The sequence below is a fragment of the Manis javanica genome, chromosome 2 (genome assembly GCF_040802235.1).
Source record: "Manis javanica isolate MJ-LG chromosome 2, MJ_LKY, whole genome shotgun sequence".
NCBI classification, from domain to species: Eukaryota; Metazoa; Chordata; class Mammalia; order Pholidota; family Manidae; genus Manis; species Manis javanica.
This window is the reverse complement of record NC_133157.1, coordinates 127,199,749-127,448,540: the sequence shown is the minus strand read 5'-3', so window position 1 is coordinate 127,448,540 and position 248,792 is coordinate 127,199,749. Positions and strand designations below refer to the sequence as shown.

General features: G+C 38.0%; 3 protein-coding genes, 1 long non-coding RNA gene and 1 other non-coding gene across 8 annotated transcripts; 2 read left to right on the top strand and 3 right to left on the bottom strand.

The window, feature by feature from the left end:
* Positions 1-6,927: 6,927 nt before the first annotated feature.
* Positions 6,928-38,799, bottom strand: KIN (Kin17 DNA and RNA binding protein). Its single transcript, XM_073229351.1, has 13 exons — positions 38,630-38,799; positions 34,393-34,487; positions 25,448-25,491; positions 25,241-25,363; positions 23,665-23,846; positions 21,207-21,255; positions 20,258-20,315; positions 18,430-18,559; positions 17,171-17,221; positions 15,209-15,277; positions 14,228-14,327; positions 12,837-12,937; positions 6,928-9,798 (listed from the first exon to the last, which is right to left on the bottom strand). The coding sequence occupies exons 1-13, from the start codon at positions 38,741-38,743 to the stop codon at positions 9,736-9,738; spliced, it is 1,179 nt and encodes a 392-aa protein (XP_073085452.1). The 5' UTR covers positions 38,744-38,799; the 3' UTR covers positions 6,928-9,735.
* A 115-nt stretch (positions 38,800-38,914) lies between these two features.
* ATP5F1C (ATP synthase F1 subunit gamma) lies at positions 38,915-57,036 on the top strand. Of its 3 annotated transcripts, XM_073229348.1 has the most exons (10): positions 38,916-39,066; positions 47,174-47,208; positions 47,734-47,865; positions 49,938-50,142; positions 50,705-50,848; positions 50,974-51,038; positions 52,614-52,769; positions 53,308-53,404; positions 56,245-56,281; positions 56,888-57,036. In XM_073229348.1, the coding sequence occupies exons 1-9, from the start codon at positions 39,011-39,013 to the stop codon at positions 56,249-56,251; spliced, it is 897 nt and encodes a 298-aa protein (XP_073085449.1). In that variant the 5' UTR covers positions 38,916-39,010; the 3' UTR covers positions 56,252-56,281; positions 56,888-57,036. The 3 variants fall into 3 exon arrangements, with proteins under 3 accessions (XP_073085450.1, XP_017534592.1, XP_073085449.1); XM_073229349.1 differs by lacking the exon at positions 56,245-56,281 and having other exon boundaries at positions 38,915-39,066; XM_017679103.3 differs by lacking the exons at positions 56,245-56,281; positions 56,888-57,036 and having other exon boundaries at positions 38,915-39,066; positions 53,308-53,409.
* On the bottom strand, positions 56,892-66,829 carry LOC140847863 (uncharacterized). The gene is made up of 2 exons (XR_012128116.1): positions 65,464-66,829; positions 56,892-65,372 (listed from the first exon to the last, which is right to left on the bottom strand). It is a non-coding gene; the product is annotated as an uncharacterized lncRNA (long non-coding RNA).
* A 190-nt stretch (positions 66,830-67,019) lies between these two features.
* Positions 67,020-241,860, top strand: TAF3 (TATA-box binding protein associated factor 3). Of its 2 annotated transcripts, XM_037001315.2 has the most exons (7): positions 67,026-67,375; positions 70,770-71,012; positions 206,059-207,878; positions 215,140-215,222; positions 236,387-236,642; positions 239,282-239,388; positions 239,903-241,860. In XM_037001315.2, the coding sequence occupies exons 1-7, from the start codon at positions 67,210-67,212 to the stop codon at positions 240,015-240,017; spliced, it is 2,790 nt and encodes a 929-aa protein (XP_036857210.2). In that variant the 5' UTR covers positions 67,026-67,209; the 3' UTR covers positions 240,018-241,860. The 2 variants fall into 2 exon arrangements, with proteins under 2 accessions (XP_073085447.1, XP_036857210.2); XM_073229346.1 differs by lacking the exons at positions 236,387-236,642; positions 239,282-239,388; positions 239,903-241,860 and having other exon boundaries at positions 67,020-67,375; positions 206,059-207,934.
* On the bottom strand, positions 149,491-149,597 carry LOC118968959 (U6 spliceosomal RNA). The gene has a single exon (XR_005056842.1). It is a non-coding gene; the product is annotated as a U6 spliceosomal RNA (small nuclear RNA).
* Positions 241,861-248,792: the final 6,932 nt, after the last annotated feature.

Genomic DNA, 248,792 nt, shown 5'->3' with positions numbered 1-248,792 from the left:
CTGAGCCCCACTCTAGCTGGACAACACCCTAAAGATGGCGCCTGCTTCCTGCTCACCACCCTTTCCCCTCTTCCCTGTTGGGGATTGGCCCAGCAGACTTCCATACCCGTGCACAGCTCGTGCTGCCCGCTTAGAGTGGCGCGTGACACCTATCCGCTTAAAGGTCACGCATGATACTGTCCCGGATTGGTTGGGTGACTGAATATAAGGGAGCCCGCTGGGAGGGAGAAGAGCGGCCCGACAACTGCTGTAACTGCCGTGAGAGATTAGACAATAAAGCCTAGAGAAGAATCAAGACCTTGGGCGTGTTGCTTCGGTCCCTGAAGGGTCGCGACAAGTGGTGCCGAAACCCGGGAATCGCTAAACCTCGTCGTGACCTGATCCACTGACCCTGGCGCCTGCCGAATGTCGCTGGACGCCATTTGGTTGGCTGGCCAGACCGGGAGAGGGAACCGAGGAGGGTGAGTGGATCGGCGAGTAAACTGAAAGTATACGTGGCAGGGCAGACAGCAGGCAGTTGCGGTGGGTGTTTATGTGTAGTGTGTGTCCTGTTAGTGTTTGTGACATTGTTTATTATAATATATGGAATGAGGAGGTGCCAGTGAAGGTTCGCAGAGCAGCGACGAAATCAAAAGGTTCGCAGAGTGGCAACGAAATCAAAAGGTTCACGGAATTAGCGACGTAGTCCATCTAAATCATAACTAGGATACCTGCCCCTTTAGAGAGAGGATGGGGACGGAGGCCTCTAGGGTTAGGGCCGAGGACAGAAGCCAAGCTGCCAAGAGGCCATCCAAGAGGGGGAGGAAATATTAGAGGAAGTACGAGAAGAGCGTGCCTCCACAAAGGCATCGGAAGGGGGATCTGAACAGGGACTGCCATCTGATGAGGATGAAGACGGGGAACTTTTGGGGGACGAGCTAGAGAACAGGTTTAATAGCAGAGTTAAACTAACCACAGAGACTCTTTACCGTGAGCAGTCTAATGCCATAATGAAAAAACAGGGGTATGCGGGCACTAGAGGACTAGGGAAGGATCTCCAAGGGAAAGAACAACCAATCCTTTTAGCAGGGAGACCGCCCAAAGGGCCCGGAGGATCAGGATTGGGTTTTTCTTCGGGGCCACTGAGGGAAAACAGCCTATAGAAATAACATGGCAGTCAAAAAGGCCTGTGTGGGTACTCAGTGGCCCCTCACCAAAGAAAAGAAGGAAGCAGCCCACACTTTAGTACAAGAACAGATAGCAGCTGGTCACCTCCAGCCCTCTACCTCGCCATGGAACACACCTATTTTTGTAATTAGGAAAAAGTCTGGCAAGTGGAGATTACTCCATGATCTCAGGGCAGTGAACAGACAGATGGAGCTTATGGGACCTGTACAATTAGGCCTTCCTCTCCCTGTGGCCCTGCCCAGAGGATGGAATTCAATAGTGATAGATATCAAAGACTGTTTCTTCTCCATCCTGCTTCACCCCAGAGACTGTCAAAGGTTTATTGCCACAGGGCATGGCTAATAGCCCCACCATGTGTATGTGAAGAAGGCCTTACAAACTGTCAGGAAACAGTTTCCCCTGATAATCATCTATCATTATATGGATGACATCCTTTTGTGTCATGAGAGCAGCAGGGAGCTAGAGACAACCCTCAGGGTCAGGGTATGGTGGAACACACTCACCTCACCCTCAAGAATGCCTTATATAAACAAAAAGGGGGAATAGGAGATTTTAGAACACTGGACAAAAATGGCCGCAGTGCAGCAGAGTGGCACAGCCAACAATCCAATCCAAAACACATGCCTAAAGTTTTGTGGAAGGATGTGTTGGAAGGAACATGGAAAGGCCCGGACCCAATGATAATCTGGACCCGAGGCTTGGTTTGTGTTTTTCCACAGGACCAGCAGAACCCCGTTTGGGTGCCTGAACGTCTGATATGCAGAGTGGAAAACCCCGGAGCAGGGGTACAAGATCACACTGCTTCTGCTCCTGCCGTGGATCCTACAGCAGGCGACGGCGGAGCCGAGCTGCAGCTGCAGCCACCGCCGCGCTATCACCATTCCTACGGCAGAGACGCTGGTCTGTCCCAGGCCACTGAACAATTGGACCTCTTGGGGGAGGTTTTGTCTGTGGGCTGCGTATACGAGGGTGTATTACTGGTATGTTAAACGCCACCAAAGCCTGGTCAGGTGTAGGTGTCATAGGAATATTGCTAATTGTGGGCCTCCTCGTGCTTGGGAGGAAAGTCTGTTCCATACAAAAACAGCAACGGGGAGAACGGAAGGTCCTGTTGCAGGCCATGGCAGCGCTAGAGGAAGGCATCTCCCTTAGAGTATGGCTTAATATGCTGGATCAGTAGTCAAGGACGGGTAAGATCGGGAGCTGCGCATATCAACCTAAGACAGGGAGCAGACCTAAGCTGTCTGTTGCCTGAGGACGGGTAAGAATTCTGCAGACTCCGGACAACCTAAGACAGGCATGATCCCGACAGACCTTTGGTTATAAAACAATAAAGGGGGAGATGTGGGGGCCCGGCCTACGGCCGAGGCTGAGCCCCACTCTAGCTGGACAACACCCTAAAGATGGCGCCTGCTTCCTGTTCACCACCCTTTCCCCTCTTCCCTGTTGGGGATTGGCCCAGCAGACTTCCGTACCCGTGCACAGCTCGTGCTGCCCACTTAGAGTGGCGCGTGACACCTATCCGCTTAAAGGTCACGCATGATACTGTCCCGGATTGGTTGGGTGACTGAATATAAGGGAGTCCGCCGGGAGGGAGAAGAGCGGCCCGACAACTGCTGTAACTGCTGTGAGAGATTAGACAATAAAGCCTAGAGAAGAATCAAGACCTTGGGCGTGTTGCTTCGGTCCCTGAAGGGTCGCGACAGTAGGTACATGGAAAGTTTGATTAGGAGAAGTTTATTTGTGAATGTGAAATAAGAACAGGACAAGTGACTTGATCTTAACTGTTCTGTAGGTATAAACACTAAGTAAGGCCCTGTTGTGATAGGCTGGCTATTCTGCTGTGGTACCTGTGACAGCCCAATATGCTTAGCCAGGATCCCCTCTGTAGTGTTAACCTCGGAGAGCCTTTTTAGTCCATGAAGCCTGTATCTGGGTTCTCCAGAAAAAACAGAACCAATAGGATAGATACATACATGTATACAAACACACACACATACACATGCATGTATATACATACACTTATACCCACATATATACATAGAGAGAATGAGAAACTGGTTCACGTGCTTATCATGGCTGCTAAGTCCCAAACCTGCAGGGTGGACTGATGGCATAGGAGACCCAAGGAAAGCTGCTGTTTTGTTCAAAGGCCATTAGTTAGGAAGAACTGATGGTGCAGGTGAAGTCCAAAAGCAGTCAGCTGGAGACCCCTCTGACTTGGGGGAAAGTCCATCCTTTGTGCCCTATTCAGGCTTCAATTGACTGGAAGAGGCTCCCTTAGATAAGGCACTTATTTCACTCAGGCTACTGATTTAAATGTAAATTTCACCCAAAACACCCTCATAGGAAACTCAGAATACATGATCAACTCTCTGGCACCCTGTGGCCCAGCCACGTTGACATGTAAAATAAACCATCACAAGCTGAGCAACCTCCCTGTTCACACAGCCATTCTCCAGATAAGATTAATACAACTGGGCAAGTGTCTGCTTATTACATTCTAATCTAACATTAATATAATTATCCCCAACATTATTCTAAGATACCTTGTAGACTCTGTTGCTCCCATGTTCTTCATCTATTTAAAATCGCTCAGGATATTACTTCACATGGTTGACTGCAGACAGTGTCAATGTTACGATGAGTTCCGAGAATCACGGTTCCAAATTTTCTGGAAGCCCCCCCTGTCTATGAAGCAACAAGTTTTACATAAATTTAATAGGCCTTCAACACAGAAGCTTCCTTAGTATTCCTTGTAAATCTTTTGTTTGTAGCTGTTCCTAAGAGTAGTGCCATTTACATTTTTAAACCTTATATGACTGAGCTTTATTTAAGTACCTAGGAAGTTGTGTCCTAGCAAAAGGCTAAGGACATTTTAAGGAAGACTAAACAAACAACAAATCGGATAACTTTATCATGTCTGCATTAATATAGTGGATTTTAGTGATATGGTACAAATCTGATCTACTCACTGTAAGTCTGTGCTTTCCTTTGTAAATCTTCCCACTACAAATCAGTTCCTAAAATGGATAGGTTTTCAAAGGACAGAGTGGTGTAAATTCACTTAAAAAAAATTTTTAAGGTACATTTTTATGAAGCTTTCTCTTCATAATTTGGTAAAAGTCATTTTTCATTTCAGAAAGGGAATTTTGACAAAAACTCCTTTTTGGACATACCCAACCCATGTTTGAAAAAGCAAGTGATTATCTTTTGATCTAATTGTGAAATTATTAAAGAAATGTGATTGTTCCTATCATCTAAAGATAACCTCAGTGTTGAAAAGGTAAATGGTATTGCCTTTTAGTTTAATTCTTCTATAGAAATTGGTCGCCGATGGTACATTTAAAAAATCTATATCTTTTCCACTTATTTCAAAAATGCTAATTTTAAAATGCCAATATTCAACACAAACTACAAAAGTGGGTTCTTATAATTAAATTGTTACTTAGTGCACAGTTTGACTTTTAAATGTCTATCTTTAGATCTGTAGGTTTAGTTCTAATATTTTACTAGAATATTTCTAGTACTTGATTCAGTAGTTTAAAAAATAATGAAAATCTTGGGGCATTTTTTTATATGCAGGATATTTAGCAACAAAGTCTCATCAAAATAAACTAGATTTAGAACCAAATCCACGTTATTCAAATTACCAAAAGTTTTATGAATAGCTGGTATTTTGATATTCATTGCCTAAAAATTTTTTTATTAATAGTGTTTACACTCACATGTATGTACTGCTCTCCCCCATGGAACCAGAAATAAACCCCTTCTATATAATTAATTTTGATTTATAAATGAATGTTTTGAATTTCAAATGAAAAAGACAAATTAGTAGGAATATTTGCAAAGGAAGGAACTATTACACTGTCCACTTCTTGATTAGGTTCTGAAAGTATTCTGCTCTCAGCAATGAAAGGAAACAACCCAGCAATCACCAGAACTGTTCGTTTGCTCTCTAGAGCACCTTGCAACCCAGTAATTGAGCAACATTCAATTTTATATACAGTAGCAGTATTCAACGTAGGTCTGCTCTGGGCTATTAGGGCTGGGGTCTATCAGACACATCAATCATCTTTAGGACTTCTTCCAAGCCTATATCCAAAGCTTTTTCCTATTAACCTAAACAGTTTCCACTGAACCAAGTACCACTCAAATATATATGTCTTATAATCAGGAAAATTATAGAGTCTATGTTGAGAAAAACCAGACTCAGCTCAGATCATACCTTTGTCATAAGTTTATATGCCTATTTGTGTTTTAAATTATTGAGAATTTAATAAGTTTTCTTAGAATTGGAAAATTGGCAATCCAACAATATAACTAAAAGCAGGTGCTAAAAAGTATTTAAATGTGTAGTAAAAATGAACAATAAATCAGGAGTTATTTCAGTACCTACTAGTATAAAATCTTATACAAACCATTCTACATGCTTAAAGGATCACTTACTACCATAAAAAGTAGCACTTTGTTTTCAGCCTTATCCCAATCAAAAGAGAGGTAACTCCAAAGACCCAGTAAGATCAAAGTAAAAATTACCTGGCTATCTGAATATACAAAAATGCTGACACAATACTTATGTATGCTGCACACACAAAAATGCTGTAAGAACTTAACTATGATAATTCTTAACATGTCTCACACTAGCCATGTCTACACTCTGAGATATCAGTGTAAGAGAAAGGAAAATCAAGGATGGTTCTTTTTAATAGTGTAATGACTGAATTATCCAGTTATCATTTCTGGGGTCACTTCAGTCAACCCAATGACTAACTTACAATCAAAGCTGATTCATATCCAATCTTGTGATTCCATTTTACAAAAGTAGGAACTAAGTGTCTACTGGTATCAGTCACTGGTCTCTTACTGAGGTCCAGTGAAGTCAGGGCAGATTTTTAAGTAGCTGTTCCAGATTATCAAGTTTCTTCTTATTGGTCAATCATTTCATTTAAATATCAACTCACACAGAACATTGTCAGTTCCTATACAAGCATCTTGAGTCTATACTTGCTTCTCACTGTTACCTCCAGCACCCACTGCAATGGCTTACTCATAGGATACACACTCAGTACATGTTTGTTCAATGCATTTGCTTCAACAGGTCAGCAAACAGGCAGTAGACAAGGGAAAAATCAGCAAGTGAGGAAATGGGATCCAAGGTCATAGCCAAGGAAGAAACCTATGGGAATTTGGTTTCCAGAACACGATGCCAATAACCTGATATGAACTCAATCAAGTTGATGGAAAAGGATAGCTTTCCAAAGAATAAGAATACAAGCCATGGCTTGGGAGAAAATATTTACAAAAGACGTATCTGTTAAGGGATAATTACCCAAAATATACAAAGAACTCATTTACAACTCAAAAATAAGAAAACAAAACAACCCAATTATAAAGTGGGCAAAAGACTTTTAACAGACACCTTACCAAAGAAGATACACAGATGACAAGTCAGCATATGAAAAAATGCTCAACATAATATCATTAGACATCACAAATTAAAAAGAGATACTACCCAACACCCATCAGAATGACCAACATCCAAAACACTGACACCACCAAATGCTGGTGAGGAGGTGGAGCAGCAGGAACTCCCATTCACTGCTGGTGGGAATGCAAAATGGTGCAGTCACCTTGGAAGACAGCTTGGCAGTTTCTCACAAACTAGACATATTTTTAACATATGATCCAGCAATCATGCTCCTTGGTATTTACCCTAATGAGATGAAAACTTAAGTCTACACAAAAACCAACACAGGGAAGGTTATAGCAGTTTTATTCGTAATTGACAAAACTTGGAAGGAATCAAGATGTTCTTCAGTAGGAGAATGGATAAACAAACTGTGGTACAACCACACAGTGGAATTACTCAGCACTAAAAAGGAATGAGCTATCAAGCCATGAAAAGACAGAGGAACCTTAAATGCCTATTACTAAGTGAAGTCAAGTTCACCTGAAAAAGCTATATACTGTATGACTCACATTCTGGATAAAGCAAAGCTATGGAGACAAAAAAAAAAAACCACTGGTGGCCAGGGATTGAGTGGTGGGAGAGAGGGATGAGAAGGTGGAACACAGGATTTCAGGGCAGTGAAGCTGCTGTGTATGACATGATAATGGTGGATATCTGTCCCTTATACATCTGTCCAAACCCACAGAATGGACACTGCCAAGAGTGACCCTAATGTAAAGTGTGGACTCTGGGTGATAATGACGCATCAGTGCAGGTTCATCAGTTGTACAGATGTCCCATCTGGTAGGGATGTTGATAGTGGGGGAGGCTGTGTGTTTCATGCCGGATGGGGGGATGGGGAATCTCTGTACCTTCCCCTCAGTTTTGCTGTGAACTAAAACTGCTCTAAAAAATAAAGTAAGAAAAAGAATAGCTTATGATGCTGTTAAGAGAAAGAAAGTCAATATAAGACTTGATTTTAGGTGTTTGCATCACTTGGCTTAACATAAACACTGTTGGCCTCTAAGAACTTTCAGAGGAAAGTGCTCTGTAATGAAGAATCAAGTTTTTTGTGCTTCCTATTTTTAAAATGAAATGTAACCTCAATTATGCTGCTTTATTTTATTCTGAGATAATTTCAGGAAAACATTGGGGAAAAATTACATATGGAAGGTAGAGATGAAACTTTTTTTTCCTATGAAGAAAAACAAGAGTTGATGATAAATGTAGGTTATCTGGGGGAGGCATCTGAAATTTGTCCTGTTTCATCACACTATTATCAGGGAGAACCATTCTCCCTGGGCAGATTAATGCCAGGTGAGGCTGTACTGCTTGGATCCACCCACACACAGTACCATCTACTCAACACTTAGGAAGTACTGGGCTCCGAGTCTGAAACTTACATGTAGTTCTCACAACTGCCCTGCGGGGGCACATTTCTTGAAAATTTATACATTAAAAACACTGAAATTCACGAGCATTAACTTTTCTAATATTACACAGTTAGTGAGTAGAAGAGCCAGAATTCATTTTAAAACCCACCTACCTCCAAAACCCAATTCCTTTCCACATTACTCTGCTGGTAGTTATTTCAGACACTCATCCATTCTGGAAGAACATTGTAAAACCATTGACATCATCTTCTTCCTATTCCTCATGCTCCCAACCTCCTGACAATGGAATTTATCACATCTCCCTGACTCTGGGTTCAGCAGAGTCAGCTCAAGGGGTTGGCAGATGACCCAGGTCTGGCCAATCACTGTATCCTAATCCTTTTATCTTGAGTGATTTGTCCTGGTGTGGACTGTTAAGCCTCAATTTCAGGTTTTCTGTCTGAACTGTGACAGAAGGGTGAAATGCAGAGCTGGAGCTGCTGGCAGTCATCCTGTATTGTAAAAGAGCCTGAGACGAGAGCCCAACACAGAGAAAGCAAACACAGAGAAAGCAGACGCAGAGAGCAAGCCCTCAGTAGGCTGTCCCCACTCTGAATCCCACAGCACCTGAAGCTAGGGTCTTCTCCTTGTTATGTGAACTAGAAATTTCCTTTTTAAAATTTATTTATTATGCATAAGCGAAGTGTGAAGTGGGCTTCTTGTCTTTTGCATCCCTAAATAATATACTGCTCTACTTACTTAAGAATGTATACCTCAACACTGCTGTTGGATTGTAAAAAGGTGCAGCCACTTTGGAACACAGTCTGGCAATTCCCCAAAATGTTACACTCCACTCCTAGGAACTGCAATAATATATCCACACAAAATCTTGTTCATGAATGTTTATAGCAGCATTATTCGTAATAGCCCAAAAGTGAAAACAAAAATGTCTACTGACTAATAAATGGTCTAAAAAAATGCAATATATCCATACAAGGGAATATCGTTTGGCCATAAAAAGGAATAAAGTACTGATGTGCTATAGCATGGATGACCCTTGAAAACACAGGGTATGTAAAAGAAGCCAGTCGCAAAAGACCATATATGTACGATTGTATTTATATGAAATCTCCAGAACAGGCAACACAATAGAGATGGAAAGTAGATTAATGGCTGCCAGGGGCTGGGGAGAGAGGGAGAGTGGGGAGTGACTGTGGGGACAGGGTTGTTTCTGCAGTAATAAAATGCTCTGAAATCATATGGTGGTGGTGGCTGCAAGACTCTGTAAATATACTAAAACCACTGAATTGTATACTCTACAATGGGTCAAACTGCATGGTGTGTGAACTGTGTCTCAATAAAGCTGCTATTCTATTCATAGATTGATTTTTAAAAATATTTACAGCACTACTACTGAAAATATAAATTTGGAGTCTATGAAGGATTTCCTATAAGTATATTTTTCTAAATTATCCTACATAAAATATATTACAATATTATTTTAATGAATATAAATCATCAAGAAAATCTTACAAAGAAAAAAAATAAGGACAAAATTACACAGTTTTGATACTTCCTAAGACATAGATTTTTCTGTAAGTTCAGCTATACAAATATACAGTAAAATTTAAATAAATCCAGTTGCTTTATACAAAAGAAGTACCCTAACACAGTAGAGTCTTGTAATGTCTTAGCAAACACCAATTTGATGCTTAGGATTTTAATGTTAACAAATTTTCAAACTCAGGCAAGTTTAGATATGTCTTCATACTGAATTCCTTCAACTCTGCGTCCTTTTAAAGGGCCCTACAAATTAAAATAATTGAAGAAAAGATTAAGAACACACATGTACTTACAAGACAAGAAAATGACACTACACTTCTGGATATAAATTTGCTTTGCCATAACCCTAGAATACCATTAAGGCAGCAAGTATTTCCACATGTTTGTAACTTGTAAAAATATACTACATGCTCTCATTACAACACTGAGTGTCCTCAGTGGTATGGGGTGTGTCACAAGGGGCTGCGGCTGAGGGCTGCAAGCTGTGTGGCACCTCCTGCTTCCTGGGTGGCCACTTGTCCCCATTCCCTGAGTGATCAGATGTGGTCCTAAGGCAGAGCTCCAGCCACAGATGTGCACAGCAGTGACGCATGCCACGTGACACGCAAGCCATCACAGCACACAAACCACTTGCTGAAGACGGTAGAGCCATGAGTAGAAGATCCTTGGCTCACAGAACACGCTTTAGAAAAGAGCTGCTCCCTGATCAAGAATGCCTGTTTTTGACTTTAAGAATGAGAAGTTAGCATCTGTCACGTTTGTGCCATTATCAATTTGGGAGTTTTTTTTTTTCTTTAACAGAAAATAGCATTATTTTAGGCACCACAGATACTCATACTCAAATATGTTTGTCTAGTTTAGCTGTGACAGACTGGTCTTCATTACAAAACATGAGTCCAAACTTCAATATATTTTCTTGCCCTGTTCATTTCCAACAGGAGGGGGCAGAGACAAACTGGAAATGAAAGGTAATATCTGTCAGAAAAGCTGATGCTACCTGGGAACAGAGACTGAGAACATGGACTCTGGATCCAGGCTGACCAAGTTCAAGTCGCACCTTCAGCAAGTGATGGGATCCCTTGGTGGCCCGCTGTACCCTAGCAGGGAACAGTCACAGTACCTCTACCAGGAGGCTGATATATACATATATCATATAAATTTACATAAAGTGCTTAAACCATCACTAGAACATAATGAGAATATGAACACAATAATTCTCAACTCTTATTACTAAATCTTTTGGTTAAAATTTGAAAGTTGGTCCTCTCCCTTGTAAAATATAAAGTGATGTTGATAACGGTGACAATGTTGATGCCTCTAACCCTGAACTGAGATTTTAACATTTTTTATCGAGAATCATACTTTCCCTTACAAATGCCTTTAAAAAGCTATCCTTTCAATATATAAGAATGGTTGTATTTAAAAAAGCATGACCCAGCAGACTGACTGAATCTTTCATTATCAAGTTGAAAGGTCTATGGTCAATTACACATTTATAAGAACACAGAGCTGGGAATAAAATGGAGGCCAGCCACTAGGTTAATTAGGCAAAGTGCTGAGGATGTTTTTGAGTAATTTGTTAACAATCTAAAAATCTGCTTAATAAATGTGTACATTTCAAACATTATGAGACTGACAGTATAGCAGGAGAATAACAGGAGAAATCACTTGAAAAGTTCATGCATTTCGAGACAGTGACTCAGAGAAAACACAGGGACATGAGAGACCAACAGGCAGACACATGCACAGAAATGTAGATTTTTTTTTTTTTTAAATGGGGGCAGGCTGCAAAAGGAAAAGAAAAAAAAATCCCCCAAATTAGCAGGTGGATTTCCTCTTCCAAAAGTATGTGCTGTTTTGTAATCAGCCAGAAGGCTTTATGTGTGGATTTCCCCCTGGGTTCCATCTCAGCACAGCTCTGCAAGTAATGACAGCTTTAGAAAAGAGGAGGACACTGTGTGAGGCAGGGAGGGAGGGCGGAGACTGGCCGGGGAAAATCACACCAACTGCACCCACAGGTGTCTGCATGGAACCTAGAATATCCTCAACAGGAATCGTTGTTTTGTGTTTCCTGTGATGAAAACATGAAGCAGGATCTAGAGTGGACAGTATTATGCAGTTAAAAAGTGGAGGAGAATCATTCTTCCAAGGGAATATGAGATTTTTCCATGACTGATTCTGACTCTCCAAGGGGTCTATTACCCCCAAAATACTAAAACTTCCTGTCCTGGAGATGAAGAAGTATGTCACTTAAAGACAGTGCAGTAGTTCAGAGTTCTGGCAAGAATCAGGCAGTCAGGCAAAGCGCATTTCAGATCTTTCCTTCTGATGACCTCTTATGCCTCACTCACAGACCTGTCAATGACTTACTGTTCTAAATCAATCAACACTTTTACTTGCACATCAGTGTTCTCTAAATTAATCGCTTTATTGATCTGTTACTTTAAACCCTTTATAAAAGGGGAGGCATTTAAAAAATTGGTGTCTGCCCTTTCTGCCATTAATCATGACTACCCACTCCAGCTAATGATATCACACCCCACTGGGTTTTATGTTACATGTGAGAGAGAACAGGTCAGGATACAAACTCCACACATTGTGTACAACTCTATAAAATACAAATATTGGAAAGGTACAGACCAGAAGAGTGGGAGTTTTTGTTAGGCTGGGGATGATGGGTAATTTTTAAAATTACTTGTATTATATTGTATTTCTCAGGTTTTATTGCAAGGAGCATTGTTATAAACTGAATGTGTCCCACCCAAAATTCATCCTTGGCAACCTAATGCCCAATGTGATGGTATGCGGATATGGGGCCTTCGGAAGGCAAGTAGGTCATGAGGGTGGAGCCCCATGATGGGATTAGTGCCCATATACAGGGACCCCAGAGCACTCCCTTGCTCCTTCCACACATGAGGACATATGAACCAGGAAGCAGGCCCTCACGAGACACCACATTTGCCAGTGCCTGGATCTTGGACTTCTTGCCATTAGCATGGTGAGAAACAGATTTCTGATTTATAAGTCACTCAGTCGATGGCCTTTTGTTACAGCAGCCTGAACAGATAAGACACCTACACATTTCTTTTGAAATCAGAAAATAAAATGCTTTAGCAATGGCAGAGTCATTAGGGAAAATAAGCTTACAGGTTTCCAAACAGGAGAGGAGACAAACAAAAAACCCAAACCCTAAAGCAAAACAAAGACCAATCGAATGAAAAAGAAATATATAGCACATCATAAAAGCAGTTGGAAATTTGTCTTTGGGTAAACACACTTACAGTTTCAATGACTATTGTAGCTGAAAAAGTCTTCTCACTGATGGATTCTAAGGTAGCTTCATTTCCTCTGTAGCCTCCATTTAAAACGAGAATTCTTTTTCCTACAATTGAAAAGAATGTAACATTGAATACAAAGAAAATGTCCACATTTTTCTTGTACTTTGTTATAGCAATCAATTACGATGAATGAACAAAACAAAAATAAAACCATTCTCTTAGTTCTTAATCACTTAATATTCTAAATAATATTTAAATATCTAATAGTTTATAGATACATTGATTACAATAACATTATAAGACTCGTTTTTTTACTTATGTGTCAAAGGGATATGCTTTAACTTTACAATGCAAGGAGTATTAAAGTACTTGGAGAATGCTAAGAATCCAGAGTAACCAGAAAAAAATTAGATTATTTCAATTTGTCTTTTTTAGGACCTGTAAGACGGTTTGGCAGTTTTATAAAAATGTTAAACATATGCTCACAATGTGAGTGAGCCATTCTAAGTATTTTCCCAATAGAAAAGAAATCAATGTCCATATGTAGATTTGTATGTGAATATTCACATTTTATTTGTAAGAGCTAAACATTAAATAATCCAGATGTCCATCAAAAGGTGACTATATACTTAAATGGCAGCATACTCATACAATGAAATACAGTCTCAGCAATAGAAAGGTGTGAACTACAGATGCATACAATACAGAAGAAGTGAAAAAAAGCCAGAAAAAGAAACATGATACACGGTATGTTTTATTCATACAAAATTCTAGAAACATATGAACTCATCTATAGTCATGGTAAGTAGATAGGTGGTTGCCTGGTGGGACATGGGAGGCAGGAGCAGAGGGTTGCCAGGTAAGATCCTGAAGGGCAATGAGGAAACTTTAGGGGGTGAAGGAGGTATTCATTATCTTGATTTTAGGGATGGTTTCAGGGGCATATTCATGTGTTAAAACTTATCAAATTGTGTATTTTAGACAAGTTATAATCATAGCGTTTATACTAGATATGTTTAAGTACCCAAATGATCCACACAATTAAAGAAAACATAAAATAATAGACTTTTACTTTACTTTCTCATGCAGCTAAGCAAATATATTAACAACTCTAATATGACTGATTTTTCCCAGATATATCTGTGTGTGCTTCAGAAAGAATTTAAAAAAAGAATCCTAGGAAGGGAGATTTATTCATACAACAATATAGCTTTCTCAGAGGACTGGTGATGTAACTAGCACATCACCTGAAGTCAGTTATATTGGCAGTTAAATATTTCTAAAAAGGAAACTTGTATCATCAACTAACAATGAATGCCAAAAAACAATGTTTTTAAGAATGGAACCATTCATTTCACTAGCAAAGACATTAAATGGTCTGTAAAGAGATTTACCTGGTGCTGGAATTACTGTTTCTAAATGAGTCTGGTCAAGTTTCAGCTTGTCTCCAGAGTCAATCATCTTTACAACAGCTGTATATTTGTCAATTACTTCCTGTCATGTGAAATCAACACTTTTATAATAAAAGAAATATGTGAACACAAATTTCAAAGGCCAAAAATAGATAAAATGAAAACAAATGAAGTCCCAGTCATTAAGATAAGAGTAACTCCTTCTATAAATGAAATTGCTTTCTATATTAGAAATATGATTCCTCAGTCTATGGTTCTTAATAAAGAATTCAATTCAAAATTTAGTTAAGGTTTTCATCCAGAAAGAATGAAAGACTGGTGATCTTAAGGACCTCTTTAAGAAATATGGTGAGAGGGTTAATTCTGCCTAGCTTCAAGAAGGGCAATGTATGCATGCACAGTGCTGGGTGCTGGAATGAAACTATATTTAGGATTTGATAATATGGGTACTGTTGAACCAATGTGCTGTATACTTGAAATTAATATAAGATTATATATCAATTGTACTTCAATTAAAAAAGAAGAAACTGTATTTAGGAAGTACAAAAGGAAGAAAAAGACTGGAATGTTGATTTTTTAAATTTAAAATCCTAGAGCAGCAAAAAGTCTCTCAGGCAAAACACAAGAAGTTATCCTCGGAACTCTGGGGCATAAGTGTATTGCCTGTCATTAACAAAGAATTTATCTCACTGACTAGCGAAGCAGGCACTTAAAGGTTAAAGGTGTCAATGGGACTTCATACATCTTACTTGCTCCAGTAAGCAAGCAGACCATGGTTAAGTAAAAACTATGGCTGGAAATAAATTATTTCACCAACCATTATGAATTCAGCTTTCCTTTTCTGGAACCATCAAGAATCTTAGACACAATGCCAGTGCTGCTAGGACTTGATGTTTAATCCCATGATAGCTTTACCCTGACCCTAGCACCTTCCACAGACCCATCCTTAACTGCCATCATCACCTTAACAACACCCTTCTTCTTATGATATTTCTCTCCAAGTTTTTTGGTTATAATTTTCACGATGATTTCCTAGAAAATAACAACAGAAGAATAAAGATGAAAAGAAAGGCCTAAGTTGTCTTTTCTTAGTTTATAAAATGAAGCTCTCCAATCTACCTCTGTGGACTGCGGGTTATTCTGACAAACACATCGCCCATGCAAAGTACGAGACGCAGTAAGTCGTCAGAGTGCTGGTGGCTGGTCCTTACTGTAATTTACTCTAACTCTGAGAGGAACTATGGAGAAAAGCTGAATACTGTAATACATGAGAAAACTATCAAACAGAAAATAGAATTCAAGTTCAAGTACTGCCAAGGGGGAAGCGAATTCAGAGACTACTTAGTACTTAGAATGCTTTGTCGTTTTTGCTTTGGTTTGCTTTCTTTCTCCTTTAAATGGATGGTTCTTAACCAAGGGCACATAGCAGAATCACCTAGAAGGCTACTAAAAATATGCATTTTCACCCTAAGGGACTGGAGGCTGCTGGCAGTGAAACATGCATTTTGAAAAACAACTACAAAAATTTCAGTTACTCTCTGGGTAAGAATTAGTACTGTACACAAAATTCTTGATTACATTTTAACAATATATGAAACTATGAATGTCCAAATGCCAGCTTCCCCAATGCGGAAAACAAGCAAAATCATTCACAGATGGTTTCTTCCCTATAGTCCTTTACAATCATCACCCAAACCTCTACTCAGAGATCAGGTGTCAGAGGACTAATGCATCCCAGGAAGCTGTCCTGCCTATTAGCCAAGAGTGCTACCTAAATTTGGTTGCCAGAAATCCTGGCTCACCGCTGGCTGACTCACTGACCTTGGGGAAACTACTCAAATACTCAATTTTCTCACCTGTAGAACAGAAATAATGACAACAAATACCTTATAGGACTGACACAAGAATTAACTGAAATCATTTACATAAAGTACCTATTTTCTATTTAACAGAGCAAGTATTTTTATGTAAGTTATTTCATGATTATCCCCATGATCACCAGGTTAGAATTGTTTCCCATGTCTGAGGACATAAACTAAGATGTGGAAGTTAAATTATTTTCAAGCCATGGAAGAATGACTAGGGGTACTTAATTAATGTTTACAAGCTAATAATATTCCTTGAGTTTAATTTTTTTTTTATGGACACCTTGAATTTAAGCCTGGGATTATTGTCAGCTTTTACTATAAGATAAAGGGCTGTTTTTTTAGAAATGAAATTGAAAGGTAGATTTGCAAATGCAGAATCCTGAATTTCTTGAGCTTCAATGTATTATTAACCTTATTTCTCAATTCAGAAGTTATCTAAATGGTGTGTTACTTTTCACTCTCCTATGACTGATCAAACCAGCTGCTTTAAGAACATCTAAGCCATCCCGAGTTTTATGGAAACTTCATTATCTCAGTAAATTCAAAACAGAGTATCCATACATAATGGTTTTTACATATTTAAGTGTTTGAAAATTAGTATCTTAAAATAATAGCAATAATAAATACACAATAAAATACACTCTTCTCCTTGAGTTGATAAAATTACAACTTGCTTTTTTTTGACAAAGTGCCTAACAGGTATCAAAGTCCAATAAGTTGTAAACTGAAAACAAATTCTTTGGCATTTGCAAATCTACCTTTCAATTTCATTTCTGAAAACACAGCCCTTTGTCTTATAGTAAAAGCTGACAATAATCCCAGGCTTAAGTTCAAGGTACCCATAAAAAAAAAAAAATTAAACTCAAGGAGTATTATTAGCTTGTAAATATGAAGTACCCCTCCAATACTAACACTTAAAGGTCAGATGGCAGAAAAGTCATTGAAGTTATAAATCTATGTAATTTACATACATTTGAGGAATTTAGTCATTTATGCCAAATGCATCTTAAATCTTCCACTTAGAAGTTGGAGCGTGCCCAGCACCCTGGGTACTCACAGGCTGCAGCCAGCAGTCTGTCCGAGAGGTTCTCTTCATTTCCTCTTCAATCTGTGGAGCACACAAGGCATTCATAAGACTCTTTAAAATCGTCAATTTATTTCAAATACCATTCTATTTAGCAAAAGAACACCCTGTACCTCTCTCAAGGCATCATGTTCACCATGCTCCAGCCACACAGTTCTATCTGCCTGTCCTTCCTGCCTCAGCACCTTTCCATGCTCCCCATGCCCAAACCCTCTTAGCACTCAGCATTTTGCAATTGCTTATTTCCTGGTTCACTTGTTCATGGAATACCTCCCTCACTATAAGGAAAGCTCCAAAGCACACAGGCACTGTGATTTTCTCCCTGCTACACAGATGCAATACCTTGCAGAACACCTAGCACACAGTGACGACTTAGTATCTGTTGGATGATGAACAGCCACATCACACAGTGAGCAGGTTATATTATACTTTCAGCCGTTCAGGCTGCTGTGCACTGTGTGAGGACATAGGAACAGGGAAGACTGAACAGTCACCTCCTATCCCTTCACAAATGAGACCAGAGTGCGTGATGCTACAGGGAGAAAAGGCAGCTTCTTGTATCTACTTATTCTTTTCCTTAGCCTGACCCCTTTTTCTCCTCTTCCACTTATTTCATAATTTCACTGATAAGGTAAGGCTATATGTGGCAAGGGAGAAAGGATGATTTAGGAATATATGACAAACCTTCTAAGAACTGCTTCAGAGTTTCAGATAGATTCAGAGACAAAGCATGGCCCTAGATCCAGATAATCACAGGTTTTCAATGATTCATCTTATAAACTTAGCCATCAGGTTAAACCAAATTAAAAATATGTCACAGCTTTCTCTTGCTGGCAAGTAGATAGAAGGTGGAAGCCAGAGGCAATAAGAGAAGAGCACAGGTTGATGGTGGGGATCCAGGGAGATGCCAATTTCACAGAACCACAGACAGAAAGTACACAGAGCTTCCATTTGTAGCTTCTTAACTACTGGCGTCCTTCTAATTTAATTACTGACCATGAATACACAGAGAGTTTTGAAGACAGCACTAGAAGCAAGAAAATAAGCCCAGCTGAGCAGACTCTGACTCTATTCAGATGGAACTGCATCTAGGCTCCTTTTCCCTACTAGGTATATGCACATTTTTCAAACTATATTAATCTAATAATTGGTGAAATTATTTAACTTTCCTTGGTTTGAGTTACATCATTCCTCTAGGTACTAAGAGGTGAAAAGCAGCTCATATACTGTACCTCCATGATTTCATCAAGGGCAGATTTCTTTTTCTTCTTCTCTTTTGACTGAGCTGTGCTCCGGGAAGATTCTTTACGTTTCACTGATGCTGAATTCCCCATTGTATTCAATGCGCTTGGTCCCAAAGAACTGATGAAGAGAACCATGCTTGTTAACAAAATCTATGCACAGATGAAGGCTTTATAATGTGCAAAATGAAAACACAAAGAAATGTGTTCCACCATTAGTTTACAACTGATCAGTCAAAACTCTGAAGGATCTGCCTTCATCTCTAACAGGACTGTAAGCACCATGAGAACACGTAACTCTTCCTGTCTTAATTAACTCCCTGCCTTCAGTTAGTGCCACTACAGTCAGCAGCACTGGCTTTGGGGTTAGGCATATCAGAGTTGGAGGGTACTTCCACTAGGATCTTGAGCAGTTACTTTTCCTAAGCTCAATTCCTCATCTATAAATGGAGATAATAATGTGACCTAACTCAAAGCTCAACTGTAAGGACTAAGTAAGATGTTTATAAAATGGCTGGCAGAAGTCTAGCACTTTGCTGTCAGTTCTATTATTTAAAAGCAAAGATATCAACATGTCACTTAAAAGTTTGTGATTGCTCCTGACTGCCTAGAGTTGACAGTGTAACTTCTACATCTACTAGTGCCAATATAAGATTGTCACCAGTAGCCCCAGAATAGTCTCTGACTTATTACATTTACTGGCCATTCTGAATAATCTGCTAGTGACTGAGCCATGCCTTGTGCTTCATGCCTCTGCAAATCTGTACATGATTCTTTTATACTTAAAATAATCTCCCCATTTATTAAAATTATTTAAGATTCATTCTTCATGAGACTTCTAGGATCTTTCTGTTTTTTTAGCTGCTGTAGTACTTTATGGAATTCATCACACTCAAAACAAAAAAACTAAGTTAGATCTTAAATAAACAACATATAAAATAGTAAGCAAAATAGCGAATATTACCCAAGTCAAGATTAAGTTCTAGTAAATACTGGTACCTTCCTGAGTATCTTGTCTTATTTATTCTTTTAATCCCTATAAGTACACTGAATGCACTGCATATCATAAAGATCTGGTGGAAGAATTGATAAGAATTGCAGAAGAGAACATGAGAAGCAGACAGAAGTATGTGGCTACATGCTCTTTCCCTAGGGGGCAAGTCCAGCCTGCTGCTTATTTTCACAAATGTGATTTTACATTCATTCGTCTACCTGTTGTCTATGGCTGTCTTCTCACTTGGAAGCAGTTAAGCAGTTGTGAGGAGGACATATGACCAATGAAATCTAAAATATTTACTATGTGGCCCTTTTCAGAAAAGGTTGGTTAATTCCTGCTCTGTGTTGCACTGTCTAGGAGGGAAGGCAATTATTACTGGGTGCCTACTAGTGCATCTATACTGTACTAGATGCTGAGGGGATTGGTGAATAACAGTTTCTATTTTCAGAAAAATAATAACAGCAGGTAAAACAACAAACATACACCTCAGGCAATACCTAAACTTACCAAGTGGCTATGACAGAACAACAAACAGTATTACAGTAGCACAGAAGGAACCATTAAGTAGAGAATGACTCATGCAGAAGCAATAGTTTATCATGTGAGGCATTTAACCAAAATGAACCTTTCTTCAAAAGACAGAAGCATTTCATCATAGGCAAACAGAAAAAACATTTGCTAAAAAGATTAAGTGAACAAAAAATTATCAAACAAAAAAGTTACAACCCAGAAAAAAATAATTCACAATACTTCAGCTTTTAAAATGTAATCAACATTCCACAACAATTTGCAAGTTTTAAGATACCTGTTCATATAGCTCACCTTGATTTGGAAGATGCCGTAGCTGAACTACATGCTCCTTTACTCAAATTAAATGTAACTGCAAGAAAAAAATTGATGTTTCACATATTTAAGGAAAAGTAAAATAAAACTTGTAAGATACCACAAATGTATCCACGTGGGCACACGCATACATTCTGAATGAATGAGATCTGGAATGCTCCTGTCCAGAAACAATTCATGCCTGTAGAATACACAGGGTGGGCCCTCACACAGCAGGGCAAGCCCTTCAGCTGATGGAGCTGACATCCCACGCCCCCCTCACCCCTTGTCAACAGAACTCCAACTCTCTGTAGCTGCCCATGCTGCTCACATGGGGCTTGAAGGGTGCTATGTTCTGAATGTTTGTGCCACCCCAAATTCCTGTGGTGAAGTCCTAACACCCAAGGTGGCGGAATTAGAAGGTGGGGCTTTTAGGAGGTGAGCAGAAAGGCTCTTTTGCTCTAAACCAATAAAAATAGTCCAATTCCCTTCCACAGGGACTGTTCTCGAGGTGGGCACAATACAGTCTGGCCAACGACAGGCAAAAGGTAGCCCACCTGGCAGCAGGTGTGTTCAGGGAAACACTTGTTGCTCCTGGGTCACTCCAGAAGAGGTGCCCTCTGTCATCCTTGGGACAATCCTAGGTCTGCACAGGATGGCTCAGAGTGCTGGCAGCCCACCCTGTGTTCCACTGCTGATAATAAGGCATCCAGAACTACCTCACCTCTGGGACTCTTATGGTAAGATATTTCCTCATTGTTTAGGCCAATTTTGGACAGTTTTGTTACTAGTAGGGCATCCTATCCAATTCATGTTATTACCTTTTCATTTATGGATAAGAACAATACAATCCAGACAGATTACGTGTCTTGCTCCCAAATGTTGCTAGTTTTTGGCAGACCCAATACAAAAGCATTCACATTAAAAGAAAAAGAAAAAGTAAAACTACCTTTCTCTTCATCATTTTCTCTGCTTAATTCCGTAAAAACAGGGACCTCCTTAGGGGGGGAAAAAAAGTGTGAAGGTTTGGTTCATGGTGCACTTACTACAATATTCAGTAGTACTAAGTTACAACTTGCTACATATGTTATAAAGCAGCTAAAGACACAATTTATGATTAAAATCCTAATTAAGAAATTATTTGTATTGCAATATTCCTCAATTGAGTTATTCTCTCTACCAAACTCAGGCCTACATTTTTATTACCCCCACTTTCATTTCCATTACAATTTAAGCAGGAAATAATAACATATAGCAATAAGCTTTAGGAATTTAGCTAGAGGATTACTTTAAAAAGCAAAACTTTTCTGTATTGTGGGATAATTTAGTGTAATGGTCAAGAGTCTAAGACTAACTCAAATAAAACTGCATATAAAATCCACCTCTGCAAACTATTAGCTTTCTCATCTTTGCCAATCTTATCATCTTCCTGAAGCCTCAATTATTCTATCTTTAAAATAGGGAAAACAGACATATTTAGTTGTTAGAAGGGTTAAATAGGATAATATAAAAGAAACACTTAGCATAATGCCTGTCATAGTTTTTTTTAGGGTTGTTTCCACTGCTAAATAAAGATGTTCTTGAGATCAAGCTAAAATATTCTTTTCTTATGTAGTGTCCATAAAAGGTCTCATAAAGGCAGGCAAAAAAACTTTTTTAAAGTGATCTTATTTTTTAAAATTGACACATTCTACACTTACTGAGAAAGCCCTGACCAGTCATGTTTCCTGGGCCTTTTGGGGTAAAGATATTTATCCCTGGAAAGTACAAATCAACTTAGCAGTATTAAGCTAAAAATGTTACAAAACAATAATGCTATTCCAAAAAGCAAACAACTCTCTTCTGTAAATGTGAGGATGTGATCCTTAATTTCTACAAATAAGAAACTATAATTCTTCCTCTATTGAAAACAGAGACTTAAACTTTAAAAAGGTGAGAGAAACTCAAGAACAAAAAGCTTTCCATCTTAAGCAGGAGTTTAAGTTTCATACTTAGAGCAGCTGAACCATTGTTCCTGTTTTAATATAGAAAATTCCTAAAAGATTATGAGGATATGGATATTAAATTAAGTAATACCACAATACTTGCACACACAGACTCACTCATCAAGAAGGTCAATCAACATGGTATAAAAGCTAATTGATAAACTGATCCTTACTGACGTTTTAATTCTTATTACATGCTATTTATTTCCTGCATCACTCCATACTGAACAGCTTTTATAAGAACTATACAATAGTGACTGAGCAGCTGTTTTCATAATAGTCAAAAACTAAAGACACAGGTTTCTCAACAGGAGAAATAAATTGTGTGATATTTATAGAATGGAATACTACACATTGATTAAAAGAAAAAGTGAATCACCCATAGGAAAGAACACAGATGAACTACACCAACAGAACATGATGTCTGAGCTAAAGAAGTCAGTCACAAAGAGAACATGCTGTGTGACTGCACTCCTGCCAAGTTCAAACACAGACTAAACTGACCAATAAGCAAGCAACAGTGGTACAACACAACAGTGGCTCCATCTGGGGGGACAGGGGATACTGACTGGGATGCACATGAGCGAACTGGACACAGGAACTGTTCTCCATCTGGATCTGGGCAGTGGCTCTACACAGGCTCTCACCCTACCTATCTATCTTGTGACACACAGGTATGTACAAGTTCACTGAGCTGTAACCTGAGGTCAATGCACATCACGTACTTTACTACATATATGTTATACCACAATGAAGTTTTTAAAATACCAGATGGCGAGTGGTTTCACATGTAGATGCTAGGCTGCACTTTCCTACTCAACTTTTGTGATGCAAACTACAGAAGGCAGGGATTGTTTACCTTTTGCTCACGACTATATCCCCAGGCCTAGAAGACTGCCTGGGGACTCTTTGCTACCCAATAAATATTTGTTGAAATAAGCACCTTGGTTAGTTATTTTAATATCTGAACCTCCTTCACTATGCCCTCCTGCCCCCATTTACCTGGGTTTTGCCCATTAATTCTGCAAGACTCCTCAGTCCAGGGTTGTATCTACTTTCAGATACTCCATGTCCTCCCCAGGCTGGAGCAAGTGCTGACCTACTATGTTCCCACACATGGTGTTCACCTCCAGCACTGCATTAATTACCATCAATGGAAATGATGTGCCTGTCTTCCCCATTAGGTACTCCCTTTATTTCAGAGATCAGGAAACTGAAGTTTGGAAGGTTATTACTTATGCAAGATTGTGAGTCAGTAAGTCAGGATTTGAACTCAGGTTTGTTTCAACTCCAGAACTTGGGCTTTTACACTTGGCTATGCTCTTTCTCCTCTTAAAGAATGATACCCATAACACTCAATTCAACACTTAAAATTTAAGCAATTTTGCCCTTTGGAGCCCTTTTGCTGATACTGTTGCCCACCTGTTCCTTCCCTTCCAGACCTCTTCGCACTTGTTCTTCAATGAACTTGGCAGTTTTCTCTTCATCATCAAGGTCCTGCTTCTTCTTTTTCTCCAGTTCCAGCTGCCGGCGGATCGTTTCTGGGTCCCTATCGATATACTGAATATACCAGCCTTTGGGTGTCTCATCCACTTTGCACAAGCCTTCAAAAAAATGAGACACCACAAATTTATATACAATCAAAGATAAAAATAAACCTAAATATGTCCTATTGCTGCATTATTTACTCATTCAAATACACTCATTCACACACATTTAAATACACATATACAGCATATGTATTTTCCATATTGACAGTTAATGAGATTTAGGTATTATAAGTGGAGTATTTTATCTCCTAAAATTATTCTGATTTTTAACTAACTAGGTTAAGGCAACATACTTAAACAAGGGAAACACATGAAGGAAGTAATTCTTCAACTGTGGCTAAGTGTTTACCATCTAATGAGTACATGATATTCTGCTAACTTAACTAGAATGAAATAAAGTGACACACTAATAATATACATTGACATGAAATTTCTTTCTCTTTTCCCCTTCCAAACCTTTTCCTATGAAGATTAGGAATGGGAAGAGTAGCAGCAAATTTTTTAAAAACAGGCAATAAGAGCTTCCTAAAGTAAATGAATAAGGAGGTGAAAAGGAAGGATTGATGATAATCCTTAACCTAAATGAGAAGATGCTTCAGAGATAAATCTCTGCACTGTTTTAGCTCTGGGACAGGGGAGTTCCCGCTAGGCCGAGTTCCTGCCTGGGCCAATTTCCCAGTGAATTCCATGAGATCGAAGGCAGGCCAGGGCAAGAAGTTAGGAAATAAAGGGGTTTATTTTCATGGCTCAGCCTCTCCTCACTCGCACCAGCAGCTCTCTTCGGCACCACCTGGGACCCCATCTCAGATGGCTCCCAAGCTCTCACTCCCCAGCCACAGTCATGGCTCCTAACCCCACCTACCTGTCTCTCTCTTTCCATCCTGAGGCCCGCCTCCCATGGGGAGGAACTCTGTGGGTGGGGCCCCAGTGACTGGCAGGCACCTGACCAATTACATGCCAGGAATGGAGGGTTGGAGAGAATGGGTGTTTCCTCTCCACCCCTACCCTGGATTGGTAGTCCCTGTAAATGACCTGCAGCTCTGTCGCCAGTAAACATCCCATAAATGTGCAAACATGCTATTATATACACAATGGGCAATATTAAGTAAGGCCAGGCAGGAATCCTTGTCAAATTCTATTTTACCCACAATCCACCCCTCCAGGATTCTAGCCTCACAATCTATGGGTCCCCAATCTTCTGAAATGGCCTCTGTGCAAGAAAGCTGGAGCAACTGCAACCAGCCCCCACAACTGTCAAGAAAGCAAGTCAGATGTTCATACTCAACTATAATACATAAAATCAATCCTGGAAGATGATGCTCCTCTACACGAATTTTTAATCGCTCTAGTCATCCTCTTTCTCCTTAACTTTACACAGAGACTATGACAATTCTCTGTTGCTGCAATGGAATCACAAAACAGGTACTCAAATGATGTCTTATTCTTACCTTCTCTGCCCAGCCACTTGGTAAAGTCAGTCAGAGTCTCCCACTGCGTGGCATTCATATGGATGTGCTCTCGGTGGCTGATATACTCATTGTAAACAATGTTGTTGTGAACTCTCTTAGTGCCTAAGAACAAAATATGACACTGTTGATCTGGAGCAGGTTATAAGACTATGAAATTATTACATGCACAAAACTTAAGAAGCTTACCAAAGCGTCTCCTAAGAAGTTCTAGAAAGTCATTTCGAAATTCTCTAATAAAGAAAGGATGGAGAGCATCAGGGTTACTTCTACAAATATAGAGCATCATCTTCCTGAAATTCAAGCCATCATGTCATACAGTTTAAATGCCCAAATGATATATAAAACATCTATATGGATATCTGTTATGAACCTTTAAAAGCTGAATAAAGAAAGAATCCCCAAAGATTATAGCTTTCAAGAATTAAAGTTAAGTCAATTGGGAGTTGAAACATTTTGTCTTGGCAAAACAGCCATAGCAGAAATGACTAAACATGTTTGGAGAGGGTCCTTCAGAGTCTATTAGTACTGCTGACTGTGGCATAATAACCCAATTCTATCCATGACAACAAAACTGCCCTTATTCCACATGAAACTGAGGCTTACTGTGTCCCTCTGAACTGAGTACACTATGCTAAGTGCTAGATAAACACAGCGGAACAAAACATAAATCTTAACCTAGTTTACAATCACAACAGAAGTCAAACTGAAAAAGAGATGGAACAAAGTATCACAGAAAGAGTTGAGGGAGATGCCCAGACACAACCTCTGGTATGGGCCGTGAAGTATGATAGGGCTTTTACAGGTAAAGCGAGAAACAAGGCCATTCCCAGCTGACCCAGAGACATCAAAGCATCACAGGTTTGAAAAATGACAATCTAATTTGGCTAACGCTGAGAGCACACAGAAATGAGAGTGAGGCTGGAGACCTCCTTTGGGTAAGCAGACAGGACTGAATAACAGGCGAAGTAGTAGCTGAAATGTAGCCTTAGGGTTAATTTTTGAAGTATGTTGAATGTCACGCTAGAGACTGAGTTTTATGCAAGCAATAAAAAAAGCACATAATACTTATACAGGAAATAATTTTGTGAAAATCTGTGATTTAGAGAGGAAATCCTGTGGAGAGCACAGAACAGTAATTCTGCAAGCATGGGCCCCAGACTGGCAGCATGGACACCACCTGTGATTTGTGCAAAGTCTCCAGCCCACCCCCGATCTACTGAATCAGGACCTGCCATTCTGTTTTCACAAGGCTTTAAGGTGATTTTTGATGCAGGCAGTGGCTTGTGAACCACAGGCATAAACATGCTGAGGAGGAGCAGAAGCTGCAAGTTAGGAGAACAGGGAGGAAGTCACTGAATTAAATTAGATGGGAGTTGGTGAGAACTATTCCTAGGCATGAGAATGGATAGGACAGAGGGTGAAAGGACACTGTACAGGAGAATCAACAAGAGGGAATTCCAAGAGGACTGTGAGGTTTACCTCAGCAGGGTGGGCAGGGAGTTATTGACCAGTACAAGGATCAAGCAGATGTGGTGGAGAGAATACTGAGGCCAGCTTTAAAATGTTGACTTTAATCTGGCCTTTAAAATGTAGATTAGAATTGTCCAGAGGAAAAAATCTACAACTGAAGACAGATGTTAGGAATGAACAGCCAGAATTAGGAGTCCACCAAACACAAGGATAACAGAAGAATAATGTAACTCGTGGAGACCATGGAGAACAGGATGAGAAGAAGCCAAGCAACTCCTTGAAGAACTTTCTATATTTGGGGAGCTGGGACAGGAAGGGGAGTTAATGAAGAAAATCAGCACAGAAGGTATAGTAGGTAAACCAGGAAAGAATGTAAAACAGAGGTGTTTCAGTGGGGAGTTGAGAGCATTAGCCACAGAGGGGAGATCAAGGAAGAGGATGGTGTTAAAAGGTGTGAAGTGGGCCAGATTGGATTAAAGATAGCAGCATGAGAAGTGAGACAGAAACCTCCTCCAGAAACCACATATAATATGAAAATATAGCAAATACATCTAATCCTGAAAGAGCAACAGGAAAGAAGGCTGCAGAAGACTGCCTACACCTCAAGAAAACAGCAGACCTCAAGTAAAGGGGTAAAGTACCAAAGCTGTGATCCAGAGAGACCCAAGGCCTGCTCCCACCCCAGCTCACTGGAGGGAGGAAGAGAAACAGAGCTGGGAGGGGGTGGAGGCCTAGGACTGCTGAACATCCAACCCTAGGGATTTGCACTGGGAGCACAAACCTATATTACATGGTGCCCTGGAGATTAGTGGGGTTGGAAAGCTAAGACAGGCGGAATACTTGGAGAGACCAAGATTCCAGCCGCTTGTGGAAAACATGTATCCACAACTGGCTGCTCTGGGACAAAACAAAGGCAGGCAGTCTAAGAGACTTCCTAACAGCAAGTGGGTTGCTAAAGGGGAAAGGATTGCATACCTTGGTGCTCAGGAGAGAGGACAGGTGGACAGAATTGTCTGGGCGCACTCTGCCCAGCAGGTTGAGAACTTTCAGGAGCTTCAGGGGTTCCATCCACCTGGGTGGCCATGCAGCTACGAGACTCCCCCCACCCCCACTGTAATACACAGCCTGCTGTGCCTTCCTCAGGGCCGGCAAACAGCTGGCAAACTGGCTGACCCCGCCATTGCTCCAGGTGAGCCAGAGGGTGGTCCTGCCTATGGCAGCTAGAAGTGCAAAGCAGAAAAGAAGCCTTCACGCTTGGCCCACTGGCCCTGACAGTGGAGGGAGGCACTGCAGCCAGGAAGCAGGAAAGAGCTCTTTCCTTCCAACAGGCACCAGTGCTGCTTGCCTGTGACCCCTGCCATTGCTCCAGGGATGGAGCAGCTCAGAGTGTAGAGCTTCTAGGCACTAGAGGGTGCCACCTAAAAATACGAAATGTCAAAGGAACCTGGTTCAAACCAAAATCCCACAAACATCAGAAAGATGACCAAGTGAAATTGAACTCATCAATTCTCAAAATAAAAATCATAAACATGCTCACAGAGCTACAGAAAAATATTCAAGAACTCAGGGAGAAATTCAGGAATGAGAGACAAACATTGAAGAATTCAGTATCTGAAATGAAACATACAATGGAAGTATTTAAAAGCATATTAGATGAAGTAGAGGAACAGTAAATCAAACAGAAGTTAGAGAATAGGTATACAAAGAAGCTGAGGCACAGAGAGAAAAAAGAATCTCCAGGAATGAAATAATATTGAGAGAACTGTGTGACCAATCCAAACGGAACAATATTCACATTATAGGGGTACTAGGAGAAGAAGAGAGAGAAAAAGGAATAGAAAATGTCTTTGAGGAGGTAACTGCTGAGAACTTCCCTATATGGGGAAGGAGATAGTCTCTCAGGCCATGGAGGTACACAGATCTTCCAACACAAGGGACCCAAGGAAGACAACACCAAGACATACAATAATTAAAATGGCAAAGATCAAAGACAAGACAGAGTATTAAAAGCAGCTAGAGAGAGAAAAAAGATCACACCAAAGGAAAATCCATCAGGAAAATATCATCACACTTCTCAACAGAAACCTTACAGACCAGAAGGGAGTGGCATGATATATTTAATGCAATGAAGCAGAAGGGCATCAAACCAAAAATACTCTACCCAGGAAAATTATCATTTAAATTTGAAGGAGAGATTAAACAATTTCCAGATAAGCAAAAGTTGAGAGAACTTACCTCCCACAAACCATCTCTACAGTGTTATTTTGGAGGGACTGCTATAGATGGAAGTGTTCCTAAAGCTAACTAGCGGTCACCAGAGGAAATAAAACCATGGTAAAGAAAACAGACCAATTAATTACTAAGCAGATGCAGAATCAAATCAACTAACCCAAAAGTCAGTGAAGGGATAGACAAAGAGTACACAATATGATACATCATAGATAAAGAATAGAGAAGGAAGAAAAAGGAGGAAGACAGAAAAATGAACCTTTAGATTGTAATAGCATACTGAATTAAGTTAGACTGTTAGATAGGAAAGAAGCTGCCCTTGAACCTTTGGTAACCATGAATCTAAAGCCTGCAATGTCAATAAGTACATACCAATCGATAATCACCCTAAATGTAAATGGTCTGAATGTATCAATCAAAAGACATGGAGTCACTGAATGGATAAAAAAACAAGACCCATTTATATGCTGCCTACAAGAGACTCACTTCAAAACCCAAAGAAATAAACAGACTGAAAGTAAAGGGATGGAAAAGATATTTATGCAACTAAAAGGGAGAAAAAAGCAGGAGTTGCAGTACTTGTATAGACTTCAAAACAAAGAAAGTCACAAGAGACAAAGAAGGACATTACATAATGATAAATGGGTCACTCCAACAAGAGGATAAAACCATTATAAATATCTATGCTCCCAACATAGGAGCACCTACATATGTGAAGCAAATACAGAATTAAAGGGGGAAATAGAATGCAATGCATTCGTTTTAGGAGACTTCAACACACCACACACTCCAAGGAAAGATCAACCAGACAGAAAATAAATAAGGACACAGAGGCACTGAACAACACACAGAACAGATGGACCTAACAACCATCTACAGAACACTCCATTCAAAAGCAGCAGGATACACATTCTTCTCAAGTGTACATGGAACATTTTCAAAAATAGATCATATACTAGGTCACAAAAAGAGCCTTACTAAATTCAAAAAGATGGAAATTGTACCAACCAGCTTCTCAGATCACAAAGGTATGAAACTAGAAATAAATTATGCAAAGAAAACAAAAGAGCCACCACCAAACACATGGAGGCTTAACAACAGTTTCCTAAATAATCAATGGATCAATGACCAAATAAATACAGAGATCAAGCAATATATGGAGACAAATGACAATAATAACTCAAAAACGCAAAATCTGTGGGATGCAGCGAAGGCCATGCTCAGAGGAAAGTATATTGCAACACAGGCTTATCTCAGGAAAGAACAACAATCCCATATGAACAGTCTAAACTCACAATTAACGAAACTAGAAAAAGAAAAACAAATGCAGCCCAAATTCAGTAGGAGGGAGATAATAAAGATTAGAGCAGAAATAAATAAAATTGAGAAGAATAAAACAATAGAATCAATGAAAGCACAAACTGGTCCTTCGAGAAAATAAACAAAATAGATAAACCCTTAGCCAGACTTAATCGAGAAAAAAAGAGAGTCTACACACATAAATAGAATCAGAAATGAGAAAGGAAAAATTACTACAGACACCACAGAAATACAAAGAATTATGAGAGAATACTATGAAAAATTATATGCTAACAAACTGGATAACCTAGAAGAAATGGAAAACTTTCTAGGAAAATGAAACCTTCCAAGACTGACCCGGGAAGATACAGAAAATCTGAACAGTCCAATTACCAGCAACGAAATTGAATTGGTAATAAAAAAAACTACCTAAGAAGAAAATGCCTAGACCAGATGGCTTCACCAGGGTATTTTATCAAACATTTAGTGAAAACCTAATACACATCCTCCTTAAAGTAGAAGAGGAGGGAATACTTCCAAACTCATTCTATGAGGCCAGCATCACTCTAATACCAACACCAAAGACACCACAAAAAAGAAAATTAGATCAATATCCCTGATGAACATAGATGTGAAAATACTCAACAATGTATTAGCAAATCGAATTAAAAAATACATCAAAAAGATCATCCATCATGATCAAGGATTTTTTTCCAGGTTGCAAAGATGGTACAGTATTCGAAAATCCATCAACATCATCCACATCAACAAAAAGGACAAAAAGCACATGATTATCTCAACAGATTCTGAAAAAACATTTGACAAAATTCAACATCCATTCATGATAAAAACTCTCAACAAAGTGGGTACAGAGGGCAAGTACCTCAACGTAATAAAGGTCACAATGACAAACCTACAGCCAACATCATACTTAACAGCGAGAAGCTGAAAGCTTTTCCTCTAAGATCAGGAACAAGACAAAGATGCCCAATCTCCCCACTTTTATTCAACATAGTTCTGGAGGTCCTAGCCACGGCAACCAGAAAACACAAAGAAATAAAAGGCATCCAGATTGGTAAGGAAGAAGTTAAACTGTCCCTGTTTGCAGATGACATGATACTGTACATAAAAAAACCTAAAGAATCCACTCCAAAACTAATAGAATAACTGAATTCAGAAAAGTTGCAGGATACAAAATACACAGAAATCTGTTGCATTCCTATATACTAATGATGAACTAGCAGAGAAGGACATTAGAAAAAAAATTCCATTCACAATTGCATCAAAAAGAATAAAATACCTAGGAATAAACCCAACCAAGGAAGTGAAAGGTCTATACCCTGAAAACTACAAGATACCCATGAGAGAAATTAAAGTAGATACCAAAAATGGAAATACATTCAGTGCTCATGGATAGGAAGAATTAATACTGTCAAAATGGCTATTCTGCCTAAAGCAACCTACAGATTCAATGCAATCCCTAACAAAATACCAACAGCATTCTTCAATGAACTAGAGCAAATCCTTCTAAAATTCATATGGAACGACAAAAGACCCCGAATAGCCAAAGCAATCCTGAGAAGGAAGAATAAAGCTGGGGGGATTACACTCCCCAACTTCAAGCTCTACTACAAAGCCACAGTAATCAAGACAATTTGTTACTGGCACAAAAACAGACCCATAGACCAATGGAACAGACTAGAGAGTTCAGCTATAAACCAAAGCATATATGGTCAACTAATAGATGATAAAGGAGCCAAGTACATACAATGGGGAAATGACAGCCTCTTCCCCAGTTGGTGTTGGCAAAACTGGACAGCTACATGCAAGAGAATGAAACTGGATTACTGTCTAACTCCATACACAAAAGTAAACTCAAAATGTATCAAAGACCTGAATGTAAGTTATAAAACCATAAAACTCTTAGAAGAAAACAAAGGCAAAAATCTCTTGAATAAAACATGAGCAACTTTTTCCTGAATATATCTCCTCAAGCAAGGGAAGGAAAATAAAAAATGAACATCAAACTAAAAAGCTTCTGTACAGCAAAGGACACCATCAGTAGAACAAAAAGGCATCCTACCGTATGGGAGAATATATTTGTAAATTACATATCCAACAGGGGTTAACATCAAAGAATTCACACGCTTCAACATCCAAAAAGCAATTAAACCTATTACAAATGGTTGGAGGATCTGAACAGACACTTCTCTAAAGAAGAAAGTCAGATGGCCAATAGGCACACGAAAAGATGCTACACAACCCTAATTATCAGGGAAATGCAAATTAAAACCACAATGAGATATCACCTCACATCAGTTAGGATAGCCAACACTGAAAAGACTAGAAACAACAAATGCTGGCAAGGATTCAGAGAAAGGAGAACCCTCCTACACTGCTGGTGGGAATGTAAATTAGTTCAACCATTATGGAAAGCAATATGGAGGTTCCTCAAAAACAAACAGAAATACTATTTGACCCAGGAATTCCACTCCTAGGAATTTACCCAAAGAAAACAAGATCCCTGGTTCAAAAAGACATATGTACCCCTATGTTTATTACAGCACTATTTACAATAGCCAAGAAATGGAAGCAACCTAAGTGTCCACCAGTAGATAAATGGATAAAGAAGATGTGGTACATATACACAATGGAATATTATTAAGCCATGAGAAGAAAACAAATCCTACCATTCACAACAACATGGATGGAGCTAGAGGGTATTATGCTCAGTGAAACAAGCCACACAAAGAAAGACAAGTGCCAAATGATTTCACTCATCTGTGGAGCATAAGAACAAAGGAAAAACTGAAGGAACAAAACAGCAATAGATTCACAGAACCCAAGAATGAACTAACAGTTACCAAAGGGAAAGGGACTGTGGAGGATGGGTGGGAAGGGAGGGAGAAGGGGAATAAGGGGGGCATTACAATTAGCACACATAATGTAGGGGGCAGGCACGGGGAAGGCAGTATAGCACAGAGAAGACAAGTAGTGACCCTTTAAGCATCTTACTACATTGATGGACAATGACTGTAATGGAATATGTGGTGGGGACTTGATGATGGGGGGAGTCTAGTAACTACCATATTGCTCATGTGATTGTGTATTAATGATACCAAAAAAAAAAAAACTACCATGCCATTGTGTTTTGATGTAGGAGCAAAGAAGAGTAGTATCTAAAATTATCTGAGAAGGCTATTAAAATACTTGCCCCTTCCAACTACACATCAATGTAAGGACCAGACTTTAAGTACTTGAACCAAAACAACATTTTGAAACCAAATAGACACAGAAGCAGTTGTGAGAATGCCACTGTCTTCTATTAAGTCCGACACTGAAGAGTTCTGCAAAAATGTGAAGCAATGCCCTCTTATTTTTTTTGTTTTGGAAAATACAGCTATTTTTCTTTTAAAAATACATTTATTTTAACATGCAATAGGTTTATTATTGTTATTTTAAATATATTAAGAAACAAGTTTTAAAAACATTTCTCAGTTTTAATCCCTAATTTGCAAGCCTCAATAGATAAAATGCACATAAACAAAGGCTTGTAGGGTCCTTCAATAATTTTTAAGAATGTACTAGAGTCCTAAGACCAAAAGGTTAGAACTTTGGAAAGAGATAGATAGGAGCAAGACTAATTATTAATAGTAATAATAATTAACAGCTAATATTAACTGACTACTGGGCACTCTTCTGAAAACTTTAAAAGTATGAAGTCAGTTAATCTTCACATAAACCCTATGAAGGAAAGATAATACTTGGAAGAGGGTACTGTTTTTAGTCCCATATTACAAAGGAGACTAAACTACAGACATAGGGGGTTCACCCGAAGCTACACAGCACATGAGTGGGGAAGCCTGGACCCACAGGATTTAAAGTCAGGCAGTCTGACTCCAGAGCTGTGCTCCTAGCGACCATTTAGAGGTGGTTCTGTATTTGTGAGAAACACTTTTGCAACAACTTCATGCTATGATAAACTGTCAAAGAAAGTAAAACCTGAGCACAAAGATAATACAGCTATCATGTTACCATGAAGGCATAAACAGAGCCTCTAATACATAAAATACTAAGCATCTATTCAACATTAAGCTAAGCTTATGAGATAAGAATGTCTTAAAGTTACTTACTCTGAAAAATAATCCATAAACTGCTGAGGATTTTCTGAAGCCAGCAACAGTTGTCTCTGATGAGATTCGGACATACAATGACACTTAAAGCCATTCTACAAAAGTGTAAATGTAGTAGTTAAATTCAGATTTAGGTCATCATAATGGAACCTAAGAAGAACTATTTAATTAACCTTAAAAAGCTGTTCTTTGATGATAAACTGTAAAAAATAATCAAATCAGTAGCTCTAAATATTGTATCTTAAAAAAAATTTTTTTCTTTATGATGTTGAGTGTTGCAACCCTGTTAATCAAAGAACAATCGCAGAAGATTAAAGAGACAGAAAAATAGTCCTTTGGAAAACAGACATTAGTAGGAAACATTAAGGGGCCCAGTAATAGAGGAGGGATTTCATTTTTTAAAATCAATTTAACAAATTCCTACTGACCCCTACTTCATACAGTGCTATTCAAGTGCCTCAGTGAATACATTGAAATAAAATGGGTTAGTAGTGAATTTCCTCTGTGGGAATTTTTTTCACTCACTTCATACATTTAATCTTCATATAAACCCTATGAAGGAAAGACAATTTTAGCTCATGCAAAACATTGTTGCAGATACATAAACCTTATATTAAACAGACTAAGTCTGTTTCTTCTTCAGATAACTGCAGAAAACATCTAAGTTTTGACTCTGTATTTCTATTCTACTTAACATTAGAACTTGACCCTTCACTAGCAATAGAAATGAAAACATGTCTCCCTTCCCATATTCCGTCTCAGTAAACCCAAGCCAGTACTGAGGATGACATCCCAGGGTCCTCCTCCACCTCTACATCCTACTTATCACTAAGCCTACTCAGCCTCCTTAGTAACTCTTGGCCAGCCCTCCTGCTCAATCCCTTGGCCACCCCCAATTTCATATTCAGTCTTGCTTAGTTTCCTAATCTGTAGTCATCCACAGACCATGGACGCAGCTCTTGCCTCATTGGTGCACAACCTGTAACTCTTACTTATATGTACCTTAAAAAGAAACCTGGTATCGGTCTTATAAATGAAATGACCACTTTCTAAATATTAAAAATAAATCAAGAAAGTGAATAATGTTATTAAATTCTAGAAACCCAGGGTAGTGTATGGGCACAAAGGGAATACTCTGGATCTGACCTTCCTTCCCCCATCTTCCAACACTGAGAGAGAACACAGGACAGGACGTTATGGGGAGCAACTTCTCCTCCCACAGACGGCCCTCCCCAGTAGGGAAGGGCCATGAACACATCTGAGGGCAAACAGGCCAGAACCATCATGAAGGTCTTACTCTGAAATTAAAGGAAAGAACAAAGCATTTACCTGCCCTTTCCCGCATGAACTATATTTTAGGATGACATTTGGGGATAACCAAATAGACCTAGGTAATGAGAGAAAACTCATTCTTACAAAAGACTTGCAGTTAATAATGTAGAAAGAATTAGAAAAATAACCACTTTCAAGTCCTAATGAAATAACAGACTTGAGCAAGGATGCTAAAACACACAGGTAAAAGGTTGACGGGAAACTAGGTATGTGGGCATTATTCCATGCCCCCCTCTTACTTCCTCACTAGCTATTTGCTCTTGCAAGAGGGAAAATATTACTTTCTGACATTACTGTACAGGCTGTCATCTTTACTCAATTATTTTAGCCCTGCCAGACATTATGGGCTTCCTTATGTTATGCACTATAACATATACAGGGTCAACTATCAAACATTCTTCCCCAAAATATTTAACCTGATCCTAATAAAGCTTTCAGATCTAAGTTCCAGTTTACAGAAACTACAAGAGTTAGAGGAAGGAGGCAAAAGATAACCTCAAGGACACTCACTTGGTTCATTTCTGGAAGGTAGGAATGCTCCAGGATAACTACTAGCCTAGTCACTTCAAATCAAATTCCAGAAAAACAATTGGGGATTGCGATGGGGTTGTTCTATTTTCCATTTAGAATTGGGAAGGAATTAAATAACCTAGACCACAGAGACTTTTAGACAATGGAACTATTCTGTATGATACTATAATGATGGATATGTGTCATTGTAGATTTGTTGAAACCCAAGAACATCCAACACTAAGAGTGACCCTAATGTCAATTATGGACTCCAGTGATAATGGTGTGACACTGTAGCTTTATTCACTGTAAAAAAAGTTCCACTCTGTTGCAAAAAGTTGATAGTTGGGGAGGCTAGATATATATAGGGGAAGAGTATTGTGGGAAATCTGTGTACCTTCAGCTCACTTTTTTTTGTTTGTTTGTTTTACTGAGGTACATACAATAAAATGCACAAATCTTAGTGTGCAGGTCCATGTATTTTGACACGTGTATACATTCATGTGGCCATCACCCAGATCAGGTGTCAAACATTCTCACTAATTTTTCCCTTTTACCTGTTTTGTCCATCCCCCCTCATGGCAACCACCAGTCTGTTCTCTGTGTCTGAGTCTGTTTCAGTTTGTTTTTGTTTTTTTTAGATTCCATATATAAGTTAAATCATAAGGTATTTGTCTTCCTTTAGGTCCATCCATGTTGTTGCAAATGGCAATATTTCCTTTTTTATGACTTAGTAATATTTCACAGTGTATATGTACCACCTCTTCTTTATCTATGTATTGGTGGACACTCTGGTTGCCTCCATATCTTGGCTATTATAAATAATGCTGCAATAAACATAGGGGTGTATAATCCTTTCGAATTAGGATTTTGTTTTCTTCAGGGAAATTCGCAGAAGTGGAATTACTGGGTCCAGTGGTATTTATATTTTTAGTTTTTTGAGGAACTCCTTCCTGCTTTCCACAGTGGCTGTACCAATCTACATTCCCACCAGCAATCTAACAGGATTCCCATTTCTCCACATCCTTGCCAGCATTTGTTATTTTCTGCCTTTGGGATAGTGACCTTCAGCTCACTTTTGCTGTGAAACTAAAACTACTTTTAAAAAGTCCTAGTTACCAGGTCCAATTCATAGCTTTTGACTGGAAAACCTGTTTTAAAAAGCACTAGTGGGAGCAACCGAGGAAATGTGAATATGGAGTGTGTGTCCGATAATTACAGGAATGTTTATTAATTTTGTTATGACATATTGTTGCTATGTGAGAAACTATCTTAGTATTTTAGAGATGCATATTTAAGTATTTAGGGGTGAAATATCTTGATATTTGAGATTTACTTTTAAATATTTCAAAAAATATGGCAAAATACATAAAATGTTCAACCCAAGTAATAGATATATGAATGTTCATTGTACTAGTCTCTAATTTTCTGTGGGAATTTCACTTGACTGTTAAATAAAAAGAATAAAGAGACAGGAAAGCGAATAATTGTATCTATGTCATTCAATGTAAGTCCCACTTAAATCTCTCTCACTTGCAGAACACTAGGTTAGAATATTCCAATTGCCAATGTTCTTCAGGCCCTACCCATGCAGAGAAAAATATGTTCCCGACACTAGCCTGCTCTCACTTCAAGGTGCTTCATCATTCACCTTCCTAATGGGAAAAAGTGTAAACTCCGTAACAGCAGACAAAGCTTTTCAAGATCTGCCCAAAGACCGCCCTGAGCCACTTTACACATAATTCACTCATCTGAAACGCACACCAATCTGACCAGAAGGTAGAAGTACTCTTCCCACTTAGAAAAGTAAACTGGCAGAGAGAATGGAAGTTAATTTGCCCAAGACCACACAGCCAGTAAGCGGCGTCACTGGGCTTTCTGACAGTCTTACTCCAGGGTCGTCTTAACCACAGTAGCATTCTGGCCCTGGCACATTGTAGGTGATCAATAAATGCTTGCTAGGTGAGTACTCTACAAGAGCTTGGCTCTCCTTTTTCATCATATCCTGAAAAGGGGTGTGGATCCTATTATCCTGTTTCTCTTAAGAATCACATCGAGTCAGAGCTTACTGTTATTGTTACTCCCCAGGTGTCCGGCACTAACCTATTCATGCCCCGGTTTTAGGACAGCTTGAGTAGGATCACTTCTACGAGACCTGCAAAACCTTTCATTTCACTTCGTTCTGGGGAAGACTGGGTGTCAAAAGACCACGGGTTTCCCTAGGAAGAGGCCGCAAGGAAGGGTGGCCCTACGGAGTTGGGTCGCCGACTCGCTTAGCGCAAACCAACCAGCGTCCCGAGAGCCGCCCTTGTGCCGAACCTGAGCCTGGGACTCGGCGCGGCCCCGCCAGGAAAGAGGGCGTGGCCCAGGCATCGGGTCACCCGGGCCCGCTTACCTCGTCCCGGCACTGCTTCTGGCACATCTGGCAATACCAGCGCAGTTTCTGAAGACCCTTGGATTTGATCCTGTTGGCGATGGCCTTAGGGGTAAGGAAATCTGACTTTCCCATCGCGAACACAGCACAGACACTGCCTGGAACGCGGGGCCCTGGCAACCGGAAGCGGAACTGGCTGGCCGGGGTGGGAGGGGCAAATAACAACCTCTAGCCAGACGGAGGTGGGGCCCCGGAAGGGCCCCAAAGCTCGCGATGCTTTCCGCCGTGTGGCGGGAGGAAGCGAGACTGCAGGAGAAAACCAGGTGGGAAGGAAGTTGGGGAGCTCCCGCGCAGGCGCTGTGAAGTCTGTCTGACCGACCTTCAAACCAGGCTGGGGCCGCCATGTTCCCTCGGGCGGGCGCAGCTGGGCTCTCAGCTTGCGCGGTGCAGCCGCAATGGTATGGCACCTGGCGTTGCGAGCGGGAGGGCTGTGAGGGGTGGGAGGCGCGGTGGGAAGGGCAGCGGGCTCAGGCTAGTGGGACGGGGCAGAGGTCGCAGGGTAGGCCGGGCACTCGTCCCGCTTGGGCCCCGGGCTCAGGCGACGCCCCCGACCCGGGAGGGCGCGCCGCGGGCAGTAGAGACCACAGGGTCTTGTCACGTCTGCCGGGCGGGATGGGCCGGGCGAGTGCCTCGAGCAGTGGTCATCTCAGACTTACGGATCGAGGCCGTAGTTCAAACGATTGTCTGGCAGCCTAGATTCATTCACTCATCTGATAAATACTTGCGGGGCACCGGGGGTCGTGGAGTCTACCCGGCCCACAGAGGGAGGAGGCGGGGAGGACCCAAAGCAAGGTCTAGGGGAACGTTAAGTTGTACTTTGTGTCCTTGACGGCTTGCAAACCTTCGCGTGTTAGGCCTTCTGCGCGACCAGTGTAGAGAGAGAGCAGCAACCCTTCAAGAGCTGCCGGATTCAGCCGGAACGTGCAAGAAGCACCTGTCCAGTGGCAGGCGCTTTGCTGGGCACTAATGAATAAGATATGTACTCTCCTGTGCTGACGGTATTTGTGTGGAAGGGGATCTTAAAAATCTCTCTGCTGACGAGGAAGGGAAAGACGCATAGCACTATCTTGAAGCAGTAAGCCTGCAAGGTCATGAAATTGTCCCAGGGTCCGGAGGTGGAGGAAATACGTGGACATTTAAGTGCCATCTGTTAACTGCTGTGCACGTTTTAAGGATTTTAAGCATCGGTTCCCCCCAAAAATTGTATATTAGAAAGCCAGGAGTAGGCAAATAAACGTTGGTTTGTGGCTGGTGCCATGTAATAGGATGAAATATCTTAAAGCTAGACCAGTCTGCAAGAATTTCAGGCGCAGTGCAAAGGGGGTTATTAGCTATAGGCTGTGTGTAGCAATTTCGGGTTTTACAGTAACGGAGAATTCTAAGGAGCTACAGCACTAGATTTTTGTATCCTAATCTACATGAAGGGACTATCAAGCACTAATTGAAATGGGTACTTTTTTCGCTAAGCAAAGAGTTCATAACAATAGACAAGATAATTAAGGGTGGTGAGGTTGTTAAATCTGATGGGAAATAACTACATAAAATGTTGGTGGATTTGTCTTGGAAGTCAGTTTGGTTTTTTTGTTTGTTTTTTCCCTAATACTGTAAAAGTATTGGTGGGAATAAAGGAGTCACCGTAGTTGAGTTCTCAGACATTTGTCCCATTTGTTAGTCACTCAGCACACTTTTGTTGGGTGCCTGCCCTTCATCAAGTTGGTACTGTGAAAGTGTTAATGGTGGTGGTGAACAAATGGACATGGGCTTAGTGACCTTCCTGGGGCAGTCCTGGCCTGCGGTGGCGCTTAGCGCACAGCAGCCCTTCCTTGCTTCCTTCCCAGCTTGCTGTGCATTAGTGTTAACCCGTCAATGCTTTTACCTTAAGTAGTAGTCAAGTTGATTTTTTAAAAATGGAGGAATTTCTGAAACAAGGACAAAGTACTTTACGTATAATTGTAGAAATAACTTTATTTAAACCCTGTAAGACAATTTGAAGATCTTTTAATAAAGAATTGCTTTAAATAGAAGCTCTCTGGTCTGAGACAGGAACCTAAATAGGCAAAGGTCTTAAGTCGTGACCTCAATCCCTTTGGAATGTTGGTTTTAAATCGGCAGGTTATGAATATTCATCAGTCATCGGGTGGCACTGTGTAAAGCATTTTCACAGATTACATCCCTCAGGGTGCCTGCTCTTTTGCTTCCCACTCATTGTAATTGCCTTTTAAATTCAGAAGTGTAAACCACCTTGATGTTTCACAATACACGGAATTAATTTAGAAGGGGAGAAAAATACCTTCGCCTTTACAGAACCATGAAGGGGCACTTCCTCCTTTCTGTTTTGGTTATTGAAAGCTTTTAAAAGTGCAATTTGTAATTGTACAGTTTCTGTTTCAGGGAGATTAGTATACTAACATTAACCAAGTATTAGGCTTATTTAAAATCTTAGTGAAATTATCTTAATTGTTGTTTAGGGTATCAGTAAAATACCCTAAATGTTTAGAAATTGAAAGTGTTTTTTAAAAAGTAGCATTTAAGAAAATAGAAATAAGAAATTTGGGAAAAGAGTCTGTGGCTTTTTTTGTCAAATTAAGGGAAAATACATTTCTGTGTCCTAGTGTTCCACATTATCTAAAATGGAACTGTTTTAGAATAGTGTACCGATAGCTATAAATTGAACTATAAACACTAGAAAGGAAGAGAGATGGCATTTCAGGAGAGGAAAGGCAGATTGTATTCTGAGACTAAGGTAGCAGATGGGAGGCATTAGGGTGTAGTATAGGACATGGACTCAGGAACCCACTGTTGAGATGTGAATCCTGACTGCCATTCACCTGGCCGTGTGACCTTGGGCAAGTTACTCAGTGTCTGTGTGCCACCATTTCCTCATCTGTTAAATCGGGGTAAGAATAGTATACCCAATTCACTGGGTTTAGTGTAAAGAGCAAATGAGTCAGTATTTGTAAAGAACCGAGAGCAGTGGGAGAAATGTTGGTGTGGAACCAGATACATAAGTTGGAAAATGAAAATGACTTCATAAATATACTTTCTGCATTAAATGTAAGGTTTATGGTACTTGGCAAAGAAGATTGGATCATGGGTGGTGGTTGGTGAAAGAAGTGCCAGGGAGTCTTTTTTGGTGGAGAGGCAGTGATGGACTTTCACATAGGCATTTATTATTAGAATTAGACAAACTTTATGATTTTTTTCCTTAAGAATTAGCTGAAGTTGCTTTTCCCTCAATTTTTATATTATACACCATTATACACTCCTTAAAATTCTTCGAACTCTGAAATTTCTTTAAATGATGAATCATTCCCCCAAGCAACCTCACTGACTCCCTCCTCTAGTGCTTTCAGGTTTTTTAACAGTGCTACATGATCATAGTAGATAATAGTAACCGACTATCTAATTTTCCACCCACTGTATTTGATAGTTTCAAATTTCTACAGTAATCTCCTGAGGATTTCTCAGGACATGATACAGTTTTCCATAACATACAACTGATTCAGAATTTTCTTTTATCTTTTCATTTGCAAAAATTATATGTTCATTTCAGCAGGCTATCACTAAAGAGAGCTGGGATCAGCTCATGGTTATTCTGTACTCAGATTGTACTTTAAAGTTGTGACATGGGTTGACATCTTTAGAACTAAATGAAGGCTAAACATCAGAGCGCATCAAAATGGGAAATTAGGGCATATGCCCAACATAAAGAATCGCAAAAGGTCCTATGTTTTCACACCTCTCCCGGGGGATACTTATGGAAACTAAAATACTGGGTTCATCCAGGTATGGCATGCAGTTCAAATTTATTACATATAATACTCTCTGACTAGAAATTTTTATCAATTAAGTTGAGTGTCTGCCTAAAGCTATAATGTCCCAATGTCACTCTTTATAGTCTATAATTGAGAATGTTTGGGGTGGAAAAGTAATTATAGGAAAAAAATAAAATAAAATTGTCCAAAAAACAGTGTTACTTTTCAAGTGCCATTTTGAAAAGACGTCAGTGGAACAATCATTATTTTAGAAGAGTCTGTACTCTTAAACAGCAGAGCCTGTCAGCATTTGCCAGCTTTCACCTTTTCCTTTACTAAGTCCCTTCTTACAAGCAAACCTAGTATTTTCCTCCTCTAAAATTTCTAATTACTCTAATAATTTCGTGATATTTGTAAGAAACTGTCAAACCACATTCCAAAGTAGTCATGTCATTTTGCATTCCCACCAATAATCAATGAGAGTTTCTATGTTCCACATCCTCACCATCTAGTATTAGTTTTTAAATAACCATTCTTACATGTATATGGTTGTATCTCATTGCTTTAATGTGCAGTTCCCTAACGACACAGAGCATCTTTTAATCTGCTTATTTGCCATCGGTTTATCTTTGGTGAGGTATGTGTTTGTATCTTTTGCACATTTTTTTAAACAATAATAAAACTTTTTATTTGGGTTGCTTATTGTTGAGTTTTACTAGTTCTTTGTGTATTTTGGATAATGCTCTTTATCAGATTTGTGTTGTGCAAATATTTTCTAGTATGTGGCTTGTCTTTTCATTCTTTTAACAGTATTGTTGGAGAGCAGAAGTTTTTAAAATTGATAAAGTCCAGTTTATCAATTTTTTTCTTTCATGGGTCATGCTTTTTGTGTTTATCTAAAACCTCATAGCCAAACCCACAGTACCTAGATTTTCTTCTTGGTATCTTGTAGAAATTTTATAGGTTTGTGTTTTACTTTAGATCTAATGATCCATTTTGAATTAGTTTTTTTGAAAGGTGTAGGATCATTGTCTAAATTAATATTTTTGTATATGGATGTCAGTGTTACAGTACCATTTGTAGAAAAGAGTATTCTTTCTCCATTTAATTGCCTTTGCTCCTTTATCAAACATCAATTGACTGTATTTGGACCTATTTCTGGGCTCCGTGTCCTGCTCCACTGATCTGCTTGTCCATTCTTTCACCAGTACTGTACTGTCTTGATTACTGTAACTTTATATAATCTCAAAGGCACGTAGTGTCAGTTCTCTGGCTTTGATCTTCTGCAAAATTGTGCTGGCCATTCTTGATGTTTTGCCTTTCCATATAAACATTAAAATCAGTTTGTTGATATCTTTCAACCATACTATAACTGGTTATTGGTTCCAGGAGTTCTTTGCGAACTCAGGGATTTTTCTGTGTAGGCAGTCATATCACCTATGAACAAAGAACATTCTTTCCTCCCAATCTCTATAGCTCTTACCTCTTTTCTTGTCTTAATGCATTAGTTAGGACTACCAGTAGAGTGTTGAATAGGAATGGTGAGGGAGGACATCCTAGCCGTGTTCCGGTCATAGGAGGAAAGCTGGCTTCTCACCATAGAGTTTTTTGTAGATGTTCTTTATCAGTTTGAGGAAGTTCTCCTCTATTCCTAGTTTAATGAGAGGTTTTATCATAAAGCTGGCGTTTTGTGTTTATTTTGTCAAACACTTTTCCTACATCTATTAATACATGGTTTTTCTTCTTTAACCTATTAATGTGATGGATTATATTATTTGACTTTCCAAATGATGAACCACTCTTGCACACCTGGAATATATCCACTTCGTTGTGTTGTTTGATTCTTTTTAATACATTATTGGATCCAGTTTACTAATATTTTCTTTAAACTGTTGGCATCTATGTTCATGAGAGATACTATCTTCTAATTTTCACTTCTTACAGTGTCTTTATCTGGTTTTGTTAGTAGGTGATTCTGGCCTCAGAATTAGGAAGTGTTCCCTCCTAATTTCACCTTCCCTTTTTGGGGGGCACCATCTATCATGTTTGTTGATAGTTACAAATCTGTATCTCAAGTCTCAAAACCCTGTATTTCCCTCATTGGACATTTCCACCTGGGCCCCTGGGCTTTTTAACTATATCACTCAGGCTTCATTATCTCTAGGAGATGTCTCCCAGCCAGTTTTTCTACCTTGTTTAATGATAACACTGCCCACTCAGGTCATTTAATTAGAAACCTTTGGGTCATTCTTACTGTTTTCCTTTCTTATCTTAAGAACTTGCTCTCAAATCTGGTCTCTTGTTCCTCTGTTCACATCTTAGTCCAGGTCTCGCCTTCTCCTGTCTGGAAGCTGCAGCAGGCCCTTCTTCAGTCTCCATGTCAGCAATATTCCAACGTCATTTTGTGCTTTTCACTGCCATCTGAGATGCTTTATTGAAAAACTAAACTGGTCTGTGGGCTTATAAACATTTATTATTTCCCTACCACTATAAAAGAAAATGTAAATTTATTACCCCAACCTATGTCTCCCACCTCAAAACTACATCCTCCTCAGGCCTTTCTTTATGCACAGTTTCCTAATAAGTTCTCCCATGGAGCTTTCCAAGCAAAGACAGATGTCTGTGTGGATTTAATAAGGGCTGCAAGATAGTTTCTCTTTGATCATGTTATCTTCCCCAGGAAGGTAAAGATCCTTTCATATTTATTTTTCACTAAGATTACATTTCAGTCAAATCATCTTGATTTTTGTTCACTAGCAATTTAATTTTAAAAGGCTGAAAAAAATAATGTAAAACTAAGTTTTCATAAGTCTCTTTTATGAGATAATAGTATGCTTCTTGTAGTCCAGGAACATATCTAGAAACAGTAGTGGTTGTGAGTACACATTTATTGAACTGAGTTGAAAAAGTTAAGGAATGCTTTTTAGAAGTAGCAGACCTTGGTTTTAAAAATAGTTGGATAAGTAATCCTGAGAAGGAAGAATAAAGCAGGGGGAGATTATGCTCCCTGATTTAAAGCTCTACTACAAAGCCACAGTAATCAAGACAATTTGTTACTGGTGTATAAGAACAGACCCATAGACCAATGGAACACAGTAGAGAACCCAGATATAAACCCAAGCATATATGGTCAATTAATATATAATAAAGGAGCCATGGATATACAGTGGGGAAATGACAGCCTGTTCAACAACCGGTTGTTGACAAAACTGGACAGCTACATGTGAGAGAATGAAACTGGATTATTGTCTAACCCCATACATAAAAGTAAACTCAAAATGGATCAAAGACCTGAATGTAAGTCATGAAACCATAAAACTCTTAGAAGGAAACATAGGCAAAAATCTCTTGAATATGAGCAACTTTTCCTGAACGCATCTCCTTGGGCAACAGAAACAAAATAAAAAATGAACAAATGGGACTACACCATGCTAAAAAGCTTCTGTACAGCAGAGAACACCATCAAGAGAACAAAAGGCATCCTACAGTATGGGACAGTATATCTGTAAATGACATAGCCGACAAGGGGTTAACATCCAAAGTACATAAAGAACTCACATGCCTGAACACCCAAAAAGCAAATGACCCTATTAAAAAAATGGGCGGAGGATCTGAACAGACACATCTCCAAAGAAATTCAGATGGCCAACAGGCACATAAAAAGATGCTCCACATAACTAATTACAGGGAAATGCAATTTAAGACCACAATGAGATATCACCTCACACCAGTTAGGATAGCCAACATCGAAAAGACGAGGAACAGCAAATGCTGGTGAGGATATAGAGAAAGGGGAACCCTCCTATACTGCTGGTGGGAATATTAGTTCAACCATTGTGGAAAGCAGTATGGAGGTTCCTCAAAAAACTCAAAATAGAAATACTATTTGACCCAGAAAATGGAAGCAACCTAAGTGTCCATCAGTAGATGAATGGATAAAGATGTGGTACATATGCACAATGGAATATTATTCAGCCATAAGAAGAAAACAAATCCTACTATTTGCAACAAATGGATGGAGCTAGAGGGTATTATGCTTAGTGAAATAAGCGGGCAGAGAAAGACATGTATCAGATGATTTCACTCATCTGTGGAGCATTAAGAACAAAGCAAAAACTGAAGGAACAAAACCACAGCAGACTCACAGAACTCAATAATGGACTAACTGTTGCCAAAGGGAAAGGAACTGGGGGATGGGTGGGAAGGGAGGGAGATAAGGGCTATTTTGATGAGCACACGTAATGTTAGGGGGCGGGCACGGGGAAGGCAGTATAGCACAGAGAAGACAAGTAGTGACTCTATAGCATCTTACTATGCTGATGGACAGTGACTGTAATTGGGTATGTGATAGGGACTTAAAAATGGGGGGAATCTATTAACCACAGTGTTGCTCATGTGGTTGTACATTAATGATAACAAAATTTTAAAAAAAAAGAAAGTTGGATAGCCTAACAAGGGGAAGGACTTTTCTGTCATGGAAACAATGTATGTGGAGATAGGTGGGAATAGAGCCTGTGAATTCCACTGTGGCTTCAGTGTGTGATTGCGCTGGTTGGATCAAACAAAATGAGTCCATTGATAGAGTGCTTGGTGTCGGTATTAAGGAATTAAAATACATGCACATTGAGTTCTATATTTGATAGTTTCCTTATGAAGCATTTTTCAAATAAGTATATTAACTTTGGAAGTTTTTCTTGTATTGAACTAATTTTAAAAAAAACTGAAGTATTTTTAATACCTTTATTCTCAGGATCCAAGTTCGAAATATGGCGACTTTGAAAGATAGTAAGTACTTTATCTTCAATATGTGAATTAAGAAAAACTAAACTTTGACAGATAAAAACATTTTCAAAAAATATGTCTTAGCCCATGATATATTTTTTCAAAATGGTCTAAATGAATGTACATCATATGTGCAGAAAATGGAACTTGTTTTGGAAAAGACCAGTGTGAGGTGACCCACAGTTCTGATTTTATTGTCTGTAGCATGAGGATAGAACTAGAAAAAACTACTATTTGTATAGATGTCAAATAGAATGTGTGGTTAAAGGCCATTTTCAATATCATTGAACGTTTTACATGCATATTTCCTGTTCTCTTCTGTTGCCATTTTCCTTGTCCTATTGAAGCGGCAACTAGGTTTGACTTTTATCAGTGCTAGTAGTGGCATTGAGCCTGCTTTAGCGTCATGCTTGCATTGATGGTCTGAGTGCTAATTTTATCCCACCTTGCAGCTTAGAAAGATATTTTGGTAAGTTCACAAATGAAATTATAACTCCTTTATCTTAACAGAGCACTTATATTTTCCAGTTACCAGGCGACTAAAGTCCATCAAAAACATCCAGAAAATTACCAAATCTATGAAAATGGTGGCAGCAGCAAAATATGCCCGAGCTGAGAGGGAGCTGAAGCCGGCTCGCGTGTATGGGACAGGGTCTTTGGGTAAGGGGTGCATGGTGCACAGATGGTGGGGGATCACTTAGCATAACAAAGGTCACCACTGATATTTTCTGTTAGTGCTTCCTGTGAAGACATGTCTATCCTGTGTATTTTCCCATTTTTGTCAGAAGTCAGTGCAGGTAGGAACTGTCAGCTCCTGCCTTCCAGATGAGAAAAGCCAGCATGCTGAAGTCGAGTACCTTGCCCAAATCCATACTTACATGTTTGGCCTAAAGCCTGTTAACCACTGTATGTGACTATGTGAACTTTTAAAAACTCTGAAAATTTTCCTAGATTATTAAATATGCCATCAAAAGAACTTGGTAATATAGTATATCCAATTCAGGTGCTTGGTTTCATCCTGTTACACTGATGTGATATTTTGGGGCTGTTGGGTTGGGGGAGCTGGCTGGTAGTCTGGTGACTCAGGAATACATATGATTGGAATCTTTCAACCTCAGCTGGAAAGAAGGAATAATTTTCTTATTTCCAAATTGAAAATATATCTATTTTCTGTGTATTGATGTGTATTAGATGTAAATTGCCTTGTGTAGTAATTCTCTTGTGCTCTTCCATATTTTTTTAAACATTGGTTTATACTGCGAAAGAAATTTTTGCATGAGGAAACAATAGAGCCCTAGGCTTTAGGGAAATGGCTCCATGTTTTAAAACTGCTATGATTAGTTTCACGAACAGGTATAGAGGAGATTCTAGGTCAGGGTTTAGCAATCTTTACCACCTCCAACCATTTGCTCTCATGAGTCCTGTTACCTGTTGAGCACAACTGAGCATATAGTTGCTGGCTCAGTAAAGGTTGATCGGTAAATCGCTATTTATTTATATATGAAAAGGGGAAGTGATTTCCGTATTGACGTTGATAGCTGACTTATTAATAAGTACAATAAATTTTGTTTCCCCCCAAAAAACTCTATAACCACAAAAGAATCAAATAAAGAAGAAACTCTCTTAAATAGCTGATTAGAGTATTTGTGGTAAAATACTAAAAATTCGAGTCAAGGCTGCCAATCAGCTTGTAAGTTCTTCAAACTAAAATACTAACTGCTAGGTATTAAATGGCTAATCATTTAAAATATTTAGAAATTTAAAATAGACATTCTGAACAATATAAAATACAGACTTAAAAGGATTATTTTCTTACTCCCCTGAACTTTGAAGTATTCTCTCTGCTTTTTATGGAGGGTCCTCAGGCATTGACCCTGCTCTATTCTGGAAAACGTACTAGAAGGGGTTTTGTCAAAATGGTGACTGTGGCTGCCGTGAAAATGCACCTCCCACCCACTGGGAGCACAGCTGCCAGGCCCACCCTGCGTTTGTACCCAGGCCATACCTGCCTGGCTGCTCCTAGCTGGCTCCTGAGCAGGCAGCATACTAAAACAGGAGTGTTTTGGGACACTTGGGAATCCCAGCAGCCTTGCTGAACTTTCCCCAAACTGCACAGGGTCCCAGGAAGCTGCCACCAGCTTTCTTCCTTCTCTTTCCTGTTGCCAGAGCTGTCCTCAGTGTGACCTGTCATCTCTCGCAGGCATCCCACATGAATTCTGTGTGTATTTCACCCCATTTAACCCCTTCTCGGCCTCTGCTTTTTGGAAGACTAAACCAACAAAGTGAGGTTGTGAAACGAATCCCAAAGATAAAGTAGCATCTGTTAATTTAATGTCAATGGTTTTATAAATTTTGTTACACCGTTTATATGAGCAGTTTATAAATATTTGCTTCCTACATTTTTGGCTGTATACTGAAGATCTGTATTCTTTAGAAGCCTGTTATCTAGATAAATGTTACCTCTGTAATTCTGGCCTCTACAAATTATTTAATTGTACTGGAGATTCCTTCTAGTCTGTATTTGAGGTGAGTTGGCCATTAAATGGCCTTTAGGAAGCGTTGTCACAGAGATTTAAACTTTATGGTTCTCAGTCTGATTGTAGAGAGTAAGTATACAGGCACTTGATTATGTTAGTCAAGGTTAAATTCATCATTTTGAAAACAGCCAACTCTTTGTAAATTAGCAGTTACTTACATGTATTTTAAAATTCTTGCCCTTTTTTGTCTTTAAGCTCTCTATGAAAAGGCTGATATTAAGGTGCCTGAAGACAAGAAGAAACACCTCCTCATTGGTGTGTCCTCAGATAGAGGGCTTTGTGGTGCTATTCATTCCTCCATTGCTAAACAGATGAAAAGTGAGGTGACCACGCTCACAGCAGCTGGGAAGGAGGTTAAGCTTGTTGGAATTGGCGATAAAATCAGGGGTATACTTCACAGGTGATTTAAGTACATATTATTTACATTTAAAAGGGTGCAAGCATGAATAAATGGAAGTTTCTTTGATAGTTCATTGAAGCAAAGTGTCTTTTTTGATTATCTGTTTTATACTCAGAGAAGTTTTTGTTTGTTTTTATTTTTTCCAAGATATATTAGAATACATAGATTTACTGTTTTCTACTTGTCTTTTGCTTCTCCTTTATCCAAACCATAAATGGAATGAAATGGGAATATAAAAAGCTAATGACATTTTTAAAAATGAGGACTCTTGAGATGCTGTCCCATCCAGAAATGTCAGATGTGAACAATAGTTAATTAGTATTGGAAGGAAAGAAATAAAGGCATAGAGGAATACAAAATAAGAAAGGCCTGATTGTTGGCCTTAGTTCTTTGCAGGCATTAAAGGCAAGGAATAATCTGTGATGGTGTATCAGTTTATTTCAGTGATCACCCTTCCCCCGAAAAAAGCTGCATCTGCAGTAGTAGTGCTTCTTTCCTGGGCCCTGAGAGCTCTCAGCAGAGGTATTCTGCTGACTTTTCTCATGTGATCTCTTTCGTACAGAACTCATTCTGACCAGTTTCTGGTGACATTCAAAGAGGTGGGAAGAAAACCCCCTACTTTTGGAGATGCATCAGTCATTGCCCTTGAATTATTAAATTCTGGATATGAATTTGATGAAGGCTCTATTATCTTCAATCAATTCAGGCAAGAAAAATTTAACAATCAAAGTTTTTAATGTTTCTGTTCATATTTTAAAATAAGTAAATGTCTACTTAACAAAGGCAAAAAATTATTACTTTGAAATTTACATTTGCTTTTGTCATTTCTAGGTCTGTCATCTCCTACAAGACAGCAGAAAAGCCCATCTTTTCCCTTGATACTGTTGCAGGTGCTGGTAAGTAGTTTTTGTATGACAAGTACTTTTCCACTTGGAAAGGAGAGATGTGTACATTTAGGAAAGTAGTGTTTGTTAGGGTGGCCTGCTTCAGCAGGGGCAGAATGTTTCCATAACCACCTATTAGTGGCTTCCATGATACTGTCATACATTCATTGTTTAATAACTCTTACTCTATTTTTCATTAATTGAACAAATAAATACTGAAGGCATCATTAGACATGTTTTCTGTTCTCAAAGATTGAAGAGCTTAGTTAGAAAGTGGCTTTGCACACTGTGTCTGGGAACTCTACCTAAGCATAATATAGTCAGAAGCTCTATAATAGAGAACAGTGTTCTCAACTAATTTACACCAACCCACTCCATTCTCTTATTTTATTTGAATAGTCATCATTGCTCAGTGAAACAGCCTAGAAATAATGTTCTGGAACTGATTTTATTTTCCTAAGGCTTTTTCCCCTTCTGTATATTAATAGATCATCTATTCTGAGATGTATACTTTTTGACGTTTTAACATCTCTGAAATTGAGATCTTTCTACCTATCAGTGGCATGTCATTTTTAATTAGCTGTTACTTTCTTTCCTAATGGTACGTAAAATAGGGGTTATAATCCATAGCATCTTAAGTTTGATGAAATACAGGACTATTTCACCACTTTACCCTAATGAATGAATTTTAAAGAGTACTGCTAAATTTCTGGAACATAATGACTAAAGTGCATATCAGCCTCTAATTCCTCCCCTACTCTTCCATAATCTTAGAAATGTTCTCCCTCTCTCATTTTCCTGACGATACTGAGATCTCTCCAGTAATCAAATGGCTAAATAGGGATTTTTGTACTACACTGAATACACTGTACTGGTTTCAGTTCTTTGTTAATTTCTTTATTGAGGAAAACATTTAGCAAGTGTTTGCTGTCTTTGTGCCAGGCACTCCATCAATGCCATCTAGAGGACTTCATATCCATGAGATGTAGTGAAGTTATTAAGCATCTGAAGTAGAATATCAAAGGCTTTTACACATATTTTACTGAAATTCTGCTGTAATCTATAGTGTGGAAATAAAAGAAACTTTTAGAACTGAGTCTTTTAACCTATCTTACATTAACTCTCTGATTTAAAAAAAATTTTTTATTAAGTTATTATTGATGTACACTCTTATGAAGGTTTCACATGAAAAAACAATGTAGTTAATACATTCACCCATATTATTGTGTCCCCCCTATACCCCATTGCAGTTACTGCCTATCAGTATACTAAGATGCCACAGAGTCAGTGTTTGCCTTCTCTGTGCTACACTGTCTTCCCCATGATCCCCCCCCACACCATGTGTGCCAATCATAACACCCCTCAATCCCTTCTCCCTCCCTGCAACCCCACTCCCCCACCCCTCCCCTTTGATAACCACTAGTCCCTTCTTGGAGTCTGTTGCTGTGTTTTGTTCCTTCAGTTTTGCTTCATTGTCATACTCCACAAATGTAACTCTGATTATAAGGATTTTTATACTAGTAAGCTGACTTATTAAGTCACTCCTGTGCTGTATTGCTTCAAAGAAATGTATGACTTACTTAACAGAGAGTTTGAGTATCTACGATGATATTGATGCTGACGTGCTGCGGAATTACCAGGAATTCAGTCTGGCCAACGTTATCTACTATTCTCTAAAAGAGTCCACCACGAGTGAGCAGAGTGCCAGGATGACGGCTATGGACAATGCCAGCAAGAATGCTTGTGAGTGTGCAGCAGGTCTCTGCCAGGAGAGTTCTCTTGCTGAGAGTAGCATGAAGACCTGCCTTTAAATGCACTGCTGACATCCTTGAAGTAGACCAGGCAGCAAGAGAGCTAGGATCTAATCCTGGGCTTGTCCTGATTTTTGGAGTTTTTGAACAAATACTATCTCTTTCCTTGAATTTTCATTTGAAAAGATAGAAAAATAGTATTGTCTGCCTTAAAGGAAGTATATCTTTCTTGGCAGTAAATTTGCAAGTACTTTGAAAAGGTATCCCATGGAAGATGTAAAAGTATCTTCAGTAAGTTTTTTTTTTAGGAGAGCAAGGTACAGGCTTTTATTTAGAAATAAAGTGAGAGAACAGAGCTCCTGGCTCACACCAGGAGGGGACAAGAGAGCCCCCTTCATTAAGTTTTTTGAGAGACAATTTTGGGACCCAAAATTAACAGAATCTCTTTCTAAATTTTGAATAAGTTAATGAACAGAGTCACTCTTTTCTAGTGGTAGGTTTTGTTGTCTGATCTTTTGGTGTGTTTACAGCTGAGATGATCGACAAACTGACGTTGACGTTCAACCGCACACGCCAGGCTGTCATCACAAAGGAGCTGATAGAAATAATTTCCGGCGCTGCGGCTCTGTGAGTCATTGTGCAATGCCTTCAGAAACTTTCTCATCTGTGGCTGCTAGCTACAAGTTTCAATGTATAAAAGTTTCCAGTTTTGTTCTGTCTGTTAAAGATGAAATGATCCTTTTCTTGATCTTGTAACCTACTCTTAAGATATAAAGTTTTGGTGAAAGGGGGATCTGTAGTTCAGCTGAAACATTCAGGATTTGTTTCTTTTTGGAAATTTGTATATTGTTTTCAGTTTCCTAAAGCATTAGGAATAAGGTTGTGGATAATTCAGTATCAACTTATAAAGTCTGTTTTTAGAACTTAAAACATTACAAACCAAGTTTTTTGAGTTCAGGACTAGTTTTGGGTTTGGTTGCACATAAATCTATATAAATCACTGAATGGTGGTAGGGTCCAGGATTTTTTACTTACTAAGTTTTCTTTATCAAGATAATTAACCACTTTCCTCAAAATTTCTTGGTTGTTGAGCTATGTTAATGTTTGTGACACAGGGGTTAAGGTAATGGGAATTCTATTGAGAAAACTATTGGATTGAACACCCACTGTGTGCAAAGTTCTAGGCACAGTGCTAGGCAATCCTTTCAAAACAGTGACATTCTAATAGGATAAGAAAAATATACAGATAATTTTGATGTATATAGTAGGTTATCTTTGACTACTTATCACCTCCTACTAATTGGTCAACAAGTTCTATAAATTTTACCTTCTAAATATCTGAATCTTTTCCCGTTATGCCCACTTAGTACAGATCCTTGTCCTTTCTCTCCTGAATTAAAAAACGTATTTTTTTAAGTGGCTCTGAAGTACCAAACCCTTTGATCAACACTGAGGATGTGCTGGTGACAGTAATTTCCTTCAGAGCTCACAGCCCTAACAGGGAGGGTAGATGTTGTATTAGAAATTGCACTTGAGCACAAGTCAGCAAACTGGCCCAGAGCTAAGAAGGGATTTTACATTTCTAAAGGGTCATAAAAAAGAGAGCGTGACAGTACATGAACCACAAAATCTAAAGTATTTACTCTCTGACCCTTGGAACAGTGTTCTGAGGAAAATAACAGAATCCATTCTGTTACATAATCATCCTTAAGCGATGGCTTAGCTTGATATTTGGGAGCCCTTATCGCCTGGCCAGCAGCCCTCTCATTTAGTCCCACAGATGACCAGTTCAGTCTTCCCTGGGCCTCAGCCACCTTGCTCCTCTTCCAGTCCCACAAATGTGCCATGCTCTCTTCTCCCCTTCACAATGGCATGTGCTTCTGCCTAAAGTGCCCTTCCTTTCTTCCCCTTGCACCTTGGTTTTTCATCTGACTTTCCTAAAAAAATAAACCTGGTTTGTCTTTCCTAACTGTGCCGAGAGTCCTTTCTTCCAGAAAATCCACCTTCACAGTTTGGGTGGGGTTCCCTCCTCTAGCATCCTGTGCTTACTTTTATCAGCAGTCACACCGCTTTACTGGAATTGTCTTTTTATTAGTGTATTCCTGTGGCATGGGAGGGACAAGGACTAGCCCACTTTATAGCCCTATCAACTGGTACATACTCCTCAGTAAATATTTGCTGAGTGAATGAATGGCGTGCCATAAGAACTGGAAGTTCAGAAGAGGGAAAAATAACATTTTACTGGGTATGTGAAAACACTGGTCCTTGTTTAAGAATCAGGGATAGGTTCATCAGGACGGTGAAGTTAGTTCTTAAGTGTTGTCTCTGAGGGTAGACACTGGACAGGATGCCGAAGAGACACAAATAAAACTGAGACCATTCTATAAGTTTTTCATTAGATCTGTCAGCTTTGCATCCTGTGCATCCTTCCTTCTCTTAACTGCTTTGCAAGCATGACTTTAACCCACCTCTCAGTCTGCTCACCAGTGTTGTATCATTAGCATCATAGCATCTAGTGCAGTGACTAAGACCCTGCCACTTCCTAGCTTAATAAACTTGGCTAAGATGCTCCTTCTATGACTTAGTTTTGTCATCTGTATCATGGGGGCTAATACAGGGATTAAGTAAACATTATTTATTAGCCTCCTTGCTCTCTGTGTCCTACTGCCAATGCTGATTTCTTTTTAGATGTTAAGTATGAGGAAGTCTAAGGGAAAGAACTGCATTCTCAAGGTTCCAGGGGCTGAGAGGTACAGAGAACCAAGGTCCTCTTTTTCTCCTGAAAAAGGAATGCTAGGAATAAACCATGAGGATACAACATTTGCAGAACTGAGGACCAGACTCTCAGTTAGGAATGTAGGAAACCTGATGAAAAAGCAGCAGAATCTAAGGAAATGAGGAGAGGGAGACTGGAACATAAAAACTGAGAATCAGAAAAAGAATTCAAATAATTGGAAATAGATGTGACTGTCCACTTACTAGAATGGTAGCCTTTATTAAGTTGGCTGTGCAGTCCCAAGGTTGGATTGTTTGTGTGAATAGGCTTGCATGCTTTCTAGCTTATCAGTTATTCTGGCTAAAGATTAATATTCAGTACAGACACATTTGGCTATTTAGTAATAAAAGGCATGAATAAACCGTAATATTTGAAGTGTCAAGTATATATTAGTTGCTACCCTAAAAGTTTTAGATATATTGTATGCTGTTTATAGAAATGGTTGTTAAATTACACTTCATAGTCTTGCCTACTTGCATGAACATGGTTTTATTGCTTCTAACCAGATTGAAGTCAGTAACTTTTATAACATTGACTTTGTTTTAAAGGGATATTTGGTAACCATATGATACGCTCAAAATAACAAGTGAGGAAATGGATGTTTTTAGTTGCAAATTATGTGTAATTAACTAGCATGGATTGCTTCTTGACTGCCTTGTTTTGTCTTTTTTTTTTCTAATGTAAAAACCAGGGATTAGTGAAAATCAAGTTTCATCCTCAGACAAGAGGTAAAGTGGCAATATTTCATATACTCTCCCAGACACCTTCAGAAAAGAAAACCAACTAGATACCATTGAAGCAAGTTTAGCAACAGTGAAACAGATTCTCTGAGATTTAGATTGCTAGGCCCATTTATAGTAGCTGCCAACTTGTGGGAGCATATAGTAATGCTAGGGGGATTTTTTTTTTTTATAACTTAAAGGATAGAAAATTAGTGTTATTTTGAGGTGTAACAGATAAACTGATGAAGTGTGGTGGTTCTCAAACTATGGTCTCAGGACCCTTTGATATCTGACTTAATGGAAGACAGATTCTCATCTATTCTTGTATTCAGTCTGTTCTGGTATTACAAATCATGTAGGTTCTGGAAAATTCTACCCTATACTCTTGAGAATGAGAGTAAAACAGGTAAAGAAGATAATGAAAATAATTTTGCCTTCACAGATCCCATGAAAGGATCCCCTGACTAAAATTTGAGAACCACCAGTGTAGAGTAACATTGTATTATGTAAAGTCAGTTATTTAAACCCCACTTAAATATGTGTTATCTCTTGGCATTATTTCTCCAGAAAATACGATTTAGATTTTTATTTGTTCTGTACCTTGTTTTTCAGGTAAAAAAAAAAAAGGAGGATCCAGCCAGCTGATTCTGTTTTCTGCTTACTGCTGTGCTTGGCAGAAGGAATTGTTGGTCCATCATTGAAGTTACTGAAGACAGCAAGATATTTGTAATTATCTTAAAATAAACAACTTAACATAAGAACGTCAGTGTCTTTTCTTATTATAAAGAACAATTACAGCTTTTAAAATGAGATATTAAAACATTTTTCAAAATTAACATGCTACTATTAAAATGTTGTGGTAAAAAGATAATCGAAGAGGTCCTTCTGATTTTATAATTACCTAACAACCTAAAAAAGTCAGCTTTCTTTGGGATCATGGTGGGAGGAAGCAGCTACAGGCCACCACCTCAGCCCAGGCCTGCCTCCTTTTGTATCTTCAAAGACCAGCCAATTAAATTAAGTAAAAATACTATTAAAGTCATCCATTGTTTCTCATATATGGCATATAGCATTCCAGGCATAGCCTTACTCAAACTTTTTAAATATCTTCTCCAAGTACTAAGAAACATTTCAGTATGATATTCATTCCATATTCACATTTAGATAAACTTTAGATAGAATGCCTGAGTGGATTACACACAAGATGGCCATGCCAAAATGTCAAGTTTTTTTTCCAGTTTAGTCAGTCTAGTTTATTACAAAAGTAGTATGTAAATTCCAAAAAGGCTACAGAACTGTAAAAAACCGTAAAAACCTACTCATACCAGTTTTATGTGTATTATTTTTTACTTAAAAACCATTAAATAAATACATTGAGAAAGAATTATTCAAATGTATTCAACTAGTTTCATAAAAATATATAGTATATATAAGATACGATATGAGGAGGAGCTTCCGGCATCAGCACTCTCTGGAGGACTCATGCCGGGGAATGATCATCAAAAAGCCTCCACAGGAATCTGGACGATGCTGCGGTTGTGGCTGCATCCACCCCACCATTTCCTGGACTTGCCATTGGAATGAGGAGGGAGATGTCTAGGCTGGCATGTGCATACAGTGAGACAACGAATTTGACCAGATCTGTACTGTTGGAACTCAACCAGGAGTTGGGAGGGGTGCAAGTTGTAGCACTCCAAAATGTTATGACTATAGACTATGGTTAAAAGAACATATGGGATGTGAACAGATCCCAGAAATGGGCTGCTTTAATTTGTCTGATTTTTCTCAGACTGTTCGTACAGTAGGACAATATCCATCATATCATAGACAAATTTTCACAAATGCCTAGGGTGCCTAACTGGTTTTCTTGGCTTCACTGGAGATGGATGGTAATTATAGATTTGCTTTGTTTATGTCACTGTATTCCTATTATGTTAATATGTGTGCGCAAAGTAGTTAGTAGTTTAAAACCTATACATGCTTAAGGTACTCTACAAGAAGATATGTCAAAGAAATAATCAACCCTCCCATGTTTTCTTCCATATGCTACCTCTATAGCTTTTCTTCTTCCTTCCTAATTACAACCCTTAAATAGAATTCGTGCCTCATATCGAATTTACCGAGCATCATAATTCCTCCAGGCGGTAAAGATACCTCGAGACAAGTGCTGGGCATAGAAGCCACAGGGCATAAATCTGCAAAGAAGTAAAAAGCTAACCTTCTCAAACAATATGGCTTCTCTCTCACCAACTTTATATCTCCCTGTATGGCCACGGAAGATGACTGGTTAGCCAGAGACGGTTAAGATTCCTCAAGGGAGGAACAACCTAAGACAGGCACAGTCGCAGGGGGGCCATCAGGTGAGAAATTGGGGATCAACAGAGGTGAGGCTCAGAACCTCATCCCCCCTGCTTTGAGAGAAATCTGCATCCGTGGATGGTTTATTGCCCTTGTCTAGCTTGGATTAACACATAGTCTACAGGCACACACCTGATCATCTACAATTGCTCTCTTACAACACTAAACTATGTTTTCTACCTTTATCTTGCATCTACCTACCACTTCAGCATTTTATTAAAAATAAAAATAATAATAATAATAAAGGGAGAAATGTGGGATCAACATAAATCAAGTATAAAAATCAAACGAATATTCATATTTGACCTGATTGTTTATAGTTCATAATGCGTGATCAAAACCAAAAGTTTCTGTGATGAATGCCCTTGTACTGTTCACCATGTAAGAATTTATTCACTATGTAAGAATTCGTTCACCATGTAAGAACTTGTTCGTTATGCTTCAGAAGATTGGAGACTGACGAGAGTTAGGCTTGAGATGGATTAAAGATTGTACATTGAGCATTGACCCCCCTAAAAAAAAAAATATATATATATATATATATATAGTATATATAAAAACTGATGAACCACCACAAACCTGTAAAGAACAGTACTCCCACTGAGAATGCTGTCAGAAGGTAAACTGAATAGAATCTCAGCATCATTTTGTAGCTTCTCTGGGATTTTAAGAGCCAGTGTGGATGGGTCAATGAAGCTGTGAGAACAGCTCACCACAGGTGAGGCATCAGGTGGACGTGCAGTGTGTCCTAAGTACCAGATGCCTGTCAGGGATGTTGGCGGGGTCCAGGCTGCTCGGTGGGCTTTTTTAGAACTCAACCTGGGCCACCAGTGAATTGCGGGTACTAGACAACACACAGAAAAGCAGGAATTCAGACACATCGTCAACCTAGGATAGACCCATCAGTCAGGCTGACTGGCATGCTCTCGCTTGTTCAGAGGATTAGCAGTAGTGGGGCCTCGGTGACTCAGCACAGACTGCTGGCTGTCCTGGCCCATCTGCCTTCCTGAGGCTCCCCTTGCTTTTCTCCTGGTAGGGTCTCATTTCCTGTGTCCTCCATTTTGCTCTTTATTTTAGGGCTTTACCTCCCAGCTAGATGGGAGGTAAGCCTTTTAAGACCTTCTCAGTGTCAGTTCTGTCACATTTAACTGGTACTTTGCCTGGGTATAGAGTCTGGGTGAGAAACAGGTTTTTCTTCAGGGTTTTGCAGGCACTTGTTTGTCTTCTGGCCACCATGGAACATTAAGACTTGAAGCCATTTTGATGTTTTTTTCTGAATGCTTTTAGGTCTCCACCTGCATTGCTCTCAAATGTCATAATGATCTTGAACAAGCATCCTTGGGCAAGGACATGAATACTTTTGTAGACTAAATTAGTATAAGTCAATTTGATGACTTAAACTAGGTACATGTAAAAATTTAATAAACTGCCAAATTGCCCTCAAAAAAGTTTGTAAACTTGTACTAACTGTACGAAATTGATTCTCCCTACTCCAAAACTGTTTATTCTTTAGTCTTTAACAATCTGATGAATGAAAAAGGCAGTAATTTACCACTCATCCACTGCCTGTTTTTTTACTGAGTTCTTACCTTTTTCCTCATTGGAAAAAGTTCTTTTGCATATTACTGACCAACTCTTGTCATTTGTTGCAATTTAAAATTCAGGAAATTTGTGTTAACTATTACTGGATAAGAATGCATTATCAATTTTAAAAGTTCCAAATATTATCTAATTAGCTATAAATAAAGACAATACCCAATGTGAAGAAATGGCAATTTATTAGAATTTTTGTATTTCTCTTCCACTCTTTTCTTAAATCCCAGCATATGGTCTTAAGAAATAAAGTAAACAAGGATTTAACTTGCTTTACCAACCACATGTAGAGAGTGTTTTATATGCACAGCAGTGGTTAAGAGCATAGACTTTGGAGCAAACTGTCTGGGTTGGAATCGCAGATCAACCGTTAACGAGCTGTTTTGGGCAACTTAATCTTTCAGTTTTATCATCTGTAACATGGGGACTAAAAAAGAACTTACTTCTTAAGTTTGTTAGGAAGATTAGATGAGCTAATATTTGCAAAATACTTAGAATCTGACAAGGTGAGTGCTTTATCAACACAGGCCGAGTGTTGCCTGGTGTACATAAAAGTGGTCATCAGTTCAATATAGCATTTATTAGTGTTCTGTGTATCAGCACTCCAGTTCTTAAGACAGAGTAATAATAACTAGAGAAGCTTACAGTCTGGAGTGAAAACAAGCAAAAAGTAAAATATGATAATGGCTATAATTGGTGAGAGGGACAGTTGGCCCACTTTGCAGGGAGAGGAGAGGGCTGAGGAGGCAGTTCAGCCTGGGGGAAGTGACAGCTAAACCGCATCCTGGGTGACCAACAGCAGAACTTAAACCATTGGAATAAGATAAATCATGGAAGGTTACATGAGGTAAAGGCATGGGCGTGCTGGGCCATGCAGTTGAGACAGGCAGACAAGGAGTCTTGAGTACGCTTGAAACTTTTCCCCAAGTTATACCCCCTCTTCCTTTTGCTCAATGTCCTAACTGCAATTACAATGGTAAGTGTTTTACATTAGTAAGGTTTATTACATTACTAAAACCAGAATACTCTTCTCGAAACAACTGGACAGTGCTAAAGTGCTACATCTGCTAATTTTAATGACTTTCCATTGTTACAACTCCTGTTTCCTAATAACTTGCCCTTCACAAACCTTTGTTTCTCTCACTGCTTTAATATGGAATATTTGCAAATTTGAGAAACTTTATTATCATTATCTTCATTATTACTGGAAGCTCTGTAATTTTGAAAACTGCCAATTACTACCAATGCCAACTGAATAAAGTGCGATGCCATCACTGTGTCTGGGCCTCCAGGCCTTGACTAGACTCCACTCTTGGTGCTTACCACTTCGTCCCCAGTCCCCAGCACTTCCACGCTGCTCTAGTTTCCTCTCATCACCAGATGGAATGACAAGGATCAGGGTTTGGAGAGTCTGTGCTCAAGGAGAAGGTCCTCCTAGTATGTCTCCAGGCCTGTTGATCCATGCTACTTCCAGGGCAAGTGGCTGCTCCCCATCTCCGCTTCCACAGCGCCTGCATTAGGTCCTTGTTCCCTCGCCACACTGCATCTCTGCTAATCCATTCTCTTCTTAGGAGTAACAGCTTTATTGGATAAAACTCACATGCTGTAAAATTCGCCCTATCAAGTGTACAATTCAGTGGGTTTTTGTAGTCTGAGTTGCGCTCTAATCCATTCTGTATACTACTGCAAGATGAACAGTTCTAAATGGCATTTATTTCTTGAGCAATGACTGCAAGGTGTGATGCTGTACACTGGACATGTGCCAGTGAAGGACAGGAACACCCTTCCTGTCCTCAAGTGTACCGTGAAGAACAGAATGAGGAGATTCATTTTGGACACCCATCAAACATTATTTAAAGTTGAGTTATATATGGGATATCCAAATAGACCTCAGTTGTTCATTAGATGCAGTTAGTTACGCTAGTCTGAAATCTGGGGAAAGTCTGGGATAATGTGTTATATTAGGGTGTCATCTTTATACAACTATTCATGAAAACCAGTGGAGTGAATCATATGAAAAAAGAAAAAATGCTTTGAAAGCAAGCAAGGGCCTTACAGGATAAACCAAATACTTGGTACAACTGAAACCAGGGTTCTGGGTTCTCATTTTGGGAGAAGGGAGATATACATGTGAAATGGGAAGAGATTAGAAATATGTAAGGCTTAGATTTGAATCAGAGGCATCAGTATGTACTTTAGACTTTAAAAATATTCATATTTTTAGTTACTTTCACTAAAAAGCCCTTGAAGTAATGCTACCCCTGAAATAATGGAGGTCAGCTAGCACTCATCCTCCTCTTCGTTTCTAACGACTATTCCTCACTTCAAATGATGGCTAATTCCAAATCCAGGGTAGCAGGGAAAGCATAAGGCGAATCTGGAAACTTGTGCCATAAAGGAAATGCCCAGCAGCAAAAAGGGTGGCATGTTAGAACACTGCAGCTGGCCTGAAAGAGCTCCCACTGGCCAAATCCCGGACAATGGAAGCCGCATGAGAACGATGGTTAGGGATGAGAATTTACCCCTGCATCAAAAAGATCCCTGACCACACCCTAACAGCATACGGGAAATAGGGAGGAACTTTACAGAATGTCTGCTAAAGCAGAAAAAATGATGAAAAGAAACACCACTGCTCTGCAACCAGCAGTGTAATAACTGACTCAGTGAGAGATCAGAAATGGATGCTCATAGAGCCACTGGGGTGAAAGGTCATAGAGAAGGTTATATAGATTACTTATTAATTTCAAAGTTCAAGGGGAGAAAAAAAAAAAGACCTCACAATGGAGACATCTGGCAGATACTACCTTTACAAATGACCAAACTTTGTCACCAGTAATGGGACAAACTGACTCCTGATACTATACAGCAGAAAGCACAGATCACCTGTGTAGGGGTTTTAGTGCCAAAAATGTTGAATTTGAACCTAATTAAGTGAGAAAATCAGGCAAATATTGTATGTCATTCTGTAAGATAACTGTCCTAGACTTTGCAAAAACATTGATGTCCTAAGAGACCAAAACAAAAGCCGTAAAGACCCAAATCCACACAAACACTGGCAGGAGGGGGATCTGATCCTACTGAGATGAGGAGACATGGCAACTAAATGCAATGAGTGACTCCAGATTATATCCTGGATTGAAAAAATTTAAAAGCTATGAAAGGCATTTGGGGACTGTGGGGAAATCTGCATTGCCCTGTATAATGGACGATATTGGACAGTCTTGTGCTGTGGTGATAATGGTGTGGTGTACCCGAAGTTGCACTGCTCCTCTCAGCCCTCCCTTCAACAGGACTGAAGGACATACCCCCAGCCTCCAGGAATGCTGTCAGCACACAGCTCTCAGCTGTCAATCATCTTAGCAACTGCCTCAGCTGGAGATGGCCCTGCCAAGGTCATGGCCGCTCCTGTCAGCCCATAGCCACTGCCTGCCTATGGCCAAGTACAATGCAGGCCCCTTGCCTGAACCCAGGCCTACCCTGAAGGGCTACCTCAGCTTTAAAGCTGAAGTCTCCTTTGAGGGTGGGCTTCAGCCCAGCATCTCCGTGCCCAAACCCTCCTTCCTTCCCTTCCCCAGGTGGTGATCCCAAGAGCACTCCCCTGCAGACTCAGCTCCATCTCAGAGACTGCTTCCTGGAGAGTCCTACTTGGGACAGTATGTACTAGAAGGGTTTGGGGGAGCAGATACCGAGAGGGCACTTGGGAGTTGGATCAGCCACCTGGTTGGCCATGAGGACTTCAGCACTGATGGGAGAGAGCCCCCACCCCAGGAGAGCAAGTAGTTCCTCAGTGTGCGGGTTGTCAAACTCACCAATGGTGGTGCAATACTGGAAACAAGCTGGTACGATGTATCAGTGTTTAGAGATTCCAGAAACGTGGGGATAATGGGACCCTAAAATAATAGAGGCTGGGTGGCAGTGCTTAACTGCTTATCAGTTAGCAGCCAGGTCAATGAACTACCATGAGAGTGGCAGAGGGCAGATCACAGGCTGCCCGGGGTGAAAGCCAACAAGTGAGCTCTTCAGTCTGTATAATCAAAGCAATTCAAGGATAGGTAATTAAGTGGCAGGGGGCTGTCACCCCAATAGCCAGCCAAGAAACCCCATTCAACATCTGGATCTGAGCCAGTTTTTAGACTGAGTCTTCTCTGGTGCAACACACTGGGCACCAGAGAAAGGGAATACCCAAATATTCTGAGGACTGCTGGACAAAGTGGTGGAGCTGAGAGTGAAGCCGGAAATACAGTCTTCATTGGCCTGTTAGAATGGGGCATATGAAGCCAAGTGACACACAGTCTTGGCTCAGGGCCAGCCCACACTGGGTCCCTGGGTTGAAGGATTCACTCAGTTGTTCAGACAACAGTACAAACTTCCCTTCAACTTGGGCCACATAACCTGCTTGACCCTATATTATTGGAGGTATCCATGATGGAAAAAAACACTCCATGTAGAGCTGACAGCAAACTCTAATGGGTAAACAGCAATGCAGACCCTAGGGTTCTAGAGTAAGGCCATGACAACGTAGTAGAGAACTATATATCCGATTATAACCCTTGTTATTATAAACCAGCTCCTGGCATGCTACTAAGCACTGGTTGAGATGGTGTCTTACCATGGGACACCATGGAACTATGAAGCCAGAACTGCCCGTCACAAACTGGCCATATCAAAAGGCCCAGCCTAGCTGCAATCCACCATAAGACTAATGGTATGTCAGGACATGTTATGACCAGGGATGGGAGGAGGGAGAGTGGGGATGGTTGGGGGGAGCATAGCTGCAGAAGGTGAAGGCTGGCCAGACCCCAATGTCCTTCATTAATGTTACACAGTCCCCTCTCCCTCACTTCACACTAGTGGCTTCAGGTGGGTTTCTTATCATCAGTTAATGAAAAGCCAAGCTTAGTTCATAGATGAGCTAGTTCAGTATATGGATGTGAGTCAAAAAATGCACTGTTGACTGTGGCCTCAGCCTCACTCCTTATGGCTCTGGAGAACAGTAGTGAGGGCAAATCTTTCCAACTGGCAGAGCATATGGCAATGTGTAACCCACTTACCTGCCACATCAACACTGACTCCCAGGTATGGGCTGAACTGTGTCCTCTGTCAATTCAGATGTTGAAGTCCCAAACCCCAGTATCTCAAAATGCGGCTATATTTAAAGACAGGGTTTTTAAATAAGTAATTACATTAAAATGAGACTGTTAGGGTGGGCCCCAATCCAAACCACCTGGTGTCCTTACAAGAATTAGAAGACACCAGGCTTATGCATACACAACGAAGACCAGGTGAGAACGGAGCAGGTGGGCAGCTGTGCTCAAGCCAAGGAGATAGGAAGCCTCAGTGGAAATCAGTCCTGCAAGCACAGATTTTGCACTTCCAATTTCAACTGTGAGAAAACAAATGTCTGTTGTTTAGGCCCCCCTCAGTGGCATTTTGCTATGGCCATCTGAGCACACTACATATTTTCTAAGGAGACCAGCCAGTCATTTGTTAGCAGGTTGATTGCAGTGGCCCCCTTTTACACCAGAAAGAGCAGATATTTGTTTATATCCCAAGTATATACAGATTTGCCTTTCCTGCTCACAGTGCCTGATGTACCAGTGTTCCATTTCATGCTGTCAGACCATGGGATCCAGTTTATAACAAAGGAGGTTGACCGTGGAATTTGCTGGTCATTCTACATGCCATCTACTAGTCATTCCACATGCCACCCTGAGAAGCTGTCAGCCTGGCAGAGCCATGACATGGCCTTGAAGGTGCAGCTAAGGCACCAGCTCACACGCAATGCCCTGTGAGGATAGGATACAGATCCCCAGGATGCTGGGTACACTGTAAGTCGTAACTTGTCCGTGGTGCTGGGTTCCCAGAAAGTAGAGGGCATGGGATGGAAGCCAGAGTTTCCCCACATACCATCACTTGCAGTAACCCAGCTGGGAAATTGATTTTCTGGTCTCTGCAACTCTAGCTTCTCTAGGTTGATAATTCCAATTTCCAAAAGCGGGAAAGCATCCCTCCGGGGGGACAGCAGGAGTCCCACTGAAATATTGGCTACAGTTGCATTTCGGCCACAAGCCAGCATGCAAAGAGGCACGGCGTGGGTATGAGTAACCGACCCTAGTGGTCAGGAGGACCTGCTACAGTGGGCGGCCAGGAATGTTCGGACCCAAGGACACCTCTTGGTACTCTGCTGCCCAGTGTTGATGGTCCATGGACCAGCTCAACAGCCACTGTCTCCAAAGAGCATAAAAACAAGGGGCGCAAACATCCTGCGTATGAGACCAGGTAAGCAAGCCATTGAGACCAGCAGCGGTGTTTACTAAGGTGAGAGGAACCTAGAGGACGGTGGAGAATATGATGGATCTTAAGTCTTCCGGTGACCCCATCAATTCTGCACCGAGGCCACTGCAGCTCAATTTACGTATTTTATTTGTGGGCAGAAGCGAGACCGTATCAGACCCACGTGTAGAAGAGCGCCGAGGTTCCCACGCCCCGAATCCCGTCCCTGCACTCACAGCCTCTCGAGTTCCCTCTGCTCTCGAACACTCGCATTCCAGCCTCACACCCCGGCCCGTCCTTTACCCACAGCCCCCGGCAGGCCCTCCTCTTGTGCCCCCGGCGGGCCCCAGGAAACCGCCGCCCGCGTGCAGCCCCCGCCCCGCCCTGTTTCCCGCAGCCGCCTAGGCCCGGGAGTCGATGCCGACGCCATCGCTCTGCTCCCTGGGGTGGAGCTTCCGCATCGGCGCCCTCAGTACTCGGCTAGTGCTGCCTCACCCCGGCGACCGTCCAGCGGGAGGCGGAGCGAGTCCAAAATGGCGGCTCTCAGGCTGGCGCGCTCCGTGCTGCTGGGGCTTTGAGGTGGTCGCCAGGGGTCGGGGACGATATCCCCGCCGCGGGGGTCCTAGAGGATGAATCGGGGGCTCTGTTAAGGGTAGGCGGTGAGGTGGAGAGAAGTGGCAGCGAGGGCTGCGGTGGACTCCACGAGCGGGATGTGCGAGAGTTACTCCAGGTCGTTGTTGATGGTCTCGGTGGCGCAGATCTGCCAGGCGCTGGGCTGGGACTCGGTGCAACTCAGCGCCTGCCACCTTCTCACAGACGTGCTGCAGCGCTATCTGCAGCAGTTGGGACGGGGCTGCCATCGGTACTCCGAGCTCTGTGAGTACTGGGCTGGGGGCGGGACGGCAGCCTCTAGCGGGTCACAGTGACACCTCCGGTCTTCCCTTCGCTATCTCGCCGTCTCCGAGGTGTTCGTCTTTCACCCCTACTCAGAGATCGGGTATTTTCCCGTCCCCGACGCCCCTGGGCTTCCAGTAGCCCCTGGAAACTCTAGTCATCCCTCTGGTGCCTCTTCCTCATCCGCTAACTTCCCTGTCTCCGCTCTCGGCTCCACACCATCTCGCCTCTTCTCTGATCAGAAATGTGCATCGGTCTTTCTCATCCTCTCATTTTTGCTGCGTGTAGAACCACCTCCAGAATGCCTTACAGCTTCTTTTACTTTGGTCCTTTTCCTCCCTTGCCCGCAAACTACTATAACTAGTTGTCACAGGCGCTCCGTCTACCGGCCGTTTCTTACAAGGCTGGCCATTCTTCAGCTCCTAACAGCAGACTCGTTGACAGCTCTGCTCGCTTAGGGACACTGCCTCATCTTTCTGTATCTGTTCATTTCATAGACAGCATCTCTTCTTACTCTTTCCCAAGGGCAGTTTGTCAGTTTCACTTAGATTACCTTTCACTTTCATTTCAGTTACCATTGATTTCCTTTTTTAAAGTTTTACGTCAGTGTTTATCAAAGTGTGGTAGAAGGATCATGTGCAGGTAATCTGGGCTACAGTATTTATGGTTTTTAAGTGAAATGTTCAGTAGTATTATAGCTGGTGACAGTTAATAATTTGGAATATTTAATAGAAGCCACAATGATATCACTGATGTAAAAGTAAGTGTACGTGTGTGTGTGTGTGTAGGTGTGGAAGAAACTACGCATTTTAAAGTTTCAGGTCATTATTTTTAAGGTGGTAAGCTGGAGAACTGGGTGAAGTGTTTCTTAAGATATTTTGTTTCATTACAGTGGTTCTTAGACTGAAAAATTGAGACCCACAGATACACTTTACATCTTAGGCCCCAAATTCCATTTCACCTTCCAGCTTGCCAAAATAATCTGTCCACAACACATCCCGTCATGTCATTCTTAAAAATATTTCAGTTGTGCTTCATCAGTTACAGGCTGAAAAATCTAAACTCTCAAACAGCACACAGATCCATTTGTGAGTCAGTATTTTTCTTATCTTCTGCCTGAGCCACCTGCCTTTTCCAAAACAGTTAAAGCTATCCACTCCTATATGGATACTGTTTCCTAGAGTCTCCTTTATCCCCTAGTCCACCAGTAGTACTACTTATATTTTAAGGTTCACTCATCATTTGCTTTAGGAAACTCTTGTTATTTGCTGTCATAATACTGTACATATTCCTGTTATGTTACCACCTTGTTTTGTAATCATCCATGTATAGCTCCGCCACCCCTCTCTGCTCAGGAGGCAAATTTATTATATTTGTATTCTGTCACCTACTATGGTATCATAGTATAATTGGGACACAGGAAATGTTGAATCGATGAAAAAACTGATAACCCACTACAGTAATAGCTGTTGAATCACTTCACTTTTTTGAGTCAAAAGTATTTTTGGAATGCTTGGTTTCACTGATACTTCTAATTTAAGTTTGGAACTTCAGAGTAACTCTCATTGTTCTCTTGAAAGAGTGCCACCAGCTCACTGACTTCTGGGCTTTTGCTTCTTTTCCCTCCCTCCCCTTTCATGGTCCTTGAGTATACTGTTAGTGTTATCCATAGTCCAGATTATATTTTTGTTACCAAGTCCCTAAGTAAGGGCAGATGTTCTGTACCTTGAGGTAATCAAAACATCCCTTGAATACATAGTTACCCTTCGTGCCTTATACACAGAACTAGAATGTGTGCTGGCGCTACAAGTAACCAGGTGTTCCAAAGTCATCAAGCCATCATCCTGAGGTGTTAATATAAACCTCTTTCCCGATTACTCAATTTCTGTAGTCAGTTTCCTCGCTTTTAGTGAGAATGTGATTATCAGGTTCATTATTTTCCATTGCGGTTTGCTACTTTTTAAAAATGCTAATTCCTGGCATGCTTATTAGTTACAGACTTTGTAGATTCTTTTTTTCCATACTGTCCTTATTTCAGATTTGCATTCTGTAGCCTCAGGTTATCACTATACAGTCTTGTATTCTGCTCCTTTAAATCCTTGTCTTTTTGGCAAATGTTTATTGGCACCATTTATGACCTGAGTACTGTGCTAGGTGTTGAAGACATAAAATTTCTAAGGCACAGTCCTGGCCCTAAGGTATGCACAAGTGTGTCAAAAGTCAGCAGAAACAAACCGACAGTGTTTGTTCCTTTTTAAAAAATTGCACTCAGATTAAAGCAAATATCAGAAATTACTATTAATTCAACAAATAATGCATTTTTAAACTTAACAATTTGTCAGAACATTCAGGGGCAGATTATATCTATACTTTATATTGTGCATTAAATATGTGTGTGTGCGCTGAAAGTAGGGGCTGAATCTTTCAGAATGGCTTTAAGACTAGTACTGTAACTTAGTAATTGCATGGTATAGGCAATAAATGCAAAAAGAATAAGGTAAAGGAAAGATGGATGTGATGGTGCAGGATAACTTCACAGGAAAGATGAGATTTGAACAGAGCTGTGAAGCATAGTTGTATAAAGGTGGGGAGCACACTGCGTTAGAGAAGAGCATAACCTCAGATATCCAAGTGGTATTAAACAGGATAAAAATACCACTGAGGTGGCCAGCTTGACGTATGTATCTAGTCCATTTGGAAGGTATTAGAGGAAAGTGTTAAACAGTAATTTAACCGATAGAGAAACAAAACATGGTGGAAAACGCTGTATACGCTTTAGGAGAGTTGGGGGACAGAGTGATGAAAGTGATATTTGAAGGAAATTGTGCTGCCAGTGACATGCATGGGAGACTCATTTGGGGAGAACTGGAACCTGTGCTGTGGCAGTGATAGGAGAAATAGAGACAAAGAAAAAGTCCTGAAATCCATGGCCATAAAATGGGAAGGGGAAAGTACCAAGGTTTTGGGTTGAAATTGCAAAGTATATGGAAGAATTCAAGATGATTGTATTTTTTTGATGGAAAAAAGTAGTAATATTCATTGGGCATTTACTTTGAGTCAGTCATTGTTCTAGATGCTGTTGACCATCTATAAACTATTTTTGATATTTATACTAGCTGATTGTTAGTATGAATTGCCTGTGGTGTTCTGATGGGTTGTCAGATCATATTTAAAATTGACTTTAAAAATCAGCTTTCTAATATTTAAACAATATGATGTTCCATTTAAATCTATTCATTTCTTGCCAGTAACTTGGTCTGAAATAAAGAGAATATTTGATTCAAGCTGCATATTAACTTAATGCTTTTTTCTTAATAGTTTGAAAGTACTCAGAATTTTCTTAAAATAATTTGCTTTGCTTTTGACTTTGTTTCAGATGGGCGAACAGATCCGATTTTGGATGATGTTGGTGAAGCTTTCCAACTTATGGGGGTTAATCTTCATGAGCTAGAAGACTATATTCACAATATTGAACTTGTCACTTTCCCACATCAAATTCCTTTATTTCCTGTTAGCAAGAACAATGTACTTCAGTTTCCCCAACATGGAAGTAAAGATGCAGAAGAAAGAAAAGAATACATTCCTGATTACATGCCACCCATTGTGTCTTCTCAAGAAGGTTTGTGATTTTTTTTTTATTTCTTGCTCACATATCTATAACTATTTTAATGGGTCTTTAATCTTTTAGTTTTCCTAACTGAATTATCTAAAATGCTATGCCAAAATATAAATTCTAGAAATGCAATCAAAATATTTTAATGTTATTTACAAATTATTCTAATTTTTAAGCCAGCAAACTTGCAGCTGGCATCACCTGGCAAAAAATGGTGGCATGATCAAGGTCTTGTCTGATAAGACATTTCTCTCCTGTGTCACTTTCAGTAGGGGAGGACAGAACGTGACCACAGAGAGGATTCTTTCAGTAGATGTATTACATGAGAATGGGATATTAAGTAAGCTTAGAAAACATGTGAAACATAAGAATAAATTGGAGTAGCTTTTTTTCCTACCCTCCTATTATACTGTGAGTTGGGTGGTACTGAAAACAGTGAGTGAACTAATATAAATTCCAACATATACATTTATCTTAGTTTTCTTATATGTAGAAATGTTTACTGTTTGATTATGTAGAATTTTTTATTGTAGAATTATAGCTGATTGTGTACAGTATTCCATCATTGCAGAGTTCTTTTTTTCCTACATGATTTTACATATTGATCATTCAGATTCACTGAGATTCTAAAGAGATGCATGAGTAATCTGTGGTCCCTGCAGGTACAAAATATTTTTTCTTGTAAGAAGTGGAAATGCTGCAATTCATTTCCTTCTTTTTAAAATTCTAAAACCATAGAGTACTTCAGGACAATACAGATAGTGGCAGAAAGGACTCCTATTTATCATTTTTTTATTGGTGTACAGTCCAGGCATTAAGCACATCCACACTGTTATGCTGCTATCCATCTCAAGAACTTTTCATCTTCCCCAACTCTAAGCATAAAACAGTAACTCCCATTCCCCGCTGCTCACCAGCCTTTGGCAACCATCGTTCTATTTTCTCTGTGAATTTGACTACTCTGGGTACCTCATTCAAGTGGAATCTTACTTGTGTCTGGCTTATTAGATCACTTACCATAATGCGTTCAAGGTTCATCCAGATTGAAGTGCGTGTCAGATTACCTTCCTTTTTAAGGCTGACTGATATTCCAATATGTGTATATACTACGTTTTATTTATCCAGTCTTTCATCAATGGATATTTGGGTTGTTTCCACCTTTTGGTTCTTGTGAATAATGCTGCTGTGAACATTGGTGTGCAAATATGTGTTTGAGTCCCTGCTTTCAATTTTTTGGGGTGTATACCCTGAAGTGGAGTTGCTAGATCACATGATAACCCTATGTTATTTTTGGCAGAATAGCCATACTGTGTTCCTCAGTGGCTGCATCATTTTGCCTTACCACCAGCAATGTCCTGGCTTTCCAAATTCTTCCAAGTCATTTCTTATGCTCTCCTGTTCCACTCCATTCCATTTTGGAATGGTACCTATTTGTTTCATAGATTAGCTTTAGATTTGGAATAAGTTGTTCTACAATCTATGTGTCACTGTTGCCTCATCTGAATAACTGGGCAAAAATTGGCCCTTTATTGTAGAAATTTAATGTGAATTGGTGCATCACCAGCTGACACTCTGGGTCTTGGGTGCAGTGGACTCTGCCCCACAGGGCTGGTGTTATAATTAAATGTGCTGTGCAATTCAGTTTGCTGTGACAGTGAAGCAGTATATCGGTGCATGTTAACAGTCAAGATAAGTCTGTAAAGAACTCATTGTAACCTTTTGGAAAACTATCATAGTTTTCTGATTTGAGTCTCTTGGGAAACAGACTCTGCTTGACAGTGTAGCAGTTGTCTATTTCAAGTTCAATACTGACTGAGGGCAGGAGTCAGTATCTCCAGTACTTCACACAAAGCATACCTTTAGTGAATGTTCTTGAACTTAGTTAAACTGAATGCTGTTGAAGTTCCATGTCTCTTGTCCGTTCCAGGTCTTTTCTACTGACACATTATTAGCAGCAGGACTTGGAAATCCACAGATGAATCTCTGTCATCCCCAACTTCCCTTAGTAACTGCTTAAAATTCTCTCTCCTTCCCACCTGTGAATTTATTTGTATTTGCAGCCTTTGAGGAACTCTTACTCTTTATAACCCCCATGTAAAGTCTGTCTCTTTAAACCCCTTATTCCCTAATGTCAGTGTTTTTGATCTTAGAAACCTATATTTGTCACAACTTCTCTAAACTCTCTATCCTCTAAACTTTTTATATTTACTTTAAAAATATGACAGATACTTTTCAATATCAATATTATCAAAGGAGGGTTTCTTGGGCAGTGGCCTGGTGCTAGCTGGATTGAAAGGAACTCCAATTTCTTCATAGATAAATCATGAATGTCAAGTATGCCTGGACTTGACTTTGCTGTTATCATTAATGTAATTAAGTATCCTAGAAATCTCCATGAAAGTGGTGCTAAGTTAATCCATGATATGTCCTCTTATACTTTAAGACTAATCTTTGTATGGCTCTCAAATTTTTAGCTAAAAGGCCACTTAGAAGTACTCAAAATTTGAAATTGTACAAAGAAAACGTGAATGGTAATCAAATGATGAGAGGCAACTTGAGACCTGACATAGAGGGATTCTCAAGGAAACATACCATGGTGGATAACTGACTGCAGGAGTGATTCTTGAGTGATAGTCGATTATGAGTTTTGTATCTGTGAATTAGACAGTGGTCAAGTTTAACAGCCAAGACTTATGTGCATTATCAGTTGCCGTGTGACTGAACCAAACTACTGTCTTTTCTGTTTAAAACATCTTAGTCCATTTTTCTCTGGCTTTTGGAGCTTTCTAAATCTGTTTAGTGGTTTGCATATCTGTTTCCTGTTATACCTCCTATTTAATAGTTAAATTAATTAATTTTCATTTTCTTCTGGCCTTTTTAAACATTTGGACTCAGATGGACATTTGATTAATTTTAATCCCCAGTTCAGGCATAGGTGCATTATTGGTCTACGCATAACCTGCATGTATTCATTTAAGTGCAACTTAATTATTTCTATTAATGTAATAAGCCCTAATAAACTCACTACTTAAAACCAAGGCTAGGACTTTGATAGTAATCAACACTTACTCATTGTGTCCCTGTTATTTTTATAGCACGCAAATAATACACAATGCAATTCTCTCAGAGTGATACAGTTATCATGTTTAAACCCTGCCTAGGAAATGTAACTAAGATATCAGATTTATATTGCGTAGTGTAGGAATATGAAAAGCAGTTCAGGGATTTTAGATACTAACTTCTGCCTGAAATTACTACAGTACATTTTTTAGTTTCTTTTCTGGATTATTTGAACCAAAGAAGAATCTTATTTCACTTGAAGTTTAGGCAATGTAAATTTCAAACATTTTAAAAGGAAAATAATGAAGCCTTGAAAAGTTCTTTTTGGAGCTAACACAGATTCTCTAAGGAGCACAAATATTGCTGATTCAAAAGATAGGCATATGATTCATAAGGATGCAGTAAGTGAAAGGGAGTACAATAAGATGCTTATCAAACCCTTTTCCCCTTATTCAGGGAAAAGGATATAAAATGCAGTCCTGTGGTTGCCATTTTTTAATATAACCATACAAGTGAACTTAGTAAATCATTTTCAATCTGAAATTTCTTTTTTCATGGGTACGGCATGTTAGAAGGTTTCTAGTTTTCTGGTTAGTGGCACAAAGTATGGTACAGGAGTGAGCAACTTTGATAATATCCGTTCACCAAGTTTTTTTTGTCCTTTAATTTCCTTAATAGCTATAGGAGGGTCAGACTTTGGTCATACAATATTATTAGCAAAGTGCTGTCATGGCCGCCCACACCAGTTATCAGTCCTGAACTTAGTTGATGTCAAAAACCATTTGGAGGTCTGCTTGCTCCCTGAGAGCCAAAGTGCACTGGCATGAGTGAGAGAAGAGAGGACCTGAGGGGCAGCTGATGCAGGAGAAGCCTGGCCTTCACACAGGGACTGAGCCAGCTACCGAGTTTAGGGTCACACCAAACTGCTGTGTCTTTCTGAACTTCATGTCATCATCTGTACAGTGGGGATAGTAATACCTACCACATGGATGGCAGTGAGGATTAAGTGAGAGATTTGGAAGACATTTGTATAAAGTAGGAAAGTGTTTACACAGGATGCCCATAGCAGTGTTTATTCTCCTCCCAGTTTGCCGCCCTCACTCCTAAGAAATTTACTTGTTAATGGAAACATAATAAACATTTATGAAGTAACACTACCATGAGAATAGATCTAAAATAGTGAATTATATGCTTAAGGGCAAAATTATGCACACCACACAGCTGGGCCGGGGGAAGATACTTGTAAAAGGAGCTGTTTGATTATCTGCAGGAAGAAGATGGTACAAGAGGAGCTGGTATGGAAGGAATGCTATGTGTTTAGAAAGGAGACCTCTTTGAAAATAAGAGAGTACTCCTTTATCTTGGACCCAGTTTTCCCTGTATTAGCACTTTGTGTTAGTGTGGTCTGTGTGTTATAATTAATGAACCAGTGTCAATACATTATTACTAACTAAAGCCCATTACCTTCAGTTTTTGCCTCATGTCCTTTTTCTCTTCTAAGATTGCATCTGGGATGCCCTTTAGTTGTCATATGTTTTCTTAGTCTTCTGTTGGCTGTGAGTTTCTCACCTTCATTGATTTTTTTTTTTATCTTCCTTGATTTTGATGACTTTGACAGTGTTGAGGAGTGCTCCTTAGATATATTATAGACAGCCCCTCCCATCTCATGATCAGACTGGGGTACTGGTTTTGGGGGAGGAAGGCCACATTGGTAAAGTACCATTTTCATCACATCTTATCCAGGCTGTATATTGTTAGCGTGATGTATCGCTGTTGAGGTTGACCTTGATCACCTGGCTGAAGCGGTGTCTGTCAGGTTTGCCTCCTGTGCAGTTACTCTCCTTCCTTCTTCCTCATGCTGTCCTCCTTGGAAAGAAGTCACTATGCAGAGCCCACACCTAAGGAGTCCAGTGTGACCCACTCACCTTTTAAAGGTGGAGTATCTTCATAAATTAAACACTTCTACAGAAATTATTTGGAGCTCTTCTGGATTTGTCTCTTTCCCCAAGGGTTCCTGTTTTGATCATGAAGCCCTTTAAATCACAAACATTTACAGGTTTAAAATAATTAACAAAAGTAATACAAACATGTTTTTAAAAATTAAATATTGACTCAGTATGTTAAATATAAACAAAGTATAACTTTGTTTAACAGGTATGAATTCTTTTAGGTCTTTTAATGGGAAATGTTTTGACTCCTTAGACTCAGGACTGTGTGTCTGCTTTAGTACCTACTGTTTCTTTCTTGAGACACCTCTCACTGAGATCATCAATTACTACCTAATTGGCTGATGGAAAGGAACTTTTTATCCTTACTGATCTTTGCTTTGGGGAGGTTTAGCTTAGTGAATTACTATAAGGCAACCTTTTTAACCACATCCCAGTTCAAGACATAAAACAACTACCCTTCCATGTGCCCAGCCCCAATCATACCCATCCTCCCCATCCAAAAATAACCACTATCCTAACTTTATAGGATAACTTCTTTGCTTTTCTTCAGTTTTATCAGCCAAATATATATTCCCTAGACTCCTTAGTTTAATTTATTCAATCCCCCCTTAAAAATTTTACATGTCTTTTAAGTCTCTTTTAATCTACAGGTACCCCCCACACCTCCACCAGCCCTGCCAAATCCCTTTCTTTTTCTGACAGTTGATTTTTTGAAGGTTCTGAGTCATTTTTGACTTACATGATTTCCCACACCCTGGATTTTGCTGATTATGTACTCCTAATGCAGGTCAGTGTGTTCTTATGAAGTGGTAGGAAGAATCAGGCCTGATCAGACTTCAGTGCAGTACCTCTGGCAAGGCACAACAGGGTTGTGGTCCTTCCTCAGGGGGTTAACACTGTCTGCTTTTCACCTTTTGCTACTGGCAGTGTTGATGTGCAATGCCTACCTAGATCCATGAGTTCCTTAGGAGTCTCAAGGTAGTAATAGTCTATTATTTTGTTTTTATTTTATCCTTTAGTTAAAATAATTTTATACGAAAATCCTTTCCCTCATCCACTATTCAGTTCCTTAGTGGTACAGTTCACACAGGGAAAGAAAGATAAATGCTTGATTCTTTCATTTTGTATACTCAGTTTTCAAGACAATGAATTGGTTCCTTGGTTATCTGTAAGTGACTAATTAGCACTTTTTAAAAATATCATTATGAACTCATAGATTTAAACATATATGTTAACATTCTTCATTACAATTTTTACTCTTGGTGCAACTCAGATTGTCCTATCTTTGGCCAGTGGCACCTTCTTCAGTTTGGTTTCTGAATCCACTTGACACTAGTAGTTGTTGAAAGCGTCCTTGCTCTCTGGTGTGTTGAAATGTTCTAAGCTCATCTTGTATATTTTTGTCCCATTTGGAATCAGTCATTATCCGAGAAGCTCTGGCTTCCTGGGAAATGGCTTTTCAAGTTCCATAATCTGGGCACTAGGGGTACTTACTAGAACTGGTCACGGTTTCTAGGCAAAAGTAAGTAATTATTTTCAAACATAGGCATACAGATATGTGTGGATAGATAGATGACAGACAAATAATAGGTAGGGTACTTCTTGAGTTCATATAGATATTTCCAATTCAGATTTGGGACTACAGGGTTTTTATTTTTATGTTGCATCAATAAATACGTTTCTCCATAACAAGAATTCTAGCTCCCAGAGATGAGGAAGATATGATTAGAACATTTCACAATTACTCATTTGCTGTATCCTAGATTACAAATACAATATTAATATGGATACTAGCCTTAATGACTACTGAGATAAGTTTAAAAAATTTTTTACTTCTGCTATCCTATTACTTATCCCAGTTTTCTGTGGTTATACCACATGCACATTGTCAGGTCATATAACTATGTTCTTGAGTCCTGTCACCTCGTTTCTGAGTTCTAATTTTAATTTATGTTCTTTCATGTTTTTTAGATCATTTTAAAATAGGATGTTAGGGTATCATCTGTGTTGTGGGTTTGTGTTTCTCATGTACATTTGTCTTTAGGGATTTTTTCTCATATTTAATCTCCTTTTCTTACAAAAATTGTGTATGTGAATATAGTTTTTCTGAAATTCTAGGAGGAAGGATGAAAATTCTGTAGGTTTTTAGAAAGGAAGGAAGGAAGCTCAGGGTAGTTTTTCTGACTTTACAGTGCTCCCTCTCCTTTTGTTTTTGCGTGATGCACAAAAATGGGGTATCTTGCTTGCCGAGATTCTCTGTTTTCTTCCACCACTGTTATCTGGGTCTTCTCTTTTGTAAGGCCAGTCTTCGTCTTCCTTATCTGCTCAGTTGTGATTCCAGTCCAGCAAGTTTCTTGTCAGCAGCCCTGTCCTGGGCAGAGGCACACAGGGTTCGTGTGGAAGCTGGGGGCTTGGCTCTCCTGGCCCCTCAGGCCTCCTCCCCTCTCTCCCTGCTACTCACCAAGGAAGTCAGATCCTCCTAGGCCTCGGCCAGGCTTCTCTCACTGGCCTGCCAGGCTTTCAGGGAATACCTGCTGGCTTCTTGTGGTTCTCCTCTGCCGGGCCAGTCTGCCAATCGCTTCTCACCATCTGCCCCTGCACAGTGGGTAATACTTGGATTTTATGGCTCATGGTGATTAGTTCTCACCCCCTGTATTTTGGTGTCGATGGGTATGCTTTGTCATCCTATTATATTAGTTGCTCTATTTTTATGTGGTAGGTTGGAAAGATCCAAGAACTGCATTGCCACAACTGCCGCTTTCTTCCCAGGGTTCCCTGTAGTAAACCTTTTTGCTGAATTTAACACTGTTGGTACTCCTCAAACTACTTTTCTTCAGCTACATACTGTTCTCCTAATTCTCCTTAATTACTGATTCACTCTCTGTGCTTTCAGAGGCTCATCTTCTGTGGCTCTTTGACCCCTTAAATGCTGGTGCTGCCAAAATTTTATCTTTGACCTATGTTTTTCTCATGCTGCACAGTTTCAAAGCATGATTTTATCTGTTTTTTGAGTTTCATCCATCATCTGTCTATGGTGACTCCCCAGAAATGTCTCTCCATGCCACACCTGTAAGCCTCTCTATCCAGTTGTCAACTGGCCATTTCTGCATTGCCCACAGACTCCTCAGATCAGCATGACAGAGGTGCCACACACAATCTGACCTTCACTACACGTGTGCTAGCTATCTCAGTTGGTGGTACCATCTCCAGATCTGTCACTCAAGTTACAAATGTGAGAATTGTCTAACTCCTTCCCTCATTCTGTTCCTTTATCCCCCATCATCAATTCTGCTAATTTTGTTTCCTAAAAGTTTCTAAAATACTACCCGGTTGTTCCATTTGTTTAACCCTCGATCTCTTGTCTGGACTATCCTTATCTTCATCAGTAAACTGTTAAATGAAAAGTAAGTATATCGCACAGTGTTCAACAGCTTCCTGCTGCTTATAGTTATAGTGAGCAACCCTTTTTTCCTCAAGAAAAACCAATAATATCTATGCAGAGCAATTTCTTTTTTTATGCAAAATAAAAATAGCTTTAATCATTCTGTAGAACAGTGTTTATTCTTACAACTTAGATTACTTACAAAATGAATACAAGAATGTTATTAAGGAAATTTGCACTGCTTTTCAGATACTAAAATATTAATATTTGTGTTTAATTGAAAATAGAAATACAGAAGCAGGCTTCAGATCATTTATCCTTGTTATCACATGGCATATTCATAAGCATTATCTCATTTAATCTGAAACAACTCCTAAAGGCAGCTTCTATTATCATTCCCACTTTACCTGGAGGAGAAGAGGTCATGCAAAAAAAGGGTTGCCTCCGGTTACCTTGTGCGTGGGAGGAGAGCTGGCTGAGAGCTTGGGTGATTCCCTTCAGGGATGCACTTCTGGGCACTCACAGGGTCGAGTCCTACAGAACTGAATGTAAAGGAGTAAGATGTCCCTGTCTGCCCACTTTGGGCCTTTTTTCTGTGCTAGTTGGAAATCTGCTTGGGCAGGACATTCCTAAATAGAGAGAGAACATTGTCCAGCCAGTTTTCTCAAGGAACAAGTTTGCAGAATACCTCCTGGCTCCCTCAGGGATATGGTGCTGCCCCTCCCTTGCCCCTCTCAGGTACCTCCTCTCTCACGCCCCCTTCCCTGTTACCTTTGAAGGGCAAGGGTCTGGCACAGTTTATTCTGTGTATACAAGGTAGTTGCCTGGAGGCATTGTGTTGCTTGTTTGTTTTTCTTAATTCTGCAGCATCTGAGTCAAAAGGTTGCATCTGAAATGGTATAACGGGCTGCTATGTGGTGATTTGCTTATGCTTTTCAGTACAAATTTCTTGGTGTAAATCTATAGGGCTCTCTATAATCAGACTTTCACCTACTTCCCATATTAATTTCTTGCTCCTCATTGCTTCAGGCTTTAATCTCCAGAATCATTAACTTGCATTTGTTTCCCAAAAGAATCTGTGTGCCCTCTTACCTTTACTCAGGCTGGCCTGGAGTTCCCTCGCTGGGCTGCTGTGGGTGCCCTCGTGGTATATTTATCTCTACCTCACACTCAGTATATTTTGTTTTAATTATTGGTTTCATTTGTCTCCAGAGCTTACACTGGTCTTGCTTCCTCTTTAAATTTGTACGCATTCTCTATTCCACCTTTTATTGTGCAAGACTTAAAGGCCTATTACTCTACCTGAGAGGTAAAGTCAAAGCATAGGGAAAGTTCCTGACCTTGTCCTTAGGGAAATTTTTCAAACTATTGGGGAAACTGTCTCAACAAGTAACCTGTCCTAAGTAACATAGCTGTTAAATGACAGAGATGACAATCCCGTCCCATATCTTAGTCCAGTATCCTTTGCATCATTCATCACCCTGGGGTTGTTCTCAGAGTATAGGTGTAAAAACAGAAAGGTTTATCTTGTGACTTCAAGATTTTTCTTTTCCTTTCAAATTTACCTCATGAATGCAGTTACTTTTTCAAAAATCATGTTTTGATAACATCTTATTTGATTCTTTTACTCATATTATTTTTTCTGCTAATTATTCTCCTTAGACATGGTTTTTTAGCTACAGCATAAGGATTAAGTTAGGTTTTTAAAAAAATATGGGTGTTTCTTGCTTTGCATTCAAACCAACAAAATTAACCCTTCAGTAGACGCATGGACATTTCAAAACAGAGATTAAAAGTACCAGCACACTCGGATATAAGAGACAACAGTTTTTTTTTTGTTATTTTTTTGAGAGGGCATCTCTCATATTTATTGATCAAATGGTTGTTAACAACAGTAAAATTCTGTATACGGGGGTCAATGCTCAATGCACAATCATTAATCCATCTCAAGCCTAATTCTCGTCAGTCTCCAATCTTCTGAAGCATAACGAACAAGTTCTTACATGGTGAACGAATTCTTACATAGTGAATAAATTCTTACATGGTGAACAGTACAAGGGCATTCATCACAGAAACTTTCGGTTTTGATCACGCATTATGAACTATAAACAATCAGGTCAAATATGAATATTCGTTTGATTTTTATACTTGATTTATATGTTGATCCCACATTTCTCCCTTTATTATTATTATTATTTTTATTTTTAATAAAATGCTGAAGTGGTAGGTAGATGCAAGATAAAGGTAGAAAACATAGTTTAGTGCTGTAAGAGGGCAAATGTAGATGATCAGGTCTGTGCCTCTGGACTAAGTATTAATCCAAGCTAGACAAGGGCAGCAAAACATCCACGGCTGCAGAAGATTTCTCTCAAAGCAGGGGGGGTGAGGTTCTGAGCCTCACCTCTGTTGATCCCCAATTTCTCACCTGATGGCCCCCCTGCGACTGTGCCTGTCTTAGGTTGTTCCTCCCTTGAGGAATCTTACCCATCTCTGGCTAACCAGTCATCTTCCGGGGCCATACAGGGAAATGTAAAGTTGGTAAGTGAGAGAGAAGCCATATTTTTTGAAAAGGTTAGCTTTTTACTTCTTTGCAGATTTATGTCCTGTGGCTTCTATGCCCAGCACTTGTCTCGAGGTATCTTTACCACCTGGAGGAATTATGATACTCGGTAAATTCGATATGAGGCACGAATTCTATTTAAGGGTTGTAATTAGGGAGGAAGAAGAAAAGCTATACAGGTAGCATATGGAAGAAAACATGGGAGGATTGATTATTTCTTTGACATATCTTCTTGTAGACTACCTTAAGTATGTATAGGTTTTAAACTACTAACTAATTTGGACACACATATTAACATAATAGGAATACGGTGACATAAACAAAGCAAATCTATAATTACCATCCATCTCCAGTGAAGCCAAGAAAACCATTTAGGCACCCTAGGCATTTGTGAAAATTTGTCTATGATATGATGGATATTGTCCAACTGTACTTGAACCATCAGACAAATTAAAGCAGCCCATTTCTGGGATCTGTTCACATCCCATATGTTCTTTTAACCGTAGATAGTCTATAGTCATAAGATTTTGGAGTGCTACAACTTGCACCCCTCCCAACTCCTGGTAGAGTTCCAGCAGTACAGATCCGGTCAAATTCGTTGTCTCACTGTATGCACATGCCAGCCTAGACATCTCCCTCCTCATTCCAATGGCAAGTCCAGGAAACGGTGGGGTAGATGGAGCCACAACCGCAGCATCGCCCAGATCCCTGTGGAGGCTTTTTGTTGATCATCCCCCTGGCACAACTCCAGAGAGTGCTGATGCTGGAAGATCCTCCTCATATCGTATCTTAGTTCATTTTCTGGGTATCCAAGCTAGGTCTTGATCTTCTGCATAGAAACAAACAGACCCTTTGCCCGCACTTTGACATGCCCTCTATACCACTGTGCAGAACTCATTGGAGGTCAGCACACAGGAATTGCTTTTCTTTTCTTTTCTTTTTTTTTTTTATTAAGAGAAAGGAATATTATCAGAAAAGAGTATCTCCATAGCTGATCAACATTAAGGATATTTAAAGCATGCGTTGATCTTTGATTTACCGATAGTTTTATCCTATCAAGGAGTAATCCCCCTTTTCTTTCTTTCTTTCTGTTTTTTTTTTTTTTAATCTTTAATCTACACTTACATGAAGAATACTATGTTTACTATGCTCTCCCCTATATCAGGTCCCCCCTAACAACCACATTACGGTTACTGTCCATCAGCTTAGCAAAATGTTGTAGAATCACTACTTGTCCTCTCTGTGTTGTGCAGCCCACCCTCCCCTTCCTCCCTCCCCCCCATGCATGCTAATCTTAATACCCCCCTTCTTCTCTCCCCCTCTTATCCCTCTCTGCCCACCCTTCCTCCCCAGTACCTTTCCCTTTGGTACCTGTTAGTCCATTTTTGGGTTCAGTAATTCCACTGCTGTTTTGTTCCTTCAGTTTTTCCTTTGTTCTTATACTCCTCAGATGAGTGAAATCATTTGGTATTTCTCTTTCTCTGCTTGGCTTATTTCACTGAGCATATTACTCTCCAGCTCCATCCTTGTTGCTGCAATTGGTTGGATTTTTCACTACTTATGGCTGAGTAGTAGTCCATTGTGTATATGTACCACATCTTCTTTATCCATTCATTTACCGATGGACATTTAGGTTGCTTCCAATTCTTGGCTATTGTAAATAGTGCTGCGATAAACATAGGGGTGCATCTGTCTTTCTCAAACTTGATTGCTGCTTTCTTAGGGTAAATTCCTTGGAGTGGAATTCCTGGGTCAAATGGTAGGTCTGTTTTGAGCATTTTGATGAACCTCCATACTGCTTTCCACAATGGTTGAACTAATTTACATTCCCACCAGCAGTGTAGGAGGGTTCCCCTTTCTCCACAGCCTTGCCAACATTTGTTGTTGTTTGTCTTTTGGATGGCAGCTATCCTTACTGGTGTGAGGTGATACCTCATTGTAGTTTTAATTTGCATTTCTCTGATAATTAGTGATGTGGAGCATCTTTTCATGTGTCTCTTGGCCATCTGTATTTCTTTTTTAGAGAACTGTCCAGTTCCTCTGCCCATTTTTTAATTGGGTTATTTGTTTTTTGTTTGTTGAGGCATGTGAGCTCTTTATATATTCTGGATGTCAAGCCTTTATCGGATCTGTCATTTTCAAATATATTCTCCCATACTGTAGGGTTCCTTTTTGTTCTATTGATGGTGTCTTTCGCTGTACAGAAGCTTTTCAGCTTAATGTAGTCCCACTTGCTCATTTTTGCTGTTGTTTTCCTTGCCCGGGGAGATATGTTCAAGAAGAGATCACTCATGTTTATGTCTAAGAGGTTTTTGCCTATGTTTTTTTCCAAGAGTTTAATGGTTTCATGACTTACATTCAGGTCTTTGATCCATTTTGAGTTTACCTTTGTATATGGGGTTAGACAATGGTCCAGTTTCATTCTCCTACATGTAGCTGTCCAGTTTTGCCAGCACCATCTGTTGAAGAGACTGTCATTTTGCCATTGTATGTCCATGGCTCCTTTATCAAATATTAATTGACCATATATGTTTGGGTTAATTTCTGGGGTCTCTAATCTGTTCCACTGGTCTGTGGCTCTGTTCTTGTGCCAGTACCAAATTGTCTTGATTACTATGGCTTTGTAGTAGAGCTTGAAGTTGGGGAGTGAGATTCCCCCTACTTTATTCTTCTTTTTCAGGATTGCTTTGGCTATTTGGGGTCTTTGGTGTTTCCATATGAATTTTTGAATTATTTGTTCCAATTCATTGAAGAATGTTGCTGGTAATTTGAGAGGGATTGCATCAAATCTGTATATTGCTTTGGGCAGGATGGCCATTTTGACGATATTAATTCTTCCTAGCCATGAGCATGGGATGAGTTTCCATTTATTAGTGTCCCCTTTAATTTCTCTTAAGAGTGACTTGTAGTTTTCAGAGTATAAGTCTTTCACTTCTTTGGTTAGGTTTATTCCTAGGTATTTTATTCTTTTTGATGCAATGGTGAATGGAATTGTTTTCCTGATTTCTCTTTCTATTGATTTGTTGTTAGTGTATAGGAAAGCTACAGATTTCTGTGTGTTAATTTTGTATCCTGTAACTTTGCTGTATTCCGATATCAGTTCTAGTAGTTTTGGAGTGGAGTCTTTAGGGTTTTTTATGTACAGTATCATATCATCTGCAAATAGTGACAGTTTAACTTCTTCTTTACCAATCTGGATTCCTTGTATTTCTTTGTTTTGTCTGATTGCCGTGGCTAGGACCTCCAGTACTATGTTAAATAACAGTGGGGAGAGTGGGCATCCCTGTCTGGTTCCCGATCTCAGAGGAAATGCTTTCAGCTTCTTGCTGTTCAGTATAATGCTGGCTGTGGGTTTATCATATATGGCCTTTATTATGTTGAGGTACTTGCCCTCTATTCCCATTTTGCTGAGAGTTTTCATCATGAATGGATGTTGAATTTTGTCAAATGCTTTTTCAGCATCTTTGGAGATGATCATGTGGTTTTTGTCCTTCTTTTTGTTGATGTGGTGGATGATGTTGATGGATTTTTGAATGTTGTACCATCCTTGCATCCCTGGGATGACCCCCACTTGGTCATAGTGTATGATCCTTTTGATATACTGTTGAATTCTGTTTGCTAATATTTTATTGAGTATTTTTGCATCTACATTCATCAGGGATATTGGTCTGTAATTTTCTTTTTTGGTGGGGTCTTTGCCTGGTTTTGGTATTAGGGTGATGTTGGCCTCATAGAATGAGTTTGGGAGTATTCCCTCTTCTTCTATTTTGTGGAACACTTTAAGGAGAATGGGTATTATGTCTTCTCTGTGTGTCTGATAAAATTCCGAGGTAAATCCGTCCGGCCCCGGGGTTTTGTTCTTGGGTAGTTTTTTGATTACTGTTTCAATTTCTTTGCTTGTAATTGGTTTGTTTAACTTTTGTGTTTCTTCCTTGGTCAGTCTTGGGAGGTTGTATTTTTCTAGGAAGTTGTCCATTTCTTCTAGGTTTTCCAGCTTGTTGGCATATAGGTTTTCTTAGTAGTCTTTAATAATTTTTTGTATTTCTGTGGAGTCTGTCATGATTTTTCCATTCTCATTTCTGATTATGTTGATTTGTGTTGACTCTCTTTTTCTCTTAATAAGTTGGGCTAGAGGCTTATCTATTTTGTTTATTTTCTCGAAGAACCAGCTCTTGGTTTTGTTGATTTTTGCTATTGTTTTATTCTTCTCAATTTTGTTTATTTCTTCTCTGATCTTTATTATGTCCCTCCTTCTGCTGACTTTAGGCCTCATTTGTTCTTCTTTTTCCAGTTTTAATAATTGTGATGTTAGACTATTCATTTGGGATTGTTCTTCCTTCTTCAGGTGTGCCTGGATTGCTATATACTCCCCTCTTAAGACTGCTTTCGCTGCATCCCACAGAAGTTGGGGCTTAGTGTTGTTGTTGTCATTTGTTTCTATATATTCCTTGATCTCTATTTTGATTTGTTCATTGATCCATTGATTATTTAGTAGCATGTTGTTAAGCCTGCATGTGTTTGTGAGCCTTTTTGTTTTCTTTGTAGAATTTATTTCTACTTTCATACCTTTGTGGTCTGAAAAAGTGGTTGGAAGAATTTCAATATTTTGGAATTTACTGAGGCTCTTTTTGTGAGCTAGTATGTGATCTATTCTGGAGAATGTTCCATGTGCACTTGAGAAGAATGTATATCCTGTTGCTTTTGGATGTAGAGTTCTATAGATGTCTATTAGGTCCATCTGTTCTAGTGTGTTGTTCAGTGCCTGTGTGTCTTTACTTATTTTCTGCCCGGTGGATCTATCTTTTGGGGTGAGTGGTGTGTTGAAGTCTCCTACAATGAATGCATTGCAGTCTATTTCCCTCTTTAGTTCTGTTAGTATTTGCTTCACATATGCTGGTGCTCCTGTATTGGGTGCATATATATTTAGAATGGTTATATCCTCTTGTTGGACTGAGCCCTTTATCATTATGTAGTGTCCTTCTTTATCTCTTCTTACTTTCTTTGTTTTGAAGTCTATTTTGTCTGATATTAGTACTGCAACCCCTGCTTTCTTCTCACTGTTGTTTGCCTGAAATATGTTTTTCCATCCCTTGACTTTTAGTCTATGCTTATCTTTGGGTTTAAGGTGAGTTTCTTGTAAGCAGCATATAGATGGGTCTTGCTTTTTTATCCATTCTATTACTCTGTGTCTTTTGATTGGTGCATTAAGTCCATTTACATTTAGGGTGACTATTGAGAGATATGTACTTATTGCCATTGCAGGGTTTAGATTCGTGGTTACCAAAGGTTCAAGGTTAGCTTCTTTAGTATCTTACTGCCTAACTTAGCTCGCTTATTGAGCTGTTATATACACTGTCTGGAGATTCTTTTCTTCTCTCCCTTCTTATTCCTCCTCCTCCATTCTTCATATGTTGTGTGTTTTGTTCTGTGCTCTTTTTAGGAGTGCTCCCATCTAGAGCAGTCCCTGTAAGATGCCCTGTAGAGGTGGTTTGTGGGAAGCAAATTCCCTCAGCTTTTGCTTGTCTGGGAATTGTTTAATCCCGCCATAATATTTCAATGATATTTGTGCTGGATACAGTATCCTTGGTTCAAGGCCCTTCTGTTTCATTGCATTAAATATATCATGCCATTCTCTTCTGGCCTGTAGGGTTTCTGTCGAGAAGTCTGATGTTAGCCTGATGGGTTTTCCTTTATAGGTGACCTTTTTCTCTCTAGCTGCCTTTAAAACTCTTTCCTTGTCCTTGATCCTTGCCATTTTAATTACTATGTGTCTTGGTGTTGTCCTCCTTGGATCCTTTCTCTTGGGGGTTCTGTGTAGTTCCATGGTCTGTTCGATTATTTCCTCCCCCAGTTTGGGGAAGTTTTCAGCAATTATTTCTTCAAAGAGACTTTCTATCCCTTTTCTTCTTTCTTCTTCTTCTGGTACCCCTATAATACAAATATTCTTCCTTTTGGATTGGTCACATAGTTCTCTTAGTGTTGTTTCATTCCTGAAGATCCTTTTATCTCTCTCTATGTCATCTTCTATACGTTCCTGTTCTCTGGCTTCTATTCCTTCAATGGCCTCTTGCATCTTATCCATTCTGCTTATAAATCCTTCCAGGGATTGTTTGACTTCTGTGATCTCCTTCCTGACATCTGTGATCTCCCTCCGGACTTCATCCCATTGCTCTTGCATTTTTCTCTGCATCTCATCCCATTGCTCTTGCATTTTTCTCTGCATCTCTGTCAGCATGTTCATGATTTTTATTTTGAATTCTTTTTCAGGAGGACTGATTAGGTCTGTCTCCTTCTCAGGTGTTGTCTCTGTGATCTTTGTCTGCCTGTAGTTTTGCCTTTTCATGGTGATAGAGATAGTTTGCGGAGCTGGTAGGAGTGACCGCTGGAAGAGCTTCCCTTCTTGTTGGTTTGTGGCCTTCCTCTCCTGAGAGAATAGCGACCTCTAGTGGCTTATGCTTGTCAGCTGTGCGCAGACAGGGCTTCTGCTACCTGCCCGTTTGCTATGGAGTTTATCTCTGCTGTTGCTGTGCGCGTGGCCTGGCTGGGGCTGCTCCTCCAAAGTGGTGTAGGCCCGTTGGAGGGGGATCGGCTGGGAGGCTATTTATCTCTGTAAGAGGCCTCTGTGCTCCCTGCTTCCCAGGGGGTTAGAGTGCCCAGAGATCCCCAGATTCCCTGCCTCTGGTCTAAGTGTCCTGTCCTGCCCCTTTAAGATTTCCAAAAGCAGTCTCCAAACCAAAACAATAACAGCAACAATGAGAGAATGAAGAGAAAAAAAAAAAAAAGGAAAGGAAAAAACACGCGATTTTTTTTTGTCCTCAGGCGCCCGTCCCAGGCACCTGCTCACTGGTCCTGCTGCCCTGCCTCCCTAGCACCGGGGTCCCTGTCCCTTCAAGGCTTCCAAAAAGCACCCGCCCACCGGTCCCGCAGGGAAAAACGCGTGATATTCTTTGTCCTCAGGCGCCCGTTCCAGGCACCCGCTCACCGGTCCTGCTGCTCTGCCTCCCTAGCACCAGGGTCCCTGTCCCTTTAAGGCTTCCAAAAAGCACTCACCAAAATGAGAAAAAAAAAGGGGAAAAACGCGCGATTTCCTCCGTCCTCAGGTGCTGGTCTCAGGCACCTGCCCACCGGTCCCGCAGGGAAAAACGTGCGATATTCTTTGTCCTCAGGCGCTTGTCCCAGGTACCCGTTCACCGGTCCTGTTGCTCTGCCTCCCTAGCACCAGGGTCCCTGTCCCTTTAAGGCTTCCAAAAAGCACTCGCCAAAAAGAGAAAAAAAAAAGGGGAAAAACGCGTGATTTCCTCCGTCCTCAGGCGCCGGTCTCAGGCACCTGCCCTCCGCTCCCGCAGGGAAAAATGTGGGATATTCTTTGTCCTCAGGCGCTGTTCCCAGGCACCCGCTCACCGGTACCACAGCCCTGCCTCCCTAGCACCGGGGCCCCTGTCCCTTTAAGGCTTCCAAAAAGCCCTCGCCAAAAAGAGAAAAAAAAAAGGGGAAAAATGCACGATTTCCTCCGTCCTCAGGCACCGGTCCCAGGCACCCGCTCCCTGGTCATGCTGCCCTGCCTCCCTAGCACCAGGGTCCCTGTCCCTTCAAGGCTTCCAAAAAGCACCCGCCCACTGGTTCCGCAGGGAAAAACGCGCGATATTCTTTGTCCTCAGGCGCCGGTCCCAGGCACCTGCTCACCAGTCCTGTAGGGAAAAACGCACGATATTCTTTATCCTCAGGTGCCAGTCCCAGGCACCCGCTCACCAGTCCCGCTGCCCTGCCTCCCTAGCAACGGGGTCCCTGTCCCTTTAAGGCTTCCAAAAAGCACTTGCCAAAAAAAAAAAAAACCGCTCCAGTTTCTTTCCACCTGCCGGGAGCCGGGGGGAGGGGCGCTCGGGTCCCGCTGGGCCAGGGCTTGTATCTTACCCCCTTCGCAAGGTGCTGGGTTCTTGCAGGTGTGGATGTGGTCTGGATGTTTTCCTCTGTCCTCTGGTCTCTATTTTAGGAAGAGTTTTCTTTGTTATATTTTCATAGCTCTATGTGTTTTTGGGAGGAGATTTCCACTGCTGTACTCACCCCGCCATCCTGGCTCCGCCCCCAAGAGACAACAGTTTATAGTGGATTTGGCCAAGATTCTCTTCTCCACTATACTTTTTTTCCTTTAATTTATTTGATTTTATAAAAATAAGAACACATTTCCAATGTAATAATAAAATAGTTTTTTATGTTTCTAATTCAACAAAGTAGTCATATCTAATGCCTTAGAAAAATTAAGTACTGTCATATTTTACTTAACATAACTACCAAGTCTGTCTGTTTCCCTCTTCCAGGCATTCGGAACAAAAAAAAGATGTTGTTAGTGTTTTTCAAATTCTAAAATTTCCAGAGGTTTAACATTTCTGTTATCCAGTTATATTTCTTGGAAACTTTCTTGTGTGTGTGTAAAGGGAGAGGGGTCAGGCAGGAAGAGGACAATAGATGTTACATGACTGATTTGGTACAAGACCCTAAAGTTAGTGCTTTTGTTATAAGTTCGGATTTATTCTATTTTGCTTTCCTGAGTTTGAATCTTACTTAGAACTGTATAGTAATTGCATTTTATTTAAATATTTATCTTCTATAGCTGCATAGAACTTTCCTGTTTCAGATAAAATGCGATCAAGTTATTTGCTTCATTTACAGTGTTTATATTCTGCTCTTGTGCTATTGCTATTGGTGCTAAAGGGAAGTCATACTCATTTCTTCATTCATTAAATGGCTCTAGAGAGCCTACTTAGTATGCCAGGCATGCAGCTCATTTCTGGAGATAGAGAGGTAAACAAAGAGGAAAGGGCCTTCTTTTCTTTCCTAGAGCTTCCAATCTATATAGAGAAAGACAGATTAGACTAATACTTACATATGATTTTAAATTATAGTGTGGGGTATTTACCTAGTATGCTATAGGAATGGGGGAATCAATGGATATTTTTTAAGTAAGTGGGAAAGATGATTAGATTAGTGATTTCTGTAGTAATGAGAAGAATGGGCTCAAGGGAGGAGATTATTAGAAAGAGTCTTCTTGGTAGAGCCTGTTAACATTCATCCAGGGGATAGATGATGGGGCCTGAATTCTGATTGTGGTGAAGAGGTGCAGAGGAAGGGCCAGACTTGAGCCATGGTGAATGGACAGGAGGATCCAGTGATATAGATAAGTTGTAGAGAATATAATAGAGGAGCCAAGGTTTCAAGTTTGGGAGACTGGGTAGATAATCTAAATATCCAGACCTTAAACAAACTGGCCTGATCTGGAGTTAAAATTTAGCTTGGATCTCATATTCCTCAGGCAGTACTCTAGCATGACCTTTTACTTACTTTTTAAAAAGAATAATCAGGTAGAGTTCAAGGTTATAGAATCTGGTGTGAACCTGTGATTCAGGCTGACTTTGTTGCATGTTAAGGGTAGCAAATGCACTTATTTTAAATAAAAACGGCCAGGTTTACTTACTGTTGTTCTTATATTTGTAATCATCGTTAGTTTACTTACAATGTGCTCACTGTGTGCATGGCACAGCACAGGGGCATGCTGGGGGTGCAGAGGCTTTCTGTTCACTGACCTTGTGGGGTCACGAGTGTACTTAAAGGTAGCCCCTTTGTCACTGTAGGATACTGAATTAATATTCTGTGAGTTCTTAGAACAGAACTTGCTGGGAAGCACCTAGTATTAATAATATTAATATTTTTTTTCCAAAAGATTAAACATTAACCTTTAGTTTATTAGTTTAGAGCTTAAAGTTACAGATAACATTTGTATGATGCCTGATGTTCCCTTTAGTCATGTGCTGTTTGATTAGCAAAAATTTATAGCTTGGTATTTCATTGAAGTATGACAATTTAGAGCCTTTTTTTTCTCCAAAATGTAGTATGCCTACTTTTTCCCCTCCCAAGCCCTAGTTCCCACATTTGTAAAATGGGAATTATAACCTCCATGGGATTGTTATAACTGAATGAGATAAATGTTATTTATTATGGTAGTTCTTCAATATGGTCTTCTGAGAGCAGGCCCACATTTATAATTTGTTCCTGAAAATATTAGCACCAAGTATAATGGTTGTCACACCAATATATCTTGAAAAAAACACAGTGCAATAAATGTACACACTTGTAGTAATGCCCAGTCTAATTCTTTCTGAGCTGACATGTAAAGTTCTGTGGCACAGACTTCTCATCTCCTTAGGGAATTGTACTCCATTCTGGTTAAGTGAGGGCCGAGTCCACTTTCCCCAGTAAACTGTACTTCCTGCTGGTACAGGTTCATTGACTGGCACCCTGAAGACCATAGCATAACTCAAAATTGTATAAAAGTGATTTGCTTTGAGAGAAATAAAATCAAAATGGGCACATGCAAGTATGGGTCAGATCTTTACATTATCTTTTAAATTTTTATGTGTTCCTTCTATTGTTTTTTGATGATAGATTTTACTGATCCACTTTTAGTAACTTTCAGTCAGCTTTTTATATTCCTTAGACATATTTAAAATTTTTCATTTTAGATACTACTTAAATATAGTTACTTGTATCTAATTTTACCACAGGAAAGAAACAATGCTTTCTCTCTCTTTTGTTGTTGTGAGCATTGTGATATTATGTTTCAGAATTGCTTAATTGTTGATGTTTGTGCTAATACAATGCCATGTGCACAGTTAACACTCATTGATTATTTCTCCTTCATGTAATCAGACTTAGTTTAAATTTATGATTTTTAATAATTTAAAATGTTTTAATTTTTATTATATATTTATATATATGCATTATATATTTATAAATACATATATAAATATATATATACACAAATATAAATAGGCAAGAATAGTGTCTGCCTTTTTTTAAATTTAAGTGTCGTTGATATATAATCTTACGGTGGTTTCAAATATGCAACACAGTGGTTCAACAGTTACCCATATTATTAAATCCTCACCCCCTCTGATGTGGTTACTATCTATCAGTGTACTAAGAAGTTACAGAATTACTGACTGTATTCTCCTATCATTCATTTTTATGAAACATTATATAGTAAAAATGTAATGTTTCAGTACATCCTGGTAGTTAGTAATACCTATTCATCTCTTGGTGGAAACTTCAAATTCTGCAATCTAAGAATATTGATTTCTTTTTTAATGTGGAAGTGATTGCAGTTCAGTAGGTGGCACTCTTTCCTTTTCTTTTATTGTTAATGAATTTCCAATTAAATATCGATATTTTCAGTCTTAAGAAACAGCATACAGCTTAAAGTATTGATGGCTTGTTTTACAAAGAAAAATTACAATTTTGTTAATAATTTAGCTTCCATAGAACTTTATTAGAGCAGTTTTTTTATCTAGAAAATTCCTTTACCATTTAGCAAAGGCCTGGTGTTATCTTTTTTAAAACTCTAGGCTTCCTTTTCAAAAATCTGAAATCATTACCCATTAATGTCTACCTTTCCCATCCATGTTTTGATTTTTTTTAAACCTTATCTTCAAAGTCCCATTAGGTTATTTTTTTTTTAATGAACACATTTCCGCCAACCTGACGTAACAGTTTTTCTCTTTCTAGTATGTGCATTCATATTTTATTTATGAAGAGAATATTTGGTTTGTTGAAATATTAATACAATTTTCTTTTATTCTTTTTAGTCAACGTCAACATTTATGTCCTGTTTTTTTAACTTAATGCTGTTTTTCTTGTTCCTATGTATTTTATATTTACTATTTTTTAAAGAATGTATATAATTTACATACTCAAGTCATTCTCTTATTTTTACTTTTAGTGTTTTTAAATATTACAATGTTGCATCAAATATCTTTGTGCATATTTTTCTTTTATATTATTTCCTTATGATAATTTCCCAGGGTAGTAGTTTTTAGGTCAAAGGTACAAACACATTTATGGTTTTGACATGTATTACATTGCCTTGCAAAAGAATTGTATCATGTTATGATGCCATAATGAACATATGATTACACTAGTGTCTTGGCAGTCTCACTGGAATTAATTTCAAAGTATGTGTGTGTGTGTTTTTTTTTTACAAACAGATTTAACACATTTGAAGGGGCACTTTGTTTTAAATTTTTTAGTTGAAATTTGGGAACTAAAAAAAAAATCTCCCACTTGAATATAACCACTATTATTGTAATATTGACCTCCAAGCCTGTGTGTGTGTATATGCACAGGTTCATTTTAATATATTTTAATGATACCATATAATTTTATATACTGCATTTTTTATTGAATGAATTCACCTGCTATATGCTAGCCATTAAATAGCATATCTGTTAGACAGTGATAGGTGTAGGAACGAAGAGAAAATGTTTGAAGTGGACTTAAATGATTTGGTTTGGGTGGTTCTGCAAGGCATGATAGAGCATGCCTAAGCAAGAATATGTTTGGAATAGGGTGGTACTATGGAGATAACACAAGTTTGTTAGATATTTTGATTTGAAAGTCTTACCTAGTAAATATCTGTGAGCATATGCCTTATAACAGCTATTCAGATATAGAATGATGGTTTAGAGGTCCCATCTGAAATTTTTGGATACTCTGATAACATCGTTTAAATGACTATATAATAAGCCATCCTTTTAGTGTTGAAGATTTAGGTTCTTCTGATTTTTTACTTATGTGAATACCACTGCAATAAATACTTGTATTCATACAGTTTTCTCAATATTTCAGATTATTTCTTAGGATTGAGTTTTAAAAGTTTGATTACTGAGTTACAGAATATAAAGCTTAAAAAACTTTTTAATAAAATTCTTTTTTTTTTTTTTTTTTTTTTTCTATGTAAGCTGGATAACTTTATTCTTTAATATGTTTATACACAAAGCCATAACTACGAGACCCAGCTCTAAGATGGGAGGGAGGGTCCTGTGTGCACTCCAAGAAAGGTACTGCTTTCTGATCAGATAAGGTTCTCGGCCTGCCTGGGGTGTAGACACCAATAAAATTCTTTTTGAAAATATTATATTAATTTACAGTACTGCTAATACAGAACACACATTTTATTCCATCTTTTATTTATTTATTTACTTATTTTGCTATCATTAATGTACAGTTACATGAACAACATTATGGTTACTAGACTCTCCCTATTATCAAGTCCCCACCATATACCCCATTAGAGTCACTGTCCATCAGTGTAGAAAGATGCTATAGAATCACTACTTGTCTTCTGTGTGTTATACTGCCTTCCCCATGTCCCCCCCAACACATTATACATGCTAATTGTAATGACCCTTTTTCCCCCTTATCCCTCCCTTCCCACCCATCCTCTCCAATCCCTTTCCCTTTGGTAACGGTTAGTCCATTCTTGGGTTCTGTGAGTCTGCTGCTGTTACGTTCCTTCAGTTTTTGCTTTGTTCTTATACTCCACAAATGAGTGAAATCATTTGGTACTTGTCTTTCTCTGCCTGGCTTATTTCACTGAGCATAATACCCTCTAGCTCCATCCATGTTGTTGGAAATGGTAGGATTTGTTTTCTTCTTATGGAATAATATTCCATTGCGTATATGTACCACATCTTCTTTATCCATTCATCTACTGATGGATACTTAGGTTGTTTCCATTTCTTGGCTATTGTAAATAGTGCTGCAATAAACATAGGGATGCGTATGTATTTTTGAAACTGGGATCCTGCATTCTTAGGGTAAATTCCTAGAAGTGGAATTCCTGGGTCACATGTTATTCTATTTTTTGTTTTTTTGAGGAACCTCCATACTGCTTTCCACAATGGTTGAACTATTTTACATTCCCATCAGCAGTGTAGGAGGGTTCCCCTTTGTCCACATCCTCACCAGCGTTTGTTGTTGTTTGTCTTTTGGATGGTGGCCATCCTACCTGGTATGAGGTGGTATCTCATTGTGGTTTTAATTTGCATTTCTCTGATGATTACAGATGTGGAGCATCTTTTCATGTGCCTGTTGGCCATCTGAATTTCTTCTTTGGAGAAGAGTCTGTCCAGATCCTCTGCTCATTTTTTAATTGGCTTATTTGCTTTTTGTTTGTTGAGGTGTGTGAGCTCTTTATATAATTTGGATGTCAACCTCTTATCAGATATGTCATTTATGAATATATTCTCCCATACTATAGGATGTCTTTTTGTTCTACTGATTGTGTCCTTTCCTGTACAGAAACTTTTTAGTTTGATATAGTCCCACTTGTTCATTTTTGCTTTTGTTTCTCTTGCCCAGGGAGATAAGTTCAGGAGGAAGTTGCTCATGTTTATGTCCAAGAGATTTTTGCCTATGTTTTTTTCTAAGACTTTTATGGTTTCATGACTTACATTCAGGTCTTTGATCCATTTTGTGTATGGGGTCAGACAATAATCCAGTTTCATTCTCTTACATGTAGTTGTCCAGTTTTGCCAACACCAGCTGTTAAAGAGGCTGTCATTTCCCCATTGTATGTCCATGGCCCCTTTATTGTATATTAATTGACCATATATGCTTGGGTTTATATCTGGGCTATCTAGTATGTTCCACTGGTCTGTGGATCTGTTCTTGTGCCAGTACCATATTGTCTCGATTACTGTGGCTTTGTAGTAGAGTGTGAAGTCAGGGAGTGTAAATACCCCCCGCTTTATTTTTCCTTCTCAGGATTGCTTTGGCTATTTGGGGTCTTTTGTGGTTCCATATGAGTTTTAGAACTATTTGCTCTAGTTCATTGAATAATGCTGTTGGTGTTTTGATAGGGATTGCATTGGATCTGTAGATTGCTTTAGGCAGGATGGCCATTTGACAATATTAATTCTTCCTATCCATGAGCATGGGATGTGTTTCCACTTATTGGTATCTTCTTTAATTTCTTTCATGAGTGTCTTGTAGTTTTCAGAGTATAGGTCTTTCACTTCCTTGGTTAGCTTTATTCCTAGGTATTTTATTATTTTTGATGCAATTGTGAATGGAATTGTTTTCCTGATTTCTCTTTCTGCTAGTTCATTGTTAGTGTAAAGGAATGCAACAGATTTCTGTGTATTAATTTTGTATCCTGCAACCTTGCTGAATTCAGATATTAGATCTAGTAGTTTTGGAGTGGATTCTTTAGGGTTTTTTATGTACAATATCATGTCATCTGCAAATAGTGACAGTTTAACTTCTTCCTTACCAATCTGGATGCCTTTTATTTCTTTGTCTTGTCTAATTGCCATGGCTAGGACCTCCAGAACTCTGTTGAATAAAAGTGGGGAGAGTGGGGATCCTTGTCATGTTCCCGATCTTAAAGAAAAAGCTTTCAGCTTCTCGCTACTAAGTATAATGTTGGCTGTGGGTTTGTCATATATGGCCTTTATTATATTGAGGTACTTGTCTTCTATACCCATTTTGTTGAGAGTTTTTATCATGAATGGATGTTGAATTTTGTTGAAAGCTTTCTCAGCATCTATGGAGAAATCATGTGGTTTTTGTCCTTCTTTTTGCTGATGTGGTGGAAGATATTGACGCTTTTTCAAATGTTGTATCCTTGCATCCGTGGAATGAATTCTTCTTGATCATGATGGATGATCTTTTTTTATGTATTTTTGAATTTGGTTTGCTAATATTTTTTTGAGTATTTTTGCATCTATGTTCTTCAGGAATATTGGTCTGTAGATGTCTTTTTTTGTGGTGTCTTTGCCTGCTTTTGGTATTAGAGTGATGCTGGCCTTGTAGATTGAGTTTGGGAGTATTCCCTCCTCTTCTACTTTTTGGAAAACTTTAAGGAGGATTGGTATTAGGTCTTCACTAAATGTTTGATAAAATTCAGCAGTGAAATTATCTGGTCCAGGGATTTTGTTCTTAGGTAGTTCTTTGATGACCAGTTCAATTTCCTTGCTGGTAATTGGTCTGTTCAGATTTTCTGTTTCTTCCTGGGTCAGTCTTTGAAGGTTGTATTCTAGAAAGTTGTCCATTTCTTCTAGGTTATCCAGTTTGTTACCATATAATTTTTCATAGTATTCTCTCATAATTCTTTGCATTTCTGTGGTGTCTGTAGTGATTTTTCCTTTCTCATTTCTGATTCTGTTTATGCATGTAGACTCTCTTTTTTTCCTCATATTTCTGGCTAGGGGTTGATCTGTTTTGTTTATTTTCTCAAAGAACCAGCTCCTGCTTTCATTGATTCTTTCTATTGTTGTATTCTTCTCGATTTTATTTATTTATGCTCTAATATTTATTATGTCCCTCTTTCTACTAACTTTGTTCCTCATTTGTTCTTCCTTTTCTACTTCAGTTAATTGTGAGTTTGGACTGTTCATATGGGATTGTTCTTCTTTCCTGAGGTAGGCCTGTGTTGCAATATACTTCCCTCTTAGCATGGCCTTCTCTGCATCCCACAGATTTTTTGCGGTGTTGAATTATTGTTGTTGTTTGTCTCCATATATTGCTTGATCTCTGTGTTTATTTGGTCATTGATCCATTGATTATTTAGGAGCATGTTATTAAGCCTCCATGAGTTTGTGGGCTTTTTCATTTTCTTTGTGTAATTTATTTCTAGTTTCATACCTTTGTGATCTGAGAAGCTGGTTGGTACAATTTCAATCTTTTTAATTTACTGAGGCTCTTTTTGTGGTCTAGTATATGATCTATTCTTGAAAATGTTCCATGTACCCTTGAGAAGAATGTGCATCCTGTTGCTTTTGGATGAAGTGTTCTGTAGATGTCCTTTAGGTCCATCTGTTCTAATACATTGTTCAGTGCCTCTGTCTCTTTACTTATTTTCTGTCTGGTTGATCTGTCCTTTGGAGTGAGTGGTGGGTTGAAGTCTCCTAAAATGAGTGCATTACATTCTATTTACCCCTTTAACTCTGGTAGTATTTGTTTCATTTATGTAGGTGATCCTGTGTTGGGTGCATAGATATTTATAATGGTTATATCCTCTTGTTGGACTGACTCCTTCATCATTATGTAATGTCCTTCTTTGTGTCTTGTTACTTTCTTTGTTTTGAAGTCTAATTTGTCTGATATAAGTACTACAACTCCTGCTTTTTTCTCCCTATTAGTTACATGAAATATCTTTTTCCATCCCTTTACTTTCAGTCTGTGTATGTCTTTGGGTTTGAAGTGGGTCTTTTGTAGGCAGCATATAGATAGGTCTTGTTTTGTTATCTGTTCAGTGACTCTATGTCTTTTGATTGGTGCATTCAGACCATTTACATTTTGGGTGATTATTGAAAGGTATGTACTTATTGCCATTTCAGGCTTTAGATTCATGGTTACCAAAGGTTCAAGGGTAATTTCCTTACTATTTAACAGTCTAATTAACTCACTTAGTATGCTGTTACAAACACAACCTAAAGGTTCTTTTTTTTCCCTCCTCCTCCATTCTTTGTATGTTAGGTATCATATTCAGTACTCTTTGTCTATCCTTTGATTGACTTTGGGGGTAGTTGATTTGATTTTGCATCTGCTTAGTAATTAATTGTTCTACTTTGCTGTGGTTTTGTTTCTCCTGATGACATCTGTTTAGCCTTAGAATACTTCCATCTATAGCAGTCCCTCCACAATGCACTGTAGAGGTGCTTTGTGGGAGGTAAATTCTTTCAGCTTTTTCTTGTCTGAAAATTGTTTAATCCCTTCTTCAAATTTAAATTATAATCTTGCTGGATGAGGTATTCTTGGTTCAAGGCCCTTTTGTTTAATTGCATTGAATATATCATGCCACTCCCTTCTGGCCTGTAAGGTTTCTGTTGAGAAGTCTGATGATAGCCCGATGGGTTTTCCTTTGTATGTGATCTTTTTTCTCTCTCTAGCTGTTTTTGAAGTCTGTCTTTATCCTTGATCTTTGCTATTTTAATTATTATATATCTTGATGTTGTCTTCCTTGTGTCTCTTGTCTTGGGAGATCTGTGTACCTCCAAGGCTTGAGAGACTATCTCCTTCCCTAGATTGGGGAAGTTTTGAACAATTACCTCCTCAAAGACACATTCTATCCCTTTTTCTGTCTTCTTCTTCTGGTACCTCTGTAATGCAGATATTGTTCCATTTAGATTGGTCACACAGTTCTCTCAATATTTTTTCATTCTTAGAGATCCTTTTTTCTCTCTGTGCCTCAGCTTCTTTGTATTCCTCTTCTCTAATTTTTAGTCCATTTACTGTCTCTTCTACTACATTTGATCTGCTTTTAAACCCCTCACATTGTATGTTTCATTTCAGATATGGAATTTCTTAATGGTGGAATCTCCATCTTAAATTCATCCCTGAGTTCTTGAATATTTTTCTGTACCTCCATGAGCAGGTTTATTATTTTTATTTTAAACTCTTTCAGGAAGATTGGTGAGTTCAATTTCATTTGGCCCTTTTTCTGGGGTTTGTGAGATTTTGGTCTGAACCAGTTTCCTTTGATGTTTCATAATTCTATGTGGTGCTCGCTAGTGGCCAGAAGCTCTAGTCTCTGGAGGTACTCAGCCCCTAGAGTGAGGTTGGGGGTTGTAGGGGAGTGGCACTGGTGCCTGGAGGGAGGAAAGAGCTGTTTCCAGATTTCCTGCTGCTGTTTCTATCTCCAGTATCAGAGCCAGTGGACTGAGCACACAGGTGTAAGCCTCTGTGCTTGGTGTCCCTAGCTGTTGTGGGCAGGGTCTCTGTCTGTCTGGCTTGATGCCAGCACAGTGGCTGTCAGTTTGTAAGTAGGTGCTGGCAGGCCAGAAAGAAGGCGCAGCAGGCTGCATGTCACAGTGGGGGGCCTTGGAGCTAAGTAGGCAGGTAGGGGGATGGAGTGCCTGAAGCTGAGCAGAGTGTACCCAGACAACCTTGTTCACCTATCCCTTCTCCCACATAGCAAGCTCCCTGGAAACCCCTCCCTTCAGCAGCCCTCTCACTGCTGGGAAGCCTCTCAGACTGCCCGCCTTTCCTTTTTCCCAGAGCAGTCTGATGTGGATCCCCATCCTTCACAAATGGCCAGAATCTCAGTCTCTCAAGCACTCCTCCTATCCCAGCTCCCCAACCCCACCAACCTCCAGAGCACCACACAATGTAGGTTTGTGGTCCAAAGCAGACCTCCAGGGATGGGTTCAGTAGTCTCAGACTTCCACCCCCCTCCCTGCTCTGTTTCTCTTCCTCTCGCCAGTAAGCTGAGGTGGGGGAAGGGCCTGGGTCCTGCCGGATCAAGGCTTTTGTATGTTACCCTGTTTCATGAGGTCTTCTGTGTTTGTGAGGTCTGTATGCAGTCTGGTGCAGCATTCTTTCCTGTTGCTGTTTTAGCGCTAGTTGTATTAACTTTATTTTCACACTGTATGTGGTTTTGGGAGGAATTCTGTGTTTCACCTCTCACACCACCATCTTGAATCTCCCTGAGCTCCATCTTTTATTTAAATCAATGTTTCTAATTTAATAAATGATTTTATGTCTAAAATTTTAAATTCTTCTCATAATAACACTTAATGTAATGTGAGAAAAAGTGTTCTTAACCTGTGGATTATTGTTAGAATTGACTGGCCCCCATTTTTGTTTTTGAATTATATTTTTGAAAAGTTCTTATTATTTGATAGGATTGGCATTTTGTGATTTCTCTTTCTTAGAAGCTTTCAAAAGAACAAAGAGAAGATTTACTTTTTTTTTAATTGAATGAAATTCATTGTCTTCCCATTTCCATGTGGGTTCCTTGAACCCTTTTGTAAATATAAGTTAGATTATGGGTCTTATGGATTATATTCTGTATCTTGAAACATTTTGCCATTTTGTCATCATAGGAATTATTTTCTCTTGATCCATCATTTCTCATCAATTATTCCCAACTCTGCTTAAAAAAAAGACTAAGATAATGAAATGGAAGAATGATTAAATTGCCTAGATAAGGATGATCTAACAGTGAAATACATTGTCATCCTTCTTTTTTCTAATTCTGGGACCAGCATATTATATCCTGTTTCAAGAATGTATTAGAGAAGACTGGAAAAACCATTGTTTTAGTCTACTTTTACATACCATTGAACACTGAAGTTGAAAATGAAGAAATTTTGCACTTTCCACCCGTAATGGGAAAGAGGAAAAAACTGACATGTTACACAGTTATTAGACAAATCAAAATAAACAAAGAGAAAATAACGTTTCTGTCTGCTGCTACTGCTGATTTACAATTATTTGACATTAAAAAGAAGCACAAAGGAGGAGCCAAGATGGCGGCATGAGTAGGACAGCGGAAATCTCACAAAAACATACATATTTTTGAAAATACAATAAATACAACTATTCATAAAAGAGAGACCAGAAGACACAGGACAGCAGCCAGTCTACATCTGCACCTGCGAGAACCCAGTGCCTTACGAAGTGGGTAAGACACAAGCTGCAGCCCAGTGGGACTTGAGCACTCCCCTCACACCAGCTCCTGGTGGGAGGAGAGGAGTTGGAGCGGGGAGGGAGAGGGAGCCCAGGACTGCTAAATAGCCATCCCTAGACATCCGCACTAGGAGCGCAGACACACAGTGCGTGGTGTGCTGGATACTAGGGAAAAGGAACAGTAAAACCTGCAAGTGGGCCCCACAGCCGGCGCCCCTGGGACAAAAGAAAAGCGAGTGCTTTTTGAAAGTCTTAAAGAGACAGGAGCCTCACAGCTGGACGGAAGCATCCCAGCACACTCAGCTGAGCAGCTGGGAATCCCAGGTGCACTAACCCCCGGGTCGGCAGGGCAACTCTGAGGCCCCTCTCAGTGATAAATAGCCTCCTGCCCGTTCCCCCTCTGGTGTGGCCCCACCATAGCAGAACAGCAGCCTGAGGCAGGCCACGCCCACAGCATCCACAGAGCTTACTCCACAGGGGCCAGGCAAGAATCAGAGACCCCAAATGCATGCAACTTCCCAGCGTAAGCTGCTAGGGGTCGCCATTCTCACAGGAAAGAAAGACCAGGAGCAAGTGGAAAGGGACTTGGTTCTCCCATCTGACACACATGCCAACTGCCTACAACTACCTCTATCACCATGAAAAGGCAGAAGAATTTGATACAGACCAGACTAACCCAGACATCCTCCCCTGAGAAGGAATCTGGGGAGATAGATTTAACCAATCTTCCTGAAAAAGAATTCAAAATAAAGGTCATAACCATGCTGATGGACTTGCAGAGAAATATGCAAGAGCTAAGGAGGGAGAATACAGAAAGAAAACAATCTCTGGAAGGACTTAAAAGCAGAATGGACGAGATACAAGAGGCCATTAATGAAATAGAAATCAGAGAACAGGAACACAGAAAATCTGATGCAGAGAGAGATAAAGGATCTCCAGAAATGAAAGAATATTAAGAGAACTGTGTGACCAATTGAAACAGAACAATATCCACATTATAGGGGTACTGGAAGAAGAACAGAGAGGAAAATGAATAGAAAGTGTATTTGAAGAAATAATTGCTGAAAACTTCCCCAGACTGGGGGAGGAAATAGCCTCTCAGACCATGGAAGCACACAGAACTCCCAACACAAGGGACCCAAAGAGGACAATACCAAGACATAATAATTAAAATGGCAAAGATCAAAGACAAGGACAGAGTATTAAAGGCAGCAAGAGAGAGAAAAAAGGTCACCTACAAAGGAAAACCCATCAGGTTATCATCAGACTTCTCAACAGAAACCTTACAGGCCAGAAGAGAATGGCATGATATATTTAATGCAATGAAACAGCAGGGCCTTGAACCAAGGATACTGTATCCAGCACGATTATCATTAAAATATAAAGGAGGGATTAAACAATTCCCAGACAAGCAAAAGTTGAGGGAATTTGCCTCCCACAAACCACCTCAAAAGGGTATTTTAGAGGGACTGCTCTAGATGGAAGCACTCCTAAGGCTAAAACAGATGTCACCAAAGAAAATAAAATCACACCAAAGAAAGCGGAACATTCAAATACTAAATAAAGTCAAAAAATAAAACCAACTAACCACAAAAGCAGTCAAAGAAAACACAAAAGAACACAAGAAAAAAAAAATCACCTAACATACAAAGAATGGAGGAGGAGGAATAAGAAGGAAGAGAAATAAAGAATCATCAGACTGTGTTTATAATAGCTCAATAAGTGAGTTAAGTTAGACAGTCAGATAGTAAAGAAGCTAACCTTGAACCTTTGGTAACCATGAACCTAAAGCCTGCAATGGCAATAAGTACATATCTTTCAATAATCACCCTGAATATAAATGGACTGAATGCACCAATCAAAAGACACAGAGTAATAGAATAGATAAAAAAGCAAGACCTATCAGAGAAATGCAAACTAAAACCACAATGAGATATCACCTCACACCAGGAAGGATCGCCACCATCCAAAAGACAAACAACAACAAATGTTGGCGAGGTTGTGGAGAAAGGGGAACTCTCCTACACTGCTGGTGGGAATGTAAATTAGTTTAACCATTGTGGAAAGCAGTATGGAGGTTCCTCAAAAAGCTCAAAATAGACATACCATTTGACCCAGGAATTCCACTTCTAGGAATTTACCCTAAGAATGCAGCAGCCCAGTTTGAAAAAGACAGATGCACCCTTATGTTTATTGCAGCACTATTTACAATAGCCAAGAAATGGAAGCAACCTAAGTGTCCATCAATAGATGAATGGATAAAGAAGATGTGGTACATATACACAATGGAATATTATTCAGCCATGAGAAGAAAACAAATCCTACCATTTGCAACAACATGGATGGAGCCAGAGGGTGTTATGTTCAGTGAAATAAGCCAAGCAGAGAAAGACAAATACCAAAATATTTCACTCACATGTGGAATATAAGAACAAAGAAAGACTGAAGGAACAAAGCAGCAGCAGAATCACAGAACCCAAGAATGGACTAACAGTTACCAAAGGGAAAGGGACTGAGGAGAATGGGAGGGATAAGGGTGGTAAGAAGAAAGGGGGTATTATGATTAGCATGTATAATGTGCAACACAGAGAAGACAAGTAGTAATTCTACAACATTTTACTACACTGATGGACAGTGACTGTAATGGGGTTTGTGGAGGGGACTTGGTGAAGGGACTTGGTGATATCTTTCAATAATCACCCTGAATATAAATGGACTGAATGCACCAATCAAAAGACACAGAGTAATAGAATAGATAAAAAAGCAAGACCTATCAGAGAAATGCAAACTAAAACCACAATGAGATATCACCTCACACCAGGAAGGATCGCCACCATCCAAAAGACAAACAACAACAAATGTTGGCGAGCAACAACAAACAACGACCAAATCAAAACAATGTTCTTCATGTAATTGTAGATTAATAATAACAAAATAATTTAAAAAAGCAAGGCCCATACATATGCTGCTTACAAGAAACTCACCTCAAACCCAACGACATGCACAGACTAAAAGTCAAGGGATGGAAAAGATGTTTCATGCAAAGAACAAGAAGAATAAAGCAGGTGCTGCAGTACTAGTATCAGACAAAACAGACTTCAAAACAAAGTCACAAGAGATAAAGAAGGACATTATATAATGATAAAGGGGTCAATCCAACAAGAGGATATAACCATTATAAATATGTATGCACCCAATACAGGAGCACCAACATATGTGAAACAAATACTAGCAGAATTAAAGGAGGAAGTAGAATACAATGCATTCATTTTAGGAGACTTCAACACACCACTCCCTCCAAAGGACAGATCCACCAGACAGAAAATAAGTAAGGACACAGAGGCACTGAACAACACACTAGAACAGATGGACCTAATAGACATCTATAGAACTCTACACCCAAAAGCAACAGGATACACATTCTTCTCAAGTGCACATGGAACATTCTCCAGAATAGACCACATACTAGGCTACAAAAAGAGCCTCTGTAAATTCAAAAAGATTGAAATTCTACCAACCAACTTCTCAGACCACAAAGGTATAAAACTAGAAATAAATTGTACAAAGAAAACAAAAAGGCTCACAAACACTTGGAGGCCTAACAACATGCTCCTAAATAATCAATGTATCAACGACCAAATCAAAATAGAGATCAAGCAATGTATGGAAACAAATGACAACAACAACACAAAGCCCGAACTTCTGTGGGTCACAGCAGAAGCAGTTTTAAGAGGAAAGTATATAGCAATCCAGGCATATTTAAAAAAGGAATAACAATCCCAAATGAATAGTCTAAAGACACAATTATCGAAATTGGAAAAAGAAGAGCAAATGAGGCCTAAAGTCAGCAGGAGGGACATAATAAAGATCAGAGAAGAAGTAAATAAAATTGAGAAGAATAAAACAATATAAAAAAAATCAATGAAACCAAGAGCTGGTTCTTTGAGAAAATAAACAAAATAGATAAGCCCCTAGCCAGACTTATAAAAAGAAAAAGAGAATCTACACACATCAACAGAATCAAAAATGAGAAAGGAAAAATCATGACAGACCCCACAGAAATACAAAGAATTATTAGAGAATACTACAAAAAACTATATGCTAACAAGCTGGAAAACCTAGAAGAAATGGACAATTTCCTAGAAAAGTACAACCTTCTAAGACTGACCAAGGACAAAACAGAAAATCTAAACAGACCAATTACCAGCAAAGAAATTGAATCGGTAATCAAAAAACTACCCAAGAGCAAAAGTCCTGGGCCAGATGGATTTACCGCGGAGTTTTATCAGACATACAGAGAAGATATAATATGCATTCTCCTTAAAGTTTTCCAAAAAACAGAAGAAGAGGGAATACTACCGAACTCATTCTATGAAGCCAACATCACCCTAATACCAAAACCAGGCATAGACCCCACCAAAAAAGAAAACTATAGACCAATATCCCTGATGAACATAGATGCAAAAATACGCAACAACATATTAGCAAACCGAATTCAAAAGTACATCAAGAGCATCATACACCATGATCAAGTGGGATTCATCTCAGGGATGCAAGGATGATATAAAATTTGAAAATCCATCAACATCATCCACCACATAAACAAAAAGAAGGACAAAAATCACATGATCATCTCTATAGATGCTGAAAAAGCATTCGACAAAATTCAACATCCATTCATGATAAAAACTCTCAACAAAATAGGTATAGAGGGCAAGTACTTCAACATAATAAAGGCCATAAATAACAAACCCACAGCCAACATTATACTGAACAGCGAGAAGCTGAAAGCATTTTCTCTAAGAGTGGGAACAAGACAAGGATGCCCATTCTTCCCACTGTTATTCAACATAGTACTGGAGGTCCTAGCCATGGCAAGTAGACAAGACAAAGAAATACAAGGAACCCAGATTGGTAAAGAAGAAGTCAAACTGTCACTATTTGCAGATGACATGATATTGTACATAAAAAACACTAAAGACTCCACTCCAAAACTACTAGAACTGATATCGGAATACAGCAAAGTTGCAGGGTACAAAGTTAATACACAGAAATCTGAGGCTTTCCTATACACTAACAATGATCTAATAGAAAGAGAAACCAAGAAAACAATTCCATTCACAATTGCATCAAAAAGAATAAAAAACCTAGGAATAAACCTAACCAAGGAAGTAAAAGACCTATACCCTGAAAACTACAAGACATTCTTAAGATAAATTAAAGAGGACATTAAAAAATGGAAACTCATCCCATACTCTTGGCTAGGAAGAATTAATATTGTCAAAATGGCCATCCTGCCCAAAGCAATCTACAGATTTAATGCAATTCCCATCAAATTACCAACAGCATTCTTCAATGAACTGGAACAAATAGTTCTAAAATTCATATGGAACCACCAAAGACCCCGAATAGCCAAAGCAATCCTGAGAAGGAAGAATAAAGTTGGGGGGATCTGACTCCCCAACTTCAAGGTCTACTACAAAGCCACAGTAATCAAGACAATTTGGTACTGGCACAAGAACATAGTCACAGACCAGTCTAACAGAATAGAATCTCCAGACATTAACCCAAACATACATGGTCAATTAATATATGATAAAGGAGCCATGGACATCTAATGGGGAAATGACAGCCTCTTCAATAGCTTGTGTTGGCAAAACTGGACAGCTACATGTAAGAGAATGAAACTGGATCACTGTCTAACCCCATACACAAAAGTAAATTTGAAATGGATCAAAGACCTGAATGTAAACCATGAAACCTTAATACTCTTAGAAAAAAGCATAGGTTAAAATCTCTTGGACATAAACATGAGTGACTTCTTCATGAACACATCTCCCCAGGCAAGGGAAACAAAAGCAAAAATGAACAAGTAGGACTGTATCAAGCTGAAAAGCTTCTGTACAGCAAAGGACACCATCAATAGAACAAAAAGGTAACCTACAGTATGGGAGACTATATTCATAAATGACAGATCCAATAAAGGGTTGACATCCAAAATATATAAAGAGCTCATGCACCCACCTCAACAAACAAAAAGCAAATAAGCCAATTAAAAAATAGGCAGATTAGCTGAATAGACAGTTCTCCAAAGAAGAAATTCAGATGGCCAACAGACACATGAAAGGATGCTCCATATCGCTAGTCATCAGAGAAATGCAAATTAAAACCACAAGGAGATATCACCTCACACCAGTATGGATCGCCACCGTCCAAAAGACAAACAACAACAAATGTGGGCGAGATTGTGGAGAAAGGGGAACCCTCCTACACTGCTGGTGGGAATGTAAATTAGTTCAACCATTGTGGAAAGCAATATGGAGGTTCCTCAAAAAGCTCAAAATAGAAATACTATTTGACCCAGGAATTCCACTACTAGGAATTTACCCTAAGAATGCAGCAGCCCAGTTTGAAAAAGACAGATGCACCCCTATGTTTATCACTGCACTATTTACAATAGCCAAGAAATGGAAGCAACCTAAGTGTCCATCAGTAGATGAAAGGATAAAGAAGATGTGGTACATATACACAATGGAATATTACTCAGCCATAAGAAGAAAACAAATCCTACCATTTGCAACAACATGGATGGAGCTAGAGGGTATTATGCTCAGTGAAATAAGCCAGGTGAAAAAGACAAGTGCCAAAATATTTCACTCGTATGTGGAATATAAGAACAAAGAAAAACTGAAGGAACAGAACAGCAGCAGAATCACAGAACCCAAGAAAGGACTAACAGTTACCAAAGGGAAAGGGACTGGGGAGGATGGTTGGGAGGGGAGGGAGAAGGCAGGGGAAGAAGAAAGAGGGCCTTATGATTAGCATGTACAATGTGGGGGTTGGGGCACCGGAAGGGCTGTGCTACACAAAGACAAGTAGTGATTTTATAGCATCTTACTATGCTGATGGACAGTGACTAATGGGGTATGTGGGGGGGACTTGGTGTAGGGGGGAGTCTAGTAAACATAATGTTCCTCATGTAATTGTAGATTAATGATACCAAAATAAAAAATAAAAAAATAAAAAAGAAGCATAAAGATTAACTTTTCTGGCCAATGATGATGGTAGTTGTGATGGTGCAGAAAGGAGGAGAAATTGAATATATAAATTAAATCTCAGGCTCTGGGTCTTTAGTTGACAACATGTTAGAATTGACAACTGAACAGCGTTTCTCAGGACAAACAAATACGGTTTTCTAGTCCTCATAGTCATTCAACAGGAAGGGCTTTGTCGTGCAATAATATTTCTGTGACAAGAATGAAGACCATCCCCTTTTGCTAAAAGGATGTGTGACAGTACTTTTTCATATTTTGTGCTGTTACATACTAAAATTTACATGATGCAAAAAGGGTTTGTTCTGTTTAAATTCTCATTACAATTTCTAATAAAGTAGTTTTTTACTATCCTTTCATTCATACTTCTGTAAATTATAAAATGGCTTAAAGATATAAAGGTTCCTTTGGACCTAGATGTCAAATGGTAAAAGCTATTTTTCCTGATATACTGAGGGTTAGAGTAAAAAATATATGTCATATTTTATGGCACTATTACATTTTAACATTTTTTTTTAGTGTGCAACCCTAATTATGTCTGACAGACACAATTGGGAATTGTTAGAAGGAAATAGTAGCTCCGGACCAATCAGCAGAGGAATGAAACACTCAGGAAGTCCCAGTGCTGTGCTGGAGGAGAAAAACTCAGTTTTCATTTCCTTTCTTGTACAATGTGTTCAGATTAACTTTAAAGGAGACTGAGATGTAGGTCGGAAGATTTTGTCTACAGCTGAGTATTACCTGTGTGTGGAGCCTCTCTCAGCAGGCAGTTTGTCACCAGTTAACAAACCTTTCTGAGTCTCTTGGTAGCTGCTGGATATCCTATTGCAAGTTAAATATGAAACAGTGATACACTTAGTTTTGCATTTAAAGAATTTCTAAAAGTTCAACTTCAAATGAAGTTGTTACTGCATTCATTTTTATTAAAGCTGGCTTTGTTGAGAAGGAAAGGATAGCTACAACTGTGCTCTGTGGTATTACAAAACATGCTTTGGGAAAATAAAATGAATGGCATGAAATTTTGTACCTTTACATATCTTTATGATACATATCATAGCTTTCTTTACATTACTGTACAATTGTCGAGCTTGCTAAAGTGGCACGTAGCCTACTGTGGCAGTGGAGCCTATTGGTAAATGCTTCATGGCAGGGATTTTTCTTGAGAATTTATTTTTTCAGCTTTGGCTTTCTAGATCTTACTAACAAAAAGAAATAATGCATGGTGAGTTTCTAGAACACCTTGAGGCCAGATTCTGGACTTGATAAGACTTGATAAATCAATAGCGCATCCTTAGATACCCTGACTTGGTTGCCACTCATGCTTCTGAGGACTTTACACATATTAACTCAGTTAATCTTCAGAATAACCAGGGAATTCAGTTCTCTTATTCTCATTCTGTGAATGAGCAAACTGAGGCATGCAGATGATAATGAACTTTTAAGATCACACACTAGTAACTGGGGGATCCAGGGTCTGATCCAGGCAGTCTGACTTGAAAGAACTAGTTTTTGGTTTTGTTTTTAATTAACTGGACTGTTTTTATGTTTAAATTCTGTTACTATATGTGATATTCCCATTCATAAGGTTTATAGATCCATAAGGAAGATTTGGAATACATTATATCACTGGTTTCATCCTATAGATATTGGACTTCTGGGAAGAGTTGGAGTTAATCCATGAAATGTATGAATTTATATTGTGTAAAATGTCACCTAAGTAAAAATGCTTTATACATGTTTATATGTATATAACTGTTTTAAATGTGTATAACAGCTGTTGTGATTCATAGTATAAAGATTCATTTAGTGTTGCTTAGTCCATAGCTTTCTGTTATTATGTATTTCCCTAATTAAAATATACTAAAACAACAACTGTATTGTTGTGGAAGTTCACAAAATCTTTTGCTGTTAAAAATAGGGAATGTTAGTAGAAATGGGTGGGAACCATGGAGTGACAAATTACAGGGTTTGCCTAACATGGATCTCCATGTCCTGATGAATCCTCTCAAGTCCCTCAGCCAACAACAGCACAGTTCGGTGGTATTTTCCGTTCTCAACCATGACCATGTGCCCGTAGATTAAATCTTACTGTGCTTTAATCAGGAACACTCCTGAATGAGTGATTTCATAATATTGTGGGACTGACAGGACAACCAAGGCTGTCAATTTGGGGCAGTCATGCAGGAGGCACAAAAAATTAGACCTATTTAAAATACTGGCCTTGCAGTGCATATTCACTTACTGAATTCATTCAGCACATACCTATTGATCTTTGATTGTGTTATGGACACAGAAAATATGTAAGTGAGCAAACAGATCAAAATCTCTGCCCTTGTGGATTTTAAACATTAGTGGGTAGAATAGACAGGAAATAATAAACATAAATAAGCAAATTATGTGGTATTTTAGGAGGGGTAAGTACTGTGAAAAAAAATAGAGCATTATAAGGGGAAATGAAACTGCTAGGGTTGGGGATAAAAGTTGCATTTAAAACCTTGGTATTCATGTGGGTGTCATTGAGGAAGGGGCAGCTGAGCAAAGGTGTGGAAGAGGTGAGGGAACTAACCATGTAAGGCATTTGGGGAAAGAGCCTTCAGCAGAGAGAAATCTAGGGCAAAGCCCAAAAGAGAGCACACTGCTGGTGTGTTTGACAAAGGGGTTAGTATGACTGGTGCAGGATGGTGATTTGAGGGGCCGTGCTAGGACAGTACCAGGAGCTGACACCAGAAGGGACCATCTAGGAGGCCTTGTGGTTGGGGTCTGCCAACTTACTTTCAGTGAGATGGATGGCTGTTGAAGCATTTTAATATTAAAAAATATTATTATAGAAAAATTTCAAATACACAAAAGTCACAAGACTAGAATAATTAATTTCCATGTATCCATTATCCAGATTGAACATTATCTGCTCATGGCCAGTCCTATTCCATCTATATACTTGTTCACTTCTCCTCTCTGTATTATTTTTTTCTCTTTTTTTTATTAAGGTATTATTGATGTACATTCCTGTGAAGGTTTCACAACAAAAACAATTTGGTTGCTACATTTACCCATATTATCAAGTACCCCCCCATGCCCTATTACAGTCACTGTCCATTAGTGTGGTAAGATGCCACAGTCACTACTTGTCTTCTTTGTGCTACACTGTCTTCCCCATGATCCCCTCCGACACACAGTGTGAACTAATCATGATTCCCCTAAGTCCCCTTCTCCCTCCCTCCCCACCCACCCACCCTCACTCACCCCTCCCCTTTGGTAACCGCTAGTCCCTTCTTGGAGTCTGTGAGTCCGCTGCTGTTTGGTTCCTTCAGTTTTGCTTCGTTGTCGTATTCCACAAATGTCCTCTCTGTATTATTTTGAAGAAAATTCTTGACATTATATTAATTCACCACGTTTCAGTGTATATCTCTAAAAGATAAGGAATTATTTTTAGCATAACTGCAATAGTATCATACCCTCAGAATTAATAATTCTTGAACATCATCAAATAACCAGCCTTGTAAATTTTTACTTGCCTCCTAAATGTCATAAATGTTTATTGGTTTATTTACTTTTTTAAAAAATCAGGGTCCAGACAACACATTGTGATTTGTTGATACCTCTCCTTTCCTCTCATTGCCTCCCTTCCTTTCTTCTTTTCTCTCTCTTTTTGCTTTTTCCCTTTTGCATTTATGTATTTGTTGAAGAAATCGGATTGTTCCTCCTATAGAGTTCTTCAGTCTGAATTTTACCTACAGTCTAGTGGTTTGTTTCACAAGGTCCCCTGTGTATCCTGTAAATTGAATCATTGCCAGGTTCCATTGTTTTGGCAACACTTTCATAATTAGAGATATGTAATTCCATCTGGGGCCACATAATATCATTTTATGTGTGTGTGTGATTTTAGAAAACGTTGAACCATTAAGTCAATAGAAGTTGCAAAATGGTGACAGTCTAATTCTATCCTTTCTTTTTTTATTAGCTGGGATACTTTTAAAGGAAAATTTCCCTTTGTCTACTATTTGGTTACTTAGTGGTACAGTTTACATATGAAGGCTGAATAAATGTTTGATCTCTTTTCTTCATCAAGTTTCAAAATAATGAGTTGGTTCCCTAGCTTCTTTCAACAGTCACCAAAACTAGTTGTGCATGTATTCTAAGTATCATTGTTGACTCATGGATTTAAGCAAATTTGGTGGATGGCATCTAATACATTTATTATCCTTACCGACCGATGTGTAGATTGTCCAGTGTTTGGGATGTGGAATCAATATTACATCCCCACAGGTGAGAGCTAATGGTTCAATAGGAAATCTGTGGGTTGATGGTTAAACACAGGCTTTATTAAAATTAAACCATATAAACTTACAATTATATAAATTATAGTAAATGCAGAGGTACTCAAAACTCATCACATCCTATTAATTTTACTGTTGAGGTAAAGTTTATTGTGTCTTTATGGTGAAATTCTTTATAACTGTGTACTACTGAACATACCCTCCAACTGCACTTGAAAGCCATCGCATTGTTAATTTGAAATCAGCTGTGAAGTGTTTACTTTATAGAAATCAGCAAATGCTAAAAATCAGGGCTTGGTTTATTGTTTTATTGATTGGGTAGACCTAAGAAAGTAATGGTGAAAAATGTTGAAAATACTAACTTCAGAATGTGTAGTTGTAATTGCTCCATTGTAATACCCCAAACATTGTCTCTGTCACTCTTAAGTCTAAAGAACAGCAAAACGGTAAATTATTAAGTGTTTTGTAGCATTTGCTCATTACCATGGTGTAAATGCTCTACCAAGGCCAATTGCAAGCACCACTGTCACTTGACACAGTGTTGGGATAAGAACTGGTGGCTTAAATTATTATATAGCGTTTTCATGATGCAGATACAACAGATGTAATAACCAAAAGAATAAGAGTTGTGAATTCTAAGCGTTTACTACTTTTGTTTTTTTCACATAATTTGATTAATTGTAAGCTTATAAGATTTCATTTTAAGTCAGAAAGCTACTCCAGAACACCACTGGTTGGGTCTCCCTGTTTTCAATAGATATATATCTGAAAAAGTTGATGTTACTAATTTTTTAAAAAATAGAATTTATAACTGCACCACTTAAGAGTTGCTTGCCTCAAATCTCTTGTAAAGTGATGAATTTTTCTGTAAAAAACAAGTAGTGATTTCAGGTCCAGATTAATTTTTTGAGGAACATCTATATGCATTAAGACCATAAAATCAAGAGAACTTTCTTGAACTTGTAGCTCACTAGAGGAAAGATAATTAGGGCTTTTTATTTAGAATAGTATGATGACTATTATACTTCCATCACAAGAGTGCCTTGAAGACCATAAATGCCCTTGTTAATGTTCTGAAATTTCTTTTGAGTTTACCTCTTAATGGAATCAACACCCCTCTCTGTTTGAATAACAATCAGTACAAGCACTTTGTTTCTAGGGTGCTGTTATTTGGGTGGTCATGCAGATGCCTAAAATCAGTGAATGTGAAAGTAAGAAAGAGGAGGAAAAAAATAAAGGTTGATTGAATCACAATACAGGATCTTCAGCACACCATATAAACAACTTTCTGAGGCTATGTCTTTCCTATTACAGGTACCTCGTTTTATCCCCCTAGCAAGTTAGAAATGTTTCTTGCCGCTGTTCTTTTAGATTATATGTCTAGGAGAAAGTTCTGTGGAGTTGGGGAGAAATTGGCAGGATGCCTGCATAACAGCAATAGGTACTCCCAGAGAGTCAGAGTTGGTGCCGGAAAGTCTTTGGAACATTAAAGTAGACACTGGATAGTGTATTATTTGGTGGACTGTCACAGGACTTGTTCTACTCAGACTTTTTCTAAAGTTTTAAAGGCATTTTGATTTTGTGTTGCTTGAATTCTTCATCCTATTTGTGAGTTATTTCATGAAAGGGTAATTGTATTTTGATTTGCGGGAAATAATGACTTTTTTCTTTCACACGGGTATAAATATCATCCAAGAACAACTCTTAGCTTTCTCTTAGCTTTTTTACATGATTATTTACCTCAGTATCTTAAGTGATGTTTTGTTAAGCTTAAGAAATAAAAAGGTGGGAGAAAATCAGAGAAGTTATAGAACCTCTGTTAGCTTTCTAAATTTGTTAGAGGAGCACTCTGATATGCAGCCATACTACAGCTCAGGCTTCTTTTCAACATTTCTGAAATACTTTTTTCTGCCTGTTTCTCAGAAACTTTATCTATTTTTGACTTGAATTATTCTGGGGATGTAGGAGTGGGGTAAGTGGAATTTGAGGATTTATGGGGTTGACAATTACAAATAGTTTTGAATGGCTTCAGTAGTGTATTAACTTCTGAGCTCCATTTTATTACAAATGGGGACATGAAATCAAGTCATTCCTTATATCCTAAAGCAAAAGAAGTACTCTTTCAAAATAGTGATTGACCTGACTGTTAAAAAAGGGTCTTTCGTAAAGAATTCTAGTGGTAGAATAGTAAAATCCTCATCTTTATTCCAAAGCCACTGGTTTACAGTTCATCAAAGAAATGAGTGACATTACAAGTGATTAAGAATTTTTTACAGTTTGGACTTGAATTCTGGTTCTGTCACTAAATTTCATATTTAGATTCTCCTTTTGCAGTTTGGTGCTATCAAACCTTCTATAGGACCTACTCATTTATGTCAGCTGGGCTGCAATTACTTTCACTGGCAGAGTTGGGTTTTTCTTGAGAATAAAAAATTACTTAACTAGTTTCTCAGGAGTTCTGGCCATTATTGATCAGTTACAAAGACCCTGGCTTTTTTTATTCAGATGTGGCTGCAAACTGGAGCACTGAACTGGGAGTCAGAGAACTCCAACAGTGGTCCCCAAATTCCCAGCAGGTCACATTGAAGTGTCTTGGTTTGTTAACTGAATTCTGTCTTCATGTTTGTTTCGACCCTCACCCTTGAAGAGTCATCTCTTGTTAATCAGATCTGCTCTAGGGCACTAGAACAGTGCCAGGACCCCACTCAGGCACCCAGCACATTAGCACTCATTGATTGTGCTAATGTCAACATCATGGGTGTTGTTCCCCTGGTACATTACAGGTTGGGTTTTTCTTTTCATAGTTTGTTTGTTTGTTTGTTTAGATCTTCCAAGGTACTACTTTACCAGTAGAACGGAAAAGTGAGAAAGTGCTCACAGAGTTATGCCGTTGTCTCTGCTACTTATCTGAAACCAGTCCTCACAGAGTGGAGTGAGGTAGGAGACTAAGTACACACAGATAGGAAAGGAATAGGAACTGAATAGCCAGTCCCTCTACCTCCCCATGTAATAAGAACACATCACTGTTTTCATTCAGAAACAGCTCTGCCTTCCCTTCCTTGTGCCCTTTATTGGCAGTGCTGTCTGACCAAAATGACCACGCCCTGACAGCCCACTTGATTCAAGAAATAAGAGAGCAAATGCGAGTGGAAGCACTATATTTACATAATGTCTTATGGTTATTATAATAAAACTTTGACTTACTTGGCCTTCAGACAGTACGTGATTTTGAAAGCTTGGTATCACCAGATTCGGAACAGACACAGCAGTGACTCTGTGGCTGCAGTGTGTGGTGTAGCTCTGTGTACACAGCATGCAGTGGAGTTTGTGTTTTGACCCTTAAGAATCAATCAACTTATTCTAAGCATCTGCCGTGTGTTACAGTCTGATTAACTGCTTTAAATACATCACCTGTTTAATCCTCACCTGATCCTATGAAGTAGGTATTATCCTTCTCATTTTAGATGAAAAACTGAGGCCCAAAGGAGTTAAATAATTGTCTGAGGTCATGCATTTCTTATGTGGCAGAGCCACGTTTTAAAGCCAGGTTTGTAGGACTTATTGTGTTTCTATTTTAAAAAATTGTTTCTTAATTAATCTTGTATCAAACAAGTATGAATGGCAATTGGGGATGCATAGGGACTCTAAAAATCATGTTGTTTCTCTCCTGTTTAAGTTAGATGACCTGAGACTTGTTGGTAGGGGTGACACCAGCGCTTCTGCTGTTTATGTTTGTGCTTATGTGAGCATGCACATGTTGTATGTCCCTATAATTGTGAGTGTGAGTGTGTATGTGTATGTGTGTGTGAGAATCTGTGCATATCCCTCCCATTTTACTGCTACTAGTTTCCTCACCTTCAGGCATTTATTCATATGTCATATTTCAATAAGACCTTTCTAGCCATCTTGTTGGAAGTCGTCACTCGTCTTCTATACATACACATCCTGTCTTCAGATCCTACTGTTTGAATTCTGAGTTTCAGGGTAGCAGTGCTTTTTGAAGTTTCCTGACATTGGCTTTTCTTCAGCCCACTGCAGATTGGGCTAGAATACTGGGGGCCTGTATTCCAGCTTCCTCAATTCCTGCAGTCGTGTCCAAGGTTTACTAGCCTGGTCTCACTTCCTTCATTCCTCCCCCTACATCCTTGCCCTTAATAAAGGAAAGAACTTTAGACCATCCTCCCTTTGAGAAGGAGGTAAGGAAATAGGGACTCACTTGCCAATTGCATTATGTTCCATTTTTCTCCCTGTGATACCTTTGGCTGCACTTTACTCTAATTGACTTGTTTAGTTTACTCTCTTCATCTACTAGAATGTAATCCATAGGAAGGTCCATTTTATTAACTGCTTCATTCCTAACATTGTAACAGTGTGTAGCCCTTACTGGGCACTCATTAAATGTTGCACAAATGGCTGTTCCCTAGAGAATGTGTTACTTGGTGGTGATTATTACGTATACTGCCCTAGCATCCTTATTTTGTATCTCCAAACCCATCTTACACTGAATATGGTTAATAATGGCAGTTATTTAGTTGAAATTCATCCTTGAAATCTTATTTCAAGAAATGAATTCTTACGTGTATTGTTTGACAAATTGATTTTTAAAATGGTCGGTGTGAAAGGGAGATATCCATGATGCAATAAGATAGTGCTTTTTAAAAATGAATTTATTACCTTTAACAGTATATAGTAATTCATGTAGCTAATTGACAACTAGTAAGAGCAAGAACACAGTGGACTAGTCAGCCTGTTGCCAAACTCCATGTTGAGGACCTGGGGTGCCAGAGGCTATTTTAAATTCTCAAGGGAACACACAGATGCTTAACATCTGTTAGACGCTTGCAATCTACTAGCTAAAGGTAGTTTATAGTTTTAACATTAGATCACACTGAATTCCTTTTGCTAATGTCATTCATATGTTTACAAAAGTAGGTTTTTAGTTGCTGTCATTAAAAAAGCAAGAGCTGTAGGAAAATGAGTATAAACAGGAGACGGAGACAAGTGTGATTATGTCCAATCTGATGCCAACATTAGAGAAGCTGTGCAGTGCTGCTGGCACGCGCCTCCAGTTAGTAAGTAACTGGGTTACTTAATACTGAAAAAAACCATCTGTATGTTATTTTATTTAAGTAGCTACTTGGTTGTTAGGATGAATACTAAGTTGTTTGGACACAATTACAAATGGAACTATGCGATACTTCTTTTGGCCATGGGGGGCCATGAAAAAATTACTGAGACTTGCTAAGGGCCCTGTGAACTGAGAAAGTCTGAGTACCTCTTGACCGGTCTGCTAGAGGTCACAGTGCCATCAGGAAGATTTTTGGGTGGCAGAAGTAAGCAGTCAAGAGATATTTATATAACAAACTAAAGAAATTTAAACAATACACTAGATTTAATCAGATTCTTATCAACCTTAGTTTCTATAGTTCTGTGAATATTATATATAGTTGACCCTTGAACAATATGGGTTTGAACTGTATGGATCCATTTGTATGCAGATTTATTTCATAAATATCTTGGAAGATTTTGGGGGGTTTGAAACAACTTAACACTTTTCTTTAGCTTTACTGTAAGAATACAGCTTATAATACATATGTTATACAAAATATGTGTTAACTGGTGAGACTTCTGGTCAGTGATAAGCTATTACTAGTTAAGTTTTGGGGTAGTCAAAAGTTATATATGGATTTTCAACTGCACAGGGGTTGGCACCCCATACCACAGTATTTCTCCAGGGTCAGATCTATATAATTATATATGATTTATATATATGAATTTACTAAGCTTTGGTTTAAATCTTATGTTACTTAGTGAACTTTTTTCAGTAGATTTTGCTTTAGAAGTATTTTAGAATCATTTATTGTTAGCAAGCCTCTGAAAGCCATACAGATCTATGAACTCCTTCAGCCAGGTTCTTGCTGTTTTCTTTTGGAAAGGTTTTTGTTCTGATTGAACACTCAAATTTCCATATCCCAGATAAGGCATTGCCAATGCTGATGTTTTTAAATTGCAAGGTTCTACATACATATTCTGAAAGCAGTCTTAGAAGTTTAGAACTGAGAAATTGAAATGAGCTATTAGATTATTTTGCCCTATCCCAATGACAGCCTTTTTCCTCCCTGCAAAAGTAACTTCTACACTGATTTTTTATTACACACTGGAATTATTTCATAAGGAGACACTGATCCTCATCAGCTATCTGGTTACCCAGTGAGATAGTTCGTATAAAACAAAATGCAGGGTAAATGCTTGATTTATTTTATGTATTCTGTTTTCACATTAAAACAGTGATTCATTGTCACCTACAAAAGGTACTAATTAAATTTTTATATTGTTATGAACTTTAAATATATGTAATGGATTTAATCCATTTCAGTTCTTATTCTCGTTGGAGCTCAGTTACCATCTTTTGTGAGCAGAAGCCTCTTCGTCCCTGCTCCTCAGTCCTTTTGCCTTGATCCTAGTGAGCTGTGGTGGTCTCCTTGCTGTCTGAAGGGTCAAGTCGTTACAGGCTTGTAGGGTTGGTCTTACAGGCTCTTAGGGTTGGTCTCAAAGAACGATTACCTTTTCTATCGAGTATGGATTAGAGTTTCCTGTTTCTTCATAGGTCTAATACATTTTTATTATGTTCTTGACATGGTGAATGACAGTTTGTGGAGACTATGGATGTGACTGTGAGGAATAAACTACTCTTCATCTCTTAGCCAGGAGTCTGGTATCTTCCACCAGAATCCATGAAACTTTGGCAGACTAACATCTTAGCTTGCAAGTAGGCTAGCCTTTCAGACCCTTTATAATAAAGTTCTTGTCACTGGGTCCTTTGCATTTCTATATAGAATTTAGGATCACCTTAATTAGTTTATACAAGGAAGACTGTTGGAATTTGTAATGGGACTGCATTGAATCTATAGACCAATTAAGAGAAAATGACATCTTAGCACTATTGAGTTATCTAATCAATGGACATGGGCTGTCTCTCCATTTATTTAGGCCTTTAATTTTTCTTAGCAGTGTTTTGTAGTTTTCAGTGTATAGCTCTTGTATGTATTTTGTAAACTTATCCATTAGTATTTCACACTTGTTATGCTGTTTCACAGGGCATTTTTAAAAAACAGACTTTATTTTTTGGAACAGTTTTATGTTCATAACAAAACTGATCAGGAAATACAGACTTCCCATATGCCCCTTCCCCACCCCAACACACACAGCCCTTTGCTATCAACATCCTAAAGCAGAGTGATACATTTATTTCAGTTGATAAACCTATATTGACATATCATTACCCAAAGTCCTTAGTTTACATTTGGGTTCACTCTTGGTAGTGTATATTCTGTGGGTGTTGATAGCTAGATAATGACTTGTATCCAGTGTCACAGTATCATACAGAGTAATGTCACTGCCCTAGAAATCCTCTGTGCTTCATCTGTTATCCCTCCCTCCCCACTACTCTCTGGCAACCACTGATCTTTTTAGTGTCTTCATACTTGGCCTTCCCCAGAGTGTCTTATAGTTGGAATTACAGAGTGTATAGCTTTTTCTAATTGGCTTCTTTCATTTAGTAATATGTGTCTTTTCATGGCTTGATAGTTCACTTCTTTTTTGTGCTCAATGATACTCCATTGTCAGGATGGACCACAGTTTATCCATCATCTACTGAAGGACATCTTGGTTGCTTTCAAATTTTGGCAGTTAGGATAAAGCTGCCACAAATATCCGTGTTTTGTTTGGGCCTAAGTTTTCAACTCATTTGGGTAACTTTAGCTTTTTCAATCATTATCTGAGCTGCTTGGAGTCTTCTCTGTACGCATAGTTCACAGGTCAGAGATTTGGGCGGAATTCATAAGCAGAAACGGGGCTCCTCCTCTGTAGTTCTCTCCCTTGTAAGAGTCTTCCCTCACTTTCCTCACTTTTTTTATAATTAGAATTATAATTCTAAACCCTGTCCTCTGGTTTCTGAAGCCAGAAAACTACAGGGAAAGCACAGATGAGGGCCTTCCCTTCACGAGGAAACAGTGGAATAGAGAGACATTGAGTGCCTGTCCCCTTCTTCAAGTGGTGACTCTCTTGCTGATTCTGCTTGCTTAGGTTGCTCCCAGTGCCCTCAGGTAATTGCTTTTAATATTTTGACCAGAGATCCTACTTGTTATCTGGGGAAGGCTTGGTATGACATGTACTACTCTACCATTATTGGAAACTGAACTCCAATCATCAGTTTTTCTTTTGGGAGGTGGTATTTCAAAACCACAGTGTAGGTGCTAGGCTGCTCCTTGCCACTGGCCTAGCATGTCAGGTCTGGGTCTTTTCTTTCCCTCCTGAATCACTTGTTCTTTTTGCTTAGCTTACCCAAATGATTTTTTTTTCTTTTTTCTAAAAAGTCTATTTTACCAGAAATCTTGGCATTGATTGTTCTTGGTTTATATTCTCAGGTACATTGTGTCCTCTTTAAATGTGAAGTTAAAAATCTTCTTCAGGAAACTTTTCTTGAGTGTTTTTGAATTCCTACTGTTCGTTCTCTTCCTTTATTTTGGTTTTCCTTTTCAAGACTTCATTGTTGGGGCTTTTTTGCCTTACACCAGTAATTTGTCATTTCTTTCTAATTCTTTCCAGTCTTTTGATTTTCAGAGTTTTCCTTTTCACTTTCTGTTTCTCATCAGGAACTATTGTTTTTTTCTAGTTTAGTCTTTGTTTCTAAAATGTTTTCTTTTAATTTCTAGTTATTTTTCTTCCATCATCTCATTTCTGAGTTTTTGTAATTCTAATTTATTTTTTTCATATTTTATATAAATTTTAAACAGTTCCTTAGCTTGGGTTGAAATAGTATGTTTCAGTGTTGAACTGTTTTTGTTTTTTCAATATTTTTCAATTTTGCTTTAATTTTCAATAGGATGTTAATCTGCTTCTCCTTTTTCATATAGTAACTTTGGGTTTCAATCTTGATGCTTTTCTGATGTCCAGTTTTGTTGAGATTAATTTTCTTGAGCTCTTACGGAACACTTGGGTTCAGATAGCTTTTCAAAATTCCAGAGCTCCCTCTTTTGGTGTGTGCATGCAGTGTTAGAAATATGGCCAGTTGATGTCCGAGATTACCTGGTAGTGCACCCCCTGGCCACTTTATATGACTTCCCTTCATCTCTGCTGTCCCTGTTCTGCTCAAATTGGATTCCAGTTCCAGGAATTTCTGTTCTGGAAGGATGCCCTGGAAAGTAGCAGTTGGGTTCATCTAGTTTTAGGGGTGTTCACAGGCAAGAATGAGAGAGAAATAGAAAGGTTAGTAAAGTTTTCTACATTACTTTTATGATTACTAAATTTGAGAAATTCAGCTGAGTTCTTCGGCAGACATCTACTCTGTGCCGTCACTGTTCTAAGCAGTGGGGATGTAGCATTAAGTAAAATAGGCAGGGTTCTGCTTCATGGCACTTGAATCTAGTGTTAGCTAATCATCCTCAGATGAGAAAAGAGGAAGTGATGAAACGCGTTAAAATAGGGGGAATGATTGTGACTGACCAGGGGATTTGGGGGAAAGCCTCCTCCAAGGGGGGAGTGCTTAGGCTGCTGTCTCAGTGACATCAAGGAGCGGGTCATGATCAGGGAGGAAGAGTGTGCTAGGCAAAAGAGCAAGCTGGTGCCAAAGCTCTAAAGGAAGATTAAATGTGATGTTTTCAGGAAGCAGAAATAAGGCCAGTCTGTCTAGAACCTCCCGAGAAAGAGAGTGGTAGAAGATGAAGCAGGGGTCAGTTCTTATCCGGTAATCAGGAAGAAGAAATGAAGATTCTATCTTAAGTGGAATGGGAAACCACTGAGGAGTTTAACTTATTAGAAAGAAAGCAGAGCTGTAAAAAAGCCTGAAGTTGACAGATGAGTCAATAGAGAACCTAGAAAGGCCAGTTAAAGCAACCCTACAGTGCTACATGCTTCCATGCAGCAGGTAGATGGTTGGTTTCAGCACCAAAAAGAGGTTTCTTAATTTGTTTTTCTGGTGCACTCTAAAATGTAATCTACCTGAAATGGTAACTCTAAATTTAAAGATAAACTAAATTTTAGATCAATAGTTTAAATTTCAAACTGAGGAGAGCAGTGTTTAAAAATGTGCTTTCAAGTGTGCATTTAAAAGCTATTTTATACTTAAGAGTAAGGAATTAGAACTTAGTCACTCACTTTTTCTAGAATTATTATGCTGATGCTGAGAGGCTTCAGAAAAATTTAGTTTACATTGGAGCCCCAAAACAATTATATCCGACTCATTTAAAACTCATAGTCTGGAGAATATTTTCATAAATGACAGATCCAATAAAGGCTTGACATCCAAAATATATAAAGAGCTCATGCTCCTCAACAAACAAAAAACAAATAACCCAATTAAAAAATGGGCAGAGGAGCTGAACAGACACTTCTCCAAAGAAGAAATTCAGATGGCCAACAGACACATGAAAAGATGCTCCACATTGCTAGTTATCAGAGAAATGCAAATTAAAACTACAATGAGATATCACCTCATACCAGTAAGGATGGCCACCATCCAAAAGACAAACAACAACAAATGTTGGTGAGGTTGGGGAGAAAGGGGAACCCTCCTACACTGCTGGTGGGAATGTAAATTAATTCAACCATTGTGGAGAGCAATATGGAGGTTCCTCAAAATGCTCAAAATAGACTTACCATTTGACCCAGGAATTCCACTTCTAGGAATTTACCCTAAGGATGCAGCACTCCAGTTTGAAAAAGACAGATGCACCCCTATGTTTATCACAACACTATTTACAATAGCCAAGAAATGGAAGCAACCTAAGTGTCCATCAGTAGATGAATGGATAAAGAAGATGTGCTACATATACACAGTGGAATATTATTCAGCCATAAGAAGAAAACAAATCCTACCATTTGCAACAACATGGATGGAGCTAGAGGGTATTATGCTCAGTGAAATAAGCCAAGTGGAGAAAGACAAATACCAAATGATTTCACTCATCTGTGGAGTATAAGAACAAAAGAAAAACTGAAGGAACAAAACAGCAGCAGAATCACAGAACCCAAGAATGGACTAACAGTTACCAAAGGGAAAGAGACTGGGGAGAATGGGAGGATAGGGAGGGATAAGGGCAGGGAAGAAGAGAGTGTTATGATTAGCATGTATAATGTGGGGGGTGGGGGAAATGGGAGAGCTTTGCAACACAGAGAAGACAAGTAGTGATTCTACAGCGTCTTGCTATGCTGATGGACAGTGACTGTAATGGGGTTTGTGGGGGGGGTCTTGGGGTAGGGGAGAGCCTAGTAAACAATGTTCTTCAAAAAATAAAAATAAAAATAAAAAATAAAAAAACTCATACTCTGGCTCTGACTTAGCCAAGATGTTTGTGTTTACCATTACTATGTCCACAGCTACTGGCACATCTATAGAATTTGAGGGCAATACATAGTCATTTCTTATGATGTTTAAATAATGGAAGAGACAGGATGGCTACAGAAGTTTAAAGCTAAGGGATATAATCTTGCACAGTTTTGAATAGGGAGGAAAATTCGTGTATTTGTTAACTAAAATGAAGAGTTAGATTTTTATTACATTGTTTGACAAGTGCAGTATTCTAAAATAAGCATAGAAGAATCATCATCCAACAGTAGTAATAAGAACAACAGTAGCACCACTACAGTGACCATTTAGGAATGGAGCAGAATAGCATAAAGCTATAAACTTGGTAGGCAAGCAGTCTTGGGTTCAAATTCTGAAACGATTCTTAAGCAGCTGCGTTTTATTGGATGAGTTACTTAATGTTCCAAGTCTCATTTATCATTTCCTCATATGTGAAATTGGCATCCTAACCAGTACCTATCTCACAGGGTGACAGGGAGGACGAAATAATCATCTGTGTAACGTTCTCAGTGCCCTGACTTCTGCCACCTAGAAAATGCTAAGTAAACCATAATGATAGATTTAATGTAATAACTGTTACAATTTTGTTATCTGTTTCACTCATAACTCACAAGGCAAGTATTAATACCCCCAATTTTCAGATGAAAACAGAGAACTTTAGGAAATTTCCCTAAATTTAAAGGTAAGGAATATGGTTTACAACTAGGAAATGCAGAGGTAGGATTTAAGCTTAAAAGCTGTAACTCCAGAATTCTTGTTTTTAACCATAACTCTGTATTATCTTCTGAACAGGCCCTTCCAAGATTGGAATTCAGATCATTAAGATTCAGAGTTCAGAGAAAGCTTTTGTTCAGATAGAACAATTTCCCTACTTTGTTTCTAATCAGAAGATTTCATACTATATTCTCATTCTTTCTCCTGTTTTAAAAATAAAAACTTTATTATATAAGAAATACTCTAGAAAAAATTCTAAATACATATAGAAGATGTCACTTATGATACTACTGCATAAGGGGGTATATTCTTCCTCATTTTTCTCCTTGAGGGTGTATGTGTGTATGTGTCTATGTGGTTTCATTGTTTTTTTTTCCAAAATGAGATCACACCACACATACTATGTTCTGATTTGGTTTTCCTCCCTTTCTCATTTTATTATGATGTCTTTCCATGTCTGTTATCTTATCCAAGTGGTAGCTTAGTATATTGCATTATATAGACATGCCATAATTCATTTCCCTAATTCCTGGTTGTAACATTTACAGTTTAGGATTTTTCACCATTTTAATGATGCTTTCATGAGCGCCCTTAGTCACATATCTCTTAGTACTTTCTAATAATTTCCTTATGAGGAATTCCTAGTAGCAGAATTGCTGGATTGATTAAAGGGTTGCCACATTTTGAAGGAATTTTTAAGACTACCTATTCCAAACTGCCATCTAGGAAGGGCCTCCAAGTATGCTCACCAAGTAGCACCAGACAGTGTCTTTCCTGACACACTTGCATCTGTAGTGGGTATTATTTTTGGCCTTTGCCAGATTGGTGAAAGGTGGTTACATCTTACATGCATTTGATTACCAGAGATATGTTTATTAACTATCAGTCTTTTTTCCATGGTAAGCTGCCCCTTTTTATCCTTTGCCCATTTTATCATGCCTGACAACTGAGTTTTGATTGAGCCAGAGTAGAAATCATTTTCTGGGGTTTAAATTCTTTGTGAACTACAATTGATCCTACTTTATGACTGTTAAAATTTAGGGATTTCAGGTAAGCATCCTTTTTTTTAAGATCATAGAAGAAATGAAAGATGGTTTGTAATATTATACAAATTCTAACATATTATAGGTATCAGAAAAAAATGACTTGGTCTAAGGATGTCTTCTCTCCTCCTGCATGTTGAAGAATGGAAAAACTTTGAACTCATTCTTATGAACAGAAAATAATAAAACTCAGATCCCAAGAGTGATCGATTGTATTCAAAAGTATTCTTTCCTTGTTGTAATCTGTAATTCCTTCTTTTTAATTCTGAAATTGTCATCTGTCATTGTTTTACTCCAGAACTAGTGTATTTCAGAAACCAATTCTGACTTTTTCAGAAAGTGTATGTCCTTTTAAAAAAATCTTCAGATCCATCAGGATATATTCTTTCCATTTTTACTTCTAAGGTAATTTTCTGTTGCTTTCATAGTTACTTTTGTTTCTTTTCTTCCAATGGTCAGTTTGAGTACACTTTCTTTCCTAATTGAAGATACTTTCTGGTGGTTCATTATAAAAATCAGTGTTTATAATGTAAATTTCATTTTCTATTCATTTCCATTAAAAACTGAGAATTACTGCTTGTGAGAAATGGGTGTCTTGTTGGTGAAGAGTCAGGATGGTAACTGGTAAACTAACCATCAATAAAACTCTACACTTGAAAGTTTTAGCCCTTACCTAGCAAGCAGAACTCGATGCATTTCTGTTTCCCTCCCTCTTTCTCCAAGCCTATTCCCTGGACCTCTCAACAGCCCTCCCCACCGTCCGTCCACCAAAAAATTTACACTCTTGCCTGACAGTTTCCTGCTTGTGGCTGCTTTGTTCTTGATCCCTTCCTCTACCCTCCTTCTCCTTCACCCCCATATTTAAGTTGCTGAAAGACTGTATTCTGAGCATCACCTTTCTTGAAGATCAGTTTCATGTTAATGTAAAACAAATTGGTTTCCTATGTAGTCATGAAGTTCTTGTACTGCTTTTTAAAGTACAATTTCCATAACTTAGGATGTATCTATCTCTGATAGAAATAATCTGTTTATGTATAAGGGAAGATGACAGGTAGGCATAAGGAATAGTTTATTTTTTGGAGATTACAAATTGTAATCCATTGAAGTCGGTTGAATGTGCTTGTTCTTAAACTTTATTCACTTTTTAAAAGTTTCTTATCTTACATGTAAGATTCAAAGATTTTAAAGTGCATGTAACTTTAAATCTCATATTGTGATTTCTTGTATGTGCTGTAGAGTTTTTCCTTCAGAGGAATTAAAGTAGTAATGATGGTTATCTCATTATCGAGATCCATGTGCGAAGCTAGATTGCTAATTGTTGGTGAAACCAAGGGTATTCTTACAGAAATACGGGTTTAAAGAAATACTTGCTGGTTAATAAGTGGGAAATATAAATTTTCTTTGAATCTTTGTCGACTACCAATAACTACTGTGATTTTGACATCATGACATATGCATGATGGGCCGAGAGTTAGATAATAATTGATACATAAAAAATGAATGAAAGCTTAATTTCTTTTACTAAATGTGCAAATTTTAGATTAAGAAATATAATTGATGAATTATCTAGATATTTTTAATATTTATTCATCATTTAAGAAAACAGTTCGTCTTTTTGCCAGATGGTGTCTAGTTGAGAAGCCATATTTCTTGAATGTAGTTACTTCAAATCTAAAAATGTCATCAAAGAAGATTTTACAATATAAAGTTAAATATTGATTTAGGTGTAAAGTGACACAGGTTGAATTTCATTATTTATATTAATGGAAGGCTTCAAAATTTCCATAATTAAAGTTTGTTCGAAATTCCTGGCTAAACTAAATTCGGAATTTAGTCTCTTCAGTAAAACACTAATTTTTTTCCTGCAAAGTTCTACACCTACCAGTAGAGGGCACTGTTGTAACATGACAGAAGTCTTACTGATTTCGCTAACTCCCCTATCTGCCATTGCAGTTTGGAAAGTGTTTTTAAAAGCAGTGTTCTCTGTGTAATTAAAATCAGTTCCCTGTATAATTAGCAATGGAGCCTTATTCTTTGTGGCAGAGTTTGTGGATGGCTTTTTTTTGTTTGGTCTGTACTCCTGTATAGCCAATGCCAAAAACTGTTGCCAATTAAAATAGAGAAAGTTGTATTGTGGTTTATCAGCACTAAGCAATATTGTAGATGGAAGTATATAAAATTACAGTATATTTCATTTAGGTGCTCTGAGCAAATTATTCAGTAGAGAATGTTTAAAATTCCTGGTTCTGTCTTGAGAAATAGCAGAGTTAATGTGCCACAGTAATAATATCTTGTGTTAAGGTGCCCTGAATAGTAACAGAGGATAACAAATTCTTGCAGTTTTCAAAATGTGTCCGCATTAGTGAACTGCTTAAAAACACCACTGATGTACTTAGCAAATTCTCTGTGTAATTTCTTTTCATGCTTCCTTAAAAGTCATGCAATACTGATACATATATTTCACTACAAAAGCACAATTAAAGTTATTCCTCTCTTTCTTGAACCTAAATGTTACATAAAATGACAGTAAGTATATATTCATTGTCTGGCTAACCTTGGGAAATATTTGGAGGCAGAGAGGTTAGAGAAAATCCAAGCCTGAGTTTTTAAGTTGTCAAAGGTGTGATTCATAAAGTTATAATTTATCCATAAATCCTCAGTCTCCATAAGTAGTTGAAAAACAAACGTCTTATTTCAAATTCAGTTATAGAGTACGAGCTATTTAATTTTCAGTAAGTTAAAAAATTTTAATAATTTAATGTGTTTAAATTAAATGCATTCTATGCTTTAATGTTTGTAAGAGAAAAGTATTTGAGAATTAGGAATCTTGTTAGATTCTTTTTTATCTTTGGTTGTTAGCCATGTGAAATCAGGGAATTAATTAGCATTTTCTTCAAGAAGTTTTTTTTTAACTGTATGAAATACTCTAGTTAAGGTTTAGTCAACTGTTGAAATTGTGTTTACCTCAAAACAGGCTTTTATTTTAAAAGGTGGAGAAGGGCTTGCACTGGCTTACTTTGTGTATCACAGACTTGGAGAAGCAGAGTAGATAATTTAGTGCTGACTTATTTACTCTGACAATAAAAATTCAGGGATAGAATTTGAGAGAGGAGTCAGGAAACTACCATGTAATTTAAACACATTTAGGAATCTTTTATGCATCGATCACTGTAGGTGCAGTTTTAGAATATTTTAGTGGGAAATTTAAATGCACCTTAAAAAAAGCTGTCTGTCATTTTTTCCCTAAGTTTCTCTGATGTTCTAGATGTCCGCAGAGTAATGCCATCAAGTTTTCGGTCCCTTATACCAGTCCCACACTCTGTGTCCCCAAGACAGATGAGCTCTGGGGTTGTGAAGCAGCAGTCCAGTAATAGGAGAATGCTGTAGAAAGTGGGCTGGTGTCTTGTTAGGAAACGAAAATATGTCTGTTAGAGAAAGTAATGTAACGCTATTTATCCACAGATGTAAAACTATTGTTCTCTCATTCCTTATTACCGAAGTGGGAAGGAAGCAGCTTTCATTGTGTGAAGCATTTGTATTGAGCACTTAGTTCCCTGTGTCATCCTGGTAATGATTATCACTGTTTCCCCAGAGAGGCCATCACCAGGTTTTAGTCTAAGCTATTTGTATTCAGCAAGGTCAAGATAAGTTTTATCTCTACAGATAAGTCAAGTGCATTAGGATCGATAGGTAATAGTCAAATGCACTGAAAATATTATTGCCAAGCTTTTAATGAATTTTTAAAGCTGTGAGCTTGTCATATAAATTATACCACTTATTGTTTTTATTTATTTGTATGGTGCTCAGGAGGGCAATTAATTTTACAGACATATTAAACAAGAAAAAAGAAACTTAGCAGATTAATGTTTTTAGAAATCCTTAATTGCTCTAGATTTAAACCTGTACTGATGAAGTTTTAGAGGCTAATTGTTTTTAAAGAAAAGCAATGCAGAGGAATAAGTATTACAAGGCATTTATAAATTATTAGTATAACTTGAGTTTACTTGTGAAGGTAGTCATTTTTATGAAGTTATATATGCATCTTACCTGTGGGCTTTTCCTGCGTGATTCAGATGTCTGCTCCCTTAGTTGGGGGACAGTGGTAGAAAAAAAGACTTCTTAAATTTACCAGGAAGTGATGGTGAGTATATCATTATTTTAGAATTTCTGTTCTAACCTAATTACATAATTAAGCTGTATGTATTTGAAGACAAGGAGGATTGTTCGTTGTGGGTTCCCCCCCCCCCTTTCTTACTCAGAGGAATGCTTTTATGGCTTATAATCATGAATATTTTGGAGAATATGGACTCTAAAAGTATATGTTTCGTCTTAAATTTTTTTTCCAGTTAATTTTCTATGGGAAATATGTCCACAGTATTAGAAGTGTTGATTGAATTAATTTTCTCTCTGGGTGCAGATTACATGGAAAAGTTTTCCACAGATTACTTACTTACAAATATCACGTAACTACTCAGAACACATATGCTAAAGAAATTATGTACTGAGCTCAACTTCTTTTACTTCAGTATTGCTTTTAAAAAGAAAGCCTTTCTAAAGTTCATGGGATTAGAGTTGGAAATTATGTGGGGCTAGCCTTTTTTATTATTATGCTTTTATTACTATTATAATTTTTAATTAATTATACTTCTTTATTTGCCAAAATGTGCTTTTTCCTTTGATATTCATTTAAAAGTACCAGTTTATAGGTTGTCCTTGTTTCAAATGAAGCTTGCTTATCTTAGCTGTTAATTGAAGAATGAAACTAGTCTTCATGTCTATTTTAGGTATTATTTATCAGTAATTATTTATGTCATAAGTAGCAAATAAAATTCTCTATTGCTGTCATAATTGTCCCTTTTTTCTCTCTTCATACTTCATACATTGCTTATTTATTTAACCATTTAAATTGAAGGTAATATAAACATCTGGCACTGTTTGTGGAAATTGTAATTGTTTTCTTTGAAAGTTCCTATAAATTATGGTCTTTGAGCTGTACATTTATTAGTCATTATAATATGGGTCTACATTTCCACCTACTTAACTAATTCTCTTTGTATCTGAAGAATGACAATTCTTCTTTAATATTGTATCAGTTAATTTTATTGCTGGATTAGGTATCTTGAGAAAATCAAGGGGAGAAGAGAAAGTATGGAAAAGTTCACTGGAAAATAGGCCCTGTTCTCAGGTAGAGACAGCACTGCTGGTCTCCAGGTGAAAAGTGGTTTGAAATAGAAGTTGACTGTTCAGAAATTATCTCTGTATGGTGGTCCTAATGCAATATTAAGAAAATTAAAGCTTTAAAGACAGAACAATGGTCCTTTTAAAATATATCTAGTTTAGTGAATTAACCCTCCAAAAATCTCTGGTGTCTAATTACTCAAAACAGAAGAGAAAAAGGAGAAATCCTTATCTACTAACAGAAAGGTACATTGCAACAAGTAAGACATTTTTGCTTCTTTTTGTAGAGAAGACTTTAATTCTACTTTAATCAGGAGGGCAATAGAAGCAAAGTTGGTTTCAGAAGCAAACACATTTTGAAGTATTCATTTTCCCCCCATAGGACTGATCTTACTGAAAGAAAATAATCTCCAAACAAGTGACAATAGTCTCATATTACTATTAAACTTTACAGTTATATTTACAAAAAATGTTTGCTTTCCCTTCTTGCTGATAGATTGTCTCTTCTGTATAGTCAAGGGAGACACTGATGACCAAAAAAAAGTTATATTTATATAAATGAGTTTGTGCTGTGATTTGTATTTTTCTCTTCTTTGTTCCTGAATAGTCATAAAAGAGAAAATTCTAATGACAGAAAGCAAGACTGTTGTTTAGGGTTAATTTCCTAAAATAATGTGAAGTGGTTTCTTTTCTTTTTTTTTTTTATTTAAAAGATTGTTACCTGGAAATACTTTAGCTTAATGTTTAGCCGTCTCCATATTTCTGATGGTAGACCTTGTCTAATTATGAACTGTTGTGTAGAGAGAGGTATTTTATTTTAAGTAAAACAGGCCATATATGGGTATGATAAAGTACAAATTGTTGTCTAGAAGTTTTCCTATGGTTTTGTAAGAATTAAATTTGATAAAATAACTAATTTATTGTCACTACTGAAATGCTATTGATAGAAATGAGTTTATTGCTCACATGGGAGAAAGAAGCAAATGACAGTCTTACATATTTATTTGTATACGTGAGAGCTTGGTACAAAATAATGGGTATTGTTATGTGACATTTTGTGTGTTTATTTTGAATTAGTTTTTTTGAAAATATAAATATATTGTCCTAAAAGTTGTAAAAATTCTTTGGCTATTTTCTTTATCTTTGGGGTATAGCCCAAATCTATTATTTTACTGAACTCATGATTTATGCTTTCAATTTTCTGCCATCTTTCCAAACTATTTTTTCACCTCTGCAGATAGACTGCTCAAACTCTGGAAAGCCCATGATTCTACCTGCAGACTTTTTTCTTTTACTGGAAGTGGGACAATGCTAAACCTGCCACTTTTACTTTGATTCACTTCCCTTATCTTTAGCGAATCTAAATAAAACTGTCATCCTGATTTTCAAATCTCTCTTTGAACTTCCTGTACCCAAATTGCTCACTTTCCTGTCTCCTCACTACTTTTTTTTTTTTACTAGGAATTCCACATTGGTGTTTATTTTTTTCCTTCGTTACTGTCCTTCTTTGGATTTTTAAAAATACTTTTACTTTATACCTACTTGCTACTCCCTTTTTGTAACCAAAAATTTAGTTAAGTTGAGAATTTTGAATAAGTGAAAACATTGTCAATCTCCAGGCATCTTTAGGTGTAATTAATACCGAATTCAACAGTTGCTTTGGAGATATGTAGCGACTTTGGGAGTCATCGCTAGGGACTGAGGTAGTGGCAGTAAGGTTGTGGATACCTAGGAGTTTTATGCTTTCTTTCACATTGGAATATATTTCATATAATTAATTTCTTAGCATTTTAAAAACCTTGAGTTTTAAATAGGTATATATACTTCTTAGCCCAGAATTGCCAAAAAAACTTTAAAAATTGGAATTTCTTGCACAGTTCTTTAAGACACATAGAAAAAAAATTGTAAAAACTACCTCTTTATTTAATTCCTAAACATTTAGAATATGAGTGAGAATATGGCATATGTTTAGAATTTTCAGATATTCTTTTAATAAATTTTTAAAAAGGGCTTTTCTTTTGTCATTATTATCTGACTGGAAGAGAATCTAAAAATAGTACAGCTGATGAGACTTCTGAGATTATAACCCTCTACTTTAAAAATAAGACAAATGATACCCATCATTGATGAAGTGAGCAGACCAAGGTCTTAAAAGCTACTTGGTGATGGAGATAGAGATGGAACAAGTTCTTGGCCCATAGTCCACTTCATAAAAACCAGCTGAGAAACTCAGTGTCCTTACCTCCCTGCCAGTGCCCCATTACATCCCATGTATGCTGTTTTAAGAGCAGAAGTGCTAGAGAGGGGTTCCTATGATACAGTTACAATTCAAATCTAAAATGCATTTAAGCAAATGTTTCTGTCACCTTACGTACCTGCCATGGTTTCCTTTGTATTGTACTTTCCAGTTTGCCATTTGTTCAGGAGATATGAGTAAACACCTTGTGCCCCTGGAATGCAAAATGATAGGTCACAGATAAAGTGCCTCTTGATCTTCTCATACTATTAATTATTAGAAAACTTGACTTTAAAAACTGTACAAGATATTTCACTATTTTGGATGTACCTAGCAGTAGTTCCTGTTTTTGGAGGTTATACAATGTTGGGCGCCTTTTTAAAGAAAGTAATACAAAATGACAAACACAAAGGCAGATTCAAAGGCCTAGAAAGACTAGGTAAATATAGTGTCAAATATTATATAGCAATGAAAAAAGTGGCCTCCACCTGCACACAATGTAGAAAAATCTCTCAAACATGAAATTGAGTGAAGGAAGCCAGACCACAGAGCCCTGCTTATGCTCTTAGAGGGCCACGTGGTGGTGGCCTTGGGAGGTTGGGAGTGAACGGGAGGGGAAGGGAAGGGGTATGGAGTCCTTAAATGTCTTTTTCTCTATCTGAGTGTGTTCAGTTAGGAAAATTCATCAAGCTATACACTTAAAATATATGTACTTTTTGTATGTTTGTTATATTTTAATAAAGTGTTTTCAGAAAAAGGTTTTGAAAATCAGATATTCAGCCTTAGAAGGGGCTTATGTGAGGAACCAGAGGCCATTAACTTCCTGGTAAATCCCCCTCAAGATACACTAATAACTTCAACCAATTTCATATTTTTAGACACTTAGGCTCGTCCCAATACAGATATCCTTGTGAAGCTAGAAGTTTAAAAATTTACAGTGTTATGAAGTGTTTAATATGTCCATGTTTGGATTTTTTTCAAGTACTGCTTTCAGATATAATAAAAAAGAACTTTTATTTTCTATTTTCTCTTCACCCTTTTTATTTTCAGAAGTTGCACGTTTGGTATGAAATTAGAGGCACCAATTTTGAATATTAAACTGTATGGTAGATAACTAATTGCAAACTTATTTATGAAAGATTTTTGGAATTATGTACTACTGATGAGACACAACTTTGTATTTCAGTTGGTAACATAATGATACATATAATATATTGTATCCCATATGGTTTTGAGTCAGAGCTATTGTTAGCATATATTAAATGAAATAATGATGCTCACTCTCATCTTTGCCACAAGACTAAAATGAACAACAACAGGAACTGTTTTATTTGGAAAATGGCACAATATTATTTTAGGTTATATTTAGGAATCATTATATTCATAAGCCCAGAAATGGACTCCTGAAAGAAACACAAAATGTAACCACAGGCTCTTAGAGTAACAATTCCAACATTAGAAGTAACAGGGGATATGCTTAGGATATCTCATTTTCTTCCTCTTCCTTTTGGGCAATTACTTCATTCATCTAATGGACCTTTGCTTTTTACCTTTCTAACTTTATGTGTGGCTTTTTATATATTGTTCTGATTTTGGTTTTGTTTCTTAATCTTATCAACCTGTATCACTCAAGATAATAATGCATATGAAGGAAAACACATACTTGGATTTTTAAAATTCACTCCTTAGACTTTTGGAAAAAATAAAACTTTAATTTAGAAAAGTGGCTTCATTTATAACATTTCTACATATCTGAAACACAAAAGATATTTTCTAATTAATGTGATCATCTGTCATGAAATGTGTAATATATTAGGTTAGAAGGAATTAGAGGATGTGGGAATAAAAACTGTACAGTGATCCTGACCAGTACCTCTAGACTGGAAAGTAATGCTTAAGAGTATTTCAGGTAATAATCAGTGGAATAACAGAAGCTATATCACAATTTTCTCATATTGCCCCCACACTCAGATTGTGTGATAGGTACATGTTGCTGCCACTGTTTCTTTTTAGAACAATTTCTTATAAATGCATTCATATTCCTAGAATAAGCTACTCTACATAAACAAGTAGTATCATTGCGTGCTTTGAGTCCCTCATCTGTGTGCATTTTCTGAATGGTTTCTATTCTGATTGCCAAGGTTATCAAAATCAACTCCTTTCTACTTATCATGAAGCTACCTATGTTGTGATTTGGCAAACAGCATTTTTTACAATTAGTACTAGAGAATGTATACCATTTTTAGCATGTGTAATTTTCTGCAAATCCAGCATATCAGTGTTTTAGAGGGACAAAGAGAAAAATTAGGGAGAAATTCACATCTCAAAAAGTTAGTTCTTCCAATATACTGTTTTTCCACAGTGTGTTGTAATTTTTTGGTGAAGACTCTTAAGAGTCTTCAGTTATATTTTAATGTTCTGGGTTCCTGACCGCAAGAGCTGTCTTTAATACCTCCATGTCAATAGTATATCAGAATGCAGAATTCTATTTAAAAGGACCATATGTTATAAAACAGAGGGAACTAATTAAATGAGGAAGGAAATAAACAAAAGACTTTGTCTCTCAAATATACAAAATGGACAGTATGTGTTTATTATAGTTGCAAGTAAAGAGGGCATGACATGCTCAATTTCTAGAGAGCCTCTCAAAATCTGATAGAGAACAAATATGTTGAAATGTAACGCAAAATTATCCTAGAGGAGTCATGTTAGCAACAAGTTGGCAGAGTGATACAGCAGAGAGAGCTCTGACAGGGGAGCCTTACGGCTTCTTTTCTATCTAGTTCCTACTTTAAATCTAACTTACTATATAAATTTGGATAAATTACTTACCTCCCTGCCCTTGTTGACTCTAAAAAAATTACAGAACTGCATTTTTGTGACTCTTAAACAGAGATGATTGGCTTGGTTGTGTAAATTTACAGGTGTGTCACAAAATGAATAGTGTAAAGAAGCAGTAGGTTCACATGAACGGATAGATACTGTTTGGGCAGCTGCAGTGGGCTCAAAACTGTAAATCAAGTTTGATTTATCCCCAAGTTTTCATGAACACAGCTGTTTTCTAAAATGGCATGTTATATATGCTGCTGGATTACAGGAAACAAATTTTAAAGGTGTTTTCTCATTCAAATTTTGGAAAGTTACACCTATTCTGTGGCATAGTGCAGAGATCTGCCTACTGGGAATATCAAAGAAACATTGATCTTATTTAACGTGGTAAATTTGGAAGTTCAGTCAATCCAAAACGTATATTCCCCATCTACCACGTTCCATGGTAGGTATACAAATAGTCCAGTCCTTGCTTCAAAGAAACTTAGTTTCATGGTAGGATTTTAGAGGCCATCTAGTCTATCGACTTCATTTTATAGTAGAGGAAATGACATTATTAAGAGGATTAAGAAAAGAAATTTTCAGAAGCAAGAAACAAGAGCAAGAAGTTCGGTCTTTAAAAAAAGTGTATGTTGCAATTAAAGTATGATAGAAAACCTCTGAAAGGATTTAGGGAAATAACATTGTAAACACAGGGCAAGGCATACAGATTGGATGGATGAAAAATACACAGAATAGATTTTGACTCAGTACAAGAAAGATTTCTCAGTCACAATGTGTAAAAGATGCAGTTGCTCATATCAGAAAGTGGCAGTTGTGAGATGGCCACTGTAGTGTTTAAGCATTACTCAAGTGATCGCTCGATGAGGTTCTTGCAAAAAATATTAAGCAACAGCTAGTTTAGTACATTGTCTTACTTTTCACTTTGAAATGATTTCAGACAGAGAAAAGCTGCACAAATAGCACAAAGAATTCCCACATATTCATCATCCAAATAGGTCAAACATTAACATCTTACCTCATTTGCTTATCATTTTATTTCTGTATATGTCCATGCTTTTTTTTTCTTTGCTGAACTGTTTGTAAGTAAGCTGTGGGCAAGATAGCACTTTACCCTGAAGTATTTGTGTATATTTTAATCTAAAAACAAGGAGTTTCTTTTACATAACCACACACAGTTACAAAGTCAGGAAAATAACACTCATGTATTACTATTATGTAATCTACAGACCATATTCAGATTACATCAGTTGTGCCAATAATATCCTGTATAGCAAAAGGAAACAAAAATGTGTCTGGTCCAGTATCCGGTCAGGAATCACATGTGTTTACTTGTCACGGCTCTGTGGTTTCTTTTATCTAGAACAGCTCTTCAGTTTGTCTTTGCCTTTCATAACCTTGTCATTTTTTAAGACAACAAACTATGTAGAACACCCCTCTATTTGGATATGTTTCATGAGATTCAGGTTATAAATTTTTGTCTGGAATCCCAAAGAAGAGGTGTTGTATTCTTCCAGAGCAGCACCTGGAGAACCCCAGGCAATATTGACTGCATGTTAATTTTAGTTGGTAAATGTGGCATCTTCTAGGTTTCTTTACTATCAAGTTATTGGTTCCCTCTTTGTCATTGGTAACTGTCTTGCGGGGAGATGCTTTGAGGTGACGTAAATACTGTTTCTCATCAAATTTTACCTACCACTTTTAGCACCCATTGATGATTTTTACTTGGATGAGTTACTACTGTTATAGTTGCTGAATGGCAAATTTCTAATTCCATTTTTTCTTCTATATTTTTTAGCTGGCATTCTACTTTAAGGAATATTATTCTTTCTCTCCAACTTTTTGCCTGTGTATTTGTATCAGTATTCATTCACTTGTGAATTTTTATTTTAGTGTATTTTACTCCATCACAGATATAATCTATTTTTTGCTTAAACTGTCCCTGACTTGGCCTATGGGCGCCCATCAAGCTGCGTCCTATGTCCTTGGATGTATTTCCATCATTATTTGAGCACTTCCTTGTTTTTCGGCCCAACAAGATGACCCATCTTTTCTTGTACTTCCCTGTCTAGCCCTGAAATCAGTCCTTTTCGCAGCCCTGGCTCCTTTTTTTGAAGAATGGAATTTGGAATCCAAGATCAGGACGCTGAACTGATCATTGCTACTACAGTGACTTTTCTTTTAGGTGTTCATAGCAGACAGAGTTAGGAAATACACTTACTTGATAGATATACACATCTGCGTCTGTTTCCTAATTATCTCTATCTATGTATAAAAGCATGAGTTCCACTGATGCCCAAATTAACTCAAAGTGTTCTGGAATATACGGAAAGCAGTTTCAAAATTGCTGATCCATAAGAACGTGAAAAACCCACGAACTAGACTTCAGTTCTTGTTCACTTTTCAGTGTAAAGGTCCCTAGTCAAAATGTTTTCAAAAGGGCCGGAGGAACAGGGAGTTACTGCTTCATGGCTACAGTTTCTCTTTGGAGTAATGAAAAAATTTTGGAAATAGGTAGTGGTGATACTTCTACAGCATTGCTACTGTAATTACCACCCCAGAGCTACACACTTAAAAATGGTTGAAATGGTTCATTTTATGCTCTGTATATTTAACCACACACGAGTCACTTGGATTAGTTCCCTTTCTCCTACCCCCAGTGTAGTTATGTTATTCCTTTGAAATACAGTTGGACTATTTGTTGCTATTTATGTTTCCTTTTTAGGCTTCTGCCCTAACATTGTTGAGTCTTTTTCTTATATAAAAAAATATCGTGGTTCCAAAAAGTTAGAAGTATAATCCGAGACATCACTCCAATTGCCACCCCCACACCTCATCTTTCCCACTAGTTCCCACCCACCAGTGCAGGTAACCAGTCTCATTAGGTTCCAGTTTATCCTTCATGTTGCTTTTACATTCATTTTCTCTTTTGTGTCTATATTTGATTATAAGCGTTTCTAATTCAAATGCTTTTTTCTGTGCCTTTGGTCTTATTACTTCAATATGGAATCCACTCCACCCCAGATAATCAGACTGTCTTCCTCACAGGGACAAACCTGCTTACATGTCCACCTTCATTCCCATCTAAGTGGAGGCTCTTTAAGCTGACTGTTGTCATGGATACTTGCCTCTAGATGATTATTTTTGATTACCTTTTTTATAAAGAGTTTTATGTTTGAAGAACCCCGTTTAAGCCAAATCTTTCTTGTGTAGATACTTTAAGGCGAGTCAGCCACATTTGACATACTAACCGCCCCACCTTGTACTGGCTGCCTTGCTGCCTTCTGAGGTACGGGCATTACTGGACCCCCTCCAGTCCCTGTTCTGCTCCTCAACTCTGTTCTGTGTTTGCTTTTTCTTACCTCTTTCCTTTTTATTACCATCTTTGCATATTCACCTTTAATTTTTTTTATCCCGAATACATTAATATGGTTTCTTCCTTTACTCACAATAGATAATAACCAAAGGAAAGTATGGGCTTTGCATTCATAGACCTGGCTTAAAATTCTGTTTTTTTCCACTTAATAGCTGTATGACTGTCTTAATCTCAGGGAACTTAAGTTTCCTTATTAACAAATTAAGAGTAGTACTATCTCGTAGGGTTGTTGTAAAAACAAAATGGGATAACATGTATACATTGTAGCACATATCAGATATCCAGTAAATGTTAACCCCTCCCATTTCCCCATTGCAGCTCTAGTGTTCATTTTACTTTCCACACTTACTACCTCATCTCTGCTTTCAAGTAACTTCTGTCAGTCTTATTTAGGGAAGTGAAACTTATGACATTACTAGAAAAAATAATATAGACTGGAGTAATCTTATATTGAAATTACTTTAACTACATTCTTTAAGAGTATCTTTAAATTTTGTTTGAAGTGTTTTCTTTTATATAAGAGTTAAAGACAAGTAAGAGAAGCAGAATCTAAAGCAGCTTATAGACTGATCCCATCATTAAAGGGTTGCTAAGGAAAATGAAATTACTTGGGGACTTGCCACTTTATGCAAAACAGGGTAACTATGAACCAGTTTGGAATTTGCTTACAAAATTGTTGCAGAATCAGAGAGAAACTTTGTCGTCACAAGAATCAAGGAAGGCGTTATCCTCACAATGGAAAGGCTCTGTACATAGTTCTTTTTCTCTCCGTTTCTCTTCCTTTTCTTTCCCCACTTCTGCCGCTTACACAGAAAGGAAGCAGGAGATCAGAGAGCAGAGTAGATGAAAATGCAGCATAAGACTTTCCTAGTGATAACTGTGGACTGTTTAGGCAAAATGAATTAACTGCCTGGGACTGAGACAGATAAGAACCCCAGGAGTGTTTTGATGCTGAATCATCTGAAGTTTGAGAACAAACCTCAAGAAAGGCTTTTCAATCCAAGCTAAAATTGGGGGGTGGTAAAAGAAAAGTTAAGAATTAGAGAGAAGGATACCTTACTGTACCTTGGGTTATTAAAATCTTTATTATTTGATTGGCCATTTAAAATAGTACCCCAGTGTAAATTATAGAGTTGAAAAAATGAAGCATTTAAAATCTGTTAGATACAAAAAACCCTTTTCTGAGTCTTTTCAAGTCTGTGGGTTCAGCTCCATTCAATGGAAATAACAATATAAGAATAATTTGGGGGATTTTTTTCAAAATGGACATTTCTCAGCCCTGAATCCCTGTTTTAAAACAGCCCTGCTATTGTGGCCCACCTGTCCAGCTGAGTGGTCATGCTCCCATCCATCACTTCCTGTTCCATTGCATTCTCTCCATTTGCTTCTCCTGCAGCCTGCGTGCATATTCAAATGGCTCCCACCTTAAGAAACACATCGGAAGCCCTTCTTTAACTCTGTCTTCCTCTAGGCCAAGATCTGCACCTATTCTTACTTTTACAGCCACACCTCCCAAGACTATTCAAATGTGTTTTCTTCACTTCCTAACTCTTATGACCTTTGCAACAGCAGTTTCCAAAGGGTTTCCCAGGTGATAACTGTGTAGTTCACTGAGCATAGTGACCATGCTTAACTTCTGTTTAAGTTTTCTAAAATGTTTTTAAATAAAAGTTTGTCAATATTTGATATGTTTAACCACTTTTAACTTATTTGCATTTCATACATTTAAACACTGATGCGTCCCACTCAGTTCTCCAGTGCTGAGGGGCTGTTGCAGTCGTTCAGTCTGCCTCTTCGGTGAGGGTCTCTGTATGCCTAGTTAAGTGTATTTATGGCTTATGTCAGTTGAACCAGATGAAATTGCCACTGTTTGGCCTTATCACTTGCAAAAAATGATAATTTCGTATGGCTCAAGCTAATAGTATCTAATTTTAGCTGAACCTCCCCTCACCAAGTGCAGGTGTCTTAAGAAGACTCAAGCCCAACACCCTGTGACCATGTGTGCCATCTGCTTGAAGGTGGGCACTACTGAACGACAAGAAAGTGGCATTTACACGTCTACTCCTGACCATGCTTATTAGCTATGTTAGACTTTAACAATCACCATCAATCTGATCCAACAGGAAATTGTCCCCCAAAATTGGAATTTCTCAAAAAACTGTTGGATTGGGTTTTATCATTTGCATTATTGGTGTATGAAAACTTCAAGTGCCTTGTGTATATATTGTGCCCTGAGAGATTAGCCAGTGATAGTGTATGTCATTTATAAAGAAGCATAGATAAGATAATTGAGGTGCAAATTACTTTTTTATGTAAGGGGTATATATGATCAGAAAAGTTTGGGGACCATTCTATTGAAACAGCTTTTATTAAAGCATCCAGTGACTTCTTCCCAAATCCAGTCAACATTTTCAGAACTTGGTTTACTTCCTGTCTCTAGCCTCCACCTTGCTGACTTTTCCTTTCTCTGAAAACTGTGGACTTCTTGGCTTCTCTGACAATACCCTTTCCTCTTCTGTTCTGCCCTGCTCCTCTTCCTCCCTTTTGAATTGTATTTGTGGGATTTCCTCTTTGGTCTCTTCTGGCTCTGTACATTCTGGGAGCCGAGCTCAACCATACAAGCAGTGTGGGTGCAGTAACGGCAGTGGTGAGACCTTGTGTGTGGGGAACCCTCAGTGCATGCCAGGTCCTCCTGCAAACTGTCACGTGTACATTCCACCTTCACTACAACCCCATGGAGAAGTGCTATTCCTGACCCTCTTTTGAGATGAGGAATCAGAGGCACAAAAGTTAATTTGCCCCTGGTCGTAGAGCCTGAATGTGGCCAAGCCTGGACCCCCATCCCCTGGCTTGGGGACTGTGCCTCTCACCATGTGGACGTGGCTAGCTCCTACCTCCAACCCCTTCTCCAAGCCTTCACCTCTTTTGTGGGGTCTGGACCTGTATAGCCAGTGGCCTACTGGGCAAATGCCACCTCGTGTTCTTTATTTCAAACACAAGAGGATTTCTGCTCTTGGTCTGGGGCTCCCAGTCCATGTCTTGTTCAATGGCCCCGTCATCTGCCTCGTTCCTGTGGTGGGAGCCTGCGGTCCTCTTTGGTGCTTCTCTTTCATACTCTTCTGATGCCCTCTCTCTAGTTCTTACCAATTCTACCTCCTCAATATTACGTCCATATTCTTTTCCAATCCCATGGGCCCTGTTCTAATTCAGATTTGTAATTTCACATTAACTTCCAGGTTAGTCTCCTCCCTCCTCTATCCGCATCCTACGCCAGAGCAATATTTCTGAAGCAGAAATCTGGTTACTGCTTTACTTAAAATTCTTCAAATTATTGTGCCTTTCTGATAAAAACCAAATTCTTGGCCATGGCAGGTAAGACCAGCCTCACTTTCTGTCATCCCCCTTGCCCTCTGCACACAGCCCTCTGCGGTGCACCATGGCCTCTCACCTCCTTCCTTGGCTTGCTCTGCTACAGAGACTTCCTCCTCTTACCTGCCTGCTGACCTCTCTGTCCCTTTGAGGATTATGACTCATTTCAAATTTCTTTAACTTCTTGCTGGCCAAGCCCAGCTGGATACTCTTAGCATCCTGTCCCTATTTCTGTCTGGGTCTGCACACTGAATTGTCTCGCCCACCAGTTAGTGAGCTCCTGTGTTTGTGCTCCAGGTTCCAACATAAGAGTAGAAATGTCTGATCCTGTCACATTGGTCAGTTAATCACAGAAAAGAAGTTAAAGCAGGGGCACCTTTTTTTTAAGGGATTCATATATGAAAAACTTAAACATCATATTTTCAGAATGGAATTTAATATTGCTTTTCTTACATAAAACACTCTGGTATATCATTTGTGACCTCCAGTTTCAGTTTCTTTAAATAAAGTTAGAACTTTAAAAACTTGCAAAGTCCTCAGTACAGAATCCTTCCAGATTTTAACTTCTAATCCTTCTAGTTTATTTTTTAAATCCTTGTCCACACTTAAATCAATAGATATTTTCCCCTCAGTGATTAGTCTATATTGAGTCTTTGTGAAGCATTCAATTTAGTTTGCATTAGAAACAAGTCTCTTTTTGCACTCATATTTCCTTGGTTAATATTAATTAAGTAACATAACTACGGTAACCAGTAGAACTGGCAAAAACTAGTTTGAGAACAGCAGACTGATTTTTGGTGAGCACATAGCTCAGCTAGTGGCTGACAGTATTTATGAAACTATGTGAGAGTAATTCTAGTCTTTCCAAGCCACATGCTTTCTGCAGACTGGGAGGTGTTAGCAGATAATGGTTTAGAGAAAAAATGGAGAGCATTAGTTAATCTAGGGAGTCAATTAAATAACAGTTGTAGGTTTGATACCTGTAGACTAAGCTACCTGTCTTTAGTTGATGGTTGTAATTTTTTTTTAAGCTGCTTTTATAGTGTTACCTATTTTGATATGTGGGAATAATTTTGTGCATCAGTTTTTAACCTTGCAGTGTTTATTGATTCATTTATTTCTTGTACCACTAGTTACTTTCAGAAAAGACTTGGAGGTGCTAAGATAGTAAAAGATAAAAGATACAGATACTAGTTAAATTTTGCATATGCAGATATTTTAAAAACCCTGAAAATTGTATCAATTAAAAAAAAACTTATTGTAAAAATTTTGTTTTGTTTAACTTATTATTTATATGCCAGCTGGCCCCATGGCACAGACTAGCAAGTACAGGTATTGAAAAGCATGGTTGATTCCTACAGTGTACTATTTATAGAATAAAAAAAATATTTTTTTATAAAAAACTAAGTAAGCTTTCGATAGTGTTCTTCCCCCCCTTTTTTTTTCTTTCCACCCTCTTCTCTATATTTTTGTTAGAAAGTTTTTTTCTTAAGATATTTGATTATGGTATAAGGCAGCTAATTTAGGCATCTGTTTATCACTCTCTGGCTAGACCAAATGTAAAATTTCAATTGAATTGCCTCCCAAGGGAGCTTTGAGCTCCTAGGGTAAAACACATCATTTTCTCTTCTCTCCCCTGGGATTGTAAGCAGAAAGAATTCATCTAAATAGTTTACATGCATTCTGAAAATGTTGTATCTACTGGACTTAGCTTTGTTGTTTGTGGACCATTGCCAGTATAAATGGAGTATCTACTTTGCTTGTTAACTCAAACACAATAGTGTTATATGGTATTACAATATGTGTAAAAATTGTAACAGTGAATGCCTTTTGCTGATAGTAAACTTACAAGCAATTTTCATATTAACAAATGAGATTTTCCTCATTTAAAAATTTAATTTCAAAGGCAGATGTTTAATCATTCATTCATTTACTCATTAAATATTTATTGAGCAGTTATAGTATACAAGCTTTTATATATTACAGAATTCAGAATACATTGTAAATGCCTATTTTGCTTGCCCCTTTTCTCTGGAAGTGTTCTCGGTTTTTTATGCACTTTGGTTTCATAAGAGTTTGGTTAAGAAATAATTAGTTGAATTGAACTAAACATATCTACAATCAAATTAAGTGTATACTGTCTATCTGGGACTGTAGCATGGACTTAGTGTTTGTGAGTTTCTGAGCTTTCAAATTGGGGGAAATTTCTGTCTATTCATCTTTTTTTATTCCTTTTTCAAATATAGATTTTATGAGAAAGCACCATAATGTTTTTTCTGCATTCTACTTGATTTGTAAAAATTGTGCAAACATAAAAAAAGGTGAAAAAACAGATGAAAACTCCATTGTACAAGTTTTTCTTCTGTAGAATAAAAAATGATTTTTATAAAGCAGCACATAGTATTTTGTAATTCTTTCAATATAGAGTTAGCCCTTGAACAAAGTGGGTTTGAACGGTGTGGGTACCCTTGTACACAGATTTTCTTCAATAAATATATTGGAAAATTTTTGGAGATTTGTGACAATTTGAAGAAGCTCCCAGATGAACTGTGTTGCCTTGAAATACTGAAAAATTAGGAATAAAAAGTTAGGTATGTCATGAATGCATAAAATATACATAGATAGTAGTCTGTTTTATCATTTACTACTGTAAGTCAACTGTAGACTGTCAGTTAAGCTTTTGGGGAGTCAAAAGTTATGTGCTCATTTTCAACTGCGCAGTGACATTTTGTATTAAAATATTAAATCTTAACTTGATAATACAATGTATTGTCACTTATTAAAATGAAAATATTTGTTAACTGATTTTCAGTTCTGCTGAAAAATTTAGGTTGGTGTTTGAAACATATTGTTTCTTACAAAATCCCAACAGTATATGTATCTGCTGGTTGGTTGGTCAGTTGGCCAGTTTTCTGTCTATCCATCTTTTCTTCAGTATCTCAAAGAATCTGAAATGGAAATAACTTTTCATTATTTCAGAATTTTGTGGGTTTTAAAAATTTATTTTATAAATAGCCTTTAAAATACGCTGAGTATTTGGGTTGTATATTGGGAAAGTTTGCTAATTGTTTTTTAATTTAGTATCTTTAATAAAAACAAGGGGCTAAATTACTGAAAGGAAGCTTTGTTATTTAACAGTGAATTTGTGTAGGCCTAACTGGGAGAAGTGTTTTGTCTGTGATTTTGAATTTGGAAAGTTTATCACTTGAAAGACACATTGCTTTTTAAATTCAGATACACAGGTAAGAAGTAGGGGAAACTGCATACTGTGTAGTTTCTGTGGGTATGTCCTGTGTGGTGACCATCAGAATCCCTACAGGGCCACGAGTTCCTTTGACTGTGCAAAACTCATCTTCTCCTGTAGTTTCCTCTATGCTTGTGTATCTCATCTGGCTTTTGTGCTTTAGTTACTTGCTTTTCTTCATATGGTTTGTCACTTCTGTTCTATTTCTGGAACCAGGCCTCTTTGTTATCTTCTGCTTGGGCTGTTGCCACTTCCTTCTCATTGATCGTTTTGCTTCTAGCATAATCCTAGCCTGTCTGATGGGTGTTTACCAAGATTGTCTCTTTCTCCTGCTCTTCCAGCTTCAGCTTCTTAACTCTGTTTTGCCCATATGAACCTTTTACAGATATTCTCATTCCTTTTTCGAGGTGCTCTCTTACATGAATTCATACTCATAACTAAAATACCACCTCTTTTCATATTCTGTTATAGTCTGTATACCCTGTATCGATTTAATCATCCTTCTCAAAAGAAGTCTTCAAGGGAGATAGAGTCAGGGACAGCCTCTGTTTTCCTCTCTTTCCTCATCTTTAACCTAATGCTTATACCAGGAGATTAGGTATAAAACTCAGTACATTTCTACTCTCCAACTATAGTCTTGTCCCTGTATCACCAAAGGGATTGCACATTTTATTAGGACTAAAATTATCTTTTCTCTTTCCATTTTCATGGTATCAGTTGACAATTAGCTATTCTAATGGAAGCTGTGGAATATATTCCAGAGTTATGGTTACTCTTAGTTATTTAACTTCGGAATGTCACACATTTTTAAAACTTTCCCTTCCTCTAACCAACAGACATTCCTCAATGGCATAATTACTGTCCTGCCCATCAGGAAGTGTTAGCCTTAAGGTCTCACAAGGCCAAAGTCAAGATGCTAGCCAAGTTGAAGTTAGACACTTTTTCCAAGTTTTTTCTTCATTGGCAGATTCTAATTCCAGACAGCTACAGGACTAAAGTCCCTGTTCCCCAGAGGGCTGTCATAGAGGCCACCCATATTCCTTACCACTATTTGCTTCATCCTCAAGCCAGTAAGGGCCAAATCCTTCTTATGCTTTGAATCCCTGACTTTCTTTTCTGCTACCATCAGAGAAAACTCTCTTAGAGGATTTATGTGATTAGATTAGGCCTGCCTGGCTAATCTCATTCTTGCACAGTCATGGGAGTGACATCTCATCATTTTCATAGGGCATTATATAGAAATGACAGTCATTTTTAGAGTTCTGCCTACCATAGGTCAATTAACTGAAAAAAAAATTCTTAACTAGTATTTATTTTTTGGTAGAATTTTGAACAAACTACTCCATTATCTTAGCATTTAAAATATACAGAGAAATCCTGTACTATTCTGAATTCTGATCTTTCATATACTATCAGTATTTCCTCTCTAGCAAATTTAGATTCTTTTCTTTAGAACCATATTTTGGATGTGGCTCCTTATCAGGTAGATAAATCATTTGCAAATATATTTTCCCACTCTGTAGGTTGCTTTTTTGTTTTGTTGATGGTGTCCTTTGCTGTACAGAAGCATTTTAGTTTGATGTAGTCCCACTTGTTTATTTTTGCTTGTTTCCCTTACCCAGGGAGACATACCTAGAAAAAAATTACTCATGCTTATGTTCAAGGGGTTTTTGCCAAATTTTCTTATGAGAGTTTTATGGTTTCATGTCTTACATTTACATCTTTAATACATTTCAAGTTTGCTTTTGTGTAGGGTATTTGACAGTGATCCAGTTTCACTCTTTTACATGTAGCTGTCCAGTTTTCCCAACATCATTTACTGTTGAAACTATCTTTTCCCCATTGTATATTCTTGCTCCCTTTGTCGAATGTTAATTGCCCATGTGTGAATGGGTTTGTAACTGGGCTGTCTATTCTGTTCCATTGATCTATGAGTCTGTTCTTATGCCAGTACCATACTGTTTTAATCATGGTAGCTTTGTAGTATAACTTGAAGTCAGGGAGTGTGATACCCCCTCTTTTATTAAATAAGTCTATTTACAAAATTCAAGAACTGATGAAGAATACAAATAGTCTTTTAGAGAAATTATTGATGAGTTATACTTTCAGTAGAGTCACTTGTCTCAAAATCATGTTAATGAAGAAGTGAATAGAACACTATGTCATTTCTTGAGATTTTGATTGATTTTAGTGGATAGAATATTACAGATAAAATGTGTGACTTTTATCTGTAACTGCTTTTTATGATAAATGACTGAACAGCACGCTGGCCAGCCAGTTGCTGTTTTGTAACTCTGAAAGGAACCAAGGAAACAAGTACAAACATTGTAATGTTGGCATCACTGAAAACTCTTACGCCTCTGTCATTGAGCTGTGGAACCCAAACTTGGAAAATAGAAAGTTATGAAATGATTCAGATTATTTTAATTACTATAATAGAAAAACTATTTTTATAAAAATTATCATGCATAAGAAACATCTAAGTAGCAATTTTGTCAACCTTCAGAGAGATTACATGAGGAAAGCATAGCTACATATCATAGGATAGTGTTTTTTTTTTAACTTCTAGAAACTGTTTATTTTCTGCAACCTTGTTTCCTTTCTGAAAAAATATGAAATGCTTCATGAATTTGCATGTCATCCTTGCACAGGGGCCATGCTAAACTTCTCTGTATCATTCCAATTTTAGTATATGTGCTGCCGAAGTGAGCACGGATAGTGTTTATTTTTAACTTATTCTATTTTCACAGAAATTTTTTCTCTAGGTTTCATATTAAGAAGGTAAAGATTTTGATGGGAAGCATAGAAATTTTATCCTAAGTTAGCAAGAGATCATAACTTTTTTTTTTATCATGACTTTTTTTATGCTAAATTTATCACAAACTATTTCACATTTGGGATGCCATATTAATCTTTTACATTATTTTTTAAAGTCATGCTTTATGAAGTAGTAGTGTATATAAGTATTTGTGATTTCTTTCAGCATGTTGAAACTTTCCAAATGATCAAATTTTTTTAAAAACCTAGACCACTAATCTAAAAACTAATTTTTAGGTTATATAATTAGTGACTAAGATCCATTGCATTTGATCATAATTTACTTAACAAATTCCTCATGTTATGAGCCTATTTCCTTTACCAGGATTTATTTAGGTATCTACTGTCAATGATGTTATTAACAGTATTTGTAATGAAGTCTAAATACTGTTACATTATATGTCCTTAAAGAAAAATGCTGCTAGAAGAAGTAAAGTTTTAAAACAAATAAAAACATCCCTAGAGTGTTTCAGAACCTAAGCATAGTCCATGTCCCAAAAGTAAGAAGTTATTTTTGAATGAAGTTAATTACCCACAGAGTTCATGTTGGTCACTCTTTAAAATTCTTATAAAAACAAAGAAATTAATTATCCAATATAACAACAAGTCATACTCTTTCTGGCAAACATTCAATTAACTTTTTAGTGCTGGCTATTTAATGTTGTGTTTGACCAGCCAACCATTGAAAACTACTTTCCTTTGAAATTGAGCTTTAGTGGAAAACAATGTTGTGTGTAGCTGTTTAGATGGCCAGTTACATTGATCATCAACTTCGTTCCTGTGGTCTTTCAATTCAATGGCTCGTTATGTTTTAGACGCACTGTGAGATGTGAATTGAGCACAGTTATTTTGTGTGTTTAGTATTAAACAAAACTAACTGCTAAAATCTATTGAGAATAATCAGAAAAATTCTTAAATTAGTATTTCATATTGAAACATTTCAAAAATGTCATAGTAAAAAAATTTCTCTACCTGCTCAACTAGGGCCTGTGATAGTTATATTAAATTTTTTTCTCAGAAAATAAGTGTTTTTTGCTTTTTGATATTTTGACTGATAAGTAACTTTTGTATTTTGGAAGATATACTGCAAATTTAATACTTTAAACCATTTGCCATATTGGCTTCTTTCCATCTGAACACTCAGACATGCACACATGCCATCACCAAACTATTTTTCTGAACCATTTGAGAGTGATTGCAGCTAGTGTGACACTTTACCACTGTATATTTCAGTATGTTTTTCCTAAGAACAAGGGCAGTTTTTCTACATAACCACAAATTAACACTTAGAAAGTATAATGTGGATGTAATATTGTCCAGTATACAGTTTCCCAGTTTTCCAATAATATTATTTGTAGTAGCCTTTTTTTTTTTTTTCTCAACTCAGGGCCTAAAGTCCAAACACTGAATGCGAGTTCTCTATCTTTTTAATGCCCAGCAATCTCTTAGCCTTACCCCCCAACCCCAAATCTCTTATTACAGCAATATTATTGAGTGTCCAGGCCAGTGTGGGATGTGTATGATTGTTTCCTCATGATTAAATCCAGGTGAAAAGCACGGGCAGGGAACATCGGAGGTGGTAGTCATTTCTCCCTGGTGCCATATAGCAGGAGCCAGCAACAACAGTTCATCTAGTTCGGGTTTTTGGTAATGGTGAGACATCCGCCAGACTTTTTTCATTGCAAAGGTAATTTTCTCCCTTTGTAATTAACAAATAATAGGCAGCAGGCTAGGTTGGGACTATGCAGATGTTCTGTTCCTCAGCATTCATTGATGATTCAGTTATTGTAATGGTGGTTGTAAATGTTGATTTTCGGTTGCTCTTGTATCTTCTACATTGGAATTCTGTTGCCCTCCCACTGCTGTCAAGTTGTTAGACTAGACTCAGAATTCTTTTTTTATTCAACTTGTAATAATCTCTTCCTGTCATTAAATCATTTTATATCTTGCTACTCCAAATTTCACCAGTGAGAGCCCTTTCAGGCTGTCCTTTGACATGCCCCCATCAGCTTCAGAGGTTCTCTCACTTTGGCACAAGACATCCCAGGCTCACTTTGCCCTTTCCCTTCCCTGCAGTTTCTCCATGAAGCCGTTACTCCTTTTAGTGGGGAAATGGTAGTTAACAAAATGTATGATTTTTAATAAGGTCAGAAGTGTCAACTATATTATACATCTTTAGTTTAGTATGCTTTTATCTTGTGAAATAATTTCTTATCTATAAAGCTGGAGAGGTGTTATGATTAGTCTTTGAAAGTGCTTTGATGATACAGAGTTTAGCACTGTGTAATGTATATGACATTAGGATTAATTGTAGAAGTACAATTTTAGGAGGACTATTAATATAGTAAAGATGAGAATACTGATTTTCCCTTTTGAATTGTATTATTTTTCAGGCAGACAGAATTTTTTTTTATTTAGCATGTGTTTTTTCCAGAAGCTCTTGGCTGCACTAGGAAGGCCCATAGGTAGCAAGGTGAGTAGGATACAAATCTTATGCTTGAGGAGCTTACAATCCACTAGGGGACATGAGGCAAGTATTCAGAGAGCTATGTGACAAACTACAGTAAGCATCACCAAGTATTTTAAGGTATCATAGGGATTCAGAAAAGAGACCAGATCCTCTTTAGGGCATCAGGGAGTTAGAGTTTCATGGTGTGTTTGAGTTAGAGCAGAGTCCAGTCTACCTGGGAACAAGGATCAAAAAGAGTGAGTAGTAGAAATGAGACCAAAACCAGTTACAGAAATATGAAATAGTTGCCAGCATTTAAAACTTGGGATTTTTCTGGCTTCTCTTTGGAAACTGGAAGACCTGGCAATTCTGGGCATCTGCCATAATTGGCTGAAGCTAACTAGAACCTAGCTTTCCCTACTCTGGGCTGGACGAGTAGACTCCGGCTCACCCCAGTCTCCTCCATATCCTGTGACTCCATTTATCATTCTCTTTCACTGTTCTTTTTCTTTCTTTTGGTGGAATTAAGAGGAAAAGTGAAATATTTCTTATATCCACATCTCTTTTAAAAGTGGAGAAAGCAAAGGTAGAATGAGATGGCCATGTGCTCCAAGAAAGATAAGAGCATATATATCTTTGTGGATGTAAAGAGAAGCCAGAGAAATCCCAAGTTTTCTGGATGTAAAGAGCATTCTTAGTCTTCAGTATGCAAATAAAATTTGAAAGAATACAACTTAAGCCAACCGCGTCAGCTTCTCTTGTAAACATTGTAGAGTTTGAGACCCTTGAGGTAGACTGTGTAGAAGTTGACAGCTGTTAAATGAAGTGGTGGCAGGAGCAAAAACGATGATTCAGTATTCCAGCATGTGGGACAAGCACTGCCTTTAATATAGGTAGAGTCGAGAGAAGCATGTGGTTTTGGGGGGAGCCAACAATTTTTCCTCTTTTGGACTAAATCAATTTATTTTCATAGACAATGAAAATATGACTATCCCTTGCAATCTGGCTTCATTCACATTTTAAGCTTTGTTAGCAACAGTTCAGATGACTGAAGATGCCTGGTTACAGTCTGGGTTTGAGTATTTTTATGAAGTTTATAACTCAAGGGGTAAAAATATTGCATTGTAAAACATTCTTTTAGAAACTTAAAATTAGGCAGAAATTCTGCTTTATAAAGTTTGTACTTTTAAAATTATGTGGTAAATGTACCTATTTTGGGCAGAAAGTTATATTCCAAAAATTTTTTGGCAACTACCAATCAGGTGAAAGGAAATAAATAGATTGTGATTTAGTGAGTTGTATTTTGTACTCCTTAGGATAAAGGTGCTCCTTAGAATTTGGACACCTTAGAATTAAAGGTACTCCTTAGGATAGGAGTTGATTCTATGAAAAATCTTTGATTTGTGGCTTGCATACTTGAGCATGCATGTGATGTTTCTTCTCTTGTCTAATTCCTCTTCCCCACAACTCCCCGTTCTTCCTCCAAAGTTACTATTTCATAGTGTCCTGTTTTTAAATTCAATAATGGATGGTAATTATTGGCATATCATCCTAACCAAGAAGTAGAGCAAATAAGATACCTGCTAATGCTCACATTTAAATAGAGCAGGATTGGATTATTCAATATCAATTCTGACAGAGCTCTCAGAAACAGGTGGTAACTATACGATATGATTCTTATTCAAAGGAAAACCTTATTTGATCAGAGAGGGGGACAGTTTACTAATTAAAATCACTACTCTGAAACTCTCTTTTCCTTTCAGATGTAAACTTTGAATTTGAAAATCCAGTAAAATATAGAAAGATTTAGAAAGGTGGCTGTTTTATGAAACCTTAAAAATTTCTACTAAGTTGTTGTTAACTTGCTCAATGGAACCAATACAGTGTCAACAAAGGCATCTTACTCTCTGGCTGGTCTCTTGTAGCCTCTTGACACCCCTAACCTAAAAGCAGGTTTCTTATCCACCACTGTGCGTATGAAATACAGCCTTACTGTGAGTCTTTATTTTGCATTGTGGGCTGAAATTTAGGTGACTGTCTTTGGGTGAACCAAGTTCCTTGGGCCAACTGGCTTAGACTTGAGTGACTTGAATAACTTTCAGCAATTTTTGTAGAAGCAAATCCATATGTCTGGCACATACAGAGTACGACCAGTGCACATGTAATCTCTTGGAGTCCAAAGACAAGGCACATCCACATCTCCATTTTTTGTGTAGTTGCCTTAGAGCTTCAGAGCACCAGGAGAACCAACAGCCTTTGGGAGCCTTCTTATTAGAGCATCGAATTCTAATGCTAGTGAGATTATTTAAATCCATTGTTTACCAAAGTGTGAGATGCTGGCAAGCAAGATGACATTAGGTGACAAATGAGCATTTAGGTTTATTTTTTGTATTCTAATATATACTAGAAAAATATAATTAACACAGGGGCAAAGTGGGTATATAAGTTTAAGATTAGCCAAATTTTAAAAGAAATAATATTAAGGGGTAATAATTCAGATAGCATGCCAAAATTGCAAAAAAATTATACTAATACACAAATGCCAGAAGTTTGGGAAATACTGACCTAGTTGCACCACAGGCAGAAAAGCTAAGTTCCATGGCTTTCCCAAAGTTGGGTAGGTGGTATGCAGCAGAGCTTTCTAATGCCTTATCCATTGTTTTGATTGTACCTCAGGAAGAAACCCAGTGAGTTACTTAGTACCGCCTGTGTGTTCAGTGCTGCTCTTTCAGACTGCCTGTCGGGTTTCCCTCTGCCTCTCTTCATGAAAGGAATGCTGGTTTTCTGTTCCACATGCTTTCTCGTTGTTATATTCTGCTTCACTCTGTATTTTAACATTAGAAAATAGATTGCTATCAGCCTTACCCCTAGCACTTGGGACGGACAGTTCCTGTGAATATGTTCTACCAACTGCTTTCCTTTTTCCAGAATATTCAGTATGTTAATTACTTTGTTAGTTTGGGTATATGGGTGGTTGATGTAGTTTTCTGTTATTTTGGGGAGCATAGAATTTTCTTAGAGCTTAGGACCTTTAGTTTATCATTGGCTGCCCTTTTTAAGGGGTTAAAAACCTACATTAGAAAAAAATTAACCAAATTACATTAATTAATGATAAGGTTAAGCTACAGTAATAAAAAGGCCAAGTAAGAATTTAATTCTGCACTTTGCAATGTGGCTGGTCCAGGCTTGCAGGACAGGTGTCTTTCATGAAGACCTTTAGGGACTCAGGTTCTTGCCATTGTGTTACTTAGCTGTCCCTAGGAAGGATTGTCCCAGTCCACATGATGAACAGCTGTGTATCCCCAGGTAGACTGAACTTGAGTGTAATCAAGACTTTAGATCCAGCTACATGCTTATAGGAAATGTAGAGGATAGAGGAGCAAGTGAAATGGTACCATGAGGAGGAAAGCAAAGAAATCCAGAAGGTGGTATTCTGTAAAACAAATGACCCAGCAAATAAATAAATGGCATGAAAAAGGAGAGGAGGGGAATCTTTATTGCTCAAGAGACTTACATGACATATCAATGAATTGCAGTGTGTGGTCCTATTTGCAGTGTTTATTCAAAGAAACCAGCTACAAAAACTGTATTTTTTAAATTTTTGAGGAAATGCGAATATGAACTGGGTAATAAAACTTTCTTACTAGGTGTAATAATGGCAGTGTGGTTAGACATATTTTTTAGAAGGTCTTTTCTATTGGAGATACACTGGAAATATTTACTGATGTCGGAGATTTGTACCGAAATATGCTGAGGGCAGAAGGGAGAAATGGTTGTTATCCTCAGGTCTGATCTTATGCTGCCTCCTCAGGGAGCCTTGGCCAAAGCAGGTGTTTGTCCCATCCCCTTAACTTTGATGACACTTATTTCACAGCATCTGTCATAAACTGGAATCAAGAGTTAATGTCTATTTATTGTCTTCTTACCCCCAGACTATAGACTCCAGAAGCACAGAGCCCTGTACTCCCCACTTTATACACTGTGCACACTGTATGACACTTTTTGGACTTTCAGTAAATACATATCAAAAAAAAATAAATGAAAGAAAATCTGGTTTCATTTGCATTTTAATGTTTCCAGTTTGGACTTGTACTGTAAGTTGTTACAGTGTATTGTCAATGTCTAAAACTGCATTGCTTGCCACTTTTTGGTGGGGTGGGGAGGTAGACAGTACCTGCTGCCTAAGCTTTTGTACTTGAGAACTCAAAAATGTGGACATTTCAAATAACAGTTTCCTTAATAGTTGTTTCTTTGCTGTTAGTGTTAGAAGGTAGAGTAAAACTTCACTGTTAAATCATTCACCCACTAGGCCTTTCTTTCCATGCAGTAAACATGGACTTAAAACACTACTTAGTGGGCCCATGTGCTCATCCTTGGCCCTCCTGCTCCCCAGTGCTGCAATGAAGATCCTGCTGCTTTTACCTTGGCTTACTTTCTGACAGGAGCGTGCTTTCTTGGAAGGCTCTAGGATGAGGGCTTTTTAGGCTCCTGAAGAACTGTGTCATCCTGAGTTTATTAATGCCACCTGTGTAGCTTTTAACACCACACCCCCAGTCTTGCTAAGAGTCTAAACGGTTTATTGTATCTGTTGTGTCAAAATGAGTGAGTGGTTTGTAAATGTTTCAGTAGAGTTCTTTCACTTAACCCAAAAGTGTTTAGTTTGGGTGCTACCCAGTAGATACTTGTTAAGGTACTGTACAAAATAGAAACCTTGCTTTCCATCAGCTAGTATTTGCCTTTGTTAATGGATTATTACATTATGTCTTTGACTTAATCTTCTTTGGGTAATTAAGGTAAGTATTCCTATTTTGACCATGTGTTTAAGTTGCATACATACATAGAAACTAAAGTGTGGCAGATTCCAAATTTTAAACATGTTTTTGTAATGGAAATTTTCAACTATATACAAAAGTAGAACAGTAAATTAACTTCATGTAACCATCACTCCACTTTAACCCATCACCTTCATATCTAGATTTTAGCTATAAAATGTGATAAATATAAGAAGTCGGTCAATTTTAAGAATATGAAAACTAAATTCTAAAAATACATCAGTATATCTGTTGGCGTACCTACATGTATCTCAATTTTAGTAGACTTTGTTTTAATAACTAACAGTTTCTTTTAACATTCTATTAACATAACTTTCAAGATAGCTAAACTTGTAAAATATTTCCCAACAGGTAAGATTTTAAAAATTAAAATATGTAGATTTAATTTGTAGATCAAACCCCAGTTTAACTGCTGTAGTGCAACTTCTTTAATGAAAGTCAGTGAATGTAGAGATGTAGATGGATTGGAGAGGCAGTCAGGGGCCAGTTCGAGGGCCCTGTAGGCCACAATGTGAAATTTGGATTTGTTTGGATTTGTTCTAATCTAAATGGAATTTTGATGAAGGAAGTGGTAGGATCTAATTTTTGTTGTAACAAGATCACTCTGGCTGCTGTTGGGAGACTAGGTGCAGATCAGATTAGGAGGCTATTCCTAGGCAAGTAGGAAAGTGGGCTGCACTACAAAGGTGGCCGTGGAGTGGCTGACTAGTGGATTTGCTGATGGACTGGCTGTGAGGTGTGAAGAAAAGAAAAGACTTAGAAACCAATGGAAAAAAAGGCAAGAAAGAAATACTTTGGAGAAGTTACTTGAGGTGAAGACTGAAAATGGACCATAAGACTTGGCAAGATAGAGGCCACTTTCCATCTTGACAACCATTTCAGTGGAGGGTTGGGGATGAAAGTCTGATTGCAGGAGGCTGAAGAAGGAACTGGAGGTGAGGAAGTAGAGACAAGTTGAGGCAGTTACAGAGTGTAGACATAATCACGAGTAGGCACATGGGAAAGTAGCTGGGTCAAGGAAGGTTTTTTTGTTAGTTTTGTCTTGTTTTTAAGACTGGAGATAGTATATCATGCTTATATGTTAATGGGAAAGATATGGTTGTGAGGAGCCAATTGGTGGTTAAGACAGAGCATAAATGGAGAAGCAAAGTCCTTGAGTAAATTGACAGATTTGGGAAGGAGAGGTAGTCCTGGTTGCTTCTATAGGTGAAATGAGCAAAATAAGAGGCAGTTAAGGATTGAGTGAGGCATGGAAAGGGAAGGTTTTGAAAGTTTGAATAGAGATGAGAATGTATTCAAGTCTCAAGAAAGATGGGAGAATTATCGAGAGAGAGTAGGATTGCCTGGCAGTGCTTGCGGTCCATTTGGCATACGTGTTTCTATCTTCAGAGAGGGTACAGCCAGATTCAGCTGACTGGGCAGAGGCTTAGAGTGAATGAGGAGTTGGATTTTACCAGGGCTGGAATTTTGCCAGGAAACTATGATGGAAGGAGGAGTAAGAGCATTGAGAGACTACAGAGTGATTCCAGTTTGGTCTATGGTGTCTACTCCCTGAGTAGATGAATGCTGTGGTGAATTATGTGATCCCAATCTTTGTTTATAATGTGAGCTTTTCATGCTGTCCATTTGGTTCTGAGATATAAATGATAAAATGTATTTCTAGCCCTCTTATCCCAAATAAAGTCATACTGATGCTTGTGTAGCATATAATAAAATAGAAAATAATCTTCTTGTGTCTACTCTGTATTATTCAAAGAAACAATTTCTAAAGAACAGCTCTGCATTTGTACAATATAAATGCCTTCTTGTTTACTTGATTTAAACTGGCATTTTTGAAGTTGTAGCAGAGATAAAAATCACAGCTAATTGTTGTTCTTTAACATAATATGGCTAAATCTGAAAAGTGTTTTGATTTGCAGGTAAACCTTTTTTAAAATAAGCTTATCTTTTTATGAAATAGTCTTAAAGAAATTTGGTAGCATTGAAATAAAGTGAAACTCTTTTTGTCAATTTGTGAAGTTAATAATTTTCTTAACAGTGATTTATGCCATAGCTAAAAAGCAGCTGCTCGTTTCCCAAATGTTAAAGCTAACTGATCTTGCATTTGAACCCAGCTGTAATGTAAACATTTTTCTTGAGGTGGTGAGGTGTTGGGCAGCCAATCTGGAGTATATTAGTTGTGTTCTGTTTGAGAGAAGTTAGAATCCCCTAGATAATTGTCAGGACCTCTTTTTAGGTCAGAAGCTATCTTAGACATATATTTCTAAATTATTCCTTGGTCATGTTAATAATGTATACTGTTGCTCTTGGAAATCTAATTAGCAAAAGATGTAACTAACTCTACTTTGCTGTAGAAAGTAAGGGAGTTTTATTTGGTTGTTTTTCTATGATTTCCGCTTTGTTAAACACAGTGTGGTCAGGCTACTGGGCTTAAGATTATTGCCTTATTGCCTTTAGAAATTCTTACTTATTAGTATTTTTTTACTTAACTGAAAATAATTTTGTTCAAAACTAAACTACTGTGTCAACTCCCTTTGACACCCTCCCTACATTTTTCAAAAAACTCTCAGAGATGTACTGAGCAATATTTTTCAAACTTGGGGTCATGACCTATTACTGGTTGTTAAATCAGTTTAGTGAGTTGAAAGTATTTTAAAAAATTAAATAGAGCACATCACTCAGACTAAGGGCAGGTTTTGTTTCATGACACTTTTGTTGTACTCACACGTATATGTGTGTGTGTGTGTAAGTGTGAAAAATGTAATCTACTTTTACTGTGGGTCACCATCAAAGTCTGAAAACTTTTACTACAGAAACTATTTCAAGTTGATATTTTTAAATCTTGAGATTTCAGCTATATGGCTGATACTATTCTTAGTCGAATATTTTAGAAGAAAGTTTAAAAGACAGTAAATTTTTTTAACCATACATTTTTTTAATGATTTTTATTTTCTAATTATGACATTGTCACATTATCAAAAACTAAAGTGCCAGAGCAAGCAAAAATCATGTTTCTCTTAATCCAAGAAACATTTAAAGATGTCATACTAGTTACTAGATATATTGAACTGTATAAAGTATATTTCCCATCTCTGAGGAATCAAATTTTTGTCATGCCTATGTTGAAATACATGTGTTCATATTTATTTTATTTTTTCTACCCAAATATGGTTACCTGTTTACTGAATGAACTCAACTCTCAGTATTCAAACTCAAAGGGATTTTAAAAGGAAATATTTGCCCCGAGAATCTTGTCAGGTTTCTCAAGGCCATAACTGAATACTATTTCCTACTGAGTTTTTCTGGCTCATTAAAGAAGCTATCATTGAACTAATACTAATCATTAAAAGGTTTTAGACCAGTTTTGTATTTGTTTCCTAATATGGTGGATCTCTTCATTGCTTTTTCTGGAATCAGGGGAGTACCAATTTGTGGTTTTTAAACTTGGGGGATTTTTCCATTGTGATATTGGTACTATCTTAATTCCATCCTTTAATTTCTCCAACCTCTCTTTCCTCTTCTGTAGCATGTAGGTGATAATTAAGTTAAACTGCAAATATCAAACAGATGCTTCAATATCCAATTAAAAAAATCTAATACTCCAATTCCTAAGACACTACAAATCACAATGCTGACTAATAATATGGGGCAAGGTATCTTTATGTTCAATATTATTTAGATGAAAGTACAGTATAACTGAGATTACTAGTGAGTGAGACTTGGTTGTTTAGTCAAACAATTTCTTTACTCTGTCCTCACTTAAATGATCAGTTTTTAAAGCAGTGGCTAGCAATCCATTAATTATAGTTTATTACTTAATTATTAGTGTTTCAGAGTGTATTTTAAATACATAATGCCAGTTTTACATACTGGAACATACAAAAGGTATTCTATTTTCAAGCAGTATTATAGAATAATAGTGCTACTCCTTGAAACATTTAGAAATCATTTGGAGTTCATATTATCACAGCCATGTATCATGTTAGAAAAAAACAAAAGCAGATTACAGGATATAATTGGAACCATGTGTTGGTCTATCATAAATAATTGGATTATTAGAAAACTTCCATCTCCCAGCTTACACATTTAAACCACTTAGTATCATTAGTTTCTCTTAATGTGTATAAATTTATATAAGACTTCTGGTCTGCCTACCATTCAGTTAATTTCCTCATACTATCTTTATTAAAAGTTTTTTCTTACTGTATGAATAAACAAAAGTTGTTAAAGTAAGCAACTGTGTTTAAATCCTATTGTGATATGACAGAATTCTCCAGTAGCAAAATAGTTCAAGTTGAAGGCTGACATTCTATATCCATGATTCATGGCATGTGAACAAAAATAAAGAGTCATAAGAGCAGTGTTTCAGCTGTAATGGAAAATTGCTTTTTGTCACATCTTAAATAATAATATGTAGTTTATATGGCTGTTTATTACCTTTTTGTTATAGGATTTGTGTGTGTGCATCATAAAAATGGACTCCTGTATACTTCAGAAGGGACTTTATTATCTGTAATCCGTAATATTATTTGTGTGAAAACTAATGTTATTTTTATTCTTCCAGTGTTTGCCACATCTTTATGCTTAAAATGATCAAAAAGCTTAATTTTTTCTGACTTTATTTTTAAAGTTAGTACTGTGTTTACTGTATAGCAAAAAAGCCTATTTTTCTTCCAATTTTTGTTGTCACATTAGTTTCCAGGTGCTTTTGTGATCATCCTATATTACATACAGTAGTTGATGCATGATGATAATTGTTTTTAAAGCATACCTTTGTGCTTTAAGTACAAAGAAAACATGGACATCTTTTTCCTCAATAATTTTTTTACTCACTATGTAAGTACTGCTAGGCTCCATAGTCCACTGTATTTGAATAAGTGGGGAAAGAATTGAATTTTATACACATGATTGACTTTTTATATAAAAACCAAGGTTAAATATCTTGAATAAGAAGTCTGTATAAAGCTAACATTTGATATGAATAATGAAACTGTTTATTTTCATTTTGAAAATGAAAGGATATTCCAAGGTATAAAGAATATTTCACACTTGAATTTTATAAATTTGATGAAAACAGAAAAACTAGGACAGTTAAACTATGCAGTGGACAAAATTTAGGGCACAGTTTCACTTAAAAATACTTCTTGAGCACCCTGATGCCACTAAAAAGAATGCATTCAGCCTCTTCACTATCAATGTAAGTTTGAATACATCGTTCTTACTGTTTATTATTTATTGTTCTGTACTTGGTTTCAGAGTTTTGAGAAGTGAGGGAGAAATGGGTTTCCAAAGCTGATTTTTTGGTCGAGTATACCAAATTTGTTTTATTTTATGATGAGAAAGTATATTAGTACAAAAACATCAAAAACATTGAAGAAAGCGACAGTTCTCTACTAGCGTGTTTTATTTTAAAATACATCTGAGTAGTCTGAGCCTTTTGTCCTGTAGTGTAGCTGTTTTGATTTAGTATCTGTGCTTCATTTGTCATTTAGGAGTTTGAAATTCCCTGTGAGCCTCACTTATTAAGTCCAGCGGCCTGCCTGTCAAACAATAACAAACATGGAAGTCAGGCTTATAGGTCGTTTACACATCTTTATGGGATATGTTGACCGTTGTCTCTTGAACCTTTTCAACACTAAGCTCATTTCTTTTGGTAGAAGTTAAGACTTCACTGTCTTGGTGGTGACCCTATAATAATCAAGGTCAAGTGTTCTTTTAAAATCTCTTCTCTTTTTTTCTTTTTAAATATGCACAACATTACAGAAAACATTGGAAAGTAGAAAAGAACAACAACCATAACCTCACTACCTCAGTGCAATGCTATCTGTGTCGGGTTTTTTTTTGGCAGAGGAAGATCAGTTTTAAAACTTAGAGGAGACTCCCTAGTTCTCTAGTTGTCACATTAGTTTCATTCTATCAGGACACAAGTATGTCCAAATCTAATTTAAAAGATAAGCTATTTGGGAATTACAGGTTGCTAAAGATTCTGCTTTTGGGGTAATCATGTCAATTCAGTTTCCTGATATCTTACTACTGTTTCATGCTTTTAAGACTGAGAAATATCCTAGAGCCATAATGTCCGAACTGTATAATTTTTTTCAAAATTCATTTGTTCCTATGTGTGTCATACCAAATTTTAACCCATTGGGAGATCACCAAGGTAAGAACTGATACTGGCAACCTGACATGTTTCCTTTGAACCTTGAAATAAAGCTCTTGTTATTTTTTATTAGTTTTAAACTTAAAAATGTATAATTGACCAGAATTGTAGTTCTTCAGTGATCTTTTGAAGAATTGTGCTCCTTACATGGTTGCTCTCCTAAATTTGAACAAGGAAGTCTACTTTGTTAGGATGTGTTCATGACACGCACAGTTGCAGTCGAGGCGTGGCTCTGGCACACCACCTCAGCTTAGACTTTCCATCTTGTTAGCACTCATCTTGGCTTCATTGTAAAATAGCAAGTAAATGTGTCCGCATGGATTGTGCCATGATGACGCTGGAGTATGGAGGTTTTAGCTTCTATAAATATGGAGTGCCTCTTGTGTGACTTGATTCACATGTCATTTTGCATAGTAATTGTGATAGCACAGTTACATTTGAAAACCATAATTTCATACTATTTCAATACCTTGATTACTTTAATTGAATATCTTGAGTTTACAAAATAAGCTGTTCAAACTGTTTAATGCCTTCTATAGTAATTTATAAAACTTTGCTTTAAAAAGGATTTTGTGGTTTATAAATATTAAAAATCTGTGTCTAAAAAAATAAATATAGTTATCCCTTTGATTTAAGAAATTGATTATCCTGTGAAAAAACTATTTTAAATCAACTAACCAAATCAACTATTGATGTTATTGATCTGAATGAGAAAAAGTGACTTTATTTATAGTCATTCTGTGTGTGAGCTAAATAATTTTATGGTATCCCCCCTCTTTACTTATGACCTTGATGGATTACTAGTTCATCTTTTAGTATATCAAGCTTCCTTTCTTCTATTAAACTAATGAAAAAGTAGGTCGGCTACTACAGTGTTGTGTGTTCTGTGGATGTTCAGTAAGTGCTGTTTTACTTGACTGGGTAAAAAAGTTAAATGTCATTCAGAATTTTGATGGTTGATTTGGGCTGAAAATTACTCTTCCACTATCTTAACTAGGAAAAAATGTTTCTGAATACATTATATTCTAAACAGAATTGCAGAGTGCTTGTATTTTAAGCCAGTTTTTAAAGGACTTGTATGATACAAGCATGTTTTTTACATGTGAGCAGTCATTGCTGTTTATCCTATATGAGTTGTTTTCCGTGTATGAAGTAGGTTCAGCAGCACGTCTACCTAAGATCTTTTAAAATCTGTATAGTTACTGTAGTCATTTGAAAACAAAACAAAGTATGTCTTTAAAATTTATCCTCCACTATAGTTACCTCACTGATTCTATTTCTTTCTTTCTTTTTAGGATCTGAATTTGAATTCATTATGCCTAAAAATAAAATTTTTTATTATTTGTGAAGTTATAAAACTAGTAAGCAGTATTTTATTTTATCAACTTATTGTAGCATTATAATATTAACATTGTCAGAGGGAGAACTAATGATATTTTTCTTGTCAGCTCTATGTATATTTATTATCTATGGCAGAATGTTAAATGAGGATGTAAACTTGAAAATGGCCTACCCTTTGAAAATATTACAGAGAGGGAGATGGATACAGAAAAAGATACACATGTTATCACATGTGGTAAAAGATAAACTGAGGCCAATTAAAATTTTTAAGAGTTTATTTGTGCAGAAATCAATTCAAATTGGGCAGCACCCAATCCAGCAGATAGAGAGGAGCTCTGAGGAGCCATATAAAATGAAAGACTTTCATAGGGAGACAGGAGCAGGAACAAGGAAGCTATACGAGGCAAAGAAGCCGGTTAGTTGTTGCCAGATCAGTTTCCTTGAGGAGATGGCAGGGGTCTGTCAGGCAGACGGCCTGACTAGTGCTGAACAGGAGATTCCTGATTGACTGGGTTAAGATTCCATTTCTGGGAGAGCTAAAAGTCTAATTAAGTCTCAGTTTGCTACTTGGACTTAGCATAAACAACTCCATTTTGGACTTGTCTTATTTTTTGACAAGTAGTAATGATGTAGCTTATCAGACGATAGAGATGCAACACATGGATCATTCATAAGTACTGTGAAGGGCCACTTATTTAGTCTGAAGATAAAGAGAAGGTTTTAGTGAAGTCTGGCATATCAATTACTTCTCTCATGGGTCATGCCTATTGTGTTGCATCTAAGAAGTCATCATCGCCATACCCAAGGTCTACTTTTTCTCCTATGTTATCTTCTAGGAGTTTATAGTATTGCGTTTTACATTTAAGCCTATGAACTATTTTAGTTTAGTATTTTGGAAGGGTATGCATTCTGTGTCTAGATTGACTTTTTTCGTTGTGGATTCTAGTTGCACCAGTACCGTCTGTTGAAAAGACTGCCTTAGCTCCATTGTGTTGCTTTTGCTCTTTTATCAAAGATCAATTGACTCTATTTAGGTAGTGTATTTTCAGAGGTTTTTTGAGTTGATGTCATAAACTTACTTTTCAAATCCATGAGGTTAACATTAATTTTAAATGATTTTGAATAGTTAAGAATCAAAGGGAAGGATAATGAACACAAATTATTTTGTCCATATTATAGGTATTGGCCACATTACTAATGTTACCCATATTCTCCTTTCCACTCTCCACTTTTTCATGTTTTTCTGGATATTTCTCAACATGTTGGTGGTTGGAAGTTATTAAATCAGTCCTTGCTAGTGGTCTTTAAATTCTCAAAAATTTAGCTCAAGAACCTGTGCATGAAAATGTAAAAGAAAATTTCTCACCATTGCTTCCCTTTGTTCCCCCTTCAAGCCTCCGCGCCCCACAGAGTCCTTTTTTCTCTTCTCCACCACTTTCACAGTTTCTCAGGACTGGTTTTAGATAATGTAGATTCAGAATCTTTCATGAGTTGACTAGTAACTAATCTACATAATGATTGTTCTGTATTTTAACAGTAGATAATGTTTAGAATCTCCTTAGACTCCACTTTGTCTGTTAAAACCCATCCCTCTTTTGGTCGAATTGTGGTATAAAATAAATATTAGTAAATGTGGTTGGTAATATAATCTGAACTACCTAACCAGCTGTATAATAGAACCTATTAAAATTATGCTAAGAATAACAAGTATCGTAATGTTTTTGTTAATAATGGAGAGGCATCGTCTCCTTTTCTTTAATCACAGTGAGTAAAAAGGAAGTTGTGAAAGTACTAGTATATATATGTTTAAAAATGTAGTCTGCCTTGAATCACAGGGAAGATATTTCTTCCTTTAAATCTGGCCATTGTTTGGTTGCCCTCCTTTCTTTGGAGTTCACAATTTTTGATGAAGAGTTATTTTCTTTTTCTGCTTCTAACATTTAATTTTTAAAGAGATTAACCAAAACTTGAGTTCAAAACAAAGAATTAAGAGCTCATACATTTGCTCTTGTTTTAGATATATAAGGTGGCAGTAAAAGCAGTGATTTAAACACCTTTGACATTTTCTGCAGTAGAAGGAACATAGAAGTAGAAACTACTCTTAATGTTTTGTCTCTCTCCACTGGAATTTAAGTGCCATGTGGACAGACATTTTGTCTGTTTATTCACCGCTGTGTTTCCAGTACCTAAAGTAACATTGCTTGGCGCGTAGGGAGCACTCAAGTAATTGTTAAATGAGCTAAGTAAATAGTTACAAAACAACAGAGTTACCTTTATCCTGCATCTTTAGGTACCTAGAGGAGTTACATAAATGGGTTTTCCATGAAATTTTACCTTTTGTGTCAAAAATGCCATCTTAATATATTTATGAACATTTTCAAATTACATCATATATTTTATTAATTTCTTAACTAGAGTACTCCAAACATACTTCATCTGCTGATTCAAGGATGTCATTATGAATAATAATTGCTGTAATTCCTAGGTGGGCAAGTAAAGCTTGTGGAACTGCTTTTGTATTAATAACCATGAACTGTTGTATTGGTGATTTAGAAAAGATAAAAACTAATATTCTCACGGTTTTTATATTCCTGCTGCAGGTCTTCTTCACTTTACCCACAATTATTTAGGTGATGGTCTACAACTGGCTCCTTTTGTCATAGCAAGTAATGCAAATGATCTTTTTTAGCAGATAGTTACCATGTAGTAGCTTTTGTTTTTGGGTTCAGAGAACTGTATTCTGAAATATCAAGATTTCTTGATGACTGATCTCTGGAGAGGTAGGCATATTATAAAATAGGTTACTGTACAGTGGAAGGCATATGCTTATGATACAGTTTCTTCCCTAAAGCAGAATTATTATTTTGTGTTCTGTATTTGTACTGTTAAAAATGGCATGTTGAGGAGAGTATTTATACTCGTTAGTTACCATAAGCAAAAATTCTCATAAATTTGAATTTAATATATTAATAACTGTATTTCTTCTACAATGCATCGTTGTCTTTTAAGGGAAGTTATTTTGCCTCCCAGATTGTTTTCTTTGTGCTTTTTATTCCACTCAAAATGATTTAATTTCTAAATATTAAAAAATGTTTTATACAGAGACAGGTCTTACTGAATATAACCAGAATTACAAGTATCTCTTCATTAGTATTAATCAAAGGAAGTCATTTTTTTATCCACCTTTGATAACAATCTTCCCAAATTTCTGTTATTATTATCTATTCAGTCCTTTCCAGTTAAGGACGATGGTGTGAGTTAAGATGAGCACAAGGAAGTAATACCTATGTGGTAAATGTTACATATGATTTTGGTTTTGTTTTTGGTGTTCCACATTGGCTATCCGTATATTCTGTTTTTAAAAATAATACATCTATATTATTTAAGCAATATGCTACCAGTAATTAAGAAGAGTGTAGAATATTATTTACATTCACTTATGAGTAGAGCTTTACTCTAATTTTACAGTGGTTCTAAAGTAGTAAGGTGCAAAACACATGTCCAAAGTGAGAAATAAAGGGAATAAGAAGTCAGAGTAAATAAACCATGTAATATGTTTAAATGTAATGGATACAGCTTAAGAGAGAGTCTAAAAGGCTAACAGTTAAAGAGGCAAGAAATATTTTTAGGTAGAAGATGGATAGATAGAAAAGGAGAAAAAGACAAACATATATACTTTCTTGAATTATGTGTAACTGACTTTTTTTCTATTTTGGTATCATCAATATACAATTACATGAGCAACATTGTGGTTACTAGATTCCCCCCATTATCAAGTCCCCACCACATACCCCATTACAGTCACTGTCCATCAGCATAATAAGATGCTATAGAATCACTACTTGTCTGCTCTGTGCTATAGTGCCTTCCCCGTGCACCCCACTACATTATGTGTGCTAATCATAATGCCCCTTTTTCCCCTTATCCCTCCCTCCCTTCCCACCCACCTCCCCAGTCCCTTCCCTTTGGTAACTGTTAGTCCTTTCTTGGGTTCTGTGAGTCTGCTGCTGTTTTGTTCCTTCAGTTTTTGATTTGTTCTTATGCTCTACAGATGAGTGAAATCCTTTGGTACTTGCCTTTTTCCACCTAGCTAATTTTACTGAGCATAATACCCTCTAGCTACATCCATGTTGTTGCAAATGGTAGGATTTGTGTTCTTCTTATGGCTGAAAAATATTCCATTGTGTATATGTACCACATCTTCTTTATCCATTCATCTACGGATGGACACTTAGGTTGCTTCCATTTCTTGGCTATTGTAAATAGTGCTGTGATAAACATAGGGGTGCATATGTCATTTTCAAACTGGGATCCTGCATTCTTAGGGTAAATTCCTAGGAGTGGAATTCCTGGGTCAAATGGTATTTCTATTTTTAGTTTTTTGAGGAACCTCCGTACTGCTTTCCCCAGTGGCTGAACTAGTTTACATTCCCACCAGCACTGTAGGAGGGTTCCCCTTTCTATACATCGTTGCCAACATTTGGATATTGGCCATCCTAACTGGTGTGAGGTGATATCTCATTGTGGTTTTAATTTGCATTTCCCTGATGATAAGGGATGTGGAGCATCTTTTCATGTGCCTGTTGACCATCTGATTTTCTTCTTTGGAGAAGTATCTGTTCAGCTCCTCTGCCCATTTTTTAATTGGCTTATTTGCTTTTTGTTTGTTGGGGTGCATGAGCTCTTTGTATATTTTAGAGGTCAACCCCTTATTGGATATGTCATTTATGAATATATTCTCCTGTACTGTAGGATGCCTTTTTGTTCTACTGATGGTACCTTGGTGTACAGAAAGAAGCTTTTAAGTTTGATATAGTCCCACTTGTTCATTTTTCCTTTTGTTTCCCTTGCCTTTGGAGATATGTTCATGAATAAGTTGTTCATGTTTATATTCAAGTGATTTTTGCCTATGTTTCCTTCTTAGAGTTTTATGGTTTCATGACTTACATTCAGATTTTTTATCCATTTTGAGTTCACTTTTCTGTATGGAGTTAGATAATAATCCAGTTTCATTCTCTTCCATGTAGCTGTCCAGTTTTGTCAACACCAGGTGTTGAAGAGGCTGTCATTTCCCCATTGTATGTCCGTGGCTCCTTTATCGTATATTAATTGACCATATATGTTTGGGTTAGTCTGGAGTCTCTATTCTGTTCCACTGGTCTGTGGCTCTGTTCTTGTGCCAGTACCAAATTGTCTTGATTACTGTGGCTTTGTAGTAGAGCTTGAAGTTGGAAGCAAGATCCCCCCTGCTTTATTCTTCCTTCTCAGGATAGCTTTGGCTATTCAGGGCCTTTTGTGGTTCCATATGAATTTTAGAACTATTTGTTCCAGTTCGTTGAAGGATGCTGTTGGTATTTTGATAGGGATTGTATTGAATCTGTAGATTGCTTTAGGCAGGATGGCCATTTTGACAATATTATTTCTTCCTAGCCAAGAGCAGGGGATGAGTTTCCATTTGTTAGTGTCCTCTTTAATTTCTCTTAAGAGTGTCTTCTATTTTCAGGGTATATGTCTTTCACTTCCTTGGTTAGGTTTATTCCTAGGTATTTTATTCTTTTTGATGCAATTGTGATTCTGTTTATGTATGTGGATTCTCCTTTTCTCTTAATAAATCTGGCTAGGGATTTATCTATTTTGTTTATTTTCTCAGCTCTTGGTTTCATTTATTATTTCTATTGTTTTATTTTTCTCAATTTTATTTATTTCTTCTCTGATCTTTATTATGTCCCTCCTTCTGCTAACTTTGCACCTCATTTGTTCTTCTTTTTCCAGTTTCAATAATTGTGACTTTAGACTATTCATTTGGGATTGTTCTTCCTTCTTTAAATAGGCCTGGATTGCTATATACTTTCCTCTTAGAACTGCCTTCACTGCGTCCCACAAAAGTTGGTGCATCATGCTGTTGTTTTCATTTGTCTCCATATATTGCTTGATCTCTGTTTTAATTTGGTCATTGATCCATTGATTAATTAGGAGTATGTTGTTAAGCCTCCATGTGTTTGTGAGTCTTTTTGTTTTCTTTATACAATTTATTCCTAGTTTTATATGTTTGTGATCTGAGAAGTTAGTTGGTACAATTTCAATGCTTTTGAATTTACTGAGGCTCTTTTTGTGGCCTAGTATGTGATCTATTCTGGAAAATGTTCTATGTGCACTTGAGAAGAATGTGTATCCTGTTGCTTTGGTGTATAGGGTTTTGTAGATGTCTGTTAGGTCCATCTCTTCTTAATGTGTTATTCAGTGCCTCTGTGTCCTTACTTATTTCCTGTCTGGTGAATCTATCCTTTGGAGTGAGTGGCGTGTTGAAGTCTCCTAAAATGAATGCATTGCATTCTATTCCCTCCTTTAATTCTGTTAGTGTTTGTTTCACATATGTAGGTGCTCCTGTTTTGGGTGCATAGATATTCATATGGTTATATCCTCTTGTTGGGCTGACCTCTTGATCATTATATAATGTCCTTCTTTGTTTCTTATTACTTTCTTTGTTTTGAAGTCTATTTTGTCTGATGCAAGTACTGCAACACCTCCTTTTTTCTCCCTGTTGTTTGCATGAAATACCTTTTTCCATCCCTTCACTTTTAGTCTGTATGTCTTTGGGTTTGAAGTGAGTCTCTTGTAGGCAGCATATAGATGGGTCTTGCTTTTTTATCCATTCTGTTACTCTGTGTCTTTTGATTGGTTCATTCAGTCCATTTACATTTAGGGTCATTATCAATATATATGTACTTATTGCCATTGCAGGTTTTGGATTCATGGTTACCAAAGGTTCAAGGGCAGCTTCTTTACTATCTAACCATCCAACTTGACTCACTTATTATGATAATATAAACACAGTCTGATGATTCTTTATTTCTCTCCCTTATTTTTCTTCCTCCTCTACTCTTTATATTTTAGGTGTTTTATTTTGTACTCTTTGTGTTTCCCTTGACTGATTTTGTGGATAGCTGAATTTATTTTTCCTTAATTAGTATTTGGTTGGTCTACTTTCTTTGCTGTGGTTTTATTTTCTCTGGTGACAGCTATTTAGCCTTAGGCATACTTCCATCTAGAACTGTCTCTTTAAAATACACTGTAGAGATGGTTTGTAGGAAGTAAATGCCCTCAACTTTTGCTTATCTGGGAGTTGTTTAATTCCTCCTTCAAACGTAAATGATAATCTTGCTGGGTACAGTATTCTTGGTTCTAAGCCCTTCTGTTTCATTGTATTGAATATATTATGCCATTCCCTTCTGGCCTGCAAAGTTTCTGCTGAGAAGTCTGATGGTAGCCTGATGGGTTTTCATTTATAGGTGATCTTTTTTCTCTCTCTGGCTGCTTTTAATACTCTGTCCTTGTCTTTGATCTTCACCATTTTAATTATTATATGTCTTGGTGTTGTCTTCCTTGGGTCCCTTGTGTTAGGAGATCTGTGAACTTCCATGGTCTGGACTGGTCACACAGTTCTCTTAATATTCTTTCATTCCTAGATATCCTTTTATCTCTCTCTGTCTCAGCTTCTCTGTATTCCTGTTCTCTGATTTCTATTCCATTAACAGTCTCTTCCACTTCATCCTGTCTGCTTTTAAATCCTTCCATTGTTTGTTTTATTTCTATTATCTCCCTCCTGAATTCTGTAGCTCTTTCATATTTCTCTGTAGCTCTGTCAGCATGCTTATGACTTTTAATTATTTTTCAGGGAGATTGGTGATTTTCGCCCTCACCAGGCCCTCTCTCTGGTATTTGAGGGATTTTGGACTGAACAAGGATTTTCTGCCTTTTCATGGCGATGGGAGTGGTCGCCTGCAAGAGGCACATGTGTCAACTGGGAGAACAAAGTCCCTTCCTGCTTGCTGGTTGCATTGCCTGTCTCCACTGTCTGTGCTGGTTAACTGCATGCGGGGAGCAGCCTCTGGGTTAATCCCCTAAGCTGCCATGGGCAGTGCGGCCTTAGAGATGCCCTAGAGCAATGGTGGGGGTCACAGGCCAGCAGCACGTGTTCTGCCACAAGGACAAAGCCCCTTTGTGCCTCCTGGTCTCCGTGCCCACCTGTATTCTCTGTGCCTGTCAACCACACACAGGGAGCCACCTCTGGATTACTCCCCTGAGCTGCTGTGGGCGGGGTAGCCCTTTGGATGGCCTAGGGCACTAGCGTGGGTAGCAGGCCAGTGGTGTGTTTTCTGCCATGAGAACCGAGCCTCTTTATGCTCCCCAGACCCTGCACCCGTCTCCGCTGTCTGTGTTGGACGACCGCACGCACGGAGCAGCCTCTGGGTTAATCCCCTGAGCTGCTGTGGGTGGGGTGACCCTCGGTATGGCCTAGAGCACTGGTGGGGATCGCAGGCGAGTGGTGTGTGTTTTGCCATGAGAACAAAGCCCCGTCATGCTTCCCAGACTCCACTGTCTGTGACAGTCACCCGTGCACAGGGAGCAGCCTTTGGGCTAATCTCCTGAGCTGCAGTGGGCAACACAGCCCTCAGGATGTCCTACGGCACTGGCAGGGGTCGCAGGCAAGTGGCCTATGTTCTGCTTTGAGAACAAAGCCCCTTTGTGCCTCCCAGACTCTGCGCTGGTCTCCACTGTCTGTGCCGGTCATCTGTGGGCAGGGATCAGCCTCTGGGTCTGGGCCAGTTAGCCGCACGCAGGGAGAAACCTCTGTGTTAAGCTGTGTGGTTGCTGTAGGTGAGGCTGCTCCCCTGCTGTTCCACAGCAATGGCGGGTCAGCTGGTTTGCTTGCAGTGCTGGCAGGAGGGAAGGAACAGCAGGCTGCTTATTGCCATGAGGGGGTTCAGAGCTGTGCTGCCACCCAGGAGGTTAGGGCACCTGATGTTCCTTAAAGTTCCTAACCTGCTGAGCTGAGTGTGCCAGGATAATTTAAACCCTTTTCCCTTTAAGATTTTTAAAGTGCCTGCTTTTCTTTTGTCCCAGGGCAGCTGGCTGTGGGAACCTGTTTGCAGTCTTAATCTCAAATTTTGCTTTTCTGTTCCTCTAATAAACAGTGTAACATGCAATGTGTGTCTCTGCTCCCAGTGCAGATTACTAGGGCTGGTTATTTAGCAGTCCTGTGCTTCCACTCCCTCCCCACTCTGATTCTTTTCCTCCTGCTGGTGAGCTAGAGTAGGGGGAGTGCTCGGGTCCCGCCAGGTCATGGCTTTGTATCTTACCCTTTTCCGTGAGATGTTGGGTTCTTGCAGATGTACCCTGCTCATATACTGTGTCTTCTGTTCACTCTTTTAGAAAGAGTTGTATTTGCTGTATTTTCAAAATCTATATGGTTTTGGGAGGAAATTCCCGCCACCCTACTCACACTGCCATCTTGAAACTCTTCATGTGCTACTCTTAATCATCTATGAATAGGTTTTCAAGGTTATGTATTCCCTAAGAGATGGAGTCCATCTGGAAAAGTAATTTTTAATAGTTAACTTTTGTAGTCAACAAGATTATATAGATGTAGTTAATGCTGGTGTCCATTTTTTTCTCTTAACTACCACAAAATTAGCATAGGAAATATAGGGCTCTATTTTTATAGCATGTATAGTAAGTTAATCTCTATAGGGGGAAAATGTTCTTTATCTTAAGAAATCCTACAACTTTCCCTATCCAAAATTCTATCTACCAAATCTATGGTAAACAGTATAAAAAAGACAAGAAGAACTTAATGTGAACATATATTACCAACAAAATCTGTCTATTGCCATCTGATGCCAGTTAGAGCAGCTAATATTGATAGTGTCATTGTCTAGTTTTTCTGGTAGTTTTTGATTTCATATGTCATGTGTTGTCTCATTTAATTAGCTTCTCCCAGTAACTAAGAATTAGTTTATTATTATCTCCATTTTACTGATGTCATCATGGACAAGGGCATAGAGAAGTCAAGTGGCCTCTTCATGTGCTGTGCTAATCAGTGGCAGCCTTGGACCTTGAACCCAAAGGAACTCTGTTCTTAATCACTGTGCTGTGTTTATATTTCTGTTGATCCTGAAGTTTATTGAAGACAGAGCTCTCTTACTTTTGCACCCTGGGCTAGCTCTTCCATGGATACTAGACACTGTGGTTAACTATGGGCTTGGATGACAGGCAGTTGAAGCCCACAGTTAAAATTCTGGTAGACCACAGGGACAGACCCTCGCATAGTCTACATTTCTGATACAATAACATTTTATAAAAGTAGAACACAGATTTTCATGAAGGTTCCAAAATATGGGAAGATGGTAATTATAACCTGAAGTTTTCAAAATGGAAGGTACAAAGCCCATATTTTCAAATCTTAGATTATGATAACACTGGATATGTACTGAACTTTAATTGTGTAAGTGGATTCTATATAATCAGGTAACAAGTACTAATGCTGAGTGCTTATTTCCTTTATTCAACAAACATTTATAGGCACTTTACTGTATACCAGGTAGAGGATACACAGAAGTGATTATTGCTGTGCTCACTTTTTAAATTATAGTTGTATTGTTTTGGCCTTTTGAGGCCAAACACATAAACAGATGGTTCATTGTGCAGTATGGTAAGTCAAATAACAGAAACACCCTGGTATGTGAGGTGTACACAGTGCTACAGATAAGCAGTCTGCCAGAATGTGTTTTTCATGTTATTGTTATTCCAGAAAATTATTTTATTACCCTATGTGGGGATGCAAAAATTCAAAGATCCTTTATGGATTTGTGTTTCAGTTACTTTTTGAGAAAAAAGTTAGTCTTAGAAATTAACTAGGGCCATATACAACTGGAGTATAGTCCAGTTTTTCAGAAGTGAAACAGGATGAACATGCCATTAACTGTCGCGTTAACCCAGTTCTTACTTGCTTTTCTTATTGATCCCATTTTCTCTTGACCCCACGTTTCCTGCCTTTTTCCGCTTCCCACCATTTCTTTACCTTCTTGGAAAGGAAAAATTACCTCTATTAGTCATTGGCACAGTTGGTCCTGTTAAAAATGGTGTAAGGGATAGATCTGTGCACTGAAGAGTACTCTGTTTTCACTGAGCTGATGATTTTCTGTCTTCCTCCCCTCTTCTTAAAAAACACAAAAGCTTGCTGAATGCTGAGTATTCTGGACAAGCTAGCATTCAGTCCAGTGTAGAAAATGGCACCTCAACCAGTTGTTGTTCTATCAGCACAAACCCCGGAAGTCCTGGTTAGATGTTTTCTGCAACAAGTATCTCAGAGTTGTCCAGGGTGGGAGGAGGGGGGTGCTGATTGATTATGGATTGATTATGTGTGGAACCAGAATTTAAATGTGCAGTTATAATCACCATTAAAACTAAAACATCTCTATATTCTCAAATGTAAAATAATCCCAATGCCAAGACCAGTTGTGTGCACCCCTTCCTTACCCCAAAATATAAATGTTTAACTGATGTTGATTTATATTACACTTAATATATTAAAGAAGTGAAACTAGAAAGAAAACTAATTCTGCTTAAATCCTTTGAGTTTGAGTCTGACAGTTTTGCTGCTAAAAAAACAGGAAGGGGCCTGGTCATATAAAAAACCTAGCCAGTTACTCTGAAACAGGTAGATATTACGTTCTCTTCAAGACTTCCTTTATCTCAATAGCATATTTCATGTTATTGAAATACTGTTACTTGAACATACACAGAAATTTAAGAACATAAACACTAGGGCATTTTGCTTTTTAAAATGTCAGTTCACCAGTCTAACTCACAGTTCCTGAAACTAGAAAAAGAAGAACAAATGAGGCCCAAAGTCAGTAGAATGAAGGACAAATTAAAGATCAGAGAAGAAATATATAAAATTGAGAAGAATAAAACAATAGAAACAATCAGTGAAACCGAACTGGTTCTTTGAGAAAATAAACAAAATAGACAAACCCCTAGCCAGACTTACCAAGAAAAAACAGAATGTACTCACATAAACAGAATCAGAAACAATAAAGGAAAAATCACAACAGACACCACGGAAATACAAAGAATTATTAGAGAATACTATGAAAAAGTATATGCCAACAATTAGACAATCTAGAAGAAATGAACAACTTCCTAGAAAAATACAACATTCCAAGACTGACCCAAGAAGACACAGAAAATCTAAACAGACCAGTTACCAGCAATGAAATTGAACTGGTAATCAAAATAATACCTGAGAACAAAACCCCTGGCACAGATGGCTTCATGGCCGAATTTTATCAAACATTTAAAGAAAAGCTAATACCCATCCTTCTTAAAGTTTCCCAAAAAGTAGAAGGTGAGGGAATACTTCCAAATTCATTCTGTGAGGCCAACATCACTCTAATACCAAAACCAGACAAAGATACCACAAAAAAAGACCAATATCCCTCATAAACATAGATGCAAAAATATCCCCCAAAATATTCACAAACTAAATTCAAAAACACATCAAAAAGATCATCCACCATGGTGGAGGGCCAGATGTGATGTCACGCAGAAGTGACATCATCAGATCCGGGCACCAGGGAGTGATATCACCAGGAGGTTACATCACCAGATATGAGATCAGTCCAGAAGTGACATCATTATGAGCTTGCGGTGCTCAGAAAATAAACTGTGTCACTTGTCTGCCATCAGCAGGCAGTGAACCTCCTGATCCCAGCTTTGGATTCCATGTCTTTCTTGTATCTTTCTCTGTGTTTTCCTTAAGCTTCTCATTCCCACTCCACTCAGGTTCAGCTGGTTTGTAGAGCTGGTCTCTGCAGGTGGCGCCCGAACAGGGACCTGAGTACAGAGTGAAGGGGGCCTGAGAAGAGTCAGGTCTCATGCAGAAGGCTGACAGTCTCAGTGAGGAGCACCTCTGGTAGCTGAACAGACACGCGTCTATAAGGCACAGACTTGATGAAGTCCTACGGGTAGTACAGGAGTAGTAGAATCAGGAGTAAAACTTGGAATCGCAAGGGTCAAGGGACTGTTGGATCGATCCTTAAAAACTTTGTATATATGCTTAAAGCTAAAAATATGGGTCTGCCTGGATGAAAAGACGGATCACTCTTTGTACTTATGCTTAAAGCTATGCTTCATGCCCATGGTAGTAATGTGCGCAGCAGGCAGTTAAAATCTTTTCTTGCTTTTGAGTAGACTTGGCAAGAAGTGGGGCTGCAGTTTAAACAGCATTTCACCCTTCATGGGCCTCAGGACTTTCCCGTGGAAACATTTGCCCTGTGGAGTTTAGTGAAAGAAAGTTGGGACTTCTCCCCAGCAGCCTCCCATTTGCCAGATAAACCCCTTGAAGAGAACATTGTGGCTGAACAACTTAAACAGACAATGACTGGCTATGAGGCACTTGTAAAATCACGGCCTCAGGGAGTGATGAATCCTTGCCTACCGAATTTGAGGAGAAACTATCCCAGAAGAAAGAACAATACTTTAAGAAAGAATCTGGGTCATCAGTGAGGTGGGGGATGATGATGATGATGTGCCTATGGCTCTAAGTCAGAGCTAGCTGACCTTGGAGAGCCTAAAATAACCTGTCCTATCTCCCGCTCCCTCCCTTTGAAAGTCTACCTCATTCTCTCTAGTAATTTGCAAATTGGGCAATTAATTTAGCATGTGAGCCCAGCCTTAAACTACATGGTAGAAGGCAGGATGGATTCCATCTTTAACTTACATTTTAGCAAACAGACAATAGCTCAGCCCATTATTACATCATCACTTTGCAATTGAGTATTAATAACTAGAATATCTTTGTCAGTTTCTCTCTGTGTTTGTATTCTTTTATGTTGACTGTAGTCATTATGTCTCAATCTATGTATGTCTAAATGTGTAAATGAAAAAAAATTTTAACCTCTGGATGTTATTAATAAAAACTAATTTACAGACAAGCACTTGTAAAAATTGGGCATTCCAAAACTTCCAGAAATTCTAATAAAAAATATTAAGCATTAATGCTAATTTAAGTTTAACTGAAATGGACATGTCTTTATAGTTATCAGTTGCCTAAGTTTACTTAAGTCATTTAAGTTACTGTTACCTGTTAAATCTTTCAAAAAGATGCCTTAAAGAGAAGCTTGACTTTGTCTAATGTTTGGTAAAAGTTTTATAAGTAATCTTGCATAGCTGTTAAGAATGAGTAAACAAGTATAGCAAATAAACATCTTAATAATAATAGTGTGCACATGATCATCTCCATAGATGCCAAAAGCATTAGAAAAAATTCAACATCAATTCGTGATAAAAACTCTCAAGAAAATGGGAAGAGAGGGTCTGTACCTCAACATAATAAAGGCCATATATAACAAACCCACACCCAACATTATATTTAACAGCGAAAAGCTGAAAGCTTTTCCTTTAAGATTGGGAACAAGACAAGGATGCCCACTCTCCCCACTTTATTCAATATAGTAATGGAGGTCCTAGCCACAGCAATCAGACAACACAAAGAAATAAAAGGCATCCAGATTGGTAAGGAAGAAGTCAAACTGTCACTATTTGCAGATGACATGATATTGTACATAAAAACCTTTAAGAATCCACTCCAAAAATACTAGATATAATATCTGAATTCAGCAAAGTTGCAGGATACAAAATTAATACACAGAAATCTGTTGCACTAATGATGAACTAGCAGAAAGAGAAATCAAGAAAACAATTTCATTCACAATTGCATCAAAGAGAATAAAATACCTACGAATAAACCTACCCAAGGAAGTGAAGGACCTATACTCTGAAAGCTACAAGACACTCATGAGAGAAGTTAAAGAAGATACCAATAAATGGAAACACATCCTGTGCTCATGGATAGGAAGAAGTAATATTGTCAAAATGGCCATCCTGCCTAAAGCAATCTACAGATTCAATGCAATTCCTATCAAAATACCAACAGCATTCGTCAACGAACTAGAGCAAATAGTTCTAAAATTCATATAGAACCACAAAAGATCCCAAATAGCCAAAGCAATCCTGAGAAGGAAGAATAAAGTGGTAGGGATTACACTCCCCAACTTCAAGCTCTACTACAAAGCCACAGTAATCAAGACAATTTGGTACTGGCACAAGAACAGACCCATAGACCAAAGGAACAGACTAGAGAACCCAGAGATAAACCCAAGCATATGTGGTCAATTAATACACGATAAAGGAGCCATGGATATACAATGAGGAAATGACAGCCTCTTCAACAGCTGGTGTTGGCAAAACTGGGCAGCTACATGCAAGAGAATGAAACTGGATTATTGTCTAACTCCATACACAGAAGTAAACTCAAAATGGATCAAAGACCTGAATGTAAGTCATGAAACCATAAAACTCTTAGAAGAAAACATAGGCAAAAATCTCTTGAATATAAATATGAGCAACTTCTTCCTGAATGCATCTCCTCGGGCAAGAGAAACAAAATAAAAAATGAACATATGGGACTACATCATTCTAAAAAGCTTCTGTACAGCAAGGGACACCTTCAGTAGAACAAAAAGACATCCTACAGTATCCGACAAGGGGTTAACATCCAAAATATAAAAGAACTCACACACCTCAACACCCAAAAAAGCAAATAACCCTATAAAAAATGGGCAGAGGATATGACGGGACAGTTCTCCAAAGAAGAAAATCAGATGGCCATCGGGCACATGAAAAGATGCTCCACATCACTAATTATCAGGGAAATGCAAATTAAAACCACAATGAGTTATCATTCTCACACCAGTTAGGATGGCCAACACAGAAAAGACTGGCAACAACAAATGCTTGCGAGGATGTGGAGAAAGGGAAACCGTCCTACACTGCTGGTGGGCATATAAACTAGTTCAGCCATTGTGGAAAGCAGTATGGAGGTTCCTCAAAAAACTAAAAATAGAAATACCATTTGACCCAGGAATTCCACTCCTAGGAATTTACCCTAAGAATGCAGGATTCCAGTTTGAAAAAGACATATGCACCCCTATGTTTATCACAGCACTATTTACAATAGCCAAGAAATGGAAGCAACCTAAGTGTCTATCAGTAGATGAATGGATAAAGAAGATGTGGTACATATACATAATGGAATATTTTTCAGCCATAAGAAGAACACAAATCCTACCATTTGCAACAACATGGATGTAGCTAGAGGGTATTATGCTCAGTAAAATTAGCTAGGTGGAAAAAGGCAAGTACCAAAGGATTTCACTCATCTGTAGAGCATAAGAACAAATCAAAAACTGAAGGAACAAAACAGCAGCAGACTCACAGAACCCAAGAATGGACCAACAGTTACCAAAGGGAAAGCAACTGGGGAGAGTGGGTGGGAAGGGAGGAAGAAGGAGAATAAGGGGCATTACAATTAGCATACATAATGTAGGGGTGGGCACAGGGAAGGCAGTATAGCACAGAGAAGATAAGTAGTGATTCTGTAGCATCTTACTATGCTGATGGACAGTGACTGTAATGGGGTATGTGGTGGGGACTTAATAATGGGGGGGAATCTAGTAACCACAGTGTTGCTCATGTGATTGTATATTAATGATACAAAAAATAATAATGATAATAGTATGTTAATGTATAACAGTGTGTATGTATATCTGCAAACAGCCTGAGAATTTTTGTGGTAACCAAATTTCTTAAAGTTTGCTAAGTTATAAGGACATATTTTATCCTCAGTGAAAAATTTTGCTATAAGGCACATTTCCAGAAATGATAAAATATGTTCATAAATGTATCAATCTAAGGAATGCTGGTGTAACAGTTTACAATGGTCTATTTTTCAGTGTTCACTGAAGGTTAAGGTACCAAACAGTTTTAAGTTCTAATTAAAGGCTACTTAATATAATAAGAAAAACATTCTGTATGCTAAATGTGTTTTGGTAAGAAAAGGTATAAGGAATAGAAATGCATTGTATTGAGAGTAAAATAAGGTAACTTTATTCTTAAGTATTGCTCTTATTGAGTGCTTAAGAAAATAAGATATTAATATTAAAAGGACTGTAAGCTAAGTGTTGTTAAAAACTATGTAACCTTCTGTATTTGCCTTTAAACCTTTTTATTATCATTCTGGTTAAATAATAAATATTCTTTAATAACAACCTATAATTCTATTTATGCAAGTGCCTTAAAAACTTTCTTTTGACAACTTCCCAGCACCAAATTCAAAAAGGTGCTTTTACCTCTAGTGAACTCTCATATTTTCCAGAGGATCCCTGGAAAATGTCAGAGGAATTTTTTTCCTCACTAGGAAAATATTTGGCTAATTCGGCTTATTTATCTAATATATAATTACCTGGAAAGCACTGTGACAGGAATAATGTTAAACTTTATTAAATGTTTCATATTACAGATATATCCAAATATGCCTATATCAACTGTCTTATAGTAAGTTCTCCTCAGATCTTTAACCATTGTAAATTGTAAGTCTTTTGTCACTCATAGTTTATTATTCCTAACTGATAAAGAACTAGATGTCAGCAGCAGTGCTTCTCTGAGGGAGAGGTCATGTCTGCTACAGATCTTCGCTGGCTCCCTGAACGGCTGGTCAATCGTCATCATACAGCAGTCAGCTCCCAAAATGAGGATGAACACTACCCCAGAAGTCTGCCTCCCTCAGCACCCAACAGCACCTACAACTTCAATTAAAGAAAGAAGGGGGAGAGCTCCCAGCTATGCCCTAAGTTTTGGCCTGAGATTTTTCCAATCCTTTCACCTTTCTTCCTGTTTGCTGGTTCTGTGATCTTCTCCTTCCTTCTCAAACCAAAATTTTTCTAAAACCTCACTACCCTGTTGTTTCAGAATAAATATCTTACATTATAAAAAATGGTTTGAGTATATTACCTGACCTAGGGCCCTGCTGGCTGGCGAGGAAACCCTAAAGCAGGTACTGAGCATGGAGGCCATGGAGGCATAAACAGCCAAGGAGACAGAAAACTGATGCTGCCTCTCTCTCACTCACATGTCTCACAATGCCCTGATTGGCTCTGGAGGATAACTGGTTAGCCAAAGATGGGAAGGAATCCTCAAGGGAGGAACAACCTAAGACAGGCACAGTCACAGAGGGGCCATCAGGAGAAAACTTGGGAGCCAGCTGAGGTGAGGTACAGATCCTCAACCCCCTGACTTTGCAGAGGCCTGAATCTTCACCATCTCTGAGAGAGGTCTCCTCCTCCTATGGCTGCCTTGCTGCCCATGCTTGGCTCAAATTGAGAACCAGCGAGGGTCATAATGCCACTTTTCTATTAACTATTGGAAATTAAAGAAAACTCTCTCTGGGAACTTTAGAGAAGGGCTATATTAAAAATGGGATATTTAAAGAAAGACTTTCTATAATCTCTATTATATCTATCTGTTACCTTCATTTTTAGTAAAGTAAAAAGGGGGAGATGTGGAGGGCCAGATGTGATGTCATCCTGGAAGTGACATAACCATATCCAGGCACGAGGGAGTGATATCACCAGGAGGTGATATCACCGGATATGGGATCACAGGAGATGAGATCAGTCCAGAAGTGACATCATTATGAGCTTCTGTATATAAGTGGCACTCGGAAAATAAATTGTGTCACTTGTCTGCCATCAGCAGGCAGTGAACCTCCTGATCCCAGCTTTGGTTTCCATGTCTTTCTTGTATCTTCCTCTGTGTTTTCCTTAAGCTCCTCTTCCCCACTCCATTCCGGTACAGCTGGTCTGTGGAGCTGGTTTCCACACACCATGACCAAGTGGGATTTATTCCAGGGATGTAAGGATGGTACCAATGTTCAAAAATCCATCAACACCATACACCACATCAACAAAAAGGACAAATATCACATGATCATCTCAATAGATGCTAAAAAAGCATTTGACAAGTTCAACATCCATTCATATAAAAACTCTCAACAAAATGGGTATAGAGGGTCCTTACCTCAACATAATAAAGGCCATATACTACAAACTCACAGCCAACATCATGCTTAACAGCAAAACATTGAAAGCTTTTCCTCTAAGATTGGAAACAAGACAAGGATGCCCACTCTCCCCACTTTTATTCAACATAGTTCTGGAGGTCCTAGCCATGGCTGTCAGACAATACAAAGAAATAAAAGGCATCCAGATTGGTAAGGAAGAAGTCAAACTGTCACTATTTGCAGATGACATGATACTATACATAGAAAACCCTAAAGAATCCACCAAAAAATTATTAGCACTAATAACTGAATTTAGCAAAGCTGGAGCATACAAAATTAATATACAGAAATATGTTGCATTCCTATATACTAACAATGAATTACCAGAAAAAAATCAGGAAAACAACTATTTACAATTGCAGCAAAAAGAATAAAATACCTAGAAATAAACTTAACCAAGGAAGTGAAAGACCTATACTCTGAAATCTATAAGACATTCATGAGAGAAATTAAGACACCAATAAATGGAATTCTATCCTGTTCTCATGGATTGGTAGAATTAATATTGTCAAAATGGCCATCCTGCCTAAAGCAATCTACAGATTCAGTGCAAGCCCTATCAAAATACCAACAGCATTCGTCAATGATCTATTTCAAACAAACAGTTCTAAAATTCATATGGAACCACAGAAGACCCCAATAGCCAAAGCAATCCTGAGAAGGAAGAACAAAGCAGGGGGGATTGTGCTCCCTAACTTCAAGTTCTAGTACAAAGCCACAGTAGTCAAAACAATTTGGTATAAAAACAGACCCATAGATCAATGAAACAGAATAGAGAGCCCAGATATAAATCCCACTCATATATGGTAAATTAATATACAATAAAGGAACCATGAATATGTCATGTGTAAATGACAGCCTCTTCAGCAACTGGTGCTGGGAAAACTGGACAGCTACATGTAAGAGAGAATAAAACTGGATTATTGTCTAACTCCATACATAAAAGTAAATTCAAAATGGATCAAAGGCCTGAATGTAAGTCATGAAACCATAAAACTCTTAGAAGAAAACATAGGCAAAAATCTCTTAAATAAAACATGAGCAACTTTTCCCTGAATACATCTCCTTGAGCAAGGGAAGGAAAATAAAAAATGAGCAAGTGGGACTACATCAAACTAAAAAGCTTCTGTATAGCAAAGGACACCATCAGCAGAACAAAAAGGCATCCTACAGTATGGGAGAATATATTTGTAAACAACATATCCAATAATGGGTTAACATCCAAAATATATAAAGAACTCACACACCTCAACACTCAAAAAACAAATAACCCAATTAAAATATGGGTGAAGGATTTGAACAAACACATTTAGGATGGCCAACATCCAACAGGCAAGAAACAACAAATTCTGGCAAGGATGCATAGAAAGAGGAACCTTCCTACACTGTTGGTGGGAATGTAAATTGGTTCAATCATTGTGGAAAGCAATATGGAGGTTCCTCAAAAAACTAAATATAGAAATACCTTTGGCCCAGTTTTTCCACTCCTGGGAGTTTACCTGAAGAAAACAAGATACCTGATTTGAAAGACATATGCACCCCTATGTTTATTGCAGCACTATTTACAATAGCCAAGATATGGAAGCAACCTAAGTGTCCATCAGTAGATGAATGGATAAAGAAGATGTGGTACATATACACAATGGAATGCTATTCAGCCATAAAAAGAAAGGAAATCCTACCATTTCCAACAACGTGGATGCATCTAGATGGTATTATGCTCAGTGAAATAAGAAAGACAAATACCAAAATGACTTCACTCATTTGTGGAGTATAAAAACAAAACAAAACTGAAGGAACAAAATAGCAGCAGATTCACAGATACTGAGAAGGGACTAATGGTTACCAAAGGGAAAGTGTTGGGAGGATGGGTGGGGAGGGAGAAAGGGACTAAGGGGCACTGTAATTCGCAGTCACAATATAGGTAGGTCATGGGGAAAGCATTACAGCACAGAGAAAACAATGAATGACTCTATAACATCTTACTGTGCTGATAGACAGTGACTGCAATAGAGGGGGGTGAGGATTTGAAAATAGGGGTGAATGTTGAAACCACTGTGTTTATGTGAGATCACATAGGATTGTATATCAACGATACTTTAATAAAAAAAAAAGTCAGTTCACCAAAAATACAAGTGGTTACTTGAAGTAAATTCTAGATCAGAGATACACAGTTGGAAGAGTTTATCTCATCATGCTCACATTATAAATTTTCTCAGTACAACAGCTTCATGGAATCCACCTAAGGAATGGAAGTATCTCGTGTATAGAGTCAAGTGCTGCATTGCAAACACTGATGCAATCTTTAATGAAACCTTACATGTGCCATTGGAAGCAATAGATCGATCACTGAAAATAACTTTTCCAATAGTGATATGTCTATAAGGGGAAGGTCTGCATTGGGTTCCTTTTCTCTCCTCCATCTTGTCCTCTTCCCTCCTCCTCTCCTTAAATCCACATTGAAAGAGAATAGAACACTGTTTACAATGATCACGTGGTAGTAAAAACTTCCTCAGCATTCTTACAGAGCGCATGCACACACACACACATCAGTGCTGTCTTCTACATGTCTCAATATAATTCTTCCTGCTATAATCCTCAATGGGAAAAAAGGAAAGAAAAAGGCCATGCATAAAGTGAATATACAATACAAACTACAAAATTATGAAAAATACCTTAAGCCTATTTCTTTGCTATTATATATTAGAAGAAAAAAACATATCTGGGTTCTGTGATGCACATTTTTTTCATATTTTAGCATTTCTGAAATCTAGATGCATCCTATAGTCACAGCCTGGCAACTGTCCTGACATACTTGTCATTGTCTGCACTCATGCACCAAAACTTGCAGAGTGTCAGTGGCTTGTAAGAAAATCCCAGAGATGCTCATCGAACATGGGATGCTGTATTTCCAATGCTCCTGATGGCCTAGAAACTGAGACTGTGCAGTAAAGCATGGATTTTGACAACTCAGGTTTGAAAAATAATTCAGAAGAATTAGACACTGAAAGTAGTTTTAGGACTACCTTAAACTTATTTTACTTTTTTTTTAATGTACAGATGAGTGATATATTAAAATTTATCTAAATAAGTCTACAGCTTGTTCAATTAGTCTAAAATGCCTGTGATAAAAATGTATTCTCATAATTTAATTGCCAGGGTTTTTTTTAAATGGTACATAAAATAAGTGTGTCATATAATTGATGGCATCTTATATTCAAAGAAATACTTAGTATTCTTTCCTTATAAAGGTATTAATCTTCCACTTTTTAAATATTAAAAAGCACTGTGATATTTTTCAGAAAAAAATTAATTGCTGTTAAACACCAAAACCTAGCAGTATAAGTGGTGAATGAATAGTTATTGAGCCCCTATTTATGAGACAGGCACTGTTCTAGAAGCTGGATACAAAGCAGGGAACAGAGCCAAAGTCTGCTGTCATAAAGCATACATTCTAGGGAGGGCAATACACATTAAATAATAAGTATTAATGTGAAGTGATAAAGACTAAGTATGAGTGTTTATAGATTTACATGGAAAGGTTCAGGAAATAAAGATGATTTAAGACACAGTCCATACCTTTGACAAGTTTGCATTTACTAATCTTGAATAACTCAGGGAAATAACTATCTATAAAACATATAAAGCACAAATATTCTCAGAAAGTTATGCAGTGTAAGGGGTTTTGTGGAATCTCCTAAATCAGATTGGAAGCAGAGTTTCATGAAGGAAGTTACTGAGATAGTTCTTGTAAAATAGATCAGATTTTGATAGGCAGGTATGGGGAGAAGAGCTTTCAGACAGAAACAATACAACCAGAAGGATGGAAATGGAAAGCTCATGACCTTTTGTAGTAAGTACTCCAACGCTGCTGGACTAAAGGGAAGTTTGAACTTCAAACCATATTATAGAAAGCTGGAGTAATCAAGCTGGAGGTGAAAGGGTTATTCTCAGTTCATTAGGCAAAGCGGGAGTCAAGAGATTGTAATCCGGACAGCCTAACCCAGCCGACTTACATTTTGCCTTCTAGATGGAGCTCACTGAGAGGTTGAAAGTCTTTTCTCTATGTTCAGTACTTCCCTTAACTCTTGGCATTGACTAGACATGCAATAAATATTTGTTGAACTAAAGCTTGAATAAATGTAATGAAAGAGAATTTCAAGAAAAAGGAAGGGTTAGCAGCCATTACTCTATTGAGGTCAGACAGGGTGAGGACTGTTGGTAATGAGAAATGAGGAAGTTGCAAAGGACCATGAGAAGGCATTTCAGGTGCATGGGTGGGGCAGTCCCATTGTTAAGATTAAAGAGTAAAAGGATTAAGGGGCATTATGACTAGCATGCATCATGTAGGGGGTCCCTGGAAGGAAGTATAGCACAGAGAAGACAAGTAGTGACTATAGCATCTTACTATGCTGATAGACAGTGACTGTAATGGGGTATGTGGTGGGGACTTGATAATGGGGGGAATCTGGTAACTACAGTGTTGCTTATGTAATTGTGTATAAATGATACCAAAATTCTTAAAAAGCAGATTAAAAAAAAAAGATTAAGAGTAAGGGTGTGTTGAAGTGAAGTAATCAAGTAAAAATTTATTCTTTGGAGCAATTTGGCAAAGGACTAGAAACCCAGTTCTCTGCTTTGATAATGTCCTTGTCTCGCTGCATTCTGAGATCCTGTGTCTTTCCTGTTAGACTGAATTTCGGGGAGCTGGGAAATAAATGCCTTTCCCACTGATTGTTTCCATTAGGTCTGGAAAACAGAAAGTTCTCACGAAATTACAAATAGATAAAAGAAAGCATTCACCTGAGTTGGGTGGCAGTATTGAGCAAAAGCTAAAGGTTGTAAGAGCTGAGTTTTTAAGGAGGCATCAGTGCTGTAAATTTTCTTCTACATTAGAGGTGGTGTGAAGAGTTGTATGGTCAAATGCAGAGTTGTAAAAGCCACTGAAGATTTTTAAGCAGAAGATTAGATGTGATTAATGTCCTTGATATCAAAAGATAATTCTGATGGCAAAGTAGATGATGGATTGGAGATGGCAAAATATTAGAAACTGGAAGACCAGCTAGTATTCCCTTTTAATAATCCAGGCAAGAGATGATAAAGATCTGGGTTGTAGCGTGAATTTTAACAGCTGCCTTTTACTGGACATTTTGTATGTAATAGGTGCCACACCAAGTGCTTTGGTGACATTAGCTACCTTATCCTTATGTGAACCTTATGAGCCAGATATTATTCTAATCACTCCCCTTTACAGATGAGGCTTAGAGATCTCACACCCAGTGATGAAGGTGGGATTTGAAGTAAAGCCATCTGACTCCTAGGCCTGTGTACTTAACCTCTGCCTTTTGTTCACCATAGCTTTCTAGCAACCGGAAAGAGGAATGGAGCAAAGTTAGCTAACTCTGAGATGTGGGTACATGAGTTGGGGATTCAAAATCTACTCTTGTTTGAAACCAAGTACACTGCTATTTAGGGGATTGCAATTAAATATTGGTCCAGAGTACCAAGATTCTCTGTAACTCTGCTGTCAACATCCTCACTATTAGTCACAGCCCACTGCAGGCCTAATAAGTGTTCATTCCTTCTTGGTTTCTTTCCCTTAGTAAACTTTGGTTCTTCAGCTATTTCTGCTGCTTCTCTTGTTTTCCCTTAATCTCACATAGTCAAACCACATATTCAGTCTTTTTCTCACTGCTTCTCAATTGCGTTTGATCCATACCTCAACAACTTCTAGTCTCCAACCTAACTTGCCCTAAGGGAGTTCTAGACCTGCACACCCAGCGTGGTGGTGACAGGGGTCTCTGGAGCACTTAAAATGTGGCACATCTGACTGAGGGACTGAATTTTTTTATTTTATTTAGTTTTACTTAATTTAAGTTTAAACACTGATAATTTATTCATTAATGGAAAATTTCTAAGTATGTTAGGAGCAACTCAGGTATGTGGATCTACTTTTCAACTGTAAATTTTAAGAAGTCTACATACAGATCTAGTATTTCCAATGGAAATTAAACATCTGAATTGGTATGTGCTCTAAGTATAAAATACACCTCAGATTTTGAAAGCTTGGTATGAAAAGAAACTAAAATATCTCTAACAGTTATTTTTATATTACATATATGTTGAAGTAATATTTTTTATAAATCAGTTAAATAAAATACTACTAAAATCAGTTTCAACTGTTCTTTTTAATATTTGAATGTGGACTGAACAATTTTTTATTCCATTATATGCTTCATATTATATTTCTATTGGATGGTGCTGCTCTTACTATTTCTGAGATGCTTAGCACTGTGCTTACTTTTTATTGTAAATTACATGTTTGTTTTTAGTTTGTAAGCTTCTTGTTGGTCAGTATTTTGAGGGCCTTTTATGTATTTGAGTTCTTGGCCTCTGGCGCCCAGCAGAGTGAGGTGTACCATGTACTTAGTGAATGGAAGCTCCTGTTTTGCCGACCTTTCCCGCATGACTTCTGAACCCTATACCGTTCTTCACTGTCACTGCCAATTCTGTTCTTGCTGCCAGGAGGGTCTGGGAGCCACCAAACATGGACACTGCCGGAAACAAAGTTAATATGGCCTTGAAGAATAAATACTTCTTAGTTTTCTCTGAGCTCAAGTCTTATAGATAGCAGGTGCTCATTAAATATTGAATGCATGATTTGTGCCTCTTGGCTTTTATTGTTCTGTTCCCATTAGAGTTCTAGTAGGAACTAACTGTAAGCAAAAATTATAGTTATGTAGCTTTTCAGCTGTTAGGAGGTACTCCAAAGCAGTTACTAATGAATATGGAGTCATTGTCTCTGTCATTTTTATTAGAAGAAAACAGTCAAAATTTGATGTAAGTGATTTGCTTCATTTGAAAGATAATTTTTTTTTCTAAAAATGAATTATTTTAATTCAAAAAACTATGTGTTGCTTGTAAGAACAGTTTTCTTACAGGGCTATTGTAATGTGTATTTTATTGGACCTTATTAGAGTTTATTCATTCAGCTTATTTATTTAGAACCTACTATGTACCAGGCACTGGATATGTAGCAGTGAATAAATAAAACAGACATATCCCACCTGCCCTCTTTAGTGAGGGGATATAGACAGTAAACAAAGAGCCAGAGAAGCTCCAGTCACTTCCCAAAGAGGTTCCTTCATCTACTCATTCCCACAAACCCCTCTTCTAAGACCCCAAACAAGTCCACCTCATGCACCCCTCCAGCCCCCTGATACTGCTTGTCATCAGGGACCTGTGTGGAACAGCCTATAGGAACTATAGGAACTCATTTGAAAGATAATTTTAAGTAAAACTGTTACCCATTTATAAACCATGTTTGAGTCAGCTTACTATTATAGGGTTCTTTGTCCTTTGAAAATGGGGTGGGCTTTCTTATTCTATCTGCAACTAATTTTAAGGAAAGAATACAAAACTGTGAAACCATTTATAAAACATACTTTTTAAGTTTTTCACTCATTTTTTTAGTGTTCATGTGTGAGAGAGAGAAGAGAGAGGTAGAGAATCTAACTTATTTAGGCATGACTGTCAATTTTCTTTTATTTTCTATCTACTTATTGCTTTGGATAAACATACTGGAATACTGCCAAAAATTCAGGTGGCTGAATACTAATTTTGCTGAAATTAGATGGAGCAGCCATCCCCTGCCAATTTTCTGTCTAAATTATGCAGAAATCTGACTCCTGGAAGACATAACTCTGGTCAAAAATAGAGTCCTAATTTTCTAGTTAGTCAGTAAGACCTTCAGCAGACTAATCATTCCTGTTTCAGCTTTTACTTTTTATGTGGAGAAAAAAAGAAAAATGAAATGCAGTAGAAGTTATAGTTCTTTTTCTCACGTGACCCAGATGAAGATTTGCAGTATTAAAGAACACAACATTCATAACCTGTCTGATACAAAGCAGGAGTGAGCCTTGGAAAACAATTAGTGCATCTTTCAAACGAACGATAGTTATTGAATAATTACTCAAATAATGGTCAGTAATGAAATACAAAGGGTTATCTCCTAGCTAATCCTCAAGTAATGGAATTGGTGTATCTCTGATTTTTCTCTTAGCCTTCCAGGGTTTAGAAGAATGAGACAAAGTGATTATGGGAACTGGAGGAAGCCACTGGAGGCCAGCAAGGAAAGGAGACCTTATCTTAAGCAATTAATCAAGAAACTCATATTGTGGGACAATTACTCAAAGCTAATTCTAAAATAGCTTTAGAGCCCCAGGTCTTGAGATATTTCTTCCAGAATTTTACCAAGGTCGAGTAGAGCACTGGGACAATCTTGCATTAGAATAAAGGTTTGGTTAAACATTTAAACGTATATATTACTTTGTATGCAAGAGTGTGTACAGTTTATTTACTTTTTAGTGTGTACAGTTTAAAAACAGAAGTGTGTACAGTGTGTAGCATCAAACAACTGAAATGTAGTTGTACTGTTTTACCTTATTTTCATTTGTGTGGTAGTAAAGTGCAAAATAGAACAAGGTTTTATCCCAAAGATAAACAGCCTTCCTCAATCCACTTTCTTAATTGTGTTGGCCTCTGGCACGTGTTTGTTGGCTTCACCTTGTAAAAAGTTGGATAGCAGAGCTGGTCACACATGCCTAATGGTTTTTTTCTGTGTGTGTCATTTCATAGAATATTGACTTCCTATTGGGTATGGTTGGTTTAAATCTGACCAGTCATTTTAAGCCTCATATTACTGTTACTTTTTTTCCCCATTAGTGGAAAAAAGAACCATTATTTTCTGGGTTTTTTGTTTGATTCAATAGTTTATCTTGTTTATCTGCATAGTGAGCATTGTAAGACCTTTCCTTAGCTTTCTTGCTTTCTCTGCCTGCCTGCTTTAGTTTTTTCCTTTCTTCTAAGTCGGCATTCACAGCTGCTCAGACCCATTGTAGGCCCTCGCGGGAAGAGCAGGCTCCTCCAGTGCTGACTCCATGCTTTCCTGGCACACTCACCAGCAGCCTGCCCCCACAGCCGGCCTTGCCTGGCTCTTTCTTTAACCTGAAATGTTTGTTTGAAAGGTCATCCCGTGGCTCTAGTTTTCTCAGGATTCTGGTCTCAGCTGAAGTGTCACTTCCTCAGTGACCTTGCTATCTAAAGTAGCACCTTCCCTCCCCACATGTGTGACTTTTTTTTTTTTTTGAGAGGGCATCTCTCATATTATTGATCAAATGGTTGTTAACAACAATAAAATTCTGTATAGGGGACTCAATGCACAATCATTAATCAACCCCAGGCCTAACTCTCAACAGTCTCCAATCTTCTGAAGCATAACGAACAAGTTCTTACATGGTGAACAAGTTCTTACGTAGTGAATAAGTTCTTACATGGTGAACAGTGCAAGGGCAGTTATATCACAGGAACTTTCGGTTTTGATCATGCATCATGAACTATAAACAATCAAGTCACATATGATTGATTATTCATTTGATTTTTATACTTGATTTATATGTGAATCCCACCTTTCTCCCTTATTTATTTATTTATTTAATAAAATGCTGAAGTGGTAGGTAGATGCAAGATAAAGGTAGAAAACATAATTTAGTGCTGTAAGAGGGCAAATGTAGATGATCAGGTGTGTGCCTATAGACTAAGTATTAATCCAAGCTAGACAAGGGCAACAAAACATCCACGGATGCAGATTTCTCTCAAAGCAGGGGGGATGAGGTTCTAAGCCTCACCTCTGTTGATCCCCAATTTCTCACCTGATGGCCCCCCCTGCGACTGTGCCTGTCTTAGGTTGTTCCTCCCTTGAGGAATCTTACCCGTCTCTGGCTAACCAGTCATCTTCCGGGGCCATACAGGGAAATGTAAAGTTGGTAAGTGAGAGAGAAGCAATATTCTTTGAAAAGGTTAGCTTTTTACTTCTTTGCAGATTTATGCCCTGTGGCTTCTATGCCCAGCATTTGTCTTGAGGTATCTTTACCACTTGGAAGAATTATGATACTCGATAATTTTTTATATGAGGCACGAATTCTACTAAAGGGCTGTAATTAGGAAGAAAGAAGAAAAGCTATAGCAGTAGCAGACAGAAGAAAACATGGGAAGATTGATTATTTCTTTGACATAACTTCTTGTAGAGTAACATAAGCATGTATAGGTTTTAACAAACTACTAATTAAATTGTGTACACACATTAACAGAATAGGAATACAGGTACATAACAAAAGCAGACCTACAATTAGCAGCCATATCCAGTGAAACCAAGAAAACCAGTTAGGTACCCTAGGCATTTGTGAAAACATCAATAATATGATGGATAGTGTCTAACTGAATTTGAATAGTTTGAGAAAAATCAGACAAATTTAAACAACACATTCCTGGGAACTGTTCACATCTCATATGTTCACATGTGTGACTATTTTTATTCTCTTCCTAGCACCTCGTGGCTGTGAATGATCTTTTATATTTATTTGTTGCCTAACCACCCTACTGTCCATGAGAAGAGAAACTGTCTTTTGTTTACTTACCTCTGTATTGGCCATTGTACATAGATCATAAGAAACACGGTTGGGTGACTCTATAGCATCTTACTATGCTGATGGACAGTGACTGTAATGGGGTATGTCGAGGGACTTGATAATGGGCAAAATCTAGTAACCACAATGTTGCTCATGTGATTGTATATTAATGATACCAAAAAAAAAAGAAAGAAAAAAATACTGTCAGGTGAATGAATGGATGAAGAAATGAAGGATGAGATTGTCTCTCCTTTGTGACACACTCCCTACCCTTCCTGCCCTCTCTACCACTAAACTGAAGCTGTTCACTCAGATCACCAATAACCTAATTAGCATTCTTTACACAGCTGCTGGAGTAATCTTTTTCAAAAACAGATCAAACTATTTTAAAACTCTCAGTGACTTTCCATTAACCTTCAAACAGAATCCAAACTCGTTGCCATGAGCCAGGAAGCCCTGTCTGCCTAACCAGCCTGTCCATCTCTCTGCAACTTCTCACTTACTTCACTCAGCTTCCTTTTAGGGCCTCGAACATGTGAACTCCTCATATAAATGGCCGGTTTACAGGCCATTCCCTGGGCTGAGAGTACTTGTCCCCTGCCTTATCTCTGACTAGCTGTTGTGATCATTCAGATCTCTTTTTAATCAGCATTCAAATAGTTTCTTCATTCTAGCGGGCATTCAACCCTACTACTACCCCCTAGTTCTTACTTTCTGTTACTTTAGCCTGTTTATTTATTTCACGACACCATGAGTCATAAGAACATTTCTTTTTTGGCCCATCTGATACTTTTCTAAGCTGTGGCACACCTGAATACTCCCCAAGTGAGTTGCTTATACTCACTTAGCCTTTCTCCTCTGGCTTCCTGCTGGCTTAGCAGATATCTCATCTCTTTCTCCTACTCTGGCTCCTCTTTCGCCACTACTTAAAATTCTGGTGTGTCCCACAATGTCTGCCCTTGGTTGCTCTTCCCACTCTGTTCAGTTCCCTAGGCGACCTTTCTCACACCCCTGGCTTCAGCCACTGCAGTAGGCAGGAAAGCACAATTGTTAAGAGCTTTTGCTCAACAAATGTTAAGGGCCTCCTTTGGGTTAACTACTGTTTTAGACGGGCATACTGCCTAGAAGATACAGTCCCTGCCCTCTGAAAGCTTACATTTCAGTGGGGGAGACCAAAAATAGCTAAGCAAATGATGAAATAATGTTAGGTGGGAATGAGTGCAGTGGAGATGAAGCAGGACATGAAAGCAGTTGGGAGGCAAATAGATTGCAAAGTGCTGGCAACTAGAGAAGACCTGTCTGAGAAGGTGACAGGGGAGATCTGAATAAAATAAGAGAAGCCATGAGAAGACCTGGAGGAAGTACATTCCGGGCCATCGGGAGATACTTGCAATTAGGTTGGCAAGTTTGAGGAACACCAGAAAGGCCAGTGTGGTTTGAGAAGGGGAGCCAAAGGTGAGGACGGGCACCATCAGTACAGGACTTAGGCCATGATACAGAATGAGGATCTTGTTCATTGTGACAGGAAGCCTTTGGAGGCCACTGCGCACGGAAATGATCTGCTTTAGCATGTGGAGTTGGAGAGAGTCCTTTCCAGCATCATCCATCACATGACCTTAACAATGACTTAATAGCAGTCATATCGAGCTTTTTCTTAGTCAAGACTATTTGCAGAGTCACACAAGTGCAGTATTGTGACATCATCTCTGAGACATTGTGACTTTTTGACATACCGTTTAGCAAAGAAAATTTAAATAAAGTTCCAAGTGGTTTTATTGTTAAATACAGTACTTTCTGATTCTGATTTTTAAGAATTGTTAACCTGTATTTGATATATATGGTGACTTCCAATTACTTATAGATTGACAAACCTCTGTGCCCCTCCCCCCCACACCTCATCCATGCAAGGAAAGAGTTGTAATTTCATAGCATTTTTCTAGTAATTTATGCCATTGTGAATTGCTTATTTTGTGTCTTGTATATAGATGGTTACTTAGGGTGTTTGTTGTTTGTTTTGAGTCACCAAATTTTGACAGACCAGCAGATTTTAAAGGCTGTCTCCTAAACATGAGGGTCTTGGGAACTGATGGAATGAGATGAGGACAGATACACAAAACAAAGAAGCTTCAATACCAGTTTTCTTTCCCTTTATCAAATTTATCATTTGGTACTGAGCTAATGCTTTTCTTACTACTTCAAATTAGTCATCCCAAAGTTGGTCTTCTTCCTAATCTTGCTTCAGTAATTATGCCGAGCTTTCTTTTTTAATGATTCTGTTAAAATCTCCAGGATTATAGAGTGTAGTTGAAGGAAAGAGAAAGAAGATGTGTGTGGGCAAGGCTCATGGTGGAGCCGGCTGAACAGAGGGTGGTGGCAATGAAGATCTGTGCTTCCGCCATCAACTTTGTCTGTACAGCTTTCACAATGCTTCACAGGGAGGTTTTACTGACTACACATGATAATCATGTGAAGTAAGTAGGATCAACTTTATTTTGTGGGCACACATGAAGAATGAGGCTCATTGAAACAGAAACAGAGGAACGGGAAAGGGCTAGTTCTGTAAACCGTGGTTGTCTTCTAGTTCATTTCTGTTTCTGCTCTAATGAAATGGTGCCTTAATAATAGAAAGTGTTTGAAATTAAAGTGCTCCTAAACACTATTGCAAAACCCATGTGGCCAGTCTAGTGGGAAGGAATTGTATACAAGATCTAACTGATGAATGAGACATCTTATGCAAGTGGGCACAGGAAGGGAAGGAAATGGAGAACACAGGGCAGCAACCAAGTTTCCACTCACCGAGCCATTCCCTCAGAGTCACAGTTTGTAAGTCCTGTCTTCATGGACCTTTGGATTTTAAGTATGTCCAGTTTAATGTTGCTTTAATAACTAAAACAATTTCCCTGTATTATATAGAAGGAGCACAGAAGCAAATATCATATTTCATTGATCCTAAGACACCATGAATCATAAAACACCATTCTTTTATGTGCCACTAGGAAAAAGAAAACATGCTGCCAATTAGACTATGAAACAAATCTTTCTTATCACACAAAAGGTTTCTTTTTAACTGCAAAATACAGATATTTCTTCTTCATAGTTCGTTGATTGAAACATCAAGGAGTTGCAGTGTCCAGTCATTCTACCAAGATCAAGTTCACCCAAGGGCAGGGCAGTGATGGCTCCATCACTATTGTCACTTGTCCAAGAAAGACAAGAAGATGCTACTCATTATAAAACACATCCCAGTTGTAGGCATGCACACTTTTTCACATTTATCAACTTAGAAGCAGTAAAATATGATAAATAGTTTTTCTTATTTTTCTAATACTAATACTGCTGAAGAAAATATTTATTGTCAGCCTGTGATGATTGCTTAGCAGCTAAAGGAAATGTGGTTCCTGTCTCAGTAAAGCCTAGTTGGAGAAAAAGATAAAAACTGCACCAACAATCAAATAGTTGCAAATTGTAACTTTATTTTGGAGGTAGGGAATGAGCAGAGAATAATTCTTTGAGGAGGCAGTACTTAAGCTTAAGATTTAAAGGGTAAAAAAGAGATAAGTATGGAAATATGGAAGGGAAGAGTGTTTCTGGCGGAGAGAAGTGGAATACGAGGTATAAAGATCTTGAGAAAGGCAAGAGCTTGGTATGTTTCAACAATCCAAAGAATGATCATGTGGCTTGAGCAGAATATTCTGTACTTAGCTAGTTATTTGAATTTAAACTAAAATATGTCCCAGTTTGGATTTGGAAATACATCTTTCCAGATATGGTTACAATGTTACATAGTTAATAAGGCATATTTAATCTTGTCTTTAAATACCTTCTGAAGACTGGAATTCCTAAGTATTCAATGTTGGTGAATTTATATCTATGTAACTATAATTAATCTTCATTGTGCAGAGATTCCATACTTACGGTTTTGCCTATTCACAAAAATGTATTTAGACCCCAAAATCAGTGTATGTGGTGCTTATGGTCATTCACAGACATGGACAGAGTAGCAAAAAATTTGAGTTGCCCAGTGTGCAAATTTCTAGCTGAATTGAACAAGGTGGCACTCTGCCTTGCTATTTTACCTCATTATATAAACAAGTAGCATTTTCATGGACTTTTATTGCAACATATTTTGCTTTTTCTTGGTGATTGTGCTTTTAAAGTAGCCCCCCAGGCAGAATGCTGAGGTGCTGCCTAGTGTTCCTCAGTATGAGAGGCTGTGAGGTGACTTACAGAGAAAATATGTGTGTTAGGTCAGCTTCGTCCAGGCAGGAATCTTAGCTATGTTGGCTGTTGAGTTCACTGTTAATGAATCAATGATAGATATATTAAATAAGATATCTTTAAACAGAAACACATATAAAACAAGATTATATATTGATCTGCTGATGAAAATGTTGTGACCTGAGCTTCATAGGAACCTAACCTTGCATTTCCCCTAGGAGCAATAGTTTGGTTTTCACTAATTTAGTGTTTGCAGCATCTTCATTGAACATAACCACCACAAATAACATGAATCCTCTTACATATATATATGAATACATGTTAACATGTTGCTATGTAAAAAGCCACCCCAACACTTGGTGGCTTAAGACAGCAACTGCTCATTAGTTCATAGTTCTGTCAGTTTGCATCTTGGCTCTGGCAGTTCTTCTGCTGGATGTGGCTGGACTCAGGAGTGCATTTGCAACCACCTGGGATGGAGGGCCTCACTCCACATCTGGTGATGTGGCCAGGGCTCTGAAGCATGTTCTTGTCATGTAGTGGACTCACCTGGGCTCATCCATGTGGGATTGTTCCGAGTTTCCCAGAAGCAGCAAGAGTACAAGCCCCAGTATGCAAGTTGTTTCTAAGCCTCTGCTTCTGTCAGTTTACCAGCTCTGATCCTCTGGCCAAAGAAAATTGCTTGGCCACCCAAATAAGTAGGCTTCACCTCTTGACCATAGCCTATGGAAAGGGCACAGGGAGGGGAAGAATCTATCCTCTTTTTTTACACCCTACTCATTTACTAAGCACTTTGCTAGGTTCTTTACATACTTTGTCTTAACTGCTACTCAAAAGCCAAGAGGTAGTACTTTCTGTTAACTGGAATTGGCATAAAAGGAAATTGAAGTTCAGGAATATTAAGCAACCACATAGCCAGTAATTGGCAAAGGCAGAAAACTGTGAATGATTGCCAGATTTTTGTTCTTTCTCTACCATTTTGCCATCTGATAGATGAATGGCTAATTTGCCTAATTAATGTAGTTCTGGGAGGAAAAAAACACCAGTAAGATTGGTTTCATAATGCAGGAAGGAAACAACTGCCATCATCTGTCTTAAAAAAGAAACTATCCTATGGTAGTCATACTGTTGTAGTGAGTTTAAGAAAATCATGGTAGTAGTGATTTGTGAATGTGTGGTGCTTGATTATCAATTTGATTTGCACAAAGGGCTGACATCCTGGATATGGAACCTTAGTTGTAATAGAATTTATTTTGAAAGACTTAAAGGAAGATGATTAAAATATTACAGATACCGATGTTGTCTTGAAGAGATCTCCTTGTATTAATTCTTCTAAAAAAATCCACAGTATTACCATACCTAGACCCTATTATGCTACCGTAATCATAGTTGAACCAAGAAGGGTGATTAACGATAGCAATTTATTGTACCTGAAGAGGAGAGAAAATAGGAGATGTTGTCCTTATCATAAATCATATCATAAATAACCAAAAAGAAGCACTCAGAATGCTCGTGTGGTGTCAGCAGCCAGCCCTTTCAGGCACGTTAGCCCAGGATGTAGCCATAGAAACCCCAAAGTCATATTGTTATCTTGGTCTTGCTGCAGTTATGTGATACAACAGTATTAACATATAGATTAGGCCATTTATAATACTAGGTGTCATTTCAGGTTGGCTTGCTTATATGGCATTTTGGTTTTTTATTATGTAGAATGTTAGTGAAATAGTGCTTTTTTACAGGTCAGTGTGTATATAGGTATTTATAACACATCATCTCCACTCTATTAATTTATTGTGTTACTGACTGGTTGTGGTTATAGTGTATGAATTGTCATTGCCTAATTGTCTTGTCTTTGCAAGTAATTTCTTTTTTTTAAAGTAAATAGGTTTATTTTTAAAATACCTGCCCACTTCAAACATTGTGTTTTAAGGGTCTAATTTCTGTTACATTATAGACAAGACAGTTTTTATACTATTGTATGAGGGGATGTAGATGGATTTTTTTCTTTTTTAATTAGCCTCATTTAGAACTAAAAGATAAAATATTGAAATGGCTTGTTTTTCTCTCACTGCTCTTCTGTCTTTCCCAGGCAGGAGAGTACAGGGCTGAGCCACAGCACTGAGGACAGACCCCAGCGTAGTTTCAGTCCAGTCAACTTTCTGGCCAACAGTGTGATTTCTGTCCCCTTTTTCCCAGGTGTGGCTATATATGTACCTTATACCAGTCCCTGCCACAGCACCTGAACTGATGACCACACAATGTAATTGATTATTAAGGATAGGAAATCGTGTCATATATGACTCTCTGTTCCTAGGGTCTAACAGTGTTTGCCAAAGTAGTAACCAAAAGGCACTCAGTAGATGAATGAATGAATGAACGAGGAGTGAATGAATATTAGTAGTATTGAGTCACTTCAAGGAACTAGTTATAGTAAGTAATGTCTGGACAAATAGAAAAGTGTTTTTTGAAAAAATACACATTTTAAATGAATCCTTTCATACTTGTTAATGGCAGAGGAATTTATTATAAAAAGTGGGATGCATGAACTAATAAGAAAATAGGAAATATGAAGACAGGAATTAATTTCTGCATATATATTTCTAAAACACAAGAAATCTAGTTTTAAATTTAATTTTTGGTGAAAATTTTGGTGCATTAGCCAAATTTCAACACAAGTGAAAAGTATTTTATTACTCCTATAAAGTTTAGATATGCAGGTATATTTTCTGCTTAGTTTGAGTTCATGCCACTGAATTTTAAAGTTGCATGCATCTGTGTAGTTAATGAAATAAAAACCTTTCATGACATATGCAAACAATTTACTTTTTTTTCCCTTAATGTCCATGAGCTTTTTCGATTATAGTGTTTCTTTAAAGGCATTTACTATTCTAGTTAAAAAGATAATTTTGTTCTAAGTCAATATTTATAGTAGCTTAGAATTAAACCCTAAAAAATCCGGTTGGTGTGTTCAGACCTTATTATCTTGTTTTGTTTCTGTTCTAGAAGTTTAGTAAAGAAGCATGTTTTTCTTATTATTCCTACAGGAAATGTAGCATGTGTGGATTACCTATTTGTATCATTAATGAAGGAAGATTGGAATGTGGAATGGAGTTTATAGTGTCTCCCCCACATCCATCAACATTTGGGAAGTTTTTAAAAGATGGATGTTAATGTGGATCCATCTTATTTCTTATATGTAATTAAAAGAATTTTTGACAGTTGTTCTGCAGTCACACACAGAAGGAAAATACTAATTTGGCATATCTGTGTGAAAGGTACTCATGAGTTCCTTGCAATATTCTTATGACTTTCCTATAAGCTTGAAATTTCGAATTAAAAAGTTAAAAATAACTTTATAATCAAATATTGACTTGGAATCATTGATTGTTTGAATGAGAAAATACCTGAGAGGTCATCGCTATCTCCCTCCTTTTCCATACATGTTACAAGACATTCTGCCACCAGTTAAATGTCTGTTCTAATTGTACATCTAATAGTGGAGATACATTTGCACCAAGTCATTTACCTTATTTCCCCTTGTTTCCCTTTTTTGACAAATGAGAAAGCATACCACATATGCAAAACATTTGACAGAATTAAAAGTTGCCTCTTAACATGACAGGTTTTTCCTTAGATTGACTCAGCATTCACTTTTTAGTGAGTTTGTATGAAGAATAAGGTTGCTGATAGTGGACATGAACACCTTTACCAATAACTTCATATTTTTTTGAAAATAGGGGTTCCTGCAGTGGCTTAACTGTGGTTTCTCAGATGCCTTTTTTCTTATTGTTAGGGTCTTCTTTTTTCTCCTGGAAGTTTAGGGGTTATATAATAATTTATGATGTTCTTTGATGAATGAATAAAGTCTTACACAAAGGATAGTCAAATCCAAGCTCTTATCACTATTAACTATAGCCAAATTTTAACATAAGCAGAAAGCACCAGTTTTGTAAATAATTCCTTACTGTACCTTTAGCAGCCTGAACATTAACATTTATCCAGAACCAGCTTCCCTTACCAAAATATCCGTTATCCTTAAAAAGTCTTGGCAGCAGCTCCAGACAGTGCAGGGCAGAGATGACATTGTTAGGGCAGGTGGCCGACACCCACTTGAACCTGTAGATGCTAACTCTGCTGCTCTTACGTCATTTTGGAGAGATGATAGTGAGGAGAGTAATCTCAAACAGGGTTGCCAGGTTACTTTGTGATGTCTGTCTCTGCTGTTGACCAGTATTATTATTTAGTAGTAGTTTGAATACTTATTGAACTCTAGATAGCAATTCATTTTTACTGTACTCAGAAGGTAAATGATGCTAATGTCGCATCTTCTGGATTAAGGAACTAAAGCCCTAAGTTGAGAAAATTGTTTAAAATTTCTAAAAACAACGAATAGTTTTCCTTGAACTCGTCTTTTCCCTAATATCTGTTTGTGATATGGATAAAAAAGAATCCTTTCCTTTAGTTTCAAAATACTGAAGCAGTAGAAAATGAGTTCTCAGTTCTCTGGAAATAAATATCTTCAATGTGTTTCTCATATCCTAGTAGCACCCTTTTGACTTTGGAATACAGCTTTTATTCTTATGCCTAGGTTTGTGAGAAATTAGAAAGAGCTTGACTAAATTTTTTTTATAACTTTTGTGTACCTTTATGTAATAACATATCAAAAGATCAAGTATTTTATAACATAAACTTTTGTTAACCAAATTATATGCTATATTATAGTAAAACTATGTGGGTGAATATAGGAAAATGCCAAAACACTTTTAAGATATTTTGTAGATTATTGGTAAACTGTTTATTATACCCATATATACAAATAATGCTATATTGCCAGTCAGCTGTTACCAAACTGAAATTAACCTTCAAGTGGGGGTTTGGGTCCAATAAAGGATAAACCATTCAGTAGCCATCACATAGTTATCTTATTCCAAACTCTTAGAACATAGAATTAAAATTACTCATGTAGTAAAAAAAGAAACTCATTATGCATAATCATCAATTCTGTGTTTGAACAAGCATAAACTAGATCAACTGTATCCATTTGTTTGAATTTTATAATATTTTTAAATAAAGTATATTCACTCAAGTGGAAAATGTTCATACCAGGAGAATGGATTAATAGACGCAGTACATTTTTGCAACAGTGAATGTGAATGAACTACAGTACCTGCATTGGCATAGCTGAATCTCAGAAACATATGTTGGATAAAAAAGCAGCCGAACATTATGATACCACTGATATGAAGTCCAAACCATGCCAACTACATACAAATGTGGTAAAACTATAAAGGAAACAAGGGAATGACAGACAGAAAAATCAAGATAGTAGTTTCCTGGGATTGGGGATGGGATGGAGAAAGCAGAGGATGAATCAGAAAGGAACCAACATCGCTGCTATGTCTCCGAGGGTGGATGGTAGTGTTTACAGGTATTCATTCATTGTTACGCTTTATACCTTATGTGTCTGTGGTTTGTCTTCTCTGGTATGTCTCACATAACTTCTAAATCAGAAAATTGTTTTCAATGTCTTCACACTTTCCTGATCTCATTAAAGTTTGAGGCTTTTTCTTCCAGCAAAATTCTCTGTACATTTTGATTACTTTGATGCTACAACTGAAGCTTTCTTAAAAAATCTTTAAATGTAAAGGAGTAATTGTAAATAATAAATATTTTTGTATTTAAATATTCCTAAAATCAACACTTATAATAGTTTACTTTCATCATTCATTTAAATGCCTCTAAAGCTTCTATAAAACTTGTACATGCATACCAGTTAGCAGCAGGGACTTAAATAAAAACAAAAATGAAAATAAGCAATAAAAATAAAATAAAAAAACAAATAGCACTCCTCCCCAACTTATAGACACCCATCTTGAATCAAGTTTTATTTTAAACTTTTTGTTTACTTAAACAGAAACATTCACCATTAATATTTCTTATTTGTTTCTGAGGTACTTTAATATTTTTTATATATTCCTGATTTACTTGAGTTCCAAGTTCCAAACAAACCAGTCTCTTTCCTGAAGTGTTTGCAGGACAGCAGGATAGGTTTTCATAGCCCCGTCTGACATACTTCCTTCAGTTCCAAGGCCTATCTGGTAGTCATCTTACCAGTTCCATTTTGGTAGACTTGCATACTAGTAAAATAATACAGCCTTAAACATACTATAGAAAACCCAGATTTTTAAGTTGTTCTAGCTGGAGACAGGCCTTACATCTGAACTACCTATAACTTGTCTGACCAGCAGTCCAGGAGCTCCCTCTCTGGTGGCTCCCACTCAGAGTGGATCCTCATCCAGAGACATGTCCAGAGTCAGAGAAGCTGTGCCAACACAGTCTCAAGTCCTGCTATGTTCACTACCCCTTATTTCTCCCTTGCTAATATTATCTATTGTGATTTCATTTATCTCATCAAAGGTCTCTTTCTCACACACACACCTGTTGTGTTTTCGGAATTTAGTATATTTTCAGCTCCCTCCTACCCATCACTGATTGTACATCAAATTCTGTCTAGGGATTGAGCTAATTAATAATCATCTTCTCTTTCTTTATTTTCAATTTCTGTTAATGGCTTCATTGCTCACTCACCAGGGCTCAAAGCCTTGAAATTGTATTTGAATTCTTCCTCCATTCTTATACCTTATTATTTATCAGATTCTATTCATTCTGTCTTCAAAATATCATCTACTTCGACTACTTCTTCTTTGGTACCACTAGCCTAGTTCAAACCCTTATTGTCACTTCCTACATCATTTCAGTAACTCCTAACTTGTCACATTTCTATTAGTATCTGTCACCACACATTGTATGTGTTCCTGCCACAATAACTTTGCTAACATCTACCCCAGTCATTTTTCTCCCTTGTCTAAAAATCTTCACTAGGTCTACATTACCAGTAGAATAAAGACCATCTATCTTTATTTTTCTGGAATCCGAAGTTCCTAGGATCTGGATGCAACCTTACTAAACTTACTGTCTACTATTCCTTATCTGGCATCCTACTTACTTCCAGATAAACTCTTGCCTCATTCTTACACACTTCCTGTGTTCCACCTCCATCTCTGTGTCATGTGTCCCTCCATCCTGTACTTACCCTTTCCAAGTTCCAGATAGCCTAGTGCTACATAATTACCAAGTCTAACCCAGATCTTTGAAACTGCAGTAGTCCCTTTCTCCTTTGAACTGCCTCTGCACTTCATCTGTTTTATGGTGCTAATCACTCTGTGTGCACCACACATACATGTGTCCCCTGCTGAACTGTGACTTCTTTTTGGTCATGGTTTATTTCTTATTCATTCCAGTAGCTCTTCCAGCCTTTATCATTGTACTTTATGCGTGGTATATGCTTAGTTAATATGTGTAGAAAGAAATCATCTGATGTTACAGCAAGTCAGCCAAGACCAGGGCAAGTAACATTAGCCCATTTTGAAAGGTCAGGAAATAAGTTCAAAGAGGTTAAGAGATCGCTTAAGGCCTGTGCTCTGTAGTGCCAGAACGTTCACTGAAGCACCATCTTTCTAATGCAAAAGCCAGTAGGTATTCCATTCTACCACACATTGCTGCTCAAAGTGCCAACATCAGACAAGCAAAATAGAACATATAAGTAGTATACAAATTATGTCAGGTTGAAACCTTGCATTTTCCAAACTCCAAGAATTAAAATCTGTAATAAAATCCTAAAAAATGTATCTTTCTGTCATTTCCGAGTCTGTAATACCTCAGTTCTTGATTTTGAGAGGTATGTTTGTGTATGTTCATATACACACGAGGAAGAGGAAAAGAAAAAGACTATTTAGTCAGGTTAGTAAAAGAATTAATTAAGGAAGCAAAATTCAAACAGGAAATGCTTAGTAAACGCCAGCCCCTGCAAGCAGGGTCAAAGCATTTGCAAGGAGAAGAGTCAGTCTGTGTGTCTGTTGTCTCTGGTTGCCACTCTTCACAAAAAGATCATGCAAGTTTGGAAGGTTCTTGAGAACTTACCACTTTGCTCTCTAAACACTGTTAATAATTTCTTTCTTTCCTAGAAATCAGCACTGTTTTTATTTATTAGGTTTTTCTATTCCAATAACATTTATTTTTTCTTTACCAGAAGAGGAAGAAGAGCAGGTGCCCACTGATGGGGGAACATCAGCAGAAGCCATGCAGGTTCCCTTGGAAGAAGATGATGAACTGGAGGAGGAGGAAATCATTAATGATGAAAATTTCTTGGGTAAGAGACCATTGGATAGTCCTGAAGCTGAAGAAATGCCTGCCATGAAGCGACCACGACTGTTGAGCACTAAAGGGGATACCCTGGATGTGGTCGCAGAAGCTCGAGAGCCACTCAGTTCAATCAATCCCCAAAAGATCCCCCCGATGCTGTCTCCAGTCCACGTGCAGGACAGTGTGGACCTAGCGCCTCCATCACCAGAGCCACCAATGTTGGCGCCTGTTGCAAAATCACAAATGCCAACCGCAAAACCATTAGAAACAAAGTCATTTACACCTAAAACAAAGACTAAAACTAGTTCTCCAGGGCAGAAGACTAAATCACCTAAAACCACTCAGCCACCAGCCATGGTCGGAAGTCCTATTCGGTCACCAAAAGCTATCTCCAAAGAAAAGAAATCTCCAGGGCGTTCTAAGAGCCCCAAGAGCCCCAAGAGCCCCAAGGCCCTGGCTCACATTCCTCCAGCCCCGGTCAGGCCAGAGACACCCAGCAGGCCCCCTTCCACCGCAGCAAGTGAAAAAATTAATAAAGAGACCATTCAGGCAAAACAATTACAAACCACCCCTGATGTAGGGAAACTGAACCATGAGAATCAGCAGAAAAAGGCTGTTGTGACTGATAAAACAATTGATGCCTCTATTGATGCTGTGATTGCTCGAGCTTGTGCCGAACGTGAGCCAGATCCTTTTGAATTTTCTTCTGGATCAGAAACTGAAGGAGACATTTTCACCAGCCCCAAGAGGATTTCCGTCTCAGAATGTCCTGTTCCAAAAGCATCCACTTCCTCAAATAACTTCACTAAGTCAGGATCCACTCCTTTGCCTCTTTCAGGTGGCACGTCAAGTTCCGATAACTCATGGACCATGGACGCCTCCATTGATGAGGTCGTCCGCAAGGCCAAAATGGGGACTCCTCCAGGGGTGCCTCCCGGCTTCGCTTACGTCTCTTCTCCCTCAGTTTCCCCTCCCACGCCCGAGCCTCTACACAAGGTGTACGAGGAGAAGACCAGACTGCCTCCCTCCACAGACATCAAGAAGAAGTTGAAAAAGGAACTCAAGACCAAAATGAAAAAGAAAGAGAAGCAGAGAGACAAAGAGAGGGAAAGAGACAAGAGCAAGGAGAAAAGCAGGGAGAAGGATAAAGGGAAAGAGAGAGACAAGGACAAGGAAACCGGCAGGGAGACCAGACACCCATGGAAGGAGTTTCTTAAAGATGAAGAGTCAGATCCTTATAGGTTTAAAATAAAAGAATTTGAAGAGGTTGATCCAAGAGTGAGATTGAAAGATGGACTTGTGAGAAGGGAAAAAGAGAAGCATAAAGATAAGAAGAAGGATCGAGAAAAAGGCAAAAAGGACAAGGAGAAGAGGGACAAGGGCAAAGACAGAGGCCGGGAAGAGAAGCTGAAAAACGTCCCAGGGGCCCTGGGGCCGCCACCCAAGGACGCTGTGCCGCCCCTGTTCAGCCCCTCGGCGGCTGCCAGGGTCCCTGCCCTGCTGCCCACTCCGTCCCCAGTGCTTCCTGAGAAGCTGTTTGAGGAGAAGGAGAAGCCTAAGGAGAAGGACAGGAAAAAGGACAAAAAGGAGAAGAAGAAAAAGAAAGAGAAAGAAAAGGAAAAGGAGAAGAAAGAGAAGGAAAGGGAGAAAGAAAAAAGAGAGCGGGAGAAGAGAGAAAAGGAAAAGGAGAAACACAGGCACGAAAAAGTAAGCAGTTTCCCATTTTCAGCACTATCTGAGCAAAGTCCTACTGAAAAATACAGGTAAATAAAGCCAGCAATTGTACCTGTAATTTGGGTGTAAATCACCCATAACTTACCTGGAAATGCGTTTGTAATGTGGTTACAAAACTTAATTCTAAAATCCGTAAACTTGTAATAAAGAGTCCTATACACTGGAAAATGTTAAAAATTCATAGCCTAAGAGGAATCTACTCACAGACTGTAAATTCTACTAGAGTTTCTATGACTCTACTCTGTCATCTTAAACTGAAGAATATTTGTGTAATTACTAAGCCTGCTACATACTATTTTGTACCAAAATGTTAAGCACCTGAAAAAAGACATCCATTCTCAAGCACACAGAACTATGGTACTGCCTTTAGGTGATAGCAGGACCCATGAAGTTCTCCCTTCCTGACCCATTTTCTTTTTTGTGAGCCATTTTTGCAAGTATTTAAAGTTAGGGCTGTCTACTGTTTTCTGGAGCATTGCTTACCCTTCTGTTTTCTACTTTAATAAGATTAAGACATGTTTCTGAGTATCTAGGCTGATCAAGCACCCTGGTTGGTGGGCAGAAAATAATTTCAAATACTTTAACAATGTAAGTAAATCAGGCTTTCATAGATAGAGTCAAAGAAACTGATACATGTTCAGCAGTTTTGTAGACACCAGGACCTCAATCCTTTGGGCACAGAACAACCTCTGCTTTTACAGCTTTGCTCCTCCATCCATGGTTTTTTGGATTATAGTGGTTAGCTGATTGGTTTGAAAATTTCTTTCAGACTTTCGTAGAAGCATCTAGAGGGTGACTACAAAACAATTGCCCAGGAATTTTTTTCACATAATAAAATACAACATATTTAACCTATAGTAGATTTCTTTCCAATACTTTCAGAGTATTTTTAATTTCAGACATACCTGGAAAGTTAGTTTAGCTGACAAGTAGTGATGGCAAGCAGTTCCTTTTTCAACTTCTTCTTGACATTTTTCTGCTTAACTTTATTCTTTGTCTGTCCTTGGCTATTCTAAAATATAAGGAAGTAAAAAGGAAATTCTGACATTAACAACTAAACCATCAGTAAGTTAACAAAATACAGAATCTAACTTTTTATTCCATTTAGCATATCATTTTATCATTAAATTATTTTTATGCAGTACCTGGCACTTCACATACCTTATTTTGTCCTCCTAACACACCTATGACATAGGTATTGTCATCAGCATTTATGGATGGGAAACTGAGCCTGAGAGAGTGGTGTCCAAGACCAAGGCCACCCAGCCAGCAAGGGCCACGTCATCTACACAGATGTTTACTGCTAGGGATCTTGCCTGCCAGCAGTCACTCAACCTGCCCATTCCTAGTGACTTGGCAGCTGAGCCCTCAGCAAATCAGTCAGAGTGCCATTGCTTTCACCACCCCTTAACTTTGGAAAGTCAGTGGCACTGTTTAATGGCGATTAGGAATTAGAGTAGAGCCCGTCAGATTAGATTAGTAACATCACTCCTTGCTTCTCCTCAGCATCTGCCTGACTTTAGGAAAGAAAAGTCGTTCTGCCTGCCTTGGGTGGAGGCAAAGGCTCAGTTTCAAGTTGCATAGATGTCACCTAACAGAAGAACACAAGTCCTTATGTCAGTTTTGATGGATTATAGATCAGATAAATGATGAAAGATAAACATTTATGAAAGTCAGTTATCTGTAAGGTCTTTAAAAATAACAGTATTGTTTCTAGAATTAAACCTGAGTTCAAATCCTGACTTTTTTTTTGAATCATGTGCATTTGGGAAAGTTACTTTCGTTAGGATTAAATGAAATAACATCTGAGACCTGCTTAGTACTGTATCTGGCACATATGTGCATGCTCAGTAAATGGAGATGATGCTCATGGTAGTGGCCAGTATAATTCCATTTTTAATCAACCCATAAAAATGTAAAAACCTAGAGTCTGCTGCTGCACTGGACCATGTTAGCTTATTTATGTATGACAGGGTGAGTCAGCCATGGTTAGAGTCTTTAAAAATTATTTCTGCTCCCTTGGCATTCTTTGAAATTTTAGCTCTTCATGCAGATAGGAAAGGATAAGAGCTGGCAACCCATGGAAATGCCATTAACAAGGAGTAGAATTGAAATATTAACTTAAACACTGACTTCTCCTTTTTCAACTCCAGTTAATCCCCCCAAGTATCAAGCCCTAAGGGTAAATGAAGGTAGACCTGAGATTGGGTTAGGTGGTCTAGAATTCTTTTCTATGTCCACAGAAGACAGACAACAAGTGTAAATCAAAGTAAGGCATATCAAAGCTGTCCCAAGAAAATGTCTTTTTGTCAAAAGAATGAGGGCCACAGTCTCATTCTTCCTTCTCATTCTAACCAACTCACAGAAGCAGCTCTCATGGACATTGAACCAGATCAACAAGCAAGGGCATTGTTTTAATAAAAGAAAAAAGATCTCCCCATATTTATTCTATCTACCTATGAAGTTTTCCAGCCACACCCACATTTATCAATGTAAGAACCACTAAAGGTAGCATTTATTAAGTGGAGTTGTGGGCTTTGGAGTCCTGCAATCTGAGGTGAGATACAGGAGAAGTATTTTAGTTTCTTTATTCCTTAGATATTCTATCTTTAAAGTAGGAATATGATAATAACACTTTTTAAAAAACAGTAGTAGTAAACATTTATTGAGCTATTACTATATGTTAAATACTGTGCCTAAGTTTCATTCCTTACTACAGCTCCATAAGGTAGATACTGTAATTATTACCACTTGAAGATGAAAAACTGGGGCTTAGTGGGATTAGTAAATTTGCAGAAGATCACCCACCTAATAATTGATTGAATAGGAGTCACAGTTTCAACCCAGACTGTCAGATGCTGTATTTGATATTCTTAGCCACTAAAGAGACCTAAAGAGCTTGTGCTCAAAAGACCAGGCAGTTGAGGTCCTTGATGCTCTAATGGCTTCAGTAACTAGAACAATTAAGATGTTTGCCTTTAATCTGTCCCCAAATTCCTTAGTGTTTGCTCCCAAATACTCTCATTGAACTTAAACAGTTTGTTCGTGAAAGAATAAGTAGTCCTGCTGGTCAGTACCTTTAGCTCAAGGCTGGCATCCTGGTCTCTTCCGCTTGTCACGTGCTCTCATTTCCTCTATTTTCTCATCAGTTCTCACAATAAACTAGTGAAGTGAAGGGTTTTCAGTAAATAAAATAACCCACTAAAAGGGGGGAAATACTCCTTTCCTGTTCCTTATAACTGTATGTTGCCAGAGGAAACCAATAACTGAACGTTTAAATGAGCATGTTTGAAATTTATCAAGTTTACCCACAGCCATCTCCAAGTCTTTCTGTGGGTGAACTCTGAGGTGTAAGAAAAGCCTGAGATCTGTTTCTCTTGTCCTTGTGGGTTCTACTTGTTATACTTGATCACCACCATAGATGGTCTTCTGGCTGTCTTTTTAATATCTTAAACAGTTTATCAGTTTTTAGATACACTGTTTCTAAATGGAAATAATGTAAAGGCATTAATGGCTAAGAAAGAGGAGATGGTTGCTAGTCATCCTAGTTTGGCGTCCTAAATGTTAGGTCATAAATTAGCTCTTCTTCAATACTGGCTGGATATGTCTCTGCCTTATTAACTTAGATGAGAGTCTGAACTAGCACTGAACTTCCTGCTACTCTGCCTAGTGTGCACGCATGCACACACACACACACACACACACACACACACACACGTACACGTTTTTTTTAATGAAAGAGGTTTAACATTTTAAAAAATAGAAAATAAAAACTTGGCCAGATTATATTGACAAAGCTGCCCATTACCTTTGCAGAAAGTCCCTGTCAGAAGATAAACTTTAAAGCTGGAATGCATGAAAGAGTTCCAAGATAGAATTTAAATTTAAACTGATTCTTTATAGATAAGCTTTTTAAAAATCCACTTCTTTGCTTCAAGTCAGGATTTTAAAAATAAATTTCCCCTTTAAATCTCTTGAGCGATTTTCATTTTTTGCAAGGCCGCACTGCTGGTGTCCTGGAAAAATGGAGAGTTAGAGCTTTATCAGTTGGTGCCCTGAGGTATGTGGCAAAGAAGCTAAATCCTTGAAGATTAGCAAAAAAAATGCAGCACATGGCAATAAGGGGCTTATATGACTACTAGTATTAGTTCAGGTGAAAGAAGTATTGCTTATACATAAAACTGGACAAATCCACTGACAATGTATTTTTAGTGAGCTACAAAGGAGTCTTCTATTACTGGACTTGCCTCTTTGGTGCACTGGGAGCTTAGTAATCCACTGTAAATGTTCTGCAAGCCCCAATTCTCAGCTAACTCTCAAGTGCTGGGCTTTCATTTTAACTCTTAGAAACTCATGTCGTCCCCAGATTTTGGCTTCATGTAATTAAAAGATGGCATGTATTATATTGTTTAAGTAATTGAAATAATTGTGACTTAGTTCGTTGGATTTCTGGGAAGGGCACAGGAGAAATTATTTTATGATCATAGAAAATGTCTTTGTTTTTATTTTGGTGAGTATTTGGATAAAGTTAATATAAACAAGAGCCTGGTAAAAGATTTTTATTTAGAAACTGTACTTTCTATATCTATATTATTAGCATCCTCACTAATCTTTTCCTCTACTTGCTTGCATTTTATCTTTAACCTAAATATGATTTAGCTTCTATAAGAGTGAAATTAAGGTATTGAAGTATTTTTGGTAGGGTTACCATGTGACCTGGTTCGCCTGGAATAATTCCAGTTTCTACTTGTTAAGCAATGTGAATCACAGCTCCCACTTTTACTCTCAAAGGCGTCTCTGTTTGGATGATGTGGTTACTTTAATTACAGGTAAAACTTCCAGCTGAAGTAACAGGTTCTGAATCATTTAATTCAAACAAGTCTACTAAATAACTGTTATTTCCCAGGCACATTTATATCTTTTCAATTTGACATATAAAATGTATCTTTTTATTTTGCTGATGTTTTTACATAGTATTAAACTTTTTTTAATAGTTACTCACAAATAAGCCATGTCTTGATTCTTATGTCCTGCCAAGACAGCATCAAAAACAGCCAACTTAGTTGAATGGAGGTGAGGCTAAAGTTCATTTCCATATGAACTAGTTTGCCTTCCATAGAGACAAGTATTTTACAACCAACCCTAGCCAACTCACAGATATATGTCATTCATTGTAAAAGACACTGACAAAGTGAATACCTTCATGTAAGACAACAGCTATACCAGCAAAAAGGATTCAAAATGTGTGGCAAGGAGTCGAGGAGCAGTCTGGTTAAGCAGGGGATGAATTTAGTGACAGGAGACCAGGATTTAGACCATTTACTTAGTAACTTTGTGAAACTGAGCCAAGCTCATAGTTATTTCTAGCCCTTAGTACTTGGGGATAGAAAGTAGATGGGTGTGGGTAGAGGAATGGATGGTAAGTGAAAAGAGAGAGACAATGAAAGGAAGACTGGAAAATGTGAGAGGTGGTCAGCTAGAGGTAGAAGGGGAAGTGATTCTTTTTTATAGAGTTGAGCACATTTTAAAGCTAGATGCACTCACGAACAGCACTGAGAAATTGAAGATGCTGTAAGAGGAGGAAGATTCTCTAGGAGACTGGAGGAGGACTCTAGCCTGCTGCGAACACAGGGCAGTTCCTAAGTTTGTAGGGAGTTGCAGTTCTCCTGCCTAGGGCTGTCAGTGGTTTTCCCAGTAAAGTTTGAATATCAAAAGAGGAAAGGAAACATGGGGTGGGATGAGAGGTAAAGATTTGACATCGTCACTTCAGGTTAATGTTTAAATGTATCCTAATCACTTACTATGTGTCAGAGTCTACCTTAGGCCCCAGGAAGTAGCAATAAATAAAACAGACATGGTCTTTGCCCTTATCTAGTTGAGCACCTAATCCAGATACAGAGTATTAAAGTTTGAGTTGTTGATGGCATAAGTTTATTCACATGATTTTTTACACTTTCTTTGGAATTACTCAGCTCCAGAGGATGATTTTTGATTGGTCCTGGACAAATGGTGAAATAACTGAGAGGCAAGGGGATGGAGGGTGCTTTCAAAACAGGCTGTTCATTCAACACATATGTATTGAGTACTTCTTATGTACCAGGCTCCACTCAAGAGAGTGGGCAAAGTCCTAGAACTTGATGTGGCAATGGACTAAAGAACTCCAGAGGGGGACAGGTAAAAACATGAAAAATAAGTATATTTGGTCAATGTGTAATATATTATATGACATAATACATTGAGCATTGTTAATACATTCTTTCCCTTTAGAACCACCACACTGCTCCCCTATGACCTAATTCTTGAGCTTGAAATATATAAATAGGTGGTTTGCAACCAGTTATTGCAGTGACTAACAGTTCCTAGATAGTAGGGTAGTACCCAGGACCAAGGACGTTAACATCTGGCAATGCCTGGGACAGTCCCATTCAGCAGAACTGTCCCGCCTAAATGCCAGTAAAACCCCTGTTGAAAAACTCTAATATAAATAATAAGTTGAACTCCAGAAATTTTGTTCAGTTTGTTCACTCAAAGTACTTATTATATCATAGGATCTGCAAACCAGAAAGTGTGGAGACACCTTTAATATTACACTTTATTTGTATATACCTTTCCAGCTATTACCTCAAATATTGTGAGATCTTCAGCTTATTCTGTAGTCAGTGCCTTCTCCATAAACCCTTCCCAAAGTTTTTTCTTTTACAGTAGTTTAGATCTTTTTACAACTAACCAAAACTGGGTCAGTTAAATGCTATATTTACATTTGGTATTTCAGCTTTCCTATGTGATAATTAAACTTTAATGTTTTTGTTTAATGTTTTTCAGGTCCCATCAATGCATGAATTTTATCGTAAGGTGGAGATATCATTGCATTTTTTTCTATTTATGTTGAGTCTGACAGTTACTTAAGTGTTCCACCAAATGATTTAGATAACAATTTTTGTTAAAAGAAAGGCTGACAATAAAACTCAAGAAATTAACCCAAACTAAGAAAGTACAGAAATAATTCCCCATATTTACAGAAAGTGATCAGAGTTTGTAGAATTTCTCGTGACACGAGGTAGCCACCAGTTGTGGGGAAACAAAAACAAAATAGCCCAGATTATCTTTGCCTCTAACATTTTAACTACATTTTAGGCTTAAACTTGCTTATCAGGTTTGTGGAGATGAGAAAGTAGAAGAGGTGGGAGGTGCTTCTGAAAAAATGTCTTTAACTCTGCTATAATAACTCCAACAGATAAAAGTGGAGCCAGTTGTTCCCGCCCCCAGCCCAGTTATCCCCAGGTTGACTCTCAGAGTTGGAGCTGGCCAAGACAAGATGTAAGTATCATCGTTTTGAATTAAAGTGAATTAAATTGAACTTGACCTTCTGTACTCTTTCCTAATGGATTTAGAACTCTATAAATCTTCTCCTACATGTATAGGTCAACTTTATTTTGAGAATTCTTTACTTTCAAATTCTTACTGGTTTCTTACAGTACGTACTTAACTGCCTTATTTAGCATATAGGGTCCCTTTTTCTACTTCTTTTTCTCTTTTTTAAAGACTAGACATGACATTGTTTCTGCATAATTCTTAAGGTCCTGGTTATCCGAAAAATAAGAAACTACATATTGAATGGACTAAGTTCCATATTACACTGGGGGATATAATCTTACCTTCCCACATATGTGTTCTCTATAACCATGACAAAGAAGGAAGATTCTCTTCTTGCTCAGAGGGCACATGGTTTCATTCTGTACCTGTAAAACAAATATACTACCAAAAGCTTGGTGAAACAGTGTATGATAGTAACAACTGAAGTCTTAATTGTCTGCTCTTTTATTTTTAAGAGGGAACTGTGAATATAAACCCCATATTTGTTTATAATTTGTCTTAATTTTCATGGAATCATCATATCAATCTTACCCTTCTTTAAAGTGAATTAGTTGGCTATCTTTCATTCATTTTTGGGGTATGAATTAAGGCCTACAGTGCTCTTACATGATCCATTAAGGTGATAAAACATTTGTTTGTCTATTTATTTATTTTTGTAAATCGTGTTGAAAATTATTCTTCTTCTAAAACTGTAATATCCTTTAAATGAACTTCACAAACTAAAAGTGCAAGTTTACAACCTTATTTTTTTACAAGTCTAAAAGATTAGTTTACATTGCAAACAATCATGTTGTGAAGAAAATAGGCCTATGAAGCATTTGATTCTTACTCAATTTTTAGTCACAAAAATGAAAGTAGGAGCCATGAACTTATTTGGAAGGTAGGGTAGACAACTGAAAATATACTTTGGATTTTCAGTGTGTATTTTATGCTGCTGCTTCTGGTAATTCCAAATGCAATGTGACAAAATAGTCCAGTATCATGATTAATGGTAGTATAGAGGTGAACATGGTCTTCAAGGAGACCATATGCTCTTTCAAAGAAGGGGAGAAGAAAGTCTGTGTAGTTCATACTGTTCTTACCTAAGTTATCTGTGTAATTTCCATAATTTCCACATTACTCTTTTGGCTTGAGCCAGTAGAAACCAAGACAATGGGTGGTGGTGTTGCTTACAAGCTCAGCCAATGTAACAAAAATACTATAGATTCTGTTCTTTTTAAATTGGATACTGGTATACCTGGTGCTTCTATCTTACTTAAAAAAATCTGAATAAATGTCCTTATCCCTCTCCCAGTAGAGGACAGAGGCTGATTATGATTAGCAAGGAAACCCTGCTAAAATAACTATTCACACTGTTTTCTTAGAAATTCTGAATGTGGGCTCATTTCTCAAAGAGGAAGAGGTTCTTATTTACTATCAACAAATACTTTTCTCCTTCTAGTTCATATTTGTATCTGTTTTCTCAGTAGTTTACCATTGCTTAATCTCTAGTTCCACAACAAAGTTTGGCTTGTTCATCCTCTTGAGAGAAATAAGGTTTGTAAAGAGATATTGATAATAATTCATTTCACTCACCCATAAGCATCTTTGGGTCACTCTGTTTAGTATTATCAGTAAATCGTTTATATTCCTAAGATGTGAGATATGGAAGATGTGAGAAATAGGTCCTATTACTATGGAACAAAATGTCCAGTATTAGGGAAATTATAATACCCAGACATTCTAGACAAATTGCCCATGAAAATAGAACATTATATACTATATTAACTTTTAAGATTTTTAGGTAAATAACCCCTGTGTTATATGAATAATTATTAATCATTTGACCAAAGTCAAATGCAAGGAAATACTTAGAATGAACAAAAGAATAAATTTAATGAAATATATTACATTTTAAATTAAAATGAAAGAGAAAAAAAGAGACCTAGGTCACATAGTAATAAAATTTTATGTAAAATATAGCCAATTAGTAAAGGATTTTTAAAATCTAAATCAGAGGTCAGCAAACTATGGCCTATTGGCCAGATTTAGCCCCTGTCTGTTTTTGTATGTCTTGTAAGCTGTAAAGAATGGTTGAAAAAAATTTAAAAAAAGAAGAATATTTTATGACCCATGAAAATTATATGAAATTAAAAGTACTCTTTTATTATTGTACATAAGAATATATAATTTATTCCAGAGCAGCAATAATGGGAAAGAGACAGTAGATTCATATAAATATGCCTTTACTTCCTCAGTGTACACACTAGGGAGTATGATGATTTCTTTCTAGGTGAAATTAGTGAGCAGACTTGGATTCAAAAAATGGGGTTTTAGTAGTCCAGGAGAGGAGGTTTATAGCTGAAGGCGAGGCAAAGAATAGTCTTCTGAAATTAAGGGAAGAAGAAAAAACTTTATAGGGTTCAAATTATAGCCTCTCATCGGAAAATCTTAAGACAATATTTAGTTTTTAAATCTTCTTAAATGAAGAAGTTATGTCTTCTGCCCTTGATCTAGGAAAGTACTTTGAGGTTAGATGATTTCCTCTGTTCTCTAATATTGTTCCTTGAGGCAAAGCAGAGGTACCTTGTTTTTGCTTTAATTTAATGTGCCTGGAAACTGTATCCTAAAGGGTGTATGGTGAGTCCAGTACCTATTCCTGATAGTCCTAAAATTCAAGATGACTGCAAGGATCTCAGATTCTTTTAACATGTCCCCTAGTGACAGTATGCAGAGTTCCCCTTAGTCCACATTGAAGATGCAACTGAAATACTAACCCTGAAATTACAATCTTAACATCTATGAAATTTGTTAGAATAATATGAAGGGGAAGAAACAACACATTCAAGTAACTGCTAAAATATCTGAGTCTGGCTTAACAATCAGGTAGGTTTCAGCTTGCCCAGAAGCAGCTTCCTAGAGCTAAATTGATCAGGATTGCGAGGTCCCATTTGGATTCAGTGACAGAGAATGCAGCGAGTGTAATGCCCACTGTTTGGGGAAGAACCAGTGGCAACTGATAGTTGTCATCCCAGTCTAATCACTTACTGAGTCAGTTTTGAGTAAGTGTGGAAAGAGTGGGCTAACCAACGGCATTCATTCATGTGTTCATTTCTATGAAAATAGAGCAAAGTAATGTATTGAGTATCTTGGGGATAAGGACAGTGTAGATAGGATTGTCAAGATAGACATGGCAGTACAGGACCTGAAACTCTTCCAAGTTTAAATGTGTGGCTTTATTTATAAAGCCCAAAATTCTGTTAAAGGAGCTTCTCATAAAGACAGATAATTTTAAATACTAGTGAGGTAGTAAAAAATGTAAATGTATGTGTATATAAAGATCTTTGGGGTGACAAACAGTGGTGGTTATGGGTTACCCATTCTACCTCCCACGTTTCTCAGATGTCCCTTCAATGCTGCCCTCTTGCCAGTGCTGGGGAGGGAGTGTCTGCCTGTTGTCTGTCTGCCCCTTCGCTTTTCTCACTGAGTTTGGCACTCTAGTGCTGGCTGTGTCATTTGGACTGGTCAATGGGGTGACAGTCATGAAGAAGCTGTAAGCTGGTCCTTCTGCTCTGGGACACCGCTGCCCTCATTAGTGAACTCATCAGGGAAGGGGTGAGTCATTGGGCCCACCCGGACATCCAGTAACAAGTGGCCACTTTTTCTAGTTAAATCTGATAGTGTATTTGACCAAGTGACACAGAATCATTTATGATGCCTTTCAGAGAACGATATCATTATCAGTGATAATTCTAAATTTTCTTTCAACTGAGAGGTCACAATAAATGGTGTCTTCTACAAATTTAACCCTTTTCCAAAACAGGCAAGTCATGGTGAGATATTTCTCAGTGACCACTTTAGTGCTGGCAATCCCAATTTTCCTCCTGCTAACGTTTTGATCTCCATCATCAGTACAGCCATGAGTATTAGATTTCTTACTATTCAGGAAAATCTTTCATTAGACCTCTCTTAGCAGAGGTGCTGAAAACGTGATGCTTTCCTTCTTGTGAAAGTAATTCAGTTTTTGTTGCAGTTTACAGAGCTTGGTTTATATCTGGAAGGGGGCTTTTTAATGGTTGGAATTTCTAAATTATTTATATATACTCTGAAAATGGGAGCTAAAATTTTGCTTGTTAATCTTGAAAAACATAAAATATTTATAGATATTTGTTGTCCTTTTATGATCCAAACTTTTCTGATTAACATTTTTTGGCAGTATAACTAGAAGTAGAATATTAGATGGGCAATTACAAAAATAATTATTTTTAATATTTTAAAGAAAATAAGCATATTTATATTTTTTAATGTAGCCAGGTTTAGCTGAAATACATCTAACGTGAGTCATGGTTTTTTAGTGAAAGATTTTCAAAAAAATAATAGCAAATGGTATTTATTCCCACTTTCTTATACTTTCTATGCTCTTAAGTGTTGTTTATTCACATATCTATAATTTTTGTCCAGTCTAAACAAATTTAGGGTACCTTAATGAGCAAATGCATAATAAAGCTACTTGAAAATAGAAGTAGTAAACTAAGACCAAGGAGAGGAAAAAGAAGGAAGTGATAAGTGTCAGATATGATTATGGCTTCCTACCAATGAGGGCAAAAAGTAAAATATATTTTTGGAAAGGGAAGTACCTCTTAGTTTCTCGGGAGAGAAAAAAGTATTTTTCAAGGCACTGCAACCAGATGTCAAGAATAGTGTCTTCCGCAGCAGCTTTTACAGCAGGTACAGAAGGCATTCTTTCCTGTCTTTCTTGCACCAGTCCCTGACCCAAGGCAACAGCATAGGTGCACGCACAGTGAGAAGGACTCAGGAAGAGCCTTTTTGTCTCTAGCTGAAACAGTCTTTGGTGTTTGTACTGGTCAGGACTCTTGGTTGCAAGAAACAGAAACTCAGATCCCCCTAGCTTACTGGAACAAGGTAAATGAGGTTGATCTGACTTTAGGTGAGGCAGTATCCAGGCCTCAGAAAGTGTTGTTACGGCTCTTCTCCAGGTTTTTTTCTCCATCTTACCTCCATGGGGGCAAAGGCAGTCCAGGTGGCCAGGGCTGATGCGGTCCTGAGTGCTCCATGTCCCTGCTTTCACTCACCCATTACTAGTCCCCATCACGGATTGCAGTTGATGGGAGATCCCTGTCAAAAGGGCAAATAGCAGGTTCCAGAAGGAAGGGAGGACTCTCTTACAAATTAAGGGTCAGAGGCAGGCAAAATTCTGTTTAGGGAAAGGGAGTCAGATTTCATATTTTTATAAAAGCATGTTAAGGAGGCAGGGCAAAGAAACTCTTTGGTTTAAAAAATGATCTTGGGAAGTAAAATTCAGGAACATTTCAGAGCATTGTCGTGTCAGACTTGGAAGGTTTTTTGCCTTTCTATTTTTAACTTACCTCCTCCCTTCTAGTAAAACTGTCTGCTTTTGATTTGGGGGAAAAAAAAAGATTGAAAATTGTTGATAGTTTTGTTTTGCTCCGGTCAACTTGCCCCTGATACTGAAACATTTCACAGGTATTTTGCCTCTATTAGAAGCTAAACAACATGAACAATGACCAACAAAAATCTTAGGAATGGCTGTATTTTGAATCTATGGTAAATGGCTTATTTTTGATGCTAATGAAAGGTGGTAACATGACAAATGAAATTATATAGCAGCTGAACCACTAGAACACAAGTTGTGGGTTGTATATATTATTCTTACTACTTTATTATACTACTTATAAATTCAACAGACCCAGACCTTTCTATCTCATTTAAAATTCCAAGACGAAGCAGGTAGTTAAAATTTTTCTTATTCTAGTCTTCAGCTCTTTTCTGACTTTTCCACACAAGTTCTTGGCCTACTTATATTACCCTCTCGTTTTTACTGACCTAAAAGTATGATGAAATCTCCAAGTTAAATTTTCTCACCCTGGCATATTATAGTTTGTTCATTAACACCAAAGATGCAGTATGTTTAATAGAAAATAGTATGCTGTCAGAAAAACTGGCTTTAGGTTTTGGAAAGTGCTTTTACTACATAGTAAAACAAGTGGAAAGATTATAATCAAAGCATTTCCATCTTACTTGTAAACAGGGCAGTCTTCCACCGATGCCACATTAGACGACTTGGGAAAATTTACTGGATTCCATTCTAATGCAATTAGAGCTAATTTTGTTCTTTAAATGAATAAAAGGTCAGCCAGTAAATCTAGCTTATCTTGAGTCCAGACTTCAATAAATTGTTTTATTTAATTTGTTGTAAAAGATCTTATCCTTAATGGGTCTAGGTCTTATTAGTTCACTTAGGTTTTAAAATATTTATGACCACCTTTTTAGATATGATTTGAATGATAGTTAGAAAGTTTCTCTTTGCAGTGTTATCAAAGCCCAAGATCACTAATTGAGTGAATATAGGAAGGTACTTAAGATTTGTTATCTAGAAAAAGCTGATGTGAACTTCCAGAATTTAAATGTTCTTTAACCTGTGACAAGCAGAAATAATTTAGCTATATCATGGTAACCTTTGGATACTATCTGACTATAATTCCCCCTAAAGATCAAGCTACACACACATCTAGTATTTAAAAAGAATACATACCTACTGATGAAAACACTTAGGCACTCTTAATATTACTGACAATAACATCGAAAATGTAGATTCTTTGTTCTATTATTTCCTGTCATTTTATGGGGCTATGATATTAAAGTACTTAGGTAAAGACTTTAGAGGCGTAGTGTAATGTTTCTTCTCTATTCCCACTCCCACCTCTGGAGCTTATAGGATGGGTGGGTATTCATGTCCCCTCAGAACTTCTGTGAGTTTGGACGCTACAGCCTCTTTAAAATGTGGTTGCCAAATGTGGATTGAGGGATATGTCACATGTGGAACAGACTAGCCCTGCCTGTTTGGACTTACTCTTTCGGGTTCAAGCACAGTGTCTATCTCCACAGCTTTTCCTCGGGGCTCCATGTGGGGTACGCCCCCTTGCCCCTCTTCTGTGTCCCCTTCACCCCGCCTTCCCTGCCCTGCCCTCCCCAAAAGTCCTTACTTCCTCAGCACCTCTCCTTGGAACCTTCCTCGCCTTGCTTTTCCTCCCACCCTTCCTGGGGTCTGAGTCTCTGCCCTGGGCCCGCTCCCCCCACTCCCCTTGGGAAAGGCGATGGCGCTCCTCCCCCACCCATTCTCATTCCCCAGTGCTTACTCCTCACGCACGCTTGCTTCCACCTCTTCAGTCCTGAGCTCACTCCCTCTGGCTTCTGCCCTGGGAGCTCTGCTCTGATGGAAGTCAAGCAATGCACTGGCGAGCACGGGCAGCCTGGCCCAACACTCTTGTCCCACACACCCTTTTTGAAATGCTCCATTCCTTCGTTTTCTTGATTACACTTTTCTGAGTCTCTTGTTCTCATTGTTCCTACTGGTTTTCTCTTACAGACTCCTTCTTCTTCTCTTCTTGCCCTGGACCTACTCACTCTGCCTTTCTCCCTAGATTTTCCTCTTTGCTCTTCAGGGTCAGTTATGCAATGACTGACCAGTAGAATGGGGAGCTTTTGTGCATGTCAGAAAGCCAGACTGGACATCTGGAAAACTGGGCTATGAATGCCTCCCTAGCTCCATAATGGCTCAAGTGTAAGGGAAGAGAAAGACCCTGTCCTGGGATGTCTGCTCAGATTTCTCCCCCAGGATGCAGGCTAGTCTTCCTAGCTGCCTGGTGCACAGTTCTGACTGGATGGACCAGAGGCATTCTAAACTGGGCATTTCCAAAACTGGACTCACCATTACTCCTGCCAACCTAGCTCTGCTCTTTGTCTGTTGGCAGTGAGACCAGAGCCTTCATCTTCAGGCCATGTTCGTTTCTAGGGTAACTTGAAAGCAGACATGACTGACCAGTAGAATGGGGAGCTTTTGTGCATGTCAGAAAGCCAGACTGGACATCTGGAAAACTGGGCTATGAATGCCTCCCTAGCTCCATAATGGCTCAAGTGTAAGGGAAGAGAAAGACCCTGTCCTGGGATGTCTGCTCTGATCTCACCTGAACTCTCAGCATCGTACGGCTCCCAGGCGACAGCTGCACATGCTGTCTCCCTTCGCTTGGGTGGACACAGTGGTCAGCAGTACCAGGCCAGGAGTGACGTCTGCCCTTACACCCAGGCATCTGCTACAGGCCCTGAGCAAGGATGCCCGCAGCTAGGAAATGAAAAACTATTGAATACAATGAGAGATTTTGCTTCCTAGAGAGAACTTTTAAAGTCTTCCACTTTTCAAAGCAAGTACACTGCACATACCACCCTACCCCTGTCTCAGTTCTAAGCTCAGTTCTAAGCTCTCCTCTTGCAACTTAAACATTGCAGCTTTATCAGCCACGGGCATCGAAGTGTGATGCCCAAAGAGGAAACCATGGCCCACAGCCAGCTGATCCCCAGTCCCTGCCACTTGTACCCGCTTACATTTCTCATACCCTTACCCTCACCATTTTTGCTGCCACTGATTCCACGCTTACTCCCCCGGAGCAATCCATCTAGGGCCCTTTGAGCCCTTGTGGCTGCCTTACATGTTGTAGCAAAACCAAACTGCTTGCAGTTTCCCCTACAGAAAGGGATGTTCTCCCTTTTTCTTTTCTCAGGTCATCGTATCTGCATCAAATGCCCTCTGCCTCCCTGCCTCACACCAGAGACATATTCATCATCATCCTTTAAAGCTGTCATTTGTCCTTGGAAGAAGTAATCACAGCCGCCTTCCCATCCTGACCCCCAGCTAGCCATCCCTCTTACTGTTTTCATCCGCATCATCCCACTTGGTACACTTCATGTATCTGCTGTATCTGTCCTCCCGTGACCAGGAGTTCCTTGGAGATGGGGTACATGCCCCCTTCACCTTCTATCTCAACTGCCAGAGGAGGAGGCACAGTAGGCTGATGAGAAGTACTCACAGATTGTGCCAGCCTTTCAGCCGCTGAGCCAGAGAAGTGCTTCTCATGGAGCAGGCTTTCCTAGATTGGGAGTCAGCAGCGTGACAGAGTTTAACTCAGTGACTTTTCCAAAATGGCTGTCACATCGGGGGCAACTGTGTTTTTATCAAGTAAAAACCGCTTGAAGTAAGAAAAAGAAAGCTAAAGGATGCTGGGGAAACCCTACAAAAATGATAAGAAAAGCTATTTTTGCTATTCAAATCTTTTGTCAAAGATTACTTCTTCCTAACCATGGCCCTTGGTATTTTACTTAATTTTAGAAGTAGTTTGAATAACAAGATGTCAAAAATAAGTTGCTTAAAGGAATTGGAAGGTCCTCAGGTAGAGTGACTACATTTCCAAATCTGTCTTAAATAATATGTCAGTCATTCTATGGTCTGTGTAAAAGGGAAATGTGGATTTTTTTGACTTGTATTATCTTTATAATAACAGATGTACCACTCATATATGCTGAATAGATGAAAAATGACACCCCTCAGTTTGAAAACAAAATTACCAGAGTAGCTTTTCCCCCCAAAGTACACTGTCCATCTTTGGCTCTATCTGACATATGTAATTAGGATTTTCATAAACAAGGATTAAATAAGAATATCTGGGAGACAAAGTGTATAAAACTCTGGTCAGGACAATATAAACCTTCAATAAATGTTAGTTACATGTTTCTTTCTTTTAATGCTGACTAGACATTTGCTTTAAAGAGAAATACTTTTCACTACGATGTTACCTGTATTCTTTTGTGTCCTTTGGTAAAGTCCTTTGGTAAATGTACTGAAAGAAAGGATAATTTTCAAAACAAATTTTGAGCAGGCACTACTAAATATAGGAGTACTTGGCTTCGTTTCTTAAATCTTTTTTTTCTGATTATAAAAATAATGGTCGTCTTTTTTTTCTTTTTCCTTTTTTTAAGATAAACTGTTTAGAGATCTGTAGCTTCAAAAGTGAATGTTCCCCTAAATCCCACCATCCCAGTGATCACTGCTGGCTATTTGGTATGTGTTTCAGCGACTTGAAAAAAAAAAAAAAGATAGGATTATCTTACACATACAGTTCTACAATGTGTATGCCTCCTCCCCTTAACATCATAGAAATTTTCCCTGGGACTGTAGGACATGGTATTTTATTTTATTCTTGCATCATAATTTATTTATGTTTTCAGCCACCAATTTTGGACACATGAGTTGTCTCAGATTTTGCTATAACAAATAAACAACATCGTTTATTTAGATCTTGTTTTTTCAACTGCTGCTTGGTCAAAGATCATGAACATTTAAGATTTGTAAGAGATTATTATACCAAATAATCATCCAAAGGCCATTCCAATTAAAAATCCTACCAACAGTGAGAAAGAAATGATTGGCATACGTAAAACAGATTTAAGTCTGAAATTCTAAGAGATTCTGGGGAACTAATATTTTATATCTGTAGCTAGATCTGTTCTTCTCCCTCGAGGACCTGGGAGTTCATTTTATAGAAATCCTTTCTTCTTCAGGGGGAGCTTCTAATTTTGATTTAAGAACAGTTAAAGTGTTTACTCAGGCTGTTCCCAGGTATCTTCTGAAACATGTAGATCTGGGGGCTCTTCTCCATCTCAGGTAGACTTTTTTTGCCAGTGGTAACGTTATTCATGTAAAATCTAATACTGCAAGTAATTATTTTCTTTGAGATAACATTTGTGCCTGGTAGTTCGCATGTCAGATTAATCCGGGAAAGGGACCTGGTAAATATTGTGAATTTATTCAGATGTTCGTTAAGTATCCAATTTAAAACAGTTTTTAACGTGGTTGTGTTACTGCTGTCGAGGTTACCAGGTAGGCATGTTTCTTAAGTCTTTGTGGGTAGTACCTCCTCTTTTTGGAAGTGTCATAAATCCCTTGTGAATTTATAAGATGCTGCATTGTTTGTGCTCTGTACTTTTAAAAGTTTGTTTTTAAAAGTCATTATACAGGCTTTCTTCCAGGCATTTCACAGAGTATGTTGTGTCAAGCTTAGCCTTGTCTCAGGTATGGCAGAGGTGGCCTGTTATGAATTCAAGTACATTTTCTACCAGCTTAACAACCAAGAGGAAATAGGCCCAAAGTCCCAGAGAAGGATCTGGGCTTAGACCCTGTATGCTGTCTTGAAGTAGTGGTAAGGTAAAGCCTATGCAGACTACCTGGACTGTGCGTGGGAGAGCGGTCTGCAGGCAGAGAGGACACGGGTGCTGTATCTCAATAGGCAAACACAAAAGACATCCCTTCTATAATACAAATGTTTATAGTTTTCTACTTCTAGCTTGCTTAGGTCTTCTGGTATGCTGAATGTTAAAAGCCTCAAAATTTATATATAACTGACCCTTGAACAACATGATTTGAACTGCTGGGCCCACTTATATGTGGATTTTTTTCAATATATATATTGGAAAATTTTTTGGAGATTTGCAAAAATTTTAAAAACATTTTCTTTTCTCTGGCTTTATTGTGAGAATACAGTTACATGACTTACATATCATAAAAATACATGTAAACGACTGTGTATGTTATCAGTAAGGGTTCCAGTCAACAGTAGACTATCAGTAGTTAGGTTTTTGAAAAGTCAAAGAAGTTACCTGAGGATTTTTGGCTGCACAGGGATAGGCACCCCTAACCTCCACATTGTTCAAAGATCATCTGATTATAGTTATATGGTATTGTAAAATACCTATCTGCATCATTTATTTGTGAATCTCCCATAAATTTTCTTTGCTGTTCTAAATTTCCTATGGAATATAAAATTAGGCACCATGAAATTGCTTAGCTGTTTATTATTGGCTGGCTTGGAATTTCAGTTTATAGGAATCACTGGTAACATTAGCAAGCTTTTGAAGGAAGAGCGTTGAATTTCCCATACAGTACTTGTATACCATAGGTACTAAATTAAAGCTTGTTTGATGGAGACTACAGATTTCAAGTTACCTTACTATATGGGCATGTTTAAAAGCTGCCATCCTAGTTTCTGAGGTTGTAGTGTACCAATAATATTAACCCTGCAATGAATTGTATTCTCTAGCCATGTCTTTTATTATACCTCAGTGTAGGGTACAAAACCTTTTGACTCCAGGTGTAGATGATATTAACAGGGTGAAAATATTATTGGTCTACAATCCAAAGTTTGAAACATAATGCTCCTGGTGTATTTATATATATATAAGCTATGTTGTACAATACTTACCTGGTTTTCTTTCAGTATGTGCTGCATCTTTATTATATCATTCTAAAACTTACTACATTTAAAAGACCTTTAAAATTCCCTTTAGAATTTTATTTTTTCTAATAGACCTCTTTAAAATTAGGTATGTATTTTAAAAGGATTGTTTTCATTTTCATTTTAGATTAACTATTAGAGCACATCTAGCTAATATTGGATATTAACCTGCTTTTGAACATAGTTTTAATGTGTGTTATGACCCAATTGAAGAAATACTGATTTATCTATATATGAACATGGGAGTTCTACTAAAACACAGAGGAGCATTTAGAGTCATTAATACTGTTAGGCTCACTGGTTGTGAAATAAGATGAACAGAATGAGTAAATCACAATTTCAGGTGGCAAATGACCATGTTCCAATTTTCCCTCACCAAACCATTCAAAGACAAGTAAGGCAAATGTCTCATACTTTCTTATTGTTTTCATTGTTTCATTTATGTAGCTCATAATAAATCCAAGGTAATTTACATATGCCTAACATTTAGACCACTTTCAAAGTATGATGACAGGGTAAATTTTTAATTACCTCTACTTCTTTCTTCTTGCTTTTCCTGTATGAATTGTTTTTCTGTATGCACACATACACCTAGACATCAGTACAAGTGCTTTAAAATATTGTCATTATTTATTTTAAAGAAAAGAAACTAAAAGAAGAAAAATAGCTCCTAAATAAGGAATCAATTTTCAGATTGTCTGGCGTTTGGCAGTCTGCTCATTTGTGCTCCCTAATGTAAGCATCTGAAGTAAAACAGTTCAGAAATCAGCTGTCAGTCCCAAGGTCTCTGTCCCTGGGCCCATATCTGGCAGGAACAAAGGGAAGAGGAAGGAAAGCATCAGCAGGTGCTTTCAGAACGGCCATGCTGAGGTCAGACTCTTGGGAGTCAGATCCAGAACAGCCCCCACAAAAGTGAACATTGTCATTGGCTCATGTTCTTTCTTGACAGAACGCTCAGGCTGAGGTTTCTAATTGTCTTGCCCTGTAGGCCATTCTTGATGACAGAGGCTACAAGAAAGAATTTTGAGGAGACAAGGACCAGAATCTAAAGTAGCTCTTAACGCTCACTCTAAATTCTTATTCAGGCCTCTAAGTGTGCGGGAGCTGCGTGACCTTCTGTCCTTCCCTCTGTTTTTCTTTATCTCTCTGTCTTTTAGAATGATCTTAACTTTGACCATGACTCTGAAGTCAGTGAAATAATTTCAGAAGTCCTTTTCTGCCTCAGAGAAAATTTTAGAAACATTCATTTATTATATGTATATACTTTTTAAAGTATATGTATATATACAGTTTTTGCTTTAAACTCCCTTGGACACTTTTTTTTTAATGAATGTTATTATTCATGGAAGTTCTTTATATACTAAAGCAACCAAAATGATAGCTAATTAAATATTAATGTTTATTATGACTAATTTATTTTATTTGGCATGTGGAAAAATATATCTTTTTATGACATCTTATATTTTGCAGTTTATCAATTGGACATGTTTCTACAAACAAACTGCTAAAATCCTCTTCACTTTTATTTTGGAAGACCATTTTTATTATCAAAGATGTAAGATCAAACAATCTAAGAGGAGAATACTGCAACTCTCAGAAGTGCAATACATACTATATGTATAAGTGGAAAAACATTCATATATCTCAGGAGTATAGTGTGTTTGTGTGTGTATAAATAAAATATATAGAATCACTTATTTACTTTAACCCACAAAGATGAAAATAAATATGGGTGTGTATACGCTCTCTCTCTATAAAACATCCTATAAATATATATGATTTTTCCCATGCTAATTACAAAAGAAGACAAAAGTTCCTGCAAAGCGTGATGGTTTTTGGTGAAGACACATCTACTATTAACAAATTTTAATATATTTTAAAATAGTACTGTTGGACTTTCCAAACATGACTTCAGTAATGACTGAATTTTATAACACTCCAGTGAGATACAAATCTTACTCACAATCTTGTTCATTTTTCAAGTTCACTTAATATCATCTTACTGCTTTGAATATTTTCTGATAGCTTGAGACATTATTTAGTCCTAAAATGAATGAACAAATGAACGAATGTTTATCTTTTATGGTTAACTTGCAACTTTTGCATATTTTCATATAAAAGCATCTTTTATTAGATAATTACTTTTCTGTAGACTCCAGGCTCACGGACAAGTATTAAAAGTAAGTTCTCACTGAGTTGAATGTTCATTTCACTTGGCTTTGCATCTCCTTAGCAAGAGCACACTCTTAACTTTCTGCATAGGTGCAGAAGCCTTTCTGAAAACACAAAATCTTTTAGAAGTTTTGACTCCTAAGAGTGTAGTTTTTTAAAAGAACCGTGAGAGTGCCTTAGACTACTCCCTCATGGCTTTACATTTTTTAAATATTGATCTTCATTTAACAAGTATTAATCTTGATAATATGCATAATATAACTGTGTGGAAGGAGATACACTTGCGCAAATGGTAAATTTGAATCATGTTGGTTCCCTCAGGAACGTAAATGTAAATAATCACAGTAGAAGGTAGAAAGAATTACAGGCTAGAAGAGATGCATCTAAAATTGTTTAGATGTTCAAGGTGATTACTTCCAGCTAGGAAGCGTTAGCCTTGGAGGGAGCAGAGTTTGAGTAGAGACCAAAAAGGTGAGTAAAATTTGGAAATGGAGAAATGTGAAGAGGAAAAATAAAATCGAAGAAGTATTAAGGCAAATAACCAAAGTCCATTTTACTCTAAGAAATTTCAGTAATACTCTGTTGATATGGTAGCACATAAGTGCCCTAGCTTTATTGTGTTTTATGATCCTAAATCATTCTGGATAAAATGCATATCCAGCATTGTTAAAAAAAGCTTTTATTACTAACATTTTCAAAAATAGAAGAATAAAATAATAAACTTTCATATATCCATCACCTAATAGATTTAAGTTGTCAAAATGTTGCCACATTTGCTTGATCTGATCCTTTTCTTTTTTCCTGCCCAAGGCATTTCCTAGCAATCCAGGCCTGAGGACAGTTTACCTCTACACTTGTGCATCTCTTAGCACTGGGTTCTTTTCTTCATGCCATTATCGTAGTGAGCATTTTCCTTGCTATTAGCTGATACCTGGTCCATGTTCAGATTTTTCCATTTGTCTCAAAAATATCCTTCAACCACTGGTTTGTTTGAATCAAGATCCAAACCAGACTTAGGTATCTTAAGTAGCTTTTAATCTAGAGCTCCACTCTCCCACCCTCCTCCTCCCTTTTACCATACAATTCACTTGCTGCAGAAACCGTATCATTTGTCCAGGGGAATGTATGCCTTACTTTCTGGATTTCTCTGTTTATTTCCCTGTAGTGTTATTTAAATTGTTGTTTTATCCCTGTAACAGGCGTTTAGCTCTAAAGACTTACAGCTCTGAAGATCTGATTAGGTTCAAGTCCAGTTTTCTTTTGGCGCGGGTCTTTGCTGCTTTGCATTTCCTGCTGCACGCTGTGAACCTGTAATGTCCACTTACTGACACTCAGTGGTGCTGATCACTATTTTGTTAGGAGTTGTGAAATGGTAGGCCTTTAAAAACCTGGTCATTCCTCTCACATTTACCAGCTGAAATCCTTCTGTAAAGGCAAAAAATTTTCCTTCATCAAGTAGGGCACTTCGGTTACTCTGAAATGCAGTTCCTACAGGATGGACAGGATAAATGCTTAATTGTGTCATTTTACTTGGCTTGGGTGTGAGGAGTTGATGTTATAGTAGTAGCTTGTAGTAGCTGAGTTTTCGTTTTAGAAAGATTTCACCCCTCTCGCCCTGCCTCCCTCCCTTTATTCCTCTCTCCAACTCTCCCCTCATGCTGTCAACTACTTCATATTGTCTCTGGATTTTAACATAACCCATGTACCTCTGATGGTTTTCTTACTCTCTGGTACAAAGCGTTCTGGGTTTATCTCATGTATTTCCTGCACAGACCTGGATTTAGTCCTACCCTCATCAGTTCCTTTTTGTGGGGAAGGGTTTTCAGAATTAGTCTGGTACTAGCAGTGCGTTGCTACTGAGATGTCTGTTGCTTCTAGGTTGTTACAAGGGACAGAGTTAGGAAATAGGTATTTTTGAAGAGAAATATGTTAGGAGTTTATACTGTTGTTTCCAACTGAGATTTAACATTACTGTTGTTTCTTTGAATTTATTCTACATTTTTTCTTTTGCATTAGAAATCTTGATTCTTAAAAGCATCATCATAATTACTTGTTTTATTCTAACTACATAAAGTAATACCCTTTATTAATGATTACTATAAGTAATGTAATTATTACTGTTATTAATAAAACTATTGAATGAAGTTAAAGATTAAGATGTCTTTCAATCTGTTTGTTCTTTAAGTAAATCCACTATGGTTGTATTTCCAAAATGCTGCCCTCGGAGACACCTGAAATTTTTTTTTTCTGTGTGTGTGTTTGTGTTACCAACATGATACATTATACATTGAGGTTCATTCATTTCCATTTATTTTCAATTTATAGGCAATTTTATCAATTTAATTTTCTGAATATGTGAAGCATTTACTTGACTCCAAAGATAAAACTGTGTGATAAGCTCTATCCAGAAAAGTATGGCTTTCATCCTTTCCCTACCAGTACCTTCCTTACTGTATAAGTTACTGTTATTGTTTCTTTTTGTTGTTGTTCTAGTATATCATTTTTGAATATGAGGAAATACATGTCATTTATTATTTACTTGCTTGTTATTGCCATTTAGGATATTTTACAGATTTTGAACATTACACAGCCCAAGTGTAATCATTTGGGTATCTCCTTTGGAAGTGAAGATTCTACAATGGCTGTATTTTCCTCTAATTACTTCATGTAGACTGTTTCATTTTCAAATAGGTCATTGCTGAATTAAAAGATAAAATGTTTCCTATTTGATATGTACTTTGGCTAGGACAAGATAAACTCTCCATTTTATGAGATGATATAAATACTCAAGAGACAGGCCATGAATGAGCTTGAGGAATTACATCCATTTACAGTTGTGTTAATTATATGAATGCTGGAAGTTAAACTGTGAGAATCAAGCAAGAAGAGTAAGAATGATTGATTTGAAGAATCAACATAAAACCGTCTCATAATTGTCTTTGGGTATTTGTTCCTTTTGACCAAATGCGAACTATGGAAAGGACTATGTTGCAACTTGGCGTTTTAAGTACTGATACTCTAAAATATAGTTTCTCCTAAATTCTGAATATTTATTTATATACCTAAATGAGATAAATTCTTTGGTATATTTTCTATTTCCACATAACAAATGATCCTAAAACTTAGGAGCTTAAAGCAATAAACATTTATTACTTACTAGTTTCCTGTGGGTCAGGAATTTGGGGGGTTCTGATTCAGCTCTCCTGTCATGCTGCTGCCAGGGCTACAGTCATTGGAAGGCCTCACCAAGGCTAGAAAACCTGCATGAGCTCACGACCAGGGCTGTTGGCAGGAGGCCTCCATCACTGGTCACATGGTCTCTTCCTGAGGCAGCTTCAGGGCCTCAATTTAGAGAAGCTTTTCCAGAGCGAGTGATCCACACTACAGCAAAGCAGAAGCTGCAGTGTCTCTTAGGACCTGGCTTAGATTCACACACTGTTGTTGTCCCAGTTTCCTGTTAGCTGTACAGGTCAGCCCACTGCTCTTGGACTAGGAGGCTGGTGACTCCACTGGGGTTTAGTATTTCTGGGACTTTTAAAATAAAAGTAAGAAAGCAAAACTATAAGTTTTATGTAACCACTGACCCAACAATGCAGTTCTATAATAATATTATAGTGAAATATTATAGGTATACAATATAGTGATCTTTGTTGTAAGGAGAGGTTAGTTTAAAATGCACATGGTAATCTGTTTCATATGGTAGTTTAAAAGGCACATGGTTTTTCTGAGATTGCTTAAAATTTTAAATCTGGAGAAGAAAAGTGAGTTGTGGTTTAAGGAATATATTTTTGTTTTATCCAAGAGGTTTTTCTCCTAAACATTGAAGAACTTCCCTTCAGCTTTAGAAAGCTTATGTAAAACTCATGGAGATGATCACAAGTTTTACCTATGACAGCATTTGTTACCACTGTAAAATGGCCGTTCACTTTTAAAGGTAAATAAGTAAGCCATTGTGAGGGAATTTTTGAACTTCGTGTGCAGTTTGGTAGCCAGTTATTCAGACTTTGATAATTCAGATTACTGGCTTCATAATGTTTGCACACAATAGCTAAGTAATGAGGATCATTAAGCTCCCTCTGCACATGATCCAAACTGTGTTTGCCTCTAACCTGGGAGGCTCCATGTGGCTGCAGAGGTGAGGACTGGCTCTTTATTGACTTGTCAAGCTGTGAGTTTGCATTACAGGCCAAGTAGCTCATGACCCACTCCATTTATTTCACTGTTTTGTGGTGGGGAAACAGGTAAAGAAATCCTGCTGAAAATCCCTCCTTCTGCACGTTTTTATGAATTATGCCAGTGTTTATAGCAGTGAGAGCATCCTGATCAAATCCTCCAAAAGATGTAATGTTAGCAGCGTGGAGCCATTGCGGGATGCAGCTGCAGGCGATGTTGGTTACTCTGCCAGGCATTGCTTTTTCAACACAAAGCACTGGAGGAGAACTTACTATGCAATTAAAATAGGAGGGAGAAGTAGTCATTCACGGAGAAAAAGATGGAGATGCAAAGCACCGTTTAGAAGTATGAAACAAAAAAGCTTGGCGACGCAGGCCAGTAGGAATCCAGAATTGTATTTACAGTGATCAGCTAGGTTAAGTGATGACAGTTTATCTCACAAGAGATGAGAAATTATATCCATGTTATACTGTTTATATATATTGCCATAATGTTCAAAATTGAAGAGATAATAATAGAATTGTTCTTAAAAGTGTGTGTCCAGTTACCATAAAAGTAGCTTAGCAACTAAAATCAAAACCAACTTTCAAACCCTAATGAATCTTCTCATGAAAGTCAAGAGTTAGGAAAAACAAGTCACTTTAGTGCCTATGGAATACCAATCTAATCTCTTGGAAACAGAAAATTAGGACGTATTTGTCTTTTGTCTCAGCAACTTTGATGTTTTTCCTTTTGCTACTCAGAAAATTTAAATGATATTTTATATATATATACTTTATATAATAAAATATATGTAGTTTTATTTATATAAAAAGTAATTGAATTGAATTGGGGGGAAATATTAGGCATTCAAGAAGGGTTATTTTTATTATGAGTTACTTTAATGACTTTTTTTTGTCTTTCATCAAATTTTGTCTTTTGCCTTTGCTTATAATATTTTATGATATTCAGCTTAAGAATATTTAAAATTTAAGCACAATCAAGTCAATATTTCCTTTTGTTTTCTATGTTTGGTGAGATACTTAGAAAAATCTTCCCCTACCCTAAGATTAAAAACATGTTTACCTTTCTAGTTATTTTTATGGTTTTATGTTTCTTTTAACAAACCTTTAATCCCTTTAGAACTTTCGGTTTGTGACAAACCTGTAGTTTAAGTCTTCTCCAAATTAACTAAACCATCCTACAACTCATAATAAAAGTAGTTCTCAATTTCATATGATCATTGATATGGTTTCAGATTGCACACTACAACTAACTTTTAAAGAGCTACCACTTGTTGCATTTTGGTGCAATAACGTAGGACTTCACAATTATCTGTAAAGGCCATAAAAATATTCCTCCCTTTTCCCATTACATATGTGTATGTTAAGGAAATTTGCAAAACTATTAAACAGTGCTCGTCTTCTCACAAGATTAGTTTCGTCTTGGAAAAATATACCTATTTTTCATTTTTTAAAAAAGTGTTATCTGTTAATGTGTAATTGACATTACTGTTACTTTTAAATAAATTACTAAATAATTATTTTTTAATTTCTCAGTTCCAGTTTTTCTTGGTAAATATTGGCAGATGTAATGCACATAAACAAAAGTTCTTTGGGTTTCCCAACAATTTTTGAGAATGTAAAAGGGTCCCTAGGACCAAAAAAATTGAGAATTGCTACTTAAGAATTTCTTTTAGTAAAGGTCCACTGGTGGCAAATCCTTAGAGTTTGCTTGTCTGAAAATGTCTTTATTTTCTCCTTATTCTTGAAAAATGTTCTCCAAGACAAAATTCAGTTTTCTTCACAGTGAAGATATTATCCCACTGTCTTCCGTATTTCATCATTGCTATTGAGAAATCAGCTGTCATCTGTTTTTTGCTTGAATGTAATTGTTCTTTTTTCCTCTGGCTGCTTTCCAGACTCTCTTCTTTGTGATGTTTTATAGTTTCACACTGATGTGCCTAGTTGTAGATTTCTGTTTGTTTATCTTACCTGAGATTTGTTTGGCTTCTTAACTCTGTGGATTGATATCTTTCACCAGTTCTCTAAAAGCCTCAGATATTCTTTTTTAACATTTTGCCTCTGTTCCATTCTCTCTCTAGAATTACAATTAAGCATGTATTAATTAGACCTTTCATTGTACTCCGTTTGCCTCTCCAAGATACATTCTAGGTAGTTTCTCCTCTCCTGTTACTCAGTTTATAGTTCTATCCACTTAGTTTCAAATTTCAGTTACTGTATCTTTTGTTTCTGGAATTTCTGCTTGTTTCTTTTCAAATCTGCTAGGTCATTCTTTATAACCTCGTATGACCTGCAGATAATTTCAAGCTTTTACAAACATTGTAAACAGAGCTCTGCTTGTTAGTTGGCAACATCACCAGGAAAGGAGTGAGAGTTTGTTTTCCTCCCAGGGAGCCACATCTCCCTCTGCTCCTAATGTTTCTCCCCAGCCATGACCCTGGTTAAGTTCAGAGGTGAATTGGTGAAGGCCTTTGAACTCTGAGGTCTGTAGCTATCTCTGGGCTCTCCAAAAAATATTTTGCTACTAGAAGAAGAAAGTTGTCCTGTGATTATGTTTCTAAATATTCGATTTGATTCACTCTCCTGTTTTAACTTTTCCTTTCCTCTCTTTTGTTGACAGTGTCATCAGCAAAGTGGTCCCAGCCCCCGAGGCTAAGCCAACTCCTTCTCTGAATAGACCCAGGACCCCTCCGCCTGCACCAGTTCCACCCCCTGTACCTGTGCATGTCACGCCTGCCCCGGTGCCTTTGCCACTTCTCACACAGTCTGCTGCATCCCCTGCTTTGATGCCATCCCCATCCCCCGCCATCTCTGGGGCTGGAAGTTCTAAAGCACCTGTCCGGAGTGTAGTAACGGAAACTGTCAGCACTTATGTGGTATGCTGTATTTTATTTTTGTAGTAGTTAAAAAAAAGTCACTTGAGAGCTCACTTTTTTATCATGAAAACATTTTCAATTAAAAAACAGTGTCATGTGTATCATTACTGAATATCAGAGGTAGTTCTTTATGACTGGGAAGTTATTTTCATTGCATTTTCAAGCTTTTGGCTGAAAAGTATTGTATTACAGTATTTGCATATATAATCTCTATAAGTAATGTCAAAGCATTGTTTTTCCTTTGTATTGCTTTGGAGTATGACCATAAACATATATACAGCAACATCAATGTATATGTATAGAGATGAATAGTGATATTTAAATTGTAGTTGAATTTCTTGATGAAGCAATTCAGTTACTCACTTAGGGTATAATATACATAATGTACGCAGATCTTATAGACCAGCTGCTGTTTCTGAGTAACAGCACTAATTATGGTATTTCATTGGTTAAGCTCCAGAATATACCAGGGCTTACATGTTAAACAGAAAGGAGACTTCAGTCTTCCTGAACATCCAGGCATATCTCCAAGTGGAAACTCACCTCATTAAATGAGTCCACATTGTTTCAGGAGACAGTGTTCATGTGTCTTAATAATTTCAGGTCTTACTCAACCCTTGGTTTCAGCCTAGTAGAGAAATATGTATATAAATGTGTTCTGTGGGCACTGTACAATGAGAAACACACAACAAAAAGATTGTAAGCACACAGTGTCCTGACATTGCTGTGACCACCAAATACTCACACTGATCCATCAGCCTGGTGATGGCATGGATCTTCCTGAATAGATATGATTGGAAAGTGGCAGGGTAGGACTCATGATAGTTGTTATATATTGTACAAATATTGCATTTTTTTAAAGGCATTTTGGAAAGGAAATTTCAATAAATCACTGAATATTTGAGATGCTTAATGTACAAAAGATAAGATCTCAAAAGTGTTGAGAAAGGATATAAAGACATGAAAAATTAACAGAAAAACATTAAATTGGCAATTCAGTACAAAAATAGATGTGATACAGAAATCTGTGATTATCAAAATGGTCCATTTAAGGACCAATTGCTGTAGGTGTTTGAGGCCACATCAGCACAAATAGTTCTGATTCCCCAGTGGATTTTGAGCAACTCCCTGGAGATGGGTCAGATTTGCATAGACGTTGTGGATGAAAAGCCTTCTGTCTCCTAAAAGACACTTTGTAGACAGAGGACAAATTGTGTGATTTTGGGGACACACAGGCTACAGAGAAAAAGGCTGATTTTTGTCACTGCCTAATAGTGTGACTTTGAAAGTGTACCTTACATTCCCTTACTCCAGTTTCCCTGTTCTTAACCTATCTTGTTTGAGGATGATTAAGCAAAGGAAGATTTTTTAACGAACTTAGTGAAGTGTTGGGGTTAGTTGTTAGGTTGCTATGGCAAATTTCTCATGTAACAGAGAGTCATGGCCTTCTCATTTCAAGAACATTCAGCCAGCAGCAGGACTGGCTGTAAATGGCAGCTTCAGGGCATGGGATACTGGCACAGGCTTACCTCTGGGCAGCTGGCACATGGTAACTGCTGGTTTGCTCCCCTTGAAATCAGAGAGGGCTAAGTTAGAGATGGAGCTGCTCACAGATTTCTTTAGGAAGCTTGCATATTAGCATAGTTCACCTTTGCAGAAACTTTTTCAAAAATGGTAGGCCTTAAAATAGCACATCAGTACAATGAAATATATATGCCTCCAAACACCTGCCCCACACAAAGAGAGCCATTTCTTTTCTACATATCTAGTCAGTGTTGTATTTGAAAGTATAAGAAGAGACTGTACCTTGCAAAATAAACTGAATGAAGTTATAGGCTATGTTACTGAAAAATTTCAAAAATTAGCTTTTCAGCATCGCTGAATTTGAATGCCCGTCAGAAAACTGTTTCTTCTAAATTGGACTCATTAAAGTGGAATTTGAGGGAGTGCAATTAGGTTGCTTCTTACTTGAAACTGCATGTTAAGTGAAGAACCCTCCAGAGCACACTAGTGTGGCACAATAGTGTGCAAATTCCTGGCTCTTTGGCCTCCCACATCCCTTACTTCATTTGCCCTTTAGTTGATTGTACTTTACTGAAAATGTCATAAAGGGAATGGAAAGTTACTTAGTAACAGCTCTTTCATATCCTTGATCTTATCAGCTGGTTCAGGAGAAGGGCTTGGCTAATAAGTAATAAGGTGATGCCTGCACATGTGGCTGTGTATTAATTCCATGCTTATGACTATGGCTTGAGAAAACTACAGATAGCTGAGCAAATTTCAAAATATCAACTGTTACTGCTGTAGAGACCATAATCATTAAGAACGCAGGTGTTTACAGTTACTTTTTTAAAGGTGGCTATAAGTCATAATGTTCACAGAACTGATTATAAAATCAGTTGTTCTTATGACTTAGAAAAGAGAGTTTAAATATTCCCTAGAAATGTTTTATCACTGAGCACTTTGTAGCACTTTTCCTTTTCACATGATCATGGCTTTAATAAATTGTTAACTACCATTTTTTGGTGGTTTGTCTGTTCATTAGATTCGCACTATAATCTTTCTTATCCTGCCCTCTTTTTGGTTCTTTTTCCCCATTCCATCTCTGGTTTTTCTCCCTCCCTGTTTAAAAACTTCAGATCCGAGATGAGTGGGGGAATCAGATCTGGATCTGTCCTGGATGCAACAAGCCAGATGATGGGAGTCCCATGATCGGCTGCGATGACTGTGATGACTGGTACCACTGGTGAGCCCTCTACCACACCCCTGCATGGTTCCCGGAGCAGTGTAACAAACAGCAAAGTGACGGAGCCAGTGATGGAGCCAGTAGAAGCAGTTCATGTCAATTACCAAAATCAGGAGTAGCTCCCAAATCTGAAGAAATAATACCAAGATTTATGTGATAATCTCATTTTATCTTTAAATATTAGATATAAAAAGGTAGAAACCCATTCAGTCATAGGATATATGATGTCTGTAAGATAAAAATAAAGCTGTTGTTCAGGAGAATGACACTATTTCTGGCTGAAAGGCTGAGTAAGCCAGTTAATTTCTCCAGTAGGGCTTGTAAAGGGGGCATCATGTGATGTCATAATCTACATGCTGAGGGTAACCCTACATAAAAGAGCCATTTGGCTGGGATTTCTGTAAATATGCCATAGACTTAAAAATGATTTAATTACTTAAAAACAGAGAAAAAGGATGTATATGTAATTTATTAAGTAAAATTTGTTCATTCACAATCTTTGTTTGACTGTTAGGCCCTGTGTTGGAATAATGGCAGCACCGCCAGAGGAAATGCAGTGGTTCTGCCCCAAGTGCGCCAACAAGAAAAAGGATAAGAAGCACAAGAAGCGAAAGCACCGGGCGCACTGACGCCCCCCATCGGGAGACAGCACAGGGACAGCGCACACCGCCAGCTCCTCTCCAGATGCCCTGGGTGGAGGTCGCACAGTTCCACCATCAGAGCCCTGTGGATAATGAACCTCGGCAAGTGGAGGGCAAGAGCACGCCATTCACCTGGGCTCCTGAGGCCGTCCGTCCGGTGGCCACGTGACCATGGACGGAAGAGAAGCTCAAGTCAAGGGGCGCGGGGACTGCTTGCCTCCAGTGTTCTATAACCAGTGACAAGTATTACTAATAAAAGGCCGAGTCGCCCCTTCTGATTTTCTCTATTCACTCCAGGGCCTTTCCATTAAGGTATTATATGAGAAGAAGATGTGTGAACTGCCTTGACTGTGATTTAAGGGTGATGTCATAAATCTGTATACACTTTTCAACCCCTTTCCCTCCTTGGTAAGATAATCATAAGAACATAACAGAAAACTCCAGTGGGAGTATTGGTAAATATTTTTGTGATGAGAATATCTGAAGCTTCCCCACACCCCGTTTTTAGTACTAACATGTAAAATGTTCAGGCTTTTGTGAAATACCTTATATTTTTTAAGAAAAAGGTTTCTATCATATCCTTTTTTCTTCTGTGCAGATTATTTTTGTTGACTCTCCCATGTTTTCTATCTCTGTTGCATTCTCGCTTTGCCCTTCTTTAAATTGCTGGCCTTCTTGTCACTGCTTGTACATTTCCTCAACTTGTATAAAAACTCTTCAGACTAGAATATCTCCCCTAATGTAAATAATAAATATTTATGAGTAGTTATTTTTTAAATTTTATGTGTTTAATTCTGCCTTTCTCTGAAATCCCCTGTGATTTCAGCCATGTCTGTAATTTCTGCTGTATGTAAGCAAAGAAGGCTAGAAAAAGAGCCATAGTTCAAAGTGATCTACCTTGAGCTGAACCTGTACAGTGTCCAAAACATTGTGGGGAAGAACCCTGGCAGTTGAGAAGAGAACAAGGCAATTTAAATCTATAGTTTATGATTTGAAATTGTTTTGTTACCTGTTTGATGTCTGTGAATTTCTTCGGCTTACTTTTATTAAAAGGATGTGTAGATTCCCTGAAAGTAAAAACAAAAAACAAAAAACGTATACTGCAGCATTCTGTGTTTATATTGCTTTATTTCTGCAAATCTGTTCATTGATATTGTGGTTTGAGGCTGAAATGAAGTATATAATGAATTTTTTTAAAACTCCTCAAATTTCAGGGTATCACAAAACTTTTATTATATTACTGTACTGCCCACTATTTATTATGTTATAGATGTCTGAGAGATGAACCAAATATTTTATTTTTAATGTAAAACATCAAATTTAACTTTATTAGCATATTTTAGCAACTTTGGAATAAATATGGACTTTTACTTGATTTTGAAAATAATCCCAATTTGGGCCAGTGTAATGGATATCTTGAATGCTAGAATATGGGCTTTGAACCTAATACAAATATATTAATAGAAATTGTAATTTTTAATGCCAAGTAAATTGATATTAGTATATGAATTAGTCATATTTTAAACATATTATGTGGTTAGAGAAATGAGGTTTTCTGCCAAGAATGTTAAATTGCAAATCAGTGGAAATGGAGTCAACCCTTTAAGAGTGCAGTATTTCATTGCCCTCCTTGTTCCAGAAGCCAAAATTTTTCTAACTCTACAAAGAGACAAAAGCATCTATGTTGAGATACATGTTTTTGTTTTCTTAATTTCAAGTCATCCTAAATACTTTATACAATATTTTCACATGCAAAAAAATATACCCATTAGTGCTTTTTGGAGAGGGATGGGGGTGGGGAAGTGCAAAATAAAGATTATTGGCTGTTTCATAGTTTGCTTCTCCATTTTCTTTATTTAGGATTTTGTTCCTTGAGACAAGGTCAGTTGCCTTGTCTGAGTGAGCCGAGCCGATCATGCTACTGACATAAGAATGGCAGACCCATTTATACCTCTACCCTAGTCCTGCTCTCTGGGAACCCCCAGCCCATAGCACATTGAAGAAATTTCAGTCAGTTGCTTGTCCCTTGCTATTTCACGTTGCTTTCCTGAATCCAGTTCATGATTTTATAAATGGCCTTTGCAATAATAAAACCAAAGAATCATTTTCAGGGGGCAGGATAGCTCAAGGCATTAGTAATGGTGTACAGACACTTTCACCTCTAGGTCAGTGAGTTGAATCCAGGCCAGGTCACTAGAGACCCAAAGTTGCTACCTTCTTCTGACTGTTATGTGACCTGAGTGAAAGGACTGGTGGTCTCAGTCTTCCCTAGACAGCTGTCCATACCACCCCAAGGAAGCTCAAGATCTGCAGAAAGAGATGTGGACTGGAAAATAAGACACCTGTGTTACAAAGCAAAGTTAGAAAGTTGGGCTCTTCATTCTCCATAAAGAAATACCGAAGAAGAGTAACCTACAAATGCCACAGACACCAGAAAGAGAATAGAGATTCACTCTCTTTCCTTGATGAAGTCCAACACAGCGGGGAAGAAAAGGCCCATGCTGGGCGAACGGGGAGAGCTGGGAAACAGGCTTCAGTCAGGACGAAAACTTAAGAAGACGCAAGTGAGAAGAAGAAAGTGGGTTTTGACTTTGGAGGGAGAAGGAAAGCAGGGAGCAGCAGGAATCGAGTCCCCGCCCACTTGCTGAGCACGTTGAGTGCAGAGGGATGGACGTGCTTGCCCCTGGAGCACGACAGGTTCTGCCCTCATCGTGGATGCATGGGCTGTTTTCCTCTATGCCAGCATGATCAGCTGACCTTAGCTTTGGTGCTTTACGAAGAGAAGGAGTCATGGTTTTATTGGAGGAGGTGGCATTTAAGAAACGGAGATACCCTCACTCTGAGGACAGAGAGACTATTCTGATGACATCACCCACCTTCAGAGCTCTGCAAAGCAGCAAAAGTGTGGTCTCTGAGGCTGACACGCTCTTTCTCTTAGGAAGGCTTCTGCAGTTAAGCACAGTGAGGATCTTTATCCTCCAGCTGATTTGTGGTTCCAAATGTCCTGAAGAAAATCAGAGGCTATCAGAGCGTTCCGGCTTTGTTGGGCTCTGCAGAGATAAAACGCAGTGCTTTACTCTGCTGGATCGCCTACACTGCCTCTGTTCTCTTTTCAATAAGACGATTAAACAAAGACCTACTAACCAAATTAAAGTATAAAATGAATGCTGAAATAGGGAAACCTTGCCAGTAAGAACACTAATGAATGAAGTTCACTAAGGCAGGCTGGCTAAGTTTTCAATACAAATAGTTTTATAGCCAATCTCTTTAGATCATGGCAGTTTTCTTTAGAAGTCTGAAAGTAGATGAGTTACCCTGACTGAAAAATGAAATAGATAATGTTGTGAATAATGTCTTTCTCCACCACAGTATCTGTTAGAAAGCCATTTCTTTGAGAATCTTGCATTAGTTGTAGCCTAAAAAGTATAAAGTAACTGTTAAAACCCATGTGTGGACCAATAGATGATTCTGGAAATCAGATAATTAGATGGACAGCTGAACAACTGACCCTTAATATCAGTTAAAATATAACATATAATTTACAAGGGAATTATTTACTAGTTACCTTCTTCATCCTGGACAACTAAGCTGTTAATTTAGTTTGTAGAAGAACCTTTTTGAACACTTCCTCAACATTTGTTGGGCACATGTGGGAATGGCAAAAATGGACTAGGCCCAGGGTCAGCTGTACAGCAACCTGGCTTCTGAGGTGTGCTCACCATTTCTCATTTCTTTTGCTCCCTGGTTCTGCAACTGTTTCCACAATATCCCATGGATCACAATTTATTTCACAGAATTCTAAGCATCTTCCATGCTTGTTCTTTTGCCATTTTTCCACCTTACACTATAAGTGATTTTTAACACCGATAGAGCTTCATGCTTGGAAATGTTTATATGTGCAACAAAATATTTAAAGGCTTAGCAAGTGATTACATTAACTATCCTAGGAACTAGCAGAGTTGACATGAAAAAAAATGTGTATATATATATATATATATATATATATATATATATATGTACACATAAGTACTCAACAAGATATAAATGTGTTGGGTTTGCAGAACAGAAGCCTATATTAGGTATTTTGCACTAAGCAATAATTTTCTACTATATCCCTGGAGCCTAGTCAGTATTTTAACCTTTTGTAGGTTTTTTGTTTTTGTTTTGTTTTTTTGGTTTGGCCTTGTTTTTGACTAATGAAAAATTCAGAATGGGGCTAACTTAAGCAAAACAACACAAACTGGATAATGTCGTTACTGTCCTTAATGAGTTAGCTGTTGCCAAGTTAAATGATTTGGAGAACATGTTTGTCCTACTTCTAGTTAATTCATTGAGACCTATATAAGTACTGATCTGAGGAAGTTCAAATCGTCCAGAATTTATGAACATCAGGTTCTATATTCTGGTCATTTCTTATATACTGTTTGGAATGTTGATTAAGCTTTCTCACTAACTTTTTAGAAAGTGAATTCTAAGTGGAGTTCAAAATAACCAATCCCTCATCTTTCCTTCAGTCTGTTCATTTTTGATCTGGCTATTTTTGACATCCACAGAAACGAATAGGAGGCCCAGAATGTCCTTCATGTAAGATACCCATGCACTCAAACATCTTCATTCACCATCTCTCTAGGCAAGGTACTCATGCCCGTACTGATGCAAATGTGAAGCAACACATGGCCTTGGAATTGCAGAGAGCTGTACCAGGTAATACATCAGAAACATGGTACACAGCTCAAAAATGGACCCAAGCCAGAACAGAAAGATGATCTGTTCTGACCACTGTCCAATTTTCAATTTTAGGTCAATGTGATGAAGGGATCTCTTACCACAAAATGTAAACCGACGCAGATAAGATGATATATATAGTATGAGTCCTTGTACACAAGCCCAAAAAGAGGCACAACTACACTGTAAGATTAGGGATGCATCCAAAGGTACAAAAGCAAGGGAAGATCCGAATGAAATACAGATGGCACTTCCTCTCGGGGAGGGGATTTGGGTGTGAGGCATAAACAAGCTCGGACTACAGCTCATGTCTACAGCTCAACCGGGTAGGTGGTTGTTCAGACACCACCTTGCAGCTATTTGTTGGAACTGTATGTAATTTCAACAGTTGAGCAATTTTTGTGCTTCTTATTCCCAACAATTTAAAAAAATCTTAATTGGGGGAAAAAAAAGGCAGCTGACAAAATGATGACCTTCCCAGGAAGAATTATTGGCTCTGAAACTAGAAAAAAAAAAAATAGTCCTCTCTAGAGAGATAAAATCAATCTACTGAAATAAATGTATTCTTGATGCAATACATGTAAATCAAATTTTTATAAATCCTGTCATGCTAAATGCCAGAGGACAGTTTTGCTTAAAGAACAATTAAGGTGAATTCTTACCAAGACAGTAAGTTAGGAGGGAAAAAAAATTAAAACTGTAAGGAAAAACAATCGTTTTGGAAGGATTAATGAGGCCAGTAGCAGGAGCGTCCCAGCAGGTCGCTGCAGAATGCAGCCTCAGAGCTCAAGCGGCCTCCTCTCAAACACCCCTTGCCAGCAAAGACTCCAAATGGAATAGGCTCGTGGGTAAGACTGGTTTGTGGTCAGGCTGGGTCGGGTTTGGTTTGAGGGAGCAGGCAGCACAGTGCTGTGAACTGGAATTTGCAAACCCACAGGTGGACCACAGCCTTCAGGCCACCTGCCTGCTTCGTAGAACACTGCCCCTGTACTTTCAAACCCATTTCTAATAAGTATGCTTCAAATCAAATATTGTTTGAAGTATGATAAAAGAAATATTTTTGGCAGACCAAATTTTTACCAATTTTTAGAAATTAAGCCCAACTGGCTAGGCCACTGCTCCCACTTAAGGTGCTGACAGGGCTTTTGGTGGACAAATTAATTGACACTTGTGCTCTACATGTCTACTTTCCAAATCATGTTTCAATCTTTAACTGAATTTTAAGGAATCTAGGTAGCATGATTAGTAGCCAAGAGCACACTTTTGTTTTGGTTTGGTTTAGTCAAAACCTGGATTTGAAACCTGGTTCTGTTTCTCAACTGCCGAATGAACTTGAATAAATGATTTAATTTCTCCTATTCTCGGTTTCCTTCTCTGCAAAAGGAGAATAAGAATGTCGGGTTTGGACAGTTGTGAAAACCGAATGGAATCATATGTAAAGCTTTTAACACATGGTGAGAGCTCCAAAAATGGTAGCTACAGTATCTATTGTGGCTTTTGTTTTGTGTAATCAGATAATATGTATTATCTTGCTCTTTCAACGCTTTTCCAGTACTCTAAGAATTTGGGATTTCCATAAGCCTCAAAATCAGGCTGGGTTTCAAAACCCCATCAAAAGAGTAATCTTGAAACTACAATCAAGCCTTAAAAAGTTGCAAGACATTGACTACATCACTTTATTATCAAATGATATAATCATTGGTCATGGAAGATCAATGAGGGGTTTCCTCAGTGGGGAAAAGAAGCCCTTTCTCTCCAGAATAGGCATGTCTATGTAGTAAACGGAGGTGGAGAGGAGAGAGAGAAACAGACTGCACCCAGGATCTGAGTGTTTGTCCATTAGCAGGACTGGATAACCAGTGTGGTTTGCAGAGGCATATTCTAATTAATGGAGAATTAAATAGAATAGTCAATCACGGAGGACAAGCCAGCATCAGGATTCCCCTACCTCTGGCAGTCCATGGCTGCATTCCAGTCTTGAACAGCCTCAGGCCTAGTGCAGTAAGCATATCAGATAAAATAAGTAAACCCAGCTCAACGCTTAGAGAGATTTTTCAGAACATGGTAAATGTGGTCCCCTGGCAGGGATGCACTGGCCTCTGGAGTGCCCCCTAGTGGACGAGTTTCCCCCCACCCCACCCCCTGTGCTCAAGACTGTTCGGTATATGTATGGATCTTGGGGTTCAGGCTATTGAGCAGACTGTTCTGTGATGGAAATTTTCTATAATTCTGCACTGTTCAATACAGTAGCCACAGCCACATGGGCTTTTGAGCACTTCAAATTTGGCTGCTGCAACTAAGAAACTGAATTTTTAATTAAATTTAATTTTAATTAAAATTGAAACTACCACAAGTGGCTAGTAACTCCCACGTTGCACTGTGCAGTTCTATAACATCCACAACTGCTGACATTCCTGGCTACTTTGCAGTCCTAACCTTCCGTGTGGCCAGGAAAAACAGGTAAAGAGGTGCTCCTGCATGAACGATCTTCCAAGGAAAAAAAAGGGATCACATGAGACTACAGATCTTCCTCAACTTACATTCCAATAAACCCAGTAGTTGAAATACAGAAAATCTAAATACATACTTTAACACACCTAACCCATCCCCATCACAGCTTAGCCTTGCCTACCTTAAACGTGCTCAGAACACTTACATAAGCCTACAGGTGGGCAAAATCATCTAACACAGAGCCTATTGATAATAAAGTGTGGACTATATCATGTAATTTATTGACTACTGTGCTGAAAGTGAAAACAGGACAGTTGTCAGGGGACAGGGTGGCTGTGAGTGTCTCTGCTGTTGACCCTCATGATCGAGTGGCTGCCAGGAAGCTGTGGATTGCTGTCCTGCCCAGCATCCTGAGAAAGGATCGGACCACATATTACCAGCCTGGGAACAAATCCAAATTCAAAATTCCAAGTATGGTTCTACTGAATGCATAGCATTTTTACACCATCATAACATGGAAAAATCCCAAGTGGCACCATCATCAGGGCACATCTGTATCTGTTCTTGTAGCTCTAACCTTCTGTGTCTGAAATCTGAAAAGTTATGTGCCTCTTACAGAGGCAGCAACATGTGAAATCTTTCCAACGCCTGGTATGCTGTCAGACCCACTGGTAAAAAAATATTGGCTTAAAATAACATAAAGAATAGACTCAAAATAAAAAGAAATGAAACTAGGATACAAAAAGTAGGCATAGGACCATCCTTTTCAGACTAATTGGCTCTTGCAAATTTTGAAAAGGAAGAACAGAAGGCAGTGTCTCCAGCAGGCCTATGGCTGTGGCAGGACCAGTAAGGTAGATGGACTCTCCTCCTAGGGGGCGAGTACATTCCCTCCACAGACAGGATCTTTCATCACAAAATGTTGGATAAAATGGCATGGAGGCATTTATATTGCTTTATCGTCAGTAAAGTGGAAGAAGGCAAGTGGGCTGAGTTTGATGTTTTCAACTTACTAACAATTTTTCATTAAGTACATATGTTATGTGTCCAGGACTCTGTGCTGTGAATATCAGTTGTCAGTCATTTGTGTAAGATTTTAGTGAAAAGTTTCTACTGCATTGACTTAGCATAGGAACTGCTTGTTCATATACATACACTGAACCTACAGCTGCTTGAGCTGCTTCCGAGAGGTTTCTAGCAGTGAGGAGGAAATATAAGCCCTTTCAACCTCTACTTCATTTCTTGGATGGCTAGTTATTTTCTCAAATGTTTTTATGTGCAAACCATTCTCACCAAACTTTGTTTCAAATCACTAGAAACGACAGAGAAGGTCTGCTTATTGATTACAAAATACCAAGCCCTATTTGAGGGCTTCAAATTACCAGACCACCAAAAGAAAGCTGGCCCATGTTTCAGTTTGTAGTCACAGACAATACAGCAATTTAATGCAGCAGAAATCCTCACCGAATTCAAAAGATGGTATTTCTGCCGTACGAGGTGATTTACTTCCTTTCCGAAGCAACGGGGTTGACGATGATGTGATAGAGTTGCCCACTTTGTCTCTGAGAAACATATCGAAGTCTGTGT

Excerpts from the sequence above, each read along its gene's own strand:
- KIN (XM_073229351.1), bottom strand. The coding sequence starts at position 38,743 with ATGGGAAAGTCAGATTTCCTTACCCCTAAGGCCATCGCCAACAGGATC. Across the intron at positions 25,364-25,447 it reads ACTTCTTAGGAGACGCTTTG|GCACTAAGAGAGTTCACAAC; the intron begins GTAAGCTTCTTA and ends TTTTGTTCTTAG. Across the intron at positions 18,560-20,257 it reads ACGGCATCTTCCAAATCAAG|TTCTTTGGGACCAAGCGCAT; the intron begins GTGAGCTATATG and ends TCTCTTCATCAG.
- ATP5F1C (XM_073229348.1), top strand. The coding sequence starts at position 39,011 with ATGTTCCCTCGGGCGGGCGCAGCTGGGCTCTCAGCTTGCGCGGTGCAG. Across the intron at positions 51,039-52,613 it reads TGATACTGTTGCAGGTGCTG|AGAGTTTGAGTATCTACGAT; the intron begins GTAAGTAGTTTT and ends CTTACTTAACAG. Across the intron at positions 52,770-53,307 it reads CAATGCCAGCAAGAATGCTT|CTGAGATGATCGACAAACTG; the intron begins GTGAGTGTGCAG and ends GTGTGTTTACAG.
- TAF3 (XM_037001315.2), top strand. The coding sequence starts at position 67,210 with ATGTGCGAGAGTTACTCCAGGTCGTTGTTGATGGTCTCGGTGGCGCAG. Across the intron at positions 207,879-215,139 it reads AGAAACACAGGCACGAAAAA|ATAAAAGTGGAGCCAGTTGT; the intron begins GTAAGCAGTTTC and ends TAACTCCAACAG. Across the intron at positions 215,223-236,386 it reads GGAGCTGGCCAAGACAAGAT|TGTCATCAGCAAAGTGGTCC; the intron begins GTAAGTATCATC and ends TTTTGTTGACAG.